Raw genomic sequence first — 285,480 nt, forward strand, 5'->3', positions numbered from 1 at the left:
AACAGCACAAGCCATCACCGTGGGAAGCTGAGGCAGGGACTGAAGCAGAGACCTCGGAGGAGTGTTGTTTACTGCTTTGCTTAGCTTGTTTTCTTATATAACCGGGGACCACCTGCCCAGGAGTGGCACTGGCTACAGTGGCCTGAGCCTTCCCACATCGAACATTAATGAAGACCATGTCCCAGAGACTTGCCCACAGGCCAAGCCGATGAAGGGAGTTCCTCAGTAGGGGTTCTTTCATCCAAGGTGACTCTAGTTTATGTCCAATTGACAAACACTAGCCAGCATATGGGGTATGTCTGTGAGCCTGTGCACACATATGTATAATGTGTGTGTAGGAACGTGTGTTGTGAATGTCCATGTATGGAAGTCAGAGAAGGCAGTCAGTTATTTTCTGCTTTATTCCTTAAGATAGCCTCTCACTGAACCTGGAGCAGGGGCAGCAGCCAATGAGCCCGGCTGCTCTTCCATTTCTACCCCACCCCCCATTCACTAGGACTATTAGCATAAGAGGCCACGCACACATGGCATTTTACATCAGTGCTGGGGATTTGAACTCAGGTCCTCATGTTTGCAAAGCAAGTGTTCTCAAGCAGTGAGCAATCTCTCCAGCCCTCCAAAATTTCAAAAGATGCTTCAAATTCATATTTCTCCCTAGGACACATATAGCCTGACTGTCTTATCATTTAACAACAACAACAACAACAACAACAACAACAACAACAACAACAACCGAGGCTATCCCTGAACTCACCACAGTCTTTCTGGTATTGCAGAAATACATCGCTGCACCAGCTTAGAAGCTCGATTTGATAAAATGTCTGAAGCAAATTCCTGACCAGCTCCGGCTATGCCTTGAGAGATACCGTGGTTCAAAAAGAAGCCAGGCCGGGCAGTGGTGGCGCACGCCTTGAATCCCAGCACTCGGGAGGCAGAGGCAGGCGGATTTCTGCGTTCGAGGCCAGCCTGGTCTACAGAGTGAGTTCCAGGACAGCCAGGACTACACAGAGAAACCCTGTCTCAGAAAAACAAAAAACAAAACAAAACAAAACAGAAAAAAAGAAGCCAGGCCATGCAGGGGCACACACTTGCCACTGTACGCCTGGCACAATGAGAATCAAAGAGTTCAAGGTCATCCTTGGCTATATAGTGAGCTCAAGGTCATCTCGGGCTACTTGAGACTCTGTCTCAAAACAAAACAATAGGCAAACAAAACCATTAGTAAAAGCACATGATCACTGAGTTTGAACCCACAAAACAACAGAATGAGAAATGATTTCACAATGTTGTCCTCTGACCTACACACACATACATACGTGCACACACACATGTACACACACACACATGTACACACATACATGCACACATACACACATGTGCATGTATATATGCACACATATGCAAACATATTTACACATGTGTGCACACACATACTTGGGTACACACCCATCTCCTCTGGGCTTCAACCTTTCAAAACCACCTCTGCTTCTTAGAAACAGTGACACAGGCAGATAACGTGGGGCCCACAAAAGCCCATGTCTTCTGCATGAGCCTCAGGCTGGTCCCCCTGGACCCAGAAATTATATGTTTCTGTCACTATAGTCTTAAGTACTGGGATGGTCTCCTCCAGCAGGAACAGGCCCAGGAACAAGTCAGATTCCCAAGTAGGCCCAGCCTCCCCTTCCAGGGCTCAAATGATCATTTACTGAACCAAGACTTACTCCTTGCCATAAACTGCTGGTAACAGAAAGCTGGCCTCTCCATCCCCACTTTCTAAGCCAGTACAGAAATGGATGCAGAAACCCCCAAAATCTCTTCTCTAAGCCACTTCCTACTGCACTGGAATTAATATTAATGAGCTGATAATTATAGCCAATATTCATTAATAATGCCAACGAAATCACATGTATCTGTAGGCTTCCCACACAAAGTACAAGAAGTATTGAGGAAATATAGCCAGGGTTAGCAGTGTTTCTTGATTCTCAAAAAAAGCTTCCAGTTTACATTCTAACATGGAGTTTTCTTTTCATCTTCTTTTTTTTTTTAATTTTTTTTCAGCACACAGAGAGAGTCTCAAAGTCACAGAGATCCACTACATCTAGCTAAGTCTGGTTTTTAAAATGAGGAACAAGGCTGGTGTGGTGGCGCACACCTTCAAGCTCAGCACTAGGGAGGCAGAGAGACAGGCTGACCTCTGTGAATGCAAGGCCAGCCTGCTCTGCAGAGTGAGTTCTAAGCCAGCCAGGACACTGTCTCAAAAACAGAAAACAACAAAACTCATTCCTATCAGGTACGGCATACATCTGTGCTCTCAGTGACCAGGAGACAAGAGGCAGGAGGATTACACATTTGCCAGTGCCTGGGCTACACAGTGAGATATCACACATACACACAGCCTGAAGATCTGGGTACAGAGGCGCACTTGTAACCCAAATCGGGCAAAATCCTCCGCTCAGCACAGAGTCACTTATCCGGTGTCTTGGCTAGGGTGTTACTGCTGTGCACAGACACCATGACCAAGGCAACTCTTATAAAGGACCACATTTAGTTGCAGCTGGCTTACAGGTTCAGAGGTTCAGTCCAGTATCATCAAGGCAGGAGCATGGCAGCATCCAGGCAGGCATGGTGCAGGAGGAGCTGAGAGTTCTACATCTTCATCTGAAGGCTGCTAGCAGAATACTGGCTTCCAGGCAACTAGGATGAGGGTCTTAAAGCCCACACTCAGTAGTGACACACCCACTCCAACAAGACCACACCCACTACAGCAAGGCCACACCCACTCCAGAAAGGCTGCAACAGGACCAGTCCTCCTAATAGTGCCCCTCCCTGGGGCAAGCATATCCAAACCTTCACATCTGGCAACATGTGTCTTCTGCATGCATGTGCAGATGTGTGTGACTGTGGACGAGGCAGGGGACAACCTGGAGTGTCTCTCCTTAGTTGCCATCTCTCTTGTTTGCATTTTGTTTTGACTTTTTGAGACTGTCTCCCATTATGTAACCCTGGCTGGCTTAGAACTTACAGAAATCCTCCTGCCTCTGTTTCCTGAGTGCTTGGATTTAAGGTGTGTCCCACCATACATACCTGGATTACGCTGTTTTTTTTGTTTGTTTGTTTTTTTTGTTGTTGTTGTTTAACGGGGGTGGGGGGGTGGGGGGGGCAAGGTCTCTCTATGTTGCCCTGGCCATCCTGGAACTTGCTTTGTAGACTAGGCTGGCTTGAACTCACAGAGATCCTCCTGCTTCTGCCTCCTAAGTGCTGGGGTTAAAAGATGTGCACCACCATACCTAGCCTTCATGTTGTTCTTGAGGGAACTCACAGACCAGGCTAGGCGGGCTGGCCTCTGGGCCCGGGGATCTTTGACTCTGCCTCCCCGGCACTGAGATTATAACTACACCACCATATACCGTTTTGTACTGCGGAATCTGGGGACTGAACCTGGTCCTTACAGCTAGAACTTTAGGAACTGAACCTCCATCGCCTCAGCCTGGAATCTAGACTTTCAGCTAAGGCTCTGAGGTAATCATGGAGTGTCCCGAGCTCCAGCCTTCTTTTGCTTCAGAGAACAGGGGCAGTCTCATGCTGATCCTCCTTCCTTTGAATGTCGTGAGGAATGGCACGGTTAGCCGGGTGTGACGTGTTAGGATGTAACTGCCGTCTCTCAACGATCCCTGCTCCCGTGGCCCATGTCCTTGTGTAAGCGTGCTCCCCAGAGGCCAGTAGGATCCAGTGACTTGGTATAAATGGAGAAGGCTGTCACCTGCATCTTGCTGGTACGCTGACTTGGCTTCTATGTGACCAGTGTTGATGATATAAAGGGTCATGCAGGCAATGAGGGCAGCCTCCGGCGAGATAACAACCACAGAATCAAGGGTGACAGACATGCCTTGCACATGGAAGCAGAGCCCACCTCAACTTGGCCTTGGGATGACTCTGAGCCACAGGGACAGTCCACCAACTTGGCCTAGAACACACCTATCTGCCCATCCCAAGCAAGCGGGGTTGTTTAGACCACTGTTATGTTCAGAGATCATCTTTGGCTTTGTAGTAAGTTCTTGTGCTGGTCACCATGGCTGCCTCTTACAGCACCCTTCCCCTCCTCCAGTGTTGTAAGATATTTAATAACGCTATTATTTCTCCCCTCCCCCCTTTCCTTCTCCCTCTTGCTCAGCCCCACTCCCTCCGGCCCATAGGTTTTTATTTGTTTCTTATTACACATGGTTGTGAGCCACCATGTGGTTGCTGGGATTTGAACTCATGACCTCTGGAAGAGCAGTCAGCGCTCTTAACCTCTGAGCCATCTTACCAGCCCGCTATTCTTTCTTTCTTTCTTTCTTTCTTTCTTTCTTTCTTTCTTTCTTTCTTTCTTTCTTTCTTTCTTTCTTTCTTTCTCTTTCTCTCTCTCCTTCCTTTCTTCCTTCCTTTCTTTTCTTTCTTTCTTTTTCTTTCTCTCTCTCTCCTTCCTTTCTCTCTTTCTTTCTTTTTTTTCTTTCTTTCTTTCTCTCTCTCCTTCCTTTCTTCCTTCCTTTCTTTCTTTCTTTCTTACTTTCTCTCTCTCCTTCCTTTCTTCCTTTCTTCCTTCCTTTCTTTCTTTCTTTCTTTCTTTCTTTCTTTCTTTCTTTCTTTCTTTCTCTCTCTCTCTCTCTCTCTCTCTTTCTTTCTTTCTTTCTTTCTTTCTTTCTTTTTTCTTTTTTGGTTTTTCGAGACAGGGTTTTCTGTATAGCCCTGGCTGTCCTGGAACTCACTCTGTAGACCAGGCTGGCCTCAAACTTAGAAATTCGCCTGTCTCTGCCTCCCAAGTGCTGGGATTAAAGGCGTGTGCCACCACGCCCGGCAGGCATTTTTATTTAACCAGTCAGAGAAGATTGGCAATCAAAGTTTATTCAACATCTTTTTTTTTTTTTTTTTTGGTTTTTGAGACAGGGTTTCTCTGTGTAGCCCTGGCTGTCCTGGAACTCACTCTGTAGACCAGGCTGGCCTCGAACTCAGAAATCCGCCTGCCTCTGCCTCCCGAGTGCTGGGATTAAAGGCGTGCGCCACCACGCCCGGCTTTATTCAACACCATTTGGTGTGCATGTGAGTGTGCTTATCCAGACTGCAGCCAGATCCTGGGGACCAGCATTTAACACTTGGATACAGAGGAGCACCAGACCAATCCTACATGTCAGTTAACATGTAGGACTAAGCACTCCGTCTCCTGTTGTCTGCTCTTTGACTGACTCAATCTTTGCAGTAGCCACTGTCCCACCCACACCCTCCACTCCTCCCCCCTCCTCCACCACTCGCTCGAGAGCAGCATTTTTCAGATGCGAGCATTCAATAGCAAAATGTCCTCTAGACTTTTCCGTCCATCTTGTCAATGGCAGAAGAGCAACTCCTGCTTGTTCCCAAGTTTGTTTCCTTGGAATCGCTCTCCATCTCCCTAAGGACTGTCTGCGGTGATACGTGCTTCTCAGAGACAACAGATGGCTCCTGATTCTGGTCCAGCCTGAGAATCTGTGTCTTTTGACTGGAGAATCCTGACTATGGGCTCAGCCGTCACTGAGCGCTGTCTTCAGACTGCTGCCGTTTGGCTGATCAGGCTGTGTGTGCTTTTTTTCTTCAAGCTGTCTTGCTGAACCATCGTTGTTCTGTGCCGTTCAGTCTTCCCTGTGGCCTCGTGAGTCTGCATGTTTTCTCTTCAGTCTGCAGGATTCCTGCATGTATCCAGTCTCCATAGAGATGCCTCAGTGGTCACAAATTCCCTGAGAGCGTGGTCTTCGTGGGGACGGGTGATGGTCTCTTCCTTCTGCTGTTTTCACAAAGGCTTGTTGCCATTGGGTTTTCGGTTTGGATTTGGTTTTGTTTTCTTCTTCTTTCAATTCTTGTAGGTATCTTCGCTGGGTATAGTACTCTGGGTTAGCAGTTCTTTTTCCAAAATTGAAATACAGGCTGGAGAGTTGGCTTAGTGGATAAGAGCACTTGTTCTTGCAAAGGACCCAGGTTTGGTTCCCAGTGCCCACAGGGAGACATACTCACATACCAGATGTACACTGGTGCAGAGAAATCGAAATATGCCCTTCTAAGCTTCGCTGGCCTTTCAAGTTTCCCTTAAATGACCTCATGTTGTTCTGATAGCCCTGCCTTTATGTGTGAGTTGGTGTTTCTCTCTTCACTTTTGGAGGAAGCAAGCAAGATACAGTAATGCCCCGTCACCCATCTGATTTGGGGTGCACGCTTTCTACTCCCTTGAGAATTCATTGGCAGTTCTGCTTCTTTCACATATACTGTGCGCGCACATGCGCGCGCGCGCATACACACACACACACACACATGCCTCTCTAAACAGTGCACCCAGAAACCTCAGGACCTCTTCTCCCCCCGCCCCCCGTCTCTATTAGGTTACCAGACTCCCATCTTTGAACAATGGACCAAGTCTCCCCACCTCTGGTAACAATAAAATTTGAACAGTTTCTATCCAAGTGTATTCCCCAGGTAACTAGCTACTAGGAACAGAAGGACCTATCCAGCCTGCACTCATTTTGAGAGCACCAAAGTAGAACTGTGCCTTCTATTCATCCTCTAAGTAGAGCCCCTCCCCCCACTTACCCTTGTATGCCTATATAATGTGCATATTATATTGGATGTGCATATGAATAAAATCAGAGGCATTATTGAGAGGGGCATATGTATTAATCAAAATAGAAAGCCATTCAAACTAAACCCTTACTAACCTGTCCTTCCTTTCTGCCTTCTCTTCTTTATTTGTACAAGTCAGGGTTTCACTCTATACCTTTGTCTGTCCTGGAACTTACTATGTAGAGCAGACTAGCCTTGAACTAACAGATCTACCTGCCTCTGCTTCCCAAGTACAGAAGTAGGCTCAGGGAAGAAGGGGTGTGCTACTATACCTGGCCCTGCCTTTAGACCCCCCCCACAAAAAAGATGTTCCAGGCCATAGCCAGGGGTCTTTGGGAACCCTTACTCAGGAGGCCTGCTGCCAATCACTTTTTTAACTTAATTGATCTTTAAATTTTTATGTGCATTTGGTATTTTGCCTGCATGTATGGTGTGTTGGATCTCCTAGAACTGGAGTTGCAGATAGTTGTAAGCTGCCACATGGGTGAGTGGTGAGAATTGAACCTGGGTCCTCCGGAAGAGTAACCAGTGTTAATAACCTCTGAGACATCTCCCCAGAGCCCTACATTGACCCTACCCCCATGCCCCGCCCCACCCCACTGTCAATCTTGACAGTGTTGTCCTCTGTAAAACCTGCAGCGCTACTTAGCTTGCTCCTTCTGTAAATCTGTGCACTCTTATTTTTTTAATTTTATTTCCTGTATCATATTTTACATGCATGACATGTGTGCCTGTGGAGCACTTCTGTGTCTATTGCCTATAGAGGGGAGATAAGGGCATCGGATCCTGGAGGCTCAGATTTTTCAAAACCTACTTTTAAGAAGGGTTTTCAAAGACTTCAACTCTCCCCCTCTCTAGCCCACCATCCAAAGGTAGGGGAGAAAAGATGGTAAGTAGGACAGAGGAGGTGTGGACCTGTTTAGAAGTAGTTCTTTGGGGTTAATTCTAATCTCCTGTTCATCAGGATACCAGCAGCCCAGTTCAGCCCAGTTTGCCAGGACACCAAACACAGATCAGCAGGGGTAGCACAATCCAGTAGAAACAGCCAGGCCTCCATGGAATCAACCTGAGTCAGCTGGAGCCACCAGAACTAGTCGGAACACCAGGAGAAGTTCTCTGCTGTGTCTCTCTCAATGACGTGCAGATCAGTGAAGATGTGAGACCAAAGAAACATTGCACAGCTAACAATACAAGCACCCCACCACTGTCCATTGAGTTCTATTTATACTCTCTCCAAACATCCCACGTCCTGCCTGCCATGGGTCTTACCTCAGCAAAACACCACACGAGTCTGCCATGGCAAGACAGCCTGTGTGTCTGCATCACAGGACACAACCAGAAATTTCCACTTCAGAACCCCCTGGAACAGGAGTTACAGATGGCTGTAAACCACCGTGTGGGTGCTGGGAATTGAACCAGGGGTCCTATGGAAGAGCAGCCAGTGTGCTTAACGACTGAGCCACCTCTCTAGCTCCTTTAGTTTCAATCCTTTGGATTTGGGTGTTGCTCCAATTTGGGTGTGGCTCATAACTGTAACTCAAGAGGATCTTGTAACTGTGAGTTCAAGAGGATCTGATTCCTTCCTCTGGCCTCCATGGGCACTGCACACTGTGCACACACACACACACACACACACACACACACACACTCACAGATGCATGTCTGTACACATAAACAGAAGCAAGGATTTTTAAAAACAAAGATGCCGAGCGTGGTGGCACACACCTTTAATCCCAGCACTTGGGAGGCAGAGGCAGGTGGAGTTCTGAGTTTGAGGCCAGCCTGGTCTACAAAGTGAGTTCCAGGATAGCCAGGGCTACACAGAGAAACCCTGTCTCGAAAAACCAAAAACAAAAAAACAAACAAACAAACACAAAGATAAAGCCAGGAGATGGTACAGGGCTTGAATCCCAACACTTAAGAGGCAGGAGCAGATCTCTGTGAGTTCCAGGCTAGCCAGGGATACACAGAGAAACCCTGTCTCAAACAAACAAACTTACATGAAGTTATAATTAAGATGCAGAGGAGGGATAAAGATGTGAAAGAGGAGAAGGAGAGCCAATGGTGCAGGGTTCGAGGTGTGACTGAGGCGAAAGGTGGCACATTTGCTACAGAAAACTGGCAGAGCTAGAGGAACTTTCCTTAAACCTGAGCAACAGCATGCAAGCAAAGTGGAGCACAGCAAGCACGGGATGCAGGAGCGAAGCTGAATATAAAAAATGAGAATGACAAAGAGCGGTTAAGGATGCTGGGCAGTGGTGGCGCACGCCTTTAGTCCCAGCACTGGGGGAGGCAGAGGCAGGTGGATTTCTGAGTTCGAGGCCAGCCTGGTCTACAGAGTGAGTTCCAGGTCAGCCAGGGCTGCACAGAGAAACCCTGTCTCGAAAAAAACAAAACAAACAAACAAACAAACAAATAAATAAATAAAATAAATACAGAGCGCTTAAGGAACAAATGTCTGGCACGGTGGTGATGGTCTAACAGCAAGGCTGTCGAGGCTCTTGGTCCCCCTGACCCGGCCGGGCTCCCTGTGGTCACATGGTGCTGGCTCTTGATTTATTGCTGCTTTTACTCAAGTGAGTGTGCATGTGTGTATGCTCACGTGAGTGTGCATGTCTCTCTCTCTCTCTTTCTTTCTCCCCCCCCTCTCTCTCTGCAGGCATGCAGAGGTCAAAGGTCACTGTTGGGTGTCTTCCTCTATCCCTGTAACCTCATCTTTTGAGAGAGGGTGTCTCCTGCAGACCTGGCTGGCCCAGAACCCACAGAGATCTTCTTGCCTCTGCCTCCCAAATCCAGGGATTAAAGTTATGCCTGTGCGCACTGCCACAATGCCTGGTCCTCTACCTTATATTTTGAGACAGGGTCTCTCACTGAACCAGTGGTTCAGCCAGACCTAGGACCCTCCTCTCTCCACCTCCTGTCTGCTGGAATTCTGGACATACTGTTCTGGGCCCAGGTTTTATGTGGGTGCTGGGAACCTCCTCTCAGGCTCTCGCACGTGCAGGGCAAGTACTTTACCCGCTGAGACATCTTCTTCCTGCCCCCACCTTCTATTTTTGGACAGGGTCTTGCTAGGTTGCTGTGGCTGCCTTGAATTTGTAGTCCTCCTGCCTCAGCCTCCTCAGTCTCTGCACCAGCACGGGTTACTCTTTCTTTCTCTTTCCATCTAAATACATGAGGCTCATTCTCGGGGAAATCGGTTCTCACTATCACCGTACAACACCCGCCCACCACAGCCTGCGTCTTTCTCTCTGTGGCTCTCCTGTGACACTCACCTCATTGATTTATGTCTAACCCACCTCCTCTGAGTGGCTCTCCATGTTTGCTGCCCCACCAATCCTGGTCAGAGCGCCACCATCTCCTGCACCTGGCTCCAAGCCCACCCCCCACAGAGCCACTTGTATCTTGGTCCCACAAGGCAATGTGTTGAACTGGAGGGTGACACCTGGTGTCTGTCCACCTGGTGACTTCTGGACCTGCTCCCATTTCACCAGGACACTAGGCCAGTCCCAGAGTACTAAGGAGTCAGTATCCTCATCTGTGAAATGGGGACAGACATCAGTGATTTGCCTACTGAGTCTAGAGAGGATGAACCAGGAGTCTGTGGGCCTGAAGGTCAGCAGTGTTCTTTACCAAGCCACATGGCTTCTGAAGTTTTTACTTTATTCCAACTTTGAAATTCAAGTGTGACTCTAGTTAGGAGAGGCAGTGTGTACCTTTAGTCCCAGCATGCAGGAGGCAGAGGCAGGCAGATCTCTGAGTTCTAGGCCAGCCTGGTCTACAAAGAGAATTCCAGGACAGCCAGGGCTATACAGAGAAAATCCCTGTTTAGAGAAAAAAGTGAGTCCACCAAGAAAAGGCTAGGTCTAGGATTGGGACAGGGACTGTCACGAGGACCTAGGGCATCCTGGAGCAGCAGAACATGAAAAAGGTCTGTCAAGGAGCGCCAGGCTGATAACACAGGTGAGGCCTTGTTAAGGAGCACTGGGCTGGTAAACACAGGTGAGGCCTTGGGTTCTGTGCCCCCAAAAATGCTAAATATGGGGTAACCTGAATGAGAAAATGTCTCAGCAAATTATAAACCGAGGCATAAAATATAAAGTGTGCCTTCCACACCCACTGTGCACCACCAAGGTGAAGCCCCTCCGGGCTGGGGAGATGTTATAGCAGGGGTGAGGCTTGCCATCAAGCCTGAGGACATAAGTTCAATCTTTGATAGAAGAAAACAGACTCCCTCATGACATCCTCTGACATCTAAGGTGGAGCTGTGGCATGTGAGTACGAGAGAGCATGTATCCACGCACACTGGTACTCACAAATAAAATACAATGAAATAAATAAAAAGGTAAGTTTAAGGAAAAGTCATTTGTGAGCCACAAATATTTGGAACGGCCTGGTATGGTGGGGCGCTCCTGCCGTCTCATTACTTAAGCCAAAAGGTGGGAGGACTGAGTATTACGTAGGTCAGTCTGGGCTGTGCACAGTACCTTCTAAGCCAACCAGGGTAATGGAAGCTAGAACCATTTTCTCAGAAAGCAGCCCCAATGGGAACCTTCCCAAGTGAGGAGCTCCCACCCGGGGAGAGAGCTCAGCATATGTGATTCCTTGCTGCAGAGGCTGCAGAGCCCAACACCTTGCACAAGGTGGGATGACAGAACTGACTACCGAGAGCTGTCCTCCGAGGGCCGCACTTGCTTGTAACTTCTGTCCCCCACCCCCACAAACTAATGAATAGAAAAAAATGTTTAAACTTTAAAAAGAGAAAGGGAGCTGGGCGTGGTGGCGCACGCCTTTATTCCCAGCACTCGGGAGGCAGAGGCAGAGGCAGGCGGATTTCTGAGTTCGAGGCCAGCCTGGTCTACAGAGTGAGTTCCAGGACAGCCAAGGCTACACAGAGAAACCCTGCCTCGAAAAACCAAAAAAAAAAAAAAAAAGAGAGAGAGAGAGAGAGAGAGAAAGGGAGGGAGCCAGGCAGAAGGACGAAAGGAAGAAAGGAAGAAAAGAAAGATTGATCCACATTCTTGTGATTTTTTTTTTTTTTTGAAACAGCATCTCATATAGCCCAGGTTACCCTTAAACTCCTTGTAGCCAAGGCTGGTCTTGAACTCCTGATCTTTTTTTGTTTTGTTTTTTGTTTTTTTCGAGTCAGTGTTTCTCTATGTTGCCTTGGCTGTCCTGGAACTCACTTTGTAAACCAGGCTGGCCTCGAACTCAGAAATCTGCCTGCCTCTGCCTCCCAAGTGCTGGCATTGCAGGCGTGAGCCACCACTGCCCGGCTGATTTTTTTCTTAAAGATTTATTTATTTGATTTATATGAGTATAGAATAGCTATCTTCAGACACACCAGAACAGGCCCTGTTACAGAATTAGGTCCCTGTTACAGATGGTTGTGAGCCACCATGTGGTTGCTGGGAATTGAACTCAGGACTTCTGGAAGAGCAGTCAGTGCTCTGAACCCCTGAGCCATCTCTCCAGCCCTCCTGATACTTTTGAACCTCCTAAGTGACGTCTGTCCACTTAGGCACGTCTGCACCTGGCTTTTTGTTTTATGAGGCAGAGTCTTGCTAGATAATTCCTGGCTGGCCTTTAACTAGACAATCGTCCTGACCTCCACACCCTGAATACTGGGATTATACCCCTGACCACTGAGGCGTCCATCTTGGTGGTTAAACAAAACAAAGGCAGATAAACAAACTTAGTGGGAAATAGAAAATTCCAGGTGGTGCGGCTGAGCCTGCTCCAGAGCCAGGTTGACAAAGGAGCCATCAGGTCTGAGCTGTGTGTGGCCCTCACAGACCAGAAGCACTGTGAGGTCAACATCTCAAATTCAGATGCCTCGTTTAGTTTCTGGTGAAAACCTAAAAGAACTCCCCCACAGCACACAGCTAGAGCTGAGGACATTTGCCCTCTGGCTTACCGCACTTTCTACTGCTCCCTCTGGCCTGCTTGACACGGAGTCCACAGAGTCCACGTTATCCAGAACACTCTCTTAGTAGAGGGGTTTTATCAAAAGAAAGCTACCTGTTTTTTGCTTGCACCCCGCCCACTCTCCTTGTCTCGTGGCAGGCACCTGAGCCTAACACCCAGCAGACCACTCCCCAGCCTCTCCTCCTACCTCCCTGGAGCCCAGAAGTCTGGGTGAGGGGTGCTAAGGTCATCAAAGAGAGCTGGCTGTCAGGCCTGACTGGGGCCCCAGCAAGGAGAGCCAAATGTAGCCGCTGGCTGGAGGCCAGCAAGGACATTTTCCCCCATTTATGTCCTGAAGGAGGTGGCTACTTGGGCACAAGGTGAGCCCAAAGTAGGCACAAGGCTACCAGGGCACTGAGTGCCCAGAGGAGCTGGCTAAGTCCCAGAGAGCTGGAGGCCTGCAAAGCCAGGCATTTCATAGCGTGGCAGTGTAGCCACCTGTGGCCACTGTGCCTGTTTTTAAGACATTTTTCATATAGCCCAGTCTGGCCTGGAATCTAAGGGAGAGGGTAAGTTCGAACTTCTGACCCGATGACATGACTGTGCCACGTCATTGGGGTCATATAGTTTGGGATTGGACTTAGGGCTTTCTGCATGCTAGACAAGCACTGGACCAACTGAGCCACACCCCACGCCTAGACAGTGGCCTTCTGTCATGGAAGGCACCCACAGCCACGCTAGGACTTCCCTGGTCCTGAGTCCATACCATCTTCCAATTCTGCCTTTGCTGGGGTCTGGCCCCATGCAGCCACCGTAGGGGACCCCAGTTCTGCCTTCTTCCTATTCTCTCACCCCAGAGGTTGATGTGAATTCATCTCTTTTAAGTGCCAGTTTTAGCACTGCCTGCCTGGCCCTGCCTAGCCTTCCTGTCTTTGGGCCAGGATGCTCTGCTCTGCGAGGTCTCCCTCCCCCAGCTCCTTTTCCTCTCATCAAACTTCAACTCCAAGATGGCACTTCACCCACCTTAGCCTTCCTTGTAGACCAACGCCACATCAGGCCACACCTCTCTGGTCTTCCCTTAGGCAGATCCATCCAAGGCCCGGGTCTGTCATCATTTGGCACAGACAGCACTGGGCCTAACTTGGTCCTTGATCCCATGGGAACAAGGATGGCCAGAAGCATTTTATCCCTCTAACACCTCGGGCCTGCTCAGCCCATGGGTAAGCCAAGCTATCAGAACCTTCTATGGTAAGCGGCTCTCACCTCAACGGACTTCTAAAGTGAAACATTGGCTCTACTAGTAACCCCCTCTCAGGTCCCCGGACTCTCCTGTATCGCTTCTGTGTCCGGGGAAGACAATGAACTGTCTATTCAAGGAAGCCATGCTGCTTGTCACAAAGTAGGTGCTCAGTTAACTTCTGAGCCTACATTGCGATTACTAGTTGGGCTCTCTCAGACCCCTCCAGTCACTGTCCACAAGGGCCAAACCTTCACTCTTTCCCCCTTCCTGTGTCTTCCTTAGCCTGTCCCTCTGGGGACAGCCACGGATTGGAAACATCACAATAGGGTTTCCTTCTTTCCTATCATAAACTTAGGACCTTCTAGAAAATTCTATGATTGCCCTTAGGGATCCTACACCTGGCTGGCCAGCCATGGGGGAACCTTATCTTATAGCTTCTTCCTGAGGCAGAGCAAGCCCAGGGGATTGGGATGGGAACTAGACGGAAAGAGGCCGAATGCTTCTGCCTGGGTGAGAGGCCTTTCTGGGGCGTCACAGGCCTGAAGCCATTTCTGGGCGGCCTCCATGTTTGCAGGGCAAGCTTCAAGGAGCTGAGGAGAGTTAAATATAGTCTCAGGCTCCCCGCTGCTCCACTACCAGCATCCGCGCCCGAGAGTGCCACCTTGTGGCTGGCTCCAGGCTCCTTGGTGGGATAGAAACCATCTCAGGGAAAGGAGTAGATCAAGATGGCTGCCCAGGAAGCAGTGGAGGGGCGGGGACAGGAGGGAAGAGGGAGGAGGGAGGAGGGGGAGGAAGGAGGAGGGAGGAGGGAGGAGGAGGACAGGCATGTGGCTCTCCCTTCTGGCCACTGGCCCATTCCTACGGGTTGCTAAGTCACCTCCAACATGGCTTCCCCAGAAAACTCCAGCAGAGGCCTGAAGAGGGGCTGTGAACCCAGACCTCTACACTATGTCAGTTGGGCTGCAAAACTCTTCCAAAGCCTGGAACCGCCTCCTGCAAAGACAGCGTCCTGCCTTCAGCAATGGTTTCCAGGGAGATAAACCCCTTCTCTCTCTCTCTCTCTCTCTCTCTCTCTCTCTCTCTCTCTCTCTCTCTCTCTCTCTCTCATTTTCTTGAAGCAAAGAATTAGGAAGGAGATGCCCAGATCTCTGCAGACCCCCGCCCTTTCCCAAAGCTCTTTAACCTTGCTTAAGACAGCAGTAGCTGGCAGCAAGTTTGACCCCCAGCTACTGCGGACAGGTTAGGCCACCTCAGGCCGTCCTCCTCACACATCTTTCAGAAGAGACAGAAGGAATAAATCCTATGGAGGAATGATAATGACGCCCTAACCCTCTGCAGTGCGATGCTGCTGAGCTGGCAGTGCAGGGAGAGGCTGCAACTTGCCCAAGGTCACACACCTAAAACAGAGGGCAAGATTCCAGGGTGGCCAAAGTCTGCGGCCTTCAAGCCTGGGCCTGTAAACAAAACTGGGAGACACTTCCCAGGAGACTGGAGAGGAAGCAGGTTGCAGATGTCCTTGGAGCTCGAGGAGGGGACTCCATGCAGAAGTACCTGCTGCGCAAGTGTGGGGACCTCGGTTCGGACCAACAGAACCCACAAAAGAAGCTGGCACTACGCTGTACACAAGTAACCCTGGTGCTGGGGTCTGGATAGGAGGATCTCCTAGGGCTCGCTGACTAGTTTGTCTAGTCAAAATGGGTGATCTCCGTGTTCAATGACAGAGCTTGCGTTAAAAAACAAACAAACAACAAAAAAGTGAATGAAGCCAGGCAGTGGTGGCGCTCACATGCCTTTAACTCCAGCACTTGAGAGGCAAAAGTAGGCGGATTTCTGAGTTCGAGGCCAGCCTGGTCTACAGAGTGAATTCCAGGAGAGCCAAGGCTGAACAGAGAAACCCTGTCTCAAAAAAGAAAACCAAAAAATAAAAAAATAAAAAGGGGGCTGGTGAGATGGCTCAGTGGGTAAGAGCACCTGACTGCTCTTCCGAAGGTCCGAAGTTCAAATCCCAGCAACCACATGGTGGCTCACAACCATCCGTAATGAGATCTGACTCCCTCTTCTGGAGTGTCTGAAGACAGCTACAGTGTACTTACATATAATAAAAATAAATAAATCTTTAATAAATAAATAAATAAATAAAAATGATTGAGGACGAGCCCCAGGCTGATCTCTGGCCTCCACACATGCCTGCATGGCTGGGAATACCTAAATGCACATCATGCAGAAATTGAATTAATTTGTAACAAATTTATTGCTGTGTGTAGTGGCTTTAATCCCAGCACCCAGGAGGCAGGGGCAGGTGCCTCTCTGTAAATTTTTTTTTTTTTTTTTTTTTTGGTTTCTCGAGACAGGGTTTCTCTGTATAGCCCTGGCTGTCCTGGAACTCACTTTGTAGACCAGGCTGGCCTCGAACTCAGAAATCCGCCTGCCTCTGCCTCCCGAGTGCTGGGATTAAAGGCGTGCGCCACCACGCCCGGCTTGCCTCTCTGTAAATTTGAGGCCAGCCTGGTCTACAGAGTTCCAGGACACTCAGAGTTTCACAGTGAAACTCTGCCTTGGGAAATAAAATAAAGATCTGTGCCGGGCGTGGTGGCGCACGCCTTTAATCCCAGCACTCGGGAGGCAGAGGCAGGCAGATTTCTGAGTTCGAGGCCAGCCTGGTCTACAAAGTGAGTTTCAGGACAGCCAGGGCTATACAGAGAAACCCTGTCTCGAAAAAAATAAAATAAAATAAAATAAAGATCTGTTACGTGCATGAGCGTCTTGCCTACATTTCTGTAAGTATGCTATATGTGTGCAGGTACGTTGGTGGCAGCAGGAGACTGGAAGACAGCGGGATGCCCTGCAACTGGAATTAACAGGTGGCCATGAGCCACCATGTGGGTGCTGGGAACTAAGCCTGTGTCCTTTGCAAGAGCAGCAAGTGCTCTTAACCATGGAGCCACCTCTCCAGCCTCTAAGGAATTACTCTCTTAAAAGGGATGGCGAAAGCCTGCTCTACAGAGTGAGTTCCAGGACAGCCAGGGCTACACAGAGAAATCCTGTCTCAAAAAAAAAAAAAAAAAAAAAAAAGGGGGGGGGATGGCGAAGTGGCTCAGAGAATACAGACACTTGCAGCCAAGCCTGAGGGCCTGAGTTCAATTCCCAGACTCCCGCCCCAACACATGAACAAAAGTAATTTTTCTTTTTTTTTTTTTTTTTTTTTTTTTGTTTTTCGAGACAGGATTTCTCTGTGTAGCCCTGGCTGTCCTGAAACTCACTCTGTAGACCAGGCTGGCCTTAAACTCAGAAATCCACCTTCCTCTGTCTCCCAAGTGCTGGGACTAAAGGCGTGCGCCTCTTTCTTTCCTTCCTCTTCCTCCTCTTCCTCCTCCTCTTCCTCCTCCTCTTCCTCTTCCTCCTCCTCCTCTTCCTCCTCTTCCTCCTCTCCTCCTCCTCTTCCTCCTCTTCCTCCTCCTCCTCCTCCTCTTCTTCTTCTTCTTCTTGGCTTCTCTCTTTAACAATCCTGGCTGTCCTGGAACTTGCTTTGTAGGCCAGACTGGCCTTGTACTCAGAAATCCACCTGCCTCTGCCTGCCAAATGCTGGGATTAAAGGCGTGTGCCAGCACTACCCAACCCCGTTTATTTAAAAAAACCTCTTTGAAACCAAGCACGGAGAAGGAGTCCTGATCTGAGGAGCAGCAACCAGGAGCCATGCTCATTCTAACATTGTTTGGTGGGTTGGACGCCAAGCCTAATTTACCAGCAATCCCTGCCTGCAGAAGCTCTACCCTGTGGAGGGCTGCACGCTGCCAGGGGCTGGGTGCTAGCTCTGTCTGGAGCTGCTGGAAGCCCCCACCTCTGGGCAGTGACAGAAAGGAGTGAAGAAGCCCCCGAGGGGGAGGGGCGTGGCTTTGTGGTACAACAGTCCTGGTCTGGCTTAGCAGACAAGTGGCCCCTGTATTCTATCCACAGTTCCACAAATAAACCAAAACAAAAATAAAGGAGCAAAGCCAGAAACTCTAATCTTGTGGGAAACACCCCGATGTTTCCCAAATACTGACAATGTTTGCTTGTTTGCCTTTTGAGGCTTGTGTGGCTCTGGGTGTCTGGGAGTTCCCTATGTAGACCAGGCTAGCTTCACACTTCTTGAGATTTACCTGCCTCTCTCTGCTGGCTTGGTTCTGGCACTAAAGGCGCGTGACATCACACCCAGCCCACACATATTTTTTAACTAGTCCCAAGCCAAACTGAACAGGACCCTACTTAAGGGGATCTGTGGGTACCCAGTCCTGACTGGTGTCCTGACCCCACCCACTTATGCAAACATGAGTCTGGGACCCTTTCCCCTCAGGCACTGGCTCCTTGAAACAGCACCCACAGCCTACTTACCAGGCAAAGAGGACCAAGCTCGCCCACTGCGTGAGCCTTTCTCCAGCTGACCCTGTCTCTGTTCGCTGACCCAGCACCTGAGGACTCCCAGGCACAAGCTTGTCCCCAGAGTACAAGTACTACTGTCCCCAGCATGAGCCACCCCCACAACACAGACCAGTGCGCTAACATCTCCTCTCCGGTGTGTGAGGTGCTATAAATAGGGCCCAGTTGTGGTTCTAAATCCTGAACCCATAGTACAGCGTGGACTATTTCTGGGTTGTAGAGTCCACAGGAAAGAGTCCTCAGTAAGGAGAGGCAGGGGCGTGTTAGAAAGCTCCAATCCCCAAAATATTATGCTGAGGGGTCACAGGAGATAGTGGCGCTGTGGGGGGAAAGCCTGGCGGCCAGACAAGAAGTTACAGTTCCTCTGTCCCAAGGAAAGCACGAGGTCAGGTGGAGGGGTGATGGTGACCCCTGGGAGTGGTGGGCTGTCAACTCTGGCCCCACCCCAGTCCAGGCCACCAAGGCCCAGCTGATCCAGAGAGGCCTGTCCTCTGAGAAACAGTTTTGCTTGTTTTGTTTTTAAACAAAGGTAGTTAGCTTCAAGGACTCCTGAAACTCCCCTTTCGCCTTCGAGCTGATTCACCAATCACACCAGATTATAAAGTGAAGGTCTCTGTCACCACCAGGGTCAGGAAGTAAGGCTGGGAGCCATCCAGCCTCAGTGAGCTCAATCATCAAGTCTGGACTCTGTGAACAGGGAGACAGAAGGCCTGCTCTCTGCTACCCTGCTGGTCTCAAAGCTCAGGAGAGACATGCCAGGTAGAGGTCCAGCAGGGAGGGAAGTGGAATCGTGGGAGTGACAGAGGGAAAGAAGAATGGAGACGTTACACATTCGGTCCGTCCTGGGTTCAAATCCACCTTTTCTTTTGCCAGCAGGGTAGCCTCAAGGGACTGGACCTGTTTGGTGGCTGCATTTCTGTGGCTGTGCTTGTGACAGGAGCCACCATTCTCTTGAATCAGGGTTGTCACTCTGACTCAGTCCTGAGGCAGATCTCCAGCACCCAACAGAGAGATAAGGCAAGGTAGTCCCTTGTAGGGGTCACCTTGCCTCATTTTCAGGAGAAATTGCCTCTTTGTGTGGGCTGAGGAACAGAGAAGTTGAGTGACTTGCCGGGGTCACACAGCCCATAAATACCAAAGCCAGAATTTGACCTTAAGTTTTCTGGCTCAGAGCTAACCTCTGTATCCATGGAAGGCTTCAGGGACTGTGTCCTTTTGGTTGGTGCCTGTCAGCTCCGGTCTCTCTCCTCTGTCCACCTCCTGGGACCTAGGGTGGTGCCCAGAGGTAGGCAGACACAAAGACAGGCTTATCAACTGGGCCACTAATAAAGGAGTTATCCCCAAATATTTCCAACCCACAGGAAGCACTCAAGGGCAGCCACCCCACCAGGCCCACAAATCACTCACAGGACAATTTTCTCAAGATAATCTCGTAAGTGGCCCCAGAAAGGATTCCTGCCAGCCACAGCCCACGCACCTTCCACTGGCTCCTCTCTGTTCTCTGTAACTCCCTGGGCATAAATTGCTCTGCTTGGAGGCGAAGGAGGGACAGCCTCACTTAAGGGACAGGCAGGGGACAACCAGCGAACACTTTTTCTTTTCTGTCCCCCTCCTGCTTAAATGCCATTCCAAACTTCCCAGCTGGGTGGGCCAAAAGCTCGGAGGGGCTGTCACTGCCTATGGGCAAGGGACGAAAGCCGCTCCACAAATGGTCCTTTCCCACTTAGGAGACAAGACCAGCGACCAGTTGTTCAGGTCAAGGACTCCGAGTTTCCAGTCATCCAGCCAGGCAGCTGGGGCTCAGCTCTTCCCTCAGACAGAAGTCTCAGGCCACCTCTCTGCTTACTGCCTTCTTCTGACCTCTGTGGGCACAAGGCATGTATGGAGCACACAGACATTCATGCATGTGAAACACCTAGACACGTACAATAAAACATAAAATGTAAACTAAAAAAAAAAAAAAAAAAGTAGAAATCTGCTAGGCAGGCAGTACATGCCTACCAGGATGGAACAACAAAGAAAAAAATTCAAGGTCAATCCAGGCTATGTAAATTAATTATTAATTAATTAATTAAATCGCAGGGAAGGAAGAAAGTAAAACCAGATAGATAAATTTTAAAAAAGGAAAGGAAAACAGAAAGAAAGGAAGACAGACAGACAGACAGACAGACCAGGGCTCTTGAGATGGTTCAATGGGTAAAGTCACTTGCAGAGCTAGTGGGACAACCTGAGTTCCATGATGGAAGGGAAGAACTGTTTCCACAGAGGCCCTCTCTGACCTCCAGACAGACACCATGGCGTCCATGCGTCTACACTCACACTGTAAGATTTCTTTTTATGTGTATGTGTGGTTTGCCTCCATGTATGCATGACACCAAGAAGGAACTGGAGTTGCAGGGTGTGGCAGTTTGAATAAAAATGGCTCCCACAGGCTCATATACTTGAATACTTGGTCACCGGGGAGTGGCACTTTTTGAGAAGGATCAGGTGGTGTGATCTTTATGGAGGAAGTGTGTCAGTTGGGTTTTAAGGTTTTAGAAGCCCATCAAAGATGTAGTCTTACCCTCTCTGCCTATAGATCAGGGTATAGAACTCATAGATAATTCTCCAACTCACAGATACTTCTGCGTATCCTGCCATGTTTGCTGCCCTGCCTCCTGCCATGATGGAAACAGACTAACCTCTGATACTGTAAGCAAGCCCCCAACTGAAGGCTTTCTTTTATAGCAGTAGAACAATTTCTAAGATACAGAGGTACTAGGAACGGAACCCCAGTCCTCTGCAAGAGCTGTAAGCACTATTAACTGCTGAGCCATCTCTCCAGCCCTTTTGAAACTATGTTAATTCTCTGAGAATATCATGCAATGCATTTTAATTATATTTAGCTCTCATTTCTCCTTCTGACATCTCCAGAGCCACCTCCCACTCAGCCCTTCACAGCTCCATGGCCCCCTTTCTCTTTTCAAAATAATCCACTGAGTCCATTTTGAATTGTATTGTACTGTGTTGTGTTGCACTGTGCTCTGTTCCATTGGATTGTATATTGTATTGTATACTCACCAGTATGTGTGGGGACAGCCACTGGATCCTGGGAGACCTACCAGATGCCAGCACCTGCCCCAGCAGAAATCAAGTACCAGCAATTTCTCAGCTAGGGGTGGAGGTTGTGAGCCTCTTCATGGCTTCATCTTGTGCAGGTTCTGTGCAGGTAATCCCGGGTCCAGGGTCTTGTTCAGAGGGCATTGCTTGGCTCTGATCCTTCTTGACCTCTGGCTTTTAGAGTCTCTCTACCCACTTGTCTCACTGGAAGCTTTCTAACCCAACACCTAAAACTGGAATGCCCCAGCCGGGTGTGGTGGCGCACGCCTTTAATCCCAGCACTCGGGAGGCAGAGGCAGGCGGATTTCTGAGTTCGAGGCCAGCCTGGTCTACAAAGTGAGTTCCAGGACAGCCAAGTCTACACAGAGAAACCCTGTCTCGAAAAACCAAAAAAGCCGGGCGGTGGTGGCGCACGCCTTTAATCCCAGCACTTGGGAGGCAGAGGCAGGCGGATCTCTGAGTTCGAGGCCAGCCTGGTCTACAAAGTGAGTTCCAGGACAGCCAGGGCTATACAGAGAAACCCTGTCTCAAAAAAAAAAAAACAAACAAACAAAAAAAAAAAAACAACAAAAAAAAAAACTGGAATGCCCCAAGGCCAGTGGGTCACAGAGCAAGACACACCCTAGTCCTTCCACGGGTTTGCAAGTTGGACAAGATTATTGGTTCCACAAAGACACACCCTGGCTCATATTTCTCTTGCCGTACAAAGCCGTCTTTGGCTAATTTATGTTTCCATGGTGTCTTAGGGTTTTGTTGCTGTGAAGAGATGCCATGACCACAGAAACTCTTATAAAGGAAAATATTTCATTGGGCCTGGCCTACAGGTTCAGGGGTTTAGTTGATTATGGTTTTGGTAGGAAGCATGGAGGTTTGCAGATAGGCAGACATGGCTGCTGAAGAGGTAATTGAGAATCCTGCATCCAGATCTGCATGCAGCAGGAAGAGAGAGAAACAGGGCCAGGCCTGCGCATTTGAAACCCCAAAGCCCACCCTCAGTGAGGCACTTCCTCCTGTAAGGCCACACCCACTCCAACAAAACCACACCCACTCCAACAAAACCACACCCCCTGATACTGCCACTGCTTGTGAGCCTATGGGGCCATTCCCATTCAAACAGCCTTGTATGGTTTAAACAAACACTTCCAAGTCTTCTTGAATCTTAGTAATTAAAAAGCAGAAGCAAGCAGCAAACAGCAAGCAGAAGCAGCCTCCACATAAGGGAAGTGGTATCGGCTGAGGATGGTGGCTAAGAGTTTTGCTGTGGAGCCCTGGCTAGCCTGGAACTCACTACTTAGACTTGTAGACTAGGCTCACCTCTAACTTGCAATCACACTTCCTAAGTGTTGGAATTCCAGGAGTGGGCCACCAACCTTAAAACGGACGGAGACCCAGGCGTGGGGGTGCACACCTGCAATCCCAGCACCAGAGAGGTGGAGGCAGGAGGATCAGGAGTTCAAGGGCCATCTTCAGCTACATGGTGAGTTCTAGGCTAACCAGGGACTATATCATGAGACCCTATTTCAAAAAAACAAAAACAAAACAAAAAACCAAGCCTAACTAAATAGGACCCCCTGTATACAGGAAGTGATCTAGCACAGCGCCGAATCCTGTCTCCAGGATCCATGTCACAAGTGAGCCTCTCAGAGGTCCCAGAGTTTTCAGCCCTCTCTGCCCCCTCAAGCAAAGACCATGGGTGTGAGAATGTCCCCGGTCCTTCATTTCTTCCCTTCCTGGTCACTTGGTTCTCTTGTGAGATGGAAACGGTGTGCCTACTCCTCTCCCGAAGTCCCAACGACAAACCAAAGCTCACCCTGGGAGCCAGTCGGCTGACTTACAGAGCAAGGATGAGGGGTAACCGGCTGGAGGGCAGGCGACCCCAAAGCGTCTACTTTGAAGGTCTCACCCCACCATGAATAAAGAGTTACTAGCTGTGTAGATGGGTCCCTTTTCAACTAACCTCCCAACCTATCTGCATTAGCGCCTCCCCAGACCCTCAGAGCAGAGCAGCCAGGTGCTGTGGGGCAAGCCTTGGATCCCAGAACTCAGGAGGCAGAGGCAGGAGGATCTCTGTGAGTTCAAGGCAAGCCTAGTCTATAGAAGGAGTTCCAGGATACACTGGTGATACTCAAAAATAACAAGAAAGAGCCGGGCATAGTGGCACATACCTTTAATCCCAGCACTCAGGAGGCAGAGGCAGGTGGATTTCTGGTTTTGAGGCCAGTCTGGTCTACAAAGTGAGTTCCAGGACAGCTATACAGAGAAACCCTGTCTCGAATAAACAAGAAAGAAAGAAGAAAGAAAGAAAGAAAGAAAGAAAGAAAGAAAGAAAGAAAGAAAGAAAGAAAGAAAGAAGGGAGGGAGGGAGGGAGGGAGGGAGGGAGGGAGGGAGGGGAGGGAAGGGAGGGAGGGAGGGAAAGGAGGGAGGGAGGGAGGGAGGGAAGGAAGGAAGGAAGGAAGGAAGGAAGGAAGGAAGGAAGGAAGGAAGAAAGGAAAAGAAAGGAAGGACAGTGATGGACTAGACAAAGTATGTGTAGTGGACGGGATGGAGATATTGGCTGTTGTGCTCTGGGGAACCTCAATCTACAACGCGACAAATGAATCCTTGTCCTAGCAAAAACAAGGCAGTCTGGCAGTATCTGGCCAAGTGGGCAGAAGCTGGGGATCCACTTCCCTCTTCAAACACCTGGCTGGCCCCCCTGCCGGCACGTGAGCTTCCAGAGACCTCCTCTGAACTCTTTGTCTCCCAAAGAGGAAGTAAGAGAAGGAGAAAATGTGGAACTAGTAAGCTGCCTGCCAACTAGGTGCCTCCGTCCTGGGGAAGAGGTGCCAGGTGCCTACCCAGTTCTGTCCCCGCCCACCTGGGCTTGCCCCGCCCCACCTCCACCGACCGTCTCAGCTCCCACCTCAATGGCGCCTCTTCTACTAGCAACTGTCTTCTCCACCTGCAAGAACGTAGGCTCTGCCCCAGCGCAGGACCTCTGCAAGGACAGATCTCCAGACTAGAAAGGTTTGTTTTATTAATTTTATTTATTTATTTATTTATGTTTTTTTTAAGACAGAGTTTCTCTGTATAGTCCTGGCTGTCCTTGAACTCACTCTGTAGACCAGGCTGGCCTCGAGCTCAGAAATCCGCCTGCCTCTGCCTCCCAAGTGCTGGGATTAAAGGCATGTGCCACCACACCCGGCCTATTAATTTATTTTTTAAAAATACTTTTGTGTGTGCTCACTTGTCTGTGTGTCATGGAGGCTAGAAGAAGGTACTGGACGCCCCTGTAGCTGAGGTTACAGGCAGCTGTAGCTCACCATTGTCAGTGCTGGGAACAGAACCCGGCCCTCTGCAGGAGCGGCAAAAGCTCTTTACTTTGGAGTCTTCTCTCTTCTCTCCTCGACTTACATTGCTGGATGGAGGGGCCTGCAGTTTGCTAGGCAAGTACATGTTCTGATAGTGAGCTGAGTCAGACCTTCAAATTAACAGCTATCCTGGTGTGTGTGTGTGTGTGTGTGTGTGTAAGAGAGAGAGAGAGAGAGAGAGAGAGAGAGAGAGAGAGAGAGAGAGAGAATTTGAGAATGCTGGGAATGGTACCTAGGGCCTTGTGCAGACGAGAATTCTACACCTTGTACATCTAAGTACAAGCTTAGCCCCCGATTTTCCGAGAAGGGGTCTTGCGAGCATCTACCAACTGCCTGCACCGCTGTGGGGGTCTTAAAAGAGGCTGGGTGGAGAACTTGGGTAGGTAACTTTTTTCCCCCCTACACCTAGACAGACTGCCCGCCACAGCTGGAGAGTCTAGTTTTAGATCTACTTTGTGTTTATGAGTTTAAAATAGAAAATACGACCAGGACGCACGCGGTATTTTTTTTTTCTTCTTCTTCTTCTTCTTCTTAGCAACCATAGCTGCCCGCCGCCTCGGGGCTTCCTGGAACCCACACACCGCTCCAGGCATCTGGCTCAGCCCGAGAGGAGCTGAGGGGGCTGAGACCCTGCAGGGGCTGTGAGCCAAGGCGGTGTCTCCGGGGCCCCTCTATGGCCCTACGTGGCACAAGGTGGTAGCTCTGGGCGTTCTCAGCCCTGTGCACTGGAAACCTGGGGACGCTGGGGTCCCTGCATGGAGAAGAGACTCTTGTAGGGTGGGTCCCAGATAAGATTGGGCCCCAAGTAGGGATGGCCAGAGTTCCCAGGTGGGGATGGGATCGCTGGGTGGAGATAAGACTGGGGAAGGGGACACGGGCCCCGGGTGGGGGTGGGACCAGGGTGAGTATGAGACTAAGGGAGATGGGTGGGAATGGGAACGGGTTGGTGGGGGGAATATGGGCCCCGGGTGGGGACGGGACTTGGGTGGAGGTGATCTGAGGTGTGGTGGACCCAGGAGGGGATGGGCCTTGGTTGGCTACCACTGGGGCAGGAGCATCTCTGGATAGCCCCAGGAGGGCAGGGATCCGGAAAGGCGACCTCCTGTCCCCGTCCCCGTTGATGGCGCGGTGAAGTCGAAGTCTCTTCGGGTTCAGGGCCACGATCCCCAAGCTGGAGACTGCGCTGCCTCTCCGCACCCACCGCCCTTACCTCTGCCTCAGACTCCGGAGTCAGGGAGAGCGCGAACTCGCGTGCCCAACTGCTCACCGGCTCAAGCTGATCGGCGTCCAGAAGGATGTCCTGCCCTGACCCGGTGCGGTAGCCCGGAGGTCGGCCTGGCGGAGGCGGAGCAGGTGCGGTCGCAGGGCCCGCCGCCGGCCGAGCGCGCAGCGCCGCCAAGTGGCAGCGCCGCGCTCTGCAGCGGCCACAACGCGGGAAGCTCAGGCGCTGCGCTCTCCCGTTGCTTTCCCAACAACCTAGGAGAGCAGCTGTAAACCAGCTCTGGCTGCAGGTTAAAAACCCACAGGGAGGTTTTAAATCAGACCGGGTGCTGTGCCTCACAGCACTTCCCAGATAGAAGCAGGAGGATCAAGAGTCGTTATCCTTGGTTACATGGTGGGTTAGGTTCGACACCACCCTGGGCTACAGGAGATCTTGGAAAGCCTCGAGGAGGGGTAGGTAGCTCATCTCTTCCTCTCCAAGTCAGATTTTTATTTATTTTACAGTTATTTGTTTAGTGTGTGTGTGTGTGTGTGTCTGTCTGTCTTCACAGCTTTTAAAATAAGCTCCAACCTCATCCTACAAAAATAAAATGGCTCAGAGAGGAAAGGTGTTGCAGGCGAGCCTGAGGACCTGAATTTAGACCCCCATGACCCTTGAGTGGACGCAGAGAACTGACTCCTTGAGGTTGTCCTCTGAGCTCTATACACCTGTGCTGGCACATGTGGCCTACACACATGTATGCACACACTAATTAGTAAATGTGACACACATAAAAAATAACATCTTTGGGAAAGCTGTGGGGACAGGCAGGGTGGGACAAGGATGGGATTCTGGGACTCTGGTGAAGTGAGTGGGCTAGACTTAGTGGCTCCCTAAAAGAAAGACGGGGGCAGGGGGCAAGGGAAGAGAGAGAGAGAGAGAGAGAATATGAATGAATAGGTGATAAATTTGACACACCCAGGCTGGGAGGCTCACCCAAATTCTGCAGTGCCTGGGCCAAGTTGGAGGCCCTCCTTCCAATACAAAGGGGGAAGCTCAAAGGGGAAAGGACCAGACCATAGTCTAGTTTTGAATTTCCAGCTGATGCCTTTTAAAATATTATGTTTATTTTTAAATGGGCTGGTCTTAGGGTTGGAAACAAATATCCACCACCCCTGATCCTTCCCCACTGTATGTGTGAGTTCGTCTTCTAACTAACAACCCTCCAGAGGAATCTAAACTCGCCCCATCTGGCTTTTGCGTGCCCTGGGGCTGCTGGCTCCCCACTTCTGGACATGTGACTGATTTTCCACATCCATCCGGACTCTCCAGCATCCGGACTCTCCAGCATCCGGACTCTCCAGCATCCGGACTCTCCAGCATCCGGACTCTCCAGCATCCGGACTCTCCAGCTCTCTGCCCAGCATCTTCTGGGAAATTCTTGGCAGAACCTTGGGTCTCAGGCACTTAGAAAGGGAATCCACTGAGGCCACACATGGCCATCCATCCATCCATCCATCATAGCTATGACATGTCTAGTTCTGAGTTCTTTCACGAGTCACCCTCTAGCAAGCCTGCCAGAGCTGGGGACTGCTGGAAGAGCCCAGGCTGACCTTGGTTGGCCAGCAGCACTGAGTGGCACAAGCCACTGGGTGGACAACCAGAAGAAAGGCTAGGGGAGGTGAGCGAGGGCTGAGGCTTGGCAGGATGTCCCATGGTCACCAGGCGCTGCCTATACTGCTTTGGTTCAGCTGCAGCCTGGCCATGAGGCCTAGGAAGGGCAGGAACTGGATTGAAGCTTCATTTAGCAAGGTGGTAATTTTGGGGTGATAGAGGAAGTTGGGGAGAGTGCATTAAAGGTTCGAATATCTGGAAGGCCAGTTTCTTTGAAGTCAGTTATAACCAACCTTTTAGAGTACTTTTGGGAGGTAGAGGCAGGAGGATCAAGGTTTGAAGTGACTCTCTGCTACCTGTATGTTTGAAGCTAGCCCAGGCTAGGTGAGCCCCGGGCTCAAAACACCAGCCTGGAAGTTTAAAATATGAGTGGCTTAGGGAAATTGTCAATTTCTGGAGAAGTTGTCACACCCTAAGCGGATCTGGGGAAGCCAGAAATCACTGTGTTTCTGGAATCCCCTGTCCCACCCCACTTTTTGAACTGGGGACCGGGGAGAAATGGGGAGCTGTCCTGCCCTTTTTCCACCAAGTCAGTCACTAATTGGTTTTGATACACCCCGACTCAGGGCTTCACCTGGTGAAGGTCCTACGCCAAGGACCCTGCCCAAGGCCGCAGGAAAGATTTTAAACAAAGAGCTGAATTCGCACAGGGTCTAGCCTCTTAGAGGACTCATGGCTATGGTCCCCAGGCTCTACCCTCAGTGGTCCTGGAAAGGCCTGGAATGCGCTGTTAGCCAGAGGCCTGGAATGCAGCCTGCAGAGGCCGCACCCTGCCCAAACCAGTTTGAACCAGCTGCGGGAAGAAGCCAGTCCAGTCCCTTGGAGCTCCCTCTGGCGCCCAAGCTGTCTTAGAACTGCAGCCGGTTTTAAACTAGGTCTCTGTGGGTGGGGGCGGGGCCCCAGCAAGGCCTGGGGATGGGAGTGGGGGTGGGGTGGTGATAAGTGGGGTGGGGGGGAGTTGGGGGTGCCTGACCAGCCTCTGTCCAGCGTGGAGACTCCCGGGAACCCTGAGCTGGGCCCTAGGTCACGCCCTTCCATTCCGGCATCTTTGGGCTTCACCTCATGGCACACAGTGGTCGATCTGCCTTTCAAGGTTCTGTCAGCTCAGACTTCAGCATCCAGGTCTAAGCCCTGCCTGCGGTGGTGCAGGACAGTCATGCCCCCGGTTTAGGCGGAGGCAGGAGAATCGGAGATTCAAGGACGTTCTAGAGTACATATCAAGTTTGAGGCCTTGATACAATCCTATTTCAAAGAGAGGAGAAACACACAAATTGTGAACACAGTGAAAACTTTTTTTATGTGTGTATTTAAACTTTCATTGGCAGCCGGGTGTGGTGGTGCATGCCTTTAATTCCAGCACTCGGGAGGCAGAGGCAGGCGGATTTCTGAGTTCAAGGCCAGCCTGGTCTACAAAGTGAGTTCCAAGACAGCCAGGGCTATACCTTTTGCTAGGTTCTGGGGTTGCTCAGCTGTAGCACTTCTAGGCTCTGCAAGTGTCATCACACCGGTGGCCCAAGTGTGTGTCACTGTGTGCCGGGCACTATTCCCAGATTGCTGGGTTCCCATCACAGCAGTGTGAACACCAGCCCTGCCATGTCCCCCTTGAACGGAGGTGGAAACGGAGGCCTGGAGAGATTGAGCGTTGTGGTCATCTTTATAACTAATCAGTGAGAGAGTGTAGAAGCCAGGAATGGTGGCGCACGCATTTAATCCCAGCACTCAGGGGGCAGAGGCAGGTGGATTTCTATGAGTTTGGGGCCAGCCTGGTCTACAAAGCAAGTCCAGGATAGTCAGGAGTATACGGAGAAACCTTGTTTGGGGAAAGAAAAGGAAACAAGAAAAGAAAAGATCATGTAGAGGATGGGCAGTTAACTGCAAGGGCTCCATGCCGCCACAGGGAGGAGGGACGACATCACCCATGGGTGAGGTAGTTGAACTGTCCCCTCCCTCACAGGCTCATGGACACTTTGTTCTTCAGTTGGTGGCACTGTGGTGGGAGCTACGGAACCTTTAGGGGGCACAGCCCTGCTGGAGGAAGTTTATCAGTTGGCGTGGATTTTGAGGGGTACAGTCTCACCCCGCTTCCAGTTTGCTCTTCCTGTTTCCTGTGTGCAGCTGAGACTCGATCTCTAAGCTCTGGCCTCCTGTGGCCACTGTGACCCACCCTCTGGAAGAAGGCAAACCCTTCCCTCTTCTTTAAGTGGCTTTGGTCATGGTGTTTTACCACAGCAACAGAAAAGTATCCCACATACCAGGCTGAGGCAGTTTAGTGACTCAGCAGCTGGTTTGGGGGTCACCTAGTTGCCTACTTGAAACCCTAGTAAACTCATTGCCTAAGTTGGACATAGGCAGAATGGCGGCTCTGGCTGGCTGACGGTGCCCTGTCTGGAGTGAACAGGAATTTATTCGTTTCTCTCCAGGCAAATTCACACAGCCGGGCCCTTGATGGCTATCACACATGCCCACTGGGTGCCAGTCACAGGGTGAGCCGGCACATGCCCATACCACATGGATAGTTTTTCTGAACAAAACATGAATAGCTCTCTCCTGTGTTGAGCTCCGTGAGGCCACAGGAAGACCCGAGATCAAGGCTGGTGAGACCTCATAGGGTAATCTGAGGACTTGAACTGCTTATCCACAGTTCAAGAGAAATGGTCCCTGAAAGCTGACCTCTGACCTCTACTCTAGTGCTGTGGCATGATGTGCACACCCAAAATACATCCTCCTCTTCCTCCTCCCCCTCCCCCTCCTCCCCCTCTTCTTCTTCTTCTTCTTCTTTTGGTTTTTCCAGACAGGGTTTCTCTGTATAGCCTTGGCTGTCCTGGAACTCACTTTGTAGACCAAACTGGCCTCGAACTCAGAAATCCGCCTGCCCCTGCCTCCCGAGTGCTGGGATTAAAGGCGTGTGCCACATCTCCCAGCTTCTTCCTTTCTTTTAAAAAAGGAGCTGAAATCAAATCAACTGTCTCCAGGCTCCGGGTCTCTCTCTCTCTCTCTCTCTCTCTCTCTCTCTCTCTCTCTCTCTCTCTCTTTTTACACTTGCTGTTGTTTTTGTTTTTAAGGCATAGTTTCTCTAAGTCACCCTGGCCGTCTGAGCATTGGGAATGACGGTATTGGGACTGACGGTATTGGGACTGATGGTACACACTACCCTGCCTAGTTAGCTCCTCTTGATCGTGGCAGGGACCTTTGGAGGGAACTATTTCTGGTGGTCACCACACAGCAGGTAGTCTCAACCTATGTAGGTTCACATACCGGGTGCGCAGCTACCCTGTGTGACCTTGGTAGAGTTGACTAACCTCTCTGTATCTCATTTCCCTCATTAGTTAGTGCTGCAGTGTGACTTACCAGTTTTTGAAGGGGTGCCGTGTGCTCACCACGTAAATGGCATCCAAGAGTGGCAGACAGAAAGCCTCGCCTGCTGGGAGTGGGATGAACAAGCTGGTGTTTTCAAGACAGGGCAGAGTTGGTCAGGTCACAATGTAACGGGTGAACCTGCCAGGCAGGGTCTTGGTTAGCAAGCATGCATGCGTTGGGACCATCGCAGGGCTAGGGGCTGTTGCTGAGGCTGCAGAAATGGATTCTCTGAAGATGATGGGAGAGGTTCATTGTGGGCTCTCTAGGGAAGGATTCCAAGTGAACCAGCACAGCACCCCGCCAGACTGTGCAAGATGGTCGGCCCCTGCCAGGCTTCAGAACAGACCCCTGGCGCTGTGCTCTGGGGACCGAAGATGGCAAATTCTAACTCGGTCCCGGGCATCACTGCCCCCTTGTGGACATACTTGGTATGGCACCCTCTCAGAGCCTGGGTGGTGGTTCAATTCGTTGCTTGGGGGTTCATCAAAGCTGCATGTCTAGGGCACACTGACGTCATCAAGCAGGCTCTTTACAAGAGAGATGAGAACTTGGAGATGGAGAAAGGCTTGGTTGGAAGATGGCAGTGATGTTCACTCCAGCTGGCCTGGAAGGAGGTAGGTGGCCTCACTGTGACCTGCCTGCTAGTGGCCGGGAGAAGCAGATGTTCAAGGAAACCTGGGCTGCAGCTAACGTCTGTCCGCAGCCACTCAAGTATCCCATACTCCCGATGCACCTGGAGGAGGCCTGAGCCTTGCCAGGCCACAGCCTGTACTCAGGACATTTGACCCACCCCGATCCCAGACTCCTTTCTTTGTGAATCTGTGACAGTTCTAGCAGAGAGGTGGCAACATCTCACATGGCCCTGTCACACACAGGCAGGTCTGTGCTTGGAGTAAAGGAGGACATAGAGTAGAGTACACAGGGGTCTGTCTCAGACATAAAAGTGACCAGGACTCCTGGTGTGCCAAGTAAGCGGCAAACCTCCCGGGAAGTTAGGAATTAAGTGTACACGTGTGTGTGTGGGGGGGGGGGAAACAAACATATGTGTGTCATAGTATGAGTGTGGAGGTCAGAGGACAGTTAGCCAGAGCTGACTCTCTTCTTCCACCTTATGGGGCACCAGGCTTGGCAGCCAGTGCCTTGGGCCATTTTACCATGTCCACTTGGGGAATCTGTCCAGCAGGAAGCCCGAGCAGGTCAGCTTGATGAACCAACCATGGGTTCTTCACAAAATGTGGAATAGAAGATGGTAGAATTTCTGATAGCCTCAGAAAGATTGTTCTTTTTGTATGTGTATGGTGGGTGTCTGTGTGCATGTATGTTTGCACATGTTGGTGTGTGTGTGTGTGTCTGTGTCTGTGTGCATACAGGTGAACCTGATGTGTGTGCGTGTGTGTGTGTGTGTGTGTGTGTGTGTGTGTGTGTGTGTGTGTGTCTGCCTTGTTCTCTGAGGCAGGGTCTTTACTGCAATCCCAGTCTTGCTATTTGCCTAGGCTAGTGAGCTAGCTTGCTCCAGGGATCCTGTTTCTGCTTCCCAAATGCTGGGATGGCAGGCAGCTGCTGTGTCCAGCTGACACATACAGGGTACAAGGGACTTGAACTTCCAATCTCACCCTTGCAGCAAGTACCTGACACTCTGAGTGCTGCTGCCCCACCCCCTTTATTTACCAGGACGTAATGGCAGAGCCTAGCCCACCAGGAAGCTGCTGCTCGCTTTTGCTGACAGCCTTTTGTCTTGATCAAGGGTGTGTCCCTATTGACACAGACAGTGGTGCATCTCCAGTGGCTGAAGTTTGAAGGTCCCCCCCTTCTTCACTGTGTCACCGAGGTACTACTACTCAGTCCCTAGGGACCTCTTTTGTTTAAAGTGTGTGGCTCAGGGCTAGGGGTGCTATCACTAGGGCCACCTGCCTGGTGTGCACAGAGCCTGGTTCTATTTCCAGCACACACAACCTAGTTCACTCCTGTAACCCCAGCTCTCAAAGGTGAAGGCAGGAGGATCAGGGCTTCAACACCAGCCTCGTTTTATAGAGACTGCAGGAAGACCAGCCTGGATTACATGCAACTGTCTAAACAAAGAAAAAGAAACTGAGTGTGGTGGTCCCTACAGCCCACACCCTTAATCCTTGCATTTGGGTGGCAGAAGCAGACAGATCAAGGGAAGCCAGGGTTACACAGTGATACTCTGCCTAAAAAAGAGAAGACGTAGCGTCTTAGTTACCTTTCGTTGCTGTGAAGAGACGCCCTGACCACGGAACTCTGTTCTTAACCGCCGAGCCATCTCTCCAGCTCCAAGGAAACTCTTATAAAAGAAAATATTTACTTGGGGCTGGCTTACAGTTTCAGGGACTTAATCCATTATTATCATGGTGGGATGCATGGCAGCGTGCAGGCAGACATGGTGCTGGAGAAGGAGCTGAGAGTTCTACATCCCCCACAGGCAGCAGGCAGAGAGAGACACACTGGGCCTGACTCGAACTTTGGAAACCTCAAAGCCTGCCCCCAGTGACACACTTCCTCCAACGAGGCCAGACCTCTTAATCCTTCTCAACTGGGGACCAAGTCCCCAACATCTGAGCCTATGAGGGCTGTTCTCAGAAGTGATAAGTGATTTCAGAAGAAATTTTGGGGGAAAAAATAACAAAAAGTTTTGGTGGCACATGGTTGATCCCCACTCTTGGGGCTAGAGGATTGAACGTTTGAGGCCTAGCTACACAGCAAGACACAATCTCAAACAAGGTCATCCCTAAAGCCACGATTCAGGCTGGAGAGACAGCTCAGCATGTGCAATGCTTGCCCCCCAAACCTGATCTCCTGCATTTGGTTCCCAGAACCCATGTGGTGGAAAGAATCTATTCCTGTGGGGCCGTCCTCAGCCCTGCCGCCTTCCTGGGCTTGGTTTGGATAAGAGATTTAGACCCGGGACACATAAGACCCTGTCTCAAACTACTCAAAACTAAATGCAAGTGTTTATTTTTTTTTTTTAGATTTATTTATTATTATATCTAAGTACACTGTAGCTGTCTTCAGATGCATCAGAAGAGGGCGTCAGATCTCATTACGAATGATTGTGAGCCACCATGTGGTTGCTGGGATTTGAACTCAGGACCTTCAGAAGAGCTGTCAGTGCTCTTAACCACTGAGCCATCTCACCAGCCCAAGTGTTTAATTTTTTTTAACGCTTTTTTTTTTGGTTTTTCAAGACAGGGTTTCTCTGTATAGCCCTGGCTGTCCTAGAACTCACTTTGTAGAGCAGGCTGGCCTCAGAAATCCACCTGCCTCTGCCTCCCGAGTGCTGGGATTAAAGACATGTGCCACCATGCCCGGCTTTAACGCTTCTTTTATGACTTATGTGTGTATGTGGGTGCACACATGCCATGGTGCCCTTGTGGAGGTCAGAGGTCAACTTGAGGGAGTCCATTTTCTTTCTGACACATTGCTCCTAGGGATTTAACGCAGGGCGTCAGACTTGGCTGCAAGTGCCTTTACCCACAGGCCCACCACACTAGCCCCCAATTCCTTCCTTCCCTTCCTTCCTTCCTTCCCTCCCTCCCTCCCTCCCTCCCTCCCTCCCTCCCTCCCTCCCTCCCTCCCTCCCTCCCTCCCTCCCTCCTTTCTTTCTTTCTTTCTTTCTTTCTTTCTTTCTTTCTTTCTTTCTTTCTTTCTTTCTTCTTTCTTTCTTTCTTTCTTCTTTCTTTCTCTCTTTCTTATATACACCCAAGAGCCACACAGGGTCTATAGTTTTTGCTTTGGCTGTGACATGGACACATACTATGCTATGGATAAAACACTGGTGGTCCCTGCTCTGTGACACAGGGCTCAGCGGCAGGAGGGGGATTTCTTTCCTAACTTGTGAAGCCCTTCGTCACGTGCCAAGCATGGAGAAAGAAACCAAGGGGACATGATCGTGTCTACCTGTCAACAAGAAAAACGTACAGTTAGCATTGAGCAGCAAAGTCAAGCCGGCGGATGTCAAGGACACAGGCGGTTGGCCGGGTGTCTGAGAAGCCCTAATGAGGGCTAGGCTGAGGGCCGGAAAGGCGCATCAGCCAGACCATGAATTATGCATGACCGCTGTTAAATATTTCATCTACTCTTAAGCATGGTTTGTCTTAGCACAGCTAAATGAGGAATGAAAAAATAAATAAATAAAACGTTGTGGTCGGAAGCCGAATCAGTCTAGTCATCTTCCTGGGCTCTGGAACAGGCGCCGAGATCCCAAAGACACCGGTGCAGGGGTACACTGGTGGCTCTGAGAGCCCACAGGGTGACCTCTGCCTTCAGTCGGGTGAGGGAAGGCTGGCACAGCAGCTTCACGTTCCTCCTCGGTTCGACCCACTGGCTTCAAGACGGTACACGGGGCTTCTAAGGGGTCTGAATTCCCCTGGGAGCCCCACAGCAAGTGGGCAGCCCAGATGGATGTCTGCACTTGAGGAGTGGAGGCGGAGGCGCCTGGCCGCCTGGCCTGCTGCCCAGCCCGGCTGCTGCTGGCGCGTCTCCCTTTACCACGGATTTTCTCTGGCTCCCTTGGCTCTGAGTGCCCGGCTGTTGGAGGCACACGCCAGCCCCACTGGGCACGGGCACTGGGAACACAAGCCAAGGCCTCCTGGGAAGGAGGGCACCGAGGCCAGCTCCCAGGGAACAGGCTTCGGGGATGCAGCAGAGTCGCACAGGCTTTCCTGTGGCCTTCCCACAGGAGCTGGGACCACAGTGGGGAGAGCGCTGCCTGTCATCGACAGTGTGTGCTGTGCAGGAGTGGACTGTGTGTGTGTCTGCGCACGTGCGCGCACCCAATTAAAAATATACTGATCAGAAATTGGGCTGGCTTAGTGGTTACATGCGTTTCTGCCCAGCCTTATCACCCAAGTTCTATCTCCCGGATCTACATAATGGAAGAGAGAACAGACCCCCCACAAATTGTCCTCTGATCTCCACACGTGTAGTACAGTGGCAAAAACACACACACACTCCCAAATAAATAAGAGACAATGAACTACAATCTGCTTGTGAGAGCAGGCATAGTGTAGAGATGGCTCTACGGACTGAGTTCAACCCAGAGCCCACTTAAAGATGGAAGGATGAGTCGGGCGTGGTGGCGCCCACCTTTAATCCCAGTACTCCGGAGGCAGAGGCAGGCGGATTTCTGAGTTTGAGGCCAGCCTGGTCTACAAAGTGAGTTCCAGGACAGCCAAGGCTATATACAAAGAAACCCTGTCTGGAATAAACAACAACAACAACAAAGATGGAAGGATGGCGGGTTGCTGGTGGGAGGGCTTTAAGTCTAGGAGGCAGAGGCAGGTGGATCTCTGTGAGTTCCGTACCAGCCTGGTTCCAGAGTGAGTTCCAGGATAGCCAGGGCTACACAGAGAAACCCTGTCTGAAAAAACAAAACACAGAAGATGGCAGAGGGGCTGACCTCACAAACTGTGGCTTCACACTCTTCCTTTCCCAATTTAAAAAAAAAGGGGGGGGGAGAGAGAGAGAGCATAAATAAATGAATAAAGAAAAGTATGGGGCTGGAGAGATGGCTCAGTGGTTAAGAGCACGGACTGCTCTTCCAGAGGTCCTGAGTTCAATTCCCGGCAACCACATGGTGGCTCACAACCATCTGTAATGGGATTGAATGCCCTGTTCTGGTGTGTCTGAAGAGAGTGACAGTGTACTCATATGCATAAAATAAATAAATCTTTATAAAAAAGGGGCTGGAGAGATGGCTCAGTGGGTAAGAGCACTGACTGCTCTTCCAAAGGTCGTGAGTTCAAATCCCAGCAACCCATGGTGGCTCACAATCATCCGTATTGATACCTGACGCTCTCTTCTGGTGTGTCTGAAGACAGCTACAGTGTACTTATGTAAAATAATAAATGAATCTTTTATTTTTTTAAGAAAAGTACGTAGGTGGTTTGGAGACATGTGCTCTTTATGTAGTGCTCTACATGTGACCTCCACCTCTCAATCCTCCTGCCTCAGTTTCCCAGGATTACCAGTGTGGACTCTCGTTCTTGACTAAGTGTATTTGCTTCTTTGTTTACTGATAAGGTCTCACATAGCTCAAGCTGGCCTCAAGTCTGCTATGTAGCCGAGGATGACCTTTGAACCCATGACTCTTTGGCCTTCACTTCCAGAGCGCTGTCCATAGAATGGAGTGGACACAAGGCAAGCTCTACCAACGGAGCCACGCCCCCAGGCCCCATGTGATTTTATTTATTTTTCTTCATTTTTTTCATCTGTTTACATATGTGTACGTTGGCATGTGTGTGCCATCTAGCCTGCATCTGCATTATCAGGAGTCCGTTCCTTCCATTCTGTGGATCCTGGGGGGATCCAACACAGGTCCCCAGGCAATGCCTTTACCTGCTGAGCCACCTCCCAGCCCCCCCTGTGTGTTTTGAAACCAGTTTCCCCTGACTCACCCAAAGGAATAACCACCCTTTGTCCGGTCCCTGTGTGGACTGTTGAGTTATTATGGCTGCTCTCTGATTCCAATCGCGGGCGGTGAAGGTTGCTTGCATCTCTCCGAGAAGCCCGCCTGGCACCGTTACCCTCATTCAGTATTGTCCCAGCATCCCTGGAAGGCGGGCGCTCTGCGGCTCTCCAGCTCTCTGTGGAGTTAATGATTTAGTTTCTGAGTCACTAAGCACACACTGGGGCAGTCCGTTAGGGCGCATACCTGTGACAAACAGCTGAGGGCTGGAAATAGCTTTACTTGAATCTCTGTCCCTCCTGGCCAGGTAGTCTGGGAACAAGTTATGTTCTAGAACTTGGTACAGGCTGCATGCCTGAGTTGAGAGCAGCCTCCTCGGGCCACGCGTCCCTGAGCATCTTAGGAATCTGGACAGAGAAGGCTGTGCTGATAGACATAGGTGGGTTGTCCTGGGTCAGATGGTGGCTTGTCTCCTAGCAGACGACACAGCACAGTCACGCAGCCTGGGGTTCTCCAGGGCTCACTGCATGCCTTCAGCAATTCCTGCCCTGCTGTGAGGACTTGGCGGAGCCATCAGAACTGTTTCTGAAGGGCCACATTCCTTCACTTTCCTGATATGCAGGCCAGGACTGCTCCAGACCGATCTGAGTTGCTATGGTGAGAACGTCGGTCATTCGAAGAGCTAGCCTTGTCTACAGAGCCAGACAATGACAAAAGTGGAAATGAATTCCAGACTCCTAGAATGTGTTTCCCCCTTGATGCAGCATAGAAGCTGATGGGTGTAGAAGACACAACTCCTGAAGGCTTATTATAGCTAGAAACCATATAGAGCTGAGACTACCAGTCAGAGCTTTAGTGTTGCCTTGCCTGCTCAAGTTCCTGAGTTCAATCCCCAGGAGGTTAGGAAGAAAAAAAGCCAGGTGGGTGGCTCACATTTTATAGTTCCCAGCACTAGAAAAGCAGAGGCAGGAGGGTTAGGAGTTCAAAGTCATCTTAGGGTATTTAGTGAGTCTGAGGCCAGTCTAGGTTACAGGGGACCCTGTCCTAAAACTAAACAAACCTACAGTTCCAGCACTCTGATAGAATCAGCCTGACCTACACTGTATGCTCCAGACCAGGCAGTGTTACCCAGAACCCTCTGCTTCAGGGGTTCAAGGCCCCCATTTGTCAGCCCTATCCGCCCTGTCCCACTCCAGACCCAGGACAATAGAACCAGCAAGAAAATTTAGCACTATATAGTCCCCCCCGCTGCAGAGGGTTATTTATCTGTCTCACACATGAGATTTGTGACCCTAAGTGAATGTCACGTGCATGGGTGCCCACAGAGGCTAGAAGGGGACGCTGGATCCCCTACAGCTGGAGGTAAGGCTGTTCTGAGCCGTCAGACATGGGTGCTGGGAACTGAACCTGGGTCTTCTAAATGAGCAGTGTTCTTAACCACTGAGCCGTCTCTCCAGTCCATGACTGGTACGTTGCTTATTTTTGTTGTATTGAGACAGGGTGTCTGTACTTGAAGCTTTTCCTGAGAGGCCAGGACACCTCCCCAAGGTTAGCCTGTGTCTCAGGCCAGGGCAGTGATGTCACTGGGTGTGCTTGGTTCGGGCACAGGGTGGGTCAGAGACGCTAAGTAACAGAATGGGATGGGTCTCTGTCGGCCACCTTCTCCGCAAGGAGGAAACCTGCCTGAGAGAAAAGCTAAGTGGATACAAAGGAGGAGGCAGGGAGGGGCCCTGCCTAGGTTGTCGTCAACAGTCACTAATGATTGTGTGCGTGTCTGTGGCATCTATGTTTGTGTGGGAGAGTGTGCATGTACATATGCAAACTTATATGTAGAGGTTTGAGGTTAACGTTGAATATCTTCTCAATTGCTCCGCACCTTATTTATTGTTAGGGATTCATGCTGGGTGTGGTGGTGCACACCTTTCATTCTAGCACAGAACAAGTTCCAGGTTAGCCAAGGTGCCACAGGAAAAACCCTGTCTTGAAAAACCAAAACCAACCAACCAAGAAAAGCACTTGTGTTTGTGGTTAGAGGACAACTCGAAGGAGTTGGTTCTCTCCATTATGTGGGTTCTGGGGACTGAACCCGTATTGTTAAGAATGGGTAGCAAGCCCCTTGACTCACCAAACCACCTCGCTGGCCCTCCATCTTATTTTTCTGAGACAAGGTCCCCTACTGAATCAGGAACTGGTCCCATGAAAGTTACGGGTCAGCCAGTCCCAGCCAGGGCTGTACAGCACCTGGCTCTAACTCAAGTCCTCGTGCTTGTGTGACAAGCTCCTTACTGAATGAGCCCTCAGGGCCCTCTTTACGTTTTGGTTCAGAGGGCTCGTGCATATTAGGCTAGCTTCCCACCACTGACACCCCAGCCGTGTTTACTTCCGTCATGGAACAGAAGTTGTCTAGACTGGCCTTGAATCCTCCTGCCTCAGCCTCCCCAGCAGCTGTGCTACCCGGTCTGGCAACCATTATTGTTTTAAGTCAGTAACACGGTGGCAGAAGTCCTCTCTTGGGTGAACTGTCTACATTTCTTTTTCCTTTTTTGAGACAGGGTCTCTCTGCCTGTTTCTCAGCAAGGCTCAGCTATTCCGTTCCACGGGCCAGGAAATCTTACTGGTCCAATCCACCTAGAGCCTCCTGGTGCAGGCCTGTGACCGTCACTCTGCTCACACAGGGTCTGATTCGGTCCCGGGCCAGGGGAAATTAATCACCAAGTGTACAAACACATCTACAGAGGCTGGCATATTCATACCAGCCTCTAGCAAGATGGCGTGGTGCTAAAAGTGCTTGCTGTCTAGACTGTGGATTCCCAGAACCCAGGTGGACGGAGGAAACTTATTCTTGAGAGCTGTCCTTTGACCTCTAGGCACTTGCTGCGGCCCACCCACCTGGACCCACAAAATAAAGGATACATGCACTCAGGACCTGACCCCAAATCAGAACAATGCCAAGTTCAAGGTTAACCTGGGCTACATAGTGAGCTCTCAAAAAACAAACAAACAAACAAAAACAAACCAAGAGGCGGTGTGTGGTGGCACGTGACTTTAATCCCAGCACTCAGGAAGCAGAGGCAGGTGAGTTCAAGGCCAGCCTGGTCACCTATCAAGTTCTAAAACCAGAACACAAACAGGAGGCAAGGCTGTTGGCACGTGCCTGTAATGCCAATACCCAGGAGGGGAGGCAGGAAAAGTCATGAGTTCAAGGTTAGCCTGAGGCTACAGACTTTTTAAAATAACTGCCCTCAGATAAAAAACAAAACAAAAACCCCCTCCCCCCCAACTGAAGTCAAATAACAAAAATCCCAAAGAGAAAAGCAATCACCCTTTGGCGTCTGGGCACAGGCCTGGGAGAGACCAGTCCACTGCAGGCAGGGGCAGCGTCGCAGGCTAACCTAGGCTACATGCAGAGACCCTCCCTGACCCAGTGGGAGAACCAGTTCCTACAAGTTGTCCCAACACCTACATGTACACAAATATACTTCTGTGTGCATACACAAAATACCTTATCTTAATAACACATGTCCTCACTGTGTAGCCTAGGCTGGCCTGGGACTCACAGAGATCTGACTGCCTCTGCCTCTCGAGTGCTGGACATCAAAGGCTGTGCCACTGCACTTGGCCTAAAACTAAAAACCAAACCAAAACAACTAGGGGACGGCCACATGGCCTGCGTCTGTCATCCCAGCTCCGAGAGACCGAGTGCCCCGAGCTGGGGTTCAGCCTGGACAGGTGGGGGATGTGGGGACCGAGGCCTTGGGCTCAGCATAGCCCTGGAAAAGGGTCAAGGGATCAGCGGTGACTCAGTTTCACTCCCTATGCAGTAACTAAGGATGCTTGGCAAATATCCTTACATCCTCTTTTCATGTAATTTCAAACAAGAAAGTAGCCTTTATACAAGTCCGTTTTTATTTGTAAAAAATAATATGTAACTAAAGCTAACTTGATTTTTAAAATCAAAGTTCATTTAGTGATAATGTACATTTTATAATAAAATTGTAGTAAAATACTGACATTTAATAGTTTAAACAAAGTATCATTCATGTAAAAATCATGTTATAGCATGTATGTTATAGCATGTAAAATTTAATTAGAAAATTCATGGTTCACAACAGCACAGCATCTGGTTGACATGGCGGACTTAGGACAGAACAGAATTCACAGTGAGGCTCGACGTTCGGGACAACAGAACTGCACGCTAAGCTGCCGACGCTTAGGCTCCTGTTCTCAGGTGTCTCAAGAACTGAGCCGACGGGACGGGACGGGACGGGACGGGACCTCCACAGCCAAGACTCACTGGCCTCACAGAAGGTCTACTGACATTGACTTCATTAGTACGACTTCATCACTAACGAACACTCTTGTCCTTGAAATTAAAATCAGCGTCAGCAGCTCTGATCTCCGTTTTCAGACAGAAGAGAAATCTGTTTTTCAGTTAAAATTTGTACAAAAGTCAAGCCCTGAAGTATTTCTTCCCCAAGAGAAAGGTTCTATGTTAAAACTCTGTTAAAAAAAGAGAGAGAAAGAGAGAAGAGAGGTAGTATGTGAAATATCTTTACTTACAATGTTGAGCCCATGCACCCCTAAGTTACATATGCCTTCTGTGCCTATGGCTGCCTTCCACTGCAGGGAGCGCAGTGTCTGTCAGAGGGGGAGCGAGGGGGAGCGCTGCTAGCATGCGGTGCCTTGTGAGAGGAGAAACTCAGTGAATTCAACCGTCACAGGCTCACTGCACCCAGCCTCCGCCAGGCGCCTGCAGATAACTCGCTCAGCCAGCGCCCTTCATTGGATCAAGACTTCATTTCTGCCGGCTCTTACTACGAGGAAAAAGTCCTTCAACTCGGAGTCAGTACACACCTATGAGGCACCCACACTCGGCCACCACAAGGTTAAGAAATAAATAACTGTCCCTTCAGAGCCTCGGGCCTCAGGGAAGTCTGAGCCACACACGTGGGTCTCGCTGACTGTCGATGCAACAGGAGGGAGCCAGGTAAGGGAAGACAACTGCGGTCCCCTCATCCCAGATGGAAGCCCAGAAGAGAATAAATAGACTCAAATAATCAGCAGCCCTGCGAGTGGTGTACTTGACACGGGTTTCCCCAAATGTGGGCAGCACCCTAGAATCCCCAGGAAGAAAACTCCGTCTTTTGAATAAAAAGTGCACATCTATATTGTGTGTAAGTCTCTTAACCTGGGGGCATTTTTATCCCATGATCCACACTGTCTGGTACACTGAAGAGTGTGGGAGTCAACTAACTATGCTATCACCCACCCACAAACACACACACACACACACAATGAAATAATCTCCAGTGGACTGGGATGAAGGACTATGGCACCCCGAAACTGTAAAGTTCCAGGGTGACGACAACAGGTGTCGCTCCAGGGCCAGGGGAAAGGCCCCTAGACATGGCCAGCTAAAGTTTTAGAAAATGGGAAGACAGAACAAAAACTGCACATGAAAAAATAATTTGTCACAGTTAACAGAGGAACACTTTAAAAGTCAGAAAACAGGGTCTGGGAATCGAAGAACCGAGGTCCCCAGTGGCTAACAGATGATCAGACTTCACAGAGAGCAAAGAGCAGGCTCTGCAGGCAGGTGGACACTGGCCACCGCAGCTCGGCTCAGGCAGGTCTCAGTTTCAGAGCAGCAGCACCTGCTCCATGTCACGGCAGCCTGCCTCGGCAGACTCCCAGCCCCACTTGTTGTGGAACATCACGGCCTGCAGGTCCACAGTGTCAGTCATGTGTGCACACCAACATTGTTCCTCACACCCTCAAACAGAAAACAACCTGGCGGTTCACAATGTTATGATTGTCCCATCTTCCTCTAAGAGTTTCTGGTCCGGAGCCCGGCTTTCCAGCTCTGTGTCCAGGCTGCCGGGCACAGGCACCAGGCTTGTGTCCTGAGGAGGGGAGAACCCGTTCTGTCCGGACTCAAAGCTGAGCTCGATATGCGTCAGGGACTCCAGGCTCTGGGTGGGGGTGGCCTTCGGGATCTGCTGCGGCTCGCCACTGTCTTCAATGATGATGTCGTCCTCGTCGCTGTCTTGGTCCTCGGGCTCGAAGCTGGCCTCCACCTGCTGTGGGAAGCCCAGGAGGCTGTTGTCAGTGGACTGGCTGGAGCTGCCAGAAGTCCGACTGTTGCGCACCACGTTGTTCCTCTGGTTGGCCGGGCGCACGGTGATGATGAGGTTGCGGCTGTTGGCTATCATCATGTCAGTCACCTGGTCCAGGCTCTTCCCGGACACTTCTATACCGTTGACTTCTAACACCTCATCGTTGACAGCTAGCAGGCCTGTGCTCTGGGCCAGACCCCCAGGGACGAGCCGAGATATGAAGATGCCGGGGACTTTCTCCAAGCCGTGCGGTGTCACCCGGACGCTGGAGCCATCCCGGATGTAGAAGCCCAGCGGCTTCTCTGTGCCGTACTTGTACAGACGGACCCTCCGGTGCGTCTCCGGGAGGATGTCCACGTCGATGATGGATGACACGGGCCGGAAGTCCTGCGGCATGCTGATGACGATGTGAGGCTTCTTCCGGTGGTTGTCGGGACGCAGTACATTGCTCAGCATGTTCTTCTTCCTGATTAGGGTGTCGGTGCCAAAGGCGCTGTAGTCAGCTTCTTCTGCGTGGAGAGAACAGACACGGGATGGTTACAGACCCGCTAAAACACAGCTGCCCACAGCTGCCCACATCTGTCCCAGCTGCCCCAGCAGACCAACACCAGGCAATGCACAGGCTACCTCGACTTGAGTGTCTGCTTACTCAGCCAGACCAGAACTGCACCGGTGACTGCCGTGCCATCAGAAGACACTAGAGGGCCCTCTCACACATCACAAATGTCACTAGCTACTGAACACCTTAACTGGCCAGTGAAATTCTGATAGTCAGTTGTGGCCCACACACCTGTTGTCATCCCCCTGCTCAGGAGCCTAGGGCAAAAGGTAGAAGGATCCCAAGTTCAAGGTCAACCTGAGCTATATCATATCACAAGTTTGGGGCCCCCCTGGACTACATCCTGAAACCCAGTCTCAAAATCTAAAACACACAAAACAACAACAAAATAACCTGGCAAATCTTACAGGCTCACATTCCCTTTCCCCTTTTCTCAGGTGGAGTCTCACTGCTAGGCCGGACTCAGTGTCCCAGGCAGCTGAGACACTGGGGCTATGTGTGTGTGTTATGTCACAACTCCTGGCTACAACTTCAGGTCTCTTCTCACCTTCCTGTACCTGGCACTCAAGGCAATCCTCCTGCCTCAGCCTCTGAAGAGCTGGGATTACAGGATGTACCTCCAATGTTTAGTTTACAAACTCATTTTAAGAAATCAAGCGTGGAGCTGGGCAGTGGTGGCGCATGCCTTTAATCCCAGCACTCGGGAGGCGGAGGCGGAGGCGGAGGCGGAGGCGGAGGCGGAGGCGGAGGCAGAGGCAGAGGCAGGAGGATTTCTGAGTTCGAGGCCAGCCTGGTCTACAGAGTGAGTTCCAGGACAGCCAGAGCTACACATGCAAACCCTGTCTCAGAAAAAAAAAAGTATATATATATATATATATATATATGTCTATATATACATATACATACACACACATATTCACATATACATACACACACACATACACACACACACACACACACACACACACACATCTTAGCAGCACTCGGAGGCAGGGAAAGGAGCTCTGAGTGTGATGTAGAGTGAGGTCCAGGACAGCCTGGGTTACACAGAGAAACCCTATCTTGAAGGAAAAAAACCAAACCTGAGATACAGTCTCACAGTACATGTAGCCATGCTAGAGCAATCCTCCTGCCTCTGCTTCTGCTGTGCTAGGATTAGAATTATCCCAACCTGCCTGCTTAAAACAGCTCCTTTAAATGCATGTTTTCCTGCATTTAATTAGAATACTTCCAATTTTGCATATTTATCACATCCAAAACAAGGACAGGGGAAGGAACACTCATTCCAGGGAATTCAGGAGAGAAAAATGGTTGGGGTGTGGCGGGGGTGGGGTGGGAGCCCTTGCCCTGAACTAGTGAGGCCCTGGGTTCATTTTCTGCTCCAGCAGCTGGAAGGGTGGGCGGGAAGAGGGACAGATCTCCTCCTCAGCACTCACAGCTTCATTACTAAGTGAATGCTTAGCTGGCTTGTCTCTCAGCAAATAAACTCCCTTCAGCCCCATGGGCTCTGACTCTCTCACTCCCTACTCTGGCAGAGGCAGAGAGGTGTGGGATCTTTCGTGTTTTCAACCATGACTGACATCAGCGCTGTGACAGACTGGGGTGCAGGGTGGCAAGGACTCTGCAAACCAGAGCTCCTGCCCCTGTCTCTTAGCTCCCAGCAGATTTCCCTCCATGGTGGAAAGCCTTGTTTTCAGTAAAACTTCCTTTGTTGCTGGTGAGATGGCTCAGTGGCTAGGGTGCTCGCTGCCAAGTCTGGTGACTGGAGTTTGAGCCTCACTACCCGTAAAGCAGAGCCAACGCCTTCAAGTTGTCCTCCGACCTCCAGGTGCCCACTGCTTAAAGTACATGTGTGTATACACACACACACACACACACACACGCACAACATAAAGAAGAGTGATGCCTAGTAGTCACAACAAACACGTGTACTAACTGCACCTGCACTGCAGCTGGACTAATTCCTTGAGCCAGCTGAGTCTGTCACATGCTAGAGACACAGCCCCAGACACCACTGTCACCAGGTGAAGGCAGAAGACACAGGTGGACTATCAGGGAGGAAGGACCAGGAACAGGGTGAATAGCAGGAGGAGAGCTGAAGCCATCTCAGGCTGGCTTGGTTTTCAGGCCTAGAGTCCCAAGGTTCCGGAGGCTCACACACAGGACATCTGAGTTACAGCCCTGGCTGGGCTACACCAGGGACCTTATCTCTGAGAACAAAACAAAAACCTAAACCAACCAGGCAAGCAAAGCCCCAAATCAAAACTCACCAGGAAACAATCAATTAAAGACAAACAATACTTGAGTAATGAGAGTATAGGGCTTGGGACATGGAAGCCGAATCAGGAACCCAAGGCCATACATCCTTAGTTACACAGTGAGGCCAGCCGGGGCGACACGAGACCTTGTCTCCAAAAAACTAAACATCCCATGTGCTCCTTCATCCCCACAGTAACTAGCTGGAGATTGGCTTACAGATAGCCTGGGGCCTACAGAATCCTGCTGCCCCCTCAGTGGACCTGCCCCACAGCCAGGGACCGACACCCATCATTATCTCAGACCCCAGCCCAGGGATGAGGGACATAGAAGAACCGGAGACAGGGAGAGCCCAGGTCTTTACTAGACCAGTAACTTCCAGGTTCCTCCCACAGCTTCCAGGTTCCTCCTGGCACCTCCGGGTATGATGAGTCTGTGGCTCCCCAGGCCACATGAGAAGCCCTAGGGACACCCTGTCTTGCCATCTCTCCACCCGTATCTTCTCACAGAGTCTGCGTCGTGTCCTTAGGCAGAAAGTTGCTTTATAGTCTGGTTTGAGGAATAAATCCATTGAAGCAGGAGGACTTGGCAAAAATCTCGATGAAAGCCGTTAGGCTTAGTTCTTACACTGAACTGTTTATTTCAGAACAACCAAGAGTGGAAGCCTGTGTAACATGTCCAGGGGAATTCCAGACACAAAACAGAGAAGGCCACCAAGCTGCCTCCATGCCTGCCCATGGGAAACCCTACTGAGAAAACCCAAATCTGCATAATTTGGCTTGGCCTAAGACTCCCTCTGAATGCTCGCTCTAAATTCTCAGAAGCACTGCGCGGCACAAAGGCACCTCTGTTCTCCCACCCAGCTAATCAGTTTCCAGCCACTGGGAAAGAAACACGCTGGCAGCAGGCCAGGGGTGTGAGCGTAAAGTGTAAAGGTGACCGTCCAGGAGGGCCCAGCTGGAGGCCAAGGTCACTCACAGAGGCCATGGGAGTCCCCGAGACCCACAGCAAAGCTGACCGAGGCCATCCAGGAACACCTCACGGAGAACTCTGTCCCTCAGCCAACGGTCTCTGCTCGCTGCCCTTGACAAGAATCCACCCAGAAGCTTCTAAACGTCCACCCAGGCAAATGTCTCTCTCACACACAAGCTCCCAGCTTTCCTACAGCACACTCAGATGAGGGCGAGGCAGGGCCCACTGTGATGGCCAGCATCAGAAGGAACGCTGCGGTGAGAACAGCAACCTTGCGAAACAGAAACTTCACAACAGCACAAGCATTCCCAGACAGGCGAACCTAGAGAACCCCAGGTACAGTCGTCAGCAGGCTCAGGAGCTCGTCCAATTGCAAGTTCAGAGGAAGAGAAGGCAGCTAGGCCTGGTGGCATGGGCTGGTAAGGGCAACTAGCTGCACGCAGGCTGAGGCAGGAGGATTGGCTCCAGGAACCAACGTGCTGCTCCTGTCTTTAAAAAAAATAAGGCAGTAGGACGCTGACCTAGCATGAAGCCCTAGGTCCAACCCTAGTGACAAGAGGGTGGCGGTATACACAACACTCATAGCTGAGGTGCTGGGGTGGATGCAGATGGCTTCGAGTTCAAGACCAGCCTGGGCTACACAGCAAGACACTGTATGGTTTTGCTGGGCATTCAGTGTCACCTCTATAACCAACCCTGGGCTACAGAGAGGAGTAAGAAACATTTTTAAAGAAAAACTTATAAAACGCCAGGCCTGTTCGCCAGTCCCTTTCTAATGCACCATGATGAATCAAAAGCTATCCAGAAACTTGGAAAGGATTAAATATTTAAACTTTAGCCAATGTTCAAATGATGCGGACCCCTTTGCTGCTTCCCCATGGAAGAAGCAAGCACACACTGCTTTTCAAACCATTCCTGGGACAACTCTGCAGTGAGCCAGTGGGCACCGGCCTTCACGGAGCTGCGTCCCTACAAGGATGTATAAGGAAAGCCAGACAGTCAGTGTCAGGAGCGTAGGGGACCCAGCGGGGCTGACGGGGGGGGGGGGGGGGGGGGGAGAGGGGGACTTCTCTGTGGAAATGAGGTGTCTCCAGAGATGAGAGGAGCAGGAGCAGGTGACCAGGTAGGAAGGGGAAGAAGGTTCCAGATGCAGAAAGAGTGTTGTGTTTGGGGGAAGAGAATGGGTGCAGAAGTCTGACACACAGGTAAGGAAGGGGCCATGACGGAGGTGCAGACAGGGCTCCAGGGAAGTGCTGTGGGCTAAGGACTTCAGCCTTGGGCTGTGAACCCAGACACGAATCTTATCTGGGTTTTCCAGAAAACTACCTGATGTAGCCTGGAGACAGGTCTCTGCAGGCACCCATGGGCAGGATGTTGACCAGCCTGGGGCAGAGCAGCGGGCGGGGCATACGTGGAAAACACCTTAGGTGTGCTACGGCTCGTGAGTGAGAGCAGGCTGGCTCAGGGGTGGGAGCAAGGCTTCTGTCAGCAGCAACTGGGATCATTCTGTGAATGGCTGTGCTACAGTTTCCGGAGTAAAGCCTTTTATGGCAGTTTCTATACTTCTGGTTTTAGAGGCTGGCCCTGAACTCACTTCCAATCAGGATTACAGGCTGATACCACTACTCCTGCCTTCTGTGAGAAGTAACTGCTGTGTATCCTTGGACTATATTAAAATTAAACCCTGGCTTAGTAAAATGTAACCTTAAATGTAGCTACAAAGTCATGTCCAGTGCCAGGTCAAGGTCTAAGAGCCGACTCTCTGCCAGTTACAGGTGTGTGAGTCACAGAGGCCATGTCCTGAACCGGACCCAGCAGAGGAGGAGGCCCTGCCAGCACCAGTCACACACCCTAGGACACAAACAATGTTGTCTGACACAGACCTCCACCACAGTGAGAAGCCTGAGCACAGGTATGGTTAGCCGCGTTCTAACATGTCCTGGGTCCCAGACTAAGCAGGTCGGTCTGGAAAGACTCCGTTCTACGGGAATGACCGAGTGGCTTTAAGCTGTTTTGAGACAGAGTCTCACAATGTAGACCAGGCTGGCCTGGAACTCGGAGATCCCCTGCCTCTGCCTCCTGGGTGCTGGGATTAGTGTGTGTGAGTAGTGCCTGCAGCCATAACCAACACATTCATTTACTGTGTGTGCACATGTGTGTACACGTGTGTGTACACGCGTGTGTGCCAGGGCATGGAAGTGGGGGTCAGGTCAGTTCTCTCCTGATTCCTTGGGTTCCCACTGAGCCATGTTGCTGGCTCACAGGGAAATACTGGTGCTAAGTCCCCAGGCTGCTGTCCCGGACCCAGGCAGGTTTTAAAGCAATCTTCAGCCTTTCTAACCTGTCTGGTGCACAGTCACAGGGTAGAGGACAGAGGACAGTGCCTGTCCCCCTGACCTGGCCACAGCAGGAGACACTCCACCCCAAGAAAGGAGCTGAAAACCCTCTGTGAAAATCATTTTTCAGGTATCAGGTTTTTGTTTTGTTTTGGCTCCCATGATAACAGCCCAAGAAACAGTATGGCATTTTTTCTCCTAACAGAAAATTGCTCTAAAACCACTTTTCAAAGCGTGCTGAGTGTGAGAGCTGGTTGCCCAGGCGTCGGCTGGGAGTGTCCACGCTCAAGCACCGCCTCTCAACAACCAGAATCTTCATTCGGAAGCACAGCAGATTCTAAACACCACCGTTTTTAAACTTTAATGGCTTTGGTTTAGTGTTTGAAAAAAGTCACAAGGGGATGAGGGTACAGCTCAGGGCATGGTGTCTGCCTGGCACCAAGAGGCCGTAGTTTCAAAACCAAGGTGCACCACAAAAGAGAAAAGGCAAAGCTAACAGCTAAAAATACAGGCTGAGGCCCTGATTTAATCCCAGCACACAGGAAGCCGAGGTACGAATGTCTCTGAGTTCAAGGCCAGCCTGGTTTATGAAGCAAGTTAGCAAGTTCCAGGCTGGCCAGGGCTGCCAGGGCTGCACGGTGAGACCCTGTCTCCAAACAAAACAAGACAACAAATCAGAAAACAGACTCAGACTGCTGTGGTTCCAAAGTGAGACGCATAGGCCGTAACCAGGCTCTCTGGGCTTCTCCGGGGCCTCAGACAAAAAACAGCCTTTTGCCTGAGCCTCTGTTGCTTTAAGAAAATGTTCAATCCAAATTAGAATGGTGTGTGCTATCTCTGACTTTGATGTAGGACCTGGTGGCCAACAGCACATAAACAAACCAGAAAGCCTAGGCCTATGACGAGATCTACAAAGAAAACTGGCCAGAGGCAGAGAGCAGGGAGTTCCTAGTTTGCAGGGCAGAATGAGGCGCTTCACAGGCGGGTGTAAAGGGATGGGTGCTTGGTGCTGGACCGTCTGGCCAATCGGTTCACACAGGACCCTATTAGCTGGAGTGGAAGCCATCACACACGTTTCAAGCAACAGCTGATAGGATGACCTCTTTCTAATTCTCACTAAAGCCATAATATATTGCAGATATGTATGCATGTTAGTCACGTTCACACTTTGTGTCTGCGTGCCATGGAGCACGTGGTGTGGAGGCCAGAAGACAGCCTATGTTTCCTTCTCCCACCTCGTTGGGCCCTGGGGAATCACACTGAGGTCACCAGTCTTGGTGGTAAGCTCTGTGACTCCCTGAGCCAGCTCACTAGTTCTCAGTATGCATTTGAGGGTAACCTGGAACTCTGTAGCCCAGGGTACCCACCATCTAACTCTCCATCCTCCTCCCTCCAGCTCCTGAGTGTTATGATTACAAGACACACACACATACACACATCCATAATACATACTTATCTTACATTTATTCGCCTGTGTGTGCACACACATGCCACGACACTAGGAGGGAAGAGAGGAAACTTTAGAAATCAGTTCTTTCCTTCTACCATGTGTATCCTGGGGACAGAAGAACTTAGGCTGTCAGGCTCGGTGGCAGGAGCTCTTATTTGTTGAGCCATCTCTCCAGCCCCAAAGTCTTTTAAACAGTAAAAATCTGCCAGGGTGGTGGTGCAAGTCCTTAATCTCAGCACCTGGGAGATGGTGCCATGCCATAAGCCCCTCTCCCCTAACAAAACAAATAAATATAAAAAAAGTATACACTGACACAGATATAAATGTCAGTAATAACAATGAATCTCTGTGAGTTTGAGGTTTACAGTGAGCTCCAGGATAGCCAGGGCTACATAATGAGATTCCTGTTTAAAAAAAAAAAATGCAATAAAATATTTTTAAGCCGGGCGTGGTGGCGCACGCCTTTAATCCTAGCACTCGGGAGGCAGAGGCAGGCGGATTTCTGAGTTCAAGGCCAGCTTGGTCTACAAAGTGAGTTCCAGGACAGCCAGGGCTACACAGAGAAACCCTGTCTCGGAAAAAAAAAAAAATTTTTAAATTCTGTGTGGGGCTTGTGGGTAATGGCACACAAGTGGAGGTCAGAAGGCTTGGTTCTCTTTCTACCCTGTGGGTTCCAGGCTGTCATGCTTACTGGCTCCCTACATCAAATTCTAAGCACTGATCATTTTCCTGGACATTCTACTGTTATCACACAGAGAACCTGTGTCCTTACATTAACGAGCTCCTAAGCCCCGATGCCTACAAAGCTGGCTGTGGTGGCACCAGCCTGTATCTCAGTACTCAGAAGGCTGGGAGGGCTACAGTATGAGCTACAAAAGGAGTTTCAAGGGCTGGAGAGATGGCTCGGCCGTTAAAGGCTAGGCTCACAACAAAATGAGTTTCAAAACAAAAAGCAAGTGAAAAAAAGGACAACACCCAGCGGAGCTGTAACATAATGAAGTGAAACTCGGGTGACACTGGCAGCAGGACTGTGAGCTACAAGGGAGGACCCCAACACCACGCTGTAGGGGTGCAGCTTACAAAGCTTTTCCCAGCCAACATCGAGGTTCACCTGTAATCCCTGAATGTGAGGAGGGCAGAGGGGCAGGAAAAATGTACGCTTCAGGCCAGTCTGGGCTACAGGTAAGACCCTGTCTCAAGGACCCACAACAAGGCCAGGAGACGTGGTACAACTGGTGGAGGTGTTTGCTGCCAAGCCTGCTTCTCTCTGTGTGTCCTTGTCCATTCCCAGAACCCACAGAGGATAAGGAATTACTTCATGTGTTGTCCTTTTACCTCCACAAGTGAGACCTGCTCTCTAGTTCTGCTGTTCTTACGGCTTTTATGTTGCTTTGCTGTCTTTTTGAAATAAGATCTTGTTATAGAGCCCAGGCTAGCCTCAAACTCACAGTACTCTGCCTGCCTTGGGCTCTTGGGCTGAGATGACAGATGTGAGCCACTGAGTACAGCAGTCATGTTTCTGGGGCCCAGATCTCTAAAGCTCCACCCTCAACCCAAGACTACACTTCTAATCCCCACGGGTGGTCAATTCCGAGGACTACTGAGTAATCTGTTAAGCCTAGGATCAAGTCTGTCACTCCCCAGCAACCCCAGCCCTCTGCTGGATTCGGATATATATGGTTATGGTGCTCAAAACCCCAGCTGTGCTCTGCTGTGCCCTCGCTGTCAGCCTGCTCCCGTCTCTCCTCTCTGCCACCTATACTGGCTCTCCACACTAATTTTGTGAGCAGACAACAGGGCCTCTTGCACTCAGTCTCTGCACAGTGTATGTGCCTGCTGAGGAGCCCACCACCCACTAATGGGAACTTGCGACCATTAGCACTAACTTGCTCAGAACAGACGGCAGCCCATCAGCAGATGAGACTGCCTGACTTCTGCTTCTCCAAACCCAGAAAAACGAAGAAAACAGGGTCCGGTATGTTAGGGCTCTGGGGGTGGCTAATGCCCACCCTCCTCTCCTTCAAGCTGCTACCTCGGTTGTTCGGAAAACCACAAGGTCTTTATCACACTCTGGGCTTTGCAAACCTTCCCTTTACTAAATAGAAAGGACCAACCGACAGGACAGGGCTGTCTGTCCTTCCAGCTACAGTCTCTCTGTGGCTCCCACTCTGTCTCCCACACAGGGCAGGGCAGTCTTAGGTTTTAGGACTCAAGACACTTTCTGAGAGACAATATTTACAGTCCCCAGAGTCATCCTTCCCTTCTCATTTCCTAGCTAGTTTTATATTTAGACTACTTCTGTGAATTAAAAAAATATTCTAGGGCTGGAAAGATGGCTCAGCAGTTAAGAGCACCGACTGTTCTTCTAAAGGTCCTGAGTTCAATTCCCAGAAACCACATGGTGGCTCACAACCATCTGTAATGGGATTTGATGCCCTGTTCTGGTGTGTCTGAAGAGAGTGACAGTGTACTCATATGCATAAAATAAATAAATCTTTATAAAAAAAAAAAAAAAAGGGCTGGAGAGATGGCTTGGCTCAGTGGTTAAGAGCACTGACTGCTCTTCCAAAGGTCGTGAGTTCAAATCCCAGCAACCACATGGTGGCTCACAACCATCCGTAATGAGATCTGATGCCCTCTTCTGGTGTGTCTGAAGACAGCTACAGTGTAGTTAGATATAATAATAAATCTTTTTTTAAAAAAAAAGAAAACTAAAATGGAAAAGAAACAAAGATTTTGCTACCACTCAGAGCTGGCCCTGCCCTCCTCAGCGTGTCCAGGAAGTGACGTGGCAGGCAGCACAGCTCCTCCAGACAGAGGAACAGACCAGGGAGTGGGCAGCCTCCTCCCGCTCCTGAGTGTGAGGCTGCTACACTCACTCTTTCCCGTCAGCCCAACAATGAAGGCTTTCTTTTCTTTTTTTTTCTTTTTTTTTTTTTTTAAGATTTATTGATTTATTTTATATATTCACCATTGCTGTCTTCAGACACACCAGAAGAGGGCATCGGATCCCATTACCGATGGTTGTGAGCCACCATGTGGTTGCTGGGAATTGAACTTAGGACCTCTGGAAGAACAGTCAGTGCTCTTAACTACTGAGCCATCTCTCCAGCCCCAATGAAGACTTTCTAATTCCCTAATTTTGACTTTTGAAAAAGCTTAAGAAGAGGGGGCTGGCAAGATGGCTCAGTGGTAAAGAGCACTGGCTTGTTCTTTCAGAGTGCACAGATTTGATTCCCAGCACCCACATGGCAGTTCACAAATTTCCGCAACTCCAGTTCCAGGGGATCTGACACCTCTGGCTTCTGAGAATACCTGTACACGTGTGCAGAACCAAACACACACGCACACACACACTCTCACCCTCTGTCTCTGTCTGTCTGTCTCTGTCTGTCTGTCTGTCTCTCTCTCTCTCTCTCACACACACACACACACACACACACACAATTTAAAAACAACACTCTAAGAAGGACAGCCAGTGGCAGGATGGTTCTGCAGCTCGAAGCACTGCTGCCTGCCTCCTGCAAGCTGTTCTCTAACCTCTACAGGACTGTCTTTGTCTCGACTGTGGTTAAAAACACAGATGTTTCTCCCATACTTTCAGAAAGCTTAGACATGAATGAAGCCTGCGACAGACATAGTGCTTTCGCGTCTTGTACTATCTGAGGTAAGACTTGCACAAGAGGCAGGTGCATTATGTCACACAAGCCTCCCCCAACCCCCTACTCCTACAAAGGCACTCACCCTTCTTCTGTATAAAAATCCTGAGCAGTGGATTGGCGGTGGACACCGCCTTGTGGTAGTTGTCATCGTTATTTATGGGCAGCAGGTCCCCATGGATATCTGCGTAGCCCACCAACACGTCGACATTGGGGATCTTGTGAACATGTTGCAGCAGTCCGTAAAACTCCTCAAATTTTCCAGGCTTAGATCTTTCCAGTGAAAACCGACGAAACTCAGCTCCAAACTAGGAATATAACAAACACATTAGAAGGCAGAGAGTTAGCCAGCTGTGATGGCACATGCTTTAATCCCACTTGGGAGGCAGAGGCAAGAGGATCTCTGTGAATCTGAGGCCACAGAAAGCCCTGTGGTGAACCTCACTGCCAGGAGCAGGAGGGGAAGAAGTACTGGAGGAGCCACTGCTACAACCCCATCCCCTCTGTGCCTGGGTCTCCCGTGCCAGCCCTGCATCAGTTCATCTCCAAGCCTGTCTGACACCAGAGGCATTCACAGGCCTAACTTCCTATCACTGTAGTAACAGCCCCCATAAAATGAATCATCTTTCATGGGCTGTAAGAGTCACATCTAAGTGTATCAGGAGGACTTTGAGCTTCTTGTCATGAAATGAGTGATGTCACCGTGTAAGGAATATGCTTAAAGACAGGAAAGAAGGGTCTGCCCCATGTTCATGTTCGGGAAAAAAAACTGCGTATTAATACATCAGCTCTGATCCTGCCTGATCTGGTTAAGGAACACGTCTGTGTTCTGGGACGAGGAGGCTGGCCTGCTTCAAAAGCTCAGCAATTAGAGGGTGAGGAGAATAATGGCCTCTGGGAGGCAGGAGATCACAGGACAGGCAGGAAGCACCCTCTGTCATTCCCATCTACCTCCCAGGTCCCTCAAGGCCACACATTAAACTCCCTGTGGGACTAGAGTGGCACACTCTCAAATGGGGACCCTAAGAGAGGTTCATCTACCTTCTTCAAAAAGTGTCTCGTCCCGAGTCACTGGGGAAACAGCATAGTAAATGCTCAGTTAAATGCCAGGCGCTGGGCTGATGGCTCAGCGGTCACGAGTGTGTGCCGCTTCTGCAGGGAACAACTGGGTTCAGTTCTCAGTACCCACAAGGTGGCTCACAAACACTGCAGGCCCAGGGATCTAATGCTCTCGTCTGACCTCCAAGAGCACCAAACAGAACACATGGTACACGTACATGCACGCAGGCAAAACACTGATACACAGTAAACAGAGGGGAAGAAAGACGGGAGGGGGGAGATTTGCTCATCCACGGGGTGGGGTGGTTAAGCTCCTATTGCTTGTTTTGTTTTGTTTTGAGGCTAGAGCTATAGCTTAGTGGTAGGATATGAACTTTGCATTTGCAAGGCTCTTGGTCCAGAACCAAAAAAAAAAAAAAAAGTGTAACTGTTCGCCAAACACGTTTGACTGCCAGACCCGTTTTCTGTATAAATTCCAAGGATAGCCAGGAGACACGAATGTTCCACAGAACAGCAGGTGCCAGGCAGAGAAAGGCCCTTCTCCCAATCGGCATTCACAACCAACAGCAACCCCGGGCACCCAGCCATCAAGCCTTCTCTCTACCTATGGCTGGCCCTCCTCTTGCAAGCACTCTTCTGCTATACCATTTGACATTAGAACAAAACTCACTGGCCACTTCTAACTCTTAACAAATTCGAAGTTTCCAAAACATACATATACCTGAGACATAAACACTAACATTTGTCAGGAAAATCAGGTGACTCATATTTAAAGTTCTCAAAAAGTTAGTCACACCTACATACTTCAGAGTAAATAAAACCCAGGAACACCCTTCATATCAGTCAGTTAGGTGATGTTATCAAAGGCAGTTTCTCCTCCATTTTCTGCAGGCTGGACGTTCTCCCCGCACAGCCACAGTCCACACAGTGCAGGCTGACTCACGCCAGGCTATCACCCCCTCCTCTGGAGTCTGAATGGGAAGACACCGAATGACTTATTTAACCCGTTAAGTTTCCCTAAAGCTTCTGCATGCATGCAATTCTTTAATATTTTCTTCTCTGGCTTAAATATTTAGATATTAACAGTAGATTGTGCCCAACCCCCAGTGCTGGCAAAAGGTGAGGCGGGACTGGGTCACTTTTTGCAGCACAGTATGATTATAAGGACTTTTTAAGACATGAGGAAAAATTAGATAGAGATCAAACGAACCCAATCAACGATTATCCACCATGTGATTTTTCTGGCTTGAAATCCAGATGTATAAGGACTTGTTTCTTAGCATCTGTTGGCATATTCTAGAACTTGGGTTTTGGAGGGAAGGGGAAAGGACCTTGGTCCTACGGAAGAGCGGTCTGTGCTCGGAACCACTGAGGCATCTTCCATCCCTACTTTTGGTTTGTTTGGTAGGCTCTCCCTGTGTCGCCTTAGCTGCCCTTGAGCTTGCACTGAGAGCTGGGATCACAGTGTGTGTGTGTGTGTGTGTGTGTGTGTATGTGTGTGTGCAGTACAGTTGATATTGCATTTGCCCATGAGTAGCAATTAGGAAGTGGTGTGTCCCCAGACTGTTGCGAGGCTGTGGGGCCAGTGTCTTGGCTATGGTGAAGATGCAACCAGGCCTGAGTATGGCGGTCAAGCTCCACTGTAGTAGCCCCTGCCCTTGAGACCAAGGTTACCTAAGGACATCAAAATGATTACAGAGAACTTTCTGGAGAAACAATCAGGAAGATAAATCAGTTACCAAAGAAATCACCCAGCTGCTGGCATCACACCTCTAACTAGAACCTTATTTACACTCTCCATTATTCCTCCTATCTGTACCACGGCTCCCTTCCCAGAGCAAAGACGATAAAGTGGACACTATTGTTTCTTTCTTTCTTTCTCTTTTCAAGATAGACAGGGTTTCTCTATGTAGTCCTGGCAGACCTGGAACTCAGAAATCCTCCTGCCTCTGCCTCTACATCCTGGGGTTGAAGGTGTGTGCCGGATGACGCTACTGTTGCTATGAAGGAGAGCCTACCCATGACCTGCACACTACCCAGTTCTGGTTAGGATCGCTTAACTGTGATACTGCAGAACTGATCCTGGACCAGCAGATGGTTCAGTAGGTAAGTGCTTGCTGCCAAGCCTCAGAACCTGAATCCAATCTCCAAGACCCACACGGTGGTGAGAAGCAATTTCCTAAGGCTGTCCTCTGACCTCTCCACTCCCACTTCGGAACCTGCGAATCCCCACACGCTCATCACGCCAAGTAAATGATCAGAACATATTGGAAATTTAAGGGAGTTTTTACCATTCACATAGCATAAACTGAAATTATTTTTTATAAACCTGAGCTAAGGTAAGACTAGCAACACATGACTTTACTCCCAAGAGGCAGCCGGATCTCTGAGTTCAAGACCAGCCTGGTCTACATGAGTTCTAGAACAGCCAGGGCTATGTAGAGACCCTGTCTTAAAAACAACAACAATAGGGGGCTGGAGAGATGGCTCAGTGGTTAAGACCACTGACTACTCTTCCAGAGGCCCTGAGTTCAATTCCCAGCAACCACATGGTGGCTCACAACCATTGGTAATGGAATCTGATGCCCTCTTCTGGTAGGTCTGAAGACAGCTACAATGTACTCATATAAATAATAAACAAAACTTTATAACAAAAGAACATGCACTGCTCTTCCAGAGGACCCAAGTTTAGTTTCCACCCATGTCTGGTAGCTCACAAGCACCTGTAATTTCAGTCAGTTGAGCTGACGTCCTCTTCTGGACTCTTGTTGGCACCTGCACTCATGCACACACATAAATGTACTCTAGGACAGTCAGGGCTACATGGAAGGAGGGGAAAGGGTGGGAGTGGGGGTGGGGAGTGGGGGGAAGCCATCTCAAAACCCCACAAAGCAGGGTGAACAAACTCTGGCCTATGCTGTCTGTCTGTCAGTCGTTAACAGACACACAGCATGGCAGCAACACACACACAGCATGGCAGCATTTCCCGAGTGTATCTTCTGACCGCCCTGCTTCTGTTTAGGGGAGGGCTTACACTAGAAGTATGGTATGGCAGCTGAGATAGAAACCACACACCTTGGACAGAACTATGTAAAATATTCAAAAATCAGTAGATGGAAAAGGAAAACAAAAAGCTTGAAGTTCCAGTCCACAAGAGCTCGGTTTCCTTCCACCAGAGACCCACTCCTATCTAACTTATTGGCACACCTAGAATCTCTACTCATTTTTTTTAAATGATTAAAAAAAAATGTAAAGACTCAATACCAAGGTCAGGACCATAAAACTGAGTGTTGGATTTATGCAGCATCACAAGTGGTTTTCTTTCCTCACCTCAAGTCCCACAAGCCAAACTACAAAGAGATGCCGGGAGAAAGTTCGTGTGCTGACAGCTACAAATGGCTAGAGAAAAAGACGGACATTTCTGGAGTCAGTCATCTCCCTATACTAACAAGTCACTTTATTTGCTGTTATGCAGAATCCAGCCAGGAAGGGTGTGTTCCTTAAACTATCATACAGTTTTATTCTAAAACAATTATGTGTATACCTGCAGCTCCGTCTATGTATGTCATGTGTAGGTGCCGTGGGAAGCCAGAACACCAGATGTTCTGGAGCTAGAGAGAAGGCTCAGTGGTTAAATGCAACACAGCTCACCCAGAGGCTTTGAGTTTGGGTCCCAGCACCCACAAGGTGGCTCACTATTTTAACTCCAGGTCCAGGGGATCCAACTTGACTCCCTCTGGGATTCGGACTTCCTAGAGGACCAGGCATTCAGGTGGTACACAGACATAGATGCAGGCACTTATACACATAAAATAGTAAATTTAAAGAAAGTTACAGGTGTGTGTTATTTGGCAGGGGTACGGAGAACTGAGCTTGGGTGTCCTGCAAGAGCAGTTTACATTCATAAATGCAGTGCCATCTCTCTAACACCAACAGTCCTGTTATTATTACACAGATCTGTGTTCCAATCTAGTTCCTATCTGATATATAAATTCCTCCCACTCCTCCATTAAGACTGTGTCTGGAACTCTCTAGTTTTAGTCTCAATAGTTAGAGGAGATTACAAACAAAACAACAAAGCAAAAAAAAGAAAAAAGAAAAAAGAAAACAAACAAACAACCCCCCCCCCCCAAATTAAAAGCAAATGTAGATCTGTGATTCTTAGTTACAGAACTTTGCTCTCAAGCCCAGGAAGCCCTGGAACCACAAAGGCTCCAGGTAGCTTTCCTCATTCACCCCACTCCCCAGACCGACATTCCCCCAGGGGTCCCTTAACCACCACGCTTCTTATTTTTGCAGTAGGTGCTCGATACACCGCTCCTTCTGTGTGTCTAGCCACAATTTTGTTCTAAATTCTCACGGTCAGCAATGCCCTCTACCACCGTTTTACAAGTTGCTCAGTAAAAAGCCATCGGCAAGACCTGGTCCTACAGCCGAGTTTGGGGGAAGTCACACCCTTTAAAAGCAGGTTTTCTTATCATTTCAGAACTCACAGAGAACCAGGCTACATAATCCTGCCCCTCCTGGCTGTTCAAAGTCAGGAGAAGCTTGGCGACATGTTCCGGTGGCTACGGATCACCTTCACATTCCATCTGAAAAGCCCCTTTTGGAAGAAGGCATTCTCCAGCTAATCCCCACGGGCTACTCTGCTCACCGGGCCTTGGGATTGAGGAATCCCACGGACACTGAAGTCACTAACAGAAGACTGGCAGACCCGCCAAGGGGGAAAGCATTCCGAATGAAGAGTCGGAATGAAAACAGCAGCGTCTCAAATTGTCAAGCGCAGCACCAGAGTAAGGCGATAGCGCTAATTTCATAGATTAGACGCATACCAAAGTTAGGGCTGGAAAAAGAACTCTCCTCCTCTCGATGTACCCCCGAGCCCCAAGAAAAGGTTATACGAGAAGACAACAAGGTGTTCCGAAAGCCTCTGGCTCGTGCCCGGGGTGAAGGGATCCCCCAAAGCTATCCCATCACCTTGCACTGGAGCGGTCCCCATCCCACCCTAAAAGCAAGGCGGGAATATGAAGGATAGAAAACAGGGGCTGTGCTGCGCAGCAGCCGCAAACGCCTCTCCATCGCCGCGCTCCACCAAGTTTCTCTCCTACGTGCTTCGGCCAGCAGCTCGCCCTCCGCCCGCGTTCCCACAGGGGTAGCCGAGGTCCACCATCCCGCCACCCTGCGTCCTCACGGGGCAGCCCCGCGTCGCCCCGCCCGGCCGCGCACCTTGCTCTTCACCTCCATGGTGCCCAGGCAGCCGCTGCTCGCCCCGTGCCGGTGGCCGCGGTTCATGCTGAGTGCCGGGCCGCCGGCGGCCTCGTCGGGGGCCGGCCCTCGGGAGCGCGGGCGGCGGGGCCGCGGAGCGCGGGCTCGGGACTCGAAGCGCCGCACGGCGCCTCGTCACGGCACCTGCTGAGGTCCTCCCCGCAGCGCAGTGCCGGCTGCTCCGCGGCGGCCTGAGGGTCGGACTGCCAGTGCAGCAGGCGGGGACACCGGTCCCTCCCAGCGAGGCTCGGGGGCGGCGGCGGCGGCGGCCGCGGCGGTGAGGAGAGGGCGGAGCACAGCCCTACAGCCGCCGCAGCCTCCCTTATCCGCTGCCTCCCCCGCGGCCGCGCGCGCGCGCGCTCGTGCACCGAGCTGGGCCGCGGCCGCGGCACGTGCGCGCGCTCACCTGCAGCCTCGGCGCGCGGCTCGCGCTCCGCCCACACCCTATGGGAAGCGCGCACCTGCGCCCGCGGCGTCAGCCAATCGGCACGCAGCCTGCGGGGCTCGCGCGGTCCGTGGGCGGGCCTCGTGGTTGGGGAGCCCCGCCTACAGCCCTCGCGATTGGTCCTGCCTTGCGAGGGAGGGGCGGGATCACCTGAAGCTCTGGGGCCTCTCTGGATTGAGCCGGGGGAGCAGCAGGACGCATGCGCCGGCTGTAAGAGTTTCCGCCCGGAGAAGGCTATGGGGAAGGCCGGCCGGAAGCGCGAGCGCACCTGGACTGCCGTGCAGGAGGGTGTGTATTTTGCGCATGCGCGCGAGCGTTTTCGCCTGCCGGGATGGGTCGAGAGCGCCGGTATCTTTAACGCGCCCTAGTCACCGGCTTGGAATGTGTGTACAGCCGTTCCCTTGCCGTGATGATATGGGGTGATTGGGCATCTGGGGCCCCTCTTCGGCCTGGGCCCCCCCCCCCATGCTGCGGCTTCTTGGCGGCCCCCTGAAACTCTTGTCGAAAGATTCAAGTTTTCCCGCCTCTGCAGCAGTCATTAGAGGGAGAAACTTGGGGGTCGGGGATGTCTCGGCCTGGCAACTGCACTTTCGTCTCAATCAACGCTTCTCAACCTGTGGGCTCTTGACCCCAGGACGACCCTTTCTCCAGGGTCACCTGAGACCTAAAACACAGATATTTACATTGCGATTCATAACAGTAGCAAAATTACAGTTAAGTAGCTAGGAAAATCATTTTATGGCTGGAGGTCATCAGAATGCGAGGTCACAGCATTAGGAAGGTTGAGAACCACTGTTCTCGACCTTCCCTGTCCCGAGGGTGCCCTGGGTATCAGGAGAGGACCAGGGAGCTGAGGCCTGCGATGGTCCCCACAGGCCCTGGCTCCCTGCGGGCCTCACCATCTGCCCTCTGAGGCTGAAGTCGTCTCTCCGTGGAGCAATTTCTGGGCCGTTTGTTGTTTGCACCAACGCCAGCCTCTGGGTTGTGTTCTGTTCCCCCAGTGACCGAGCTGTGTCCCGGGGTAACAACACCAATTCCTAATCTCTGAGCGCCCCACACTGAGGCTACTGCCTCTCTCTCTGTTTTGTTTACCCATTGGTCTTGCTGATGCTAGGAGAAAAGTGAAAGTCTCCCTCCTACCCCACAGAGAGCTGAAGAGCCAGCTGATCAGGGGCCTTCACTCCTGCCCACTCTCCCCTTGGACCACAGAATCTAACATCTTTCCGCTGTGATGGGGTTCAGTTTTTCTATTTTTCTTCGTGCACGTGCACTTTAAACAGCGTTCCTCTATGTACAGTGAAAGCTGCCTAGTGGTGGTGATACCCTGGCTTTGCTCAGTTGTTTGTTCACCCTGGGAGAGCCAGTCTCCTAGCATGCGCTCATGTATGTATTTGGGGACAAGAGGAGCCGAATCTGTGGCTTCTCCAGGCTACACCCTGTAGCTTCAAAGATAAGAAGGCCCTTTCCCCTTGAACGAATCAGTTCACCAGATGTTGGTAGGTGATTTTAAGGTTTCCCTGGCCATTCTGGGGTGGAAGCACTGGAGAGAAAGACTGTCCCCCAAGCTGAATCTCAAACTGCCTTCCCAACCCATACCTGTGTGGTGGAAAGAAGATGTGTGGTTTTGAGGGGCAGCCATAGGCCTGGTACCCTGGTCAACAGCATCAGCCCAGCAGTTACAGCTCTTTGGGTCCCAGGACCCCTTTAACTGAACATTACAGGGAACCTCCAAGTTTGTGAATGCCTATGAGTGTTTATTGTATTGGAACTAAACTAGAAACGCGTTTAAAACAATGCACAATACGTATTCCAAGTAGGTAAAGATGATGTCATCATTTGTCCTGTCTTTTGCGGAAAACTCCATCATCTGCTTCTGAGACAAGGAAGGTGAGATGTGACGCCTACATGAGAACAATATGACTTTGGAAATTCCCCTAGCGAGGTTTCCAGGTGCCAGTGGACCCGTGGGCCACTCTGAAAACCGATGTGTCAGAAAGCACAGGACCTCCAATCTCACCTTTCTCCTGCCTCTGCCCTGAGATGGTCACACCTTGAGAACTGTGGACCTGTGGCCCCAAGTCTGTGTGGATGATGGTTGGGTGGCTGCTATCACTGCTATCGAGACTCCTTTATCAGCTGCTTTGAGGAGGAAGCTCATGGGTGCCAATGCACCTGCGTGGGCCCTGCATTCCTGAAGCTGCCGTCACATCCGCCCTCCCCTCCCCCCGGGTGTGGCATCCCTCACTACCTGAACTTTCCTTTCTCGAAGGGAGGGAGGGCCAGGCCAGAGCTTCCTGGATCTGCTGCAAACCAGGGCTGTGTAAGAAGGGAATGTAGAAAATAGTTTGCCTTTGATAAAGGTGCTGTGGGGGAGGGGAGCCTTGTTGTCAGCTTGGTTTAAGAAGCCTGAAGACCAGAGAAACAGTGTGGATTAGCTCTTGACTCCCGCCTCTTTGGTTTAGAGACTGACTTGTAACGTTCTCCCCACCTCCTCTCCCTGCCCCCAAATCCTCAAACCAGAGCTGATCCGGACTGACAAGGGGCCCGAGAAGCTCTGAGAATTAGAGTTCAGTGGGTTGAGAGATAAGTAAGTTAACAGCCTGACCCGGCTCTGTAAATTACAGGCTCCTCAGATGGTGAGTCTGGCTCGGGTCACCAGAGCTCCGCACCCACACACCGCCATCCCACTCCCCAGCCCCCCAGACTCCTTGGCAAGGGTTACAGTTTCACTTTATCCTCTTCCAACGTGGTCTTCTGAGTTATAAACACTCAGCCTGGCTTGATGGCTTAACACTTGTAATCCCAGCACTCAGGAGGGTGAGGCAGGTGGATTGCTTACATTCAGGGCAATCTGGGCTACAGATCGAGACTCTGTCATTAAAAATAAGGGCTGGACCTCATTTGGTGGTGCACGCTGACGTACTTCCAGCCAGAGGTAGACAGATGTGTGAGTTCAAAGCCAGCCAAATGGCTGATCTGACACTACACAGTCTGACAACCCGAGTTTGGTCCCTGGAACCCAGAAACAGACTCCCACAAGTTATCCTCTGACCTCCACACAAATGCCTTAGCATGTGCATACCCACAAGATAAATATAAACACACATACACACACACACACAACCAAAAAAACAGTCCAGGCATGGCTTAGTTGGTCAAGTGCTTGTAGAAGCACAGGGCTCTGAGCTCCATCCCCAGAAGCTAGGGGGAAAGAAATCAAGTCCTGGTGGTAAACTTTGTGATTCCAGCCCCAGGGAGACAGGGACGGAGGATCCCGGCGCCTGCGCACTGACCAGTCCGCCTAGCCCCGTTCGTCTCAGAAAAAGGTGAACATCTCTTGAGGAATGGCCCCTGAGGCTGTCCTGTGGCCCGAATAGGTGCACACACCCTTAAGCACACCCGTGTGCACACGCACGCACCAACACTACAGACCCACCCTGTTAAATTCTTTAGAATGTACCCTGCATGGTGGGAACGGTTTGTAAATTTCCACGATTTTTTTTTTTTTAAATTAACATTTGACATAGTGATCTTCTTCCTCCCACTCTCAGAGAAGGGGAGTGTGGAAAACCTGGAGGTGGGCCGGTATACTCTCTTCACGGAATGTCTCCACCGAGCAAGCTCCTTCTCTTCCGTTGCTCAAGTCAAAGTCTTGAAGGAGCTAGTTAATGATTTTTTGAGAAAGAGCTGAAGTGTATATTTATGAATCTCTGGAGACTCACCCAAGCATTCTAAGCCCTTTAGCCTAGGTGGAATTCTGTCACATGCTCTTTTCTGGTTAATGGCTTATAACGCGTTGCTGGTTTGGTGAGGAGTAAGGGCCCATTATTTGCCTTTTAGAGGCTCACTACCCCTTTAGTTAAGAAAACTTTGTTTTCAGGAGGCATCTGGGCCAGGCTCCCACCTTTGCCTTGCCCTTGCTCTGGTCATACCCTGGGTTTGTGTTATGACCTTAATCTGCTCTGAGACCCAGTTTCTCTGTCTGTAAGCTTGGACCCAGGATAAGGTTGTCTTACTACCCCAGCTCAACGCTCTCTGGCTCCTAAGGGATCTCCAAGACCGATGGGTATCTCAACGTTACCAGGGTGGACTGGGATGGGAAGACTAGTGTTCCCATCATGCTCCATGACCAGACTGCATTCATTGGCCAAGACACTCTTCCCAGGAGGAGTCGGTAAAGGTGATGGTTGTTGTAGCGATTATATGAAACCTAGCAGGCACCCATGGATTAACTGATTTAATCTTAAAATCTTCCATGGCAGGGGAGAGTATGGTCTCAGGAGGCAGTTGTCGGAAGACCTGGCTTGATTTCTAGGCTGACAAGTTCACTGAAGTTCGTGCTCTGCTCCTCACTGGTTGGGTAGTGTTGACCCGTTCTCTCAAGCACTCAACACTCCTTTCTGTGAAATGGGACTATAGTTGTGGCCATGGCAATTGAGATATCATTTCTTTCAGGTGAGGAATGACACAAGACTGCTTTGCAAACTACCACGTTGGTGGCAGCCTTGCATGACTCTTACAGCTTATTCATTAATGGTGCCTACCAACAGCTCTGAGCAAGCTGCCTAGAGATGAAGAGGGGGTGTGGCAAAACTCCTTGTACTTGTTTTCAAGGGGGCTACAGTGTGTGTGTGTGTGTGTGTAAGTGAGTGTGTGTGTGTGTGATGTATGTGTCTGTGTGAGTGGTATGTTGTGTGTCTATGTGTGTGTGTGTGTGTGTGTGTGTGAGAGAGAGAGAGTGCCTGTGTATGTGTGTACATGTGAGTATGTGTGTGTGTGTGTGTATTACAGTCACACAGTCACACCTGTATCCATGTGCATGCACTTATGGTCACAGATGTGAGGCCAGAGAAAGATTTGGACATCTTCTTCCATCACTGTCCCTAGATAAACTTTTGAACGGAGGTCTCCCTCACAGTCTTAACAGTCAACCTGGAATGGTGGGTTTTGTTTTTTAGCTCGTGTGTGTGTATGTGTGTGTGTGTTTTAGCCTACCTGTATCTTTGTACTAAAGACCCTCTGGTTGCCTGTGTGCTACATGTAGGGGCTGGAAGAGCAGCCAGTGCATTTGACAGACAAGCTGTTCCTCCAGCTCTGAATGGTAGGGTTTTGTTTGTTTCTGAGATAGGATCTTTCATAGTTGTGTAGCTCAGGCTAGCCTGAAACTGATTCCAACTTACAGTGATCCTCAGGCTTCCAAAGTGTGGGAATTACAGGTGTGAGCTATTTGTGTGTATATAATATTATATGTGTTTGTTATTATATGTGTGTGTTATTATATGTATATGTTTTTATGTGTATGTGTTATTTATTATATGTGTGTTATTATGTCCACGAAAGCCACAGGTTGACATCTGTTTTCTATCACTTCTACCTTATTGTTTGAGACAGAGTTTCTCCCTGACCCTGGAGCTCAGTGATTGGCCTGGGCTGGACCGTGAGCCTTAGGACCCTGTCTCTGCTTCCCTCCACCCTTTGCAGATGTGCCTACCTTTTTATGAGAGGTCTCACTGTCTCAACACAGGCCCCCATGCTTTCTGCAAGCACTTTATTGACTGAGCCATCTCAGCCCTTAGAAAGGTCTGAGAACATGACTTAGGGACAGGAAGGGGCAGACCCTGGGAGGAATGGGTACCTGTTAGCATGTCCTGGGCCTGAGTCCCAGAACTACAAAAAGCAGTTTTTAAAATATTTAGAATAGAAAAGCTAACAGTGGGGTTTGATGGTTAATGCCTGCCCTCAGGAAGCTGAGGCAGGAGGACTCTAGGAATTGTTTTAGTTACTATTCTATTGCTGTGATAAAACACCATGACCTAAAGCAGCTTGGGGTGAATAGGGTTTGTTTGGCTTACGCTTCCACATCACAGGTCCTCATTAAAGGAACTCGAGCCGGGCAGGAACCTGGATGCAGGAGCTGATGCAGAGGCCATGAAAGGATGCTACTTGGCTTGCTCAGCCTGCTTTCTGATAGAACCCAGAACAACCAGGCCAGGGATGGCACCACCCACAATGGACTGGGCCCTCCCCCATCAATCAATCACTAATTAAGGAAATGTAAGCTTGCCTGCTTACAGCCCAGTCTTCTGGGGGCATTTGCTCAGCTGAGGTTCCTGTCTCTCAAATGGCTGTAGCATAACTTGTGTCAAGCCAGCCTAGACTACATTTAGTTTCAGGCTATCGTAAGCTAATGAGACTGTTAAAAATTAATCAGTGAAACAAACGAACAGTCCTCATGCTGTATACAGGTAAGGTCTGTGTCTGCTGCTGTCGCTGTGGGACCTAGTTAAGATATGTGAAGGGCTGGTGAGATGGCTCAGTGGGTAAGAGCACCCGACTGCTCTTCCAAAGGTCCAGAGTTCAAATCCCAGCAACCACATGGTGGCTAACAACCATCCGTAACGAGATCTGGCGCCCTCTTCTGGAGTGTCTGAAGACAGCTACAGCGTACTTACATATAATAAATAAATAAATCTTTAAAAAAAAAAAAAAAAAAAAAAAGATATGTGAAACTCCGTTAAGATATCTATAGAAATTAGGATAACAAGAGCTAATTGTCTGATGGTCTTAATTCGCACGCAGCACACTTAGGCCATATGACAGGAGTGAGGATTCCTTGCGGAGCACCTCCACTCTCATTACTGTTGTTTAATTATTTTTATTGCCCATTGTCTTAATAGGCTTCATTAGGGTAGTAAATGTCACCACACCCCACATGTGCAGGGAACACAGGCAGAGATAAAAGTGGACTAACAACAGAAACGAGATGCTGGGGCACCCCCGTAACCCCAGCATTGGGAAAGTAGAGGCAGGAAGATGGCAGAACCTTCCAGGCCTGCCAGGGCCACAGAGACCTTGTCTCAAAACCAAAATCAAAAAGCAACAGAGACAATACACACACACACACACACACACATACACACGGCCAGCCCTTCATGGTTCACAGACTGACAGTCAGCTAAGGGTCAGATGAGCAATCCCGAGAAGACTCAAATAGAGTCCTGTTCCATTAAACCCTTGAGAAATAGCCATCGACTGTCCCTTGGAGGCAGTGGCCCACGGTCATGAATGGAGGGCACCACTAGAGTTGACACCAATCAGAGAACCCCAGGCAGGGCTAGCTCTCCTTAGGGAAGAGGTGGAAAAAAGAAGCATACGTGTATTGATATTCCTTCATGTTATTCATACATGGATTAATAATTCCTTGTGTAATAATATTTCCCAGCGCCTGTTCTGTCCCCAGTCGTTAAGAAAAACATCACAAAATAATCTGTTCTCTAATGCTGGCATTGCAGGGAGACCAGACCTAGATGAACTAGTTACATGTTAGAGATGGCTCAGTGGGTAAAGGTACTTGTGGGCCAAGCCTGATGCTCTGAGTTCTGTTCCTGAGACCCGTGTGATGGCAAAGGAGAGCCAACTTGTGCAAGTTGTTTTCACATGCATGTATGTCACACTCACACACACACACACACACACACACACACACACACACACACACACACACACCCTGGAAATGGATCACTTATCTAGCATGTGAGTGTGATTCAACTTCATCTTCAGCTCCATGAGGGGGAAATAAGGAATAAAGAATGTGGGCCACACCTGTAATTTCAGCCGTGGGGAGACTGAGACAGGGAGCACCACTTGAGCCCAGGAGTTGGGGCAGCAGAGGAAGACCCTGAAGGTTAATTAATGAGTATGGCTCAGCTGCCTCTAGGGAGTCGAGTCAGGTTTGTGAGTGGGGTCGAAGTCTGTGGCTGGGGGCAAGGCAGCTTATCCAGGCCAAATGCAATAGCTAAAGGTGCTTGCCCGGTGCCTGGCACTTTCGAGGGCTGGCAGGGAAGACACCAGCTGCTATTTTGAGGCATTACTCAGCCAGGGCCAGGGCGAAGAGAGGTAGCACAGAGAATGACTAAGTCAGCTGGAGGGTGAAGTGGCCCGGGCAGGAATGAGTGGGAGTCTTCTGGGGAGGGGGTGGGAGCATTCCAGGGACAGAGAGCTGAGGAGGGGGGCAGGGAGCTGAGCGAGCCAGCCTGGGGCCTGGGCAGGGGCCTGGAGGAGATCTCTGCTGGAAAGTAGGTGGGAAGCAGATGGGGGGCGCCTCAGAGACTCCCAGGATGCTTAAATCTGGGGCTTGGAAGAATCGGATTTGTGTTTCCTCTCCCTAAGATCTACCGAGGGAGGCAGGCACTGGGGGGTGGGGGGGGGGCGGGGGGGGCGGGGGGGGCGGGCGGGGAGTTAATGAGTCTGGCAGGCTGAGTGTGATTAAATGGCCAGATGAGTGGGGCGGCCTGTGGGAGGGAGGGCATTTCTTCAGCTATTAGCTTGTGTGAGAGGTATGTGTATGAGTGGAAATGCATAGATATGAGAGTGTGTGTGTGTGTGTGTGTGTGTGTGTGTGTGTGTGTGTGAGAGAGAGAGAGAGAGAGAGAGAGAGAGAGAGAGAGAGAGAGAGAGAACTTAGATGGCCATGTAGAGGAATTTCTGCCAAGAAGACTGTTTTGTTTTCCCAGATGGTTTCTCTGTGCAGCCCTTACCATCCTGAAACTTGCTCTGTAGACCAGGCTGGCTTCAAACTCACAAAGATCCTCCTGCCTCTGCCTCTGGCATTAAGGGTGTCTGCCACCACTGAGAGGCTCAAAGGTGACTTCTTTATGGCCATAACCTTGCTGAGGTCAGGAGGGATCTATGACAAAAGCCAAGGATTAAGGCAAGAAAATGCATTGTACATGATGACGTGATGAATACAGAGGAAGCCACTGCATGGGGGTGGGGTGGGGTGTCATATCTCCCTGTGGACAGTCAGGGCCTTGGAGGGGGCTTGGAGGGGGATGGGAAGGTGTGTGTGTGTATGTGTGTGTGTGTGTGTGTGTGTGTGTGTAGGCCTGGAGCTCAGAGTAAAGGAGATGCCTTACTACCATGGGTGTGCCCATTACATAGGCCAAAATGGGTTTATTCTGAGGCCCATGGGAAGCCTTCTTGGTTTAATGGGAAATCGTTCTGAGGGGTGGGGACATGGCTCAGTTGTTGGAGCACTCATCTAGCATGCACCAGACCCTGGGCTCCGACCCCAGCATGGCAGAAACTGCATCTAGTAGCTCAACCTCTCATCTCAGCACTTGGAAGCAGATGCAGGAGAACTGGCATCTCAAGGTCATTCTCGTCAATGTCACAAGTTCAAGACCAGCTTATGACACATGAGATCCTATCTCAAAAAATATATATTTAATATTGTATCATATTGTATCTTATGTAATGTATCTATAATTTTCTATTTACATCTTTTTTTTCAACCCCCTGTATATTATATCTTATATAATACATATAAAAGATGTTATGTGTGTGTGTGTGTGTGTGTGTGTATATATATTCATGTATATGTCAGGTGTGGTGATATGAACCTTTAATCCCAGCATTTGGAAAGCAGAAGAAGATCTCTGTTAAGTTCAAGGTCAGCCTGGTCTACATAGTGAAACCCCATCTCAGAAATACAAAACAAAAAAGCTTTTTTAAAAAGACTCATTTTCTTTATATGTATGAATATTATGCCTGCATGGGCAGCACATGTGTGCCTGGAGCCTGTGGAAATCAGAAGAGGGTCCGGGTCACCAGCAGCTGTGAGCCACCCTGTGGATCTTCTGAAAGAGCAACAAGTGACTGCCTTCAGCCACTCAGCAGTCGCTCCAGCCTGCCGTCTTCAAACAAGTAAAAACACAGTCTCTAACATTGTGTCCGCATGTGTGCCCAAATGCTGGGGAGGCCAGAAGGGCACTGGATCCGCTAGAGCCAGGGTTCCAGGTGGTTCTGAGCTGAACCACATGGGGGCTTGGATCTGAACTCAGGTCCTCTGGAAAGGCAGTAGGAAGTTTAACCCCTAGCCATCTCTCCAGCCCCAGAGGGTATCTTACCAGTTCATAACCTGGGAAGACAGGCAAATTCAAAATTCAATGTGTAAAGAAGTGTGGCTTTCCCAGCTCCTAACTCAGGTAGGGACTAAGTGTTCCACAAGCCAGATGACAATCAGACAGCTCCTCTCTCCAAGGCTAGAAGCCACAAGTGTGAGATCAAGGTGTGACCAGGCTTGGTCTCTTCAAGAGGCTCTGGGGACAGGCTGTTCCAGGCCTGTCTCCCAACCTCCCATAGCTGCCAGTCACCCTGAGATTCCTGGGCTTCCAGATGAGTCACTGCAGTCTCTCCCCCGCCATCTTTGGCCTTTTCCAGGTCGGTTTGCTGTTAGTATGTCTGCAGTCTGTGTCGATAAGGGATACCAGTGATTGGATTTCGGACCTACCCAAAGAAGCTTATCTTAAAGTGATAAGTGTCTAAAAGACCCTGGGTTCCTTTAAGACCCCCTCTTTGTTCCCGTTCCCCTCCCCCTTCTCTTCCCTTCCTTCTTCCCTCACCTCCCTTGCCTGCCCGCCCTCCCTTCCGAGAACCAGGGAAGCAGCTCTACCCACGCTGAGCTGTATACCAAGTCCTTTTTGTAGTTTTTATTTTGGGGACAGGATCCCACTGTGCATGTGTTTTTTATTTTTTAAAGATTTGCTTATTATTATATGCAAATACACTGTAGCTGTATCCTATGGAGACACCACACCAGAAGAGGGCGTCAGATCTCTTTACGGATGGCTGTGAGCCACCATGTGGTTGCTGGGATTTGAACTCAGGACCTTCAGAAGAGCAGTCAGTGCTCTTAACTGTTGAGCCATCTCACCAGCCCCCTATGTGTCTTTTTTATTTTGAGACAACATGTCACTAATTTGCCTAAGTATGCCTTGAACACACTCTGTGGTCCAATGTGTTCCTAACAACCTGACACAAGTAAAATCATTTTGGAAGAGGGAAGCCTAACTGAGAAAATGCCTTCATAGGCCGGCCTGTGGGCAAGCCTGTTGGGCATTCTCTTCATTTATATGGGAGAGCCCAGCTAACTGTGCAGTGCCACCCCTGGGCAAGTGGTCCCGTGTTAAAGCAGACCGAGCAAGAAATGAGGAGTAGGAGAGTAAGCTGTGTTCCTCCATGGCCTCTGCTTTGATACCTGCTTCCAGATTCCTTCAGTGAGCTCCTGCCCTGACTTCCCTCACTGACTAAGTGTGAACTGAGAGTTGTAAAAAGAAACAAACTCCCCCCTGCCCCCCAGTGGCTTTTTATCATGGTGGAGTTTTTGGTTGGTTTGTTGGTTTGCTTGTTTGTTTGAGATGGGGTCTCATTATGTAGCCCTGGCTGTCCTGAAACTCACTGTGTAGACCAGGCCGATCTGCTCACAGAGATCTGCCTGCCTCTGCCTTCCAAGTGAGAGACGCCACACTCCGCTTGGCTGTGATGTTTTATCACAGCAATAGAAACCTTAAATAAGGGGCTGGCGAGATGGCAGTGATTGTTCTAAAGGACCCACATGGTGGCTCACGGCTGTCTGTAGCTTTCGTCCTAGCAGAGCCGACATCCTCTTCTGGCCTGCATGGCCAGTAGCATGCACATGTTACAGCCAGGCATCGTGGTGCAGGACTTTAATTCCAGCATTAGGGAGGCAGAGGCAGGTGGATCTCTGAAAGTTTAGGCCAGCCTCGTCTACAACAGTGAGCTCTAGGACCACACAGTAAGACCCTGTCTCAAAATAAATAAATAAATAAATAAGACATGAAAGAAAGAAACGCTAATTAAGATCCCTAGGCAGGCTTTGAACTTGGGACTCGCAGTTTCTGCCTCTCCTGTAGCTGGTGTAGCAGTCAGGTCTTAAGTAAGACTTCGATATATCCTTTATGAGGGCACAATTTCATCTAGAGGAGGGCCATTGTGATGGAATGGAGTTCTCCTCCTCTCAAGACAGCGGCTGTCTTTGTGGGAAGGACTTCCGAGGCATTCCAACAGAAGCCTGGTGTTCATACATGGGATTTCTGCTCCTCAAAGGGGGCTTGAAGAAGTCAGGGCCTCACTGTGTAGTCCAAGCCAGCCTCAGACTCACAGGGATCCTTCCTCAGGTCTTCCCGGCTGGGATTACAGACCCGGGGTGCTGTGAGAGCACCGTTTCCTTATTTATATGAAGGTTAGTGACATACCTGATGCAATGCTTCTAACACATTTGACACAGTGCCCAGAGAACAGGAAGCTCTAAAAACAAAACAACAACAACAAGCCTGCCTCTGACCTGGGGGCCAGGCTCAGCAGTAGACTCCTTGTCTAGCGCGTATGAGACCTTGTCTTTGGACCCTAGCACTGAAAAATGTTGTCACTATAGTTCATTCTATTCAACCTTTAAGAGACAGCTAGATGGTTCAGAGGGTAAAAAGGTTTTTGCCACCATACCTGATGACCCGAGTTTGATCCCAGACCTACATGATGAAATGAGATGTCTGTTTCCCAAAAGTTTCCCTCTGACACGGACATTTCCCTGGCATCCCCCTTTGGCTCCTCCCCCAGGGCGTGGCTGCTTGCAGGTTTCCCTTCTTGATTTCCTTTCTTTGTCCTGAGCCTCCTCAAAAACCTCTAAGTTCCCAGCAAACTGCACATCATCCTCACAGAATTCATATGCAGATATGATTACCCCTAGCTTGTAAATTGGGAGGTTTGTGTTTGTTTGTGGCATGTAGCTTAGGCTAGCCTCAAACTTGGTATTTAGCCAAGGCTGACCCTAGATTTCGGATCCCAAGCGTCGAGATGTCAACTATGTATACCACGTCCAGCTTCAAATGTAAATTTGCAAATGTAGTCACAGAAAAGGTAGTCCTTGGCCCTGCTCTGATGGACAGTCCCTGCTGTTCTCTGCTGTTCTTCATGGGGCATTCAAATGTCCATGGTTGGTTAAAACCATTTTATTGTATTTTTTAATTATTTATTTATTGTTTTAGAAAGGGTCTCTAGCTGGCCTGGAACTCTATGTAGACCAGGCTGGCCTTGAACTCACAGAGATCCCCTGTCCCTGCCCCCCTGAATGCTCTACCATCTTCTGGCCTGAATGGTTTGAGGGTAGAAATAATATCCGAGTCTTTTTCCCTGCTTTGAAACAACCCTGCAATAAAAGTAAGCTGAGACTCAGGTTGCCTCATTGCCTTCCAGAACCTTCTAGAAGCCTGACACCCTCGCCCCAACTTTTGCCTCACAGCCTCACACCTGAGGGGGACAGAGGGGGTCGACCATGGAGAAGAGACTGAAGGAAGGAGACAGGACACAGTTTAGAGAAGTTGTTTTGCCCTCTGTCATTTAAGAAGTGAACATATTTAAAAAAAAAAAATTTCAAGGAATGCCAAGCTTATGTAAAACTAAACCCGCAGAGAGAGAGGCCTGGGACAACAAAGACAGCCAAAGGCAGTTAGTTCGGGGGGGGGGGGGGGCACAGAGGAGCCTAGAAGCACACAGGTACACCCAAGTAGGCAGGGCAGGCCACTCTTAGGGCCTGGGTCGTCCCCACCCCTGCCCTAGGCCCCAGCTCTTTCTGCTGGCTTGTGAGGACAAAGGCTTGTGGGTTGGTGGCTTGCTTCCTTCCTTGCTTGCTTTTGTTCTGTCTGAGACAGGGTCTCACACTGTAGCCCAAGCTATCCCAGAGCCAACTATTAGCCCAAGGCAGCCTCAAAGTTACAAAATCCTTCTACCTCAGCCTCCTGGCTGCTGGAATTGCAGGCATGCACCATCACCGGCCTTTTGTTTTGTTTTGACTTTAAATCAGATGACCCCTTCGTAATTCCAGACCTGTTTGTGTCTGGAGAGCTCGGCAGGTATGCCGGGCAGTTCTTCTTGACTGAGGCATTTTCCCCCTCAAGTTCAGACAAATATTTCAGGTTGAAGGTGTGTCCCGCCCAACCCAAGGGCTTCAAGGCAGAACTGAAGGGCCCTAGGGCTGAATTCTGCTCTAGCTCAGTCTCACCCATAGCCAGCATTTGGAAATCTGATGAGTGTGTTCAAAGCATCCACTAACAGCCAGCGGGGCTTAAGCCAGGACACCTTGCACAAAGCCCAGGTTCCCTGCTAGGGCCTTAAGAGGCTAAGGGGAAAGTTTGCCCCACATGCAGCCCCTGCCTGATGCTTCAACCCTCACCGGCTGCTGATTTGTTGGTGTGCGGCCTGTCTCCATTTTTTTTCCTCAGCTGATCAGTTCTACAGTGTGCAGGAAAACTTTTCCTGTATCATCTTCAAAATCAAGAGTATGCTGGGCGTGGTGACATAAATAGGTTTGTGATCTCAGTACTCTGAGAGTTGAGGCAGGAGAATTGCCTCAAGCTTGAGGGCAACCTGGGCTACTCGAGACTGTCTTAAAGAAGCCCACAAACAAGCCAGATTACAGAGACTTCATTTGGGATAGCCTGGTGCCTGAGGACAGAGCCTCTTACAGTGAATGTAGCACCCCACCCCAGGGGACAGAGACACAGTGCCAGTGGACCCTGTGGGTGCTGTCATGGCGGGCGGAGAGAACGTTGGAAGCCATGGGGTCTTGACTTTCTTGTCATCACGGAGCAAAGCCATGGGGTTCCCGAGTGCAAGCTGTTCACAGGATCAGACCCATGGTGGTGAAGGACAGTCGGCTTGTCTCTCATCCTCAAGATGCCTGAAGGCTCAGGAACTCTCCCACTGGGCTGGGCTGTGGCTTGCCCAAGGTTTGCAAAGCTCTGGGCTCTCCTCCCAGCCTCACGTGAACTCCACCTCTAGCCCTGTACTCTGAAGGTAGAAGAGGAGAATCAGGAGTTCAAGGCCATCCCCAGCTACATGAGTTTGAGGTCTGTAGTACGTAAAATGGTGTCTCAATCCAATCTCAAACAACACTCCTCACTTGAAATTCCTTAGATGAGCCTGTATGGTTTTATCCTACAGATGGATATACTGTACCTCTACTATACAAGGAAGTTCTTCTCTAGGGGAGCCTGCCCTGCCCCTTCCTCCCAAGGCTTCTATTACTTACATACCACACATAACTTCCTGACTTGCTAGGCACACTCTCTGCAATGTGTCATCCTGAGACTTCCTCTTACCCGCCCTCCTACGTCTGCTTTCCAAGGCAGATCATAACTTACTTAGGTATCAAGGTCACCATGACTCAGTGCTGCAGTGGACGGCCCATGTGGTTGCTCTGTGCACTAGTCCCGTGCAGGTATCTCTAGGATAGACTCCAGGAGGTCAGAGGGCGTGCACAGTTTAGTTGCGCCTGTACTGTGAAAGATGGTCCGGATGGACAGAACCAGTTCTCACTGGCCTTTATCAAGGACTTGGAGTGAAATGGCCAAGCTCAGCTTTCTAGCAGCTGAGGCAGGAGGATTGCTGAGAGTTAGAGGCCAGCCTGGGCTACAGTGTTGAGATCCTGTCTAAACAAACCCACAAATATCTGTAGAGCTCTCTGAATAGGGTGAGGCTGGAATGTTGTGTGGCTAGCTTCTGTTTTGCTTTTCTGTACTGAGTATTCAACCCAGGGCCTCCTGTACACTAAAGGTCTACTCTATCAGTTGAACTACATTGAGCCATGCACAGCCTGTTTTCTTTCTTCTTCTAAGGGTTTATACACACACACACACACACACATACACACACACACACACACACACACACACAAGCATTTTGTTTGCAAGTATGCACACCAAAAGAAGAGAGCACCAGATTCCATGGGACTACAGTCGTAGATGGTTGTGAGCCACCGTGTGGGTGCTGGGAATTGAACTCAGGACCTCTGGGAGAGCAGTCAGTGCTCTTAACTGCTGAGCCATCTCTAACCCCACCCCCCTCTACCTTCCTTCCTTTCTTTTTATTCTGTTTTTGTTTTTTTGTTTGTTTGCTTGTTTTTGTTTTTGTTTTTGAGACAGGGTCTCTCTGTGTAATAGTTCTAGCTGTCCTGGTACTCACTTTGTAGACCAGGCTGGCCTCAAACTCACAGAGATCCGCCTGAGTCTGCCTCTCGAGTGAGGGGATTAAAGGCGTGACTAAAGGCACGCACCTAGCTCTTGGCTCTCTTTTCCTGCCCTCCCGCCTCCTTTCCCATCTTTGTATTTACTGTGTAGCCCAGGCTGACTTTGAACCTGAAATAATTCTACAGCCTCCTGAACGCTGGGTTTACAGGCAAGTGAATCGACTTTGTCTGCCACTTACAACTCCTTGCTGTGGCTGGTAGGGGAATGGCTCAGTGGTTAAGACCCGCTTGCTGCTCTTGTAGAGAACTGGCTTTTAGTTCCCGGCACCCTCATCCATAAGTCTAGTTATTCTTGGACATAAAAATAAATCTTACAGAAGAAACAGTCTGTGCCAGGCTGATGAGATGGCTCTGTAGGCAAAGGCCATGCTTCGCAGTCTGATGACAACCTCCACACCAGCATCCCTCCAGAACTCTGCTCTCGGTCTCCCAGGCTGTGAATTCTTTGAAGGTCATAGTGACTTTTCTGGTCTCAGGGACAGTGACTTTATTTTGTCCCTCGTCTCTTGCCTAGCTCCATGAGTGACGGTTGCAGGCTAGACCTTCCTTCTCCTACTAGAACTGAACACCACAGCCTGGTGTCCTCCGCTCCACCTGCAGCAGATGAACTTGTGCCCTCTCTGCCTCTGACTGTCCTCACCCACACCCCCACTCAGGGGTGACACCACTCGATGCTTAGCACTGCTTGGTGGCCTTCAGGCCTGATCGCAGTCATCTGATTTGGGTTCCCCTCCCGGCTGTTGGACACCTTTGCAGGCATGATGTCACCCTCCTCCCACACCGGGAGACAGGAGCAATTACGCTCTATTTTAGGAGGAGGAAATGCAGAGTTGCCGGAGTAAGTGACTGACTCAAGACCACTCGGCCAGGAAGGAGCGACACAGGGACCTGGAGCCTCGTGGGACTTAGCTGTGTCCCAGTGGTCGCCATGTCCCCGCCTAAGATCATCCCATGAGCTGAGCACTGTTGTGCATTCCTCTAATCCCAGCACTCAGGAGGTGAGTGCAAGAAGACCAGGGGGGTTCGAGGGTAGCCTTGGCTACACAGCATATTTGAACTATGCCAAGGTTACATGAGACCCTGTCTTTTTTTTTAAGATTTATTTACATTTATATAAATATATAAATTATTATTATATCTAAGTACACTGTAGCTGTCTTCAGATGCACCAGAAGAGGGTGTCAGATCTCATTACAGATGGTTGTGAGCCACCATGTGGTTGCTGGGATTTGATCTCAGGACCTTCGGAAGAACAGTCGGTCCTCTTAACTGCTGAGCCATCTCTCCAGCCCCAGACCCTGTCTTTTTTTTTTTTTTGGTTTTTCGAGACAGGGTTTCTCTGTATAGCCCTGGCTGTCCTGGCACTCACTTTGTAGACCAGGCTGGCCTCGAACTCAGAAATCCGCCTGCCTCTGCCTCCCGAGTGCTGGGATTAAAGGCATGCACCACCACGCCCTGCTCCCAGACCCTGTCTTAAAGAGTGCCCTGTAAAATGTCAAAAATGAAGCTGGGTGTAGTGGCGCACACCTTTAATTGCAGCACTCAGGAGACAGAGACAGAAATAATCTCTGTTAGTTTGAGGGCAGCCTGGTCTACATAGAGAGTTCCAGGCAGCCAGGGATACACAGAGAAATCCTGTCTCAATCAATCAATCAATCAGTTAATCAATCAATCAATCAATCAGTAAAACCAAAACCAAACCAAAACAAACCAAAAAAACTTGTTTAAAAAGACAGGCACAGGGCCAGAGAGATGACTCAGCAGTTAAGAGCACTGATGCTCTTCCAGAGGTCCTGAGTTCAATTCCCAGCAACCACATGGTGGCTCACAACCATCTGTAATGGGATCTGACGCCCTCTTCTGGTGTGTCTGAAGACAGTGACAGTGTACTCACATAAATAAATTAAAAAAATAAAAAATAGCCGTTAATCCCAGCACTTGGGAGGCAGAGGCAGGCGGATTTCTGAGTTCGAGGCCAGCCTGGTCTACAGAGTGAGTTCCAGGACAGCCAGGACTATACAGGGAAACCCTGTCTCAAAAAACAAAACAAAACAAAACAAAAAACCAAAAAAACCCCAAAAATAAATAAATAAATAAATAAAAAGACAGGAACAGGGGCTAAAGAGACAGAGACATATTATAGGCAATACACTAGCGTGTGCGCGTGCACACACACACACACACACACACAGGACTGCAGAAGCATGGCAGAGAGTTGGCTCTGGTTACTTTCTGCTCTTGCAGAAGACCCAAGTTCAGTTCTGCCCCTGCGACAGGTAGCTCACAACCACTCAAAGCTCCACTCTTGGGACACAAGGGTGTCTGCTGGTTTCCTCCAGTATTGACATGTGTAACAGACAAAAAACCCATAGATAAAAATAAGTCTTGAAAATAAGATAAATCTTTTAAATATTCCAAAGAAAGAGATTAATCTGCAAATTACAAAGTTTTAGGACACAAAGTGCCAAGAGTCACCCGTTTCTGTTTTCCTTCCCTCTTTCTAATTTGAAACAGGATCTTACGTTGGAGCCCAGGCTGGCCTTGAACTCACAGCAATGCTGCCTCAGTTTCCTACATGCTGGTTTTGGAGGTGCATTGCAGCAAGCAGCCATGCCGCCTTCCCACAGATCTGAGCAGATCAGCCAGCGCGCCCTTGCTGGTGTTAATTGTTCTTCCTTTGGTGTTACTGAGCATGTGCTTTGAACCTGCTGTCCCGGCACTTGCAGGCTGGGGCAGGAGGATCACTTCAAGTTAGCAGCCAGCCTACTCTACAGAGGGGTTTCCAGCCTTCTCAGAAGCATCTGGGAAAGGTCTGCCTCAAAAACCAGACAAACAGGCTAGCGACGAGGCTCAGGGGTTAAGACTGTGGTGTGCACCTGAAATGCCAGCATGGGGCCTCAAGAATTCAAGGCCAGCTTGAGCTGCACAGACCCCTGCCTCAATAGTGCTGTGGCATGCCCCTTCAATCCCAGCACTCAGAAGGCAGAGACAGTCAGAGCTCTGGGAGTTCAAAGCTGAACTACATAGTGAGTTGCAGGCCAGCCAGGGATATATAGTGGACTCTGTCTGTAATAAATCCATAGATAAAATATTTTCTTTTTTAAAAGCAAAAATCTTAGCCAGGGAGTCAGGCCTGGTGTGCGATGACAACTCCGTCCCTCCAGAGCTACTTTGAACAAAACAACGGGAGATTAAATCAGGCCCAAGGAGAAATGGCCCACGCAGGTGGACGAGCTGCCGCCAGCCGGCGCCTTGACAGCGCACTTGATTTTATAAGTAGGGGAACGCTCTAAGATAATGACAGGTACAGCAGAGAAGCCACACAAAGAGTAGCCTCACAGTTCGCCACAGCCAGGTGTTGCAACTGTGCCTAATTACACGGGCTGCGTGTTTACCCCACAGGGACACGGGCGTGAGCACCAACAGTGAGTGACTAACCCCTTGTGTTATGGTGCCACAGCGGCCTCATCACCAGGGGATAGGGAATGTTCCACTCCATCCCTCAGATGCACTCCGACTGATGCTAACACACAGACTTTGACTGACAGCCCTCAGCCCCTCCCTCGTTAGCAGGGACTATGTGGTAGAATAGATACGGATGCTGAAATGATTTTTTTCCCCCTTCGTGTTTTGAGACAGGATCTCATGTAGCCCAGGCTGGCTTTGAATTCTAGCCTCCGCCTCCCATGTGTGGAAATGAAGCAGAAACGTCTGAAGAGCATATGCTCCTGGTAGTGGGGTGGGGTGAAGTTCAATAAGCAGACAGAGCCGGTTGTCATGACGGGGAGGACCCTGTCCAGAGCCTGATAATTCTCAACAGCAGCAGCAGCAGCAGCAGCAGCAGCAGCAGCAGCAGCAGCAGCAAGCTGGAGCGGCAGAGGATGAGAGGATGAGTTGAGTTAAGGAGGGGAGATCAAGGCTCGGCAGGGCAGGCAGAGGCTGTCGGAACAGTTTAATACTGGCTCAGGGAGAAGCAGCCACTATAGAGGATGGGTGACATCTGACTGGATTTTCCCAGAATGCCGCCTTCTCGTCCTGGACCACAGAGGAGTGGAGGGTAGAAGGAGGGAGAGCTGAAAAAGGCGGCTGTCCTGACGGGAGACAATGGCGGCCGAGTCCAGGGTGGGAGACAGAGGAGGGGAGAACAGACAGATCCCGAGTCACAGTGTGGCCGCAGTGATGGGGCTGGAAAACAGTGAGCGGGCACATCCAGCTCCTGGCTGGAGGGATGGCTCAGCAGTTAAGAGCACTGACTGCTCTTCCAGAGATTCTGAGTTCAATTCCCAGCAACCACATGGTGGCTCACAACCATCTGTAATGGGATCTGATGCCCTCTTCTGGTGTGTCTGAAGACAGCTACAGTGTACTCACATCCATAAAATAAATAAATCTTTAAAAAAGTAGACTTTATAAAAAAATAAAGAATCCAGCCATCAGCTTACAGGTAGACCTTTCCAGCAGTGGTGGGGACTGGGGAGAGGTGGGCCGAGTGTGCAGGGAGCACGGGCAGGGTGAGGGCAGTGTTTATAAAGGGCACCTGGGGGTGTTCTAGTTTTTAAGTACATATGGAGTAAGTATGAACTTTCCTAAGTCTCAGGAAATGCAAATTTCAGCATTTCCAAGAAATGCAGAGTTAAGTGGTAAGCACCCCAAGGCTTCTCTGTGCTGCTACATGTGCTTGGCGTGTGCCTGGTGTGTGCTTGGCGTGTGCCTGGTGTGTGCTTGGCGTGTGCCTGGTGTGTGCTTGGCGTGTGCCTGGTGTGTGCTTGGCGTGTGCCTGGCAGTGTGGAGCAGAGGTGCAAGCATGAGTGTGTGGAGGGCAGAGGCTGATGTTCATGTCTTCTTGAATCTCCCCACATCTTAGTTTTGTGTTTTATTTTATTTGAGGCAGAGTCTCACTGTGTAGCCTCGGCTGTCATGGGACTCTCCATGCAGACCAGGCTGGCCTCAAACTCTCAGGGATCCACCAGCCTTGCCTGCCTCCTGTGTGTTGTGGTTAAAGGCGTGTGCCATCACACCTGGCTAAATTTATTTTAAATTTTTCCTTTCTTCATTTCTTTGTTTCTTCCTTCCTTCCTTTCTTTCTTTCCTTCATTCTTTCCTTCTTTTGTTCTTTCCTTCTTTCTCTTGTTCTTTCTTTAATGTGTGTGTGCGGGTTTGTTTGTTTATTTGTTTGTTTAACGTGTACAGGCATTTTGCCCAAACAGGTATGTCTGTCTACCCCGTGCATGCCTGGCACCCTCAGACGTGAGGAGTGAGCATTAGATCCCTTGGCACTGGAGGGTTGTAGCCTGCCATATGGGTGCTGGGAATTGAACTCTGGTCCTCTGCAAAAACAAAAGTGTGTTCTTAAACTACTGTGCCATCATTGCTCCTGCCCTGCTTTCTATTCTTATGTGTATTTCTCTGTGTGAATTCATCCCATGTGGGTGTAATGCCCTTGGGGGGCCAGAAGAGGGCATCAGATCTCTTGAAGCGGGCGTTACAGGAACTGAATTTGGGTTTTGGAAAAACAAGAAGCACTCTTAATTTGTCAGATTTGTCTGTCTGTCTGTCTGTCTCTCAATATGTATATGTTCTGCTTGTATATATGTCTGTGCCCCCCCAGATCCCCACCCCGGCCGCCGTGTGGCAGTGTTCCCTGAGGCCAGCAGGGGGAGTCAGATCTCCTGGCACTGGAGTTACACTTGGGAGCTGCCATGTCGGTAAGCGAATGGAACCTAGTTCCTCTAGAAGAACAGCCAGTGCTCTCTCAACCACCAAGCCCTCGCTTCAACTCCCATCATCCTCTCTTTCTTTTAAAGATTTTTTTTTTAATGTATGTGTTTACCTGAATGTAAATATGTACATATGTTCACCATGTGGTGCCTTCGGAGGTCAGAAAGGGACATTGGATCTCCTGGAATTGGAATTACTGGCAGCTATGAGCCTCCCTGTGGGTGCTGGGAACTGAACCCAGATCTTCTGGAAGGACAGTAAATGACTACTGCTGAGTCATCTCTTTACCCCATGCCTGGCTTTTCTATGGGGGTTTCTGGGAACCTAAGGCCTTTGTGAGAGCATGCTAAGCATCTATCCACTGAGCCACCTCCAAAGCCCTCCTCTCTTTGGGGAACTTGCTCCAGTTTAATCCATTTCCTGCTGAGATCCCAGGGTGGGTGGGTGGGGCAGGCCCTTTTCCCTCCTCATGTTTGAGTCATGTGGCTTTACCCGCCCCTTTAAAGGCCAGGGTAAGCCTTCCCGACTCCCTGGCCAGGTGCATTCCACACAGCAGCAGGGGCAGTGCGGCCACCTTTAGCCCCTTTAGCAATCTCTCAGTCCTGGGAGTCTTTGACCCCTCACAGACCGTGCACAGTCTGGATCGGTGACATTCCCGCCGTTCTCTTTCCAACCCTTAACACAGTGCCAGTGACTCAAATATTTCTTGAGTGATCATATCAGAAATTCTGTTGTTATTATGGCAGTGCTGGGAACAGTGCTCTGCTGCCAAGCTCTGCCCTTCTTAATAAAAGAGATGCTTCCCAAACTCCCACTGTAGTTTCAGGAACTGCTTGCAAAGATACTGTGTCACCAAGTCCCCAATAGTGTGGAGAGCTCACTCCTGTCCTGAGAACAGTGGTTGATATTGAATAAATGAATGGTTGCATTACAGTGGATATTCAGTGTCCTAGCTAGAGATCCCTGGGCCGTCCCTCCTCCCCTTCTCTCCCTCCCTCCTCCCCACTTTTCTTTTTCTTTTTCCTTTTTTTCTTTTTCTTTTTCTCCTCTTCCTCCTCCTCCTTCCTCTCTCTCTGTCTCTGTCTCTGTCTCTGTCTCTGTCTCTGTCTCTGTCTCTCTCTCTCTCTCTCTTTCCCTCTCTCTCTTTTGAAACAGGGTCTCACTGTGTAGCCAATCTCAAACCACAAACTTGCAGGAATCCTCCTGCCTCTGACACCTAGTTGAGCTATCATGACTTGGTTGTTTTTCTTTTTTTTTCCTTTTTCTGTTGTGGTTTTGTTTTGCTTTGCTTTGCTTTGAGACAGGGTTTCTCTGTGTAGCCCCAGTTATCCTGGAACTTGATCTGTAGAACAGGCTGGCCTCAAACTCTGCCTCTGCTTCCCAAGTGCTGGGATTAAAAACATGTATCACCACTGCCTGGCTGTTTATTTTTCTGCTGGTTTATTTTTCTTAATTAGTATCTTTTTTTCTTTACTCATTGTTTTTTTTTTTTTTTTTTTTTTTTTTTTTTTTTTTTTTTTTTTGGTTTTTCGAGACAGGGTTTCTCTGTGTAGCCCTGGCTGTCCTGGCACTCACTTTGTAGACCAGGCTGGCCTCGAACTCAGAAATCCGCCTGCCTCTGCCTCCCGAGTGCTGGGATTAAAGGCGTGCGCCACCACGCCCGGCTTACTCATTGTTTTTTAATAATTAATTTATTTTCATTTTATGTGCATTTATGTATTTTGCCTACATGTAGAGGTATTGGATCCTGTGGAATTGGAGTTACAGACGGTTGTCAGCTGCCATATGGTTGCTGGGAATTGAACTCAGGTCCTCTGGAAGGGCAGCCAGTGCTCTTATCTGCTGAGCCATCTCTGCAGCCCTGTTTGTTTGTTTGAGACAGGGTTTAGCTATGCAACCCTGACTGGCCTGGAGCTCACTACTTCAACCAGGCTGGCCTCAAACTAGCAGTGATCCTCCTGCCTCTGCCTCCCAAGCACTGGAATCACTGGCGTGCACGGCACTTGGTCACACCTAGATTTGATGAAAATCTCTTATTTGAAGTTGGGTGTGGCAGCACATACCTACAAAGCAGCCATGAGAACAAGGTAGAAGGCTATGTAGTCAGACCCTGACTCAAGGACACAATCCCAGGGCTGGTGGTGTAGTTCAGGGGGAGAAAAATAGCCTAGCATTTGCAAAGCTCAGGGTTCGGTCTGCAGCACCACAAAACAGACACCGCCTGAAGCCTATGGAGGCTGGAATGGGCTTTCAAGCTCCCGGGTCTCGGCTTCCTCCTCACTTTGAAGCGTGCTCATGTGTTGCTCATGCTTATGGGAGCTGGGAGGGGTTGGGACAGGGAGCACAGGGGACTGAGCACAGAGTAGCCATCTCCAGTTGGGAAGAGCTGGCTCGGGACATGGGTTCAGAGGCCAGGCCGGCAGTGTGCCCGCTGTATGGGCACGTGTCAGTCAGAGGGTGGTTTAACAGAAAGCGGCTTGGGGTACCTTAATGTAACCACACTCTCGCAATGCCAGCACGTAATGGCCTGCTCATAGTTGGTTCTCATTTCCAGCTCCATTATGAGGTATTTGTGCTTGGAATATAAATTATAAATCTAAACACGGGCAGGGTTTGTCCCACCCCCTCCCCCCCAACCCCCAAAGCAGATTCCGAGCAGCACGAAACCAGCCAACCCAAATAAACTGCGCACTGGCCCCGTTGTTTCCAGAGCCGTGTAAACCATCAGGCTTTGAAGAGGGGCCTGGGAGCAAGCGCCCCACCATCAGGGTTCAATTTAGGCTGTGCATACTTGAGCAGTTTACTAGAAATCTGTGGCAAAGACAGGCATGCACGGTGGCGGGGTGGGGAGTGTGGGGACAGGACATGACAGAAGTGTCGTATCAGATCATGAAAGATGCAACTGAGGGTCTCATTGCAAACTCAGACATCTCACAGAAGTCCTACACACCAGGGGCCAACAGAATTCCTCAGCTGGTGGAGCCATCTCTGGAATGCTGGGCTCACTCTCAGTGGTATGTTACAGAGATGACAGTCACCACGTGGAGAAACACAGGCCCTCCAGATGCCGCCAGAGAAGCCTGTGTGTGGAAACAGTTTACTTAACTGGACTGGGTTTCTGCAAAGATTTAACTCTGACAAGAGCTGGGGGAGTTGTGGGGCTTCTGAGGTGGGAGGAAGGGCTATCTTTAGGGTCAGGCCTCGACCTCTCTAATCGCTAATCATTCCCTGACTGATAAGGCTCCCAGATTTCAGGGCTGCTTCGCTCAAGGTTTCTGGTCCACGCCAGAGGTAGACCTCATCAATCCTAAGGCTCTGCAGAGCCTACAGGCTACAGGACCACAGTTTGTCGTGGGGGAGGGGCTTGTCAGAAGGGCCAGGAGTGAGGCTCCAGAGGGGTCAGGCTGGGAGCACGGAGTTGCCAGGGGCTGCTACATGATAACCTTTATCTCCAGGCAGGAGCAGGTAAGGGACCTGGTCAGAGCTGAAAGCTCCTGAGGTTGATAAGGACTTCCATGCTGCTTATTGTCTCCCCGCAGGGCTCCCTTTCACAGGCTTGTCTCTGTCATTTTCAGGAAAGGGATAAACTGCAGAGCTCCTGGCTTCTATCAGTTCTCCATGTGAATTAGGCACGGGACCCCACAAAGCCATGGGGTCCTTGGAAATAAAGGTTTCTCGTCTCGGGTGCAGGGAGTTGAGAAAAAAAGCTGTATTAGGGGATGTGAATGGTGACGTTTATTTACTAATTAATTACATTCTCCAGTCTTAAAAATGATTTATTAGTTTACTCTCTCTCTCTCTCTCTCTCTCTCTCTCTCTCTCTCTCTCTGTGTGTGTGTGTGTGTGTGTGTGTGTGTGTGTGTGTGTGTCTGAGTGCAGGTGCCCCCAGGAGCCAGAAGACAGTTGTCAGGTTCCCTAGAACAGGAGTTAGAGGCAGTTGTGAGCCTCTAACTCTGTGAGTTGTGTGGGTTCTGGGAACCAAACCTGGTTCCTCCGAAAGAGCAGCAAGTGCTCTGAACCACCAAGTCCTCTCTCCAGCCATATTTTTGGTATTTTAAGACAGGATCGGGGCTGGTGAGATGGCTCAGTGGGTAAGAGCACCCGACTGCTCTTCCGAAGGTCCAGAGTTCAAATCCCAGCAACCACATGGTGGCTTACAACCATCCGTAACGAGATCTGGTGCCCTCTTCTGGAGTGTCTGAAGACAGCTACAGTGTACTTACATATAATAAATAAATAAATCTTTAAAAAAAAGAAAAAAAAAGACAGGATCTCATGTGGTCAAGGCTGGCCTCAAACTTAGTATGTCGCCAAGACTGATCTACAACTTCTGCTCTGCCAGTCACCGTGCCGGTCTCCATTGCGCACGCGCTGGGGTCACAGGCATGCGCCACTATGCCCTACTTCAACTCCTCCTCCTTCTTTGTCTTCTTATTCTTCCTCCTCCTCCTCCTCCACTGCCCTGCTCGCTCCATCCCAAAGATTATTATATGTAAGTACACTGTAGCTGTCTTCAAACACACCAGAAGAGGGTGTCACACCTCATTACGGGATGGTTGTGAGACACCATGTGGTTGCTGGGATTAGAACTCAGGACCTTAGGAAGAGCAGTCAGTGCTCTTAACTGCTGAGCCATCTCTACAGCCCCCCCGCCCCCCCCCCCCCCGTTTCAACTTCTATTGCAACGAATTAAAAACCTGCAGGAAATAGAAACGGCAGTACCTAAAATAAACCTCAGGCCATGGATGCAGCATTGTTGACACAGTTGTGCCTTCTTCTTTTTCCTTTTTATCCTATAAATGAAACTTTAAAGAATGGCTGTTTCAGCCTTGTGTGGGGCATCTTTAATCCCTACACTGGAGGCAGAGGCAGGTGGATCTCTGTGAATTCAAGGAGGCTAGCCTGCTCAACATTGTGAGTCTCAGGACTATGTAGAGAGACCCTGTCTATAAGCAAGCAAGCAAACAAACAGGATGCTTCCCTCTACTGTGAGCCGGTTAAAGACATTTTGTAATGCTGGGGGAGCTCAGCCCTTTTCCAGTATGTGTGCATGTGTGTGTGTACATGTGTGTGTACATGTGTGTGTACGTGTGTGTGTGCACCTAAGCACCTAAACCCTAGGTTCATCCCCAGCACTGAAAAATAAACAAATATTTGAAACATTCTAGGGCAGATATGTTAATGTATGTCCCCAATCCCAGCACTTGAAGCCCAAGGCAGAGGGATCTCCCCTAGTGTGAGGCCAGCCTGGGTAACAATGAATTCAATATCAACGTGGGTTATGTATCAAATCAAAAACCAAGGCCGGGAAAAGCCCCAAAATTTAAATGATCATTTGTTTTGCTTTATTTGGGCCTCGTAGCCTGGGCTGGCTGTAAGCTCACTGTGTAGCCCGGGCTGGCCATAAGCTCACTGTGTAGCCCGGGCTGGTGCTGACCTCACTGTGCGCCAGAGGATGGTCTTGAACTCTTCTTCCCGGTGCAATGGCCACCATGCCCCATGAGCTTCCCCTTTCTATTCGTAGGATGGTTGGTGTGTGTGGAGGGTTCTGCATAGGTTTCTCATTGTTCCCTCTCGGTCCACTTCCATCACTGTGCGAGGCTCATCACAGCTAAGGGACAATTACTAACCCACTGTCACTGCCTAAATCCCTTGTGTCCTTAGGGTTCTGTTCATGTTCCTTTGCCGGGTGGATCCAAAATAAGCTTTAAAATATTAAAAGTAGGGGAGCCATAGATGACTCTGTGGATAAAAGTACTGACCACTAAGCCCCATGACCTGAGTTCAATCCCCAGGACCTATGTGGCAGAGGGGGAGAACTGACTCTCACTTCTGAATCTACACAGTGGCATTCAGTGTGCTCAGGTGCACACACACACACGTACACACATACACATGCACACACACACACACACACACACACACACACACACACACACACAAACAATCCTGGGCACGCTTACACACACACACAAACAATCCTGGGCACGCTTAATTTCTCCTAGATTCTGTGCACTCAAGAACCTGAGTCTAGGGCTCCTGTTTCTACATCCACTATTAGGGAGAGAGGTTAGCCAATCCCACAGACGTGGAAGACAGGCCCTGATAGGAAGGGAGAATCTCCCAGGTCCGTTGGGACAGAGCGAGATTTATTAGCCTGAGGATAAAATGCCTCTGTCATCAGGAGACCCAGAGCTGCTGAGTGCCCAGTTTATAAGATACCTCCCTGTCAGATGATATCATGCCAGCATGGTCCTCCCACAAGAAACACCCTGGACACCAGTTATGCTGGGAACCTGGAGTCTTCTCTTTGCAAGGCTGGCACCCGGGAGCTCATTATTTTGTCTCCTATGGTGACTGCTCTGCGGGGGTCGGGGGGGGGGGTGCTCCTACCATCAGCAGACATTTGCCCAGTGCAGAATGGGACAGCGCCCCCTGGAGGAGTCCCGTGATATCGCAGGACAAGCCTTGCCCAGGGTCAGGGATTCCGGGCATTACGGGAGGCAGAAAAGGGATATCACATTGAAACTGCCTGTTGCCAGAGCCTTCCTGTGCAAGTTGCATTCATCCCTTCAAATGCGCCCTGTGGTTTATGAGTTTGAGAAGGTGGCTTTGCTGAAACTGAGCTACTGCCCAGCATAGAACCTTGTGATGGGGGAAGTCTCCCAGGAGCCTCAGCCGCTTGGGGTGAGCAGCCTGGAGGGCTGTAGGTTGTAAGTTACTTACTCTTGCTCAGGCTCCTGAGCATCCTCTCAGTGGCCAGAGTTCACAGAATTTCAAGATGAAGTTGGAGCCTAAAGCTTGTCTGTATGTCTACTAAGAGGAAGCCTTTCAGCTTGGCTTACAGCCTTTCGGGTCTTCTTTCTGACTTTATATATATTTATTTCAACCATATTCAGTTTCACTAGTGTGCTAGGGAACATGCTACACAGTCAAGATTCTATTGGCTGAGCGCCATGCTACACAGCGCAGTCCAGATTCTTGGGAAATCCACTTGAATCTAGGAGTTCAAGGCCAGCTTGGGCAACATCTAAAAGCACTGGTCTTTTCTTTGTTTTTTTGTTTTGTTTTGTTTTGTTTTGTTTTGTTTTGTTTTTTTGGTTTTTCGAGACAAGGTTTCTCTGTATAGTCCTGGCTGTCCTGGAACTCACTTTGTAGACCAGGCTGGCCTCGAACTCAGAAATCCACCTGCCTCTGCCTCCCGAGTGCTGGGATTAAAGGCATGCGCCACCACAACCGGCCCCTTTGTTTTCTTTTTGAGACAGGGTCTCATATAGCTTAGGCTAGCCTCAGAGTTGCTATGTAGCTAAAGATGTCCTTGAACTTCTAATCCTCCTGTTTCCCCCTCTTAAGTTCTGGAATTTCAGAAGCCCACCGCCATCCTCAGCTTTTCTGATTTAGAAGCAGGGTCTTATGTAGCCCACGCTGGTCTTGAACTCTGGTCTTCCTGGCTAGCTTCATGTGTGCTGGGATTAGATGTGCTAATTGCCTTGCCTGGCTTAAGACCCCTGTGTAAAGAACATAAAGTGGGGTCGGGGCTTGGCACTATAGTCCTGGAATTCCTGACATTTGCTAGTCCAGAGGCTGAGGCAGAAGCACAAGTTCAAGCTCTACCAGAGCTGAGTAAACTTGAGGTTAAAGGGTTTGAGGCTAGCCTGAGCAGCCAGGTGAGATCCTGGCCTCAGAAGGGAAAAGAAGGGGCTGGAGTGGGGGCAGGGGCTGTCTGTGAAGGAGGCTCTGGGTTCAAGCCTCCATATCGCAAAGAAGAGACGGATCAGCTAAACCAAGTGACTTGAAAACCTCCATTTGGTCAGCACAAGGCCAGCTCTTTCCTCACTGAGCTGCGTCTGCAACCCTTCCTCGGGCTGTTGCAACTCAGGAGTGTGTCTTACAGGCATGTGGCTGTGCTTATTCTGAGGGTACAGGCTTTTGATGTTGCTGTTGTTGCTTGAGAATGTCTTGCTATGTAGTTCAGGCTAGTCTCCAATTTACTACCCCCTTGCTTCAGCCTCCTGAGTGCCGGGATTACAGCAGCAGGTCACAGCTCACTTTCATGTTATTCAACTGGCTGTATGTAGGGGACAATTAAGCGACTCTCCATTTCCTGTACAAACCCATTCTTACAACGTGTGCATGTATGTATATGTGTGTGTGTGTGTGTGTGTGTGTATGTATGTATACATGCATGTATTCCTACTGTTCAAAGTTCCTGCAAAGCTAGGCATGATGGTTGGCTTGAGTCTATCAACCCCAGCTATATAGTGAATTCGAGGCCAGCCTGGGCTATTTGAGACCTAGCCTCAGGAAAACAAAAACAAAAACACAAAAACAAAAACAACCCAAACTTTCAGAAAACAGGATTGCTTGTTGTCAAGTCTGACAGCTGGATTCTTGAACCCATAAATTAGAAGGAAGGCAAGAGCTGGCTCTCCCAAGTGTGTCCTGGTGTGGGCGCTCTCCCCACAGATGAGAGAAGAATGAGTGAGTGAATGAATGAATGAATGCCAAGTGGCAACTGACAAGACAAAAAAAAAAACAAAATCCAAAATCCAAATGGGTCTGCTGAAGCTTGGACCCTCCCTCTGGATCCCCACCCTGCAGAGCGGGAGGTGCAGAGGGGGAACTCCTACTGGGAATCCAGGTCAGTTCCGACCAGACCATGGCAAGAGCTGGAAAGGGGCTAGGGCCGGGAAGAGGGGAAAGGCAGAAGTTGGAGGGAGGGAGCCCGACCCTGCCTGCGAGTGATTAGCTGCAGCCCCGCGCAGCGCTAAGCAAACAGAAAACTTGCAGAGGTCCCCTCCGCTCCATCCCAGGCAGGCATTGAACCCCGAGTGATTAATCCGAGTCTTTGGGCGCCAAGAACCTTGCGTGGACTTGGAATCAGCCGGAATGGGAGCAGGAGGTGACCTCCTACAGCTACGGCAGAGGAGTGTCCGTGCAGCGCGGTGATACGACAGGCCAGCGCGGCATCCGGGGGCGCAGGGCCGGGGCTGGAGGCTTCCGGGAACCCCGGTCCCTCGGCCGCTGAACCCTGACACCCGCCAGATAAGCTCTATCGCAGCGGCCAGAGCCGGGAACAGCCGGATACAGGGGCCACCGAGTGCATTCCCAGAACCAGCATCCGCGGTGGGCAGAGGGCTGCAGGGAGCTCCGCCCGCCCGTGGTCAGTGACATCCAGCCGGCGCCGGGCAGCAGCGGAGCTCGGTCCCGGAGGTCCAGACCGGCTCTACGGTGAGTGTCGTCGCGGTCCCCAGCAGGCTGGCACGTGCAGGTGGAGAGAGGAGGGGCCTCTTCCTCACACTCACCTAGACCCCTAGGGCCACGAGAGGGAGTCTGTGTTGGAGCCGAGAGAACACTGCTGTGTAGCCCTGGGCAAATTCTTTTCCCTCTCTGGGTCTCCGCGTGTCCCTGTCAGTCTTTAAATGGGGTGGGTTTTTTGGAAGATGTTTAAGGGGCTCTTGCGTGACACTGTCTCAGGTAGAGTGCTGGGCACTTTTGAAGTGTTTTGGTACAGGCAATACTTAGGGAATCCCCAGGGTTCCCCCTTCCTGGTAGAGGGTAAGACTCTCTTCTCCGCTCCCTGTAATACACAGGCTCAGAAAGATGGAGCGACTTGTCTGAGGTCACACAACCCATCAGTGCCACTGACAAGCGAGGAGGGGGGGAGGGGGGTCTTTCTGACGAAGGGTTTATTCTAGACATGGGGTGAGAAGAGGAAGCGTGGGAGGAACAGACTAGATGGACTTTCTGTCGCTTTAGGAAGGAGCAGAGGAGTTGGTCAGCTTCAGCGGTCAGGAAGGCGAGAGTTGTACGGGCTGGGCCAGGCGCGCTCTGCTAGGAGGACAGGCGCCCACTACCATTGCCTGGGCAAGGGATCTCCAGGGACTGGAGAGAGAGAGAGAGAGAGAGAGAGAGAGAGAGAGAGAGAGAGAGAGAGAGAGAGAGAGAGAGAGAGAGAGAGAGAGAGAGGGTTGCGTTGGGGGCGGGAAGGGGGTGAGAGCTGGGGGTGGGGAGCATGGCGCATGCCTTGACTAGGTTTTGTTCCAATTTTATTTTGCCTTTTCAAAAATCTGTTTTAAATCATTCCGGGCCCCCGCGCGGCTCCTCTGGACAAAACAGAATTGTGAAACACACCAGCACTTTCCACACGCCTCCCCTGGGGGGAATCTCTCGTATTAATACCAGAGCTGTCTATTTGCATATCCATCCCTGCTGTGCCACTGGCAGTGGGCAGGGAGTGGGTTGCAGACAGAGTTAGCTCGGGCACTCCGTGGAAGGAGACCGGGTTACATTCCAGGGCTAGGAAGTCCCCAGCATCTCATCCGCAGGTGGGAAGCCCCCCAGGGCCAGGCGCCCAGCCAGAGGTGAAGGTCTCAACACCCAGATGTGGCCTGTCTTACTTCCTCTGGAATGTTCCACTGGGCTGCAGCCCTTTGGTGGACCCACGCCTCCTTTCCTTTCCGGGGCGGGCTCAGAACCCCTTGCATTGAGGGTAAGTGGGGACTTCAGCTGTCATCCCAGAAACCCCGATCCATCCTAGGGAATGTAGTTTTTTCTTTGTGGCTTGAGAACAAGTCTTTCAGCCTCAGTTTCTTCATCTGCAGGACAATGGACTTATTTAGGGAAATCTCTCAAGGTTCTGTAGGCTGGATTTTGGGACTCTGGGCAGGGCCATACCCAAGGTGGAAGTACTGTAGGTCAGGACAAGATGCTTGCCTGGGCTCTGGGGGTGGTGGCCCATGCTCGCCTTTAATCCCAGCACTCAGGAGGCAGAGGCAGGCGGATTTCTGAGTTCGAGGCCAGCCTGGTCTACAAAGTGAGTTCCAGGACAGCCAGGGCTACACAGAGAAACCCTGTCTCAAAAAAAAAAAAAAACCAAAAACAAACAAACAAACAAACAAACAAATAAATAAATAAATAAATAAAAAAGATGCTTGCCTGGATGATGTACAAGGCTCTGGGCTGGCTCTCCACCTCTCTCTCTCTCTCTCTCTCTCTCTCTCTCTCTCTCTCTCTCTGTAGGTAGGGGTGGGGCTTAGAAAGCACTGTCTATTATCCTGCTCCAGAGGTATCTGCGACTGAGGGAATGAGGATGTTCAAGGAGGAGGAAGAACTCCAGGGCATTGGGAGGATGGGACACCAGGAGTGCAGGTGGGGATTTGGCTGGGAACCCATCAGCAGGGCAGGCCTGACAGCCCAGGGGTTGACCCGGTGAACCTTGCTGCTTGGGCTCCTGCCTTGCGATTTCACCCATAGGTGGGTGCTGGTCTTGGAGCCTCTGCTACTTGTGGGTCCCAGAGATAGAGCTAAGGCCTCCTGGCTTGTGAGGGCAGCTGCCTGCACGCTCTGACTGTTCTTACTTTCCTACTGGAGGCTTTGTTGCCTTGTGGAGGAATCTCACTCCTGAGACAGCCCACATCAGATTCTTAGGAATTAGGTGAATCGTTTGCTACATCCCGAATTATGTAAACTCAGGCTAACTTCTGTTTAGACTAGGCAGAGAGTACAAGGAACTTATCACTCTACTTGTGAGGGTGGGGATAGATCCAGGGCCTCACACAAAGCAGGCGAGTGCTTTGATGATGAGCTATGGTGTCAGCTCTTGCTGGTTTGAGATAGAATAGCCTCAGATTCACAATGCCAGCTGCCAACAACAGGCACCTGCCACTACCCCCCAATTTGTACAGTTCTGGGGGGTGGTGAACCTAGGGCTTTGCATGTTAGGCAACTGCTCTGACAACAGAGCTACACCCCCAGCCCCCTTGCTTTTCATTTTCATTTTATTTTATGTATCTAAGTGCTTTGCCTGTAGTTATATGTCCTGCACACATGCTTGGCGTCCTTAGAGGTCAGCCATCTCTGGCTCCCTGCCCTCCATTTTTGAAACCATTTTCTTTGCGCTAGGAACAAACCCAGGGCTTTCGACGGTGCTAAGCGTGTAGCCTGCCACAGAGCCATGTCCTGGCCTCTCACAACTCACCATGCCATTTCCTCTAAGCTATGTCCTGTCCCATCTAAATGGCAGGAACGCCAAAGGGTGGCAGGTCACTGCACAGTCCTTCCCGATTCTGCGTTCAGCAATGTCGTCTCGGAAGCTCGAAGCTGACTTTGGTGGGGAAATGCCAAAAGGCTTGCTTGGCTTGTTTTGTTGCTCTGTGTGCTGTTGGGTTTGAGAAAATGGCCGTTTCCTGACTCTGCCCTCTGCTGCCATTGGCACAGGAGGGAGCTGCCCACTTCTAAGTGACCCAGTAAGTTCCCACACACTGTTGTTTGGCTGCTAGCTCACTCACCGAGGTGAGGCAGTTACCAACCAGGATTCCCGAAAAGCTACACTACTTCATCCACTGCCAGGTGCGGGAGTCAAGATAAAACTCTCCAAAAAGATCCCACGCAAAAGAGCGGATCCTTGAAATCTCCAGAAAAATAGCATCTAGTGCCCCTGCTTCAGCCTCCTGGGAGACAGACAGAAAATATGCCACCACACTTAGCCATGTAAATGTTGTTGTATCATTTTGTTTTATTCTTTATTTTTATTTTTGGAGATAGGGTTTCTCTATGTAACAGTCTTGGCTGTCCTGGATCTTGCTTTGTAGACCAGGCTGACCTCAAACACACAGAGATCCCCTTCCCAAGTGCTGGGGTTAAAGTCATGCACTATCATGCCTAGCTATCAAATAAGTATTTATTTGTATTTTTGTGTGTCTGCATTCTTTGCCTGTATGATGTGTGTGCCACATGTATGCAGTGCTCAAGGATGCCAGAAGAGGGCGCTGGAGGGCTTGAGCATCTGGAATTGGTTGTAAGCCACCGGGTGGGTGCCAGGAACCAAAGCTGGGTCCTCTGCAAGAGCAGCCAGTGGTCTTCACCACTGAACATCTCTCTGGCCCCTGTAAATTTTATTTTCATTAGTAAAGTGTATGGTATACATTCTTCCTAGCCATGCATTGCCGTGTGTTTGTGTACTCACGAGCGTACATCCATGTATATTTATTTGTATGAGCACAGAGCCCTGGGAGCTGGTTGATAAACTTGTAGCTTCCTGATGTACACCGACCAGGGGCTCAGAGATCTTGTCATGGAAAAGCTTCCACCTTCCCTAAGTTTCAGGCCAAAGTCCTCTGCTTCCTCCTTTCACTGAAGAAGGGTCAGCAACCAAACCTGACCTGTCTGGCTTCACTCTGGGGGACAGGTCGCCAGGAGGGACATCCAGGCTCCTGCTCAGCCAGGTCATCAGCACCATGGGACAGGGATGCTTTGTTCACTGCACCTTTGGTTTTTGTATCCAGGCTTCTGCACCTGTGGTCCCTGCATGGTTGGTCCCGAAGTCTGTATCCAAGCAGCGTCCGTTCTGTTCCGTATGTAGTAGGTCCTATCAGTGGCAGCTTCTGGTTAATTCCATGCCTTTGCAGACCTTGATCCTGCCAGCTCGATTTTCCCCGTGTAGGGAATGATGGCGCTAATAGAAACAATGTCTTGGAACAATTCAAAGGAGCAGCTAAGCCAGCCCTATAGAGGAGTTAAGACTAAGCTCTATTTTTAGAAACCCTAGGGGCCAGGTGGGCCCTTTCCAGGCGCCCTGGAGAAGGCCAGCACAAGGAAAATCTTTCTCACACCCAAGTCCCGCCTCTCCTCCTTCCCTGCCAAGGAGGAGGCCCAGGTGGGGGTGTTAGCTAAGCTGTGTGGCTGTGGTAGAGGAAGGGGGCCAGGCTCTCACTGATTTAAAAAGGGCTGAGAGTGTATTTGGTATGTAGGATGTGTACAGAGAGGATGTGTGTGACTGTTTGAGCAAGGGGGCATCCCAGGTGTCCATACAGCTCCCCACCAAGACCTCAGTCCTGATTGCAATCTTAGGACTCCTGTGAGCAGCTTGGCAGGCCCTGTCAAGTCTCTGTCTCTGTTTCTGAGCTGGGTCTCTGCACACCCTCCCTCCGTCCCTCCTCCCTACTCCTTCCTCCCTCCTTTCTTTGGGAACTTGGCAACAGGTTGGGCAGGATGGAGCTCAGAGGCAGAACACTCTCCTAGCTTGTGTGGGTTCTGGATTCCATTCCCAGCACCACATGCTCGATCGATCGCACGCCTGAGTGAGCCCTGAGGTGGGTCCACCCGTTGTGTTCCGTGTTCCGCACGCTGATCTTGTATGCTGGATGTTTTCACGCCAAGATTTGGACATTCCGGCCTGGTGAGATGGCTCAGTGGGTAAAGGCGCTTGCCACCACATCTCACGAGGTTGAAGCGAACCAGAGAACCGACACCCATGAGTTGTCCTGTGATCTCCACACATCCACTTTTGTGTACATGTGAACACCCTCCACATACCACATACCACACACACACGCACACACACACACACACACACACACACACACACACACTCTAGGGAGTGCGCTCACATATGCACACAGCATATCTGCCTTCCAAGCTGGGTTTAAAGGGGTCAAATAGTTTGTCATTAACTAGGTCTCAAACTTGTGCAGAGTCCAGTAGCTTCTACTTTTTATTAAAAAAAAAAAAAGAAAGGAACTGTAATGGCTCTGCCCTTAACAGGGACCCAGAGGCCCACTGCTACAGCCACCTCCACTGTCCCACCCAGCCTAGGCAGCCAGCCTTCTCGGTCACAGACTACCTTGTTTCTGCTTGCTTGCTTGCTTGTTTTGTTATGTTTTTTCAGCTGGCCATCGGATGGACAGGCTCTTTTCCTTTGTGCAGCCAGCAGGTTCCTAGTGGCGAGGCCATGCCCCCATGCTTGCCTCCTTCTGCCTGTTCTGCTGGGCCTGGCTCCCATCACTCAGAATACAAGGCCCGTAGGATCCAATCCCCTCAAATCCCAAGTCAACATACCTGCTTCTCTCAGGTCAGCGACATCTCTGCCCCGGGACCTTTGCATTATGACCCCTCTCATGTGGCCCCTCTCTCGGACCCTCCAGGGCCTTGCACGGATGCCACCTTCTCAAACGGGGCTCAGTCTTAGGCATTTGCTTCCTATGCAAGAGGCTTCGGGTTTCATCCCCAGCAAAACCAACTAACACTACCTCATTATTCCAGGAACACCCAAGGCAGAGAGAGTATGGGCTCAGATTCCACAGAGGCTGTGACTGCCAGTGTGTTGTCCCTTGAGGACCCCCTGGTACCGCTGACCACATGTCCTGGGTCTATGTGCTGTGGCTGCTCCCAGAGGAACGGGAGCCTGATGGTTAATGCACAGGGGAACCTGTCAGAGTAGGGACTTAGGACCCGATGGCACCAGCCTAGCCTGCTTCTCTCTAGGGAGGCTAGTTCTACTCTTGAGGGACACAGTGGGGACAGGACATTTTTTTTTCTCAGGTGGGCACAGGGCCACACACTTCTCAGTCCCTCCTTTGAAAGCAGAGGTGCCCTAATCAGTTTGTGCCAACATGGAGACTGAGGCACAGAGAGTGACAGTCACGTGGCTTGTAAGTGACAGACTGGGTGTGGATCCAGCCCCTCCGACTCTGCCCATGCTCACAGAGTTCAAGTCATTCACATTAGCGTCCAGCACCCTAGCATTGCTAAGCCCTTAGCCATACACATGGGGACTCAAATCCTGAATCCTGGGACTGCCATGGTGTTGTGTGTCTCAGAGCAGATCACTTTCCATCTCTGTTCTCTTTATAAAAATAAATTATTGGGCTGGTGAGATGGCTCAGTGGGTAAGAGCACCCGACTGCTCTTCCGAAGGTCCGAAGTTCAAATCCCAGCAACCACATGGTGACTCACAACCATCCATAATGAGATCTGACTCCCTCTTCTGGAGTGTCTGAAGACAGCTACAGTGTACTTACATATAATAATAAAAAAAAATAAATCTTTTTAAAAAACTATTGCTGTTGGGCCTGGCAGTGGTGGGGCACACCTTTGATCCCAGCCCTCAGGAGGCAGAGGCAGGCAGATCTCTGTGAGTTCAAGGCCACCCTGGTATAAGGAGCGAGTTCCAAGACAGCCAAGATTGTTATACAAAGAAACTGTAAGAAAAAAACAAAAAACGAAAAAGGGCCAAAGCCGTAATCTTCACTTTGAGAGATCCTGTCAGACCCCGAGTCACACACCATGTCCTTTTCTCCTGCAGCACAGCCATGAAGCTGACCTCGGGCAATGCGGGGTCCCACGGATTGTTTGGTTTTCTGGACGCTAGGATGAAACCCACGGCCTTGCTGGGCCATCAGGGCCTGCAGAGAGCATGTGTGGTCCTATCACCCTAGCCGGAGGTGCTGGCTGCCTGTGCCAGCTTCACCTGCTCCAGGGACTGTCTAAAGGCAAGAGAGTGACATTGAGGGTGTCTACTCAGAGTTCGGAGAGTTCTGGGGTGGTGGTGGGGGGATGTTGGCAACACAGAGCGGCTGAGAGATGGCTTCAAGCAGGCATTGGACTTTAACATCCAAACTGTTCGCCAGGATTTGGCCCCTTGTTGATGCGTGTTAAGGGAGTGGTAAGAGTCCCTCGGCCAACAGTGAGGAAGGAGCTAAGCACACAGGAGTGGAAGGCAGAGTCTGGGGGGCTGACCTGTGGTTCTTCCCATTCTCATGGGTCCAGGTTGGCTGTGCTGTCCTCTGCGGGGGTAGAGGTGTGTGGAGTGACGGTGTGTGGGGGCCGGCTCAGATCTTTCCTGGTTGCAAGCAGTGCCCATGGCTTTGTGTGCTTTGCTCAGCTGCTCTGCTCAGCTGCGTGAATCCCGCAGTAACCTTAGCCCTGGATGTGCAAGACAAGGAGCCAGGAGGACCATGGGCAGCCCTGCTTGGCGTACAGAGAGAGGACCATGGGGTGGGACAAGAGGCTGGCAGGAAAGAGTCTAACTGAGTACATTGGTGAGCGAGGTGCCACTGGGCATTTCAGAAGAGTGAGCCAGGCAGGGCACAAGAGCCCCCAGTTTCCTGCCAGGTGCCTTCGTGTGATCTGGACGGAGGGAGCCAGTGCTGTGAGTCTATGTTGGTCCTTACAGGGCATTTCCCCGACAGCCCAGTGTCCTCTGCCTTACCTGCCACCAACTTAGATGCCAGTCTCTGCAGAGTAGGATCCTGAAATTCGAGGTCAGAGTTTGATTTCAGCCCTGACATTCTGGTGCCTGCATCCCCAAAGGCCCAGCCTGTGTGTCCTCATCCAAAAAAGCTGGAAACTGTCTATTATAGCAGGGACACGAGTCACAGGAAGGTCTGGGCGCCTCAGTGGCATAACAGTCATGGACCATGAGAAATCCAAACTCGTGCTAGGAAATGAAAGGTCCCACTTGTGGGAATGACTGGGCCACTGGGACCCGCAGGCTGCAGGAGGCAGAGTGGGAAGAGATTGGCGGCTCTGCGGGCTTGGCAGAATCCTCTCCGTTGAACATCCTTGGACACCAGCCTGTTCATAGGACAGCACTCAGGGCAAACATGAGATTAAATGAGGCGAAAACGTATTCTAGCAAACACCATCGAGTCATGGCTTGTTGGCACACAGATGAGGAGTGTTTATGCTGCTAGCATCCTCCTAGCATGCATGCAGTTGGTGCCAACTGAATACAAAGGGAGGGTTGGCAGAGCTGAATGCACCCAGAATACGCTCCAGGCTGGATGGAGTACTTCCTGTGTTGTTCACCCTGATTTTTAATTTATTTGTTGTTACTACTATTCTTTTTTTTTTTTTTTTTTTTTTTTTTTTTTGAGACAGGGTTTCTCTGTGTAGCCCTGGCTGTCCTGGCACTCACTTTGTAGACCAGGCTGGCCTCGAACTCAGAAATCCGCCTGCCTCTGCCTCCCGAGTGCTGGGACTAAAGGCGTGCGCCACCACGCCCGGCTTGTTGTTACTACTATTATTGTTATTATTATTATTATTTGGTTTTATTGTTGTTGTTGTTGTTGTTTTGAGACAGGGTTTCTCTGTGTAGCCCTGGCTGTCCTAGAGCTTGCTCTGTAGACCAGGCTGGACTCAAACCCAGACATTCACCTGCCTCTGCCTCCTGAGTACTGGGATTAAAGATGTGCGCCACCACTGCCTGGCCTTGTTATTATATCTTATTTACTTATTCTTATTATATGCATGTACGTGTGTGCTCGTGGCACAGCAGATGTGTGGAGGCCAGAGGACAACCATTTGGAGTTGATCTCTTTCACCTCTATGTGGGCTCTGGAGGACTCTGGATCCCCAGCTTGTACAGCCCTCTCCTTTTCCAGCTGAGTATCTCACTGGCACACTGGCACAGCAGAGCTCAGCTAACCTGACACTCATTCTGGAGCCCAGCTGCCCTGGAGCTCTTGGCAATCCTCCTGTCTCACCTTCAGCCTCACCACTGTTCCAGGTGAGCCTTAAGAGAATAAAGGAAGTCAGGCAAGGTGGCAATCACCTTTAACCCCAGCACTCGGGAGGCAGAGGCAAGCGGATCTCTGTGAGTTCGAGGCCAGCCTGGTCTACAGAATGAGTTCTAGGACAGACAGGGATACACAGAGAAATCATGTCTCAAAACAAAACAAAACACACACACACACACGCACACACACATACACACACAGAGAGAGAGAGAGAGAGAGAGAGAGAGAGAGAGAAGGCTGGGAGATGGACAGGTGGCCTCTGAGGTGCATGGCCACTCCATTTCAAATGTGGTAAGCCATGGTCTAGGATTGGGCTTCATCTCATCTCCACTGCAGGGTAAGAATGTGAGGAGCTGAAGCCAGACCCAGTCCCCAGAGGCAGTTTCTGAGCCCCTGCTCCTTGCAGGAAGTGGACATGGGGTGAGCTTGTGTCCCTCCGTGGCAGAGCCCTTGTGCATTTCTCTCATTTTTGCATCTTGGGACAAAGGGTGAAAAGCTCAGATGACCCGCACTGCTTCCTGGTGGAAAAACACTCTGGACCCCGGTGGGGATCTTCCAGCAGCAGCAGCAGGGCTGGCCTCCCCTCTGTCTCCCTCTGTCCCTGCTGCTGCCCGGCTGGAGGGAAGACAGAGAACGCAGTGCTTGGGATTCCAGACGGTGGAGCTTAGGGACTCCCGTGGGCCATCCATGCTAGCCATGCTTCCCACTGTTAGTCCTGCAGTGTACCAGCACATGGGGGGTCCTGCCAGTGCCCCCACCCAGATCTCATGGCTGCTCCCTCCACACCCACCAATGATGCTCAGAGTGACCCGGCCTAGGCCTTGGAGTCAGACAGAGCTGGCTTTGCCTGTCCCAGAGTCCCATGATATCTGTGACACCTGTCTTGTTCTGCTTCCTCTTCTTCAGGACGTAAGCAGGGAACCTGTCACCAGGAGACTTGGATGAGAGAAACACTCCTGGCTCAGCACACAGAGCCGGCTCTTGGGGTTTTTTTAATGGCTAGATAGTCTGAAAACACAATTAGTTAGCTTCAACTCTGAGTTTCATTGTGCCCTCTGCAATTGGGCACTGGTATAACCACACCTCTTTGTATACATGCCTATTAGCATATTAATCAAATCACATAATAATAAATAATAATAATAAATAATAATAATAATAAATAGTAGTAATGGGTTTTATGGTGACACTTCGTTCCTGTATATGATGTATTTTGATCACATTCGCCCTGTCACCCATCCCACTCTCACTGATCCGTCCTCCTCCCAGCATGCCTCCCTTTATACTTTCATGGGTGTTTTGTTTTGACCCAGCGTGTACATTATTGTGGACATGGGCTCCTGGCTCATCAGTGAAGAAAACCTTTTCCCTTTCCAGAGCAGCCGTCAGCTGCCAATAGACCATCAGGGAGGGCTGGGGCCTTGTCACCCAGTCTCGCTGGGTTTGGTTTTGTTTTGGGGACATTGTCTCCTTGTGTGGTCCTGACTGGTGTGAGACTTGCTCTGTAGACCAGGCTATCCTCTAACTCACAGAGATCTGCCTGCCTCTGCCTCCAGAGTGCTGGGATTAAAGGCATGGGCCACCAAGTCTGGTAAATCTTCCCCTAGTTTTGAGACCCTTTTTCATGTAGCTCAGGCTAGCCTGAAACTCACTGTATCGGAGGATGACCTTGGGCTTCTGATCCTCCTGTCTCCGCCTCCGAGTGCTGGGATCGAAGGCATGCGCCACTAAAGTGGCTGCTCTTGCATTAATTGCCTGGTGCAGTGGTGCACAGGGTTCAGAGAGGTCCCAGATCTAGCAAGCACCTGTGCCAATTTCCTGATGATGCTGAATGAGTTCCACAGACTGTCGCTAAAAGCCACTGTCATTGATTCTCTTAAAGGCCTGGATGCCAGGGGCAGCTCTACCTGATCTGTCTCCGAGGTGGTAGGAGGAGCCCTATTACTCACGCTAAACTCCACCCTGGCCTTAAGCGTTCGTTTGTTCATTTGTTTGTTTTGGTTTTTTGTGACACTGCTAGGGACAGAATCCAGAACATGCTAGGTGCACATTCTACCACTGACCTGTATCCCTAGCCTCAAACTCCACCTCGGAACTCACATAGCCTTCCTCAGTGTGTCTTGTCCCTATGTGAGGACGCTGGTCACTGGCCCAAATCCAGGACCACCTCTCTCCACCACACATCTATAAAGACCGATTTCCAAAGCCAGTCACAGGTCTGTAGTATGTTTTTACAACATATCTCACCACCTCACAGTTTTCACTGTTGCTGGGGTCCCCTTTCCACTGTGACCTCTCATGCACTGCCAGCCCAACGTGGACCAGGTCCCTTCTGTTCCTGCTACCATTCTGTGCTGTTCACGAGCCTATGTTGATCTCTGAGGAACAGAGAGGTGAACTTGGTTTCCTGAGGTCACACAGCCACTAAAAGCTGTAGTTGGGAGACCCTTTGTTTCTGACTTTGCTTTCTGGCTGGGTTTTGAGACCCTCCCACCGCATCCCAGGAGCCTGGAGACATGTGAGACACTCTCTTTTCTGGCTTGTACCACCCTCCCACTGCTGAAGCATCTTCCAGCCATAGGCGTAGGCAGGTCCTGCTGCTCTCCCACAGGGAGGAAGCTGAGGCGGGTTAGTGGAGGGATAGGGATACTGCTCCACAGTTAAGAGCTTCTGCAGAGGCAGAATTCACTTCCCAGAATCCACACAGGCAGATCATAACTGCCCACAGCTCCAGCTGCAGGGGATCCGATGCCCTCTCCAAGGGTACCCACATTTCTGTGTGCAGCACATACACACACACACCCGACTGAGTCTGTTGGATGCTGTCTGTATGGGAGGTTGGATATCAAAGGCACTCATGCCTGTCAAGGAGAACTGACTGTGAAAGCCATTGGCTGTCTGTAGCTTTTCATCTAGAGATGAGACCTCAAGAAATGTCTCCCCGGGGCCTAGCAAACACAGAAGTGGATGCTCACAGTCAGCTATTGGATGGATCACAGGGCCCCCAATGGAGGAGCTAGAGAAAATACCCAAGGAGCTAAAGGGATCTGCAACCCTATAGGTGGAACAACATTATGAACTAACCAGTACCCTGGAGCTCTTGTCTCTAGCTGCATATGTATCAAAAGATGGCCTAGTCGGCCATCGCTGGAAAGAGAGGCCCATTGGACTTGCAAAGTTTATATGCCCCAGTACAGGGGAACGCCAGGGCCAAAAAGTGGGAGTGGGTGGGAGGGTATGGGGGACTTTTGGGATAGCATTGGAAATGTAAATGAGGAAAATACCTAATAAAAATATTAAAAAAAAAAAAGAATGCACTAAATAAAAGGCAAAGTTGAAGGGAAAAAAAAAAAAAGAAACGTCTCCCATCACCCACTGGCATAGTCACAGGTGTTGCTGTGCAGGCAACTGTCTTGGTGAGATTTCATGGCTACAACAGCTCTCCATCTTGTCTAGAAGACACTGTCTCACGGCTGGTTAAAATAAACTTTAAAAAAAGAGAAAGAAAGGAAGAGAGAAAGGAGGAGAGAAAGAGAGAGAGAGAGGGAGGGAGGGAGGGAGGGAGGGAGGAAGGAAGGAAGGAAGGAAGGAAGGAAGGAAGGAAGGAAGGAAGGAAGGAAGGAAGAAGGCATGTGCACATGAGTGTCTTGGCCTGTAGGGTGTGCAGAGCACTCATAAAACCTGGCAACATCTGGGGAGTCTCAGTGTTGGGGCTATACATTGCAAAGTGACTTGTTGGAGTGAGCTGTGGAGAGATGGCTCAGCGGTTAAGAGCACCAACTACTCTTCCAGAGGTCCTGAGTTCAATTCCCAGGAACCCCATGGTGGCTTACAACCATCTGTAATGGGATCTGATGCCCTCTTCTGGTGTATCTGAAGACAGTGACAGTGTGTTCATATACATAAAGTAAATAAATAAATCTTTTAAAAATATTGTGACTTGTGGCTTGGTGTGGTGGTGCACACCTTTAATCCCAGCACTCAGGAGGCTGGGGCAAGAGGATCTGTGTATATCTGAGGCCAGCATGGCCTATTTAGTGAGTTTGTTCCAGGAACAATATGTATATGTAGCTATATGTAGTCACTGTTCAGAAACACCCAAACAAAGCAAAACAAAAAGGTGACCTGTTTGTTCTGGGGACAATACTCTTAGATGCTCTGAAGCAGAATTCTCCCCCACCAGCAGCAGGAACCTCTTGGGCCATGCCTGGAGAAGGCCCTGGAAGGATGTGGCCATTGCTTTGCTATGGAGTAGAGAGCAGAGGGCAGACAGGGAGGGTCTGACCGAGATAAATGACTGAGTCCCCAGATGAGGTAGGAATTTACATTCCTGCATGGATGGAACCCTGTCTTGGAAAATGGAAGCCAGGGCTGCTGCTCTGAGATGTTGGAGCTGGGATGGGGGTGGGGTGGGCAGGGCTCTAACTGCTGGGGCTCTGGGGACAGGAAATAGCTGCTGTGTCAGCAAGAGCAGCGACAGGCTGGAGGCCCCTAAGGAGATGAGTTTTTCCCAGAGGTTTTGCTGGGGACAGCTGGCAAGTGGATCGGGAGCCAGCCACATGCCTGGTGTGAGTCCAGACAACTAGGCCTTTGGGAACTGTGAGCTAATGGGATCCCATGAGCTGACGGCTCACAGTGAGGTCTCCCTAAACATTAACTGCTGTTATGGTGTCAAGGACTCTGGTGACAGTGTCCAAGGCTGTGCCTATGAGAGGTCTCACAGGGCATCCCAGAGACCCTCAGCAGCCAAGTACTAAGGCGGCAGTCCAGGAGTCTCACTGTGAGGACAGTGGAGCTGAGAGGAAGCCCCTGGTGACCCCTAAGCAGCAGCCTATCTCTCACATCTGGAACTCATGGCTGGCCCGTGTCCATTTCTGCACAGGCCACCGGGTACCTGCATCAGGAAGAGGGATGACATCTGGGCTCTGTCCTGTAGGTGTGGGCAGGAGAGGTGCTGAGCTGAGGCCTCTGATGCACAGACAGTTTGATGGTTGCAGCCTAGATTTGGGGATCACACAGTCTTTGTTCTTGGCACCCCTACATAAACACTCACGGAGCCTCGACTGTGCCCTGGAACCTAGGTCAGTTATTGCTGTCACCCTGGGGTGGATTGAATAAGAATGGTCCCCAAAGGCTCGTACGTTTGAATCTTTGGTTCCCAGTTGCCTAACTGTTTAGGAGGTATTAGGAGGTGTGGCCTTGCTGGAGGTCGTGTGTCATTTGGGGGGATGGAGGTCTTAAAAGCCCACATCAGGCCCAGTCTGTCTTCTCTATCTGAAACTTGTGGGTCAGATGTGGGCTCTAAATTACTGCTTAGCATCTTCCCTGACTGCTTGTAGCCAAGTTCCCAGCCACAATGATCATGGACACACATTCTGAAACTGTAAGCCAGCCTCCAACTAAATGATGTCTTTTATAAGTTGCCTTGGTCGGGGAGACAGACCCCCAGGAGGGTGAGGTTTTGGCTGGACCGTGTTGTTGGCTTGTCTGGCTCCATTAAGCCAAGAACAGGCTTGTGGGCCCCAGTGGGCCCCAGGTCACATTGTGCTGGGAGAGAACCCAGGAAGCCATGGCCAAGAGCACTTGGACGCATGCCGGCCATGGCTTTTACAGGCCTTTGAGGCCTCTCCTGGACACAGGCTGATCCATCAGTGGTTCCCTGGAGCGGAGAGCTAGGGGCTGGTCCAGGAATGCAAGGATGGAGGACTTCTTGGAGAGAGACCTTCCTTTCTCGCATTGCCCTGGGGCTCACTGATGAAGCCTGGCAGGTTGGCCAGCGAGCCCTGGGAGGCTTCCCACATCTGCCTCCCTGGCTCTGGGATTACAGTGTGTCTGCCTGGGTGCTGGGAATCCCACAAACTCAGGCTCACGCTTATTCCTTATGGAGCCATCTCCCCGGCAGCTCTCATTGTTTATTGCTGTTTTTAATTAATTAGTTAAATAAACTAATTCATTAATTAGTTAATTTTTGAGAAAAGGTCTCTTCAAAGTCACCATCCCCTCCCTTCAGCCTCTTGAGTGCTGGCATGATGGGTGTATCACGATGCCATTAAGTATTCTTTAATATTCGTGAAAATAACATTGGACCAAGAACAGTTTTTAAAAGATTTATTTATTTATTTATTTATTTAATGTATGTGAGTACACTGTAGCTGTACAGATGGTTATGAGCCTTCATGTGGTTGTTGGGAATTGAATTTAGGACCTCTGCTCGCTCCAGTCAACCCCACTCATTCAGGTTGGCCCTGTTCTCTCCAGCCCAAAGATTTATTTATTATATATAAGTATACTGTAGCTGTCTTCAGACACACCAGAAGAGGGCATCAGATCCCATTACAGATGGTTGTGAGCCACCCTGTGGTTGCTGAGACTTGAACTCAGGACCTTCAGAAGAGCAGTCAATGTTCTCACCTGCTGAGCCATCTCACCAGCCCGACCAAGAACATTTTTGGTCCTCACAGTGAGTGTATGATGTGGAAGGGGCTTACATCATGCCTGGTTCCATTTTTTATTTTGCGGGGCTCTGAGCACCTTGGGTACACATGGTCCTGCTTAGCTACAGCCCCTGCCCAGTTTTAGATGAGGTGACTCAGTCAGAGATTGGGTAACTGGTCCAGGAGTCCAGGGCTGAGGGTATGCGTGTCTCCTGGTGAATACCAGATGACCCCACAACTTGATAGCTTTGAGCACATCTGTTATCTCATCCTTTGTGTGGGACAGGGACCCAGCATGGCTGTTCTGGGTGAGCCACTTCAGGGCTCTCAGGGGACTGTATCCAGGGGACGGTGGATACAGTGGAGGCTGCTCCCCAGCTCTCTTGAGGGATTATTGGGGTTACTTCTTTTTCGGTTGGTATGGTAAAAGCAATTTAAGGAGGGAAAGGTCAGGTCTAGGTCACAGTTCCTGGCACAGCTAGTTCATCATGGCTGCGACATCCTGATGGGAAGAAAGGGAGGAGGTTGGCTATAGTGTCATCTACAGTCAGGAAGCAGAGAGAGAGAGAGAGAGAGAGAGAGAGAGAGTGAGAGAGAGAGTCAGAGACAGACAGAGACACAGAGAGATACAGAGAACAGAGACAGAGACAGAGAGAGAGAGGGAGGGAGGGAGAAGAGGTGAGAGAGAAGAGAAGAGAAGAGAAGAGAAGAGAAGAGAAGAGAAGAGAAGAGAAGAGAAGAGGAGGGGAGGGGAGGGGAGGGGAGGGGAGGGGAGGGGAGGGGAGGGGAGGGGAGGGGAGGGGAGGGGAGGGGAGGGGAGGGGAGGGGAGGGGAGGGGAGGGGAGGGGAAGAGACAGAGAGAGACAGAACGGAGAGTGTCTCCTTTTCATTTAGTCTGGGCCTGGTCCCTGGAATGGTACTAATGGTCTAATATTTACGGTGGATCTTCCCACAGTCTCACCTAATTGAGATGATGGCTCACAGGCACGCCAGAGGCGTGTCTTATGGACAGGTTTAGATCCTGTCAAGTGACAATTTTAACTATCACATGGGGCTCAGCTTTCTGTAGGCTGCTGGCTGCAGGTGCTCTTATCTTAGTGTCTGGCCTTGAGGCTATCTCAGCCTGGCCTCTGGCTTTGTTCTGTTGAGCAAGCCTGGGAGTGGGGGTGGGGGAGGAGAAGGACAGCGAAAGGGAGCGCGCATGCGCGCTTAGGTCACGCCTGGTTTAATTTTTGGTTTGTGGGGCTGGGAATGGAAGCAGGGCTTTGAGCACACCAAGCACACGTGTCCTGCTCTCCCCCGAGCTATGGGTCAGCAGGGTACAGAGATTGGAATCTCACATTTTTCTCTTTCTCTCAGGACTGAGTAGGCTCAGGGCCTTGCCCTAGGCAAGAGCTCTTTCGCTAAGCCCATCTGAGGCCCTATTTCTTTATTTATAGACAGGTGTCTTACTTTGAAGTTCATGCTGACCTCTAGGTTGAAATCCTCCTGCCTCAGCCTACAAAGTAAATGGCTTATAGGACATGCTACTGCACCCTGTTTGAGAGTCATTGCCTCTTTTGACTTGACCTTGCCTAATGTCACCCTTGCCATGTTCTAGTCACGAGGTGTCGTCTATGCACACCAGGAGGAGGGCTGACCAGCAGCTATGCAGAAGCCACCCACTGAAGGGCAAAGCCCAGGCTGGAAATCAACATTTGACTTCAAAGTCTGCTCTCTGTGGAAGCTGAGACTGACTGGTCCTCTCTCTGCTGCCACACTGTCCAACTGGACACAGAGCTTCCCAGACCACTTGCACCCACCTGCACCCACCTGCACCCACCTGCATCCACCTGCATCCACCTGCATCCACCTGCACCCACCTGCACCCACCTGCATCCACCTGCATCCACCTGCACCCACCTGCACCCACCTGTATCCACCTGCATCCACCTGCACCCACCTGCACCCACCTGCATCCACCTGCATCCACCTGTATCCACCTGCACCCACCTGCATCCACCTGCATCCACCTGTATCCACCTGCACCCACCTGCACCCACCTGCACCCACCTGCACCCACCTGCATCCACCTGCATCCACCTGTATCCACCTGCACCCAGCTGCATCCACCTGTATCTACCTGCATCCACCTGCACAGGCTTTGACTTCACTTATCTTTCACTTCCCTCCTTCCTCCTGCCTTCCTCCTTTCTCCTGGGCTTCTTTCCTGTATCCATCTGTCACCTCTCAGATGCCACCCATGAGCCTGTACCCAGTGTGGTCAGTTTCGTCCTTTGGGCTTAGGTGGCTATGTGTCCAAGGTGGGAATTGGCACTTTGTGGCAGATGGCATCTGGGAGAGGGGACTCTCTGGGCCCAGGGTACAGCTGGCTGGCTTCTCACCTTGGTTGACACTCCCATCCTGTCTATTGCATCTGAGTCACTGCCTGGCCAGCTACTACCAACAAACTGCAGCCACTCTGCTCCTTGCACTAGCAAGGTGTCCCCTCTGTAAGTAAGAGTGCATTGCTCCCCAAACTAAGCATGAGGGACCAATGTAGCCAGGGAGAACAAGACCAGGCTTCCTTTGAATACACGGTGCTTCCGGGTCCCTCCTCTGGCTGCTGGGGAGGTGTCAGGGTCATGCCTGGTGGGTGACCACTCAGTTCACCGTCTGGTAGCAAAACTCAGCGCTGGCCGGGCGTGGTGGCGCACGCCTTTAGTCCCAGCACTCGGGAGGCAGAGGCAGGCGGATTTCTGAGTTCGAGGCCAGCCTGGTCTACAAAGTGAGAGTTCCAGGACAGCCAGGGCTACACAGAGAAACCCTGTCTCGAAAAACCAAAAAAAAAAAAAAAAAAAGAAAAAAACTCAGCGCTGGCGGGCCTGGGGTCCTCTCTGTAACGCCCCTCAGGCAGGTGGGTGTCTGTGTTCCCAGAAAAGCCAGAGGAAGGGCAACAGGTGTCCAAACTATTACTTGTTGTAGAAGCTGTCATGTATGTAGTCTGTTACATATGTGCTCAGAACCATCAGAATCACATGTGTGTGATGGTGACCCTCCACCATAGTCCAGGGGTCAAGAGAGGTGAACCTGAGGCGGAGGCCAAATGAGCAGTGGATGGCTGACGAGGCAAGCATGCTTTCCTGCCTGTGGATGTTCATGTGCATGCATGTGTATGTTCACACATGTGCATGAGTGTTCACAAGTGCACGCATGTGTATGTTCACACATGTGCATGAGTGTTCATACATGTGCGTGCATGTGTATGTTCACACATGTGCATGAGTGTTCATACATGTGTGTGCATGTGTATGTTCACACATGTGCATGAGTGTTCATACATGTGTGTGCATGTGTATGTTCACACATGTGCATGAGTGTTCATACATGTGCATGCATGTGTATGTCCACACATGTGCATGAGTGTTCATACAAGTGCATGTGTGCTCCTGAATGTTTATGGGATGAGTGTGTGAGTATCAGCACTCCTGTGAACATTCGCCTATCTGCATGTATTCCTGGGTACGCGTGTGAACAAATGCGTGTGTTTGTACTCTTGGGAGTGCTTGTGTGTGTGTGTGTGTGTGTGTGTGTGTGTAAAGCCTCCTTGGTGCCCAACTTCAAGGCACCCCGTCCTCAGCATGTCTGGAGAGCCCTTCCCTGAAGAGGGATCAGATCAGAAGAAGCAACAGCAGGGGAGCCTTTGAGAGAGGGGCCTGGAGACTCACAGAATGGGCAGAGCTGTATGGGGGCAGGGTTTACAGGGGAGGCTGGCAGGGTGTGGCTAGCTGGGGTAGGCTGGGAGGGGTAGGCTGGTAGGGAGGGGAGCTATGGGTGGGTAGGGGGAGGCAACTTTGAAAGGCTGAGCTGGGGGTAGGAGGGTTGTTACCCACCACTTAGAATGTCTTTGCCTCAATGCTAAGGCCCAGGATGGTGTAGCTAGAAGCCTCTGTCAGCTGACTATAGGAACTGGGCAAAGGCCCAGTCTCAGTTTCCCACCTGTGCCATGGGAAGAAAGAGATAGGTCACCTGTGGATGGATGCGCAGTTTTTCAGGGACTGACAGGGTGAGTCCCAAACTGAGGGTGACTGTGGCAGCTGGCAAGGACTTAATGGCAGAGCAAAGTCCAGGTCCCAAGCACTTCCTGTCCCTGTCACCCGAGTCTAAGCCCATCTAAAAGAGAAGGCCAGGACACTAATGTGTGCCTACCATCAGCTGGGGCTGGCACCTGTCCTGGCAGTCTCAGACAGTCAACATGGTGGGCAACATCAGCACCCCCCTTTCACAGATGAGAAAAATAAGCTCAGAGAGGTTAAGTGATTTGTTCATGGTCACAAAGCAAGAAAGAGATGGGCTGGACTGGTCTCCAGGCTGCCCTGGCTCCCATGGGAAGGCCACCTCTCAGAGCAGATGTCAGACTTGCTGTGGCTGTAGAAGGATGTGAGGAGCTGGTACAGAAAAATGGACCGTATCTCTGAGTGAGGGTAGAGTTCCTGGGGAAAGGTGTGGTGGATGTATAGAACATTCCAGATGTTCTAGTGGGATGAACAGGCATGAGATCCCAGCATTGGAGAGGGAACAGAGGCAGGAGGATGGAGAGTTTGAGGTCAATCTGGGCTACACAGTGAGCTATTTAAAATGTGGAAGAAAAACAAAAACAAAGTCCACAAGGCATCTAGAATGTTCTTTCCTGCACTCGAAGAAACCAGTGTCCTTTCAAGTCTGCATCCTAGGCCTCTGGGCTTGGCTGGATTAAGGAGAAACCCACAAAGTTGAGACATGTGTCTGTTAGCCAGACTCTTGCTTGGTTGCTGTCCTGGAGCTTAAGTTGCTATTACAAGCTAGGAAACCCAAATTCATACTGGCTTGAGAGGGAGAGAGAGGGAGGGTGAAAGGGAGGGAGAGAGGGAGGGATGGATGGAGGAATGGATGGATAGAGGGAGGGAGAGGGGGGAGAGAGAGAACAAAGTGGGCAAAGTGGGGTCTTTCATCCTAAACCTGTTTGAAGAAAGGTTAAGTCAGGCACAGTAGCACACTCTGAGGCAGGAGATTGGCCTGAGTTTGAAATCAAGCTGACACACACAGTGAACTCTTGGCCAGTCTGGGCTATAGACCGAGACTCTGTCTCAAAAAACCACAAAACAATTCCCTTCAACTTGTGACAGGCATTACAAATCGAACACAGAGCACAGACCTCCTTTAGAAAGCCACCCTCAAGAGCCCAGTTTAGCACTACAGACCTGAAGTGACAGTGTCTGTCAGCTGGCACAGCAACTTGAATCATAACCTATGTGTGATCCTGCTATGAACCTGTGAGGGTGAAAGACTGCGTACAAGGGCCAGGAACTCTCACAATCCCGAGACACAGGAAGTCGGGCTCCATGATTCCTGGTGCTTTAGGCAGATGCGCCTTAGGACAAGGGGTCAGACTTGCGCTGTCCATAGAGGCCTAGGGGCACATTGATGTCCCCTTTCACTGTGAGGTCAGGAACAATGGCAGTCGGCCCTGGGAGACCCCCACTCTAAAATAGGGCAGCATGGCAGCTGTACCATGGAAGAGAAGTCTGTTTTCTTGAAGAGAAGGTAAATTGCTAGTGACCATGGAACCTCTAGTCTCCTGCTCAGATCTCCTGAAACCAGAGGGAGACAGCGGAAGCCTGGAGGACGGTCCAGAAGGGGTCCAAACTCAGCAGCCCTGTGTGACTGGAGTGAAGGCAGTCACTGTGGATAACTGCTGCTGAGTTCTCTCAAGCTTAGGTGTTGATCTAGTCTGTGTCCTCACCAGGACCCTGTAAGAAGGAAGGGATCTCTGTGATCCACTGTGGACTCACAGGCCTGGGGAGTCCCAGGGTCTGTCCACACCCCTTGTCCAGTCCGTGTCCACTCCATGGGCATCACCATGAGAGAGGAAGAGGACAGCCACTGGCAATTAGTGACACCTGGGCTCACAGCAGCTCTGTTGGAGGTTCTGAGGTCCAGGGGCAGATGGGGCATGCCCAGAAAGGGAAGCCAGGGCTGCAGAGGCCAAGTCACACAGGAACATGTGCCATGGCTCTGTCTCTGCCCTCACATATCACCCGCCACACTAAACTGAAAGTCTCCTCATGACATGGGTGACAACTCCGGGACTCAGGTGGGAATTAACTATATTCAAACCACACAGCAGGGAGCTGTGGGGGTGCTGCTGACCTCCCTGTGAGCCAATGGGGGACATTGGAACATGGGAGAAGAGCAATGTACATCTAGGAGAGGAGCCTCAGTGAACAGAAATACCACCACCACCAGAAGCCGGAGGGAGACAGCATGCCCCAAGAACAGGACAGGATTATAGTCCTACCTGCGAAGTATAATGCCCAGACTCAAACCCAGGGGTGATCCAAGTGTGACTTAGCACCTCCCTGAGCCTTGCCACACCCCTCTGAGCCATGCTCAACCATGGTGGAATGAATTCTAGCATGGCCTGGTACCTGGTACTCGCACCCCAATTTTACTGGTGTGGCCAGTGGTGCTTATTATTGATTGTGCGTGGAAATTTACTTTTCTTCTTTTTGTGGGGCTGGGGATGGACGCTGAGGCCCTATCGTGCTAAATGTGTCTTCCAGGTCCAGGAAGTTTATTTGCAAATCTATTTGGTTTCTCTTTCTTTCCTGAGAGTTCCATCTTTGGGGCTTCTGATGACCAAAGCAGCTGCTCTTGAGTTGTCTGGGACCCACCCACGCTTCCTTAGGGTCTAGAAGAGGCAGGAGAAGGGTCAAGTTTGTGACTGATCCTTTCCTGCCTCCGCAGTCAGCTCCAGGGGCCTTCTAACTCCAAGCCTTGGGGGGGGGGCTCTGATGGGGGAAGCAGTTGGAAGATTAAGGCAAGGACAGATGTGGCTCCATGGAGACTAGGCAGGCAGGAGACTAGGGCAGTGTGTAGTGAAAGGGGCCACACCAGGGCCCAGCAGACCCAGGCCCTAGGCTCAGCACTGAGCGCTTGTCCAGTGAACCCATGCAAGCTCACTGCCTTTCCCCTTACCTTACCACACTTGCCTCACAATGGACCTCAGCTGTGCCCCATGATCCCAGGGAGGGTAGACAGGCCTCTGCCTGCACTCTGCCTCCTTCTTATTTCTCAGCTTCCCCCATCCCACATACCCATTGCCCTATGATCTGTTCAGTTTCACCCTCCGTCCTGGATTTTCAGAGACAATGATGACAGCAGTTCTGAGTCAAGTGCTGCTGTCCGGAGGGAGGGCCTCAGGTCACTTGGGACAAGAAGCAAGAACATCTTCTGGCTTCAGGGAGGTTTGTTTGAATCCCATGAGTCAGAAATGCACTCAGACCAAACTCTCTTTAATATTGGCCACAGTGGTGAGCGCACCTGGCATCCCAGAACCTGGGAAGTGAAGAAGAGAGTATCAGGGCTCAGCTGGGTTATATGAGACCTTGTCTCAAAATAGGAAAAGACAAACAAACAAAACAAAAACAGGGTCTAGAAAGATGGCTCAGCAGTTCATTGGCTGTTCTTGGCAGAGGTCCCAGGTTTGGTTTCCAGCTCCCACTTGGCAGCTCTGCAACTTTAGCTTAAGGGATCTGGTGCCCTCTTCAGGTCTCTACGGGCACTGCATGCACACAGTCTGCATACACAAACAAGCTCACAAAAATAAAAATCAATAAAACTTAGAAAAGAACAAAAAACAAAACAAAACTGAGCTGGAGAGATGGCTCAGCTGTTGAGAGCACTGGCTGCTCTTCCAGAGGTTCTGAGTTCAAATCCCAGCAACCACACAGTGGTTCACAACCATCTGTAATGGGATCCAATGACCTCTTCTGGTGTGTCTGAAGACAGAGACAGTGTACTCATATACATAAAATAAATAAATCTTTAAAAAAAAACCCCAAAAATCAGAACTAAATTCAGGCTAAAATGGGCTGCGTTCATTCCATGGAGTTGCAGATATTTCTCTGGGGTTGAGAAACCGTTTAAGGAATGCCTAGAAAACCCAGCAAAGTTCATCTGGAGAACTGGTTGGTTCTGTAACTGAGGGGTCCAGGGGTAGGGCTAAGGTGCTGGTTCGTTTTAACTGTCACCTGGATGCTATCTAGAAGGAAGAGAGTCGGGTGACTTATCTTGATTAGGTTGGCCTGTGGGCAGGTCTGTGCGGGATTATCTTGATTGTTAATTGATATAGGAAAGACCCAGCCCAGCCCTGTGGATGGCACCATGCCCCTTAGGCAGAGGGTCTTAAGCATTGTGACAGAGGAGAAAGCTAACAGCGCAAACAAAGCAAGGATCTGGGGTTTGTGCTCCCTCCTCCTCTTCCTCCTCCTCTTCCTCTCCCTCCCCCTCTCCTGCCTCTCTCTCCCTCTCCCTTTCCATCTCTCTCTCTCTCTCTGCCTGCTCTATGACTGTGATGCCACTGCTTGTATTTCCTACAATACCCTGGAATTTAAACCAACCAAACCCTTTCTTTCCTACACCACCTTTCCTCGGGGTGTTTGTCACGGCAACAGAAACAGAACAATGGATTTGGGGGGAGGCTAGACCAAGCCATTTGTAGCTCACTGGAACCCAGATTCCTACAGCACTTTCTCCTTTTCTGTCTAGATCCCCCTGTAGGTCCCACAGTGGCCACCCCAACCCCAAAATCCTGGCCTTCATCTCAGGAATGGACTCAGATGGGATGCCCCCCTTCCCTGACAACAGATTCACCTTTCTGAGGGAGGGGAGCTGATGTCTGGGCCTGTCCATTAGAACTAGACATCTCATGCTATGTCTGTGACGACCCGTAAAGTTCATGCCCTCTTCTGGGTCCAGTGACTGAGGAGTGCTCAGTGCCGGTGACCAGACTGGGACGACCACGATGCTGCTTCAGAATAGTAGAGGCTCTGTGTAGTGTGCAGGCAGGTCAGTGCCCCAGGACTCAGCCTGTGAGGACCCTGAGCTGCCTGCCGCCTGGGGCTCACAGGACAGAGTCACCTTCCTCCTTATTTGTAGGAAAAGTTTGAGCTTGACTTTGATTTATTCCTAGATAAATAACCCCAAGGCTTCTTGTCTTCCTTTCCTTTCCTTTTCTTTCTTCTCTGTATTTTGAGACACCATTTCACAGTATAGCCCCTTCTGGCCTAGAACTTGTGGCAATCTTCCTGCTTTAGCTCCACCAAGCGTTGTTCTTACAGGCATTAGCCACCATGCCCGGCTCTCTGAGATCTGTTTTCCGGCTCACTCAACAATGCCATTTCGACTCTGGTTCAGGAAATGTTTTAATCACTGTCCCTGAGAAGGCAGTCAATAACCACACATCCATCACCACGAGGGGCTGAGGGCCCATGTCAGATGGCGGTCAGCAGGCTGCCTTCTGCACACAACCACCTTCTTTTATTATTTCCACACCAGGAAGAAGGTTTGATCCTGTAACAATGTACCCGCGTCATCTACTGGGCTGGAAGAACTCGTTTGGCTAAATTTAGAACCCACAAGAAGGTCAGAGTAGATACATTAAGGCTGAACTCTGAGCTCTGAGGCTTCTCTTCCACAGGAACTTGGCAGTGAGGGCCCCTGTGTCCTTGAACACAGTGTAGAGAGGACCTTGCCTTCTCTACCTGGCTGCTTTGGGGAGTGGGGGTGGGGGAATAGAAGGGGATGGGAGGGGGAACTCTGCTGGGGACTTTGGGTCCAGCCCCTAGCTCTGTTATCTTTCAAAGACTGGGAAGGCCAATAAGATCTCTTTACAGGGTGCTGCCAGATCCAGCTGGACACTTTCTTATGTGTCTGTCTGTCTGTCTGTTTGTTTGTTTGTTTAGTGTGTGTGTGTATGCATCTGTCGTGGCTCCTGTGGAGGTCAGGGGACCACCTGCAGGAATCAGTTCTCTCTTTCCATCAGATCACCAGGCTCGCTAGTAAGCACTCTAACCCCTGAACCATCTTGCTAGCCCCAGACTTCTCTCTCTCTCTCTTTTTAAGACTTACTTATTTTAGGTATATGGGTGTTTCCTCTGCATGTATGTCTCTGCACGGGATGAACTGTGTGCATGCAGTGCCCGAAGAGGCCAGAAGAGGGCATCAGATTCTCTGGAACTGGAGTTAGGGATGATTGTGAACCACTGTGTGTGGGGGCCGAGAATCGAACCCAGGTTCCCTGCAAGAGCAAGTACCTTTAACCGACAGGCCATCCAGTCCCTGAGACCTTTCCCTCTGAGACAGTTTTAAGAGCAACGCAGGCCATGGCTTCCCCGTCCTCTTGTCTCAGGCCCCTGTGAGCTGGGTTCCAGATTTGAGAGACTGGCCCTGCTTTTCCCTTACGTCCCCACGCTTATCTGTGCTTCTGTTTTGCTGTTTTTGAGACGGGGTCATATGTATCTCTGACTGGTCCCTAGACCAGGCTGGCATCAAACTCACAGACTGGCCTAACTCTGCTTTATACGGTGGCGGGGATTAAAGGCATGTGCCACTAAGCCCAGCTGTGCTCTTCCCTCAAATGGGGGCAGGGGTGGGGAGAGAAGGGTGGGAAGCAGTGTATTAGGTCAAAAGAGAATGCAGAGGTGACAGTAACTGTTTGTCTGCAGGCATCTGAGGACAGCACAGCAGGGTCCTGCGTAAACCCCACTCAGTTCCCAGCTCGCGCTCCCTGGCTAACAGGGAGCAGTGAGCTCTCGGTTCTGCTCTACTGTCTTCTAGCTGATTGCTTACTACTGGGAATGCGTGCTGTGCATGAACACGGACACACACACACACACACACACACACACACAGAGCCCACGCAGACAGAGACCGGAGGCAGACAAAACCCAGCTGTAGCCAAAACTCTGTGAAATCGATGTGCGCTGTTACAGCCACAGTTTTCCAAAAGCAGGCTCAGCGAAGTAAATATTTTTCCTGTGAGAAGAGCCTCAAGTCTGCAAGTTTAACAACCCAGACTCAAGCCAGACTTGCTCCCAGGGGCTGCCGTCAGCGTGCCCATCTTGATGTACTTAAAGAGCCTGGGCCATCTCGTTCTTTCTCTCTCCACCGTGTTTTAGGGTGCTGGGTGGGACAAGAGGGGCTCCTGGGGAACAATTTCTAAGCCTTTTAAGCTCCTCACCATTTCTTGGGGCCCTGACTAACTTTTTCTTTTCAGGATAGAATCTCATGTGGTCCAGGCTAGCCTCCAAATCGCCGTGTTGCCCAGGTTGACCCTGAACTTCCAATCTCCCTGTCCCCACCTCCTGAATGCTAGGATTACAGGTGTGAGCCACCACACCCAGTATGCAATCAGAGATGGAATCCAGACCTCTGTGCATGCTAGTCAAGCCTTCTCCCAACTGAGCCAATGCCTCAGACCCTCCTCTACTATTTAAAATGGGGACGAGCTGATGAGGGGACTTGGTGGGTAAAGCTGCCAGCCCTGATGACCTGGGTCCCATGGAACTGAACACTAAGGGAAAATTAAATTAGGCATACACCTGATTCCTCCACCCCACCTCCTGCATTGCCTGAGTTCAAGGCTAGCCATGGCCACATAGTAAGACCCTGTCACATAAAACAAAACAAACACACCCAAAAATTAGGAAAGACAGCTGTGACAGGGTGGTGACACTTTTAGATAATGGACAGGGAAGGCAACATGAGAAAGTAGTATCTCAGGTGTGGCCTTCAAGAGAGATGGAGGGTATTAATTATCAGTGACTCACCATGCCGAGTCCCTTTCAGGCCTGATTGTGTGGGTTAGAAAGTCCCTTTGTGGTTACTGTGGCTTCAGATGCCCATCTCCTCTTTGACACTGCAGAGGCTCTGGTGACTGGGTGTGTGCTGGGCACATACTCGGTGTGAGCGCCTGCTGTGAACTGTAGGGTGTTCGTGAGAAGATGGTGACTCAGCAGAGACAGGTGTACAGCAGGGACAGGTGTCCACAGGGTCAGGTGTCAGCAGGGACAGGTGTCAGCAGGGACAGGTGTCAGTAGGGATAGTGACAGCAGGGACAGGTGTCAGCAATGACAGGTGTCAGCAGAGACAGGTGTCAACAGGGACAGGTGTCAGTAGGGACAGGTGACAGCAGTAACAGGTGTCAGCATGAACAGGTGTCAGCAGTGACAGGTGGTAGCAAAGACAGGTGTCAGCAGGGACAGATGTCAGCAGGGACAGATGTCAGCAGTGACAGGTGTCAGCAGAGACAGGTGTCAGCAGGGACAGATGTCAGCAGAGACAGGTGGCAGCATGGACAGGTGGCAGCATGGACAGGTGTCAGCAGTGACAGGTATCAGCAGGGACAGATGTCAGCAGTGACAGGTGTCAGCATGGACAGGTGTCAGCAGAGACAGGTGTCAGCAGGGACAGATGTCAGCAGAGACAGGTGGCAGCATGGACAGGTGTCAGGAGGGACAGATGTCAGCAGAGACAGGTGACAGCAGTGACAGGTATCAGCAGTGACAGGTGGCAGCAGTGACAGGTGGTAGCAGGGACAGGTGTCAATAGGGACAGGTGTCAACAGGGACAGATGTCAGCAGTGGCAGGTGTCAGCAGTGACAGGTGGTATCAGTGTCAACAGAGACAGGTGTAGCAGTGACAGGTGGTATCAATGTCAACAGAGACAGGTGTAGCAGGGACAGGTGTCAGCAGTGACAGATGGACTTCTAGGATGCATTTAGCTTGGAAAAGGGAGTTGACATAAAGAACAGTGTTACTCAACCAAACCGTGGTGGTGCACACCTTTTTTTTTTTTTTTTTTTTTGTGGTTTTTTCGAGACAGGGTTTCCTCTGTGTAGCTCTGGCTGTCCTGGAACTCACTTTGTAGACCAGGCTGGCCTCGAACTCAGAAATCCGCCTGCCTCTGCTTCCCGAGTGCTGGGATTAAAGGCGTGCGCCACCACACCCGGCTGGTGCACACCTTTAATTCCAGCACTTTAGAGGCAGAGGCAGGGGGATCTCTGTGAGTTCAAGTCCAGCCTGGTCTACAGAGTGAGTTCCAGGACAGCCAAGGCTACACAGAGAAACCCTGTCTCAAACAATAAAACAAACAAAATGATCTGTGTTGCCTGTGCTAGACACAGGACTTTTCTGAAGATGCCATGTGGGTGACAGTTGGGGCTCCCTCAGGTGGCCACAGTCTTAGCCTGGCTCAGGAGTGACAGGGAGGGATGTGGCCAGTGCCCCCCATTAGGATGGCTGGAAGGGGAGTTGTGCCCTGCTCTGACAAGACAAGGAGTGCTCCCCACAGAGGCCACCTGAGGGGCTCACTTCTGAGGAGTTTGAACTGTCATAGGTAGAAGCTCAGGGCTGGGCATAGTGGTGCACAGTAGGACTCTTGTTATTCATGACACTGAGGCAGGAGAATCACTGAGAGTTTGAGGCCAGGCTAGACATACCAAGTGAGAGACCACAAAAAGAATGGGATGAGAAGAGAGTCATGTAGTCTACTACAGATGTGACCGGTTGTCTTTTGTGTCTGCTTCAAATGCCCTGGGTTGACAAGATTCTCCACCATTTGGGTCACGTGTTTAAACCCTTGGTTCCCTGGTGGGTGCAGGGCCTTTGGGGTATAGGGCTGGGCTGGCATCCGTGGCTCACTTAGGGCAAGGCTTGAGGGTTACAACCCGTCCTTGCTTCCAGATCCAGCAGCAGGTGAACGACCCATGCTGCAAGCTGCTGCCACCGTGTTAGACTGACTCTGTGCCCCCTGCCATGATCAGTCTCTTATTGGTCCTGTGCTCATTGATTCAGTCAGGCTGATTGGCCAACAAGCTTCAGGGGCCCACCTGCCTCTTCCTCTCCAGCGCTGAATTCAGAATGTGCTGCTGGACCCAGAATTTTATGTGGGCACCGGGGATCCGAGCTAGGACACAGGTACTTCACTGACAGCTATGTCCCCAGTCCTGCTGTCTGGACAAAGCACCTGTTGGCATTTATGCCTTTACACGGCAGAACCTTGGCCAGGAGTGTGGACAGTCTACACTGGCATATCTATCTACAGCCGGGCAGCACTGGTATCCCTTTCTTGGCTGTTGTGTGGCAGTTTGTGCAGGCCTGGTGTGGACACTGTTTCTCTTTGGCGTATTGCTGGGCCAAACTCTTTGCTCTGAGTTATCAGGGTTCCAAAGCATTGGCCTTGGTTTTGTCTCTCCAGAGGTATCTTGGGAGTCTCACGGTGTCCTTGAAGCACTTGCTATAGCCTGTCTTACACATGGCTATCCTGAGGCACGAAAGGGCGGTTCAGCCCATTTTTGATCCCAGGCCTTGCAGCCAGGTGTGTGAGTTAGGGCTCTGCACAGGGGTGGGGCGGTCTAGTGGATCCTCCCACAGAGGGAGAAAGAGACGGGGACTCAGGAGGACCTTGGGATGTGACCACACCATGTGTCCCAGGGTCAGCTTCTCCCTCAAGGGGCCTCAGACTTAGGCCATAGCAGTCTAAGGAGCTTTGACTGCAGAATGCTGTAAGATTCCATTGTTCCAAGGGAAAGGCTGAGCTAAGAGGCCAGATGTGGACACTGGACACGAGACGAGAGGACGACACTGGCTGTGGACTCTGAGTGGTGCTCACCTCTGGCCTGCATGCTCACTCTGAGCCCCATGCCCACAGTGTCTGCTTCCTTCGCACAGGAGGGGGCCACCCAGCTTTCTCGTCAGGCTGTGGCTCCCTGTGTGGGCAGCCATGCCCTCTATGAATTCCACCTGAACTTTCCAGCCAGTTTAAAACAATTTTTTTGTTTGTTTGTTTTTTGAGACAGGGTTTCTCTGTATAGCCCTCTGGCTGTCCTGGAACTCACTTTGTAGACCAGGCTGGCCTTGAATTTAGAAATCCACCTGCCTCTGCCTCCCGAGTGCTGGGATTAAAGGCGTGTGGCACCACGCCCAGCTTTAAAACAATTTAAAAAAAAAAAAAAACCTTTATTCATTTTATGTGTATGGGTCTTTGTTTTGCCTGTATATGTACCAAGTACATGCCTGCTGCCCCGGAGGCCAGAGAGGGCGTCAGATCCCTCACAACTGGAATTACAGATGGTCATAAGCCACCATGTGAGTGCTGGAAACCAAACCCAGGTCCTCTGAAAGAGCAGAGAGCGCTCTTATCCGATGAGCTCTGTGTAATTTTTTTTTTTTTTTTCTGAGACAGGATTTCTCTGTGTAGCCCTGGCTGTCCTGGAACTCACTCTGTAGACCAGGCTGGCCTCAGACTCAGAGATCTGCCTGCCTCTGCCTCTCAAATGCTGGGATTAAAGGCCTGTGCCACCAATGCTTGGTGGTGTGAAGATCTTGAGGCATATGAAAAGCTTAGGCCCAGGCAAGGTAGTACACACCTTTAATCCCAGGAGACTGAGTCAGGGAGATCTCTGAGCTCAAGGTCAGCCTGGGACAAAGCAAGTCCCAGATCCAGGAATGGTGGCACATATCTTTAATCTGAGCCACATCTTCTGCTGGAGACTTACATAAGGACATTGGAAGAAGGAAGACTCACTCTTCTTCGCCTGCTTGCATTTTCTTGCCAGCACATCTGTTGGAACCTACCTCTACAGAAGACCAGCTGAAACAACTCGCCTCGTGGGACTGAGCAACTACTAGATCCTTGGACTTCCCATCCACAGCTGCCCATTGTTTTGGTCTACAGACTGTAAGTCATCACAACAAATTCCCTCACTATAGAGAGACATTCCATAAGTTCTGTGACCAGAGAACTCTGCCTAATAAACTCCGTGTAGAGAGCCGGCCGGGCCATGGTTTCCATGTTGTGTCTGGAAGAGAAGGTTTCAGGCAGAGAGCTGAGGACAGCGATGGGGTCTTCTTACTCTTGCTCAGAACTTTGTAGAGTCAGATGAACTTTGAACCTACTGCCACAGGGATCCGGAACCACCTGAGTGTCTGAGTCACCCTGAGATTCCAGTTCACGTAGCAATGTCCTCACCCTCCAGGGTCATGATGCTGGGACAGGGATCTTTGGGTGGTTGGGGCTGGAGTATCCCTGAATGGAACCAGTGTCATGAAAAGGGGGCCTCAGAGAGATGCCCCCAGCCTTGGTTGTTTATTTGTTTGTTTGTTTCTTGGTCAGGAGGACCAGCCTATCGCATGGCTAGTGCCAATGTGCAGGAAGTGAGTGGACACATTTGAAAACTCTTTTTTATTTTCCTTTCCTTTTGCCACATGTTGCAAATGGTTTTTTTTTTTCTTTTGTGTTTTTTTTTCTTAAATATTTATTTTGATCTTATGTGTGTTAGCTTTTTGGCTGCATATGTGGGTGCTCAGGCTTAGCCAGGAACTCATTATGTGACTGAAGATGAACTTGGATTTCTGATCCTCCTGTCTCCACTTCCAAAGTACTGGGATTGCAGGCCTTAGCCTGGATTTTGGGGGGTGGGTGTGTGTGTGTGTGTGTGTGTATACGTACATATTCATGTGGAGGCTAGAAGTTAACCTCAGTTGTTCCTGATTTTGAGATGATGTGTCATGTGTCACTTTGGTGGCCCCAGTGAGCCAGTCTCTATCTCTCTAGCTGCTGGATTATAAGCACACACTGCCAACCATGCCTTTAAAAAACAAACACAACAACAAAATGTGAGTCCTGGGTATCAAATGCAGATCTTCAGAAGGTGCTTAATTCCACTGAGCCATCTCTCCAAGCCCTCCCCTGGCTCCCACCATGTAGCCCCTGACTGGCATTGAATTTGCAGCATCTCCTGGCTGGGATTGCATGCGTGCACCACCATGCTGGTCCCTCTGGATAATCTCCCATTGTCTTTCTACTGTTTGACATGCACCCAGGCTCAAACACCACTCTTGCCCTCACAGAACCCACCGTGTTGGGGTCTGGTCCATGGCTCTCCTCCACAACTATAAAACAAAAGTGTCCTTAGCTCAAGAGCCGTTCATCCTGGGATGCCCCAGCCTTGGAAAGCTGTGGTTGAGCCCTGGCCTGTGGTGAGGAGCAGTTTCTGTCCCCACGTCACCTTCTAGCAGCATGGCTCTGACCGGCAGCTGGAGTGAACCACTGGGCCCAGTTCTGCAGGGCCCTGGCCAGGGCTCTTGGCACCCACAGCAGCCCTGCCTCCCATTAGAAGCTAGGCCCTCTTGGAAATCCCTGGAAGGGAAGGATCTGTTTCTAGCCAGCAGAGGCTCAAGGGCTTGCATCCCTGGAAACCCATGGAAGCCTATGAGGTGGCCAGACTCCAGCTCAGCTCAGCACTTACAGGAACTTTCACTGGGCCAAGCAGATGCCCCTCCTTAGGCAGGAAAAGCAATAAAGTCCAGGGTGAGATAGGAACCTTGTGTGGTGGGAAGGGCTAGAGCGCGTGTGAGTGCTTTGGGTTGGGTGCTGGCCCAAGCAAGGGTCCACACTTGTCAGAGGGGAACGTCAGAGCAGCTCAGCGATTCCACGTTGGCTACATGCCAATGCTGGCATAGAGCCGCCTAGCTCCAGACTGTCCCTGTCTTGTGTTTTCATACACACACTCCCTCTATTTCTTTTTTTTTTTTTTGGTTTTTCGAGACAGGGTTTCTCTGTGTAGCCCTGGCTGTCCTGGAACTCACTCTGTAGACCAGGCTGGCCTCGAACTCAGAAATCCGCCTGCCTCTGCCTCCCAGGTGCTGGGATTAAAGGCGTGCGCCACCACGCCCGGCCCTCTATTTTTTTATTAGTTCCTTTATCCTTTTTTTTTTTTAAAAGATTATTTGTTTTATGCATATGAGTACACTGAAGCTGTACAGATGGTTGTGAGCCTTCATGTGGTTGTTGGGAATTGAATTTTTGGACTTCTGCTCTCTAGTCAGCCCCGCTTGCTCCGGCCCAAATATGTATTTATTATTATACATAAGTACACTGTAGTTGTCTTCAAACGCACCAGAAGAGGGCGTCAGATCTCATTACAGATGATTGTGAGCCACCATGTAGTTGCTGGGATTTGAACTCGGCACCTTTGGAAGAGCAAAGGACCTTTGGAGTGCTCTTAACCACTGAGCCATCTCTCCAGCCCTCCTTTATCCTTTCTTTTTCTTTTTCTTTTCTTTCTTTTCTTTTCTTTTCTTTTTTGTTTTTTTTTTTGTTTTTTTGGTTTTTTTTTTTTGAGACAGGGTTTCTCTGTATAGTCCTGGCTGACCTGGAACTCACTTTGTAGACCAGGCTGGCCTCGAACTCAGAAATTCGCCTGCCTCTGCCTCCCAAGTGCTGGGATTAAAGGTGTGCGCTGCCGCCACTGCCGCTGTCGCCACCCAGCTCTTCTTTTTCTTTTAATTGGGGTTTTTGTTGTTTGTTTTGAGATGGGTCTCATGTAGCTCAGGCTGGCCTTGAACTCCTGATTCTTCTTTACAGGCCCGTACCACCAGGCCCCTACTAAGTAATGAGTCCAGGGTTTCGCTCAAGCATACTGCCACTAGCGTATGGATACAGCCACTCAGCTTTTAAACGTTATCCTGGGACAGGGTCTTCCTATGTTCATCACACTGTTAAACTTGGCATCGTCTTGCCTCGGCCTCTGGGTTAGCTTGAATGACAGGCTAGGCTCGTCAGACACAGTTCTCCCAGACCCACTCTGACTTGCTGATTTGCTGTTGTTCGAGATAAGGTCTCCCTCTGTAGCTCAGGCTGGCCCAGAATTCATGAAAATCCCCATGCCAACGCCTCCCAAGTGCTGGGACTCATAGGAGTGAACTGGGACGCCCTGGATTCCGTTTATTATAATTTTATTTTTATTATGTATGTAGAAGCATGCTTAGGGCCATGCTGCTTGCTTTACACAGTGAGTTCCAGAGCAGTCATGACTTCATAGTAAGATTAACCCCAAACAAAACAAAATCAAAACCCCTCAACTAATCCTCAAACTGCTGTCCCCACCCGCCACCCCTCCACCCCCGGAGGACGCTGCTCTAGCTCTTCATTCTCCTTCATTTTGGCTGATTCAGGGGTGCAAGGAGAGCGCCCCCCACCCCATGGGTCAGCTCGGAGTCCATGTCAAAGGTTTTGCTGTAACCTAGGGGTCTCCTGCCAGCCCTACACGCGCCTGGCTCACAAGTTATCAGCTGTCCTCAAAGAGCCCCAAATTCTAGTTCATTCCCAGGTGTCACTCTTCCTTTTCCCAGAAACTCAGTTCAGTACCGGGGCTGAGGAGCTGGCGCGGAAAGGTTGAGCTCTTGCCATAGGAGAATGTGAAGACCCTGGCCTGGAGCCTCAGACCCCAAGCTAAGCCAGCTGTGGTAGTAAGTGAACGAACGCCATCATCTGAGCACTCCTGCAGGGAGGTGGAAGCCGGTGATCGAGCCAGTACACAGCAGTGCTGAGACCCTGCGTCAGACACAGTGGGAGGGAGGACCAGAGCCTGAGGTTGCTCTTTGACCTACACACATGTCCATGCTCGCGCACGCACACACACACACACACACACACACACACACACACACACACACACACACACACACTTTAGCCACGCTCTCTCTCCTCACGGGACCCACCTCTCTGTGAGCCTCTCTGTGAGCAAACATTCTTCCTCTGTTGATTTCCACCCAGCTGCCACGCATTCCCAACCAGACCATCTCCTGGGAGACCCAGGCAAGAATGTTTGGCAAACAGGGAACTAATTAATAACCAGCTCACGAGCCACACTTTAGTGTCAGCCTAGAATGTTCTACAATGCTTTGGAGATTCCAGGGTTAGGGTTTCATCCCAAAATGTTCAGCCACACACCTCTGTTCTGTGCCTGGGACCTGCTGACCTCACTTGAGCGTGGGAACAGGGCCTCACCCTCCTTTGGGTGGAAATTTGTCCCTGTTGAGGGAGCAAGGGTGCAGTACTGGAGGTGACCAGTAGGTGTCTCCTTTGTTGGAAATAGAGGTTTGAATTCTCAGGGCTGGCTGGAGTCTTGGGGGTGGGGGGTGGGGGGTGGGGTGGGGTAAGGTTCTAGGTTCCATCTCCCGATCTCCAAAAACACCACCACACACACACACACACACACACACACACACACACAGAGAGAGAGAGAGAGAGAGAGAGAGAGAGAGAGAGAGAGAGAGAGAGAGAGCGCACTGGGTTCTAGAAAAATAGTTTGTCCTTTTGGGAGGAAATCAGGAAACCACCCTGCTGGGATTGTGAATTGACCACATGGCAGAGTCTCTGAGAAGGGAACAAGAAAGGAGAGATGGAGAGATGGAAGACCCATCTCTCCTCACTTCCCTGTGCAGATTGCTCCAGACTAGAGCAGCTCTTGGGCTGGGGCCCAGGTCCTGGACCAGCCTCTCTCTCCCAGGATGAGAGAGAGAGAGAGAGAGAGAGAGAGAGAGAGAGAGAGAGAGAGAGAGAGAGAGAGAGAGAGAGAGAGAGAGAGAGAGAAAGAGAAAGAGAGAGAGAAACATCTCACTGGACAGGAAAACCAGAGCAGACTGGCCTCAATTCTTCTGACTTGTTTACTGTGGAGGGACCAGATGGATCATCTCTGGTTGAACCCTCAGCCACTTCCTGGGCTGTGAACAGCTTTGGTCAGCAAACAAGCAGGCTGGCTGTGGAGCCCTGGACTCTAGAGCATGGGGAAGCAGGGGACTGGGGCTGGAGACCCAGTTGGTGGGTGAGGCAGGAGAGTGAGGATGGTAGGCAGGCTGGAACTGCCAGGCCCTGCGCCTCTGTACCGAGGTCCTGTCCACCTGAGCCCCTAGCAAACTCACTCAGATGGCACCTGGTCAGGCTGTTCACTCAGAATGCTCACAGGCTGAGTCCCGCTGGCCTCACAACTGCCCAGTGGCTGCAGATACAGTTGCCTGTGTCAATCTTTGCCTCACTGTGACAGGACCTGGTGGTAACTTCCTGTATGTGAAGGTGTGTATGTGTGTGTTCATATATGAGTGCAGGCTTGCATGTGCCACAGTCCATGTGTAGAGAGGTCAGAAGCCACTCTCAAATGTCCTCACCTTCTGCCTTGTTTGAGATCTGTTCTTTGCCCTTCCTTGCGGTGTGTGCCCCTGGCCTTTGAACTTCCGGACTCTCTCCCACCTCTGTAATTCACTTCACTGTAAGAGCACTGGGGTTTCAGGTGCTGCTATGACTAGCTTCTGAGGACCCGAGGCTCAGTTCTCATACTTGCACAGAGCCACATGCACTGAGCCATCTCCCCAGAGCTAGTCTACCTGACCTTTTCAGCAATAATTTTGCAAGGGGATCATCATCTTCTTCTTCTTCTTCTTTTTCTTCTTCTTCTTCTTCTTCTTCTTCTTCTTCTTCTTCTTCTTCTTCTTCTTCTCCTTCTCCTTCTCCTTCTCCTTCTCCTTCTCCTTCTCCTTCTCCTCCTCTTCCTCCTCCTCCTCTTCCTCCTTCTCCTCCTTCTCCCTCTCCCTCCTCCTCCTCCTCCTCTTCTTTTTCCTCCTCCTTCTCCTCTCCTTCTCCCTCTCACTCCTCCTCCTCCTCCTCCTCCTCTTTTTTTCCCTTCCTCTCCTTCTTCTATTTCTTCTTCCTGGAGAGGTTGTGCGTAACCCAGGCTGATCTCAAATTTTTCTGTGTAGCTGAGGATGGTCCAGAAGTTCCTGCCTGCCTCTACCTCACAAATACAGGCAGGTGTGCATCACCACATTGGGCTTGTGAAATTCTTATAATAAGAAATACCTAATCAAAGACTGAGCAGTGGTGGCGCACGCCTTTGATTCCAGCACTTGGAAGGCAGAGGCAAGCAGATCTCTGAGTTTGAATCCAGAAGGATCTACATGGTGAGTTCCAGGACAGCTAGGGCTTTATAGAGAGACCCTGTCTCAAAAAGAAAAAAAAGAAAAAGAAAAGGGAAAAGAAAAGAAATACCTAATTGATATACTTGGCAATAAAACCATTGTACAAGTGCACGCACGCGCATACACACACACACACACACACTCTCTAATTAATACCCCCTGCCATGAGGACCTTGTGTGTACCCATGCTGTCCCACCTTGTGCCTTGACCAAACCAAGGGCCGTGATTTGTTTATTCCTTACACAGGGAAAGACAAGGAGAACTGTACTTTTTTAAATATAAAAACAGATGTAAAATATCACATTCTCAGTGTCAAAAATGTTCCTTAGGAATTTTTGAAAAAAAATTTTTGAAAAAAAAAAAAAAGCAGCGTCTTATTTTGCTTAACCAAATGTAGCCACGTGTCATTTGCACTGAGATAACCCCCAAGTCAAGAATTCAATTTTTCCCAATTATTATTATTGCAGGGGTGGCGTGATGAATGGTGTGTGTGTGTGTATGTATGTGTGTGTGTGTAGGCCTTGAGGAGTCAGCTCCCTCCTTCCACCCTTATGAAGTTCGGGTCACCAAGCTTAGGCAGAAAACACCTCTCCTCCCTGACCCTTTTGCCTGGCCGCGTCCACTGGTTTGGTTTGGTTTTCATTATGAAACCAGGGATGGAACTCAGGACCTTGCAAATGCCAGGCAGTATCCTGTGCTACATCCCAGACCTGTTTGGGTTAATGTTTAAATCATTTTTATGCTCCTGTTTGTGGCCCAACACTCAAAGCACAAGGGATATAGTCAGATGTGGTGCACACACCTTCAATCCTAGTGCTCCTGAGGCAGAGGGAGGCAGATCTTTGTGAGTTAGAGGCCAGCCTGGTCTATATAGCAAGATCCAAGGCAGTCAGGGTGACATGGAGAGACCCTCTTCTCAAAAAATCCAAAACAAGGGTTGGTGAGATGGCTCAGCAGGTAAGAGCACTGACTGCTCTTCCAAAGGTCCTGAGTTCAAATCCCAGCAACTACATAGTGGCTCTCAACCATCCGTAATGAGAGCTGACTCCCTCTTCTGATGTGTCTGAAGACAGCTACAGTGTACTTACATATAATAAATAAATAAATCTTAAAAAAAAAGAGTTTAGAACTCATCTGAAAAAAAAAATCCAAACAAAACACAACAAAAATGAAATAGTGTGGGTGGGGAGTGGGCCGGAGAGCTCTTTGGGGGAGGATCTAGGTTCGATTTCCAGCACCCACAGGGTGACTTGCAGCCATCTGTAACGTCGGTTCGAAGGGATCTAATGTCCTCGTCTGACCTCTGTGCACACTAGGCATGAAGGAAACACAGGGAAAAAAACCCCTGCACTTTTATATATAATGTAAATATATTTACGTTCCCACATGTAAAATGATAGCAAGTGTAACGAGGGCTGGAAAGCCAGGCTCCATTGCGCCCCCTAGAGGCAGTCTCTGGGATTTCCTCCTTGGGCGGTGCCTTGGTTGCTCTTCTGGCACTGACAGGATTTACAAACACCAAGACTCTCAGGGAGCTGCGGTGAATTCCTGTTGAGACTGCGTGAAGTCTCTTGCCCAGCCTGGTGGATGGTTTTATCTATATTTTCTGTTTTTTTTTTTAAATTTTATATTACTTTATCCTGTATATTGTTATGGTACTGGGACTGGAATCCAAGATCTTTCTTTTCTTTCTTTCTTTTTTTTTTTTTAAAGATTTATTTATTTGTTTTTATGTATATGAGTACACTGTAGCTGTCTTCAGACACACCAGAAGAGGGCGTCAGATCCCATTACAGATGGTTGTGAGCCACCATGTGGTTCCTGGGAATTGAACTCAGGACCTCTGGAAGAGCAGTCAGTGCTCTTAACCACTGAGCCATCTCTCCGGTCCCCAAGATCTTTCTTATGCTTCTCAAACACTCTGCCTCTGAGCTACATCCGCAGCTACAGGAGTGCCTAAAGTGGCAGACCATCTGGCTAGGGCTGGAAGAGGTGTATCTGGTGTGTCTGAGAAGAGGGGGACTGTGGCAATCTCTGGATGTGGTCTCTTGCAGGGGGAAGGGGGTGGGTTCTGCTGGCTGCGAAGTTGCCGAAGAGATGCAGGCCTTGCCAGGGTGCCCTGTCTCTGAGGTCCACAACTCAGCAGCTTCACAGATGACAAGGCCCACTCTCAAACACCAGTGGGAACAAGGGGGAAGCTTGGTCGTGTGCGTCTTTTTTAGATGTGTGCGTGTTCACATGGATGTTATGCATTTGTGCACACACACACATGCACATGGTGTGTGTGTATGTGTGTGTGGTATGCATGTATGGTATGTGTGTCTATGTGTGGTGTGTGCATGTGTGTGTGTGGTGTGTGCATGTGTGTGGTACATGTATGTATGTGCGCTGCACGTATGTGTGTGCACACACGTGTGCTCAAGCAAAGGCCAGAGGTTGATCTTAGAAGTTTTCCCCAATAGCTCTTCACTGGTCGTGAGGACTGAACCCAGGGTCTCGTGTGTGCGAGACAAGCTCTCTGCCACCACAGAGATCTAGTCTACTCAACATCTTTAATCTGAACCCTTCCTTCTGGTGTCAGACATCCCTCTATGTCATATTCCAAAGACCGTATGATTTTCCTCTTAGGGCCAACCATGCTGCCCTTTCCCTCTTTCCCATGTTTAGCCATGGATGGCTGCACTCATACCCTGTGAAGCGGACAAGGTACTATAGTAGCCATTGAGGGGACCCACCTGTCCACCCACTGTATGGGCCCTGAGTGAGTCTGTGGGGTCTGAGAGTCAAGGGAGGGTTGATCACAGGCCAAACAGGGCAGGAAGGTGTCTGGGCTGTGGACTGTGCTGGGGAGAGGAATCTCTTGCCCTTCTCCTCACGGCTGAGGCCTGTATTTACCACCTGTGAGACATAAACACACAGACAGTCTGCTCTAAACAGAGGTCTCCTTAAAATAATTCAGCAGCAGGGCGGGGTGGCACACGCTCGCCACCTCAGCGCTTAGGATCCAGAGGCAGGAGGATGGCACTTTAGAGACCAGTCAGCGCTGCATAGCAAGACCTTAGATAAAAACCCCAATGATACCAAACCACTGCCACTCCAAAACTCAGCAAAGCCACCAAATGAAAACAGGCCTGCTTTCTGTGATCTTGACCTCCCAGAAGCTAGGCCTGCCAGCATGTGGCTGTAACCCCAACTCTGGGAAGGGAGAGACAGGAGGATTCCTGGGGTGCCCAGAGCCTCTGTGTACAGTAGACATTCAGCATACACTCACTGAGCAAGTATACAGAGGGAGAAATCTCAGGCATATCCGTCTGTCATTCATTCAATCATGAGTAGGCCACTCCCGGAGGTGTGCGCGGAACAGAAATGGCCCAGCTTGGGAATGGAAATTCTCACGAAGAACGTAATGACTCCCGACCTGCAGATATGCAGGATATCAAGTCCTAAGAAGGGTGTTAGTAAAACAAGGGATGAGGCTTCTCTAGCCAGGGCTTGATCAAGGACGGTCTCTGCAAAGAAGTGACCTCAGCCATGAGAGATGAAGGCTTAGAGGAAGCAAAAAAGCAGGGGCACGGGAGGAAGCTGTTGGAAGGGCAGCCAGTGAAAAAGCCCGGGGCAGTCCCACCCCCACCCCCACGCCCACCCGTGAAGGTTTCTGATGGAGCAGTGGCTGCTGCACTCAGCTGGGAAGGAGTTCAGTTCCTTTTGCTCTTCCAGGCAAGTCATGTGAGCATGCGGTAAAATGAGAGGTTGGCTCCCTCAGGCCCCTCTGGGTCAGACGGTCTGGTTTCAGGGCGTTCTGCTGGGCCGTCCACCTCTCCTGTTTAGGCTCATTCCCATCCGGGTTTGACCTACCAGTTCCTCTCAGGCTATACCAAGGGAGCTATTTCAGAAACTCCCAAAGGCAATTCAAGCCCTGGCCAGCATTTAGGAGAGAAAAAATACAGCCATAAGTGAGGGACTCAGTCATAAAAGCCGCCCAGACCCACAAACCCACCACGCTAAATTTAGCCACTTTACCTCGAAATGAGGTGAAATTGCAGGGTTCTGGTGGGCAGTGATGCAGGGGTGACTGTGGCCAGACTGAATTCTGTTTATTCTGGCTTCACCTGGGGCAGAGGCCCAGGACTGTCCCCAGGGTCCCTCAGAGTCGGGGAAGCAGGTTCACGAGAAGCCACCTTCAACTGGTTTGCAGGGTTCCAGCGGTACCAGGTGCCAACCAGAGCCAGTCTGCAGAGGGACAGAGAGAGAAGACGCTGGCTCGCTCCTCTGACTGCCACCAAAGGTTTGGAAACTGCAGCTGTTATGTCTGCTCCTCCATCCAAGGGCTCAGAGCATCCTGACTGCTTACATTGCTTCCTGAAGACAGCTGGCTGCCTCCCAAGGATTTCCCTGCATAATCAAGGCCTCCCCAGGGACCCCCCCCCCAGACCTGTTCCCATCCAGCAGCTTTGGGGTTAATGCCAGCCACAGCAGAGGTGATTAGATGAACCAAGGGGTCTCCAAGGGCCTCAGTTGCTCACCTTGCTTTGAGTTTTTGCTGCCCTCTTTGTGCAAGCCAGAGGCAAACATCAGGATGCTAGAATATTCCCGGGGCTTGTCAGAAGCTGCTGGTGAAATCCTGAGCTGCATAATCTTAGTCCTGGGAGCCCAGCCTTAGACCTGGGCCGGCCAGGAGGGGGCGCTGCTGGTCTCACAGCTCAGTTGTTATGTGGCCAGAGCCCTTTCCAGCCCTGGAGCTTCCCTCCCCTCCACTGCTGGTTCACAGGAGGAGGGCTCACCAGCTCATCTGGGAAGGTGATAGCCCCAGTGTCAGACACAGGACCCAGTGTGCCGGGTTCGAGTCCCAGCTCTGGGGTTTTCTGTCATTGACCTCAGAGGAGCCATCCTCTCTTCCAGCCTGTTTCCTTTGTTTTGTACTGTTGGCTTGAGACAGTGACTCTGTAGCTTTGGCTTACCTGGAAGTCATAGCAATCCTTCTGCCTCAGTGTCCTAGGTACTAAAATGACAGTCTGTTTTGTTTCATTTCTCTTCTCTCCTCTCCTCTCCTCTCCTCTTCTTTTCTTTCTTTCTTTTTTTTTTGTTTTGTTTTTTGTTTTTTGTTTTTCAAGACAGGGTTTCTCTGTATAGCCCTGGCTGTCCTGGAACTCATTCTGTAGACCAGACTGGCTTTGAACTCAGAAATCTGCCTGCCTCTGCCTCCCGAGTGCTGGGGTTAAAGGCGTGCACCACCATGCCCGGCTTGTTTCTTTTCTTTTTAAGGATTTGTTATTTTGTGTGTGTGTGTGTGTGTGTGTGTGTGTGTGAGTGAGTGAGAGAGAGAGAGAGAGAGAGAGAGAGACAGAGAGAGAGAGAAACAGAGAGACAGAGAGACAGAGACCAAGTAATGTATTTGGCACCATATACACGCGGGAGCCTTCAGAGGTCAATGAGAAGAGGGTGTCGTATTCCCTGGAACTGGAGTTACAGGTGGTTGTGAGCCGTCATATGGGTGCTGGGAATCGAACCCAGGTCCTCTGCTGTAAGAACAGCAAGCACTCCTAACTGTTGAGCTGTCTCCCCAACCCCAGCCTCAGTTTCTTTATTTGAGAGGGTATAACAGCACTTGTTTTGGGAGTATGGACAAAAGTGAGTGATGCAGCTCCAAGCAGGGAGAGGGCTGTGGGCTGGGAGGCCTGTGGGGTGTGGGACTCACAGGGGTGTGTCTGCAGCAGGGCCCAGGACTGCCACCATAGACACTGATGGTGGGACTGGGTGTGGCTCCGTGGGCTCAGTGCTTGCCTAGCATCCCTCAGGGCCTCCTGGACTCAGCACTGTGTCGAGCAGGTATGTATGTGGATGCTGGCAATTCCAGGAGGTAGAGGCAGGGGATCAGCCTTAACTACATAGGAAGTCCAAGGCCAGCATGGACTATGTGAAATCCAGTCTACAAGAGGAACAATTATCAGTAGGGTGTCCTTTAGTTCTGAAGTGGCTGAGCTGACAATGATGACAGATGCACATGGGCTGAAAACACAGATGTCCCACCTAGCCTTCTGTCTTCCCTTTGGCCACCTTGTTGGTTGGTCTTTGTTTTAGGGGGCTGCTTGGGTGATAAGGGGTAGCCCGAGCCTCTCTTGTGGATCTTAGTTCCCTGGTGATGAGATGGGGCTTACGAGGAGAGAAGTCACACTGTCCGTCTGTGGTGACCTCAGGGCCCAAGGATTCTGAGGACAGACAGGTCTGATCTCTGCCAGAGCTGGAGACTCCCAAACGGAGTTGCCCAAGAAGGCTGCCCTAGAGAGGCTGGGGCCAGAGGGCGAGACTGGACAGGAAGCCAATCCACGGAGCCAACTGCAGAGTGAGACGCAGGCCTCTGCACTGCTGTCCCCCCAGAGCCCCATTCCTTGTGAGGTCAGTGGGGTCACAGGGTCTCAAGTGCTGGCTTGTGGGGAGCCTCAGCCTCCTGTCCCTAACCCTGAAAGAGACAATGGCTGTCACTGTCAAAGACCAGGATGGCCTAGCATCTGTTATTCCAGAAAAAAGGCTTTGGAGACCCCAGGATGGCTCCTCTCCTGGCTTCCTCTTTACCTGGCTTAAAAGTGAGAGAAGGTGGCAGCCATCCTGGGCTGGGCTGAGGGCAGGAGCCTCAGTGGGTTGGGGACAGCTCAGGCTGGAGTGTTCATAATTGCCACTGTGGTTTACTGAGCCTGGAAGGGGATGCCAGCAGCTCAAGGGCCTCCCTGAGATGGCACAAGCCAATGGCAGGGGCAGGGGGTTCTCCTCTGGTGTGAGTGTGTGTGTGTGTGTGTGTGTGTGTGTGTGTGTGTGTGTGTGCACGCTGTGTCCCCTGTGGTGGGACTTGGATGCTAGTTGCGACACACACTTCTAGGCTCCAAGCTGGCTATTTTCGCTTCTCCCACTTAGGGTCCACAGAGGGTCCTAGCTGTGCCTAGGAGCCTCAGTTTCCCCATCTGTGGAGTTTAGTCATCAGTTGCTCCTGTTCCTTAGAAGGCAGCGTGGACTGAATAAGAAAATGGACCTGCTACATTTATCACAGGGCTTCATAGCTCACATTGCCTCAACTTTCCCATCTGTGTGCAGGAAGCGCTGTGCCCCTGGCACAGCAGCGAGGCCTCAGCAGATACTGACTGTCAACATCATTAGAGCAAGTTATTTTTAGATTTTATTACTTTTAGGGTTCTGGTCCCTGAGTCAGTTGCACAGTGAGTCTAACACGCCCCCCCCCCCCCCGCCGCCACATGTACACACACATGCGCAGTACACACCCTTGTACACGGGTGACTCCTAGCACATCCTGTTCTTGGTCCCTCTGACAACCACTGAGCCCATATTACAGATGAGACCACGGAGGCCCGGGGTGAGGCTCTAATTGGAGCTGAGGTTAGCTCTGTGCTTCCTATGCCTTCCGGAACACCCGAAGTGTTGTGGTGTGGTGCTATCAGGTAGGAGGCAGACAGGAAAGGTTTGTAGCACAGGAGTGCAGAGGTACAGTATGGGCCTGTGGACCCCAGAGAGGGACAGACTCTAAAGGAGATGCAAGACAAAACTGGGCAGCCATGGGAGCTTTGGGCAGAGGCCCCAGTGTGAACCAAGGTTTGGAAGTGAAAGAGATAAGGGGTGGGGGCAGGGTTCCAATAAATGAAGGAGCCTCCATGGGTGGAGATGTCTGTGGCTGGTGTGTGGGCAACAGGGTCCCTGGAATCCTTAGACTAGCACCGCCCTGGCTAAGGAGCAAATATGAAGCAGCAGCAGCAGGAGAGATTTAGGTTAGATATGAAGAAGTTTCCGACTGTCTGTGCTAGAAGATCCAGCACGAAGTGCTGTGATCCCCAGGGACGCAGGGACATCTTTCCATCCTGGAGATGGTTTGGAAAAAAGAGACAGCAGCCAGGGCTCTGTGGGCTGGCCTCATTACAGCCTGGATCGGCGACAGGCCCTGGGCCACAGCAGCCCTTGATGTTAGCTGTCTGTCAGTCCTGCTTCAAGTCTACCCGTGGCGCCCAGCTACCTCTGCCCAGTAGGAAGGCCAAAGTCCTCCTAGTGGGGCCTGACTCTCTGGGGACATGTGTTCTGTGGCCTCTCAAGTTCTGCTAGGAGCTGCAGCCCTGCTCCATTTCTGGGTTAGCGCTGGTCCTCCGGTGCCACACGGCCTTTCTTTGCCCGTGCTGTCTCATTTGGTGGCCTGTGTGCAGTTTGTGGAGCTGGGCTCCGCCTTAGGATAAACAGGCCTGGCTTTGAACCCCACAACTGACACTTGCCACGGGCTGCCCCTATGTCCCCCCCACCTCACGCTGCTGCAGGCTGCTCCTGTGTGAGTGGAAGCGGGACTGGTAGGCTTGGGGTGTTGTCGCAGACTGTCTAGTCATGCTAACTTTCCTGCCCTCTCCTCTCAGGTGACAGCCATGTCTGTGCGGTTGCGCTTCCTGTCTCAGGGGGATGCCGGGGCTGTGGGGACCGTGGGCCGCAGTGCCTCCTTCGCTGGCTTCAGCAGTGCACAAAGCCGAAGGCTCTCGTAAGTGTCATGGAGCGGCTGGAGGGTGGGGGACACAGAGCGCAACCAGCAGCCTGGGACATCAAACTATGTGGGGTATGTGTGTGGCTGCAGGAAGTTGTCATTGCTCACCGGTCTTAAAGACTTCCATAGTCAGGCTGCTTGCTGAGTCTATCACCACCTGGCCAATCAGAAAACAGGCTCAGAGAGGTGGCTCCATTCGTCCAGGGTCACAAGGCAAAATGTCTTCCCAGTTGGCCTTAGCCTTCTTGGGGTGAGGTAGAAAGGAATGCACTTCCTGTTTAGTAGCTTGGACACAGGGCCTCCTGTCCTGGCTCTATGTCCTGAGGCTAGTGACTTCACCTCTCTGAGCCCAGGCTTCCTCACTTGAACATGGGAGGGGTGTGGCTTCCTGTAATGGTTGTCATGTAGGGAGCTGACCCAGGGCACAGGAGGGTGTGGCTTTCTGATGAGGAGTAGCTGCCTGGGTCATATGGGCCAAGAGGACTAAGCTATGCCTGCCACTCCACCCCATGCTCCCTCCTGTCCTGATGAGGACCACCCAAGGGTCTGTCGTCCTAGCTGGGTACTGAACAAGGCCCAGAAAGCCACCTCCTGGCTGGTAGCCTGGAAATGCCAAAGCCAAAGGCCCCAAACAGCACCTGGGTAGATCGGTGCAGAGCCCGGCTGGTCAGTCAGCTGATCAACAACCAATTTCCACAATGCCACACACATATGCTTGTGTTTAAAGACCTCAGTGGTCCCCTCTGGCTGCCAGGCCATTAAGTGGCCTCGTGGCCACAAGGCCCTGGGTTAGCTGGATGTGTGCTAGAACCCCTCTGGTTTCTGTCTTCCAGTCTCTCGCACATGTGGTGTGTCCTGGCCAATTCCCCAGCCAGTGTCTGCTGTAACAGCATGTCCTGAGGGGGACCCCATGCCCTGCCCAACCAGGCACCTCACATCCAACCATCAGCTGCCCTATAAGGCTGTTTGCAGGTTACCCTCTGCCCCTGGCTTGCCCCATCTGAACTCTGCCCTGAGGAGTGTACAGCTGAAATGCTTGCCTCAGTGGGGAACTTAGGAACCCTCCTTCCTCAGTGGACATCTGTGCAGAGAGACCCAGGCCCTGCCCTGCTTGAGTCTCCACCAGGGGAATAAAAGCAAACAATATCAACTCAACTCAGCCATGGGCCGTGCCTACGTTGGACCCAGAACAGGGTACAGAGGCTGGTGGTGCCTCCCCGAGGGCCTGTGGGGCAGTGGCTTCATTAAGCAGGAGCTGATGGTGGTGATGGTGTGTGTGTGTGTGTGTGGCTACATGTAACCCTGAGGAAACCGATGCTGTTTCTGCATGCTGCCTCTGCCTGGGCCTCCTTGACCCCACCCTGGGGTCTGTGTGTAAGCTGGCCATGGAACACACAGCCTGAGACTCTCTGAGCTGATCCACTGAGGCCCAGAAGGCCCTGTATAGTTCGGTAGGAGAGGAGAGGCCCCGTGACAGACAAAGTGCTCTTCCCAGCCACCTGGTGAAGCTCACACATTACATTTCCACCCTTCTGCTTTTGGGCCTCAGAATAACCCATATCCATAGGACAGGGCCCCACACACCCCATTAGGACTTCTGTCTAAAAAGTTCCAAGGGATTCCCCAACTCAGCTGCCCCTAGACTCCTGGAACATGAAGGTGATTGGTCCTGTTATAGTACCTGGGCTCACAGCCATCAGCCAGGCCTGTCTGCGTGTGGTCTAGAGAAGTGAGCCCTGATACAGCAAGTGCCTGAGACTTTTGGACATGCTTGGATGTGCTAGAGGTTACTAGGCCTTAGCTACTCTTGAGGTCCCGAGTGGCCCTCATCAAGCCTCAGCCTGGCAGTCCCCTGTCTAAGACAGGGAAGGTTGCCTGTGGTAATAGGGAAGAGGCATAGTTGAGGGGTTTCATTGTTTGTTTTAGATTTATTTTTATTATATGTAAGTACACTGTAGCTGTCTTCAGACATTCCAGAAGAGGGCGCCAGATCTCGTTGCGGATGGTTGTGAGCCACCATGTGGTTGCTGGGATTTGAACTCTGGACCTTCGGAAGAGCAGTCGGGTGCTCTTACCCACTAAGCCATCTCACCAGCCCCTAGATTTATTTTTTAATTTATGTCTACCTGTGCTTTGCCTGCATGGTATGTGCACAATATGCATGCAGTACCCAAAGAGGCCAGAAGAGGGCGCTGGACCCCCTGGAACTGAAGTTACAGAGTTGAGCTGTCACTTGGGTGCTAGGAATCCAACCCAGGTTTTCTGCAAGAGCAGCCAGTGCTCTTACCTGCTGGGGGGGGGGTCTCTTTAGCCCCTGCATAACTGTTTTTAACTTCCTGCCTCTGTCCATCTCCCCCGTGTCTGGGCTTCAGACCTCAGCCCTACCCCTGATTCCAGATTGCTCACCAAACAGAGACACAGAGGTGAGGGGACCACCCCAGGGTGGATAATACCAAATGACCCAGCAGGGCTCCACTCAGGGTGGGGCACAGCATCCTGTCCCATCCTGACTCTTGGGCTGGCCACGGCTTTCTACCTCGCAGATAGAGTTTACTTGGGGAAGTTATCTGATCGAATTTAGTACTAAGATGTAATTGATTGCTGTAATAAAGCCCGTTTCCCTTTCCAGGCTTGGGGGAAGGGGGTTGGTCAGGTGCTGACAGTGAGTGAGCCAGTAGTGACCCACTGACAGGCATGGCATCCGGGGCTATCCTCCAGGACTGTCAGGGAGGCACCTCTGAAACCAGGAGTGGGGGTAGGTCAGAAAGCTTGGTTCTTAAACTGTTCCTGGGGACAGGCTCAAAGACCCATGGAATGATGGGGAATGAAGCTTCGAAGCACACAGAGTTGAGCCTTAGCATAGCAAGGCTGCCACTGCCCTGCACCATGGGGCAGGACCATGGTCAGCCTCATTTCTGTGCCAGGAGTCTATGCAGTCAGTCCAGGGACTACCCTGCCTGGAGGCTGGGGCAGGTTCAGCATGTGAGCAGGGCCCTGTCAGCCAGCTACATACCAAGCCACCGTGAGGCTAAGGACAGTTGTGACAGCAGAGCCTGCTTGATTGCTTGTGAGCACCGGCCACCAGGCCACACGTGCCTGGAAGCCTGTCTGGCAGGCCTGGGGCTGTTTAATATTTACTGAGCCCTCATGGGGCTGGTGACACATCCACCCCCAGAACTACTCCCAGCCCGTGACACCAGCCGGCCATGCAGCAGGCGCCTCATTTCACCATCCGGGCTGCGCCGTGCCAGCCCTCGGAGCCACTGACCTCAGAGGCTCAGCGACACAGCTGGGCTCAGAGCCTCCGGAGCCCAGGGAGAGGCAGAGGGAGAGGGAAGGGGTGAGCTAGGGGGGCACGGTGAGCCCCTGAAGTGAGCTGCAGCTCCACCCAGAGCTACCTCCCACCTCACTGTTCTGGCTGCCTGGAATCTCACCTGTCAGAACCTACCTGGCCCCTTGTGTGCAGTGTTGTCTGTCCGTGCCTGAGATGGCTACTTTGTGGAGGGCCCGGTCCAAGAGGTGGGTGATGTGGCTCCAGGGAAGGGGGAGGGGAGGGAGGGGGAGGGGGGGCTATGGCCTGTGTGAGCATCAGAATCAGGAACTGGGCAATGCTGGCACGCCCTTTCCCAGTCACTTCTCTCCCTGGGGGAGCCCCCTCTCTGCCCACTGGGGGAGCCCCCTTCCCTGCCCACTTTGTTCTCTTTCCTTCCCAGCATGAGGTGCTATTTGACAGGCTTGCTCTAAACCTCTCTCTAGCTTTGACAGGCATGTGGTCCCTGCTGTTTATCAGCCTTGGACCCCATTTCACAGAGAGACAATTGCAACACAGAGAAACTCCATCACTTGCCCAGGGCCACACAGCTTAGTGGTGGGAGAGCCAGACACTGACTGTGCCAGCTGGCCTGTATCTCTCCGGGCAGGTGTCTGTCTCTTGGTGACTGCTCTTTCCTGTCCTAGCCCCTGAAATGGTGGTTGCTATATATCGGGGACTCAGCAAATGTCTGCTGCATGATTGTCATGACTGTCAAGGGGCAGACTTCATTATCCCCCTCTACAGGGGAGGAGACTGAGGTGAAGTGGGTTAAAAGCTTGGAGCTATGAGTCTGGGGTTTGAATACAGGGGCTGAGTACAGGCACAGCACCCCCCTCCCCCCAGGGTCAGGGTGGGTTGGTGTGGTGCTGGGTTGTCAGTTTCAGGGACTTGGGGCGTGGGTTGGTCCCAAAACAGAGTGACAAGCAGACAGGGCTTGAGTAAGCTGCATCGTGTCTCCCACCTGTGGAATGATCAACATCTCACCCAGCAGGAACTAGCCTAGTGGCTTTTCTCTGGCGCCCAGGAAAGAGCAGAGCTGTGTCCCTGTGCCCCGCCCCTCTGCCTGGTTCACTAAGCCACAATTCTCTGCCTCTAGCTGTGGACCACAACCCCCAGGGGGACTGGACCACTAGGGCTGCTCAGTGACCTCCTATCTGGACGGACTGGTTTTTTATAAGTGCACTTGAGATGCAGAGGCAGGAGGATTGCTGTGAGTTTGAAGTTTGGGGTCAGCCTTGGTGACAGAAAGATATTATCTAAGAAAGAAAGACAGAAGGAAAGAAGGGAGAGAAAAGGAAACAAATCTAGAGACATTAGGAAGGCCAGGTCTTCAGGTGTAGGTGACCCCCAAAAGCCCAGAGCTGATGAGCCCCAGAGGCAGAGAGCCATCTGATGGCACTTATCTAACAAATGAGACTGTCTGTTTGGTTTGGTTTGGTTTGGTTTTTGAGACACGCTCGCTGTGTCTTTGTTAAGGTGGGAACTCACTAACCTGCTCACGTTGGCTTTGAGCCTCCTGGGTGCCTTCCTAGTCGTTAGGGCCACAGCGCGCTGCAGATCCTCGGCGTGTCCTGGGGACCAGCAGCATGGATGGGCTTGGGCAGGGAGCAGCAGTCTCAGGACCATGTTGAGGATTTGCAACCTAAACTGACCATTCTGTAGCGAATGACCATCCTGTGCCCTGTGCCCTGTGCCCCACACCCTGCTTGGCCCTCCTGTTCCTGGAGCAGGGCTTGGGACTTGGTCCTTCCCCCCAGGTGTCTCCATTCTCCTGCCCCATGGCCATAGCCTTCCCTGCTTAGGGATAGCACACTGCAAGCCTAGCATCCATTATCCAGACTGCCAGTGCAGGAGAGACATGGCTTGGATGCAGTTGTTCGTGTTAGCGCACATGGATAAAGCACCTACTAATGATTGGCTTTCTTGAGTTGTTCATGGTAGCTCACATGGATAAAGCACCTACTAATGATTGGCTTTCCTGTGCCAATCACGGAACTGGGGGACTCAGCTTCCCTGTTTTACAGATGACACATGGAGGCTTGGGGCACGTGCTAGCACCAGGGAAATTGCTTTGACTAAAGAGGGCAGAGGCTTAACTAAGCTTTTATTCCTTCTCTTCAGAGAACAGAAGCCCACAGCCATGAGTGATGGGTCTGAATGGGGTGGATGCCAGGCTGCCCCAACCACTCTTCTCGGTCCTCACCTTGCTCGGCCACTGGCCTCTCCTTGCCCCTAGCATCCAGTCTTCTGTCTCCTGGGGTGAATGAAGCTGCTGAGAAGGCCTAGTGGGTTTCTTTTAAGAAGCAACATGATGTTGGCTCCAGACATGGTTGCATCATAGCTCCGAGGCTGGAACAGTGAGGACCACCCAGTCTGATGAGGGCTGAAACTGACACTGAAGGCTGCCCGCCTAGTCCTGCTGGGGGCTGCCCACCTTGTCCTCTGGCCTCTGTCGGGTCAAGGGCACTCGTGTGCATACAGACACGTTAGCCCACTGTCCTGGTTGGGTTGTTGTTGCTGTGAGACAATACCTTCACAAAAAGCAACTCTAGGGAGAAGAGGCATATTTAGCTCGCACTTCTGGGTCACAGCCCACCCCAGGAGGGAAGTCAGGGTGGCAGGAACCTGAAGCAGCCACTCACATCACTTCTGTAACCAAGAGCAGAGAGAAATGAATGTGAGCAGACTGACTGCCCAGCTTTCTCTGCTCCAACACAGTCGGTCCCCAAGCCTAGGGAATGGTGCCACCTACTCTCAGGCTGGCTCTCCCTATATCAATTAAGGCCACTAAGATGCTACAAGTGAATGAGCAGAGCTGGGGGTCCATGCCTGAGGGGAAAGCCTCAGGAGAAGCTGGGGGTCTGTGCCTGAGGGAAGGCCTCAGGAGAAGCTGGGGGTCTGAGGTTGAGGGAAGGCCTCAGGAGAAGCTGGGGGTCTGTGCCTGAGGGGAAAGCCTCAGGAGAAGCTGGGGGTCCGTGCCTGAGAGAAGGCCACAGGAGAAGCTGGGAGGTCTGAGGCTGAGGAAAGGCCTCAGGAGAAGCTGGGGTCCATGCCTGAGGGGAGGCCTCAGGAGAAGCTGGGGGTCTATGCCTGAGAGGAAGGCCTCAGGAGAAGCTGGAGGTCTGAGGTTGAGGGGAGGCCTCAGGAGAAGCTGGGGGTCTGAGGTTGAGGGGAGGCCTCAGGAGAAGCTGGGGGTCTGTGCCTGAGGGAAGGCCACAGGAGAAGCTGGGGATCTGAGGCTGAGGGAAGGCCACAGGAGAAGCTGGGGGTCTGTACCTGAGGGGAGGCCTCAGGAGAAGCTGGGGGTCCATGCCTGAAGGGAGGCCTCAGGAGAAGCTGGGGATCTGTGCCTGAGGGAAGGCCACAGGAGAAGCTGGGGGGTCTGAGGCTAAGGGAAGGCCTCAGGAGAAGCTGGGGGTCTGTGCCTGAGGGGAGGCCTCAGGAGAAGCTGGGGATCTGTGCCTGAGGGAAGGCCACAGGAGAAGCTGGGGGGTCTGTGCCTGAGGGAAGGCCTCAGGAGAAGCTGGGGGTCCATGCCTGAAGGGAGGCCTCAGGAGAAGCTGGGGGTCCGTGCCTGAGGGAAGGCCTCAGGAGAAGCCGGAGCTGAGCAGGTGCCTGTGTCCTGCTTAACTGCAGCTTTTCCCATCTGCCCTTAAGTTCCCTGAAATAACAACTCTGAGATTTAATATTTCATATATAAATGTCTAGGCTAGTACCTTAGCTTTGTTCCCCAACTACTCATATCTCAGTAATCCAATTTATTCTATTCTGAGTGCCACATGGCTGGTTACCATCTCAGTTTCATGCATCTGGTCTGTCTCCAGGTGAATCTCCCATGCCTGACTCTTTCCCAGAATGAACACCCCCACACACACACTACCCCATCTCACTTGGAACCTCCTCCTCCTATTTCCTGCCTGATCTCATTGGCCAAAGGCGTTTTTTGTCGACAGGTAAAAGCATTTACACAGTGTGCAGAGATTCTCTCTCCATCCTGTAGGAACCTCGGGGCTAGGATTCAGCCCCATGGATGCTGCTTTGCCTGCACAGAGCATGCTTGCCACTCATGGGGTCTGGCTGCTTCTCTGCATCCTCACTGATTTCTGATGCTAAGCTTTTGTTATTGTCCTCTTCATTGTCAAACCCAGGCCTCCCATTTTCCAGATGAGGAAACTGAGGCCCCAAGAACCCCAGCTTTCTGAAGACCACTCATCGTGGAGGTGATGGAAGTGGAGCCCAGCCAGCTGTCCTGACTCTCTGTCCCCTCCCACAGAAAGTCCATCAACAGGAACTCTGTGCGGTCCCGGCTGCCAGCCAAGTCCCCCAAGGCCTACAGAACACTGCGCAAGGGTTCGCCGCTGTGCCTGGATCCCCGGCCGCAGCAAGTGAAGAAAATCTTTGATGCTTTGAAGAGAGGCCTCAGGTGAGTGGGGAGCAGCTCCCCCCCGCCCCGTGCCCTTCCCACCTCTCCCTGGGGATGGTGGGTCTGTCTGAGAGATACAGGGCATATGGCTGCTACCACTTCAGCCACAGCAGGGAGGCAGGTCGACAGTCTCTGGTCTCATGGTAGATGGATTGTCACACAAGGTCTGGGACTGCTGAGGATGTGAAAGACGGCTGTCAGCACCATGCTGGCCTCTGGAGCCTGACATCCTATGTACAGGGTGGCACGTGCAGAAACCCTGGCTGGGAGCCTGTGCTCTGATCTCAGCTCTCAGCTCACACAGCATTGAGGTGAGGTTGGGGTGAGGCAGTCAGGGGAACTTGGACCAGAGACTGACAATTGGCTGGGCAGAAGTGAGAACAAATGGCAAGTTATTGGAGCTTAAGGAGTACACAAGCCCTTCTGTGTGGCACTGTCTCCAGTGGGAGACAGACAGACAGACAGACAGACAGACAGACAGACAGACAGACAATGGTACTGAGAAGTATGTCAGGCGGTATAAGTGTTGTGGAGGAATCAGATGATGCAGGAAGGAGTCTAACATGTTTTAAAGGGACGTCCCTGGGCAGGTGTGCCATGGCACAGCCACAGGAGAAGAAGATAACAGAAAGGCCAGAAGCTCAGAGAGCAGGGACCCTAGCACAAGGGAAGCAGGCAAAGGGGACAAGGGGACAGGGCTATGGGAGCTGTGGGAGGCCTTTGCTGTTCATCACAGAGCCATGGAAGATTCTGAGGTGAGGAAGGAGGCAATCAGGCCTTCAGGCCTGGGCTTTGAGATCCTCTGACAGGCACAGAGTGGCGGTGGATGTGCTGCACATGGTGGGGGTGAGGAGGTGCCAGGAGTGGATTGGGGAGGAACAGGCATGGAGAGGAGAGAGGAGAGAGGTGGCCGTGGAAACAGCGGCTGAAGAGATTTGGTTCTATTCTGCATAGGGATAGATGTTGCTGGGCTCCAGCCTGGTGAACTCTGTGCAGCCTGGAGGGGGCACTGGTGTCCCAGCTGGGAGAGCAGGAGAGTCCCCACAGGACAAGTTTGAACCGAAATGAACAGGCTCATCAGGGTCCCTCCTTTGCTGGGGCAGCCAATGGCTTTCTTTCTTTCTTTCTTTCTTTCTTTCTTTCTTTCTTTCTTTCTTTCTTTCTTTCTTTCTTTCTTTCTTTCTTGATTTGTTTATTCCCAGAGTGGTGGGCACGCCTTTAATCCCAGCACTTGGGAGGCAGAGGCAGGAGGATTTCTGAGTTCAAGGACAGCTTGGTCTACAGAATGAGTTCCAAGACAGCCAGGGCTACACAGAGAAACCCTGTCTCAAAAAACCAAAAAATCAAAAATAAATAAAAAAAGATTTATTTATTATTATATCTAAGTACACTGTAGCTGTCTTCAGATGCACCAGAAGAGGGCATCAGATCTCATTACGGATGGTTGTGAGCCACCATGTGGTTGCTGGGATTTGAACTCAGGACCTTCGGAAGAACAGTTAGTGCTCTTAACCACTGAGCCATCTCTCCAGTTCTTAAGGGTTTCTTTCTTTCTTTTCTTTCTTTCTTTCTTTCTTTCTTTCTTTCTTTCTTTCTTTCTTTCTTTCTTTCTTCTTTTTTTTTTTCTTTTTTCTTTTCCTTTGAGACATGGTTTCTCTGTGTTACCCCAGCTGTCTGTAGACCAGGCTGGCCTTGAACTCTGAAATCTGCCTGCCTCTGCCTCCCAAGTGCTGGGATTAAAGGCATGCACCATCACTGCCCAGCAGCCGAAGGCATTCTTATCTTGATTAGATAAACCCAGAGAGGGGAGAGAGAGAGAGAATGACAGAGACAGAGACAGACAGAGAGAGACCGAGAGAGAACTGTGGATTGGGGCAGAAACCATCATAGCAGGAAGGACACACCTTAGCCCTACAAGAGAATGGCCTCTGGAGGCATCTCCCACATACAGTGGCACCTAAGTTCCATAATGTCAGTGCAGAGACCACCCTGACCCAAGGAAAGGGAGGATAGAAGGTGCTCTGAGAGGAGCAGGTTTTCAAGACTCTCAGTCTGAGACAATGCTCTCAGTGTCGGAGAGGCTAAGGTTCTGTCAGACAGTGCTGGGGCTGGGGATTCTCCTGAAACAGGTGTGAGTCCTTGGTCTTGAGGTCTCATGGAGGGAAGGAACCCTGGAAAGGGGAGCCCTGGCCAGGCAGATCTGGGTTCTTGCTTCCTTGTTGTCCACCCAGGACACTAGAAGCCCTCTGCAGCACCCTGGGATCTGGGTTGGAGGGTCCCCTCTTGTCAGGATCAGGGAGGAGGGGCAGAGCTGGCCAGTGTGGTCAGACAGCCTGGGTTGTCACTGGAAGGGACTTTCCCTTCCCAGGTGCCACTCTCACCTCAGCTGCAGTCTTCATTACTTCCACTACTCAACATTTCACTGGGTCCTCCCTCCTCCCTTCCCATGGGTACTCCCTCCCCCTGGGTCATCGCCCCTTCTCTATGAATCCTCTCTCTCTCTCTTTTTTTTTTTTTTTTTGGTTTTTCGAGACAGGGTTTCTCTTTATAGCTCTGGCTGTCCTGGAGCTCATTTTGTAGACCAGGCTGGCCTCGAACTCAGAAATCCGCCTGCCTCTGCCTCCCGAGTGCTGGGATTAAAGGCGTGCGCCACCACGCCCGGCTTATGAATCCTCTCTTGTCCTTCCATACTAGTCCTTCCTCCTCACTCCACCTGGGTCCTCTCTCCCACTGGGTGCTCCCTTCTTCCTCCAGGATCCTCCTTCCTCTCCCCCCCTGGCTCCATGTCTCATCTTCCTTCTTCCCTGATAGCCTTCTGCTGTTCTCACAGCCTCTGGCCCCGCCTCCCTCCCTCATGCCTTCCTCAGCCCCCCCCCCCACTTCCCCTGCCTTTCTATATATATAGCCATCTTCACAACGTGCTAGTAACAGCTAGACTGAATTGTGGGCTTCTGGGGTAACAGAGGAATCCCCTTAAGGGGAGCTGGCCAACCCGTATGCTGGGAAGACTAGCCCACTCCCCCACTCTGCTCCAACCCACCCCTCTCCCTCCCCTGCAGGGACCATCTGTGTGAGCAACAGGCTGAACTGGACTACCTGTGCGGACGCCACACGGACACCCAGAGGGGCTCCAGGCTGGTGAGTGGCTTTTAGCTCACAGCAGCCAAAAGATGGTCAGTGGTCTCCACCCAGAGGCCTGTGGTATTTGTGGTGAGCTTTCCTCACCATGGTTCTGGGAGGAGCTGTCAGACGGGTGACTGTAGGGGTAGGTGACTGTAGAGGTCTTGATGGTCCCCATCTCCAGATTTGCCCTTCAGACAAATCTGTTATTCAGGCAAGTGGCCATTTCTCTGCTACAGGCCCTGCACCTGCCCCAGACTGAGCCTGTATGTTGTGGTGTCCAAGGTGACAGTTTTCTGTAGACCTCGTGGTGCCGTCTGAGCCCAGACTCAGTCTTGGCAGATTCAGGGCTCAGCGTATCAACACCACCATCATGAGAGGATGCCCGGTTAAACTTGATCTTCAAACAAGCAACAACTTTTTTTTTTTTCTCTCTCTCTAAGCCTGTGACCCTGTAAGAAGCTGAGGTCATCAGTAGGTGCCCTGTGCTTCACCTGCTTAGGGGCAGCCACTCCCACAAGGGATCCCTTGTCTCAGTCTCTAGTCACCCTGATCCTTCTCATTCTTTAACTCTGTGTCCCCAGTCAGTCCAGCCCCCTGTCCCTACTAAGCCAATCAGAAGAGCCAAATTAAAAGTGGAAAGCAGAAGGGGGAGATTTAGCCAATGTGTTAACAGGACTAAGGGAACCCAGGGGACACCCCAAAAGTCCGGATGGTCCTGAAGTGAGATCAGAGTTTAAATCGAGGTCTAAGCAGTCCCGGCTGGAGGACTTCTACAAAAGAGATTACGCCACCAGCTGCTGCCTGGTGAAAGTGGCACCCAGCCTGCCTGGGTCACACACCAGGAGCAAAGCTGGTGTCTTGTCACTTCTTCTTCCAGCTCTGGACTTCTTCTTCCCAGCTGTGTGTCCCTGTGTCCCTCCTCAGGATGTCCAGCCTTCAGGATGGGCTGGATTCAATCTCAGAAAGGGGGAGAAACAGTAGATTGTATATCAAAGCAGCTTCCAGCCCTCTCTGGGTCCCTGCTCCCACTGACTCGGAAGACTAGGGTGTTGGGCGGGATGGAAGGCTCAGTCTCGAGTGGGTGTCAGCCACAAGGGAGGGCAGAACTTGTTGAACACGGAGCCTCCCTCAGTAGGCGACTGGGTGAGGGCAAGAACAGAGAGAGTGGAGAGGCACTACCGAGCCCTCAGTCACTCCTAGTACCACCTAACCCCAAGGGGGAGTGGTGGCTCCCACAGCATGCCCTACTCTCTTCCGTCTAGAAGTCTCTCTCAGTAGACAATGTATAAAGAGGTCCGTCTCAGAAGTCTCCACTGCCTGATGCTATACCACACCAGTGTCGGGGGAGGAAGGGAACCCCACATCTAGGACAGAGTGCCTGAACCCCACAGGGAGAGTTTTGTGGGTTTCCAACAAGCCTGAATTAGAACACCTCTTCAAAAATCTCAGATCCTTCCCAGTTCCTCATTTTTTGATGTTACATTTATTTGTTTGTTTATTTGTGTGAGGGAGAGGAGGCAAGCAGGCATGCACCTGCCACAGTACTCCTGTGGAGGTCAGCAGACAACTGTGGGTCCTAGACACTGAACTCAGATCATCAGGCTTGGCAGCAGTCACCTTTACCCATGGAGCCATCCCGCTGGCCCAAGGCTTCATTTATTAGCTGAACTTTGAAGTTTTTGATCTGGAGGTCCATTGTGTGCCTACTCCTTCCCACCTTGTTGTGACAAGATTAAACAGCTTAAGAGAGAAAAGGCTAGCTTCGGCTCAAGGCGAGACATCCGGAGGGTGAGGCAGCCCGTTGCGGCTGCAGCTAGGAAGCGGAGTGAGTTGGACATTGGTATTTAGCTGGCTTTCTCCTTGCTATGTAGCCCAGGACCCCAGTCTCTGGGGCACCACCACATTCATTTAGGGTCCATCTTCTCACCCCAACTGATGAAATCTAGAAACTCCCTCCCAGGCACGATCGTCTTCAAGGTGGTTATAGATACAGCCTGTCAAGGTGACAGTCGATATTGACCATCACAATGACTGATACTATTTTACAAAAGAACAAAGCGGGGTCCAGAGAGGTTGAGTAACTTGCCTGGGACACACAGGGACACAGTGCCAGACCTAGAACTGGCTTTTCCATAATGCATGCCTTTAGTTTGTTTTTCCCCCCGGGTGTCTGTGGCCATGAGTGGGGCAGGCATTGGCTTTGTCCTTGAAGGTCAGGTGCCCCTGTGGTGGCGCAGGTGTCCCTGTGGTGAGAGGTCTCTGAGGCTGACATTCTCCTTTTCTCTGCAGGCCTTCTACTATGACCTGGACAAGGTGAGCCCGTGTCCTTGTGTGGTCAGACTGTCTGGTGTGGCCTTGCATCCCAGGTGCACTTGGGCAGAACACCCGAGCTTCCTCTTACGTTACAAGCAGAGAAACTGAGTCCCACGGCCAGCCTCTCTGACGTCTGAGCTCAGTACCCCGATCCTGGGGAGGGGGTGAGGTGTGGGAACCTGGTCGCTTCTAAAGCAGTTTTTCTTATTCTGGGGGAAGCAACTGCGCCTGGTGGAGCGACACATCCGGAAGGTGGAGTTCCACATCAGCAAGGTGGGTGGCTCGAGCATCACGGGGTGTTATGGGGAGGGTGTTATGGGGAGGGTGTTATGGGGATAATGGGAGCAACGTGTCACAGGGAGTCATGTGAGTATCTCTTATGAGTTGGGGGAAGCCATGGGAGATGTCCTGGGCATCGTAGGGTGTCACTGGGTACCATGGGATGTCACTGGGCACCATGGGATGTCACTGGGTACCATGGGGTGTCACAGGCACCGTGGGGGTGTCACTGGGTACCGTGGGGTGTCACCAGGCATGATGGGTATCACTAGGAACCATGGGATGCCATCAGGTACCATGGGGTGTCACTGGGTACCGTGGGGTGTCACTGGGCACCATGGCGTGTTACATGGAGGCAGTAGGTGTCATGGGTATCAAACTTGGTGGCCATGGACAGCTGCGGAGATGTGGGGTGGACAGTGCTGCAGAGCCATAGTGATTGGCAGCAGGCCCAGCCCCGTGTGAGGAGCAGCCATGCTCCCTGGGCCTTTGGGGCTCTGTCACTGATTGGTACAGAGGACTTACAGCCTGGTCTTGGAAGGCTCTAACAGTCCCCCCAGTAAGTCATCTTCCCTCACCCTCCTCCTCCTTGAGACAGGGTCTCACTGTGTAACCCTGGCTGTTGTAGAACTTACTCTCTAGATGAGGCTGGATTTGAACTCACAGAGAGCTGCACCTCTGCCTCCCGAGTGCTGAGATTAAGGCCGTGTGCACACACTCTTACCTTCCTTTAGGCTTTTTAGAAAACATAGTCAGTTTGCAAACACTTTCACGAACTCACGTTCCTCCCCAGACCTACAGGGTGGGCAGCTGTCATAGCCAACCTTCCATTCCACAGTTGGGACTCGGGCAGGGAGAGTGTGTGACATAGTCACTAGTGTCTACCGTGCTCAAATGTGTGTGAGTGATCCTAGGTGCTGCTACGTGGGTGGGCTTAGAGTCATGAGGAACACAGGGCAAGGCTGGTCCGGGGGACAGTTCTTGGGGGAACAGATGGTTGACGTGGGCTGTCCCTCGGTGTGGCTCACAGCCTCGCATGTCTGCTGCAGGTGGATGAACTCTACGAAGGTTACTGCATCCAGTGGCGGCTGCGAGACGGAGCCTCCAACATGCAGCGCGCCTTCAGCAACAGCACGCAGAGCCGAGCCTCCCGGGAGAGCCTGCAGGAGCTGGGCCGAAGCTTACAGGAGTGCCTGGAGGTGGGGCCGGACTCTCTGCCCTTGCTCTGGGCTGTTGGGAGTGGGTGGAGCTGTCAAGTGATTGATCCCATTGTATACCTTGCAGGACATGTGCCTCATAGAGGGGACCTTGGAAGGTCACCTGGGCGAGTTCCATGTCAAGATGAAAGGTGAGTGTCGTGCCAGGCTGTGCTGGGTATCAGATCTTCCTAGGTGCCCCAAGAGCCTGCCAAGGATGGGCAGTGTGGCCAGAGTCCCAGGGTCTAGCGTCCGGCACTTGTGAGAGGAGGTGGGCTCACTGCTTTCTGAGATATGGTATCATCCCCTCTACCTTCTTGACCATTGAAACCTCCTGTCCTTCACATGTTACCTGGCAGACCCCTGTACCCCTGGGTCCCTGGGTCCTGGGCAGGGTGGAGAGGACTAATCCAGTTCTGTGTTTCAGGCCTGGTGGGCTATGCACGCCTCTGTCCCGGAGACCAGTATGAGGTACAGCCAGGGAGGTCCTGGGAGGTCTAGGACCTTAGGCCTGGGAGGGAGGTCTGGGGCAGGTCTGAGTGTATTCCTCTGGGGCTGCCCCTGTACCTCTTTCTGTGCCTCCTTGCAGGTGCTCATGCGCCTGGGCCGTCAGCGATGGCGACTGAAGGGCCGGATAGAGCCAGATGACAGCCAGACCTGGGATGAAGAGGAGAGGGTGTTTGTGCCCTCGGTGCATGAGAACCTGGAGATCAAGGTGGGGCAGGGCCCAGGGCGGGGCCTGGAGTCTGGGTGCTAGGCTCAGGCACCACCGTCCTGTCCATCGTGCCCAGGTGACCGAGCTTCGAGGCCTGAGCTCAATGGTGGTGGGTGCGGTGACATGTGACGTCGCAGACTTCTTCACGGCCCGGCCCCAGCTTGTGGTGGTGGACATCACCGAGTTGGGCACCATCAAACTGCAGCTGGAGCTGCTGTGGAAGTGAGTGCCCCCTGCCCTCAGTGTCTGTGCCCCCTGCCCTCAGTGTCTGTGCCCCCCTGCCCTCAGTGTCTGTGCCCCCTGCCCTCAGTGGCTGTACCCCAGCCCTCAGTGTCTGTGCCCCCTGCCCTCAGTGTCTGTGCCCCCTGCCTTCAGTGTCTGTGCCCCCGCCCTCAGTGACTGTGCCCCCTGCCTTAAGTGGCTTTGCCTCTGCCCTCAGTGGCTGTGCCCCCTGCCCTCAGTGTTTGTGCCCCCACCCTCAGCGGCTGTGCCACCGGCTCTCAGTGGCTGTGCACAGCCACCTGCCGTCACCAAGGCTGGCTACCCCAGCTTTGGGTGCAGTGAAACCAAGTGGTCCTGCCTGCTCCTCAGGAGCCTCACACTCTCCAGACCCACTCCTGCATAGCCATCTCTGTCCTCACCACCCCATCCTGTCCTCACAGCCAGGCTGGCCTGACCTTTACAGCGGCCCTGTCCCCTCCGCCCCCGTGCCTCCTGTGACCTTGAGTTCCACTCCCTTTTGGACACATGGCCGCTCCAGTTGTCTCATGCCACTCTCTAGGCAGTTCTTCTTGCCTAATTTCTCAGAGGGGCTCTCTTCTGCCCATGCAGGCCTTTTCCCAGGCTTCCTGTGGTTGGGCATCCCGACCTTTCCAGTCCAGGGCTGTGCTGTCACCTTGAGGCTTTCCACTAGGTCCCACACTATGGGGCCCAGGCTCAGAACAGTCTGTTGAGTTTGGGGCTCCACCTGCACCACCTTCAGGATCTCTAGGGTTGTCAGAAGCGGAGCCATCTTTCTTGCATTTCCAGCGTGCCCCTCGCTGTCCCCAGAGCAGATGTGGCAGGGTGGGAAAGAGCTAAGGACATAGTTCAGTTCAGTCACTCAGGATGCCCTCAAGTGCACACCACCCTAGGCCGGCCAGCCTTAAGTTCTGAGTCCTGCAGCCCTCAGGTGGAGGTCCCTCGGGTCTCTGGGGTTTTGGCTCTCCTGGTGGGTGTGGCACTATCCTCAGCTGAGGGCCACGCTGTTCCCTGGCCTCCCTGAGCCAAGTCCACTAAGTTCTGAAGGTATCATGAATATCAGTGCTAGCTGACTTGAAGGCTTTGGGATGGGAGGAAATTGGGTGAATTCAGTTCTGGCTCTGCTTATTGGAGGGGTACTTGTCCAAGCAAGTTCCTTGTCTCAGAACCACCATTTCCATCCCGTGTGAATAACCCAGCCACAGATCTCTCAGCAGCCCACGGGCTTGTGGCAAGGAGCCACAGAGTTCCTTTGAAAGACAAAGGAGCTGCCTGTGACTGCAGAGCCCTTGGTCCCACCTGAGACCCTGCTGGTCTCTGCTCTTTTCCTGCAGCCCCTTGGACTCTGAGTGCCGCCTGGTGTCGCCCAGTCCCACTGGCAGGTTCTCCATGGGCAGCAGGAAGGGCTCCCTATATACCTGGACGCCGCCCAGCACCCCCAGCTTCCGGGACAAATACTACTTGGTGAGAGAGCCTGTTCCCGGGAGGGTGAGGTGCTCTCGGGGGCTGGGCGGGGAGAATCAAGGGGTTCAGCTTTTGGGGCTGCAGGGCTTGTGTGGCTCTGTCTTCCACTGCTTGAGGCCATGGGAATTGAGCTGGGTCTGGGACCTCCATGGTGTGTGAGTGTGCTTGAGCATGTGTGTGTGTGTGTGTGCTGTGTGTGAGTTATATGAGTGTGTGTGCTGTATATATGTGTATGTGTGCTGTATATATGTGTATGTGTGTATGTGTGCTGTATGTATGTATATGTGTGTATGTGTGCTGTATATATGTGCTGTGTGTGTGTGCTATGTATATGTGTCTGTGTGTGCTGTGTGTGTATATGTGTGCTATGTGTGTGGTGTGTATGTGGTGTGTGCTGTGTGTGTCTGTGTGTGCTGTGTGTGCTGTGTGTCTGTGTGTGCTGTGTGTGCTGTGTGTGCGTCTGTGTGTGCTGTGTATATGTGTATGTGTGTGCTGTGTGTCTGTGTGTGCTGTGTATATGTGTATGTGTATGCTGTGTGTCTGTGTGTGATGTGTGTATATGTATGTAAATGTGTGCTGTGTGTTCATGGGTGTGTCCTCCATCCAGCCACAGACTTGGCCTCACTTTGCTGGGGAAATTTCCAGCTTCCAGAAGTGTGATCTGGAGCCCTGTACAGGAACTCAACTTTCTTTCCTATGACCTCCAGGGGGCAAGATCTTCTTGGAGCAGGGCCACCCTCCTCTCCTTTCCTTGGGGACTGAAAGCTGTACACAGGCACAGCTCATTATTCTTGGTGCTGTCCTTGGGATGGTTCCTCACAGGGACCTTTCTTGATGACCCCATCACTGCCCCGACACACGGCCCCACATGCGACTATGTGTTTACTCAACAGAGATGGAGGTCCCTTCAGTGCTGTGGTAGCTAGCCACAGTCCATAAACACTCTTCAGTGGGAACATCTGTCCCAAGCTTGCACCCATCCAGGGTACCAGGTCCTGGAACCTCCCTGCACACTCGTTCTCAACCCTGAGGGTCCCAGCTCAGATGCCACATCTCTTCCCAAGCCCTGAAGTGCCCTGGTGTCCCACCCCTCCATCTGCTTTGGTCTGTATGCTCAGGCTCTGTATTGACAGAGAAAACAGTAGGCACAAAGGTCCTGAGGCAGGAGCATGGCTGAAACTATGAATTTGAGGCCGGAAGCTCAAGCTAGAGGGTGACAGGACATCGGCACCCCTGGATGCCCGTTGCCTTGGCAGATCTCTATCATTCTGAGCATCACAGTCCCTGGGCCGGCTTCTGAGGTTGCTTCTGCATCTCCTCCCAGTCTCTTCTCCAGCAGCCAGTGCAGCAGGCCTTGCTGCTGGGTGGGCCAAGGGCCACCTCCATCCTTGGCTACCTGTCTGACAGTGAACTTCAGGGTCCCCGCCTGCGGAGCCGGAGCCAGGAGCTACTAGAGATGGATTCCTTCAGCTCTGAGGACCCCAGAGACACTGAGACCAGTACTTCAGCATCCACCTCAGATGTGGGCTTCCTGCCCGTGCCTGTGGGTTCCGCAGCCTGCACAGAAGAGGAGACCAGGGAGGGGCCTCCACCTCTGGGCCTGCTGCCAGGCCTGGCTCACCCAGCCGGGGGTGTGCTTGTAGAACGGCCCGGCTGGAGGGACTTGGGAGGAGAAAGGCTGGCCCAGCTGCAGGACGCCCCCATCCACAGCCCCATGGTGCCACGGAGCCGGAAGGGCCAGGAGGATGGAGATGTGGGGGACGGAGTGGAGGGGCCTGTGCAGGAGGTCCTGGACCTGCTGCGGTCTGCAGACCCTGCGCAGCCCCAGCTCAGGGAACTGGAGTACCAAGTCCTTGGCCTCAGGGAGCGGCTGAAGGTATGCCCACCGCACACGGGACAGCAGCGCCGCTTTGCTGCGGGCCTGAGGCTAGGGAGCAGGTGCCAGCAGCCAGCCCAGGTTAGCATCCCAACCTCGCCCCTATGTGACCTGGGCGGGCCGAGGCTCCCTCATCCTCAGGTTCCCCACATTTCAAGGCCTCGGAGGAGAATACCAAGGGGAGGCCGGAGCGCACAGTGAGTAATTTGCTCCGTGTCCAGCCAGAACCTGGCTCCATCGAAAATCTTCGGATGTGGGTGGGTGGGTGGGGCCTGCGATTTTTATGGAAGGCCTTGCAGCTGCCTGCCAGCCTCATCTCTACAGCCATCCAGAACCTTCCCCTGCCCAGCCAAAGGAGTTCTCTCAGTGGCTCTCAGAGCTGCCGTCCTGGACGGATGGCTCTCTCTGTTTACATTTTTAAATACATAAAATAAAATGTAGACCACGCATACCAACTTCTACAGGTTCCCATGAGCTCACTCTTAGCTAGGATACTTTATCTTTTTTCCCCTCAGAACTATATGACATGGGCATCTTCAAAACTCTCTCTCTCTCTCTCTCTCTCTCTCTCTCTCTCTAAATTCTCACTTGGACTTCACATTCTCATACCAGTACAGCTGAGAGAAGGCTTCTCTCCTTCTATTCTGTTTAGTGCCTTGAGAGAACGAATCTACTGCCTCCCACCTTAACAAGGCCCTGTCCTCGTGTGCCAGGAGCAAGACTTTGAGGAAGAACTGCCGCCTTTATTTGTTCTTTTCCAGTATTATGCGTGGGTCACAGGCACACAGCTGCTGTCACACTCCCGTATTCTGAGAGTCACAAGCACTTTGTATGACCCCGCAATAGCACAGTCATTCAGGACACCATCGAGACACTTCTCTTTTCTGGAAAAGAGCTAAGACAATAAAAATGAGAGGTCACCACCTTCAGCTTGGCTTCTAAGGGAAATCATCCGCTGAGCGTCCATAGACTTTGATTCTCGCTAAGAGGCCCAGGCTGGCCTTGGACTCATACCCACACACACTCATACACATACACTCACACATTCTCTCACACACATACACATACATACACTCATACTCTCGCACACACACATACACTCATACACACACTCACATACACATACACACACACACTCATACCCCCCCACATACATTCATACACACATACATTCACTCACACATATTCTCACACTCACATACATACACACACACACACACACACACACACACACACACAGATCAATGCACAGGCTTTGTCTGCTCCGTATTCAGCGTCCCTGTGACTGCCCCCCTTTTTCTGGTCACTGTCACATGTTTGGCCACCTGTGCTATTTGTCAGCAGGTTAGCTGTGTGGATGGCCTCATGTGTAGCGCTGGGCTCACAGTGCCAAGCACAAGCTCTGGCGTGTCTATGGTGAGAGCCTGAGAGCTAATGAGCCTCCCTGAGGCAGGAGGTGTGGAGAGCTGCCGGGCCTCCTCACTGACTGCTAGATAAGCTGGCCTCGGGGTTGCGGAGCTCAGTCAGTACTTCCTGTGCAAACAAGAGGACCTGAGTTCACCCCCGCCCCCAGGGCTGCATTGAGAGAAGGCAGGCTTGGTGGCAAGCGAGTTAGCACTGCAGAAGGAGAAACGGGATCCCTGGGGCTCAATGGGCACCTAATTGTCATACTTTGGGCCCCAGGAAGAGGTCTTGCTTCAAACACAAATAAAATAAAAAAACAAGGCAGGCAGACACCTCTTAAGGCATGACACCCAAGGCTGTTCTTATGTGGCTCCTCTGGACACACACACACACACACACACACACACACACACACACACACGAGAAAGGAAGAGGAAAACTTTATAAACAGAAGTGCACATGTGGGCCTTGTGCTTACTGGCTGGGAGTTTGAGCTGTGGCACTGGGATCCCTGGGTCAGCATTTGCTGGTTTGGTAACATAATTCCTCAAATCACAAGAATCTGATGTGCCCATCCATGTGTGCACATACACGCACATACACACACACACACATATACACGTACACACACACACGTGTTCACAGTGTTTACTCCCAGGCTTAGTATTTTGTTGTTGCTGACAGACACCCACCCTCCACGCCTGCCCCGTGGGCTCAGCTGAGAACCCCTGCTTTGCATTTGCAGTCTTGTCCGGCTATTCTTGGGTGTGGTTGATGCGGACTGAGGTCTGGTACACTGGCCCTGCGGGCAGCCCTGGTTTGGAGACAGAGGTCTCTGGACGGCTTGAATGGCAGTGGGCAGTGGCTCCCGCATGCCTTCCCGTCCACAGCTCACCCACAGCTTCTGAATCTCCTCAGGGTGTCTGTCAGCAAGAGTGAGTGCAGAGCAGGTTTGTGGGGTTGCTGAGAGATGAGGCATGGGGCTGCAGTGTGTGACCGAGTGGCGCCTCCTTGTGGGGGAGCCCTGCCCTGCGTCATCCCCATCTGGGGACTTTCAGATCTCTCTCTTTCCTCTCTCTCTCTCTCTCTCTCTCTCTCTCTCTCTCTCTCTCTCTCTCTCTCTCTCTCTCTCTCGATGTCCCCTTGTCTCAGGCTGTGTTGGTAGGGTTGCTGGAAGTGCCATATTCCAGGCTCATCCTGCTGAGACCCGAGCCATCGCTGGGCTGGCTGGGGCTGGGGCTGGGGCTGGGGCTGGGGCTGTCACATTATGGCTGGGTGTGGGAGGGCAGAGCCCTCATCCTGGTGTTTGTCCACAGCCCCGAGGGGTACAGTCGGAACCTGTGTCGGCGCAGAGCCTGATGGACTGTATCCTTGAGAGCTTTGCCTTTCTGAATGCCGACCTTGCCAGTGATGAACTGTCCCTGTTTGGGGGCTCCCAGGCTCCTGAGTGAGTGCACCCCAAATGGGCACACCTCTGGATTGCTATAGCTCCATGCTAGTCTGAGAGTCCTTGGCCCCATCTTGTGTAGTTTCACTGTGCATGGCACTTTCTCTCCACGGCACTATCTCTACACAGCAAATCTTTTTTTTTTTTTTGGCTTTTCGAGACAGGGTTTCTCTGTGTAGTCATGGCTGTCCTGGAACTCACTCTGTAGCCCAGGCTGGCCTCGAACTCAGAAATCCGCCTGCCTCTGCCTCCCGAGTGCTGGGATTAAAGGCGTGCGCCACCACGCCCGGCCTACACAGCAAATCTTTATGGTCACTGAGGGTTTCTCAGGCAATAACAGCAGCACACAGCCAAACTCTGACCTTGACTTCAGTGGCTGTCATGCTGACTAACCTCCATAGTACCTGCCTTGCCCACCACTCCCTCTGGACCACCATCCACCTCTGTCTTACCACCTACCTCGATCAGGGCCACTTCTAATCCCCAGACCTCGGCATTACAGAAGGGGACAGTCTCCACCTTATCCTCTAAGCCAGTGGTCCCACAGCGAGATTCCAAGTGCGCTACCTTCTCAAGTGTGGTGAGCCAGTTGGGCTTTGGTGGGGGCTCAGCTCTGCCTTGTGAACCATGATACTAACCCTAGGTCAAGGGTTCATGCCCACTTCACAGAAGAGCAAACTGAGGCTCTGGTAACCCTCCAGAGGGAGTCACAGCCTCAGGTCTCCCAGGAAGCCCAGCCCTGCACATCTGTTTGCTATCCAGGCAGTTCTCTCTCCCCTCCGTGCCTCTATTGAGAAGCCCTGTCTCTGATCTGGAGTTGGGGTGGGAGGAGGTGTCAGGGAAGGTGTCCCTTTGCTAATCTAATGGTCACTCAGCTCTTTTGTCTTCTCAGGAGGGACAGCCCCCCACCTCCACGGCCATCACTGAAGGTGTCACCCAGCGAGCTCACAGCTGGTGCCCCCGAGCTGGACACGCTGCTCACTGTCCACCTTCAAGTCTGCAAAGCCTTGCTTCAGGTGTCTGGGTGGGACCTGGCCAGGGTGGGGACTGGGGTCACAGGCAGTGACGAGCCTGGGCCAGGTAAGAGGAGCCCACCCTGAGGGCCATGGAGACTCTGGGGCAGGAGGTGAGGAACCGCATGGGTCTCAGAGAGCCAAGTCCTGGCCCAAGCAGGTAGTTCTGATGTACACATGGAGGTACTGCACCAGTCCAAACTGGCTCAACCTCACAAAGTATCCAAGGTGGACCTCCTGCTGCGCTGCTCCCAGGGATCCAGATGCCCTCAGATGTTGGCCGTCTTTCCCCTGCTTTGTGATGCCTAGCTGGACTTGGGTGGGCTGACCCTGGGGGCTCAGCTTGGGGAAAAGAAATAGCTTAGGCTATGGTCTAGAAGCTTCCTCTAGGACAGGGCAGCTGTGGGTAGTTGTGGGCAGACATGTGCATGCTTGGTAACCTGCATATCTCTCTGATTCTAGAAACTGGCTTCCCCTAATTTATCAAGGATGGTGGAGGACTGCCTCCTAGAGGAAGCAGTGCAGCAAAGGCAGGTTCTGGAAGTGCTTTCAGACCTTGACCTTGAGCAGGTCAGCAAGGCCAGGTCGGTTGAAGAGAGTAAGTAGCCACCAGCCCCACCCCCAAGGCCTTGCCTCCCTCCCTCCCTCCCTCCCTCCCTCCCTCCCTCCCTCCCTCCCTCCCTCCCTCCCTCCCTCCCTCTTCCATTGACAGGTAGGTTACACCTTGCACATTGGTTTGTCCCTGAATACTGCCAAGGCCACTGTTGGTTCACTGAAGCCAGTCCCACCCACAAGCTGGTGTCCCCTCCAAGGAATGGCTGTCACCTCTGGTCTTTTTTTTTTTTTTTTTACATTTATTTATTTATTACATGTAAGTACACTGTAGCTGTCCTCAGACACTCCAGAAGAGGGAGTCAGATCTCATCACGGATGGTTGTGAGCTACCATGTGGTTGCTGGGATTTGAACTTCGAACCTTTGGAAGAGCAGTCGGGTGCTCTTACCCACTGAGCCATCTCACCAGCCCCCGCCGTTCTTTGTCTCCCCCTGTGCACTTGTTGAAACTTGGGGAGTCCAGTTTCCTAGTCAGGTCAGCAGTGCTTGGCTGATCTTGTGAGCAGGGACTAGGAAGGTGCTTGGAGCCAAGACTGTTCCTTTGGGGTGACAGGGGCCTGAGAGGAGGTCCCTGTACTGGGTCTCCTGCCCTCACTTCCAACCTTGGGTCCTTGTGGAGAGGTTTCTGGTGCTCCTGCCCAGGCTGCTGAGCAGCTGTTGGCTCTTAGTCATCCCACAGGCTTCTCACAGGAAGGGTGGCCTGGCACTGTGGCAGGGGTGCACGCAGCCTGGTGGTGTCCTGGCCTGCCCTGCCTCCACACTCCTGAGCCAGCTCAAGAAGACATTCCTGCATCGCGTCCGAGGGAAGTACCCCGGCCAGCTGGAAATAGGTAGGGTCATCCTTGCTTGCCTTGTCCCAGGGGGAATGGCAGTGATGTAGCTGGGGTCCTAGCTCTGTGCATGTCTTCGCTGCCCCGCCCCTAGGAAAGCAGGCCCTGTATCCCCGTGCCTTCCACCAAGCCTTCAAGGGTTCTTACAGGGAGGTGTGCAGGCATGTGCCATCCAGGTGTCCTGATATCAGGCTGGATACTTCCTGAAGGCAGCTGTAGCATTTCCTGTGGAGCAAGTGAAGGTTGTCCGGGGGAGGTGGGGGGTGGCATCTGAAGTCTGGAAGTTCCTTCCACTCTCTGGGCAGCTTGTTGCAGGGCTCTGGAGCTGGGATCCAGCCCACTGTGGTGGTTTTAAATAACTAAAAGAGGAAAAGGGCTGGAGCCGAGTCAAACCTTACTGGCAAGTGCTACCAACTTCTGGGGTAGAGAAGGTCCTAGAACCAGGGAGTCTGCTGACTGCAAGGGGGCTCCCCTTTCCCAGAGTCCCTTTCAGCTGACATAGATTGAGAGGCCAGCTGAGGCCTCAGCTCTGCTCATGGCCCTTCCCTCTGCCAGTGTGTCGCAGGCTCCTGGAGCAAGTGGTGGGCTGTGGTGGACTATTGGTCCCAGCAGGGCTTCAGGAAGAGCAGGTGGTCACCTGGTTCCAGTTCCACAGCTACCTGCAGCGGCAGAGCATCTCTGACCTGGAGAAACACCTCGCTCAGCTCACCAAGGAAGGTAGGGCCTAGTGGTGGCTATGACCTGGAAGCGAGTTACAGCATACCCTGGTCCCTTCTGGCTCCCCACTGTTCAGAGCCCCTGTAACTCTCCCTCTAGCTGTCAAAACTGGGATGGAGTGAGATCACAGCCAGCTATGGTGGAACTTGATAGAGGGAGGTGAACAGTCCAGACCAGCTCCAGGGAGAGGAGGCAGCCTGGAAATTTAGGCTTATTCTGGTTTCTTTTTGAGTCAGGGTCTCACGGTGTAGCCTAGACTGACTTCGAATCACCACCCGTATGCCTCAGCCTCCCGAGTGCTGGGACTTCAGGTGTGTACCACTGGGCCGCGGCTGGCCTGTGGTTCTGCTCATTTTTAGGGAGCGATGCCTCTCCCTGCCTTGGAGTCCCCTCTGTGACTAATATGGCTAAGCCTTGCCCAATGGCACCTGCCTCTTCCTGTCTTCCAGTGACTCTCATTGAGGAGTTGAGCTGTGCAGGCCCAGCCAAGGCCCTGAGAAAGCTGCATGGGAAGTGTCTAAGCCAGCTGCAGCCACTGCCCCAGACACTTCAAGCCTGGGCACTTCTGCAGCTGGACGGACCCCCGAGGCTGTGCAGGGCGGCCAGAACACGCCTAGCCAGCGCGGCCAGGAACAAGCGCTTCCGGGAAAAGGTGATCAATTTTGGGGGTCATCCACCTGACAATATAGCTGGCCAGATTGACAGGTCTCACCCCCAAGTTTTGTTTGGAGACGGGCTGAGTCTGGGTCTGAGTCTACTAACTGGAATGTTTGCAGTGTGCATGACCCAGCTGGGGGCCCGGGCCTGCCCTGCGGACTCAGGCCAATCCTGGTTTCTTTTCCCAGGCTCTGCTGTACTACACTAATGCCTTAAATGACAGTGATGCCAAGGTCCAGCAGGCGGCGTGCGTGGCTCTGCAGCAGCTCGGGGTGAGTCCCTTGTCCTCACGGGTGACAGGAGGCCACCAGTGTTGAGGGCCAAAGCACCAACAGCAGCCACGGTGACAACAGCTTGAAATGCTTTCACTGGGACAAGGGATGGGATGGTGGGGCGGCAAAAGGGTTTCCCCAACAGCAAGAGGACTATGAGTAACAGCCAGCTCTCAGACTCCAACAGCAGAGGTCTCCACACCAAGGCACTTTCTGCCCAGTTGGACATGTTTGAACTATGACAAATTCTTGTGAGAAGAAGACAAAAATGGAGATGTAAAAGCTGCCTATCACCTTGGTCTTTGGCAGCAGTGGCCACTTTTGGCACATTTTCTTCTTGCTTGCAGGGATGTGTGCCTACTGAACATTGGTATTAAACATGACTTTAAAGTGAGTCAAGGACTACAAGCACAAGGGACCGAGTGGAATCCCCCGAACTCAATTAAAAAAAAAAAAAAAAAGCCAGGCGTGAAGGCACATACTGCAATTCCAGTAGAGGGGGCAGCAGGAGATCCTCGGGGCTCACTGGCTAGCTAGCGTGTCATATTTATGAGCTCCAGCCTAGGAGAGACCTTGTTTCAAAACACAGCGCAGATGGCACCTGTTCACTCTGGTTTTGTTCACTTGTGTGTGAAGGTGTGTGTGTGGTGCTCATGTGTAATCTCTTCGGAGTCACACACAAATATATGTAGCTTTCATGCATTTAAAAAAAAAATCCAGGTGTGGTGGCACCCGCATACCTGTGATCCAGGCCAGCCTGGGCCAAATGGTGAGACCCTATCTCAAAGAAGCCTAAAAGCCATTCTGAGAATTCACTATGTGAATAGGTTTGTAAAAAGCTATTCTGGGTTCCAGCTCATCTTTCTGGACTGGATGACACAGGGGCTTCAGGGCCTGTGGGCCCTGCCTTCCCCTGCACTCACACGCTGGGAATCTATCTGCCTCATATAACCTCGTTACCCACTTGTGCATGGGAGCTGACTCAATGTAGAAGAAACCCAACAACGTCACTTGCTCAGGGCTGTCTCAAAAGGTCCTCGGAGGTGCCTGCTGAGGCTCAGGTGCTGGGTGAAGGAGTTGGAGGTCTCATGGGAGCCCCAAGTGTGGCAATTAGGCCCTGGTTCTCCAGGCAGAGGAGAGTTGCAGGTAGCAAGTCCCAGAAGGCAGCTAGCTGGGTTTGTTAGATGATGTCCCCAGACAAGCTGTTGGTGGCCTTGCTTGCAGGCCTGCACTGGGGTGTAGAAGGGATTCCCAAAAGCACTGAAGGGCCTGAGTCCTCTCGAGGACAGAGGAAGGACCTGGGAACCACGCTGGGTTTGGCACCGCAGGGATGACAATGAGGTTGCTTAAGAAGCCTCCTTTCTCCTAACAGGGTATTGAAAGCTTTGAGCAGATTGTCACTCTCTGTCAGTCTGACCTGGAGGCCGTGCGAATTGCAGCGCGGGAAGCGACACTGTCATTTGGTAAAGTGCAGCCAAAGGGCCTGTGCGGCACAGTGGGTCCTAGAGTTCTAGTGGAGATGGGGGCGACTACCTCAGCTGTCAGTACTGGGCTGCCAGGGACCCTGCTACAGGCTACCCTATGCTTAGCAGCCTCTGGCCAGGGCTGGCTACCTTCACAGCAGGCTGGCAGCCAGGGTATAAGTTATGGCCCTTGGCAAATGGAGAGCAGGGGCAAAGCCAGACTAGTGTCCAGATCTCCAGCACAAGAGGCTGTTACTGCTCAGGCAGGGCAGGGGACCCTCTAGAGACACTAAGTTGGTGACAAGGCAGTGAGTGACACATACCTCTGTGTTCCAGGTGAGAAAGGCCGCCTGGCTTTCGAGAAGATGGACAAACTCCACTTAGAACAAGAGGCCTTCTGTCAGGAAGCGGACGTTGAAATCACAATTTTTTAAGACGCTGTGATCAACGAGCTCAAATCGGGCGTCTCTCTTCCTTGAGGCTTCTTAGCCTCCATAGTGCTCAGGATTTGGATGGAGCAGTCTAGCCGCTCCCTTGCAAGCCTGGGCTGAGTAGGGTAGTTACCTGAGCTTGGGGTTGGTACCCAGCCCAGGGAGGAGAGTGGGGTCTTCACAGAGCAGGTGGAAGTGGTGTGTGGGGGCCTCCGAGGCTGTGGCCTCCTACAGATGCCGCTTCTGCCTGAGGATCAAGGGCCTGGGGCAAGGTGAGGCTCCAGGACAGACACGCATGGAGTCCAAGCTCCCTGCACACCCGCAGCTGGGATAGAACTGGTCTAATAAACATGGCTGGCAACTGCAAGGCATGGCAGGCCCACCTCCAGTGCATGGCACCCTCAGTCCATTGGAGGGACACTCCAGCGTGAGTGGAGGGGAGGTTTTCCCTGCGGCGGCTATGGAGACACACGATGGGTTTCTTACCTAAGTGGATAGAGCACTCCAAGCTCGGGGGCTCTCAGGGCTGACTCGGTCACCCCACTCGGAGTCCTGTGGACCATGTGTGCTCACTGGGTATTTATTTGTTTCCTTCATGTCCATCTCCTGAAATCTCAATTAAAAACCCTGTAGCATATGGCCACCTTACTGCCTGAAGTAGATAATGTTGTGTCCATAGAGCTATAACATGGGAGGGGTGGCCAGGGCCACAGGGCTCTCTGCAGGACCCCAGGACATTCTCCCTATATTTGATTATCGGACTCATGGTAGGCTGCCTTCCTGGTGGCACTTTGGGGACACCCCAGGCTTTTGTCAAGCCTTCACCCTACTGGGCTTATCCCAAAGTTACCTAACAGTCACCTTTTCACACTAATGTTCTTGTGAGAATTCATTTTTTTACCTGAAGATTTCAGTTTTGAGTGGACACAGCACTTGCACAGGTCTGTGGCCAGGGCCACAAGCGGGGACCACTTGCTACACAAGCCAATTGTGAACCGGAGGGGTCTGGGGCTGTGCTTTGTGCAGTGACATCTATCACAGCACAAATCTCCTTGTCAGTCACCATGGGGCCTTACATATTCAGTCTGGTACACGAATGGGAGGTCACACTACTTTTGGGTCTCATTTTCATTTCGACGTCAAGTATATACCAGATGAGATTTATGGATGTCCTGAGACGTGAGGACCATGGTGGCCATCAGGCGGCCGGCCAAGGGTGGTTTGGTGGCTGGAACAGGGATTCCAATGACCTGTGAGTCTCAAGGTATCCAGGTTGCCAAAGGGGTTGTTCCTGAAAGGACACTATAGAGAACCCACATCTCTGCAGAAAGACAGGCTACACACAACATACAACGCACAGCGCACTAACCCTACAGGTAGGGCAAGTGTCTGCCTCATGCCGGCCCGGCTCCATCAATAAAGAAAAGGAAAGCACATCACGTCTGTGTTCTTTAAAAACATTTATTGTTGCAACTAACGCAGACCCATTAGTAAGACAGCAAGTTGGAAATGGTGCAGTCAGACAGTTCTGTGAGGTCACAGAAGACCCTGAGACACCCCACACTCCTGCAAAGGTACTCTTCCAGGACACAGTTTTTTGTTGGTTTTTATTTTTGTAAAAATGGTTTATTCTATGGCCATTTAGAGAGAGAGAGAGAGAGAGAGAAAGAGAGAGACAGACAGAGAGAGAGAGAGAGAGAGAGAGAGAGAGCCCTGCTAAGTAAATGTTGACTTAAGGCATACAGCAGCTTGCTACCTCCAACAGGGGCGACAGGGCAGAGAGCGCCTGTTCTCCGGGATAGCCACCTCTAAGGCTACTGTACACACCATACTACTCCAGACACAGCCCACTGCTAACTGCTCCCAGCCTAGACCCTGGCTGTGCCACCTCCTCAGGCAGGCAAGGCCATCACTGTTCCCCAGTGGCTCTGTGCTGGCTTCTCTGGGTGAAAGGCAAAATGTGAAATGCTGGCATGAGGCAGCGGAGTTCTTTTAAAAAGCCACCCGATGTGAAGGCTCGGTTCCTCCCCTCCAGAAGAGTCATGAGCACCGTCAGCCGTCTCTCCCAGGCCCGAGAGCTGCACACTTCTGGGTAAGGGGCCCTGGGCCAGCAATGACAGCAGGCCGACTCTAAGGCTGTCATCTATACTGTTCCCTGGAGGTTGCTTCTCACAAGCTGCCTTGCTTCCAGTCCTGGCCTGCTCCAGGACAGCATGAACTTGGAATGGAGGGGCTGATCCCAGAGGTGGAAGGGCCCTGCTTGCCTAAGTGTCCAGGGAATGAGGTGTGAGTGTGGAATGTCTGAGATCCAGCGGGGCGTGGCGTGGCGTGGCGTGGCATGGCAGGCCGGAAGCCTGAAGTGTCCTGCCAGGAGTCAGGTGGCACCTGACTGGACAGCACTGCTCTCACTGAGTGGCGGTGGTTACTCAGCGACGGCCACTTCCGGTCAGAGCACGGGAGGTGCCTGCCAGTGAGCAGGCTTCTAAGTTTCCCATGTCAAGCACAAGGCACCACCAGCACAGAACTGTGTATCTTCTAACTCACAGGGAAAGCAAAGGCCGGGAATGGCATCTAGAAGGTCGTGGGCAGAAAGCCCAGCCTCCAACCTGCACATCGCAGGAGCAGCCACAGGGGCTCTGCGCATCACCACTGTCCTATGCTCCTGAAGGCTGCTCCTCACACCCTCTTGCTCCTGCTCCTGGCCCCAGCACTGGCCACACTGTGGCTCCTGTCAGTCCTGCACTCATGCCTCAACCCCAGGACTGACCTGACGGTCGTGGGTGCAGGCAGACACGGTCAGTTTCAGGGCATGCTCACGCGGGGGCCACCTCCGGGCAAAGTGAATAAATAAGAGGAGGGCAGCCTCAAAGGTGGCCTCACCCCGCAAGCTGCACCCCGCTCTAATGCCTGCCCGTCCCTTGCACTCCTCATGATGGTGGGCTTGCTACTCGGGAAGGAAGCAGAGGGTAAAGCAGGAAGGGAGATGCATAGCCTGGAAAGCCGGCTCCATGTGATAAGCTTCCATCGCAGCTTGCTCTGCGGGCCACCATGGCCACTGTGGCCTGCAGCGCAGAGGCTGGAGTGCAGGCTCTGCTGCTGGGCAGCGATTGCACAAAGGCATCTGCATTGGATCGAGCCACAGCGCCGGCCTCCTCACAGCCTCAGCCATACCAGCATGGAAGGCAGCGCAGTAAGCGCTCCGTGGTGTTTTGTGAGTCCAGACTCTGAAAATCACCACTCAGGAAGTCTTGGCAGTCTGCAAAATCATCTAGCTGATGCCTTCGAGAGCGCTCACTGGAACAGTGTTTCAGAGGGTACAGGTCCTGCCGGGGGGCTTCCATGACACCAGGGCTCCTTCCTCCTTTACCAGTCTTGCTTGCACCTCGGTGGTGTGGCTTCTACATAGAGTAGTAATGGCTTTCCAAATGAAATGGAAACCCCAGCACTAAGGCTGGCAGCCACCTCTGACCCCGAGGCAAGGCCCTAAGGGATTTACAGGGATGGGGTGGCGAGGGCCGGGCCATTTGCAAGATGGCGGTCACAAAGAGGGAGGAGACCGAGGAGGATGGAACCTCGGGGGACACCTGAGCGAAGCAGAGCCGGGCTTGCTGTTCAGAGGCAGCCCATGTGGCTGCCCTCCTCACAACAGGATGGGACTCCAGGGCACCTGCACGCTCCTCCGGGTGCACAGTGGGGCTGCCCAAGCCAGCAGGAACCTTACAGTCCTGCCCAGCGGGATTCTTCCACTGGCAACCAATAGAAATCATGAATCTGATCACATGCCAAAGGGCACGAGAGGAGCTCACCAGTGCCTAGCATCTTTTTTTTTTTCTCCAGAAATAACAAAAACCTGCCTTTATAAATGTTAAAAACAACAATGTGTTGCAATTCTTTTTTTTTTTTTTCCAAAAACAAATGAACCAGAGAAAGGGGAGGAGTGAGGTGAGAGCAAGAAGAGTTTTTGGCATTTCCTCTACTTCTCCTGAACAGGTTAAGGCCCTGAGATTAGACTCTGTTCATGGGACCAGGGGCTCCTTCAAAGCCCAGTGCACTGATACCCTCCTGGGGCTGGCCCTTCCAGTTCCAGAGCAGGCTTGCGAGTTGTTGTTCCCTCTACACCAGGTCAGACGCCGCAGACCGCATCCTAAGCTGGGCAGTGGCAGTGCCTCCCAGTCTGTCAGTGAAAACATACCCGGTAGCAGAAGTACGCGCCGGTCGCCAGGACCGTGGCCATGCACACATTGACCAGGAAGGGCTTCCAGTGAGTTGGCCAATGTGCCTTTTGTTCCTCCTCAGTGGAGGACAGCTCTTCCTTGGGGGGGACAGATGCCTGAGCATTTTGAAGACCTCCACCCACCATCCGTCTCCTAACTTCAGTGTCTGGACTCATGCTGAGGAGAGAGGAAGAGACAGGTTGGTTACCTACCCTGAGTAGATGGAAAAGGAGACCATCTCTATGGAGGAAACCTGGAGAAATGAACCCTCCCCACCTAGCACAGAGCAGTCTGCTTGTCTTCCAGCCCTGGAGGACCTTGGGCAGTAGCCATGGCCAGGGCTGGGTTTAATTCAAGTCAGTCTGCAGCCCACCAGTGTACACATGCTTTACCAGGAACCGGAAGTCCCGGCTCTAGGCAAACATGCACTCAGATCCACATCCCAGCTGCAGGAGACACATGGCTTCCCCTGCACTGCCGGCTCTGTACCTTCTGTCCACACATGCTAGAATGAGGGCAGCCAGGCTACGGCTCTACATGCTGTGTGCAAAGCTCTGGGTGGGTACTGCTGAGAGTTAGACTGTGTGCCCACACCTCAAAACTGCCCTCCAGGAAGGAGGCGGCCGACACAGGAAATGGCTCACTCCTCCTGGGGTCACCACAGTGCCACTTCCTGCAGGCACATCCTTTCTTTATCATCCCGGTTCTACCACTCAGTGCTTGTCCTTTCCCCACATGGAGGGTCTGCGGCACAGATTCTGGGCAAATTCTAGTATTACCTAAGTATTCCACAGATATCAGTGGGGGCTCAACAATGCTTGTAGCAGGGTGAGGGAGCAAGCTGCCATCCCTGTCGGTGCTGAGCACATCACACACACAGCACAAGGAGCACTGGAACCCCACATGAACTGTCATTTCACAGGAACATCCAGGGCAGTGGGGGCTTGGCCGGGGAGCAGCAACACCATTGCTCATGCACTCAGAAGCACCTCAAAGTTTTCAATGCCTTCATGTGTTTCTGGACAGTAAGCCACTTCCTCTCACCCTACCCCCACCCCCAAGCCCAAGCCAGGCCCCCATCACCTGCTCACGCTGTGCACGGCACTTGACTGGGCTCTGCCTTCCTCTCTGGCCAGGCTGTCTTCATCCCCACAGGTCTCCTCGCTCACCCACTGGTGGCTGGAGAAGAGCTCCTTGCACTTCCCGTTGTGAGGCTCCAGTGTGCGTTTGGGTGGCCGGGGAGGTGGGGGCACGTACTCGGGTGGAAGGTCCAGGTCCTCCCGGGAGAGCTCCTTCCACTGATCCTTAGAGGAGAGCAACAGAGGCTCCATTGGTGCCTGCTCTGGGTCTGTCCTAGTGAGCAGCTGACTGCTCAGCAGCAGCTCTGGGCTCCTGGGTCCAGGCAAATATTTGGAAAGTAAATTTGGAGGTAGGGTCTCAGGTCACCAGGCAGGCCCTGGACTTCTGAGGTCAGGCTTATGCTTCCTCTCAGGGCTCTGCAGAGCATGCGGCAGGCAGAGGGAGCAGTTGTTTAATGACTCTAGCAATGTCATATACTAAGGGAGCCATTGCCTTTGACCTCAACAGTATTGGACCTTAAACAATTTTGAGTTTCTTTCAGAGAGTAGAGTCTTGGTGAGCACGCACAGGCTCTGTGGTCTATCCTCAGCTAGGAACAGAGCTGAACACCAACATGTATTCTTTTTTTTTTTTATTTTTTTTTTTGTGGTTTTTCGAGACAGGGTTTCTCTGTGTAGCCCTGGCTGTCCTGGCACTCACTTTGTAGACCAGGCTGGCCTTGAACTCAGGAATCCGCCTGCCTCTGCCTCCCGAGTGCTGGGATTAAAGGCGTGCGCCACCACGCCCGGCTCCAACATGTATTCTTGAAGCAGAGTGGTACTAACCTGCACTGACGAGTCACCCATGATGAACTTGGCGCCCTCGATGACAGCCAGGTAGGAGAAGCGCAGCTGGTCGGCCGTCTGGATGAGCCCCATGCGGAACCTGCGCATCTCCAGCAGTACTTTCTTGATGTCCACGGAAGATGGGTCTTTCCTCTTGTCCATCTGCAAGCCAGGGACACTGGGTCAACCAGAGGAAAGCCACAGAGGGGTGTGTAGTAGAGGGTCTCAAGGAAATGGGACAAAAATGCAGCAAACTTGGGACGGTTGGGCCTGAGTGGAAAGAGCTTAGAAAAAAAGACCCATGGGTGATCTAGGGTACCCCGTGGATGTCTTAGCGTACCCCATGGGTGTTCTAGGGTGTCTCATGGGTGTTCTAGCATACCCCATGGGTGTTCCAGGGTACCCCGTGGGTGTTCTAGGGTCACCCGCTCTTGTGACAACTAGAAGAACCCCATGAACAAAGCTAGAAGGGGCTCAATCATCATCAATCCTTGGGTGTCCTCCAAAGAAGGAGGCTGGTGGACAATGACAGGGATGCTAGCCAACAGGGTGGGTTCAAGCATGCTTCCTTTCTTCCTAGGCTTGCAAAGCCCTCCTCACCAGTAAGAGGCAGGTGTCAGCCAGACAGAAGGTCCCTGACCTCCCGATGCCGGCGCTGCAGTGGACCACAATGGGGCCATGCTCCAGGCTGAGTGAGCCTGACTCTCGGACTTTGAATAGGAAATTGAGGAAAGAAGCAGGTGACTCGGGGACTCCAAAGTCAGGCCATGTGGTGTAGTGGAAATGCAGGATCTCTCGAGTCTCCTTGGTCTGAAAGAGACACTTGCTGTTAGGCTGGGCGCATTATCCACACAGACCCCATGTGTGCACCAAGTCACTTCCTGCCCAGCCTTCCTCAGTGCATCCAGCTGGATCTGGCCACAGCCTTAAGCAGTGCACAATCCTCTGACCTTTCTGTCCCTTCTGTACTCACACATGTGGCCACAACCATTTCATCTGGAAAGTCACCATGATGTCACTGGCACCTTAGATATCAGAAAGGCTTCCTGTGTTTATGTGTGTGTGTGTGTGTGTGTTGGGAGACCAGGTCTGGGTGGATCAGGGAGAACACCAGGACGGATCAGACAAGTGGTACTTTTCAAGAAAAGTCTCCAAAGACAAGATTGTCAATAAGGTGGCTGCCACCCAGGTGCTACATCAGCTGAGACTCCAGAGACTGGGCTGATGGTGAGTTTTCCACACCACATTCACCTCACGGACCATGCCCATTTCCATAGCTGTCCCACAGTGCCCCTGACGGAGCACAAAGAATGGCCTCTGATGCTGTTTCTCTACTGCTCTTTCCTAGATGGTCTGCTATGTTAAAAACCCTTTATGTATGAGCTATCTCACCAGCTCCATGGTCCAGACCTCAGAGGTCAAGGCCCCCAGGGCTACAGAGAGGGCCAGCAGCCTGTGCCAGACAAAGACTGGGACACAGACACCTAAGGCTTGACTTGCTGATACCAAGTTGCTCTCTTTCTGTGAAGTATAGGAGGTCCCTGCTGTGAGACAAACACACATCAAAGACATGGCCACCCCCTTCAGTGTGGCCACTAGATCCAGGATGTTGTATGTGAGACCCTGCAGCTGCTCTGCCCACCTCGCTGCAAAACCAAACACTACTTGTACTGGGTGCAAGGCAGGAGGTACCTCAAATACACTTTAAAACTGGCTTAGAATAAAGTAGGCAAGAAGAGCCTTATTTTAACCCCCATAGAGCATGGGGTTCTCTTCCCACATTCCTCCTGCCTCCCATCCCTCCACAAGGACTCTGTTCTAGGGCCCAGAAAGGTGCTCAAGTTAAACCTTGAGCTGGCCTTGTGCCTGCAATCCCAGCATTCTGGAGGCAGAGGACTGTAAATATGAAGGCAGCCTGGGCTATCAGTGAGACCTTATCTTAATGCAAACAACTTCCTCCAAACTCCCAACCCCAAACAAGGCCTAAGCTCTCCTGTCCTCCTCTCTGGTGCTGCTCTGAATTGTCCCCCCCAAAAGCAGGCGTTTTCCAGAGATTATCTGACATCACTTTTAAAGCCAGGCTGGCAAACACTGGAAAGCATCGGAAGGGTCTACCACAGCCCTGCCACGCCAACTGCGGTGAACTCAGCTTCAGGGAGCTCATCCCAGGCTCCAGGCTCCTCTAGGAGGTCCTGCCAGGGCCTCACTCCTGCCATGCTTCCAGCAACCTGAGAAAATTCTAGAATTAGTTCATTACAAGGAGGGAGCCACAGGGAGGCCCAAGGATATGGGACTGTCCCCTGTGCAGACCCAACACTTTCCTATGGCCTAGAAGGCCTCAGTCCAGTAGTGCAGCCTTTCCCTATCGCTCTCTGCTCAGGATCCACACACCTCCTGCCTCTCACCCATGACCCCTAGTCTCAAAGTAGAACAAGCAAAGACATGGAGAGCTGTTCCTTGGCCCAATCCCAGCAGTGGGCAGAGTGGGTCAACAGTGGCTTCCTCCATGCCCGAGACTCATATGGCCTTGGTCCCAGCTCTGCGCCGTGGGCGGGCAGCTCTCACTGCTCCTCCTCCTCCTCTTAGTGCAGTGAGCAGCAGACAAGATGGCTGTCCCCACAGCAAGTCTACCCAAGGTCTGGTTTCCAGTCCTCAGCTGCAGGACCCCTGGGCAGGGAGGGGAGCCCCCTCCTTGCAGCAGTCCAGACAGTGAGGAAGCTGCAAGCTCTGTCAGTTCTCTTGCAGGTACCACTTCAGTCACCAAGTCCCACAGGCAGAGCAAAACACTCTCAGCTAAGAAAGGGACTTTTCCCTTGGAACTGTGTTATGTGGTGTCAAGGGTGAGAGCCATGGGAGGTACGTGTAACCTGTCCTTCACTGGTGCCTGGGCACTGCCTCCTACAACAGCTAGTTCTGTTCACCATGGAATGAAGCCATACTGTGCACAAGACTCATAATTCCCGGGAATGCCATAGCTGAAACTGGCACCCAAGGACTAAGATCAGGAGCAAGTCACAGTCTCCAGAGGAACTTCACCTCCGCCATACTTACAGTCAGGTTTTCCAACTCCAACTGTCGTACTGTGTAATATGACTTGACATCTTCAGAGATTAGTGTCAACTTCAAACCTGTGTCGTCAAAGACCATCTCCTTTTCTTCTTGCTGTGGCCAATACTGGGCACATTTTAACTGGAGGAAGAACGGCACTGGGTTACTCTGAGCACCCGCTACGTGAGGCAGGAGGCTTGCAAGGCAACGCTGTCTTCTAGCTTTCTGACAACTCCCAGGTGGGGGTCTCCCAGTCACTACAGCTTTCACCCTAGGAAAACTAGAGCTGGCTAGAACCCTGATCCCTGTAGCTTTGGGGCAGGGCTTACACTTCTCACCCAGCAATGTGTCACAGTGGGCTCTGGTCCTTGATGTGAGGTAAAAACCATACTACACAGAAGCAGTGTCCCTCACAGATGCCTTCAGTAGGATCTCAGGATGCCCAGAGCCCCCTGAGGAACCCACAGGCAACAGGGCGGGAGGCTACAGCCCTGTCAGGCTGAAGGCCATGGAAGACAGCACGCAGGTGCAGCTCACTCGCGCATTCTGATTTGGTTCAGTTCAGTTCAGTTCCTGGAGTTCTATTTTGCTAATATCAAACACCATTTGATGATCTGGATTCAAGTACTCATTACAGCTTTTGATGAACCAAAATATCTGGGCTGGATTTAGGAAAAAAGATCAGGCTGGGATTCAGTCACACAGATCCTGTGAGCTCAGGTACCCTTCCTGCTGCAGAGAGCTGTTCTGGGTCTCCAAGGCGGGACTGACAGGGTGCCCAGGCAGAGACTCAGAGACCTTCATCCTCCCAGGGAAGTGAAGTAAGCTACTCTCTGGTACACAACAAACAGAATTCACCTGCCTGACCTGTTCCAGGGCTGGCCCAGTCTACTGGGAGCTCCTGCCCTCTAGGGTGGGTGGATGGGGAGAACACAGAGGGGAGGCACTGAGAAGACAAACCACCTGGGGATTCAGAGGAGGGAGAAGCTCAAGCTAACCAAGCAAAGAGGTCAATGGAGCTCTCTGGAGAGAACATTATGACAGGACAGTGTCTCAAGGGAGAGCAGGAGACAGGGCAAGGATGGCCAGAGCATGGTGGGGCTGTGGCAACTGGGGACCTGAGATGTCACCTCATGAGGGGCTAGGAGGGACTGAGGCTGAAGACAGAACTGCAAAGGCTGTTGCTGTCACTCTTCTGGGCTCCAAAGCTGCTCTCCACAAAACCAACGCAAAAGACAGAGAAAGCAGCGAAGGAAGCAAGGGCTTTCCCTACCCATGGAGCAGGAACCTTCTAATCCCAGGACAGAAGCTACGTAGGCTTTCTCAAGAGCCATTTCAAGGTCTTGGTCTGCTCAACCCAAGCCTCCTCCCACCTTTAAGGACCAGCTGCCAGAGATGGGCTCCCCGAGTAGGGCCGATCTGTGAGCATGGGAGCAGATCTCCACATCAGAACGCAGAGGCAATATGCCAGTGAACGTTTCATGGAGAGACTTGAATGGGTCACTCATTCCCAGTAAGACCCCAGGCTACATGCCAGGGTGGGCATTCACCATGATCAGGGGGAATGCCACAGGGCTGTCCGTTCAGAAGAGGGAATGGGGGTTCTTGCCTCAGGGACAGGGTAGACAGGCTCTGACCTTCACTTCCACAGCAGAAGCCTAGAACAAGCCTGACAGATCTCTAATCTAGGCAAAATGTACAATTTCAGAGGCATTCTGGCACACAGCCAAATGTCCATCAAACAACATTTAATTAGATGTCTATAGGACCATGCTTGGCTCTGTCACTTCCCGTAAAAATTTCTGCTTTAAGCACAAAACAAACACGAGAGCACATAACGCCTGCTTCCAGTCAGTTGATGGCACCCACACATGGCCCTGAGCGGAAGGCTAACTCTTACTGGAATATGAGCAGGCCCTTGCCGGCTGGGACTGACACCAAGGCCCTTTGGCCAGTCTCAGACAGAAGATGGCAATGCCAGTGTGCTGGCCTCCTGAGTTTAATAGTCATTTCAACCATGATGTACACACAAGTCCTTCCAAAACAAAGAGACAGGCAGCCCGAGGAAGATCCTGGGACAGACCTGAGTGGAGAATAGTGCTAGAGGACCACTGCCATGAGAAAGTAACCAGCCCACCAGCTCTGCTTCCAATGGAACACAGGACTCTTCACCAAGGTGGCCATAGTGGATCTATTTATGATCAGCCTAGGGTACCAAAAGCCAGACCCGGTGGTAGTCGTGCAACAACAGAGCAGGCACCATTCCTTACAGTGTGACAATACCTACTAATCCAAACTGTGCTAACTACAAGGGGCCATCAGGACCACTTACATACTTAAGTATGTACACATGTACGTGGATCCTTATATACACACACACACACTAAACCATACCACACCTGGTGACTTTTTTTATGTGTATGGGTGTTCTGTCTGCACATGTATCTGTGTACCATGTGCGTGCCTGGTGTTCACTGAGGTAGCTTGATCCCTAGGTGGTTATGAGCCGCTGTGGGTAGCTCGATCCCTTGGTGGTTATGAGCCGCTGTGGGTAGCTTGATCCCTTGGTGGTTAGTTATGAGCCGCTGTGGGGTGGACTTTAGGTTCTTTGTGAGAGCAGTAGACACTCTCAGCCACTGAGCCATCTCTTTTCCCTCATATCTGATGATTTCTTGTTTGTTTGTTTATTTAATATACATGAGGGCTCTATCTTCAGACACACCAGAAGAGGGCGTCAGATCCCATTACAGATGGTTGTGAGCCACCATGTGGTTGCTGGGAATTGAACTCAGGACCTCTGGAAGAGCAGCCAGCACTCTTACCCGCTGAGCCATCTCTCCAACTCAAGATGATTTCTTAGCAGTAGGGTGATTTAAAATTCTACTCTCTGATTTTGTCAACTGACCATACCGGCAGGCTTTGTACCTGCTACTACCATGTTCTACAGAAGTGGGAAGTGGAAATCAAGCAACAATATGACATCAAGCAGCCTCAGGAAACTAGCAGGAGTGACCGGGTCCATGTGCTCTGCAGGTGGGTGCAGCTTGCGGGTGATACCTTTTCCTCACTCTGTTGTGTGTGACTAGCCACTGTCTCTGGAATTGATGGATGGCTTCTCTGGCAACCTCATGTTCTTGAGAGCACGAGGAAAGCAGGGCAGGCAGCTGTCCCAGCCTAGCAGCAGACAGCACAGCAGCAGACAGCACAGCATCTACACCTGGCCAGGCTGAACGGAACATCCTGTTCTCCGCTCCTGGCTATGGCTGCAGTTACTCCCAACGATCCTCAGCTGACCTTTTCCAGGGGCTTCAGCCTCTGCAGCTGGGGAGTCTGTAAGTGCCAACCAAGTGCAGAGGGAAGAGACTGCCGGCTCTGCCCATGCTGGTCGTGGGCAGCACTGAGAACCAATCTTCAGTGTCACAACAGGAATAAGAGGGAAGGGACAGGAAGGCTGGCTGTTTGATGAAGCCTAAATCTGAAAGAGTGTCACCATGACTCAGATCTCTGGCCCAAAAGACAGGAAAGAGACAAAAGGAGGCCTGTCCAGGATATTGTTTGGGGAGTGAGAGTCAGGTCTAGGTAACAGGTCCAGCCACTCAGAGTCTCAGGCCCTATCAATGACTACCCTTAGAGCTGAGGCTGTGGTAAGACTTGAGTGACACAGACCACCCTGGACAGAAACAGCAGGCTGAGAGGCAAGGGTGGCTGAAAGGACAGAGCCTGAACACAAGTCCCAAAGTCATCTCACCACCAATGTCTCCCCCAGCTCTGTAGGATTACCTCTGCCATCGAGAGGCACAGTCTGACCAGTCAAAGGTGGGCTTGGTTAAGATACACTAAAGGCTGCTTTTAGAAAAAAACAAACTGTTTACCCAGTTCCACAAACACAGGCAGTACCAAGAAAACAGAGGCAGCAAGAGCCTGGCCTGGGGCATCTCTCTCTCCCTAGTGTGGTCTGTAATACAAGTGTATTTATGTAATGCTTTTACACACATTGTGCCATGTAAAGGAGTTAGACAACGGAAACTCACAACGGAAACTCAGGGGCACTTTAAGAACTGGGTGTATGTAGATGGCAGCAGCAAGGGTCTCTGGCGAGAACTTACCGAGCCTTTCTCCATGATGCGGTTGAGCATGACCACACCCCTGCTCTTCTGCTCCCACACCATCTCCCAGAAGTGCCCACATGTGTTTGGTAAAGGGCCCTGTAAACACACAAGATACACGCTGTACAACACTGGACACACAAGCACACCACGCAGTCAGTCAGTGACAATGTTCATAGGTGTAGGCAGAGTAGCCACCAAGGCTGCATGCCCCACTGTCAGTCACCCAGTCCCACATCCCATCATGTGATGAAGGGTCATTTCTGCACGTCGGTGCAGGCTGTCCCTGGATCTAAGCTGATGGCCGAGGGGCTTTACTAGGCTTCTTGTCTATGAGCAGATGAGTCCAGGACACAGCTCCTATGTGGGTGAGAGGCAGCACAGGGCAGGACCAACACTGTGCTCTGGCCCTAGACCCTGCTTTTAAAATCTGTCACCATCTAACTTTAGGCAAGTCACTCCACCTCTCTGAGCCTTCTTTTCCACATAGCCCACTTGATTAAAAACATCACCCGTTCTCAGGCTGCATAAATAACAGTGGTGCTGTATGTGAAGGACTCAGCATAGCACCGAGAATGGAACAAGCACCCAGTACAGAGTGAGCCTCTCTTCTTACTAGTACTGGCGAGTCTAAAAGTGTGGACAGCCCTTAGAGCTGGACCAAGGAATGTGCAAGAGATGTGGCCCACAAATGGTCTCAGAGGTAGCGAAGGGGCTCATAAGACCTGGGCATGACCGGTGCCTGCAGAGCAGAAAACCTACCTAGTGATGGTGAGTGCTGATGGATGACTGTCAAGCTGGGAGTGCTTTAGTTGTGAGCCCCATGACATACTACAGGAGAACATCCATACCAGGGCTAGTTACATCTTTGGGTGGGAAGTCTCCATTCTCCCCCATTTCCATCCAAGCCATTGCCCTTAGATCTCGGGACACTCCCTTCCTTGTGCCAGCACTTGGCATCTTCTCATTCTTCCCTGAGTGCGGTCTGCAAGTGTCAGGCAAGGGCTCTGACAAAAGCATCACACAGGTGACTCTCCCTCAGGTAACAGAGCTAGCTTTGTGCAGTTGGGCGCCAGGGTACCTGATGACCACCCGGGTCCTTCATCCTCTGTGCTACACAAGGATCCAAGCTCTCAGCCCCCCCATGGATGCAGCTTTCCATGTTCTGTAACTTACTAGTCACATCCCTGCTCCCAAGTACCACCCAGCTCACAGTGACCTGGCTATGCTTTGTGACGGAGGTGAAGTACTGCCCTACATCCTCCACTCTTCCCAACCTCCAATTTGTACAAGATGAGGCTACGATGTGGTTTCTATAATGAACAATACTGAATGAAATGAAGAGTTCTTTATCTGTGGCTTGGAAATAGTCTGGGTCTCCCTGTCGGAAATGCTCCTTTGGGATCTGACTGTTTGCATTCTTGTCCGGAACACGGGTGTAGAAGCCACTTATGAATGCTCATGGTACAGCCTTACACAGCAGAGTATCACAGGTCTCACAAAATGGCCAGGGCCCAGGGTCAGGTAGTGGGTAGAGTAATGCTTGAGTTTCTCTATTCTCAGTTAGCACTGTTTTTGTTTGTTTGTTTGTTTGTTTGAAATACTGGGGACTGGACCCAGAACCTTGCGTGACAGGCCAGTGCTCTGTCACTAAGCTCCATCCACCCATCTCCTCAATGGCAATGCTAACTGCTCATCTGACTCATTTGGCATCACATACCCTACAATGGGACAACAGCCATATCAAGTCCCTCTGAGCACAACTACAGATGAACGGTTGAAGCCAAGAATGCTAACTTCTCTCCACAGGTTCTCAAGGTTACTGTACCTCAGATTCTCAGAAGGAGGCCCCACCTTCCTACGGAATCTGCAGCTGCCCAGGAAAACACAAAGGTGCAGGGAGGACCCTGGCTGAGACCTAGGGAGGCTGACCCTGCATCCACAGAACCACAAGCAGCCACTGATACTGTACACACTGACTGGGGGCTTCTGGGCTGCTTCTCATCACGCAAACTGGCTTAGGACAAAAGGGAGAAGGGCTGTCTGTGATGGAGGAGTGCCAGATCAGAGTCTCTGGCCTCATTAGGACTTGATTTCCAAAAGCAGGCAAAATCGTCACGTTCAAACTCCCTACAGCCCACGCCGTGTGATATGGCATCCCAAAGGGAGAACAGGCAAACAACACAGGGCCACAGAGACCGCCTTGCAGGCCATAGGCTAAGACTAGAACATTACTGAAAATAAGCTTTTATCATCTTCCCAGACATCCACAGCCTTCTGGTCACACACTGTGGACTGTGTTACAGGACGTCTATCACACTTTCTCAGAAGGAAGCCCAGAGCTGTGGGATTTTTAAGTCATCTTCTAACAAGGCCCAGAGGAACACTGAATAGCCCTTGGGACAGAGGTGCCTAGACAACCAAGGACTAGCTAGCCCTCTTAGTCGCTGCCAGAAGCATTCGATGCTGAGGCTCATGCCTCTGTGGACCCAATGTCTAGGGTCTTCTCCTGCCCATCAAGAGACCACTGGCAGCTCAGTGTGTCGTCTCACAGTGCTGTGCTCAGAGTCCGAGGCAGGGTGTTCCCTTTCTTGCTCCTGCGCTGACTGATGAGAAGGCTAAACTTCTCACAGACATGATGATCCTATCTGATGTGAACACAACAGCTCTCAAGTTCTTCAGGTAACATGAAAAAATCGTTTAGACAGCCTGTTACCTGGGTGAGAATATAGCTCCTCTGGGCTTCTTCCATTTTTATCAAGCTGGCATTGATATAGTCATTATCTTCCTGGTGCAATTTAATCCGACTGTGGTCAACTGAAAGAAAAGCAGAGCTAGGTTAACTGTGAGAGCCAAGACCTACATTCTACAGGAAAGCAGAGAGAGGGACCCATGGGCATGCACACTGCTGGGGCCTCACTGTTAGGATGACATTAGTCACCTGTGGGGTCAGCCCTGAACACAGAAATACCACATTCTATAGCACCAGCACCAGCCCCAGACCACGCCCTCCTGGGGTCAACTTTGGTGTCTTAGTAAGTTTGAGTCCAGCCTGGGGACACTGCAACTGTCTGCCCCCATCCAGGACCGCTGGTGGATTGTCTTGGGGAACCAGGCAGTGGGGAAGAGGCAGAGTCTTATGCGGTCGGTCACATTGCTGTCCTTAAGTTCCAGCCAGGGCTCCCAAGCAGAATCTACACGGGTTCGCTATGCTACTTTGCTATCACAATCAGGCCTGATGCCCCTCAGCCAAGGCCAGCTAAGCTGAAAACAGCAGGTGTTGGGGTGAGGTCAGCCACCCTTCACTTGAGGACCTCAAGTACACTTCAAATGGCCTCCTAACACGGTCTCAGACCTCAGCCTTCCTTTATCAAACTCATACCCGAGGGAGCACTTGGCTTCACCTCCACACACTCCTGTAAGTGGAGTGTGACTGCCATATCCTGACAGTCAGAGCCACCAGCATGGCAGACCAAGAGGTACAGGCTGTGTTCTAATCCTAGAGCCATTTTATGTCTCCCTAGGAACCTGATCAGCAGCCATGTAGATCTGAGTAGCACAACCCTGTTGAGGAATAACGTCCACAGATCTTGAGGGGGAGTCAATAAACCTGGGAACTAACGACAGACCCAGGTCCTGAGGCCCAGTTCTGGCTTTTCTTGCTTTCCACACTTTCTACACGTCCACTTACTTACTCTGAAGGTATTTCCAGACTATAAGCCAGCTAGAAGGCACAGGCTTATTAGACCAGTCCTAAGCACTGAAAGCCAAGGGCGGGCTGGCTCTACACTTCTGGCGGAATGGTGTGAGTACCTGTGAATACCTTTGTGGCTCATCACCAGGCTGACAGCCAATGGAATTGCTGCCGAGTCATGCAGAAGAGGCTGTCCACTACGCCCAGGTCAAGCCACTTCAAGGGAGGAAAGTGACTCACCACAACACAGAGCTAAAAGGAAGGACCCTGAGCCACCACCGTTTCCAGAAACTGGAGCTTTAGTGCCTTCTGAAACAGTGAAAGTGAGCTAGGACAGTGTCTCCTGTGCTTATGATGGAGACCATGAGGTCAGGACCTCTACCCAGCCCTGGACAACGACAGGCTGCCACTGGGAAGTGTAAGTGGGGCAGATGGAACAGTGGGTACTTACAAGGGCTGACATCTCGGTACCTGTTCCGGTTTTTGTTCTTAGGAAGTTTCGCTACTTTGCATGGGAAGTCACTGGCTTCATGTCGAATATCCTACAAAGAAGAATAAAGAGTTCTCTTTTGGAATCTATGGCAGGAACGTATTCAGATCTTCAGTGGAGCACCAGAGATGATGGCAAGTACCGAAGGCAGAGAAGTGTGGGGAGGACAAGGTGGTATGCACAGGTACATACAAGGACTACTTGGGAAGGCCTACTAGTGGAAGCAGGGGTTTATATCAGGCTTATGTGAATGAGTGAGTGGGCAGCAGGGAAGAACAGCAGATGGCTGTGGGAGCGGGTAGACAGGCCAGATCTTGAAGTGCTGGAATGTCAGACCTGAGAGTTGGAACAGCCATGGAAAGGAACATGTCAATAAACATTCCACCACCCAAGTGCCGTCCTGCAGGCAAACACCCATCCCTGCGTGAACAGAAGCACCACACAGGCTCACCCTGTTCTTGCTGGGATGCCACCGGTCTCAGGAAGCTGTCTGGGAGCAATCTGCTCTTTTTTTCTTACATTCTTTTTAAATTTTAAAAAATTAATCATTCCATTTGTTTAAATCTCAAATGATATCCCACTTCCTGGTTACCGCTCCTCAAGCCCCCATCCCACAACCTCCCTCAGCAATCTGCTCCTTCATTTGCAACGACAAGCACATGCACACTGTGAATAGACTACCACCAGGAAACTGTATGTCTACAAGTGGTTTAAACTCTTGACTCTGGGGTTGGAGTAAAAAAGGGGACAGAAAAGGGGGCCATGGCGACAACAGTCTGGAAATCAGACCCCAGAGACATGCAGAGTGTGGGCAGCTGTCGCCTCGGAAGAAAGCCTGAGACTGACAGTGGGGCGGGGGGTAGAGCCTCATCTGAGCAGAGCAGCCATCCCCTCCTAGAGCCGTCCCTCTGGGCTGCTGGGCCTGCTCTTACTTGTGCTGAAATCACAGGGTGAATTTGATTTTCTACAAGAGTCGGCCAGGCCTCTAGACTAGCTAGAGTATAGCACGTGCAAGGTGGATGGCCCATGTACGCCGGAGTAAGCCGTAGAGCCCAAGCTCAGGCCCTGCCTTCCTTCGTCTCAGAAGCTCACACAGAGTGTGCTGTAGCACCACTTCCATTCTAGGTGGAAGTCTTCAGATGATCTGACCAGACAGCAGGAAGCACCAAAGGCCAGGACCAGGGCGTGCCCATTTGTCAGTGCTCCATCTGCCTGAGGACCTCTACTCTCCAGACACAGATGCCGCTGATGGCAGATATACACAGAAAATGTCTAACAGGGAAAAGAGGCCCTCGGTGGACAAACTATGGAGTTCAGAAAAACTGAGAATAAATACTACTAATACACTCACAACAGCAAGATCTCATATTTATTAGCAAGTAAGAACAGGATGCTATGACAAACTAAACAAAAATGTCTTTTGTAATGTAAAACAAAATAGCAAAAATGACAAGCTCAGGTGAAAAGATAAAGAACTCCTTACACACACACACACACACACACACACACACCAGCCACCCTAAAGGAAAGCCAAAAAAAAAAAAAACCAAAAAAACAAGCTGGGCGGTGGTGGCGCACGCCTTTAATCCCAGCACTCGGGAAGCAGAGGCAGGCAGATTTCTGAGTTCGAGGCCAGCCTGGTCTACAGAGTGAGTTCCAGGACAGCCAGGCCTGTACAGAGAAACCCTGTCTCGAAAAACAAAAACAAAAACAAAAATCAGCTAGAGTAAAATACAGGTACTGAGAAGACAGAAAGTCCCAGCAAGTGCCCATGAGAACAAGAGAAACAACCTATTCTCTGGGCTGCAGCTCTGAGCCTGAGCGGCAGATCACCGCGGAAGGAAGGGCAGTGCAGCCTGGCTGTAAGCCAGCACGTAAGGTGCACACCTCCTCCACTCTGCCCACATGAGAAGGACAGCAGCCACCTTCCAGCACACTCCCCAAGACATGAGGATCCAACCTGAATCCAGCCAACAGGGGGTTCCATTGAGATGGGAGGAGAAGGAGAGAATCTGCATGAGAACGAGTGAGGTATGCGTGGCAGGCCTTCAGAGCCTCCAGCTGCATGACTCCACAAAAACCTGAACTGAGAAAGTGAACTGCTCACAAAGCTAGCATTAAAGCCATGGTGAGAGGACACAAAAGGTCCGAGTGCCAGTCATGGTGGCCATGGACATCTGTGAAGCCAGTACTCAGAGACTGAGGTCAGCCTGAGCTATACAGCTAGATCCCGCCTCAAAGAATCGAAATGATGCCAGGCACCAGGCTGCATAGCTTTCATCTCAGCACTCAGGAGCAGAGGCAGGTGAATTGCTGTGAGTTTGAGGACAGCAGTTGAGAGTCTGGTCTACATAATGAGACCTTGTTTCAAAACAGAACAAACGAACAAGAAATAAGCATAATGATATTTTTGCCTTTAGGGAAGCTCATTCAAGTGTCTCTCACATGCAATTAGTGAGAAATACCAACGTGGATGACCAGCTGACATGCCTTGCCTTGAGATCTCCATTTCTTTTGGAAGTAAACAGGTATAATAACATCCAGTCCAGCCACACAGAAATGCCTCCATATTTTCAGAGAATACTTTGCTAAGTCAAACAGCAGCACTGGCTTTAACACATCTGCTTTAGTTCCATGCAGTGAATGACTTCTTGCTCCATGGAAGAATGCACAGGGCAGAGCAGGATGGCTTCCTGAAAGCAGTCAGGTGTCCATTAAGAGAGAGGCCCTCATTTCTAATCTCAGACCCAGGCCAGGGCAGGCCCTCGACATAACCTGCGACTGACCGAAAGGCTGATGCTAATACCGTAAGTATACAGCTTTTGACTCTACCCCAGCATGCTTCCCGGCACAGGGTGGAATGCCCCAGAGGGAACATGCATCCGAGAACACCCATCAAGCCCATCCTAACTGCTGCAGAACACACACTCCTGGGGCTTGGTTTGGCTTCTGCAATTGTCGCACACAACCTCCTGACAAGATAATACCAAACTGGTTACTAAAACAGATACTGAAGCAGAGAATGGAGAACAGCTACCCCTGACTGTCATTTCCTATACCCAGCCCCCACCCAGGCTCATGCAAGCAACACTGGGAATTCAGGGACCACAAAAGACAAAAGCAAAACAATCCCCACAACATGGAAATAGGAGGGTGTCTTACTGGGAGGAGGAGGGGCTTCCAGGCAGCACGGAGAGGTCAAAGTGACCAACGTATGTAATACATCCGTGTGAAACTGTCGATAAATGAAAAACAAAAACCCCACATGTAAGTAGAATTCAGGGACTAGCAAGTTCCTCTCACTGGCCAGTCTCGACTCCTCTCTAAATGGCATCCGAGTTGAGGGGCTGGTGTGTTACTTGATAGTGTGGGAAAATACTGATTCTCAGATAGTCAGCTGAGAGACTGAGGAAGGAAGGGCAGATAGACCGGGCAGTGGGGGCTGACAGGCAAGCACTTCCTGGAACCCAAGTGCAGCCATGGCTGAGAGCACACAGATGGCGCTTGTCTCTGGCTCACCTAAGATGCTGTATGTAAGTACCTCAGAGTGGTGAGTGCAGAGCAGATTTTATTAACCAGGTCTAATTACAAAGGAGAACAAAACATTTTTGTGGAGCAAAGAACAATCAGAATACACAGATCACCAGAGGCTGTCTCTGAATGGAAAACAATACTTCATTCTTTGTATCTTGCTTTGTTTTGAGACAGGTACTTACATATTACATAGCCTAGGCTAGCCTCCAACTCCCTATGAAGCTGAGGATGACCTTGAACTAATAATCCCAGCAGACAAGTGCTGGGAGTCGGCACGAGCACATCTGGTTTACTGAATAACTACAGAATACCCAGGCTGCAACTACAGTCACAGAGAGGAACAGAGGTGTGGGTGTGGGTGGTGGTGATACGGCTTCAGAGAAGCAGCAGTTTCGGAGCGGCTCCCAGAGTGGACTCCAGGGCTTCAGCACAGTGCTGCTAACGGTCCTCCTGCTTGTACAGCTGCTCAAAACACCTAACCCTTAAAAATACCCAAGTGACCTCTGTCACTGCTGATGACCCCAAGTCATTTACAAGAACAAACCACTTACATGATCATGTTAACAATGACTTTTGGTCCCTAAGGACTGATGTGGTTTTAGCACTGAGAATAACAGCTTTGAGAGGCTGAACTGGCTGGGGGTGGGAGGAGCACAACCCAAGGTCCTGACTGACAGTGTGGATATGAATGAATGGCTTCACGCTGGTGAAGTGACCCTGGCCCACACTGCATTTAGAAGCAGCATTCTGAGTTCAGTGTGGCAGGCCAGAGTGTCGGGCTGCCGCTCACCTTACACAGATTACACGGGTAACTAGGATGACACACTCGCAGTTAGACTTGCAAGTGTCCCTGGCTTTGACCCTAATTTTTACAGCCCTTGATATAGACATCACTTACGTTTTCTGTTAAATGTCATGAATTCCACCTTGGGCAGAAATCAATAGGGAGAAAATGAATCAGACTTACAGTAATTGATGTCAATCAAACATATTGGAACCAGTGTCTACTGAAATGCTGAGAACCACAAAGCTGTCCGGTATGAACCGACTTTCACTTCTGTTTTGCTTGCCTTCTGCTTTCTATCAGGCAGTGAGGGCTTCACCCGCTCCTGCCTGCCTGCGGGGGGGGGGGGGGGGCGGGGGACAGTTGACTAACAAGGAATTGGCAGGCATCTGCAAGAGCAATATCTACAATTTTCCTGGCAGGAACCAGTCTGCCCACTGTGTTTCCTCCTTCCAAGGTCCCAAGGGAGAGGCCACATAAACCACCAGTGACATCCCTGCTCTGAAGTGACACTGCTCTTCTTACACAATGGAAGGATGCTCCCTGCATACTTAGCAGTGTGAACGTGCAGAAAACAGCTCACTAAAACACAACGATTTTGGTCAAGATTTTCCCAAGTACCTGGAAAGCTGTGTGAGGCTCTGCTAACCAGAACCAAGGCAAAGGCATATGCGATATTCACTGGCCACCTTCTTCTAGAGGCCACATGCTTTTCTACCTGATGTGAGCGAGACCAAGGATGAAGGAGGAACAGAGAGGAAGGCGTGATAGCACTGGAAGGAATGGATTTGTGAAACCACAAAAATGAAGTCACAGGCTAGAGAGATAGCTCAGTGGTTAAGAACACTGACTGCTACTCCAGAGGTCCTGAGTTCAATTCCCATCAACCACATGGTGGCTCATAGCCATCTGTAATGGGATCTGTTATCCTTTTCTCGTGTGTCTGAAGACAGCTACAGTGTACTTACATAAATAAAACAAGTAAATCTTTAAAATAAAGTTCCAAGCTGGGACTGAAGAGGCTATGCTATCCCAAGCAAGCAGGCAGGCATTGAGGCTCCACACAGGCAGGCGTTCCTTCAGGCCATCTAGACGCAGCCTGGCACTGTGCCCACACCAGGAAGAGACTCTTCAGATCTCAGCTGCTCAGCCTACATGGAGAAGTGCAAGTGACCTTTCACGTCTAGGCAGAACACAGGACTGTAAGTCAGGCATGTATACACTCTAGGAATCCCAACATTAGAAGGAGACAGAAGTATGTCAAGTTCATGAGCTACCCAGGAGGACCCTGTGTCAAAGCCAAACCAAACCACGAAGTATGTTATGGAATAAATTCATTCTTTTCAAAGTTTTAGCAAACCAAAGATTAAAAAAAATAGGGATATTAAAATGCAAGAAAATTTAAATGGGGTTGCCTTTAATCCCAGTAGTCAGGAACAGGGCCAGGTGAATCTCTGTAAGTTGACAGAAAGCTTGGTCTACACAGTGAGACCCTGTCTTGTGTGTCTGGGTGAGGCAGAGCTGAGGCTGGGGTGATAGCTAAGTGGTTAAAAATACCACTCTTGCAGTTTGGTCTCCAGCACCCACACAGAGGCTCACAGGTCCCAAGGGGGTCTGATGCCCTCTTCTGGCTACCGAGGGCATGTGCATATAACTGGCACATATGAAGAAAAAAATATTCATATACATAAAAAAATTTTAATGGAAAGAAAAAAATTGAAGGTTTTGAGACAGGGTCTCACTGTGTAATCCTGGCTGGCCTGAAACTCACTGGAACATCTATCTGCCTGCCTCTGCCTCCAAAACACTGTGTTTAAAGTCTACATAAGAAAAAAGAATTTCATGATCTACAGAGTAGCATGGTTGTCCTGGAAGTGAAAATGATTCCAGCCCAAATTCTGAAACTAGGCAGTGGCCCTGCCCCATATTCATCTCAACTGTGCTTCTTTGTATAGAAACTTATAGAAAAATATATGAAGATATTTTTAAAAAGATTTATTTATGCCGGGCGTGGTGGCGCACACCTTTAATCCCAGCACTAGGGAGGCAGAGGCAGGCGGATTTCTGAGTTCGAGGCCAGCCTGGTCTACAAAGTGAGTGCCAGGACAGCCAAGGCTACACAGAGAAACCCTGTCTCGAAAAACCAAAAAAAAAAAAAAAAAAAAAAAAGATTTATTTATTATTATATTAAATACACTGTAGCTGTCTTCAGATGTACTGGAAGAGGACATCAGATCCCATTACAGATGGTTGTGAGCCACCATGTGGTTGCTGGGATTTGAACTCAGGACCTTTGGAAAAGCAGTCGGTGCTCTTAACCACTGAGCCATCTCTCCAGCCCCCACGAAGATATTAAATGTTGAATTGGCTAGGAGTGGTGATGTTCCTCTTTAATCATAGCCCAGACAGGCAGATTTCTGTGAGTTCTAGGCCAGCTAGGGATGGATACACACACTCCCCACACAGGCCTAACGTACTGCTCCAGTCCCAGTTCAATACACGATTGAGGGAAGCCAGGCCAGGCAATGGCAAAGCCTGGTCAAGCCAAATGGTAACTGCATTGTTGGCTGAGCACAGGGCCTGAGCTTGCATCCCAGCACTGTACAAAAGGTCGGTATGGCCATGTGCTATGACATCAGGACCCTTTCTGGGAAGAGACAGGATGACTCCGGGGACCCCACCTCAAGAGAATAGGTGGGTAGTGATCAAGCGGGTCACCCAATGTCCTCAACTGGCCTCCATGTGTGCATGCATAGAGCACAGAACTGCACACACACTCCCTCCACCCTGCACCATGACAGTGACCTCTAACCTCAAGGGAAACAAATTTTATTAAGTGCCTTTAATTAAAAAGCTACACTCAGAAGCCTTGTGAGATGGCTTAGCCAGCAAAGATGCTGACAACCTTAGTTGGACTCTTGGAACCCAAATTGTGAAAATAGGAATGAACTCCCACAGTAATCTTCTGACCTCCCCAGCTGTGACACATGCACGCACACACACACACACAAATACAAAACAACAACAACAACCACCTACGTTCACATCCCAGTACCAAGCTCAGCCTGGGCTGTCTTGTAAGGCCCTGCCTCAAACTAACAAAAGGAGTTACATCTACATCCAGAGTACTATTGCAAACAACACCAGCACACACAGCCCAGCCTCAAGCCTGCTATCTGTGTTACCATATCCTAACTGTGCAGTAAAATGAATGATTCTTCCAAGGTCTGTCCCTCTGGTCCTTCTATAGTATGTACCCTAGGACTTTTTAAAGGCGAATGCATCAAAAAATATTTTTTCTCCAGCCTGGTCTACAGAGTGAGTTCCAGGACAGCCAGGCCTACACAGAGAAACCCTGTCTCGAAAAGCATACATACATATATAAGTACACATAATTATATAGTATATAATATGCAGATTCCTGTACAGCTGTGAGATGACGCAGACTTCTCATACCCTTTCTCCTCAGCCAGCGTGTCTGTGAAACTGCAGCAGGGCCAATGTGTGTGTAATATATACATACATACACACATACTCATATACTTTTTTTTTTTTTTACAGTGGCGACAGGCAGCAAGCCTCCACTAGTGACATATAACCACCTGCAGAAGCTTCTGAGAGCTAGACCCTTCTTTAAGGATTGGTCTACATTTTAATGCCACAACCCAAATTCCAGAGGAACGTACACCCACGTGCACACTGCTTGTCACTTTTCCAGCAGGTCACTTCCAACCCTCTCAGCTACTGTGGCTTGAACATCCTATGAAGACGTGCACACTACTTTTCCTCCAAAGCCCAAGAGGTCAGAGAGACAGGTTATCAAGAACCAAGGCCTCCTAAAACCCAGGGTGGACAAGGACTTCCAGAACACCAGTGCTGTAACATGGTCCCACGAGGGCTATGAGCCCTGCTGTGCTGCACTGCCCTCTTCACAGCTTCTTCTGAGATCAGGGAATTGCAGCCCCTGTGCTCACTACAGCAACCGTGTATGAGGACCACAAGCTTGACGCCAATTTCCTTCCCTGCCTTCAGGTTGGGCCAAGTGTTGAGGGACGGGGTGTGTGGGGGTGGGGCTGTGGGGCTGTGGAATATTCGCCAAGGTCCCTGTCCTCAGCGAGCGGGTAGACCACCTGTGGCCACAAGTTCACTATGTGGAAAGGGAAGGTATCAAGATTGGCTAGTGAAATCAAAAGTATTATCTCAGGCTGGAGAGATGGCTCAGCAGTTAAGAGCACTCACTGCTCTTCTGAAGGTCCCAAGTTCAAATCCCAGCAACCACATGGTGGCTCACAACCATCTGTAATGAGATCTGACGCCTTCTTCTGGAGTGTCTGAAGACAGCTACAGTGTACTTACATATAAAAATAGATAAATCTTAAAAAAAAAAAAAAGTACTATCTCTGAAAGTGGCTGCCGGGTAGCCTCTGTAGGACAGAGGGCCAGTGACAGACTCTGTCCTTACAGAATAAGGCTGGCATCAGTGGGAGGAAACTAACTAAATTGACTAACTGGCTGCACAAAATCACTCTGGGTTCTTGCCACATGATAGTGAGCTTCACCCCAGGCTGGACCAGTACACACGGCTATTAGGCGTTTTACCTCTGCTGCCTATACAGGATACACACCCAGAGGAGCTAGTATTTATGGGCACAGCTCAGTTAAGGAGTTTGTGGGGTCTAATGACATCAGAAAGAGCCCAAGGGATGGCAGGGGATTGGGATGCACAGGATGACAGACAGCACAGAGAGAGAGAATGGTGACGAGCTGAGAGTCTGTAATTGCTGCCTCTCTCCTGAATGCCTCTGGGATTATAGACATGTGCCACCAGGCCCGGCTGGGAAGGAACAGAAATGTCAGCCCTTGGAAGGCTAGGGAAGAATGTGAGTTCCGGGACAGCCTGAGCTACAGTAGGGACCATCTCAAATACAAATGCATTACACACCCTGGCCCTGCTGCAGTTTCACAGACACGCTGGCTGAGGAGAAAGGGTATGAGAAGTCTGCGTCATCTCACAGCTGTACAGGAATCTGCAGTGACCTCACTGAAACTTCAAGAAAAAAAAATCTTAGTGGCAGATTCCAACCCAAAATATCTCCAGTGAGTAGCTGGAGTGACGGGGGTCAGGGAGGGTTTATCCTCTTTCCACAGGATCGGTGAAGTCTACTGAAGAATGTAAGGTTGGTTTATTTGTTTCCAAGACAGGGCTTTCTCTGTGTGGCCCTGGCTGTTCTGCAACTCACTTTGTAGACCAGGTTGGCCTCAAACTCAAGAGAGAAATTTGCCTGCCTCTGCTCCCCAAGTACTGAGATTAAAGGCACGTGCCATCACCAACTGACTAGAAGAAAAGAAATATTTAACAGGGGTAAAGGCTTTTGACAGAACTCGAGGTATATAAACACTGTACCCCAAACTATTAGCTTAGTCTAAGAAAACCCTTAACATTTAAAACATCTGGATAAGGAGAGGACTAACGTCACTTCCTTGAGGGGTGTGTCAGGAGGCAGACGCTCAGAGACACAGTCTCGGGTCCCATGCTTGCCCTCCTTCCCTGGATTCCACCTGAAGCCACTTCTAAAGAAAAGCACCACTCTATACTCCAGGCCCCCCCCAGAACAGCACCGAGCCTAAGCTGTGATACACTTGTTACTCTTCTCTCCAGAAGTTGCTCCACCTCTGCAGCCTGTCCACCTCCGTCTCTCCTGTGACCTACTCCTGGGAGCTCAGGCACAGGGTCTGGTCAGCACACTGTCAGCCAATGCAGTCAGGAGCAGTGTGAGTGACTTGGGAGCCCACCATATGAACTTGAACTTGCAGATGACATGGAGAATGCTGAGGGAAAGGCCAACTCTGATCACAGGGTAACTGTCAGAAAGGTTCTTAGAAGTTTCGAGTCCTGATACGCTGACTGACTCCAGAAACAGAGGTATCCTGTCTCACATGCAGCACTCTTAAAGTGAGTCACAAGGTGGATGGAGACTGTATGAAACTAGCCTAAAAGACCCTCCTTAAACTAGCTGCCAGCCAGAGGCCTCAGACCACTTAGTGTCTTGGGGAAAACCTGCCTCACTCCTTTCTGTGGTAGAAATATTCTGTCTGTGGCATTGGCAATTATGTAATTAAAGAGTTTTTTTTCTTTTGACAGGGAGAGGGATAGTGTGCAGTTAACACCTGAAGGCTACCTGTGGTGACAAGTCCACAGGGGATTCCAGGCCAGGCAGCAGGGGCACCAGGTGCAAAGGGCATAAAGCCAAAGCCAAAGCCAACCCCAAAGTCCTGTACAGCTTGGTGATAGCTAGGCAGGAGGAGCAATGACGCTCCCATTCAGTGCAAGGGAGGCAGGGACTTGCCATAGAGGCATAGTATGTGGTGCTGGCCCAGAGGACCTGTGAAGCTAAGGCCTCTACCGAGGAGGCTCTGTGTGTGTGTGTGTGTGTGTGTGTGTGTGTGTGTGTGAGAGAGAGAGAGAGAGAGAGAGAGAGAGAGAGAGAGAGAGAGAGAGAGAGAGAGAGAGAGGAGACACTGGAATGTCTGAACAGCGACACAGCACATTAGCGATGAACAGGAGAGCAAAGGCTTGCACCAGCTGCGACGGACTAAAGCCCAGAGCTGAGAAGGGCTTCCCAGGAGTGAAGGCTGGAAGTTGTGGATATTCATTCTGTTTTGATATGGACGCAGAAACAGGGTCTGATACCCTGAGCTGGCATCATTCAAACCCGTGACAACCCTCCTGCCTCAGCCTCCCCAGTGTAAGACGACAAGCATGAGCCACCAGCACAGCTCTGGGACATCAGTGTCAGAAAGAAAGCTGGAAGAGAGGTACCAACCGGCACTGAGGATATATGAAGAGATGATGACTTTAAGTTAGTGTGGCCAAGGCTAGGCAGAAACACCACAGTGCCCACTGAGTTCTAAATCCCTGGGCTCTCCTCAATGCAGGACAAAGATCAAGGGGACAAAGCACTCTCCAAATAAAAGAGTTGAAGTCATACTTTAAAAAGAATACAATAGCTGGATGGTGGTAGCACACACCTTTAATCCCAGCACTTGGGAGGCAGAAGCAAGCAGATCCCTGAATTGAGGCCAGCCTGGTCTAAAAAGTAAGATCCAGGACAGCCAGGGCTACACAGAGAAACTTTATCTTGAAAATATCTTATGGACATGAGACTTCTAGTATATTTTTATGAAATGTGATGTTTTCACAGGTTAAAGGCTTGGTACTTGAGTGATTTTTAGGACCACAGACTTTTTCCAGAGAAACTTGTATGAACTGGAAAAGACCCAGGCTCACAGGGAAACATTAGCTAAAAGCTGTTTAATAGCACAGCTTCCACACTAAACCAACCCTTTCTGAGATCATAACTATTAAGTGAAGAAAAAGCCCCAGAATCTTCCATCGCACTGTGCCAGACATACTTAGCAACAACCTTTGTTTCCAGGAAACCAGTCCAGAGCCCTGTCTTGGTGCAGTACTCCCAGGCAGGCCTCTTCAGAAGCAGCCATCAAACTTTCCCTTCTGGGTAGACACAAGTGTCCTCACCTATTGACAGTGAAGCAGCAGATGTCAATCTACGGACCAAATGCCTGTACGAACTAGCATTTCATGACCTATTAGGGTGGCTCCCACAGACACCTTGGCCAATTGGGATACAGGCCATTTGTAAGTGCAGGAAGGGGGCAATGAACACTGAAGTGACAAATCAAATCGTCACAGGTTGCTTGCTAGTCCTTGTCCCAAAGCCAGTGAGGCTGACATGGAGCCATCCGACACTGGACATCTACTGCCCAGACACTTATGCAGTCAGTCCTCACTGCACTCTGACACAGGCTGCTCTCCAACACTGATGGGTAGAAGTGCCTGTGTAGGTTCATGGCCTCTCACAATGAGCTTTGTCTGAAAACTGAACTGAAGTTAGAAACTGCGGAGGGCAGTGAAGCTGCAGCTAAAAGCTGCTTCTTGTGCAACATGCTCCCCAGGAATGCGAATGACACCGAGTTCATGCATGTCTGCGATGAGTCACCTGGGTTCCACGGCCCTCACGGCAGGCAGCATTACTCATGAGAACCCTGCAAAGCAATTAACACTGTACCAGGCTGCTACAAAAGACCATGCAGTCCAGAAATAGGTGACTCTGTAGATCAGAGGCAAACACCCAATGAGCTCTTACCTGGGAATCCATAAAGCACAGAAGTCATGAAGACTCCCTAGCTGCCTGTCGCTGCTCGCCACATCTCATGACTCTAAACTAATGATAATTCTGGGGGCTCACACTTACTCTGAGCCCCAAAATCACTCTGTTCTACTGAATCCCTCAGCATCAGACTGACTTTAAAAGGAAGGAAGGAAGGAAGGAAGGAAGGAAGGGAGGGAGGGAGGGAGGGAGGGAGGGAGGGAGGGAGGGAGGGAGGGAGGGAAGGGAGGGAGGGAGGGAGGGAGGGAGGGAGGGAGGGAGGAAGGAAGGAAGGAAGGAAGGGAGGAAGGAAGGAAGGGAGGAAGGGAGGAAAGAAGGCAGGCAGGCGAAAAGATTGCCTCCAGTGGCGTAGGAGCCTGGAAAGGGGCAGACAGACATAAGCCTCCAGGCGAACCCCAATGCTACTCATTCATAAAAACCATTGCCCCGTGAAGTCATGTGATAGTTAACAGACCCTCAGGTAAACTAAGGGGGTTTATGTAACTTTATGCTGCATGCAGGGTGTGCATATAACTCCTGGCAGTGTCTACAGGAAAATACAACCCAAGTGCCAAGCAATCTCCGAGCTCCTGAGGTGTGGCACATCCACGGAGAACTGTCTGTACTGTCATGCATGGTTACCATCCTGAGCCTGTGCCAACTAAGGAAAGTCCATCTCAACACTGTTCTGTGAAGTGACCCAGGTACAATTGAAGGTGCTGTGCAGTGAGTAACAGCACGGAGCCTCACAAGCCAGGTGTCCTGGGACACTGAGACCTGGACAGTTTTTATGAAAGCCTCTCTCAGTTTAGAACTGATTACTCAGGGACATTTAAAAACAAGTGTTTCTGAAGATTGCTATCGTCCATTTTTCAGTGTTTATTTAGCTCTGTGGCTACAAGCTTGTGCTTGCTTTTACCATCTTCTTCAGTGGGCACTGGCAGGTACAGAAGGTCCCTAAACACAGAGGCAAGTAGTAGCCATGACAGACCAGAATGCCTGCAGCCTGTGCGGCACCACAAGGTATGCTCAGGGGGAAGCCACAGAACTGGGTTACCAAGCCCATAGCCATGTCACATGCTTATTTTCTTATAGGGAAACAGCCCTAAGATTCCCTCATATCTGCAACTGCTAGTGGCCACTGCAGTGGCTACAGCAGCATAGGCCCAGCCCAGACCTATACATTGGAAACCCCACCAGCCTCCATGTCAGTCCTGTGACCACTCCATTCTCATCTCTTCCACTTCTAACCTTCAGCCTGTACCCTAAGAAAGGTGGGCCCATGTTTCAAAGCTGTTTTTACACAGATCTGCGGAGTTACAGGCTTGGCCTTGCTGGCTGGGCACATCAGCAGCCTGGGCACAGTGTCTGTCCCCTTCAAACTGGGGAGAATGGAGACTTGAGGCTCCACAGTAGCAGAGCTGCACAGAAGAGGATGCTGGGCAGGGCAGACACCTCTTCCTAGGCCACAAGCCTGCTCTGTGCACTCTGATCACAGTAGATCTTCTGTCTCCTGCTGTCACTCACCAGAGGAGTTCTGCTCATCCCAGAGAAGACCACAAATGCCTCTGCTGTAAACTCAATCACCTTCACACAGGAGTGAGCCCCCTTGTGTGAAATGGACTGAGGCTTAAGAGCGCCCAGACAACTTTCTGCACAGGAGCAGCAGGCAGTCGGCAGGGCCAGGATAGACAGGCAGACTCCCTGGACAGACTAGGGCCTTCCTTCTTCTCCATTCAAATCACACCACTCATTTCACAAGCTCCAAGGGGGTAAGGAGTGTCCAAAAAACCAAGCCCTGAATGGTCTTCAGGGCTGGACCAGGATAACATTTCGAGAGGGGGAGGTACCAATGCAGAGAAACACCTCACTTGTCCAGAATTTTTGCTGGGCACTTTCTGGCAAGATCAGAATCTCAGGAAATACCACACAAATGAAAATGCAGGGGCAACGTGGTCAGAATGACCTAACCCTGAGAACACAAGACTCCCTTCTCCCCAGCCACAGAGGCATATGCTAAGGAAGCTGCTTCCTGCAGCCTGATGGCCTGACTCAGCCCCTCCACTTCCTTTCAGCTCAGCCTGGCTCCCACCGATGCCCTCTCTCTCTGGCAGTGTCCTATAACACAAAGCTAGATCGGCAAGTCATGCACATGTCAGGGGGAGCAGCGAGTAGGGACTCAGTCCTATCACGCATCAACATGGCCTGGACAGGCCCTCTGAGATGAAGTGTAGGCTCATGCAAGATTCTGCTAGAGTCACCAGCAGGTGTTACACAGTTCTTCCTCAGAAAGGGTTTCCAGGCTTGGTAGGGGCTTAGCTAATATGCATATGGGACACAGGAAGAGTGCACTCCCCAGCACCAAACAATGGTCAAGGACAGAACAGAACAGGGCATGGTGGTGCACTACTTTAATCCTAGCACTTGGAGGCAGAGGCAGGAAGAAATCTGAGTTTGAGAGCAGCCTTGTCTTTGTAGCCAGTTCCAGAACAGCCAGCGCTACATAAAAAGGCCTTGTCCCAAACAAGCAAACAAACCAAGAACGCAAGCAAGCAAAGGGGCAGGTGAAGCACACTAACGCTGCTCAGCTCAGGGGGTAAGGGAAGTGCCCACCGATGGATCGAAGAGGAAGCCAGCTAGCAATGGGGAGCCACGCGGCAGACACTATGTCAGCAGCGGCTTGGGAGCATGAAGCCCACAGTCCCAGTGCCAAGGAATAACTGGAACGTGAACAATGCGCACAGTGCTAATCGACTGCGAAAATATCCCTGCAGCTACAGGACCTGGGAAGCCGAGGCAGGAAGGCCTGGAGTACACGTGAGACTGAAGACAGTCTGAGCTACCTTACACAGAAAGACAGTTTCAAATACAATAAAATAATGGCTGGCCATGGTCTTGACGAGAAAGGAACAGCTGGAAACCTGGAGTCAGGAGAAAGCAAGCCAGAAGAGGGGAGCAGTCCATTAAGGACCATGGAAGAGGGAGCTGTGAGCCGTCTGGGCTTCGAGGATGTCAAAGGCTGGGGCAGGTGTAGCAGGACCCATGGGACACCACGTTACCAGGGGACTGGGTCAGTCTGAGATGGTCCAGGGTGGTGCAGCAGTCTGGGAAGGCAGGCTGGACTGGCCATGAGCCAGGTAAAGTGAAGGAGCAGAGAATGATATGCTTAAAGTAACACAAAGCCTGGAGCTAAAGTGCCCGGCACAGCAACTTAAGAGAGCCCAAAGCACATACAAGGGGCAAGTGCACACACCTGCACCTCCCCGACCTCAAGGGCTTCCCTCTCCTAGCAGAGCAGAACTAAGGAACTAGTTGTGAGGCAGCTTGTACTGCAAACTCATCTCCACTGCTCTCTGACAAGGGCTTGCCTGGTGCTAGTGTTTGACCACAGACAGCTGTGTCTCAACAACCAGGTCCACAGGCTTGAAACAAGGCAGGGCTTGACCACTGTGCTCCCATGTGCACCCTAAGGTACATACTTGGACATCCAAAGGACAGCACAGAAAACCAAATGGGACAGTACCATCCAAGTTACTCATCAGCCATGAAGACAAAGCAGGCACTGCCTGTCCTTCCGCTGTCGTCCACCGATAGGGAAGCCTTCTCTTGGAAGTCTTCAAGCCATTCCGAGAGTGCATCTTGGTGTGTAACCTAGACTGGCCTCAAACTCACAATCCTCCTGTCTCAGCCTCCCAAATGCTGTGACTACAGCTGTGTGTTATCATGTCCAGCTCAAGAATTATTTTTTAAAAAACTACTTGTGTTGGCCAAGGATGTGGCTCAGTGGTGGAGCACTGGCCTGACATGGAGACTCCAGGCTCCATTCTCAGTGCACACAGTGTGATGTGCTGGGCTCGTGCCTGGGCTCTGCTGCATGATGTTCCTAACCAGAATTGAAAGAAGGGAAGAAAGGCCGAGGACGCGAGTCAGTGGTAGAGCACTGCCTAACGCATACTATCACCACCCCAAAAGTAAACAGCCAGTGTTTTCACAAGGATGGTGTCTGAGATAATTAGTTTGGACTGTTCCTATGTGATTAGGAGTTTGATGAATATAACTGGAAAAAACAGGCAGTAAGCAGTGCTCTATCCACAGCTATGTGAGGTAATTTTTGTTTTTAAATTTACTTAACCACAGAAGTCTCACAAGTTGCAATCCTATATATGAAGGGTTAAATGCCTAAAAATAAAGTCTGTAACTCAGCCACTTAAAGTGAGAGAACTGGCATCCATGGCAGCAGCTTATACTTGAATCCTAGCACTGAAACATGAAAAGGCTGAGGCAGGAAGATCATGAGCTGTCCACCTTGGACAACACAATGAGACTCTGTGTCTAAAATACAGAACTTGGGCATTGGTGAGAATGCTTAGCGATCAGGACTCTGCCACCAAGCCTGACAACCTGCATCTGATCCCCAGGCTCTACATGGGAGAAAGAAAAACCCAACTCCTGCAAGCTGTTCTCTGACCTACAGACACAGACACAAGACGAACGAGGGCTAGGGGTCCAGCTCAGGGCTAGAGGGCTTGCCTAGCATGTAGAACATTATAAAAATAATAATGAATTAGTAAGATGATTATCACTGATCTTTTGTTTGTTTTATTTTTTTCGAGACAGGATTTCTCTGTGTAGCCTCAGTTGTCCTGAAACTCACTCTGTAGACCAGGCTGGTCTTGAACTCAAATATCTGCCTGTCTCTGCCTCCTAAGTGCTGGGATCAAAGTCATGTGCCACCTCCACTGCCTGGTTATCACTGATCTTAAATCCTCTTACAAAGTACTAGACTTGAACTTCACTCAAAGATCTGAATAACAAGAACTACTAATAAACAGACCATACGATGTAAGAAACTAGCCAACATCACTAAGAATATCCCTTACAAGCCACAAATAAACAATGCCTTTATTCTAGGTGCCTGCTGCAGATCAGGGCTGGCCACACATCTTCAACTTATTCTTAGTGCGACAGCTAGTGTGTGAAGAGTCTGCTTACTGACTTCTTTAGGATAGGAACTTACATATCCAGGGTGGCCTCCAATTCACTGTGGAGTCAAGGCTCCTCCTACCTCTACCTCCCAGAGCTGGCATCCTAGGCATGTGCTACCATGCTTGGTTTACACATGATGGGGATCAACCCCAGGGCTTCAAGCATACTGGGCCAGCTATATCCTTAAGCCTTATTTCTTTTTTAAAAGATTTATTTATTTTATTTATATGAGTACACTATAGCTATCTTTAGACACAGCAGAAGAGGGTATTGGATCCCATCACAGATGGTTGTGAGCCACCATGTTGTTGCTGGGAATTGAACTCAGAACCTCTGGAAAAGCAGTCAGTGCTCTTAACTGCTGAGCCCTCTCTCCAGCCCTAGGCCCTGTTTTTTAACGGCATCTTTACTTCATTCTCTGCAGGAGAGGCTACTTTATCACAATGAACACCAGAGCTCCTGTCTATAGTGTACCCTCTTTAAATACTACAACCTCCATGTCACCCTGACAGAGGGAACAGATAAAAAGAAGACAAGGGAAATGTGCATGGACACACGTGGAGACAGACAGACAGACAGACAGACAGACAGACAGGTGTTATCTTCCACCTGGGTTACTGGCTCCCTGTGGAGGAAAGCTCCTATCACTGTGACCTGGGATGTCAGGGAGTTCCAAGGCTGGGGCCCAGTGGCTGCTGGGCCCCTGACAGATGCTGCCCAGCAAGGGCTTAGGTCTAGGAGAGAACAGTGAGAGAGGTTTGGCCCTGGCCCTGAGCTGTGCCCATGTCATCTGCCCAGTGTAGGGAGTGTTCCAGTGCTAACTGGTTGTGGCCTTCAGGGACTCGGCTTTGTGGGGGAAAAACAAAGCACAGGACAAAGAGCCCAACTGTTCAGGGTAAAGAACAGCCAAAAACTATGGCTCCGTTTTTTTTTTTTTTTCTTGTAGTGCACACACATCTGTATGAGTTATAGGTGTTCTAGAGAAAGCTCGTGCTTTAACACTCTCTTTGTAAGTCTTCCCAGGCTCTCTGACTTCATCCCTTGACAGAGGGGACAGACTGGAGAATCACTGAGCACACCCTCAGACACCAGCCACGTAGCACCCTTCCTAACCAAGCCACAGAGTGAGGCAGGCATTAAAACAAGCGTTGACCGTTTCTCGGTATAAGCAAACTTGGGCAGATTTTTCTTTTCATCATTCCCATGGGGCCCATTGGATTCAACTGCCAGCCTGGTCATCAACTAAGGTTCCTGGAAGTCAAGCATGTACACAGGACTGCAGTCCCAGAACTGGGGAGACCGAGGGATAAGGAGACTCGAGGCCAGTCTGGGTTACACAAGGAGACTATAAAACATACCACATGCACACAAAAAGGGTTCTTGGAAATAGCTGAACATAGGACAAAAATATAATCACATTCAGTTGTCTGCGGTGGAAAAATGGTGATGGCGACTTCCAACTTCCTTTAAAGCACAAAAGACTAAGAATGAGGCAGCAGGAAAGCAGGCCTGCCTTGCCTAGGGTGGTCCTACTCTGTACTTTTCAGGCAGGAGATTCCCCCTTAGGCCACCGGCCTTCACCCCTATGCCCTGATTTTGTTTGTGACACCACAGCAGCCATGTTCCAAACCAAACACCATTTCAACCACACCACTAACACCAACCTTGAAAAAACACAGCCTGCCATGCATGGTTCAGGGTCCCGGGGATCAGCACCACACAGCACCCAGAACAGCATAAGGCCATGGGACTAAGGCAAGTAACGAATGCAAACATGATGTTCATCAAAAGAAGCAGTGACCCTCGCTCGGCTCCAGGACCAAGGCCAAGAGAGGTCTCACAGCAGGACCCAGGTTCTAAGCTGTGTGGTACTTCCTCCCAGTTCATCAACAGTCTTACCAAAACACAGTGCACACAGACAAAGCAAATGACGGTGGGGGGTCCATTTGTGACATCTAGGTAGGAGGTTACAAAGCCAGGCAAAGGTCAAGTCTACAATCCAATCACCCTGATGACCAGGGAAGCTGGGCACATGTAAGCTCTGGACAGCAGCAGAGGCTGGGAAGGCAGACTGGAGTCACTGGGGAGCTGGTGAAAAACACTGAGGCTCTATGACCCAACTGTCTTCTGCAAACACTCCCTATCACAGACCTACCATTGGGCTACCACCCAGAGCACCCCAAGGGTGTGAAGGTACTGCACAGAACTTGAGCGCAAACCTAACTCAAGACGGGGCACTATGTTGAACAAGCAGAGTGTGGCAGACCAAAGCTGGGGCTGATGGCAAAACCCAACCAACAGTACCCACTTTAGATAAGACTCTCAAAAGCAACTTCATTCAGCATGTGACACTTGGTAAATTATACATCTCATTTACAACCTCAAAGGACATTTTCTATTTCTAAAGATGAACAGAGGTTCGTAAAGTTTTAACTGGGGTATTACAAAAATTTAAAGTTTGTGTCCCCTTGTAGCTGAGCAGGATCACAATGAAGCCACAGTGAAGCCCAACATAGACACAAAGCTTCCTTCCATTCTCCCAGGAATGCCAGCCCCCTTCTAGCTCTTCCAGGGATTAAGGAGTTGAGGGCATCAGATGCAGGTTGTGCTGTCAAGCCAGTTCTTCTCACTCCACATGCCACAGACTGGACCCTATACAACTCCTTAAAGACCCACGAGCAGCCAGGTAATGAAGACTCTCACCCCGGTATCTTCCATTTTTGGGAAGTAGCTGCTCAGAGTGGACAATGAAGGGCAGCCATGCAGACTGAGACTAAAGCTTTGACATGCAGAGTCCTGCTAAGAGTAACCAGAAGCCAAGATGAACAGTGCCCACATGCTAAGGCAGGCGTGTCAGGCAGCCAGCAGAGCCTGTGTGTGGTACACTACACAATGACCTTGACAGCCTTGCCGAGAGCTCACACTTCAGACAAAGCAGAGTGACTTGCAGGGACAGCAGAGTGTCACTAAGCAAAGGAGTGGGTGTGAAAACAGTCTCCCAGGCTCCTACCTGGGAGGCTCTGGCCACTACCTCAGAGCACTGAGAAGCCACCCCTGAAATGGAGCCAAGGGTAGAACACAGGCAGGGCCCTACATTCAAAACGCGTCTTTCTAGAAACGGAGCCTTAATGGTGAAGGACACAAAATGAGCTGTGAACAGAAGACTAAAATTAGCACAGACCACGAACACACTCATCATTTCCTTTATGATCAGTCTACACTAACACCAGTGTGAAGAGCATCTGCAAACGTTGGAAGGGAAGCTTAGCTCTGCCCTGCTCTGCCCAGAGGGCCCCGGACACTGAATGGACACTGCCAAAGGGTAGCGATTAGCCAAAGGCAGCCATTAGGGCCCCATTTGCCCAGTAAATAAACAGCCTGTTCCACACAGTTCTTCAGTGGTTAGAGAACCGCCACCCCCTCACACTGAAGACAGGAAGTTGTGGAGGATGGCCCACACCCATCTCCAGCTGCATGGCAACAGAGGCTGGGAAATGCCCCGCTCCCTTACCTCCTGAGGCCTCTCTACCAAAGCCAGGCACCTCTACCTTTCAAAGGCAACAACTTCCAACAATGTCACTGGCAAGACCACGGTAATGCCGACAAGGGGTGGAGCAAGGCTGAAGAACAGCCCTTCACAAAAAACCCTTGCTTGTTAACCTTTGGCGTCCCACAGCGATTCCCTCTGCAGTGTAACTGCTTTTGATTAATTTTGTGATGGGTTTATTTGGGGTGAGGAGAGATGGTTCAAGCTTACAAAGGAGGAAACAAGAAAACAGAATCTGCCATCTGCTCCTGGCCAGCTTCAATGCTGTCACTCAAACCGTCTGAGCAGTTGTCTCACTAGCAGGGAGAAGAAGAAGAGAGAGGAGCAGAGGTGGACAGCTCCCTATGCTGGGGACAGTAAGTAGCAAACCATCAGTCCATGGCACAGACACAGCTAGGATTTACCCAAGAGAAAGAAACACAGGAGACAGAGCAGGCATGAGCTGGCAGCCAGCCTGCCTCCCACACTGCATTTCTCATGAGGTCAGAACACTCAATTCTGAAGTAGCATGAACAGCGGCAGCTGGCTGTGGTCCAGCCTGCACTCTCCAGAGCTGCTCTAACATGCACAGAGAGAGACCCTGGTGGTATGAACACTCACTATCTAATCTGAGGTAACTTACTCAAATCACAGTCAATCAGGCTTCCAGTATGTAAGTAGTTGCTCACATGCAATAAAGTCGATGCTGTTCCCTGAAACTGTCTCCAGACTGGCTTATCTCTGCGCCCTTTACAGACTCATGGGCACTGTTGTCTTGTCAGGGACACCCTGGCACAGATGGCAATCTAGGAAGGCACATGATTGGGACATAGAACCCTCTGAAACCCAGCTTCAAGAGACAGTAGATTCTCGAGTTCAGGAGAACCGTGAGCCTGCTGGTACTCAGATCAGGCTAAACCACCTGCTGAAACTAGGGCTGCCACAGGGATAGCTTCCTCTTCAGTGGCATATGGCCCCACCCCACCAGCAAGGTGGTAGGAGTCAGAGTCAGGCACAGGAGAGCAATCCCAGCAGGGGTCTCACTCAATCACAGTGGAAACACAAAAGGCAGAACAACAACCAAAGTAACCACTACAAGAAAATGCCCTCCTCGCAGAGATCCCAGGAGCACTTGAGCACCTGCTGCTCACCTGCAAGACTGCAGTAGTGCCCAGACCCAAAGCCAGCTCACTCCTATCTGTAAGGCAGGCAGCAGGGAATCCTAAGCCCTCTTCTGGCCTATACGTGAGCCAGCACACACATATGTATACCTGTATCCAGACACCCAGACAGAACAGACACAGACTCAGACACGTACACTCACACCTTTTTTAAAAAGCAGCCACCACCATTGGCCGTTCTCTCCCAGGTCCTCCTTAAGTGCAAAGTCAGCCACACACATTTAGCTCAGGGAGGGTCTATTTTGCTTTCATCCTATTAGGAGTAAAAGACACCCTACTGGACAGCAGAGCAGACACAACCCACACTGGAGGAAAAGACCCCAATAGCTCCTTCGGGGTGGGTCAGTGCCATGCACTCAGTGCAGTCTGTTTACTTTTCAACTGGATGAAGCTGTGCTCAGAAGTGACTCTATGTGAGACGCCCTTAGGCAGCCCACCTCTGAAGAGAGCTGTCACTTGGGGTAGTCACTGGCATGTGCCTTCCTGTAGGTATCTCTGCAGCAGCACATGTCTTTCAAGAGGCCACTCTGCTCAAAATGAACAAAAACAAGCTACTGGCTGAAACGCTGTCATTTTTAAGTAAGCCTCCTCCTTGGGAAGAGGTGTGCTAGTGGTGAGATGGCTTGGTAAGCAAAAGCACCCCTGCCAAAGCTGGAGACCCAAGCTCCATCCCCAAGACCTACAAGGTAGAAGGTGAGAACCGACGATTCAGTGTCCTCTGCCTTCACAGTGGGTGAACACACAACACAACACAACAAATGTAATGCTTTCTTCAAAGGAAATGGTGTGACCATACGATCCAATGACAAAGACGAAAGAGCACAGTACAACTTACTACTTGGAGACAGAGATGTGGCAAGGAGCTTCTCTCTGACCGACCAACACATCTTCAGAATGTGACTCTGGGAACCCAGTTCATCCTTTCTGTAAGCAGTGCCACTCAGCCACAAAAGCTACAGCCTTAGCCCAAGCTTCTCCATATATAGAAAAGCAGCTCTGGGCAGAGAGAGGAGTTGTTGAGGACATGAGACCATTTGGTCCCCAAAGCCCCTTCTCTGGTGGTTCCTGGCATGGACTTGCAGGTAGATGAAAAGAACACGAACATGCGTATTTTTCCCAGAGAAAACCTAGAGCCATCCCTTAGCCAGCAAGCTAGTGCTGGCTCCCGGTGCACACTGCAGGGCTCATGAGGGTCTTAAAGCAGTTGCTAGCTAGTCGAGTGTTGGGGTCCAGAAAGCTCCAGTCACAGACGAAACAGCATCCTGAGCACTTGCAAGTGAACCATCACACACAAAGCTGAGCAGCCCTCACTCACAAGAGTGGCCTGTCTACAGTGTCTGCAGTGTGACCTGTGCCAAAGCCATAGGAGCGTTAGACTCAGGCTTAGAATGGGAAAGGCATCCTGTGACTATGGCCCTGTTGCCCGTCATTCAGAATCTATAGATGGTCAGAAGAGGCTTGAGATGTGTCAAATATGGTGGAAAATGACTGAAGTCTCAGGAATTCGGAGACTGAAGCAGGAGGATTGTGAGCTTAGGGCAGCCTGAGCACAACAGTGCAAACCTGGGTCAAAAAGTTAAAGGGACTGGGGGTGTGGAGCAGCTCAGCTGGCAGAGTGCTAGCCTAGAGGGCCAGCCATTCATACCCCACACACACACACATACACACACACACACACACACTACATAAACCCAGCATATCGGCTCACACCTGTAATAAGTGCTGTGGACTCGAGGATGAAGGTTCAAGGTCATCCTTGAGACTTACTTAGCCAGCCTGGGATGCCTAGGACCCTGTAGAGAAGAAAAGCTACTGAGGCTTCTGTTAAATGCTGCCAAGAGAGGAAGGCTGCAGAGTGGGAGTGTCCCCACAGTGAACGGCTCTGTCCAGTGGTGGGGACTTAGGGACTTTTCTCTGAGGCTGGCAGATGTATAAGCTCTCTTCTCATTCAAACAAAGCTGAGAGCAGATGTGGGTTCCTTCTAAAATTACAACATAAGGGCAGCTCCCCCACCCCACCCCATCAATCCCGCTTTTGTGAACTCTCAAGAGTCAGTTCCTCTGTTTTTACAGGAAAACCACCCAAGCACTACTGTCTCAAGGAGGGGTGCCTAACTGTGGTAAGCTTTCCCACATCACTCACTCCAGGAAGCCCTCTTAGTAAGAACCTTGAATGTCCCTTGAGGGGGAAAACCAACAAACCAACAAACAAACCAACCCAACTCTTCAAGCTGCTAGCCACACTGGCAGACCCACCAAATTTTGAGCCTAACCATATAACCTGTGCAGACCCCTGAGTTTACAAGGGCTACTTCAAGAACATTAAGAACTTTTATTACTGGAGGTGAACTTAAGTCAGCTCAGGATCATATTACAAGAGGAACGGAGAGACAGGGGAGTGAAGAAATGAGGCAGGAAGATGAGCGCAGTGGAGCTCTAGCTGAGCCTGTGATCCACTGCCAGACACTAAGAGCAGTGAGTGAGAGCAGAAGGGTACGCTCCTCTGTGGCGCTCAGTCTAGCTAACGGTGAACAAAGCTTGCCTTTACTAACTGGAGTTCAAGAAATACAAGGATTGATAAGGGTGTTGGCTGACACAGAAACATATCTTATTTCCAACAATTAAACATGTCAAGAGTGGCTTGAGTAGAGGAGCTCACTAGGCCGGGAGAGAAAGCTGTGGTGCCACTCCGCTGTCTACTGAGCCTGTCACACAGAGGGAACACTGTCACACCTCAGACTTCTGTGAGGTGGGCAGATGCAACAAGTCTCACAGCATACTCAGCAGTTTCTCTGGGAAGCCACATGAAGGCAAGTTACTTCTTTAGCCCAGGGCTCAAATACAGGGCTTTTCATGGCAGGAACCCTACTGTTGGGCCCTCTGTACAAATCTTCCTGACCCCATCACTAGCTTGGTACAGGGGACCACAGCCACTAAATCTCTGGGCAGCCATGTCCACACCACACTTGTGAGGATACTTACTTTATGCCAGGTGGGTGCCACAGTCAGTGACCACAGGGCACGTGGGCTCTGGGATGGACCAAGATACAGAGGGGCAGTTCTAACCAGCACAGGGCAACATCAGGCAGTGCACAAGACCCAGGACGGAGTTCCACAAAAGGAGGCACACATTTGAGCTGCAAGGTGCAAGCTGGACGGCATGCTAGGTAAACGTGATCACAGTGCAGGACTAAACCTACTGGGCACTGCAGGGGACCAAGGCCACCTGGACGCCACCGCACCCGGGCTAGATCTTGGGGTTTGTTTGTCTATTTTTTGAGACAGGATTTCTTTGTGTAGCCTGGCTTGTCCTGAAACTCCCTCTGCAGACCAGGATGGCCTTGAACTAGGATGGCTAGAGCTGCCTCTGCCTACCTAGTGCTGAGACTAAAGGTGTGGACGACCACCATGTATGAGTATTTTAATGTTTTCCTAACACCCCATAAGACCCAGACTCAGCAGCGATGGGTGGTGTCAGAGAACACCCTTAATCCTAGTACTCAAGAGGCAGAGGTAGGTGGATCTCTGTATTTTAGTGGCTAGCCTGGTCTACAGAGCTAGTTCCAAGATAGCCAGTGCTACACAAAGAAACCCTGTCCGGTGTTAGGGGTTGGGAGAGTAGTCAGACAAAACGAACTGAAATGAAACGGAAAGCCTCAGAGCTACTGTTAAAACAAGCTGGGTAGTGGTGGTACAGGGGACCACAGCCACTTTTAATCCCAACATTTGGGAAGTAGAAGCATCCAGGGATACACAGAGAAACTTTGTCTTAAAGAAAAAAAAAACATATTAGCAATAAACTAAAAAGTCTAAGAGTGGTTAGGGGGTGGGGGAGAAAGCCTGACCAACCAGATTAGGAAGTAACCAGCAAGAGCTGGGAAGACAGCTCAGTGGGTAAAGTGCTTGTTATGTGTGAGGACCCCCAGAACCAACGTAAAGCTGGACCCAGAGGCCCAGCTATAACCCCAGTGCGGCTGCACGGGATGAGAGGCAGGCAATCCCTGGACACTCATGAGCCAGGCATTCTGGCCTAAGCAGCAGTGACACAGACATCCTGTTATGAACAGGATGAGAAAGATGGGTACACATGCACACACACAGACTGGACACATATACAGGTACACACACACAGGTGCACATGTACACACACAGACTGGACATACAATAAAATAAAGGCAAGCAGCTTGGCATCTCTGCAGCATCAACAAGAAGTAGGTGCAGGCTCAGTGGGCACTTGGACCACTGAGGTGGGTGATAGGGTAACCAAGCAATGAAAGGAGGGGTGGGACTCTCAGAACTAGGCAAAGCCAAGCACTCCTATCTACTCAAATCCCACTCAGGGCACTACAGGTGCAGATGTCATCCTAGAATCAATGACTCAGGTAGAATTCTAGGTTTCTAGAGCATGCCCAGCCTTCATGACAGTATTAGCTGCTGCTGGGAATGAGTTAGCACCAACCCTGAAGGGAAGAAGGGAAGAGATACAAATACATAGACGCCCAGCCCAGGTAGGGCTCAAGGCACTTATGAATACAAGCCCAAAGTGGAAGACACTGCCAAAAGAATTTTGAAGGAAGAGACTGGAAAAGGGACAATGGGGCGCGGGGCGGGGCTCAGGTTAATGGGGAGCGGGGCGGGGCTCAGGTTAATGGGGCGCGGGGCGGGGCTCAGGTTAGTAAGGGATGAAGAAACAGCTGGGAAAAAAAAAAAAACAAAAAAAAAAAAAAACAGAGTCCAGACTGGGCCACACAGCAAGATGCATCACAAAACAAAACAATCAGAACAAAAAACAGCAAGCAGGCAAACAAAAAACACAACCCCCCCCCCCCAAGGATCAGGGAGGTGGTCCAGTGGTACATTGCGTGCCCAGGCCCTGGGTACCATCCCAGTATCATCAAATGAGAAAGACAAAGAGAAAAAGCAATCACCTCAGTAGATTATCATCCAAAAGGCCTCTACAGGGAACTTTTCATTCACTTCAATTTCAATATACCAGCAATTAATTCCATTACTCAGTAAGTACCAGGTCCTGGGGTTCCTATTAAAATGCAAAGGTAGCAGACAGGACAGAAGCCCCCCAGCAGAGGGATCTGGGAGCTGAAATCCAGAAAATCATTTGCTTCCCCCCCCCCCCCCCCCCCCCCCCCCCCCCGTTTCCCTACTACTCCAAGCTGCTGTGGAGGTTTGAATGGGTCCTGCTTACTCCCAGAAAGCCCAGCTACTGCAAATATGCTGGGGACAGCAGACAAGCGGTGCAGCTCTCTTGGCTCTGCTGGAACTCCCTGTTCATTTCCCACCAGCCCAGACAATTTCAAAGGCCTTCACACCTCCTCAAAGTGCCCATCAGAAGCCTAAATTTAGTTCATGCAAACTAGGGCAAGCAAGAACATTTAAATCTCAAGGGTCACTCCAGATGAGAACTTCCTATCTCTATGTTCTATACCCCAACCCCCACCCATCACAATGAGTCATGGTGTCTTGATCTCTTCTGCACAAAGTATAGTTTCCCCAGCTTTGATGCAGTGGTGTCTAACACTGTAAGAGCATCTCTTGGAGCGTGACAGTATCAACTCTATACCAGTAAGGGATTTTAGGGCATTACTGACACTACAGGACTTTAAACCAATCAAGCACTGGGTTCTATTTCAGAATGAAGGCAGCTATAACACATGTCAGCTAGAAAAACCATCTACAGCAGAGCTGTCTTGCCTTCAAGTCAGGAGCTACTGGGGTGGGAGATGCTCATTATCCAAAACAAATCACTCACTGGAAGTGGCAGAATCAAAGGACTGAACAGTAAGAAAAAGAGCCAAGCCTGACCAGCAAGCAGCCCTGCCACACTGAGGGAGGCCAGAGTCCCTAGGTAGCCCTTCCGTCTGGTCCAGCATCTTCTCTCTCCCTGGGCTGGCTAAGGCAGTCTCTTCTCTGACCAGTCCTCTAAACACTGCTCCTTTAGTCTTACCATTCCTTTGCAAATGCTCAAAGAGAGAAAGCTATTCTTACAGCCATTTCCATATGCAAACAAATGCGACTCTACAGACCTATATCATCAGTCACCTGTTAACAGTAAAGATTAAAAAGCACCCAGGCTTCCTCCAGAAGGTGTGCTGCTCAGGGGTGTTGTTCTTCCGAGGCCATCTTCCCCAGATCTCAAACGTCTGCTTCCCCTTTTGGTCTTTGCCCATTTGCTTTAGAGCTTGAGGGCCTTCTTGGTCTGGGTAGAAAATGAGTCAGAATAAGGAAAGGCTCCTGCTGCCTTGCTTGTTGCCATAGCAACGTGGCACGCTCAACTCTGACAAGCTCAAACAGGACTTCTGATAAGGCTGCCCAATATGACAGGTTGTCACACACTTACTACAAGACAAAACAAGACAAAAATAAAAAACAAAAAACTGCCAGGCAGTGGTGGCGCACGCCTTTAATCCCAGCGCTCAGGAGGCAGAGGCAGGAGGATTTCTGAGTTTGAGACCAGCCTGGTCTACAGAGTGAGTTCCAGGACAGCCAGGGCTACACAGAGAAACCCTGTCTAGGAAACCAAAAACCAAACCAAACCAAACCAAACCAAAACAAAAAAACCAAAAAAACCAACCCCTTTATTTTCCACTAATTGTAACATATTTTCTTTGAGCTGAAAAAAAAAAAGGTTTAAAGAAATTATCCTTTATATTAGAAAGACAGCTTTAGGTCATTCACTCAAGGTCATTCAAATACTGGTTTTAAAAAGTGGCACAATTGAAGCACACATCTTTGATCCCAGCACTCTGGAAGCAGAGGCAGGAAGATTTCTGAGTTCAAGGCTAACCTGGTCTGCAAATCGAGCCCCAAGACAGCCAAGGACTGTTATATATAGAAACCTTGTCTTGAGCAAAAAGCAAAAAGACAAAATAAAACAACAACAAAATGCTCACAACTGTAAGACAAAAGGCTACTTTAAAATGTAAAACAGAAGCACTTCCATAACCATCTTCAAAACTACAAACATGCAGGGTGGCACACGCCTTTAACCCCTGCACTCCAGAAGCAAAAGCAGTCTGATCTCCAGTTCAAAGTCAGCCAGATGGGTCTACAGAGCGAGTTCCAGGACTGCCAGGGCTACACAGAGAAACCTTATCTCTAAAAAACAAAAAGGAGAGAGAGAGAGAACATAAAACCTTCACACTGGGGAACCAGGGTACAAGCCCTTGTGAACAGGCTGACATCTTACTTAACTTGTGGGGCTTACTATTACTAGCAACTTACTAACGTGTGGGGCTTAAGTGTGGAGGAGAAATTGGAGAAGAATGAAGAAAACAGATTTCAAAGCCAGCCCACTCTGCGCCAACTTTAACAAGGCTTAGCTGTCGGGGCAGGCCACTCTAACCTAAAAGCGTAAAAAACCACATTCTACCATAACTTATTAATGATGCCAATTTGTTACCAAATAAGTCTGTCTCAGTACTAAAGATTCAACGGTCTCCACTTGGGATGGTCTGTTTAGCCAACAACCTCCACACATCAGAGTGGCTTACACGACAATCTTCATGTGCTGCTGTTACACTGGGATCCCCTTGCATTTAATCTGATACAGAAAATCTGCCCACAGACCTGACTCCTTAGTGGAATCGGTCCAGCCAATTCATAGACTAGACATGCAATACAAATGTTACAATTGATCGCTCGACTGACACAGATTACACTAGCTATAAATATCTGCCCCCAAAAAGCTGACGAGCACACCGAGGCCCAAGTAAAAAGAACCCTGTCAAAGAATCTGGAAATCAAGGCAACCCCCCAAAAAAGGTTTTGTCAGTCAAGAACACCAAACAACAGCCTGAGGGTTCTTACTTTCCTAAGTGAAGCTCAAAATAGATTTCAATCTCCAGCTGATGGGTCTCACCCGCTGTCTTTTGAACCTAGAAGCTGAAAGCAGAATAAACCGCCTGCTCTCTTTACACAAGGAACAGGATCTATTTTGCACATGCTTATTTAAGATGCCTGGCGAGTATGGTTAATCCTCACAACCCCCGCACTGACATTTAATCAGAAGACTTATTTTCTTTAGAGGACTTAGCTGCTTGCAAAGACATCTTTGCATTTTCAATTCACTGTTTCATACATGCGGCGGGGGGGGGGGGGACCCCTACTTTCATAATACTTTTTTTATGAACCACCAGAACCCCTCAAAGTGGACCAGATCACAGAAAACAGAAACCATCTCAGCTCACGGTCAAAGGATAAAAGACAAAGAAAGAGGCCATTTGGAGAGGGTCAGGCAGCTATAGGAATGGGTTCTGTGTCCCCCTAGTTAGTCGCCTAACCTCATGGTTTGTCACTCCTTGGTCTATTCAAAGAGCAAGTCTCCTTCCCTGTCAGGCCGGCCGCTAGCAGCCCTGCCGGTGATGCCCTAGACAAGGCAGCCCCTTTGCATACAGTCACCCTCCACCAGAACAGGTCTTTCTCTTCTCAACACTTGTCACCAGCTGCAATGATCAGTATTTGAATGTCTGTGTGACTATAGCCTCTCTGGGGGGTAGGTTAGGTCTACGGTAGCGTTCAATACACACCAGCTCCAACGCCTAGCACCGAAGAGACCCTCCAGCTCACGTCTAACAAATGAATGGACAGGAAGGAGTAAGGGGGCTGTCATCCCGGGGCCTCCACGACCGCACACCGAGGCCTGAGGAAGTGAAATGTGAGGGGGCGGGGGTGTCGGCGAGCCCACCCTCCTCCCCAGGAGACAAAGGAAGAGGGCCTGAGGTGGTCCGGTCCAGACAAGGAAGCGGCAGGGGTGTGGACCAGTGGGGACAAAGGGTGGCTGGGCCATGTTGGGGTCGGGTTGGGGGGGGGGGATCGAAGATGACAGGGACCGCGGAGAGATAGAGGCGAGTGAGGGTGTCGCAGGGGCCGCGAACCCCAAGAGGGGTCTAGGGCGACGGGGACGCTCGACAGGAGTCCCCCGAGCCGGGAGGGTCGGGGAGACGGCGCGGCCTAGGGGCCCCCGGCTCCGTACCTGGTAAATAGCCGCCCAGTTCCCAGCCTTGTCGATCTCCTCGAACTCCTTCTCCATCTCCATGGCGGGACGGGTCGGCTGCCCGAGTTCCCACGGCCGTCCGCCGCGCTAGGCCGCGTCGCTCCGCGTCCCGAAGCCCGTCACCCGCCACCACCGCAGCCCCAAGCTCCCCAGCAGCGGCTTCTGCATGTCAAGCCGGCAGCCGGAAGTACGCACCCCCGCCTCACCGCGAGCTCCGCCCTCTGGACGGGAGGACCAGTCAGCTAGCGAAGAGGCGGCCGGCACTTCCGCGGGGGCGGGGCAGGGGCGGGGCATCGAGGACGAGGCCCGAGCCCGAGGAGCGGACCTGCTGCGCGCGCCGCGTGCGGTTTCCCGGGTTCCGCGCTCTGGAGGGCGCGCGCCCGTTGCCCAAGCGACCCCCGGCGGCGCGTCCACGGCGCGTGGGCCGAGGCGGGACTCGGGGAGTATCCTGAGTTCGAACCTCAAGCCCGCTGGTTGAGTCAGGCGGCGAGGGCGTGGCCTCGAGCTGGGTGGTTGAGTGGGAGCGGCGTTTCCTGTCCCGTTCTGTTTTTCTTTTTTCTTTTTTTTTTCCTTTTTGTCTTGGTTTTTCCAGACAGGGTTTTTCTGCGTAGCCCTGGATGTCCTCAAATTCGCTCTGTAGACCAAGACTGGCCTCGAACTCATAAATCCGGCTGCCTTTTTCCCCAGTTCTGGGATTAAAGGTGTGTGCCATCACTTCGGGCTCCGTTCTTTATTTTTAACTCAGGGTCACCATATTCCAGTCTGGGCTCCCTCTTGAAGTCAGGCCAAGGATAACCTCTTATTTGCTGTCAGGTGAAGGATGATCCTCTCGCCTCCATCTCCCACGTCTTGAAATCACAGCCATGCATTGCGGGGGGGGGGGGGGGGAATAAACCAGAGCTCCAGGCATGCTAGGACCTACTCCGGCCACATCCCAGCAGCGTGTTTGTTTTAGACAACGAATCACTCTATAGCCCGAGCTGGCCTGGAATTCACTACGTAGCCCAGGCCAGCCTCCAGCTCCGGATCTGCCTGCCTCAGTCTCCCAAGTTTTGGACAGGTGCTAACACCCAGCTGGCCACCCTGCTCTCCTGAAACTTGGGAAAGTCCATGAGATTTTTACCCTGGCAGAATGAGCGGATGGGACATGTGGTGCTAGTTTTCTGTCTTTCTCCAGTATCAAGAAAATCCTGACCAGATGTGGTGGCACTTGCCTTTAAACTCTCCAGGAAGAAGCAAGGGGTCTCTGAGTCCCAGGCCAGCCTGGTCTACATCGTTCCGGGACAACCAGTTACACAGTGAGACCCCGTCTCAAAACAAAAGGGAATAATCTTCCTTGGGGTTTGTTGGTGACTCATAATCATCCTAACTCTAGTTCCAGGGCGTCTTCTGACCTTCAAGGGCACAGGGTATACATGTGATACCATACTACTACATACATGCATATAAAACCTACAAATAAATCTAAAAACATGTTTAAAAGAAAAAAAAAATCTTCCTCTCTGAAGTCATCTGGGTGCAGATTCGGTGGTCTGTTCAGACTGCCCAGGTTGAGCACTGAATGTTGGTTCTGATGCTTGGGTTCCTTGAAGTATGTGTGAAGGATGGGATTGCCTTCCCTGGGGAAACGTAACTGGAACGTGGAATTGTAAACTTCCATTCTGGGCTCAAGGTGGGATAGAAAGGGGGACATAGGTGGGAGCCGTGTGGTGCCCAGCACCAGCTCCTGGTGTGACCGAGTGACTTCCAGTTTGCTCCAAGGGTACTGGGGTAGGCAAAAGGGCCCATGTTCATTTACTCTCCACAACCCCCCCCCCCCCACAGAGGCATTTTGATTCCCATCTTAGAGCTGCCGAGAGCAAAGCACACAGACAAAGCCCTTGTCCAAGGCAGCATTGCCAAGCAGGGCTAGCAGCTAAACATGTCTGTAATCCTAGCCCTTGAGAAGCTGAGGCAGGAGGATTCTGGAGAATTCGAGGTCAGCCTTGTCTACACGGTAAATTCCCGGTACACAGTGAAACCCTGTCTCAAAAAGCCACAAACAAAGCAGTCTTGCAAATGGGAAGGGAAGCTGGGTTCCAGGTCGGAGGATATCTTGCATAGGAGCCAGGCTTCTGAGGGCTCTAGACTTGGGTTCTAAGACCCATGATGCAGGGCTGGAGAGATGGCTCAAGCAGTTAAGAGCACTGCTTTCCCGAAGGTCCTGAGTTCAAATCCCAGCAACCACATGGTGGCTCACAACCATTTATAATGGGATCTGATGCCCTCTTCTAGTGTGTCTGAAGATAGCTACAGTGTACTTATTTATAAATAATAAGTAAAGCTCTGGGCCTGAGCAAGTGGAGTTGACTGGATGCAGCCTGGAGTAGATTCACCTGCAATGGATCCTTTGGGTTTCTCCACTGTGAAAGAAAGATAAGACTGCCTACCTCATGGGAGGGGCTTACTGTATCGAGGGGCTCAGTCACTTTTCAAGTAGTAGCAAACAGGTAGATTTCATTTCCCCCCCATTGACCGTTCCTGGGAAAACTTGGGGACTCCACACTTGGAAGTTGCCTAATTGAAGTAGTTGCCTATGTGAGCGACTCTGGGAGGTGGGGTCCCGGTACACCAAGCTAAGTGCCCATCCTGAGCTCAAATGTTACTCAGGCTTGCCTGGTGTACCCCTCTTCCCCCGGCACTGGATTCCCCTTATGTCTTTTCCTTTCTTGTCACACTCAGGGCAGAGCCCAGGGTCCCCCACAATGCTTGGCAGCCACTTTAACCCTGAGCTTCATACCCTGGTCCCTCTTTTTATTTTTTCTTTGACAGTTTCACTAAAGTGCCTCTGCAGGCCTTGAACTTTTGATCCTCCTGCCTCAGCCTCTTGAATAGCTGTGAGGACAGGCCTGTGTCACCAGGCCCGGTTGGTCACTGTTCACAAGTCCCGGAGTTGACTGCATGGTGGTACTCCTGATGCACGAGGCCCTTCTCTGCCTCTTCTAGCTCCGACAGGCTGTCTTTCCTTGGTTGTAGTTCATCATTCCTGCCTTATTTTCGCAGGGCCTCTCTAGCTCCTCCTGTCTGACAAACCCACCTATTCTGTAAGAACACTTGTCATTGTGTCCCAGACATAAGTGGCCAGTCCAGTAGATCCAGATCTCCTCCTGAGGCCCCTAAGTCAATGACATTTACAAAGACTCTTTTCCCAAATGAGGTCACATTGGTGACGTGGCTTCTTAGGGGCCCCCGTGTAACCCACTGAAGTGGCAGACAATGAAACCCCGTGAGAAGTGCTAACCCTGAAGGAGGGGCTGAGTATCAGTGTCTCATATCCACTCTCTGTATATCAGCACCAGACATGGGGATGCCTTCCAGAGAAAAACGCCGGCTTTTCATTCTGCTTAGAAAACAACCCTGGTCCAGGGCTGGAGATGGTTTTGTGGGTAGGGGCACTTACAGCTCTTACAGGGGGCTACCGTTTGGTTCCCAGCACTCACAAAATGGTTCACTATCGTCTAAATCCAATTCTGGGGGAATCAGTGCCTCTTCAGGCACATGTGCTAACACCCACACACAGGTGCTCATGTGCACACACTCGCAGGCCTACACATGCATGTGCGTGTGCACCCAAAATAGATTCGAGCACACAAAACAGGCACACTCACACACATGCACACACATGCCACACCTGCACATAAAACACACAAAATAAATAAACAAATGTGTATCTTTTTAAAAAGAATAAAGATCCATTCCTAGTCCTGGGTCCCATACCCAGATGACCCTGGTGACAGGCCTGCCTGCCTCTCCTCCCTCTCTCCATGGTCTGCTTCCCTCCATTTTTTTTTTATCTCTCCCCAGTATGCGTGGCTGGCTTCTACCATAGAATCTTTGTGCCATCCAGTCCTGACCAGGGCCCTCTGCTTGTGCGTCTTCTCTCCCTTCAAGTCACATGTTGAGTGTCACCTGCCTGGGAAGGGAAAGCCCCTTGCCCTCTGCTGTGCCTGCTTGCTGGCTCCTGGGGAGGGAAAGCCCTCTGTCCTCTGCTGTGCCCACTTGCTGCCTTGTCTCCTGGCAGTCCTGTTCCACTAGGGCACAACCAAACCATCCCCATGTTCCAAGCACCTGACATTTGCTGAGAACAGGGACTTCTATGACCTAAGTGTCAGTCCCCACCCCACCCCAAGCCCTATGGACAAAGCCAGCCCTGCCCAGAAGCCCCCCACCCCCAAACCTGTCTATGGCCATAGTTGATTAAAAAGTAAACAAGGCAGCCATGTGTGGCCAGGCAAGACTGTGAAATGCACCAATGTCCTCACTCTCAGGTTCTGGATTTTCTCCTTATAGATTCTACTCAGGCAGCAGTTCTCAACCTGTGGGTCAAAACCCCTTTGCAGGGGTCACCGAAGATCAACCACAGGAAAACACAGGTATTTACATTACGATTCATAACAGTAGCAAACTTAGAATTAAAAAGTAGCAAGAGGGCTGGAGAGATGGCTCAGCAGTTAAGAGCAGGGAGTGCTCTTCCAGAGGTCCTGAATTCAATTCCCAGCAACCACATGGTGGCTCACAAACATCTGTAATGGGATCCAATGTCCTCTTCTGGTGTGTCTTTATATATATATATACGAGCAACAGTGTGCTTATATATATATATATATATATATATATATATATATATATTACATCTTTTTAAAAAAGTAACAATGAAAATAATTTTATGGTTGGGGGGGTGGGGTCACCACAGCATGAGGAAATAAATTAAAGGGTTGTAGCATTAGGAAGGTTGAGAGCTACGACACTAAAGGACGAAGTCAATACTGTACATCAGTGATCAGCCAACTTATTGATCATCCCAGGACTTGCAGGTAGAGCAGAACAGCTGGCTTCCTTTCTCTTCTTCCTTTTTTTAAAGATTTATTTATTATTTTATGTATATGAGTACACTGTAGCTGTACAGATGGTTGTAAGCCATCATGTGGTTGCTGAGAATTGAACTCAGGACCTCTTCTTGCTCTGGCTCTGCTCACTCAGGCCCAAAGATTTATTTATTATTATATGTAAGTACACTGCAGCTGTCTTCAGACGCACCAGAAGAGGTTGTCAGATGTCATTACGGATGGTTGTGAGCCACCATATGGTTGCTGGGATTTGAACTCAGGACTTTCAGAAGAGAAGTAGTGCTCTTAACCACTGAGCCACCTCTCTGGTCCCGGACAGCTGTTTTCAAAGCGTGGGGCTGTTGCTGATTCCTGACTGAATGAGGTCAGCAAGTGGCCCAGACAGGGGCATCAGCCTATAGGTAGCACAGCTCAGAGCTTAGGATCCAAAGTATCTGACAAGCTAGGATTCTCATGTCACTTCATCTAGGACAACCCTGTTCCTCTCCCGATAACTCCCGCCCCCAACCCCATCCCTTTCCTACGTGCCATGACACTACATGTCTGGTTGATGTGTTTAGCCTCTCTTGGCCACTAACTGTAAACGTTGTGAATAAGTGGGGCTGGGCTGTGTTGCCCAACACCATCTCCCTGGAGCTGGAAGTCTGCTAGTCACTTTCCCCACACCCCCACCAGTCCTTGGAAAGGTTTTAGAAGTCAGGATGACAAGGGCTTCTTTGCTTCTCCTAGACTGAGTCCCTCAGAATGTCCAGCTCAGCCACCCAGTGCTGGGAGCCCAGAGGTGGGAAGAACATGGTCCCACCTCCCTGAGCTTCAAGATTCCCTAGCACATTTGGGCATCTGGACTACCTGGTTGGCCAGTCCCTGACATGGCATTACCCGTGCAGGGAAGCCAGTGCTGGCAGCAGGGGACATGGGCTTCAACCTACAGTTGCCTGGGCCTCAATTAAACTCCAAAGTCCTTTTATGTTTTCCCAACTGTTTTGCTTTTTCAGGGAGAGTAGAGAGGTACAATCTGTATATCCCAGGGCACCATCCAGCCCAGGTCGGGTCAGAGAGCACATGGCTGTCACTTCAGAATCTCAAGCCCAGAGTCTGTTTCTAACAGCACATGTGCCTGGACCAAGCTGCTTAACCTCTCAGCGTTGCCCTAGATAATTTCCTTCGAGAAAACCCAACTGAAAGTGGCTTTTGCAAAATGGGAAGTGAATTGGCTCTTGAGAATAGGAAGTCTAAAAGCTGCCTGCTTCAGGCACAGCGTGATCTAGGGGCTTGAGCAATGTCACCGTGACTCTGGGTCTCCTCAGCCCCTTCTCTCTGGCCCTGTGCTGGCTTTGGTCCTGGGTGGGCTCTCTCCTGCAGATAAAAAGGATGGCCCAGCAGCCCTCTCTTCCAGCATATATCTTGATGTGTAGTCTCCTAAGTCCCATGGAGGGAGGAAGGACAAGTGACATCTCTAAGCCGATCTCTGGAAGAGTAAAATAGGGTTTGATTGTGGACAGATGTCTGACCGAAGTACCTGTGCCCTTCTGCAGGCAGGACATTGTACAGTCTCTCCAGGAATTCCCATGAGCTCTAAAAATAGCACAAGTGGCCCTGAAAATGCCAATCATGGTGACATCTATTACTTTAAAAACTAGGTGTGATGGCACACGTCTGTAATAGCCAGCCCAGAGGTTCAGCGTCATCCTTGGCTATATAGAGGGATCAAATTCAATCTGAGCTACGTGAGACCCTGCCTCAAAATTTTATTTTATTTTTTAACTTAACAGTGTTAAAATCTATACTGTTAGGAATCCCATTTGAACTGCAGCACAGGGAAGTTAAGCAATTTGCCCACAATTGCACAGGACTTGAACTTCTGTTTCTGAAGTTCTGTGACTATGAGCTCTGCACCCTTTCCGGAAGGAAGGGAGGCGGGGCTACCCGAAGCTCCGCCCCACTCAAGTCCTCACTGGGCTCTTGAAACCCTTAAAGAGACTCTCCCATCTCTCTGCTGCCGGAAAACATTTCAGACTTGATTCCAGGCCATTATAAATAAACACAAATATAATCCCAAGCTGGCCGTCTCGTAAGAAGAGACGAGAGGAGGCGGCATTTAGGGGAACTGGGGGAGTCACGTGTGTGCTGAGAAAGGCTGCAGAGAGGCATGGGGGCGGGGGGGTGGGGAGGAGCGGTTCGAGGAGGGAAGTGGAACTCAGAGATGGAAATGAGGTTTGGCCTCCCGCTTTCAGCAAAAGTGGAGTCTGGGAGGGTTGCTAGAGGCCAGGGCACTTCCTCACCCTCCCCGCCAGGGTCAGGGCACTTCCCCACCCAGAGACGGTGGTTCTGGGTCCGGATCCTGGAACCTTGCTGCCTTGGGCAAGCGCGCTCTTGGGCAAGCCGGTTTCTCACCCTTTTCTGTCTTACGTAAGCGATGAGGATTTAGTTAAGTGAACAGGCGTGTCCAGTGCCCAGCTCTCTCGAGTTAGCAGCAAGGGCTGCGTTAATTGGGTTCTTAGCCCATCAAGTGTGCAGGTTGTTGGCTAGCTCTCGAAACGTCCTAATGTATACTGTACCTTACATCCTGCCGCTGCCGGCTCGGTGGGTGTACACACAACCCGTGCAATTGCGCAGCCCTGCCCGTAGCCTTGGTGGGCTGTACTTTCGTTGTCTTGAAATTGTAAATCATTTTTTATTTCTAGTTTTTTTTTTTCCAGTGTTGGGCAATTGAATCCAGGGTCTTGTGCACCTTAGACAAGTGCTATACCACTGAGCTAGGTCACCAGCCCTCTTCAAATAGCTGGTCTCTGAGGAGTAGTCTAATAATGGTCACGGTTTTGAAAGGTATTGGCTTGGCGACTCTTCCTTTGTTTCTGAGACAAAACACCTGGCAGAAGCAATTTAAGGGGCAAGAGGGTTTTGTTTGTTTGTTTGTTTTGTTTTTCGAGACAGGGTTTCTCTGTATAGCTCTGGCTGTCCTGGAACTCACTTTGTAGACCAGGCTGGCCTCGAACTCAGAAATCCACCTGCCTCTGCCTCCTGAGTGCTGGGATTAAAGGCGTGCGCCACCATGCCCAGCTTGCAAGAGAGGTTTTGTTGATGGTAGTGGTTATTTTATTTTTTTGCGGCACATGGTTCCAAGAAAGAAAACAGTACAGTCCATCACAGTGGGAGAGGCATCCTGGCATGGCTTTGTTCTGGGCAGAGGGAGTACAGCTTCTCACTTCTCAGCCAATCGGGAAACAGAGACAGGACCTGAAACAAGGCCAGGTATGTATATGTGTATATGTATATGTATATATATATATATACATATATATATACACATATATACACACACACACACACACACACACACACACATATATATATATCCCACAATGCCCACCACACACCTGATATTCACCAGTCTGACCATATCACCCCATTCCACAACACCCAAATAACACCACCAGCTGGGAGCCAAGTATCCAGTCACATGTGTCCAGTCACATGGAGGCTCTGGGATCATTTTATTAAAACCCCAAACCGGAACACTGTCTGAGCAGTTTCTGTCTTTGAAAATGGAGTAGTCTTGTCCTGCCATTCCAGGAGAGATCAGGGCAGCTTGCAGGAGTCAGCGCTCTCCTCCTGCCACGTGGGTCTTGGGGATTGAACTCAGGTCATCAGGCTTGGCAGCAAGTGCCTTTACCCACTGTCTTAGTCAGGGTTTCTATTCCTGCACAAACATCATAACCAAGAAGCAAGTTGGGGAGGAAAGGGTTTATTCAGCTTACACTTCCACACTGCTGTTCATCACCAGAGGAAGTCAGGACTGGAACTCAAGCAGGTCAGGAAGCAGGAACTGATACAGAGGCTGTGGAGGGATGCTACTTACTGGCTTGTTTACTTCTGTTGTATAGCAGCGATGGGGTGCTTATACATAAACTGGACAGATCTGTGGTCTGGCTGGGCCCTGGTTCTCCTGTTTGTGTGCGTGTCCAGGTGTGTGCACATGCGTGTAGAAGCTGGAGAAAACTTTGGGGTCATTTCTTAGATGCTGAGTACCTGGTTTGGGGGGACGTCTCACTGGTCTGGAACGCACCAAGGTGTCAGGGTTGGCAGGTCAGCAAGCCCCAGGGATTGGCCTGACTCTGTCTCCCCTGCGTTGGGATTACAAAAGCATGCCACCTAGTCTGGACTTCTCTCCCTGCCACCCCACCCCCAACTGCCTGAGTTCAGGTCTTCATGCTTGCATGACCAGCACTTCAGAGTCATCTTCTCAGCCTTTCATTCTGAAACGGCGTCTTCCCCCTAGCTCAGGCTGACCTTGAACTCTTTATTTTGTTATTGTTTGTTTGTTTGTTTGGTTGGTTGGTTGGTTTTGGTTTGTTTTTTTGAGACAGGGTTTTCCAGGCTGGCCCAGAACTCACTCTGTAGTCCAGCCTGGCCCCAAACTCAGAGATCTCCCTGCCTCTGCCTCCAGAGTGCTGGGATTAAAGGGGGTGTATCACCACTGCCTGGCAGACTTCAAGCTCTTGATGATCCTTCCTGCTTCAGCCTCTTTGGTGCTGGGATCACAGGTGGGTGTCACCAAGCCCAGCTTCACTTTGTGCATTGGGAGATGGAAATGGCCCCTGTCTGAGATCCCCAGTGAGTAGAATCTGGATTCCTTTGTGCTGGAAGCCACAGAGAGGACTCCCATTTGGGATCTGTGAAGATAGAGGGACCAGGACTTGGGAAATGTATCGTCAGCTCTCCAGATACTCTTACCCAGAGGCTGCAGAGGGCCACGTGAGACAGGAGCCTTGTGCCAAGGGCTTTAGCTGCCCTGCTGCCCATGATCTATGCAAGGCCAGAAAGCCAGACTCTTAGTGGGCAGGGTAGGACCTTTTGGTTTACTGAGGGTGGGGAGGCAGAGAGGAAGAAGGGGGCTTAGAGCAGCCTCCCTAAGACACAGACTGGCTGCCATTTGTGGCAGCTAACATTGAGAATGTGAGGCCATCAGGAAACACTTAACATGGCCCTAGACTGGGCTTGTGGCCTTGTGGATGAAACGGTGGACAATTTTACTGTGTGGTTTTTCTTTTCTACCTTGTGTCACCCTGGCAGCTCCAGACAACTGCATTTGCAGTTGTGAGTTCCTAGTTGGACCCGATATCAACTGTCTTTCACACAAATGGGTTTGAAGCTGGACACTGGCCCATTCAGTTAAGGACTACATTCCCAAGATCCTTTGCAACTAAACGTGGCACTGTGTTACAAAGGCTATGAGAGAATGTCATGTGACCCACTTCTAAATCCTGACCTTAGTAATGGTGCGGGGGTGGGGGTGGGGATGATATGGGGACGCAGTAATCTCTTCTTTACTTTTCCTCCATTCTTCTGCTTGGAATATAATGTATTAGGCAGGAGTTGAACTGTGTGGACAACAGTCTAGTGGGAGGAAGGACAGGATGACCTTTCTAGGTCTCTTACTGACCACACCCAGCCGGTTATGTAAGAGAGATGTCCAAAGAACCCAAACGCAGCCACTACGCCTAGTTCCTCTCCCCGAAGGGCTTCTAGGTATCTCTTCATTGTTACAGTGAACTCTGCTGCAGCGGGAGAGCTGGCTCAGTGGTTAAGAGTACTTGATGTTCTTACCAAGGACCTTGGTTTCATTCACCACACATCCCATGGCAGTTCACAGCAGTCTGTAAATCCAGTTCCAGGGGATCTGATGCCCTTGTCTGGCCTCCATGGGCACCAGGCACACACATAGGGTTCAGACATACACGTAAACAAAACATCCATACACATAAGCAAACAAAAGAAATAGACAATGATCGGTGGGGACCTGCATCACAATAATAAGACCTGTGTTATTCTTCCACCCTTGATGATATCTGGTCAAGGAAAAGGGCTAGGTACAGCTTCCAGCAGAGCCAGGTGACCTGATCCACGTGGAACTGCGGATTCGAGGAGCTCCCTGGGAAAAGGGTGAGGAGATGGGAGACAAAAGCCCTTAGGAGCAATGGTGTATGGTACTCATCAAGCAGCCAACAAGAATGGTCTGCCTCCTTGAGATTCTGAGCAGCTAGGGAAAGACTGCGCTGGGTCTTAGAGCCCTGGGATTTAGTGGGCAGCTGGGCTTTGAACAGGCTAACCCCCCCCCACACACACACACACTTGGCTGCCCACATCCTCTCTGCTCTCTTTCCACCTTTCTTGCCCATGGCAACCTCCTAGGAGAGGCTGAAGAAGGGAAATGGCCCCTTTCCAGGGCTTCTTGGCATCGGAGCCTGGACATGTTGGGCAATGCCAGGTGGGGGCGGGAGGCACAGTCTGCTGAGGACTTTCTTGAGAACGTTGCCCCTTTTGTAAAAGAGTCATACAAGAGAGATGCTGGTGTGACAGGGATGTGTGACAGGGCGAGGGGAGGGAGCATCTGCAGCAGCCCAGAAAACACCAGAGAGCAAAACCACTGGGTCTGTCCTGTTAGCGGAGACCATGACCCCTTCACATCGTACGCAGCACAGGGTTGGCTCTTTGCTTACTTGTAGCTGGCAACATGCTAGTGACCTGTGACTTTTTTTTTTTTTTTTCTTTTTTGAGACAGAGTCCCAGGTTGCCAAGAATGGCCTTGAACTTCTGAGTCTCCTGCCTCTGGCACCCGAGTACTTGAGATTCCAAGCATGTGCCACCACACCTGGTTTATGTGGTTCTGGGGCTGGCGTCCAGGGCCTTGTCCATACTAGGCAAGCTCTCAAACAACTAAGATCCAGCCCAATTCCCCTGCGACTTTTGTCTTTGGTCTCTCTCCTACCTTCCTCCCTGTGTCCCATCTTCCCCTCAGCACCCGTGGCTCTGCAGGTTAAGAACAGTCATTTGGAAAGAACCCGAGTCACTCTGTCACCCTGTCACCACGCCTTTCTAAGTCAGAATCTCCCTCATCACTCCTGACATCTTCATTTCAGAAGATCTGGGTCGAGAGGCCTCAAAACAGAACTCCAGCTTTCATGGGAACCTTGGAGGTAAGACAGCCTTGTTGGAAAGCATCAGCCCTGTGGGCGCACATCTCAGGGCCCCAGGGAGGGTCTGGTGAGAGAAGGCATCTCCTGAGTTCTTGCTGAACAAACATGCAAAATGAGTCACCCAGACCCAGTTTAATGAGTCCCTGAACACAGCCAGTCTCCCGCCCCACCGCCTTCCTGTGCCATCCGGGACAAGATGGCTCTTGCCGAGGGTGAGCAGGGGGAAGTGACGTCATTTGCACCTCCAGGCCCAATCCCTTTTGAACTCCCCCTCCCCTGCCCCCAGAAGTTGACCCAGCCCTGACCCAGGACATCCTGGGCAAAGGAAGCAGGCATGCAGGAAGGAGGCTCGGGAACCACGGCCGAGTGTCCAGCCTTTGAGGGCAGGCGGTTCTCGTTTTCTTATTTTGTTTTTCTTTATATTTGCCATATGACATATGATGACAGTTGGAAACTTGGTCAGGGGAGACACCGGGTATGCTCTCGTTCTCTGGCGGTCCATGCTAATGGTTTGGTGAACATATCTTGACACTGGGTCTCTCTGTGAAACCCAGAGTAGACTTAAACTTGAGGCAGTCTCCTGCCTCAAGTCCTCGAGTGCTGAGATGACAGCCTATTCACCATTGTCCTGGATCCCTGATTCCTCATCTATCCCAAGACACATCCCTAACCCTGGAATCTGTCTGTCTGTGTCTCTGTGTCTGTCTGTCTGTCTGTCTGTCTGTCTGTCTGTCTGTCTCTCTCTGTGTGTGTGTGTGTGTGTGTGTGTGTGTATGTCTCCATCAGACATCAGAGGTTGATCGGCCCTCTCCTCACCAACCACGCTGTGTGGTCCAATCCCCATCTTTGGACACAACTGAAAAACAAGCCTTCTCCCTACAGGCATTTCTGAGAAGTCTGTTGTCCCCGATCTCTGCTTGTCACCAGTCTGTTCTTGCCCTGAGTTGTGGCTGATTCACTCCCAACTTCCCTCTGCCCTTCTCAGGAATGCTTCTTGGGCCTGAGGATGCAGCTTGGTTGGCAGCACTCTTGTCTACTGAGTGGGAAAGCCCTGAGTCCTGCCCCCAGTACCACGTGAGCCAGGCCTGGAAAGGCTTGCCTGTAATTCAAGCCCTTGGGAGATAGACTCAGGAGGATCAGAAATTCAAGGTCATGCTTGAATAGGTTGAGTTGGAGGCTAGCCTGGACTACCTGAGACCCTGGCCTTGAGAAAGATAATGGCAGAGGGTTCCTTTTGGCTGTACTGGACCGACAGCAGCTCTCACAGTCTGGGGCTTAGCTTCCCTGAAGAATGAGCTGTGCAGGACCTGGTGGAAACCAACCCTGCAGCTAACCTACCACAGCCCTCAGCCCTCAGCAGTCTCCCCATAGCTCTGTGGCTAGGCATTTGCTCAGGCCCCCGAGTGGACCCTGCTCCATCCCTAGGGCCCTGACAGGAGAGTGGGGGCTCAGCCTTCAGGAACACCCCATAGCATCCAATGCTGGTGACACAAGATGGGGTGGTCACCTGCTGCATAGGCAAAGTAACCAGACAGGTGACCAGGGTGGTCTCCCAGAGTCCCTAGAGGGACTGAGCTACATTTGACCAATGAGAAGCTACTCATGGTGTCCCCTCCTTGCTTCAATATCTCCCATCACCACTGGGGCCTCAGGCAGGGTCCTCCCATCCAGTCCTGCCTTAGAGGATGCAGTTCCAAGGACCTGGGCAGAAGACAGAGGGCTACAGGTTCACCTTTGCCCTAACCAAGTCGTCCAATGGAAGTGACCTCAGAACCCAAACACCCCTAGCACCCCTAAAATAGCAGCATGTAGTCCTGGAGCTAAATGAGGTTTGAGAGTCCCATCCTGGAAGCCCCGTTATGCCTGCTTTTGGAGAGGCCCCAGGAGTTCTATGGGGTAAGATGAAGTTAAGGGTCCCTGGAGTTCCCCAGACTAAGTGTAAATGTCTCCGGGGCCAGCCCCTCCCTGCAGGGCCCATGGAGGAGTTATTAAGTAGACAGTCAGCCTCCTCCCTCCCTGTGACTGCAGAGAGGTGAGGAGAGAGCTGTCTGCTGCCCCTCCACTCCCTGAAGTCCACAGTGGAGAGGGGGGCCCAGGCAGCACACAGACAGACTCTGAACAGAGCTGAGACTCAAGCATTTCTCGTGTTTAAATGATTTTGTTTTCTCCCTTGACACAGGGACCACTCCTGTAGCTAAGGCAGGCTTGTACATCCAGTGTAGCTGAGGATGGCTTCAAACTTGATATTCTGCCTGTGTACAGTGTGTGACGTATAGGTGTGTGGCGTATAGGCATGTGCACGTCCACTGGTGGGAACGAGGATGGTGTATTCGTGGAGGTCAGGGAACAACCGTCAGGTGCCACTCATTGCCTTCCCACTTTCTCTGAGACGGGGGTCTCAGTGTCTCTGCGGAAGCCAGGCTAGCTGGCCCACAAGCGCCAGGAGATTGTCCTGTTTCTGCCTTCTGCTTCCTTGTAAGAACACTGGGGTGCTAGGGGCTTGTACTACTGAGTTTAGCTTTTATGTGAGTTCTAGGAACCTGAACCTGAAGACCATTAAGCTTGTTTGAGGCAGGCACTGAGCCATCTTCCCAGTCCTGGAAATACTTTCTTGAATGAAAGAACACACATAGAAAAGTGTATGTACATGTGTATGTGTGTGTATATATGTATATATATTACATATACACACATGTGTATTTATACATGTATATATCACATATTAATATGTGTATGTGTACATATTAATATATATGTATGTACATATCACAAGTTAATAAATACATATTTTGAAATTTTCTGCAAACTGAGTCTGCTAATGTAACCAGCATGTGTGGGTCTGTAGGCTACATGTGTGTGTGTGTGTGTGCCCGCAAAGCCAGAAGACAGCATTGGATGGATCCCCTGGAGCGGGAGTGACAGGCGGCTGTGAGTTGCCCAGTGGGTGCTGGGAACTGAACTCAGGTCCTCTAGAAGAGCAGGCGTCAAACCGCAGGCCACTGAGCCATCTTACTAGCTCCTCCATGGCTTTAAAACTTCAGATTTGAGTTTGGAGAACCTGGCAGGCTGTAGAATCTGAGGGAGATGATGGAAGTTCATTCCTTCCAGGTCACCATGTTCAGGAACTCCAGACTCTGGGGTTGTAAGATTAGACAAATATTGAGTCTTCCCTCCCGAGTGCATGCAGGACTCGGTGAGGGTGGAGGGCTGTGCAGGAGCTGGCTGTCCGCTCCGTGTCTGCCTCTGCCACCCGACTCCTACGGTTTTTATTTCTGCCCAGAGGGAAAGCAGAGGTTTCAACAGAGAATATTGGGTACCAATTGCTATAAAAATAAAATTGCCTCATGGGTATACCTCAACGTGTTGAAACACGTCACTAATCCGGTCAGACGTGTGTCTTTACAGCTCAAGTTCACGTTCACCCGAGAAGGTAAAATGATTCTCCTTTGAAGGATGAGGCAGCTGAGTCTCAGAGGGAGACACAGCTTCCACAGGGCCACCAAGGATGCTTCCAGCCAGGAACACCCCCAACAGCACCAGGCTGTTTGGCCTATTTGCCTAATTCTCATCTCCTCGTGAGTCTCATGATTGTTGGGGGTGATGGGGGTGACCCCTATGTAGCTGTGTCTAACACAGTCCCTTTGTGGTGGTACTTAGGAACTTAGCAGAATATGGGGCTGGGGTTGTGGTGCCAACAGTAGAGTGCCTAACAGACCTGAAGCCCAGGGCTCCATCTCCAAATCTGCATAAAACAAAAGTGATGTGGCAGTACACATCTGTATTCCCAGCACCGGGGAGGCAGAGGCAGGAAGATTAGAAGTCCCTGGTCATCTTTGCTATAGAGTGAGTTCAACACCAGCCTGAGATAAAAGAAACCCAGTTTGTGTCATAACCCAGTATGTGTCAAACACACACACACACACACACACACACACACACACACACGCTGATTTACTCCCTGGCCTGTTCCCGGGAGGTTTGGTCTTCCCTGTGGCATTGACAGCAGCACCAGGTGAGTTATAGACGCTGGGCACTGCAAACAGGGTTCACTGCAGCTTGTGGTAGAGACACCACTAGGAAGGCTGGCATCTTCTGACAAAATTAACCGACAGAGTGACAAGAATTCTCTGGTGCTTTTCACAGTACTTTGTCTCTGGTTCCAGATAACGGGAATAAAAAAGAATTGTTTTAGAACGATAAAATGTTTTTAGAATGAATTTTGTGCACGTGAGAATGTCCTAGAACCAAGCTTGGAAAGAAGTAGAAATAGTCAATGTGACATGCCCTGGGGAGTCTTTTGGTATGTGTTTGGGTTTTGTTTGTTTGTTTTTTTGGTTTTGTTTTTTGAGACAAGGTTTCTCCATGTGGTCTTAGCTGCCCTGGAACTGGCTCTGTAGACCAAGCTGGCTTTGAACTCACAGAGATCAGCCTGTCACTGTCTGAAGGGATGTACTACCACGGCCTGGCACCCCCAGGAATCTTGATTTTGTTCATTAAATAGAGTTCTCTGAGGTTGGCTGCCCGGGATAGACTGGGATGTGCAGGGAAAAACTCACCCAGGCTGGATGGAAGGACAGGACCCAGGCTGGTGGGTTGGGAAGAGAGAGAAAGCAGTCGGGAAGCCAAGGCCTCCTCCTGCTTTGAACCTCTACCTTCCCCCTGTGTGCTTTACCCAGAAACTGCTTTCCGAGGCTCCAGCTGTGATTCTGACGTTTAAATATAACAAACTGTCATTTGTTAAAACGTCCGGTGAAGAGGACTGTAAGTCCCCAAAATTTATGGAGGTCTTACGAGTCTGAAACTGCCTGAAGCTAGTGCACCTCAAGCCCTTTATCCAAAAGACAGCAAGGTGAGTCTTAGCTTTAAGGAGCACGTGACAATCATGGGAAGACATTTTTTAAAATAATTTTTATTTTATGTGCATTGGTGTTTTGTCTGAATGTGTGTCTGTGTGAAGGTGTTGGATCCTGGAGTTACAAACAGGTGTGAGCTGCCATTGTGTGTGCTGGGAACTGAACCTGGGTCCTCCAGAAGAGAAGTTAGCGCTTTACCGCTGAGCCTTCTCTTCAGCCAGAAGACATTTTTTAAAATTGAAAATTTATTTTAAAATGATACTTGAAAATAATAAAATTGTAAGTATTAGTTGGGCTATGTGATGTTTCCATAGACATCTACACTGTGAGATTTTAAATCTACTGGAGTGAGCCTCTCTCCTCAGTAACTGCTTCTTCACTCTCATTTATTTCTATTGTGTGTGCATATGTATATGTGTGTGTGTGTGTGTACACATGTGTGCACAGTGTGTATAGGTGTGGTGTATGTGTGTATGTGGTATGTGTGTATGTGGGGGTGTGTGTTTGTGTGTGTGTGGTGTATATGTGTATGTGTGTATGTATATGTGGATGTGGATGTACACGTGGTGTGTGTGTGGTGTGGTATATTGTGTGGTATGTGTGTATATGGGCATGTGTGTAGTGTGTGTGCATTTGTGTGGTATATGGGTATGGTGTGCATGTACAGTGTATGAGTGTTTGTAGTGTGTGTGTTGTGTGTAATGTGTGTGTATAATGTATGTGTGTGGGTAGTGTGTGTGTGATGTGTGTCTGTGTGCTATATGTGTGTGTGTGCTATATGTGTATATGATGTATATGTGTAGTGTATGTATGATGTGTATGTAGTGTATGTGCATGGTGTGTATGGGCTGTGTGTATATATGTCGTGTATGCGTGTGTAGTGTATGGGTATGGTATATATGTGCTATGTGGTGTGGATATGTGTAGTGTGTGTGTGGATATGTATATGTGGTGCATCTGTGTGCTGTGTGTGTGTATGTGTCTTAGTCAGGGTTTCTATTCCTGCACAAACATCATGACCAAGAAGCCTTTGGGAGCCGGGCGTGGTGGTACACGCCTTTAATCCCAGCACTCGGGAGGCAGAGGCAGGCGGATTTCTGAGTTCGAGGCCAGCCTGGTCTACAAAGTGAGTTCCAGGACAGCCAGGGCTATACAGAGAAACCCTGACTCAAAAAACCAAAAAAAAAAAAAAAAAAAAAAAAGCCGTTGGGGAGGAAAGGGTTTATTCAGCTTACAATTCTACATTGCTGTTCATCACCAAAGGAAGTCAGGACTGGAACTCAAGCAGGTCAGGAAGCAGGAGCTGATGCAGAGGCCATGGAGGGATGTTCTTTACTGGCTTGCCTCCTCTGGCTTGCTCAGCCTGCTCTCTTATAGAACCAAGACTACCAGCCCAGAGATGGTCCCACTCACAAGGGGCCTTTCCCCCTTGATCACTAATTGAGAAAATGCCTTACAGCTGGATCTCATGGAGGCATTTCCTCAACTGAAGCTCCTTTCTCTGTGATAACCCCAGCCTGGTGTCAAGTTGACACAAAACTAGCCAGTACAGTATGATATATGATTGTGTGTGGTATGTATGTGTATGGTCTGTGGGTGTGATGTGTGTATATGGTGTATGAGTGTGTGAGTGTAGTGTGTGTCGTGTGTTTGTGGTGTGTATGTGTGTGTGTGTGAGGTCTGTGTGTATGTCCTCCCCAATTCCTGTCATCAATATGCCATTACAAAGATCTTTGGCTTCCTCTGAGTCCTGGTAAGTTTCTTTTGTCAATTTGAAACAACCAAGAGTCACCTGGCAAATTCAAGAATTGCCTCTGTCAGATCGGCCATGACTGTGAGGAGCTGTGCTGACCGACTGATGTAGGAGGCCCAGGTCACTGTGGCGGCACCATCCTTAGAAAGCGGGCCTGGGATCTAATAGAGCTAACAGAGAGCAGGAGTGAGAGCCAGCCAGTAAACAGGGTTCCTGTATGGTCTGGGCCTCAGTTCCTGTCTCCTGGTTCCTGCCTTGGCTTCCTTTGATAATGGACTGTTCTCTAGATATAAAATAATTCGTTTCCTCCTCTGAGTTGCTTTTGGTCAGTGTTGTATCACACTAACAGAAAGCAAAACAAAACAACACACCTTATTATTTTGGCATGGCTGTTTTGTGTGTGTGTGTGTGTGTGTGTTTGTTTGTTTGTTTTTGTAATTGTGAGTGGGATTACTTCCTTGATTTTGATTTTAGATACTTAATATTCATATATGAAGACTTTTTTTTTTTAAAGTTACTTATTTGCTTTGTGTGTGTGTACCTGAGTGTATAAATGTGCACCATGTGCATGCAGGTGCTGGTGGAGGCCAGAAGAGGGCGCCAAATCTCTAGTTATCTGTAAAAGTGACATTTATTTATCTGATGCAATTATTGTCTGCTAATCTGACAACCTAGGCCTAGTCCTGGAAGCTTCTAGCCTCCATACAATCTAATCTAGGCCTAGAATGTTCTCAGCCCCTGAGACTTGCTGCTGAATAGGTACACCATTTCTAGCTCTGGCTAGCTGGTTCAACTCAGCTGTCTGGCTCAAACGCCTCTCCAAACTGACTGATTCTCCCTGGCTTCTCTCAGCTTCTCCTGAATTGCTTTGCTTGGCCTCAAACTAACTTTGGCAATCTGTTCTAATCTTCTGGCTGCTTCTCATTCTCTGGCTCATTCTGTCTTCACCTGTGTCTAGCTTGTTCTCTCTGCAACCTGTCTCTGTAGAACTCTCCTGGCAAAACTGCCTCCTTCTCCCTCTCTGTACTGTCTGTCGCTTCCTTAAGTAGCCTCCCTTTCCTCTCTCTTCTCTAGACATCTAGCATAGCCTATTCTGTCAAATCTTTCTATGGTTCATCACTTTGTTTGCCACTCAATTAGACATCACTTTGAAATATGGGTGCTTTCTCTGCAAACTAACTTTACCTTCCTTGTTGGGGATTAAAGGTGTGGACTAAGGGCATGTCTGTATTTCAGCCAGAGAGATTAAAAGTGTGTGCTAAGGGCGAACCATACCACAACTAGAAACAGTTTTGTTTTTTTTTTCTTTCAGTAAATAACACAATCTTGAGGTTCGCAATGTGATTAAATACCTTGCAGTTGTTGGCTACACAGTATGGATTTTGGGAAACAAACCCAAGTCTTCTGCAAGGGCTTTGAACATTAAGTCATCCATCCAGTCAAAAATTTAAAAAATATATATTTTAAAATTATTATTTGTGGGTGTACCTACCCACAGACCAGAGAAGTGCCAGATCTCCTGAAGATCCAGTTATAGGCAGTAGTAAGTGTCCTGATGTAGATGCTGGGAACTGAAGCCAGGTCCTCTGTAAGAACAGTATACAGTCCTAACCACTGAGCAATCTCTCCAACCTTTAACAGAAACCATGTTTTTTGTGTATTCCAGGTTGGTCTTAGATTCCCAACATAGATGAGGCTGGCCTTGAACTCTGGATCCTCTTTCTTCTCAATTCCTTATGCTGGGATTATAGGCAGGGACCCCCACACCCAACATATGTGGTGCTGGGGCTGGAACTCAGAGCTTTGAGCATGCTAGGCAGGCATTGTACCTGCTGAGTCACTCCCTGGCCATGAGGATTTTGTCATGCATCTCTACCGCAGGCACACCCCATTCATTCCTCAGGACATTCAAACCCTATTTCAACAACTTCAAACTGAGGGCCAGCCTTGACCTTGACTTCATTAGGACAAATGGAACATAATGGGAATGGTGTCGGGCCAGTTCTGAACTCCTTCTTCCAACATAGGGCTCTCAGTCACCCCACCGTGGACTTCCAACATAGGTTGCGATGATGTCATCTCTAATGACCATCTGCCTAAGACCAACCTCACAATCCCCAAATCTGAGAGTCCCTGAGCTGAGCACAGGTGCCGATGAATTGTTTTTCTTTGTAGAGATGGGCTCTTGTGTTACACAGGCCAGTCTAGCACCGGACTGACTGGACCCTCCTCTCAGCCTTCTGAGTGCTGGGACTGTAGACCCTCTGCTAAGCTGTGGTTTGGGTTTTTTGTTGTTGTTGTTGTTTGTTTGTTTGTTTTTGTTTTTGTTTTTGTTTGAGACAGGGTTTCTCTGTGTAGCCCTGGCTGTCCTGGAACTCACTCTGTACACCAGGCTGGTCTCGAACTCAGAAATCCGCCTGCCTCTGCCTCCCGAGTGCTGGGATTAAAGGTGTGCGCCACCATGCCCGGCTAAGCTGTGGGTTTTAAGTCTCTCTATTAGTTTGATTTCTGTTGTTGTGATAAATGCCATAAGCAAAGACATTTTGGGGATGAAATTTTTGTCTTACACTTCCGGGTCACAGCCCATCATTGAGGGGCATCAGGGTAGAAACTCAAGCAGGAACCTGGAGCAGGAACCGTGCTTACTGGCTGGCTCACTGGCACATGCTCAGACCCTTTTTTTTTTTTTTTTTTTTTAAATCATGTGTATGAACGTTTTGCCTACACATATGTTTGCGCCCTGTATGTGTGTCTAGTACCTGCAGAAGTTAAAAGATGGCATTAGATCCTCTGGAATTGGAGTTGTGGATGGCTATGTAAGTTGCCATGTATGTCCTGGGAGCCAAACATGTGTCCCATGGAAGAGCAGCAAGTGTCCTTAACAGCTGCACCCTCTCTCCAGCCCCTCAGCTTTTATATAGCCAGACCTACCTGCCTAGGGATGGTGCCGCCCACAGTGGGCTGGGACTTCCCGAACCAATCATCCATCAAGACAAACTCTTACAGACACGTCCAGGAACCAAAATGATGGAGGTCATTCTTCAATTTGAGGCAGTGAGGTCTAGGTCAGAGGAGATGATAGGAGGAAGGAAGCAGGTTAGAGACTGGAGGATGTTGGGCTTAGCTTTTGAAGAGAAGGGTCCTGACTACAGCTCTGTCCACCTTGCTGGTACCTCTAACACTCACTTTGGTATTTACAGCTCCCAAGTATGTAAGGTCATGCATCATGGCTTTAAGCCACGTGTCTGAGACCGTCTGCCTGAGCAGCAGCTGTTTGTCATCTCTGGCAGGCAGGGAGTCGCCCCCATGACAGAGGTGAGGAAGTGACAATCTGGGGCTCAGAGGCACCTGGGGGCTTCTGGAGGCTTCTGAGGACACAAGCAGCTAAGGGCTGAGGCCTGCCATCCCCAGCTTTACTGAGAAATACCATGGGGACTCCTGGAAACAAAGAGACACTGGTTTCTGCCCGTTCCCTTGGCCCGTTTTCTTTCATCGAGTTTCTTGGTAGTAACATTGGAACTTCTATGGAAGTCCCCACGGTTGTAAGACAAAAACCACAGTGTTGAAATCACAGGGTGCTGGCTACTCCAACACTCCCTGCTGTTAATGCCACGAACGATTTCCCTCTACAGACATGACACCCAGCTTGCTCCAGGGACCACTTGGACCATGGCCTGTGGGTGAGGTGACCTGCCTGGACCTCAGCTGTTAGCTTGACTCCAGCTTCAGAAAAATCTCTAAAAGTTTGAAGGCAGAGTCAGGATTAAATATGACCACCTGAGAGGGAACCAAGAACTGGAGCAAGCACGATTCTTCCCCCTGGCCTGGCTGCCTGTCAATCTGAGCTCAGAAAGGTCTCCCTGGAGGGCTTTGGCCTTGCTGTGCTTGGAAAAATCTATGCATCTTGACCATGCAGCGCTACACACCCCCACGCCCCAGCAGCTCCTTGGTGGGTGCTGCCCCAAAGGCTCTGTTTGACCATAGCCTGGCTCTCCAGCTCCCTCACCAAGGTTGGTGTTTGCGTCATAGGTCCGTCTTCTCCAGGACACAACTGATGAAGCTCTATAAAAAAGCTTGCTTGCTTTATTTATTTATTTATCTGTTTATTTTTGAGGTGGGATCTCCCTATGTAGCCAAGGCTGGTCTTGAACTCTTGATCTTCCTGCCCCAGCCTCCCCAGTGCTGGTGTTTTATGCCTGCATTACCAGGCCTGACTCCTCAGCTGCAAACCTTTACTCTGAGGTCACTTCTTCATGTTCTCTGTGTGTAAGTCAATGTGGGATGCCTTCCTGTATTGATTTCCACTTTTTCTTCTGAGACATGGTTTCACTAGCTCTGGCTGGCATGGGACTCACTATGTAGATCAGGCTGGCCTCAAGTCACAGCATCCCGCCTGCCTCTGTCTCCAAGTGCTAGGATTAAAGGTGTGCACCATCATGCCTGGCCACTTTTTAAAAAAGTATATGTCTGTTGAGGGGAAAAGAGTTTGCATGTTTTAATTTCTTTTCTTCTTTAAAGATTTATTTATTGATTATATGTAAGTACACTGTAGCTGTCTTCAGACACCTTTTCTTCTCGATCTGGTTCTGCTCGCTTTAGGCATTAAAACATGAAATTAAAACATTTCATTAAAAGAAAAAAAGGGGGGGGGGCTGGAGAGATGGCTCAGTGGTTAAGAGCACTGACTGCTCTTCCAGAGGTCTTGAGTTCAATTTTCAGCAACCATGTGGTGGCTCACAACCATCTGCAATGGGATCTGATGCCCTCTTCTGGTGTGTCTGATTCAGACAGTGTTCTTGTATGCATAAAATAAATGAATAAATCTTTAAGAGAGAGAGAGAGAGAGAGAGAGAGAGAGAGAGAGAGAGAGAGAGAGAGTTGGGTGTGGTAGTGTACATGGATAACACTAGCACTTGAGAGGCAGAGACAGCAAAGCAAATATGAGCCAGCCTGGGCTACATAGCAAGACTGTCTCACAAAACCAACATCAACACCAGTCTGCCAAGGCATCTTCCAAAGAAACCAGCTGCCTTCATTTCCATGTAAGGGAGAGGTTTCTCTAGCTCACAGCCCCGGGTCCCATGGATCACTGAGGGAGGTTGAGGCAGCAAGAACTTGAGGCTGCTGATCACATCAAATGCACAGTCAAAGAGCAGAGACCAGTGACTTGGTAGACACAGGCTAGTGTGCTGCTGGCGGTCTCCTTTTCATCCAGTCCAGGACACCCAGGCCAGGGGGACAGTCCCTCCCACAGCAGGTAGGTCTGCCCACATCACATACCTAATGAAGCCAGTCTCACATAGACAAGTCTGCAGTCCCACCAAATCTAGATGACCCCTCGATGAGATTCCCTTTGTGTGACTCTGGATTGATGACAGCTATCACTAGCCATTTACAGGTGACCTTGGCCACTCCTCCAGCACCATCTGGGAGTCCTCGTGGGTCTGCCTGAGTTTAGTGTATCATTTCAACCACCTAGAAAGTAATTCACAGGTAAAAGTCACCATAGATACACCTGCCACCCAGACTCCATTCCCTGAGTGACTGAGCCCATTCTCTGGCTGCAGTTGTCCATTGGGACTTACCACAGGACCTTTGCATGTGCTGTCTACACTCACACATCTCTTTTGGCCTTCTGTGTGCTGATGTCACATGGGCTTCATCCTAAAGACAGTTCCTCGGGGATCCGGCTGGGGTCTGAGCCCTTGTCACCTGTTTTTATGCTCTCCTCTGCCTTTCTCCGCTCTCCAGAATCTAGCTGCCTGATGCTGCTCTCCGTGCTTGGCGTGAGGCCTCGGGGCCAGAGTGTCTGAGAAGTTCTCCATCTGTGGCTATCACAGGTGCTTAATAAATATGCTTAAATAAGGTTGCTCCTTAGAGAGGATCGATCACCTGAGGACACCGGAAGCTGCTCTCAGTTTCCATCTCCATGACTTGTCAAACGTCATTTGTGGGGGAAATGTGCTAGAAGAGAGACAGGAGGAGGATCGGGGAAGAGGGGGTGCAAGAAACAAAGGAGGAAGGAGGAGGGAAAGTAGGAGGGGAGGACAGGGAGAAAAGAGGAGAAAGAGAAGAGTTGGGGGGGGGGGAGAAAGTGGGGAGGAGAGGAGGAGGAGAGGAGGAGGGATCCTGGGTGGAAATTCTCAGCCTTGCCCCTTCACTCTCCTGTGCCTCAGCTTTCTCATCAGCAAAATGGGAATCACACCATGAAACCCACTGTGTCTGCCATGCCAAGAGCCCCTGTGATCTGCAAATGGTGGTTTCTTGCCTCTCTGCCTGTACTGGCTAGTTTTGTGTCAACTTGACACAGCTGGAGTTATCACAGAGAAAGGAGCTTCAGTTCGGGAAATGCCTCCATGAGATCCAGCTGTAAGGCATTTTCTCAACTAGTGATCAAGGAGGGAGGGCCCCTTGTGGGTGGTGCCATCCCTGGGCTGGTAGTCTTGGGTTCTATAAGAGAGCAGGCTGAGCAAGCCAGGGGAAGCAAGCCAGTAAAGAACATCCCTCCATGGCCTCTGCAGCTCCTGCTTCCTGACCTGCTTGAGTTCCAGTCCTGACTTCCTTTGGTGATGAACAGCAGTATGGAAGTGTAAGCCCAATAAACCCTTTCCTCACCAACTGCTTCATGGTCATGATGTTTTGTGCAGGAATAGAAACCCTGACTAAGACACTGCCTCTTCTCTTTTTTCCACTCTGCAGACCAGGCTGGCTCCAACCTCACAGAGAGATCTGAGTTCCTCTTCCTCCCAAGTGCTAGGATCAAAGGTGTGCATCACCATGCCTGGCTCCTGCCACTTTCTGGCTAACAGGTGGCACCAGCCCCATAATGTCTTTTGGTTATTGTTGTTTAAATTGTATTTAGATGGTGTTTTGCTTTTTCTTTCTGGCTGTTGGACTACAGTGGCCTAGAACACAGAAGAAAAACCTTTTCTTCTTCCTCCAGCTGCACAGTCTCCTCCAGATGTGGAGGTGATGTGGGGTCTATCCAGTGTGGAAGTTCCCTCAGCTCTGACCACCAACGCAGGAGGCTGAGGTTGGGTTACTACCATAATTTGCCCAATATCCAGGCACCTACTTGCCTTCCACACCTTGCTGCTCTCCCCACTGGAGGAAGGGTTTTCTTCCTATCCCTTGAGTGAACAGTGGGCTCAGGGAAACCCTACCAAGGTTCATGGTATGATGTCCTGGGGGAGAGGGGGGTCTAAACCAAGCCAGATGTCAGCTAGATGGAACTACAAAGACTCTCTCTCTGTAGGTGTTTGAGGCAGGGTCTCAACAGGGTCTCACTGGCAGCCAGGCTGGCTTTGAATTCTCAGCCCTCCTGCTTCAGAGCCCCAGTGTTCAAGATTGTATGTGTCCTCTCGCCCTGCTGTAGTTCTGTCTGAAAGAATAGCGTGAAGCCGGGATCACTCAGTGAGCAGAGGGCTTGTTCCACAGTATGAGGACCTGAACTGGGATCATCAGTGCCCACAGGAGAAAGCCAAGCATGGGGGTGCATACCTGTAATCCCACTGCTAGAGTGACAGAGACAGGAGGATCCCCTAGGCAGCCGGCGTAGTTCAATGGGTGAGCTCCAGGGTTAGCAAGAGATCCTGCCTAAAAAGTAATGTTGGGAGCAATTGATCTCTGTCATCCACGAACATGCACCCACACCCCTACACCCCTCCCCCCCAACACACACAAGCATGTATGTGCTCAGGCATGTACACACACACACACAATCAGCCTAGGCCAGGGTGTTTTCCATTAACATTCTCCTGCTCTCCGTTTGGGACCCAGGCTGTGTTCCCACATCCTTAGCCAGACTGCGCCCACCCCGAAGGCATCAGTCAGTCACACCCTCGCAGGGGCTCCTTTGTTGCATTTCCTAGAAAGTGACTCTCACTGGAACAGAGTCCCCGAGGTGGCTGACTTTTGAGTCTCTAGCCTGAGGTGCCTCTGCTCCTGCTGGGAGGCTTTCTGGGAAAAGTCACTTGAGGTAAAAGTTGGCCCGAGGAAATCGGTTTGGTTCTACACTTGCCTTTGTTAGAAGATGTTATAGAGGAAGGGGGCGGCTGGAGGTGGGGTTCAGTGGGGTGGTGGTGATTTGTGGGTAAAGAGTTGCTGGGTGAGCAAGAAGACCTGAGCTTAGATTCCCAGAACGCACACAAAGCCTGCCTGGGATGGTGAGCCCATCGCCGCAGCCGTCCTATACAGAAATGGGAGTGGAGACAGGAAGGGCTGCAGGGCTCTATTCTAGTGCACAGAGCAGCAAACGACAAGACAGACACTGGAGGTTGTCCTAGACTCCCACACGTGCACTGTGGACACATACTCAAACTTGAACACAGGTCTGTGCATTTATAGACACAGAAATGTACACAAGACTCAGAATTGGGGCTGGAGAGCCGGCTGGAGAGCACTTTTTCTTTCGGAGAACTGGCTTCAGCTCCCAGCACCCACACGATGGCTCACAACCCTCCGTAATTCAGTTCCAGGGGATCCGACGCCCTCTTGTGTCCTCTGTGAATACTGCACCCATGCAGTGCACAGACATGCAGGCACCTAAAATTAAATACATCCCAAATAAAAGTCGCAAAAGACCAAAATTGTCATCTTTTGTGATTCTCTCCACTTCCCAGTGTGTAAGTTCAAGTTGTCTGCTGAATCCTGACCCTGCGTCTACAGCTTTGCCTCCTGCTAGAACCTGCCATTTTCTGGTAGAGAGACATTTATTCCAGGAGTTTTTCCGTCTCTCAAAAAATTCCCGTAAGCCTCCGCTCCAACAAGGGGCGTGTAACTTAGCACCAGCCAATCAGAGGGTTCAAAGCACAATCACTACGGTGATTGGCTTAGGGTGGCCATATGGGATTAAACTGGTCCAATCAGAGATCATCTTAGGGTTGATCGCCAATATGGCATGTTGGGGCTAGGTTCCTAAGATTGTTTCAAAGGACACACACACATACACACACACACACACACACACACACACAGATATATACACACACAGATATATATACATACATACATATATGTATGTATGTATATATATCTCTGTGTGTATGCATATTTATTTCTCACCAAACACTGCTTGCTTTGAGCAAAGTCTACCTTTACAGTCATTTTTGTTTGTTTAAAAAAAAAAATCTCAGCCTGGCAGGTGGATCCCAGAGTTTGAAGCCAGCCAGCCTGGTCTCCAGAACAGGTTCCAGGACAGTCAGGACCACACTCGGAAACCTTGCCTAGTGAAATTGAAACCTAAAATCAAATTAAATCCTAGTCTGGGGGCTGGGGAGAAAGCTTAGTAAGTAAGGTGCTTGCTGCACAGGGATGGGAATCTGAATTTGAGTCCCCGAATGAATGTAAAGACGGTTGCAACTGAGCCCATCTGTTCGGCTGTGGGCAGAGGGGAGGCAAAAGGACCAGTCCTACGGAGGCTCTTGGCCCAGATAGCCTGGCCCATGCAGCAGTGAACAGGAGACTCTTAAACAAGATTGAAGGGAGAACCGACCCCCAAGGCTGTCCTCTGACCTCCACACAGGGGCTGAGGTGCTCACAAGTCAGTGGGACATGGGAGGGTCCCCTGTCCTGGATTGCAACTCCTTCAGAGCCCTGCAGTCTTGTTGCCAGCGCTCTGAACTCTGCCTCCCAATCTAAGGTCTGTGAGGGGCTTTCAGCTAGGGGTGAAGGCCTGGCTGCTTGCTCTCCTGGGGTTGCAGCAACACAGGCCCTATAATGGCCCCTCTGCGGGGAGCCATCCTGCACTGAGGTCCCCCTTTATCTCTGGACCACGGGTGCTGCTGGCATCCAAGCTGGTTGGTTGGTACTGGGGCCGAGGCCCGCTGTGCTCGATCTTAAGTGAGATGCCCGAACCTGCCCTGGTTCTGCAGGACACTCCCAGGACACTCCCCAACTCCCAGGGCACAGTTGCTATTTTCAGTGTCAAGGGTGCTCTGTGGGTCCCTCCCAGTTGGCTTCTGGAGAGATTTCTCCAGCCTTTTATACTTCCAGGAAGCCTAGTTTCTCCCCAGAAACTAAGGAAACAGAAATTTGCCCAACATCTGGATAGCCTTTGGGTGAATTAAAAAAAAAAACTTTAATATTTCTTTTCCACTATTCAGCAGACAGGACAATAACTGAAGGCTGAGATTTCAAGAGTGGGGCGTGTTTGGGGTGGAGTGTGGCCAAGCAGTAGAGTGTGTGTGTGGGGTGGGGGGCGGAAGTGTGGCTTAGCAGGAGAGCGCCTGGCCAGCATGGAAGGCTTTGGGGTTCCCTTCCAACACCTCTGTCACCAGTACAACACAGAAATCCAGGGCTAGGGAGATGGCTGCACTCACAAGCATTTGCCATACAACCACAAGGACCGATGGATCTCTGGTACCCGTGAGCTGTGAGAGCTGTGGTGTGAGCTTGTGGTCCCGTAGCTAGGAAGGTAGAGGCAGAAGGATGGATCTGTGGGACTGGCTGGCCAACCAGTCCAGCAGCCAGGGAGCTCCAGGTCACTGAAAGACTGTCTCAAAGGTAAGGTGGAGGGCTGGAGGGGAGGCTGAGAGCAGGTAAGGCAGAGGACTGTGTCCATGGTTCCCAACCACCTGCAACTCCAGCCCCAGGGGATCTGACACCTCTGGCCTCCAGGACACCTGCCTGCCTGTAGACACACCCACCCATTCTACTCTCTTCCAGAGAGGCTTCCGACAGCCACCCAGTCAGCTCCTTCCTGGAGCTGGGGAAGAAGAAAGCTCTGTTTCCTATAGTTTCCTCCACGGAGGTTGGTGGCCAGCAGCCCTAGGAGAAGGCCTAGGACGATTCCATTCTCACTTATGCAGGGAAACCATACCAAGCAGAGCATTATGAGCCAAGGCAGCCAGAGAGGTGGGGATTCACCAGGCTCAGTCCTGATGTTCCTCCCCACGGAGGCAGGTTTGGGTCCATCTCTTGCACATTTGGCTCAGTGAGGCCACTGCAGGATGCTTGACCTGATGCTAATCCCTCACACCAGACTGAGGCCACTCTGTCTCTTGGGCCTCAGGTCACAGTGTGCATTTTCTTAGTCTGGCCACTCTTGTTCTGATACAGGGTCACTTGCAGCCCAGGCTGACCCTAACCTTGAACAACGTCTGCTCTTCCTGTCTCCACCTCCCAGGTGCTGGCACGGCAGGCATTTCAAGTACTATGTCGGGCCAGGCACACTCTGGAACGGTTTCACTTGCTGATCTTGAGAACAGAGCCCAAGTAGACTCAGTTGCCAAAATAACATTTCATTATTGTTATTATTATTGTGTGTGCATGGGTGGTTTGCTTGCACGCATGTTGTTTACAATGTGTTCAGTGCCTGCAGGGGCCAGAAGAGGGCGTCGGATCCCCTGGAACTGGAGTCACAGATGGTTGTTGACTGCTATGTGGGTCCTGGGCGGGTCCTCTACAAGAGTAGCAAGTGCTTAAACCTCTGAGGCAGCTCTCCAGTTTCAAGACAGCATTTTAAAAATAACTTGAATGAGGCTTAGAGAAAATGACCCCATCTCTCCGGACTTCACCTTTCCCTCTCTGAAATGGGCACAATGATGGAAGTTATTTTATTTCGTTATTTTATCTTCTGTTTTTTTTTTTTTTTTAAACAGGGTGTCTTTATGTAGTCCTGGCAGTCCTGGAACTTGCTCTTTAGATTAGACTGGCCTCAAACCCAAAGAGATCCTCCTGCTTCTGCCTTCACGTGCTGGGATTAAAGGTGTGTGCTCAGAGCTAGTTTGTGTGCACGCGTATGCATTGCTGGAGATGGAACACAGAGCCTTATGCAGTCTAGGTAGGAGATCTGCCACCGTACACCTCATGTTTTGTTTTAAAGTAGCATCATTGTAAAGTATATAAAGTACTTTACAGGCAGGCAGAGGATTTGAACACTTCAATGGTCAAGACTATGTATTTCTCTTCCAGAAGGATCCATGCATGGTCAGTTCCCAGAATCTGTGTCAGGCAGCTCACAACTACCTCTAACTCCAGCTTCAGGGGACCTACTACCTCTGGCCTCTGAGGACACACACATGCATGTGCACATACAAACACACCTTTAAAAAAAAAAAGCATCCCACAGATCTGTGGAAAGAACAGTACTGACCCTAGGAAATTTCTCCTCTCTCCACCTGAGGATGCCTCCCTGACTGCTGTCTACCCCCCAATGTGACGTTTTCACTTTTTCCAGAATCTCTTGGAATAGCAGTGTGCACTTCACAGACGCTTGAGAGATGTGTTGGGTGGGAGGCTTGGCACCAGGCTATCACGTTTTCATTTGTGTGTGTGTGAGTGTGAGTACACACTTGTGAAGTAATGGGTGCTGTGCAACATGTGATGCACACGATGTTTTAGGGATTATAGGATGTATGCACATGCTTGTGCACTTGTGTGCGTGTGCTTGTGTGCATGTGCATATTCGTGTAAAGAATGTGTGCACTAAGATGAACTCGCAGGCCATGCTAGAGGTGGCTCACAGGGACACGCAGACTGGGACGACTTGAGGATGCTGCTGTGAGCATTCCTAGCTGACCCTTGGTGTTCATAGGTCTGCGTTTTAGGACAGGTGGGGACTATAGCTGGGATTCCCCACCATATATCTTGTTTATGCAGTGCAATCTGTTCTTATCAGTTCCCCTGCTTGCTCTGGCCTTACTGCCCTCATGTGCACTTACTGAAATCATTCTCCAGTAGATGGTCCGGGCATGGGTTAATCATGGGTTCCTCTCTCAGATCTTTGAGCCCACAGCTAGGTGAGTGTGTCCCTAGCCACACTGTACTAGGGCTGGTGGCACTTTGGCTATAACACTCCCTTTAGAGACTTGTCCTGCTGTCATGGCCTCCCTGGCTGGATCTCACTGGACCATCCCTCCTCCTGTCCCCTGAAGTCATCCCAGCTTCCTCCTGCCTCCTCCGTGATTCTCTCCACGTGGCAGCAAGATACTTCTGGAATGAGAACCAGTCATCTTCTTTTGAATGCTTTCCCACGCTTGGCCTGGACACCAGGTTCCTCAACGGTGGTCCGCAGGGCTCTGAGGCATCTGGCAGCCACCTGCTGCCTGTCATCGCTCCGCGGCTCCCTCTGGGGTCCTGAAATACAACACCCTTCACTTATCTCGGGGTGGGGAGTGGGGGCGCGGCCCTCTGTGCACATTGCTCCCACTGGCCCTGCCTGGTTGTCCTCCGCGGGGATGCTTGCTGCACCCCTCCCCCGTTCCCCAGTCTTCCCACCACTCAGGAGGCTGTGGATGGTCTGTGCTCAGCGCGGCTCTGCACCTGACTCCTGAGCCTTGGTACTGCGCATGTCTGCTGACCGGCTCACACCCCGCTCTCTCCTCTACATTCTCCCCGCACTGCACTGCTCTCCGTCAGGGACTGCTGTTGCTCCGCACTAGCTCTCCACTAGCGGCCACCTGTTCCTGCGACCTTGCTGTTCAGAACTCCGAGGGCAGTGAGGCAGCTTAGTGCGTTAAGGAACGTGACCGTGTCCGTAAGCCTGATGACCTGAGTTTGATTCCCGAGACTCACATGGGAAGGAGAGAGCTGACTCCTGCAAGTTGTCCCCTAACCTCACCACAAACGTCCCTGAATGCACACCCCCAGATAAATAAATGTAAATTTAAAAAACCACGGCAGTGACGAGTCTCAGATTTGCCACGATGTGTATCTGAATTCAAGGTAAGTTCTAGAAGCAGGCCTGCCAGGTCTCAGCCAAGGGCATGCTCAGTTTAATGCCACCTCCCAAATGCTCCTTGAGGAAGGGAGGCATTTTGTCATGAAGGTCTGAGCTGGCTCATGGTCTCACACCCATAAGTGGCACATGGTCTCGCAGTGGGATTTCGTGTATCAGAGTGATAAGGTGTGGCTTTCTCTCGCCTTTATTATTTGTAAAATGGTTCTCATTTTGGAAGTTTTTTTTTCCTTTTTTCTTTTCTTTTTCTTTTTTTCTTTTTTCTTTTTTTGTTTTTTTTGGTTTTTTGAGACAGGGTTTCCCTGTGTAGCCCTGGCTGTCCTGGAACTCACTTATAGACCAGGCTCAGAAATCCTCTGCCTCTGCTGGAACTAAAGGCATGCGTCACCACCGCCTGGCCTTTTTTATTTTTTTATTTTTTTTAATTTGATTATTCTGTTTTCAGATTGGGTCTCCCTGCAAAGCTATTTCCGGGGAGAAGACAATTGGGGCTACCCTGATAGGATGAGGGCAGTAGACCAAGAACCAATCTATCCAAGTCTGTCTTGGCGAACTTTTGGATGCATGGGTGAGGGACTCTTACAGGATCGTGGGTGACTCCCCCCCACACCCCTGCGTCTGCAAGGCTGCAACCCCTCCTCGTTGATTTTTCTTTGCTTGCCCATTTTCAGGCCACTTGGACACTTCAGAGGATTTTTTTTAATTAGGTATTTTCCTCAATTACATTTCCAATGCTATCCAAAAAGTCCCCAATACACCCCCTCCCAGTCCCCCACCCACCCACCCCCACCCCTTGGCCCTGGCATTCCCCTGTACTGGGGCATATAAAGTTGGCAAGTCCAATGGGCCTCTCTTTCCAGTGATGGCCGACTAGGCCATCTTTTGATACAAATGCAGCTAGAGTCAAGAGCTCTGGGGTACTGGTTAGTCACTTCAGAGGATTTAACCACCACGTGAAGCAGGGTAGGTACGGTGTCAGCTTGCTACAAGCTAGGATCATCTGGGAAGAGAACTGCAGTGAAGAATTGTCTGTACGGTGCTAGCTTGTGGACATGTCTGTGGGGGATTGTCTTTTTTTTTTTTTTTTTGGTTTTTTGAGACAGGGTTTCTCTGTGTAGTCGTGGCTGTCCTGGAACTCACTCTGTAGCCCAGGCTGGCCTCGAACTCAGAAATCCGCCTGCCTCTGCCTCCCGAGTGCTGGGATTAAAGGCGTGCGCCACCACGCCCGGCTCAGGGATTGTCTTAACTATGGTAATTACATTAGCTGACATGGGAAGACGCAGCCCGCAGCAGGCACAAGCAAGCAAGCAAGCGTGCAGGGAGCATGTGGTCATCCTCTCTGCTCTCGACTGTGGATCTGACTAGCTGCTTCAAGCTCTGGCCTCGGGAACTGACCTGGCATTGTGGATTGTAATTTGGAACCTTAGTTTGCTTTCGCCAGGATACTTTATCTCAGTAACAGAAACTAGGAAAGGCACACACCATCCTACGAGGGACCAGTAGGCCGGAGCCTCATGCAGGCTCTGCCACTGGGCCTTACTGCCAGTTACTGTACCCTGCCTGCTGTCAGCGTTGCTTGATAATCCTCGTTAAGGAACTACATTTCGGCTGCTGTGCGCATGGTGCGTGCAGCTGCTGTGCGCATGCTCGACTGCGCCAGGAGGAACCTTGGCGGTCCTCTTCCACTCATCCTGTCCCGACATGGGCTCATGCAACACTTGGGATCAGTGTTCCCCCAGGAAGTCCTTTTCAACTTTTTCAATTGGTCACTCAAATTCGCACATCTTCTCTGTCCTGAGCACGTGGGAAATAAGCCAGTCACCCAGCGGACGTAGGCGCTGTAGTTGTCCTCATTTTACCGACTACGGAGAGGTTAAGTAACCCACTCAAAGCCGCACAGCTGGCCTGGTGGGAGGGCTTTTAAAACGACAGTTCACCAGAACCCATCTGGTTCTGCAAAACTGGCCAAACTCCCGGGAGCTGTTTTCAAAAGGCGCCCATTCAGCCAGCCTGGGCATCAGGGCCTGGGAACTTGTAATGCCAGACAGTGATTCTAAAAAGCAGCTGAGCCTTGGGGGACCCTGGCTGGTGGCTTTCTTTAGATGGCCATAAGGATTTTCTCCACAGGACTCAAGTGACAAAGGAAAACAAACCTACCTACCACTTCCTGTTTAGAGGAGAGAAGAGAGCTCTTCATGGACGCATGTTATGGAAATTTCCAAGCACACGAACCTTCTCAGAGCTGAGTGATAAAGAATAGAACTTCATTCGTAGACTCCGGAGCACAGCAGAGAGATGTGTGATAGATGTGATGGATGCCTGGGGAATGGGGTGTGTATGGGGCTGGGGTGAGGGTGAGGCCTGCATCTCAAAGGTTTCAGAGGTTGGTTATCACGCTTTGGGGTCCCGTGTTCTACACACATCCTATCACCATACCTTAGTCATGGGGCAAATCCTCGAGGCAAGAGCTGCTGGGAAATGCTAACCAGTGGTGGGCCTCCCGATGATCCTGTCATGAGGTGCAGAGAAAGGTGTTGTCATGGGTGTCTCTGTGCATGCCACAGGGCCTGTGTGGAGTTTGTTCTTCTTTTCCACCTTTGTGTGGGTTCCAGGGTACTTAGATTAGGTACCAGGCTTGCATGGTAAGTGCCTTTATCCATGGGGCCATCTTGCCAGCCCTTCCCCACCTTGTTTTTGGAGGCAAGGTCTCTCGAAGGAGACCGTCCCCTCTGCTAGGCTGCCTGTCCCTAAGGGTCCAATTGTCACCACCTACCCAGGCCTGAGACTACAAGACTGTGCCACCACACCTAGCCTTTACTGGGCTGTAGAAGCTTAACCCACGCTCTTGGGCGTTCATGACAGGCAGCTGACTGCCCAAGCCATCTCCCCTGCTCCTGCCCCCCAGGCACCAGAGAAGAGCATAAAGTTTGGACTCTGGGACACAACACATTCCTCACCCCCTGGAGGAGCCTGTGCCATATGGTTTCAGGATCGCATCTAACCATGACTGCCAACTTCAGGAGGCCCCACTTGGCCGGTCTCTGGCTTGGGCTATGCCGTATGGCTGGATAATGCAATAGACACACGTGGGGCCTTTGCATTATCAACAGTAACAGATTAGAGCCAACAACGCTTATTTTAAAATTTCTTCTCTGGGGTATTGTCATCAGAGTTAGGGTAGACATTAATTAATATTTTGCTGATTATGTAAAAAGCCACATGTGGGGACTCAGATTGCTTTTGGCTGGAGACTGACTCTCAGCAGCGCTTGTACCAGATGAGGGTAAGGTTTGTGGATGAAGATGAGGAGGGTGGACTTGATCTTAAGGCCACAAGGGGCCATGCAAGAGGTTATATCAGGAGAGAGCCCTGAACAGTATTTAATGCAAATTAAATACAAGGTGGCAGTCAGGCAGAGAGTCTATGCTGTGAGTCTAGGTTTGGGAGATTCCAACATGAACCACAGCAACCGGGAGTAATGATCGTCACACTTAAAACTCTGGTCCCGTTTCTCCATCCATTGCGGTCTTTCCTACGTATGCTGCCCTGTCTAGGGCACGTTCTTCTTTTAAAAGCACATATTTTTCCCTTAAGTAAATATTTATTTTTGAGACAGGCTCTCACGTCGCCACTGAATGCTCCAAAAAAAGTGTAATATGGGGCTGGTGAGATGGCTCAGTGGGTAAGAGCACCCGACTGCTCTTCCAAAGGTCCAGAGTTCAAATCCCAGCAACCACATGGTGGCTCACAACCATCCGTAACGAGATCTGGCGCCCTCTTCTGGAGTGTCTGAAGACAGCTACAGTGAACTTACATATAATAAATAAATAAATCTTTAAAAAAAAAAAAGTGTAATATGGTGTTGAACTCCTAGTCTCCTGACTACATTGCTAGTGTGTGTGTGTGTGTGTGTGTGTGTGTGTCCACCCCAGCTAACCTAGGGGTTTGTGCTTGCTAGCCTGAGCAAACCCTCTACCAACCAAGTTATCTCCCTAGCCCCAAGTGAGTTTGGTTTCTTGATTGTGTGTGTGTGTGTGTGTGTGTGTGTGTGGTGTTGCTCTTGGAGATCAGAGGAGGAAATCTGATGCCCTGGAACTGGAGTTACACATGGCTACATGCTGCCAAGTGGATGCTGGGAACTGGACTCCAGCCCTTTGGCAGAACCAAAAGTAGTCTTAGATACGGAGTGGTCTCTTCAGCCCGAGAATTTAGCTTTTAAAGGAAACTGTCTCACTCCATTGTGCACAACATCCCAGCTGGGGTTTTGCTGCCACTAAGAGACCCCAGATTCTCTCAGCAGCTTGCTAGGGGTGCTGGTAGCTGTCCTGGAACTCCTTCCTGGTCCTTCAGCCTCAGCCTCTGAAGTGTTGGGGTCACAGAAGAGCACCCACACCCACTCTATGACTGGCTGGTCCTGGGATGGGCCATATCTGTTTGTGTGTCATCCACCTCTGTTCAGCCGTAGACTCAGGAGCACAACTCCATCAAGCCATTGCTGCTGCAGAGAGAAAAGAGTCAGACCCAAGGATGGCTTCCGAAGATCCTGTTCAGAAGTTCAGCTCACCTAGTTAAAATCTCCTGTGCCACGCCATCTACTACATGGTCTGCGATGGGAGCCCGGCTCTTGGCCTGTTGTAGTGTTATGTCTTCATTGGATCAACCTTGTTCACTTGCAGGGATCTATCCCTATCAGGCCTGGGGACCCTGGACATTCCCTAGTAGAAGTGGGTGGGGGAGCTTCTCAGCCCCTCTTCCCATGCGAGTGTGTGTGAGAGTGAGTGAGTGAGTGAGTGAGTGAGTGAGTGAGTGAGTGAGTGAGTGAGTGAGTGAGTGAGTGTGCTGTGGTGTGCGCCTTGAGCTGGGCCCACCCGATGTTCCCGTGTGAACGAACATCGATCCGGTGGGCATTTGCGGAGCGATACTGAGGACCATGAGCAGTTCCAGGCGTGCCCGCCAGGTGTCGCCCCTTCCCAGCGGTCGGAAGGCGCTGCGGAGCGGGCGGGTACCAGGGAGCCGGGGCTGCCGCACTGTTGGAACCTAGCTCATTCCGTCGGTCTCCCAGGTTAAGTTGCTTCCGAAGCCTTGATGCCCACGAGCCGCCCAGCATTTCTACGTGCCTCGTGTCGTATAGATGAGAAGTGAGGCTGAGAGAGTTGGAGAGCCTCAGGGGTCCCAGCTAGTAAATGGGAGACAGAATTCCACCTCGGACTGAGTCAGACACACGAAGAGTTCTGACATCCAGCAGGAGGCAGTAGTATCCATGTTATTTTAATAGGTACTCCGTCTCAGACAGACACTAGGCAAAAAAACAAACAAACAAACAAACAAAAACCTGGGAGACTTCAAAAGTTTGTTTTTTTTTTTTTTTTTTAGTCACTTAACTCTACTTTGAAAATCATTATTATTTTGATTTAAAAATCTCTAGGCGGTTGAGGCATGAGAATCAAGAGTTGAAGGTCAGCTTGGTCTTCATAGAAGACATCCTTGGCTCCAAGGAGGAGGAAGAGGAGAAGGAGGAGGAGGGGAAGGGAAGAGGGGGAGGAGAGGAGAAGGAGGAAGAGGAGGAAAACTACCCACTCTCAGGTCTTGAGGCAGGGCCTTCCTGACAATGATGTTCTTATTTCTCTTTGAAATCTTCATGGGCTGGCAAGATAGCTCAGTAGGTAAAGGTGCTTGCTGCCAACCTGGACAAACTTGATCCCAGGGATACACACGGTGGAAAGAGACTGCTTCTGCAAGCTGACTTTAACAAACATGCTGTGGTGTGAATGTATGTATACACACACACACACACACACACACACACACACACACACACACACACAAATAAATAAAAGAATGTCATTTCTTTAAAATTGTTTTTTCTTCTTCTGGTTTTTCAAGACAAGGTTTCTCTGTGCAACAGCCCTGGCTGTGCTGGAACCTGCCGATTTGTAGACCAGACTGGCCTCAAACTCACAGAGATCCTCCTGCCTCTGCCTCCTGAGTGCTGGGATTAAAGGCATGCACCACCATGCCTGGCATAATCTTTTAATCTTAAAATAAATCAGCTAAGAAATGAACACATATGGGAAAATGTTGTAATAGGAAACTGAGACGGGGGGGGGGGGTGTTGACTTTGTAGTGCATGGCTCCTAAGTGTAGAGTCACAACTCTACCCTAGACTGAGTTAGAGGGCTAGGACTCAGCTGCCTAAAGAGAGTGGGTTGTTCTCCACTTCTGCTGACTGCCAGACCTGGTACCTCTCCTCCACCTCCCCTCCTGCAAACCCTCATGGTCACTGTGTCTCAGGAATTGTTGCTGAGAGAGCCAGGAGGTAGGTGCTAGGCACGTGAACAGATTCCTGTCCTCCCTCAGACTCCACACCCTGTTCTGAGCAAGTTTGTTTTCTTTTTTTTTTCCCTCTTAACAATGCACCTTGGTGATCCCTCCAGACCAACACCAGGAAAACGTGCTTCACACATTCCACAGTGCGAACATAAACTCGAACCTCACTGGGTGCCTGGCCATAGCTGTTTCTAAGCTTTGTAGCTAATAAACACCACACAATTAACGCCTGTGCGCTCAAGCCACTGCTCTGTTTCCTCTGATACACTCCTAGCGTCTCTGCTGTCTGTCACAGGACACAGGCGTTTGAAAATTCCACAAAGATTGTCTAAATGTTCAAGGTTGAACCTACTCAGGGACATTCAGCCCAGCTGCCAGGGAGACCCTGGTTTTTCCTGCCTGGAGCCCAGCCCCACTACAGTCAGGCTCTATCTCCACCTGGCCAGTAAAGGACATAACTCTCCACAAGGTCTAGCCTGGAGCACTCATCATTTTACGTTAGGGCTTGAGTTTTAAAATGCATGTCCAGGATCAGTGAGGTGGCTCAATGGGTGAAGGGGCTTGCCACCAAGCCTGATGACTTGAGTTCGATTCCCTGGACCTGTATGATGGAAGGAGAGAACAGACTCTTATATGACTCATTTGACACCACACACACACACACACACACACACACACACACACACACACACACACCATGGCATGCACATGCCCCTTCCCGGCCAAATAAATTTGAAAACATACTAAGAGATGCATGTGTGGGCCATTTGCCTTGCTTTTCTGTAGAAAGGCGAGTGTTTTGTTTGTTTGTTTTCTCTGTTTCTAGCGAACAGTTGTATTTCTGACAGCTTCTTAAATGTTTATTTTGAGACAGGAGCTTGCTCTGCAGCCCAAAGGCTAACATGACAGGTGTGTGTGTACTCGGGACTGGGGGTCTTTATAGGGCTGAGGGAATGCAGAGTTTGGTGTCACATATGTTAGCAATGTACATGTTTTAAGCATGATGTATGAAACAAAGACAGAACCCGCATGGGCCATGGTGGTTCACCCTCTCTTCTCTACGGGTGCCTTTGCACTAAAATTATTTATTGTCTGTTTAAGGACTTTTAGTGGTGTAACAGGAAAGTCAGAAGTCCAAGGTCATCCTTGAGAACATAGCAAGATGGACCATGAACAGTGGCTCTGACGAACACAGCATCTGATCCACACCACCCTCCACTCGATCTTTTTGTTTGTTTGGTTGGCTTTTGTTTTTGTTTTTGTTTTTTGTTTTCGAGACAGGGTTTCTCTGTATAGCCCTGGCTGTCCTGGAACTCACTTTGTAGACCAGGCTGGCCTCGAACTCAGAAATCCGCCTGCCTCTGCCTCCCGAGTACTGGAATTAAAGGGGTGCACCACCACACCCGGCCCTCCATGCGATCTTAAGAAGATCCTGCCAACAAGACCAACCACCCTCTCCAGCCCCATTTTACAGATGGGCAAACCGAAGCCCAGAGGAGAAAGGTTTCGCCTAAAGTCTCATGACTGCTGAGTGACAGGGGGCTCGACTCCATATCCATATTTCTTTGCTACTTCTGCCATTACCCACTGTGACCCTTCTGCCTGAGGAACAGCCTTGGTGAACCGAGAGGGGTCCCACTATGTACCCTCCACCGGAAATACCTGTAGTTCAAGGTCCTGGCCACTGAGAGGCGCTGGAGACACGCTCCTTGCCTGGTGAGTAGGCCCAGGAACAGACTCCCTCCAGGCACCCCGAGAGCAGTCTCTGCTAGCTGGGGTGGCTCGGGGCAGAGCGACTATCTCCTGTCACACATGGGCAGCTCCTTCGGCCTTCACATCCCTACAGGGACTTCAGGGTTGCAGAGCTGTGTGGCCCAGCTCAGCTGGGGACATGCTTTCCTGAGGCCGTCATCTTTCTCTGGGGACGGGGCCGTCCTGTACCCAGTAGGGAGTTTAACAGTGGTAGCTCTTCCCACTGAAATAGAGTCCAAGCCGTCTCTAGACTTTCCCGTGTGCCCCGTGGGAGGGCAGCGCGTGCCCCCGCAGATGAGAATTTCTTTTGCACAGGTCACGTAGGGGACAGAATTCAACTCTGTCTCTGCTTCACACACAAGAACAGATCAGTGGCCTGCGAGGCAAGGATGGGCACCAGACACCACGGTGATAACAGAGGGTGGAAGCTCAGAGAGGTTCGGAACCTGTGCACCCAGCTTCAGTGTCTGCGCCCCTGACCGCTATGCCCCGTGGCCAGCAGAGAAACACGCAGCATTCATTCATGCCTCTGACTTTACTCACCTCCTCCACTCATACAAAACACACCCTTATTATTAGTCTTCTTTTCTTTTTACATCTGTTTAGTGTGTATGTGAGCACACTGTGCGCATGTAGAGGTCAGAGGACAGTTGTATGGAGCCGGTTCTCTCTTTCCTCACATGGGTTCTGGGGATAGAACTCAGGCAGTCAGATTTGGCAGCAAGCCCCTTAACCACTGAGCTCTCTTGCAGGCCCCTGCTGTCATTTCCTCGCGTTGTCGCTTTGGTGTTTTGAGTCAGGATCTCACTGTAGCGTAGGCTGTCCTCAAAGTCTTCCAGCTTCCTGCGTGTTGGGATTCCAGGTGTGAGCCCCACGCCTGGCTTAGTTTCCCCACTTTTGATGAAAGTCGGGGTTGGAAGCAGACTTTCATTTCCCCTATGGTTTTGTGATGAGGAGAACACTGGTGCCTGGGAGATGGGGAGTGGGGGTCCCCTGGGGCCAAGATCATTGTTTCTGAATCAGTTTTGCAAGAAAATCTATAAACACTTTCATGTGAGTTTCCTAATGTTTAATGGGAGTTCATTAAGAAATTAAAACTCCGGGAAGACAGCTCACGACTGGAGCCTGCTGCCGCTGAGAGCTGCCGGACCACAGACTTCCCCAGGACACAGGGACAGTCGCCAGGGACAGACGTGTTCTCCTCTGCCACTCAGCAATGGTTTCTTCTACTTGTCATGCGTGTCCCACCCTTCTATTGTTTACTAATCTGTCATTCACCTGTCCTTCCACCTTCTCATCCACCTACCCACCATCTACCTCCCCACCACCCACCCACCCAACACCCATCATCCACCCCCACCCACCATCCACCCACCCACTCACCACTCACCCCACCCCCACCCACTCATCCATCACCCACCATCCACTCACCCTTCCACCACCCACACACCATCTACCCACTCACCACACACACACACACACACACACACACACACACACGCCCATCAACCAGTCCTTCCCCCATCTGTCCATCCACTCACTCACCCGTCATCTACCCGTCAGTTCAGTCCCCACACCGTCCTCATGGGTTCTTTTTGTCTACCAAACCCTAGGACACATCCTCGGGTCACGGTGAAGGCCAGTATCCAATTCCTGTCCCCCAGAAGGCCATCGTGCAGTCCCTCGGACATGAGAAGAAAACCAGAGACAAAGATAGAACCAAACGGTGTTCCACTCCGATTCTACCCATCAGCTGTCACGGGCGAACTCTTAAATGTTGGAGCCTGTTTTCCTTCTGTGAAAACAGGCTGCTTTTTCCATTTTCCATTGCTGTGACAAAATACTGGAGGCCTGGTAGATGTTAAGTAACCGTGGGTTATCTTGGCCCACAGTTCTACAGGAAGGAAAGTCCAAAGTCACGAGGTCCCGTCTGGATGCTTCAAAACACGGCAGAAATCACAGGGCAAAGGCGTAAGTGGAGAAGCCTGTGGTAGAGACAGAGGTTGGCTCTATCACCAGAGGGCTCCTCCATTCAGATCCCCTGGGACCACTGGGCACTTCATAATGTCGCCTTTGACAGGGTTGCACAGAAAGCCGACAAAGCATATCCAGACACCTTGGGAGGGGGTGGGGGTTTGGGAGGGTAGGGGATGGTGTCCAGGGAGGCCCAGCTGAGGACTTTGCTCTCAAATGGTCTCAGCAGGCTTTTTGTGGGGTGGTATCAGAACACCCCAAAGCTCTGGGGTCAGCTTGTGACTGTCTAGCACCAAGTCCCATGCCCCAGCACTGCCTCCCCATCTCCTTCGTCACTCTGAAGGGACCCACCACTTGTGGCCCCCGTGTGGGAACAGCCACAGGACGGAAGGCCGTGGCCCGTTCGTTGCTGGATCTGCTGTGACTTAAGTTCCCATTTCAATAGAAACTGCTTCTGGAGGACTTTAGGAAAACACATCAAACGTGAAAGAGGGGAAAAAATTTCTTGTTTCATCCCTTCCTCTGCAACCACAGGAAAACAAGATAGTGTTGTTTTCTTCCTCCAAGCCGGGCTCCTGAGGCTTGTGTGTGTGTGTGTGTGTGTGTGTGTTAGTCCTGTGGGGTTTTTCTGTCCCAGGCCCTCCTTCCCCTAATCATCTTCATGAACATATCTGGAGGCTGCTTTAGTTTGTCTGCCAGATGTGAAGTGAACTGTGTTGAGGCTTTGGGGGGTGGGGTGGGGAGCCGGGTGTAATAATGGTGCTGACTGATGCCCGGCACCTCTAAACATATGTGTTAACTGTCGTCTTTCTCCCATCCCGATGTGACATGTGTACTATCACTGCCTGCTCTCCAGATGGGGGAACTGAGGTAGCATGGGATACTACTGGGTCGGCCTCAGAGCCTGGGCTCTGGCTATCCTGGGTCACATGCAAACCGGAGCGTGGTCAGGGAGGCTGTGGCGACAGATGATCCTCTGGGAGAGGGACCTGGATCGTTTGGAGCATCTGGGAGGAGGAGCTGGCGTGAGTGGGAAGTGGGAGGTGAGGGCAGCAGGCAGAGAACAGAGCTCTGGACTCTGGCTAGGGAGGGGCAGGACTGGGTGGTGGCCTTCAGGGTTTTAGATTTCCTGGGGAGCCAGAGAGTTCAAGCAGGACCTGACATGCCTGGGGAGGCCTTGCAGTGTCCCCTGCTCTGACCTGGTACCTACCTGTCCACCTACACACCAGATCACAAGCACATTTTTGGAGACAGAGCCTCATGAAACCCAGGCCGGCAAGGATGACTTTAAAGTTCTGACTCTCCGGTTCCAGCTTGTGGAGTGCTGAGATCCACACAGCACCACTGTGCTTGGTTTACGCCACGCCAGGGATGGAATCAGCCTTGCATGTTGAGCAAGCTGACCATTCGCTCTACCAACGGAGCCCTTCCTCAGTCCAGCATCCTTCTCTCTCAGCCCTCTGGATGGGTTTAGCCCCCTGTTCTAGCCCAGATCACTGTCTAGCAGGCAAACACCACAAAGAGTTGACCATGGATGTATATCCGCACCGTTGAAATAGTGACATTCGGCCTACCATGCCATGTGGGTACTCGTGGAAACAGCCTCTTTGCCAGAAGTATGCAAATCTCTTTGGGCTATGCCTTCAGGCCTGTGGGACGTTGCTCTAACTTGCCCAGAGGGTCTGGTTTAGCTTGGGAAGTTGCAGAGATGGCCACATGTCTGATCTAGCTGCCCTAGGAGGTAGTGAGAAACTGGAGGCCCACGGCTGGGGTGTGGCCACCGCCAACTTCTTTTCCTCCTAAGGCAGACCGGGACCCACCACCACGGACACACAGCCCACTGCCCGCAGTTACTAGGTGCTTCGTCTCCAAGCCCCGCCTCTCCTGCCCCCTGTGCTCCCTGCCTTCCCTCTCTCTCAGCCCCTCAGCCTCAGCCAGGCTCATATCTTATCAGCAAGCACTTCAGAGTTCAGGCCAAGAAGCCAAAGTCAATTTGAAAAAAAAAAAAAAAAAAAAAAAAAAAAAAGTCTGTAAAAGCCCAAACACAACCAGCAGAAGGCGGGGCTCGGAAAGGGGAGGAGCTTAGGGAAGGGCGGGCTTATCTCGGGTAGACTGAATCTACAGCTGACCTAAGTGGCTCTGAGCCATCGTAGGGGACAGATACATAAACAGCACAGGTCCCACTCCCCAAACAAAGGACGGTTAATGATAGGAAGAGTCTCCAGGACAGACTCGGGTGGCAAGGCAGCAATCTTGTCATCGGACCCTTGGTAAACGGGAAAGAGCGGGACACATCCCCTGCAGCCTGAATAGAGATGTGTGGAAGCACCTAGAACTATCTGGGGGGCCGAAGTCAGAAGGACACAAACTCATGAACCATCCCTTGAGCCTTTTGAGCAACTGCACCAATGAGATCGTATAGGAAGAGGTGATAGGAACCTGGGGGAGTCCGTTGCAGGTAACTGACCAATAGAGCAAAAGATGGGCGGGGCTTCGGTCGCAAAGGTCCAGAGCTCTGGGTCTTCAAGGCTTCAAGGTCTGCCTACCTCAAGGGGAATCCTAGACCTGTGCGCCCCCCCCCCCCCCACCGCCCCGCTTCTGGGGAAATGAGCTGTATGCAAGCAAGTTTTTCTGAGTTCCCTCGTGCTTTATAATCTCCCTGTTTTAAAACGTGGTTTCTGTATTCTCACTTGTGTGTCTAGTGTGGGCCAGAGGACAGCCTCAGCTGCCAGTCCTTAGATACCTTCCACCCTTTTCGTTTAGTTATTTATTTTTAGATTTTTTTTTTTTCAGACAAGGTCTCACAATGTAGCCCTGGCTGGCCTGGAGCTTGCTTTACAGATCAGGCTGGCCTCAGATTCACAGAGATCCACCTGGCTAAAGGCATTTATCACCACGTCAGCTGATTTTTTTCTTCCATTTTGTATCTTTGTGAATGCATGGCACACATATGCAGAGTCTAAGGAGGCTGGAAGAGGACGCTGGATCTCCTGGAGCTGGAGTCACAGCTGGTTATGAGCCATGTACTTGCTAGGAGCTGAACCTGGCTGCTCTTAGACAGGAAGCCACCTCTCCAGTCCTGACCTTGTTGTTTGTGTGTGCGGTGGGGGTCTCTCCCTGCCTGGAGCTACTGAGTAGGCTAGGTGAGTCTCAGGGGTTCACCGGTCTGTCTCCGCCTCCCCAGCCTTGGGGTCACACACTTCTGGAACCCACACTTAGCTTTTATGTTGTATGTGGCCTCTGGGGATTGAACTCCCGTCTTCTTACCCAGTGAGCCATCCCCCCAGACCCTGTCTCTTGGAAACTTCTGAGGGTTCTGTGAAGTGAGGAACCAAACAGAGACAGGGCAGGAAACTGAGGCTCAAGAGGAGAAGTGACCAACTGGCCCAAGGTCCCATACTCAGCAGTGACTGAGCCAGGCTCTGAAACAAGGTTCTTGGTGCCGCTTCCTGTTCTTGAGATACATACAAGTGCCCCTCGAGGCAGAAACATGAGCCGTGTACCCGATCAGCACAGCTACTACACCCTGAGAGCAGCTCATTAAAAATGTCTTCAGACACACATCCTACAGACGGGGATGAATCCTCACTAAGTGTACACACTTGTGCAATCCGCCCCCAGATGAACACAGAACATTCCAGAGCCCCTGTCTTGCTCCCTAGAAAGTCCTCTAAGGTTACCACCCACAGGTCTGAACTCAAGCCCTAGTTAGAACTGAGCAGAAATGGGAGCCACAGCGGGTGTTCCCCCGGTGTGGACTCTTAGTGCCCCGCCAGGTTTGTGGGGTTCAGCAGAGACGACTGTGGTAGCAACCGGGGCAGAGGGAGCTTGCAGCAGTGTGCAGGGTGCAGCAGCAGGGTCTCTAAGGGAGAACAGCTGCACAGAGCCTCAAAGGGCTAAATGGGAGCCCCTTCTACTGTCACAGGCCTGTCATCCCGGCTGCTGGGGAGGCTGAGACAGGAGGATCACAAGGTCAAGCCCTGCCTCATTTTTTAGAGTGAGTGCAAGTCTGCTTATCCTGTTTCAAAATAAAAAGGAGGAGGGCTAGGGATGTGGCTCAGCAGTAGATCACCTAGCACGCACAGAACACTGTGTTCAGCCCCCAGCTCCCCCGTGTACACACCACACACACACACACACACACACACACACACACAAATACAGTTGAATTTTTCTATGATTGAATTCCTGGATATCTATGTTCGAGAAAACTATATATTAATGTAAAAACAAATGTCCATCAAACAACGAAAGGAAAACCAAAACGTGAGGAGTGCTATACAGCCACAAAAAGGAACAAAGGGCTGGTTGCTGCGTGAACCACTTTCCACTTTCCACGATAAAGGCAGAAGAGGCCCTGTGCGGTGGGATCCCTTTTCGGGAAGAGGAAGGAGGCGGGAGGGGGTGGGGTGGTAGCTTCATAGCTTCGTGAAGGCCAGAAAACCCTGAATTGCACAATTTAGAAAGTGGATTTTGCTCTTTGGATTCTTTGTCAACAATGCTATTATGTTTTCATTTTTTTAAGTCATTATTGGGGATGAGGGGGGGCGAGTTCCTGCTGAGCCATTTGGCTGGCCCCCGGCTGATGGGGGGTGGGGAGAGGGAGATACTGCAGTTAGCTCCAGCAACATCAGGTGAGCTGAGTGTGGTGCGCACTTGACGTGCAAGCACTCAGAAAGCTGAGGCAGCAAAGTCCTGCGCTTGAGGCTAGCCTGGGCTCCCTAGTGAGAGATACTATCTCAGAACCCTAAATCTGAACCCAAACAGAAACAAAGACCCAAGATCAAATCGTGTGTGTGTGTGTGTGTGTGTGTGTGTGTGACAGTCACATGGAGTGCTCAGGACATGCTATCTTAAATGACAAGATGAGCTGGGGTACAATGAGCCTCAGATAGGAGGCTCCAGGTTCCACCGCTGCTAAGTGTATGGATGCAGCATCCAGGACTGAGCCTCGGCTGAGGCTTCATCTGCTGGCTCTCAGTGTCACTGTCTGCTAAGTGGGCATGAGCCTCCTCCTCTCCATGACGAGGGCTGGGAACGGTGTCTGGATGCAGCGGGTGTGGGGGCTGCTCTATCATCTCTGGCACTCGGTGCCCTTTGGGGATGCTAGGGTCACAAGACAGCAAAGACAATGGCTGCAGAACCCACTTATCCGCTGTGGGGAGGAAGGAAGGGAGTTGAGGGGAGTGGAAGGCTGGGAGGGTGAGAGGCAGATGGAAGGAAGGACAGACAGCCTGGATGGAGGGTACAGCATCCAAAAAGTGCAGAGGTTCAAGCCAGGAGGCTTCCAGGTTGCACAGCAAGGAGAACCCCGAACTCCAGCCTTGTATTGACATTGAACTTGCAGTATTTCTCCTTGGCTCTGTGGGGACCATGCTCTTACAGCCACGTGGCCATCTTTTTTAAGACAAGGTTTCTCTCTCTCTCTCACCTAGGATACCTTCAAACTCATAGCAATTCTTCTGCCTCTGCTTCCTGTATATGTGGATCACGCGTGTGTATGTGTAGATCACAGGTGTGTATGTGTGGATCACAGGTGTGTGTATGTGTGGATCATGCGTGTGTACGTGTGTGTGGATCACAGGTGTGTATGTGTGGATCACGGGTGTGTATGTGTGGCTCACAAGTGTGTGTGTGTGTGGATCACGGGTATGTGTTTGTGTGGATCACGCATGTACATGTGTGGATCACAAGTGTGTGTATGTGTGGATCACAAGTGTGTGTGTGCACGGATCACAGGTATGTATGTGTGGATCACAGGTGTGTGTGTGTGTATCACGGGTGTGTATGTGTGGATCACAGGTGTGTATGTGTGGATCCCAGGCCTGCCCAGCTCCCTCTTGTTCTTCAGGCCACGTCAGCAGCACGCAGGCCTCACCACAGGCTGAGTCAGATGCTCATGGTCCTTTGCTGTGACAACCTGCACCTGGGGGACAAATCTGGATGTAAGAGTCAGTACTGCTTACAGAGGGGACACACTAGCCATAAGCCACATAAACAAGGTGTCCCTGGTGTGCCTGGGAAGGCTAAGAATGCCCCTCACCCTCCTGCTTTTTTTTTTTTTTTTTTTTTTTTTTGCGGCGTGTGTGCCTGCCTGTATCTGTACATATGTTGATGTCGATAGACTTTAATTGCTCTCCACTTTAAAACAAACAAGCAAATAATTTAGATAGAATCTCCCAGTGGCTGTCTTGGAACTAGCTATGCAGACCAAGTTGGCTTTAAGCTCATAGAGACCCACCTTCCGCTGCCTCCTGGTCTAGCCACATACACACACACACACACACACACTCACAAACACTGTTTAAATGGGTGGCATATATGGGGTAATGTAGGGGGAGAAAGATTGAGCAACTGTAGGGGTTTCTGAGCACAAAAACCAAAACTTAATTCAAAATCAGGGACTTAATTAGTCAGGTGTCTCCGGTGGCACTCACTGTAGCACCTCGTGACTTGTCTGCAGCCTCAGTTCTACATGCTGACTGGGCTTCACTTGGCACCATGCCACACAAGTGCCATTAACACTGCCCAAAGCACTCAGCCCCAACCTGACCCAGAGACAAGTGCTGCCGACAGGCACATTTTCAGTCCACAGACAACACTTCTGCTCCCATAGAAACAACAATTTAATTAGAGAAAGCAAAGGCTTCTAATATTTTCCTACCATTAACCCCCAGCAGGTGTGAATCATTGTGTCTTCGATTGTACATGTTAGAATGTTTTAATTTTTAAAATTATTGTCCGAGTTGCTGACATGGTTTCTTATTTTAAAAAAAATCATTTGAAAAGCCAGGCATGGTGGTACATGCCTTTAATTGCACGCACGTGAAGCCAGTCTGGTATATGTAGCAAGTTCCAGGCCAGCCAGAACAGCATAGTGAAACCCTGTCTTGATAAACAGAAATTTGTTAACTTTCTGTTAGAAAAAAAAAATCGTTTTTGGAATGGTCTTAAAAGGCTCCTGCAATTTGTATCACATGTGTGTGAAGTGGCATGCTGGATAGTCTTATGTCAACCTGACACAAGGTAGCATCATTTTGCATTAGGGAATCTCAACTGAGAAAATTCCTCTATAAGATGAGCCTGAAGGTAAGTCTGGAGAAAAGTCTCTTAATTAGTGACTAATAGGGAGGGACCAGATCACTGTGGGCAGAGCTGTCCCTGATCTGGTGACATTGGTGCTGTAAGAAAGATGGCCGAGCAAACCATGAGAACAAGCCAGAAAACAGCACCCCTTCATGGTCTCTTCTGCGGCCTCTGCCTTGAGGTCCTGCCTAACTTCCTTCCTTCCTTTCTTCACTCTATGGGGAATTCAGCCCTTTTCCTCACCCGCAACTTGATTTAGTTATAGTGTTTCACGGTAGCAATAAAACCCTTAAGACAACTGGTACCAGGAGTGGGGTTTCACTATGCCAGAGCTGACCATGTGTTTTGGGGAGGATTGTGTTGGGATCTGAACTTTGAGCTGGAAAAGCTGTCAAGTGCTCAGATGGGATGTTCTGTGGGAGCCCAGAAGAGGAGAGTCATGGGAGAAATATAAATGGTGGAGGGCCTGGCCTGTGAAGTTTCAGATGGAAGCCACAACTCCTTCAGGGCCATTTATGTGATCTTTTGAATTATTAATCTGAGTTTCTGTGATGAATAGGGGACAAGATCATTGGCTGGGGCAAATTATGCTGGTCAGCTGGAGCTGAGAGATCAACCATGCTTAAGAGATTGCCATCATCAAGGCAAAAGTCTTCTGGGAAGTGTTTGCTCAAGGTCAGCACACAAAAGCTGTGGTCCAGAGGAGCAAAGGTTGTACCTTGGGCGGCACTTGGTCATGTGTACAAAGTTCCCAATTTGCACTAGTTTTAAAGTCATGAAGGGGTCATGGAGAGAAGCTCAGGCTTGACACTGGGAGGCAGGGCTTGGAGAGACCATTGGTAAAGGGGTATCCTTAGCTATAGCAGAAGCCCCATGATTGAAAGGCTCACAGAGAGGCGCAGAGGCCAGGTACCATGTGATAGGGTGACAGTCCCTGAAGAGAGGCTGATGATGAAGGTGCAGCCCAGTTGTGACACTTGCTGTGTCACAAAACTTTTTCTGGGAAGACACAACACACACATCTGCTCACCCCGGACAGGGAACCTACGTCAGGCCAAAGTACAGTGCCACCAGAGTCCAACCTGATGAACCAATGAGCTTTACTGGGGTCACTTACATGGGTGAAAGGTTACTCACAGGAGCAGGAATGACTCAAAGACAACCATGTCACCAAAGCCCACTCAGCATGGGTGACAGCTCACAAAGCTGTTAACCTGGAACCCACTGCACAGCCTGCAGGCAGCTCAACAGGTTGGAGAGTGCCCTCTCCAGGTGTCTCAGCTGATCTCTTCCAGCAGCCTGGCTGGCAGTCAGCTCAGCCAGTTTCTGTGTCTTCCACGCAACTAGTCTGGTCTGAGTCTTCTTTGCAGTTGGGCTCTGCTTACTCTGGCAGGGCAGGGCCTAGTGAGTCTGCTCAGCTTCAGGGAGTTCTTGAACTACTTTTTTGTTGTTGACCTCCCTGCTTGAGGAACTCTCCCAAGGATAGAATGTTTTAATCTGGGAGGAGACTGTTACAGGAGACCCCAGCATTTTGGAGGTGTCAGCTCCATGGGATGACACTAAGGACAGCAGCACAGATGGAGTGGACCTGGCCTGAGTCTGGGATAGCAGCGGTGTGTTTTGGATAGCGAGGCCAGAGAGGTGTTGTTGCCCAGATTCCTCGGAAGACTGCTAGAGGGTCCCAGGCAGCAAACGCTGAACTCTCTGCTGATTTTTGGTTTGGCTTCAATGACTATGGCTGTGTCCTGGTTCTTTCCACTCAGAAGACAAAGGCATGTGTTTTATCATCTTTTTCTTTTTAAAAAATTTCCAGGGCCCACAGTTAAGGGATTTTGGAATTTTCAAGAAACTTTGAATATTTTAGAGGAAAATTTAAACTTTCAGAGAGCTTTTGGATACCTTAAAGAGACCAAACTTTTGTTTGAATTTTTAGAGACTACGAGATCTTGAAAAATAGCCGAATGCTCAGTCGTGATGATTATAGAATCAGAATATTAGTCAACCCTGAAGATGTCTTCTGCCCCATGGTGTCAAATATTTATTCACTATTCACCTGTTTGTGTGAAGATAAATAACTGGGTTCAGGCACATGAGGGAGAGATGTGTGGGAAGAGAGAAATGTTAATGAAGTGTGGTGGGTAGGTATGCAAATGTACAGAGATCAAAACCCTGTGGGCTGAAGGACCAATACAAATGTAAATAAGGCAGAGGACATGGCTCAGCAGCTAAGAGCACAGGTTCTTGCAGAGGAGTGGAGCTCAGTTCCCAGCAGCCAAGGGCATGTGTCCATACACAATGTACATGCACGCACGCACACACACTCACACACACACACATCTCACACACACACACTCACACTCTCACACTCACACAGGCACTCACACACACACTCACAAGGCACTCACACACACACTCACACATTCACACACACACTCACACAGGCACTCACACACACACTCACACACTCACACACACTCACTCACTCACACACACAAAATAAATAATTATTTAAAAAAATTACATCTCACTTGTATACAGATTTGCTTTCATCTTTTTTTTTTAATCACACTTTAATTTGTTTTGTGACCATGCATCCGTATGGGCAGGTGTGTGCATGTTCCGTGCACACACATAGAGATCAGAGGACAAGTTGGGAGAATTGTTCTCTTCTTTCATTACATGGGTCCCAGGCATTGAACTCAGATTGTTGGGCTTGGTGGCAAGCTCCTTTACCTACAGAGTCCTATCGCCTGCCCATGCTTCCACCTTTAATAAAGGATAAAATTGTATGTTTACAACAAACTGCTTTAAAGTGAATCTCCTTACTTGTTATCAGTATTGTTTGACTGGTTTGATGTTTTATGATCTCGTTAGGAGAAGGGGGTTGGTGAGGAAAATCTTTAAGAGCTTCAGGGTAGAGTGGGTATGGGTGTGCACTTGGTCATGAAGGCACTTGCAGAAGGTCTTCAGAGCTACTCCCCAGGGGGCTGGCTGCTTCCCTGCTCTGCAGCTCAGGCCGGAAGTCAAGAGGACCTTGCTTCTCCTGGGACTGGGACAAGGAACTGCATAAAACAGAAATGGCGAGATTGTTCCGCCCCCCCATGGCCCCCGGAACCCCTCTGACTCTTCAGTGATCAGTTTCCTTCGTTTCCTAGGTGATAGCGGGAGACCGAACCCAGGACCTTACAAATGCCAGGCACATGCTCTACCAATTGAGTGACATCTCAGCTGTTTATAATTTTAAAAATGGCTTTTGGTATTAATTGTGTTTATGTACATGTGTGCATGTATGAGTGCATGTGTGCATGCGTTTGTGCATGTGAGTGTGCATGTGCGTGTGAGTATCAGAAATGTTAGATCCCCTAGAGCAGTTGTAAGCTGCAAGACATGTAGGCTGAAAAATCACACTTATGTCCTCTGGACACATAACAGCAGAGCCTGTCTCCAGCCCCACCCCCCTTCGAGACAGGGTTTCTCTCTGTATCTCTGGTTGGCCTGAAACTTGATATGTAGATCAGGCTGGCCCTCAAGTTCCCAGAGGTCAGCCTGCCTCTGCTTCCTGAGTGCTGGGATCCAAGGCTACGCACACACACACACACACACACTTTTTTTTTTTTTTTGAGACAGATATTCAATGTAGCTCAAGCTGACCTGGAACTTGCAGCAATCCTCCTGCCTCAGTTTCTCAAGTGCTGAGATTAACAGGCATGTTCCACCACAACCAGCTAACAAAACTGTTAGGATGAGATATATAACTTTTTTTTTTTAATGAAAAGATTTCACATTTTGGGGAACCTTGAAAATTCCTACAGGGACTCAATGTCCAGTAGCCTAGATGGGTGCCCCGCCTCTAGCACCCTACAGTGGTGGTACCTCATGAGAAGTGGGGGAGGAGACCATGAAACCCTAAAACCCTCTAAGCCACCGGTGACATGGCAGAAGGGGATGAGCCCTGCTGCCAGGCCAGCAAGGAACCTTCCGCATCCCAGTACCAAAGCTTGTCCCTTATCTTGTCCCTATTCTCCCCCCCACCCCGCCCCGCTCCTCCACATACCATCCCTCCTACCCACATACACCAACACTCCCATCTCCTCTCTCCATCCCACCTCCTCCTCTACCCTCTGCCCTCACACTTCCACCCTCCACTCCTCCCCCACATTCCAGCCCCATCCCCCGACACCCAGCCCACCACCAGGTACCTTTGGTAAACTTTGGAAAGTGCTGATCTGGCACTGGGGACCGGCCTGTCAGCTGCCCTCACTTCCTGCCAGCTGCCTGATGCTGACCTCCTCCAGCTGGTCATGGGCTCAGGCCCCACGGAAGAAACTGTGATTGATTTAAGTCCACTCTAGCAAGCCCATCTTCCTCGGCCTGGGATTGGTCCCAGGGGGGTGGGTGGGGGCATGGGTGGGGGCACGAGTGGGGGTTCTGTGACCCATTTCTGGCCAAAGACAAACTCTGCCGGAGACTTCTGGGAAAGTGTTTCCTTTCTGATAAGAAAAAGGCAAATGGGGAGAGGCCGGGTTGCCCCTTCTCTTCTCTTCCTGATTTGGACATGGTGGATGAAGAGGTGATGTGTGAGCTGTGGCAGCCATCTGTGACATGAGGACCAGTCGCTGACGAGCTCGGGTCCCGTACAGCAACCTTCAGGCGCCAAACACACTCTCCAGCTCCGAGCTCCAGATGGCTCTTAAACAGTAGCTGCCTAGTCTAGTCTCCAGCACGGCAGCTGTGGCTCAGGTAGCATCCTGGTGTGGGCTTTCTGCTTCAGAGACAGGCTCTTGGGCTCCTCTAGGGCTAGTTGGGGGTCATTCTTCAATGCACCAGGTCTTCAGTTTGACCATGCTGGGCAGGCGAGTTCCCCTTTCCCAGCCTTAGGTTGTGGTTGGTTACTTCTGAGACAGGGTCCCATGGAACCCAAGCTGGCCTTGACCTGTTTTACAGCTGAAGATGGTACTCAACTGATGCCCCTGCCTCAACCTCCCCTGGCTGAGTTTTACGTGCGTCTGTGTAAGTGAAGCTTCGTGCACAGCAGCAAGGACTGGCAGAATACAAGCTGCATTCCCCAGCCCGAGACCTTAGTTTTCTGTCTGAAGAATGGACATCTTGGGCTGGTGAGATGGCTCAATGGGTAAGAGCACCCGACTGCTCTTCCGAGGGTCCGGAGTTCAAATCCCAGCAACCACATGGTGGCTCACAACCATCCGTAACGAGATCTGACTCCCTCTTCTGGAGTGTCTGAAGACAGCTACAGTGTACTTACATATAATCAATAAATAAATCTTTAAAAAAAAAAAAAAAGAATGGACATCTTTTCCAAGGGGAAAAAAAAGTACTCAGCACATAGCAGCCCTTTCTGCCAGGACCACGGCATCCTCAGTATTTAGCATAATGTGCTAAAAATAGGGGAGACAGCATGGACAGAGACAGGAAATTAACTACACCTAATTAAAGGCCACCGGCTGGGTACAAGATGAACAGAGAAGGAGCTGAGTGTTGGAGCTGACCACAAGCTGCTCATGAGTCAGGGCCTTCAGAAGCCAGGGGGAGGGGGCGGGGAGGGGGGAGCTGGGTACCAAGCAAGGGAGGGAGCGAGCGAGCGAGATAGCAGCCTCCTGAGAGTGACCCCAGCTCTGTGACCGTGACTCACTCCTCTCCAGGAGCAGCAGATACACTGCTCATCCTCTCCATCAAAGGATGTGGGGAACTGTTCTGGGTTCCAAAGCTTCAGCAGTGGCCTTGGGCTATTGACACACAGACAGGGAGAGCAGGGGAAAGGTCAGCTCTGCCTCCTCTGGGAAGGGCTGAGTTCTGGAGCAGCTGATGGCTGAGCCACCAAAGCCTGAAGGAAGAGACAAAGTCAAGAGGTAGGAGCCTCCGGTGAGCTGGGGAACATAAGGTTCTACAGTGTGGCCCCAGGAGCAGGTCTCTGTGCTCCAGATCTCAAGCTGTCCCTGTGTGTGGTGTGATCCAGGCAGGCAATGGTTCCAGGGAGGGAGGACAGACCATAGTGCATTTGGCTGCAAGTAACCAGAGAGCCAGTAGGCTGTGGCTCAGCCCAGAGTTTGACTATGGGCCAGTAGGCAGCAGAGGTGGTTCTCAGGACCCTAATGCTCTTGAAGATCACTGGAGACCCAGAGGTGGATTGCTCCTTGTATACAGCCAGAAGTTTTCAATGTAACCTAGCTTCACTTCCAACTCTCGCCACAGCCTCTAAAGAGTGGGCCTGTGGACTCATGGGCTCGTATGCTCAAGTGTTAATGGGCTCGTGGCTCATGGGCTCATAGGTTCACGGGTTTGTAGGCTTTGGGCTCATGAGCTCATGGGTTCATGGTTTTGTAGGCTTGTGGATTAGTGGGTCTGTGGGCTTGTGGGCTCATAGACTCATGTGAATGTAGGCTCTTGGACTCGTAGGCTTGTGAGTTTGTGGCTGCATGGGCTCATGAGTTCATTGGCTTATGGGTTTATTGGCTCATCGTCCTGTAGGCTGGTGGGCTCATGGGCTTTGGGGTGGGAAACCTGGGGTAAATTCAAAGCATTTCAGCCTCAGGATGACTCGGCTCTTACCTCACAGGCTGCCACGTGGCTGGGGATCTCAGTAGGTTTACAGACAGCCCAGGGTGGAGTTTTACTGACATCCATGGCTGGAATGCATCCTAACCCTTCCTGCCTGTCCAGCTCTCTTTCAGTCTGCTTGTGGGAACCTTCTAGAAAGCTTCTTCAACTTGAACCTCTGGGCTGTACTCTCTGGAGAAGCTGGTGCAGAAGGAAGTGGTTGGAAGGTTGAGCCAATGCCTACCTTGTGGGCATCATAATCAGATGCTAACATATGCATGCATGCATACATACATACATACATACATACACACATACATATATACATGTACATGCACACACTCATATATATACATAACATAGTCATTCACACACATATACATGCACAGATGTATACACACATAGACATAGACATACACAGACATTCATCCAGAGACATACACACATAAAAACACAAGCATACACATTAACATACACATGTACAGACACATAACTACATGCATATACACATACACATGTGCACATACATAGACACACACATACACACATGTACCCTGCACATACATGTACACAGACATATACACACACGTGTACACGCATATATACACACATATATACATATACATAGGCATACATAATACACATGCAAAACACATACATAGCACACATATACATATATACATACCACACTTGAACTCATACATTCACATGATCTGTGTATATACCCACATACACACACACACACACACACACACACACTGGTTTAAAGATCACAGTAAAGTGGTGGGCAGGAAGGCTCAGCACCCCTAGCCACAGCAGCCCCCACAGCATGACTTTCTCCTGAGTGGTCAGAACTCCACTTGCCCACACCTTCCTGGCCCCCATAGCTTGTGGTCAGAAGCGGGCCCACACTAGGTGCTGTCCTATGGCCGAGGGCAAACATCTGGTGACACACACTTACCCTTCTCGTTTTGCCAGAGTTAACCCAGCTGGGCCTGCCCACCACCTGGCCAAGGGGCCACCCCAGGAAGGGCCTCTTCAAGCTCGCTGCCAAGATGGAGAATGCCCTTTAATGTGATGAATATTCTTTCTTCCCAGAATCCCCACCCCCAGCACAGCCCTGCCAGCTGTGAGGTTCTGTTGGGCCTGAGTCAGAACTGGGTACAACTTTTCCTTCTTCTGCCTTTCTGGCCAGAGCCCAGCTTGCCCTCAGTGCCCTGGGCTTCCCTGTTCTTCTGAAGTTCCCTCCCTGCCATGTGGGCGCTTGTCCTCCATGCTCCCCTCCGTGCTGAATGCAAAGAATACGGCTCTCACCTACGAATCTATAATACATCTCTTCCCAAAACTAGTGCTCTGTGCTCTGTGAACTTCATTCTTTAAATTTTTGAGACAAGACCCTAAAAGCCACAGATTCAGGGCCACCTTGATGGCCGTCGCATTTTCCAGGATTCTATGCCCTGCACCCCAGGCTGATAAAACTCTCAAAGACACCCCATATTTCTGTGTACACATCACCCTTGCACAGCCCAGAACTCTCTAGCTCTGGTGGCTCTCTCTCTCTCTTGCGCTCTCTCTCTCTCTCTCTAACTAACTAACTTCTGGCAAACCCTTTCACCATCCATATTTTCTCTTTTCCCATTGGTCTTCTGATATTTAAAAATTGCCTTTTCTTGCCATTCATGACCTCATGTGAGCCTGCAGTGTCCACTCAGAAGGAAGGACTCTCAAGTCCAGGCCTCACCTGGGTTTTGCTTGCTTTATCTGCAGCGCTGGGAGTGGAACCAGGTCCTGCTCACACTGGGCGAGCGCTCTCCCACTGAGCCACATCCCAGCCCTAGGATGGTTGAGATAGGGCTTCATTCTATAGCACAGGCTAGCCTTGTGCTACAGAAGTCTTTCTGCCTCTGACCCCCAAATGCAGGAGTTGGGGGTGTGTGCCATCTCACTCCTGGTCAGTACTGTGGTGTTCTCAGATGCGACCTGGGGTGGTGGTAGGCAGGAACAAAACAGCACACAAGCATGGCTTTAGAACTAGAAGCTGGGCAGGGAGATGGCTCAGTGAGTAGAGCGACTGTCACACAGGTATGAAGACCAAACTCTATCCCCCAGCACCCCATAGAAGCTGGACACTTGTAGACTTGAAAAAAAACCAACATTGGATCAGTAAGATAACTGAGCAGGCAGAGGCAGTGGTCATCAAACATGATGACATGTTCAATTCTTTGGACTCATACGGTAGAGTGTAAGAACTGCCTCTTGCGAATTGTCTTCTGACCTCCACAAACAAGCCGTACTTCACACACACACACACACACACACACACACACACACACACACACAACCATACATACACACACATGTACATATCACACACATACCATGAATATACACACACTACACACACAATGCACACACCACACATACACCACACACCATACACACCACACACTACACACACACACACCACACACATATGCACCACACATACATACTGCACACTATATACATATATCTCACACTACACACACCACATATATCCCACACTACACATACACACACACATACACACCACACACTACACATACACACACCACACACATATGCACCACACATACATACTGCACACTATATACATATATCTCACACTACACACACCACATATATCCCACACTACACATACACACACACATACACACCACACACTACACATACACACACCACACACATATAATATACACCACACACACACACACCCCACACAACCATACATACACACTACCATATACATCACACACTCACCCCCCCATGTACATATCACACACATACCATGAATATACACACTACACACACAATGCACACACCATACATACACCACACACCATACACACCACATACTACACACACACACCACACACACATATGCACCACACATACATACTGCACACTATATACATATATCCCACACTACACACACCACATATATCCCACATTACACATACACACACACATACACACCACACACTACACATACACACACCACACACATGTAATATACACCACACACACACACCAATTTAAAAAACCCAAGTAGGTGGCCCTTAAGAAACAACACTAGTGACAGTGTTGGTGCACACCTTTAGTTCCAGCACTCAGGAGGCAGAAGCAGGTGGATCTCTGTGAGTTCGATGCCAGCCTGGTCTACAGAGTGAGTTCCAGGACAGCCAGGGCTACACAGAAAAAATCCTGTTTTAAAAAAACAAAACAAAACAAACAACAACAACAACAACAAGAAACAAGAAAAAAGAAAAAGACAAAGAAAGAACCCTGAGCCTGACCTCTGACCTCCATAAGCATCACAAACTAAAAGATCAGTAATGCTTCAAAAATCTCCAGAAATGAGTCTGAGACGTGGCTCAGTGATTAAGACTGGCTGCTCTTCCACAGGACCCAGCTTCACTTTCCCAGATCCACATGGCCACTTACAGCTGGTTGTGACTCCAGTTCTAGTGGGTCCAACACCCTCTTCTGGTCTCTGTGGGCACCAGGCATGCACACGATATACAGATATACACGCAGACAGAACACCCATACACATACAATAAACAATTTAAATCCCCAGACATCCGCAGACCGGTAGGCTAGAGCTGAGCAGAGTGAGACCTGTACCATGGGAAGCCAAGTCCTCAGCCTAGCTAGTCCCCACTCGGGTAAGACCCACCCATGGAAGGCTGAAGCTGACCGGGGAACCAGGCTGCCTGGTCCAGCCATGTGACCTTGGGTGAGTAACTTAACCTCTCTGTGTAACTTAGCTTCAGGGCTTGCCTTTCGGCCACAGTCTGTGTGATGGGAGCCCTCTTGGCGCTGTGCAGTGCTAGGCTGTCCCTGACTGCTCAAAGCCCCTGTCTGGAAAACTGACCAGGTAATGGGGAAGTGCCCCAAAGAAAAGTGGGGGCCATCATTTCTTCCCCGAGTCATGTGCTTACAGACATTTAGCATAGGAGTCACCCACTTCAAACAAGACAGCGAGAGCCTCAGAGGGACTTAGTCACTCACCTGGCTCCCAGTTAGCAATGGCTGGGAGCACCAGCGATGGCTGGGAGCACCAGCAACGCTGAGAGTGAAGCCCTGGTAGCGTATGCAAGCACACTTCTGTGACCCAGCAATGGGAGGCCCAGGTGGAAGAATCTGAGGTTCTAGACCAGCCTGGGCTAACTTGAGGGAGTGAGGGAGTCGGAACAGACCAAAAAGGAAGGAAGGGAGGGAGGGAGGAAGGGAGGGAGGGAGGGAGAAGGTGAGAATCACACACATTTTGGACCCCGATTCTCACACCCGTCTCCTTTGCTGTGGGCGCCCGAAACTCCACTCGGTAGCAGAGCCGGATTGGTTCCCACAGGCCTGCAGGTGTGAGCAGGAGTCAAGTTCTTGGGGTTCACGGCCCAGTTCCCGACTGATTGCCCTGTGACCAGAGACTCACCCCAGCTTCCCTTTCATCCTCTATTTCAAAGCTCTCAAAACTCAGGCTAATTAGAGAAGACACCTTGGGCTGCAGTGAGGTGGGTATCTTCTTAATTAAGTGCGTCCAGCCGCAGGGCCAGGAAGGCTGCAGACACAGCTCATTCCAGGCTGCCCACTCCCAGGATGTGGCCCAGGTTGCCTTGGCCTGGCTGACATTTCCGTAGGGTCCAAGACTCCTTCCTTGCTTGCCGCTGCTCTGTTGTTTCTGGGTGGTGTTTGACTTGTGCGCTTTAAAAACTGGGTTTGTTTGCACATTGACCTAAAATAACAGCCACTCTTGTCTACAGTCACCAGGCTATACACGATGTGTTCCTGCCTCCTACAGCCCGGAGAGCATCCCACTTGTTTGTTCATATCTGTGTGGTTAGAGTCTGTCTCCCCCACAACGACATTCATCTTGGTTACTTCCTGGTGCTCAGGGTACGAGCAGTGCCACACACACAGTAAGTGCCTTGAAATACAGATTGAATGAATTTGGATCCTGTGCTTGTATGAGAGGCGTCTGTACAGACACAGGCAGTTCCTTCTGCCCAACTCTTTCTGTAGTTAGCTCAGGGACCAACAGAGCTGTGGCTTGTGGGTCCAGCTGTGGCCCTTCATCTGGGTTTGTGAATAAAGTTTTATTGAGATGCAGTCACGTCTGTTTTGTTTCAGGGTGGCAGAACTGCAAAGCTGCAAGAGACCCGGGAAACCAAACCAGCTAGGACCTGCCTGGTCCAGAGAAGGTGTTCTCATCCCACTGGCTGGCTTTCCCTTGCTGAGGTGCATCCTCCTCCAGAGGGTGCACTGACTTCCCAGGTGAAGCTAAGAGCCCCACTGTGCATTCCTACATGCCTCATCCCATAGTGCTTCCAAGCCTTCTCCTACCCCTAAGTCTTTAGAATTTTCCCAAGATCAGATTAATTTGCAACATAAACCTCAGGCTCGCCTGTGTTGTGAAGATACCTGGACGCCAATGTCACAGACGGCCACTCAGTCTGTAGACCAAGCAGGACTCACAAGCCACTGTGTGGTCATGAGTGTCAGCACTTTTGAGAAGGCCAATTCAGGCAACACGTACTGTGTTTAGCACCTGTTGAGAACCTACTGTGTGCAGACCGTGTTCTAGGTTTGGATGGGACATAGTGAGGATGGCAATCATTCCCCTGCATCTGTATATAGTTCCTGGGGATGGTCCCTCAAACTTTTAGCAGGAGATCGGGCCCAGACTAGTTTACCTTCAGTGACAACTGTTTCCCAGAGGTCAGCACATAGTAGGCGCTTGATGAATAACAATTTGTTTCCCTGAGAGGCTGGGGAAGCTTGCATGACTAGGGTGAGGCCAAGAGGGTAAATTAAGAGCCGGATATTGTTGGGCGGATAGTGGGCTTGGTATATTTCAGTGTGCCGACTGGAGGTTACTCAGTAAGTCACCGTTTCCGGTTTTTTGTTGGCGGTATAACCTGGACTGGTGGGTGAGCAGCATCATTCCCAAACCTCTGTGATGTGACTGTCACACTTGTAGCCTCTGTTCAGATGCATGCATCGATTTCCAGAGGTTCAACAAACAAAACAAAACAAAACAAAAACCAACAACAAAACCACACGCCTGTGCTCACACGTGTGTATACACACACACATAATTTAAAAGACTAAGAGCAAAGTTTAAAAGTGACACATGTGCAGAAAGTAGATGTCTTGTGCCTGTTGGGAACTGGGACACCCTTGTCGAACTGCTGTGGGTCCTGGAGAGAAAGGTCGGGACACCCCAGGCTCTCACTCCTCCTGTTCCCACCTGTCCCCACTGTCAGCCCCATCCACTCAGCTGCCCTTCCTGTCCAGTTTCTAAAGCCACCTACAGCTCTGACCCCAGGTGTCATGGAAGGCCACAGACAGTGCCTCTGAGGTGGGAGCTCTTCAGTTCCCCGTCTCCTCCTAGCCAGAGCAGCCATTTTCCCTGCTCCTGTGTGGTTCCTGCTCAGACCTGACTGTTCCCCAGACCCTCCATTCTCCAGCCCTCATTATCAGCTGACTTCTAGGATGTGGTGCCTTCCCCATCCCTCACGGCCCTGGGGGCAACACCAGCAGCCACCGCCTCTCAGCCCCTGTGCCACTGTGGCAAGATCTCGGTTGCACTTAAGAAGGGGCTAGGAACCAGAGTTGGAAGCAGAGCTGGGCTTCTCTGGGAAGTTAGGAGGACCTCAGGCTCCTTGGTGCTGCACTGCCCCTGACTCCAGCTTCTGGGAGTAATAGAGCAGGAGGAAGCGGTCCCCAAGGAGGTGTTGGTCACACACACTTGCATGGGACAGGGCCAGACAACTGGAAAGGCTGCATGGGGGAGGGGACAGTGTCCACAGGGATCTTTTTCTGAGAGTTGGGATGGAGAGGCGTGTGCTGAGGTCTAGAGGCTGGAGAAGGGGTTGGGTGGACAGAGGGGTTGACACGTGTTGACCTTTTACACAGAGCCCACTAGAGCCTTGTGCCTGCCAGGCTCTGGGCAAAGGAGACAGAGGTTACAGGGGTAGGGAATATTCATGTGAGTGACATGGCCTAGCCCAGCTCCTTGCTTCCGGGACACTACCACTCTGCCTGTGTGGAAGGTGACCCCAGCATGGAGGGGCGACCAACAGGATCATAGGACAGAGAAATTTTATTTTGGAGAGCCAGGCCCAGGCTGGCCCCAAGCTCACAACTCTTCTACCCCAGCCTCCAAGGTGTTGAGTTGATACATCTGGCCCCTTCATACCTGTCTTATATGCAGTTCAAGGAATTATTCATTTTTGTGTGTGTTTGTGTGCATGTGCACACATGTGCGTGCATGTATATATGCACACATGCATGCATGCGTATGCTGTGTGTGTACACACAGGCATGTGTATATGTACATGTATGTGGATTTGTGTGTTGAATGTGTATCTCTACACAGCACTTACCTCGGTTCTTGGGGAGCCAGCTGTCTGCAGTTCCAGTCGGCAGAGACTATGCTGGTGATTGTCAGTCTTTGGGCATCAACGTCTGTTCCCTCTCTGCTTGGCAACTGTCATACCCTCTGGCTGGGGCTCCATGGGACAGCAAGCTGCCTGTGAGCCCAGCACACAGTAGGTCCAAATGAGTGAGGAGAGCCTGGGGTCAGACTGGCTTGCCCCCCTTCACCTCCTGCTGCATCCTCTCGAAACCCCTCTGGTACTGGCACGCGAGGTCCCTCATCTCCCATCACTTCTTCCCATCTCTCTCCATCTCTTCTCATACTTCAGCTGCAGCTTCACCTCCTCAGGGAAGCCTTCCCTGAGTGCCCAGGCACAGCTGGGTCCCAGCAAGGCATCCTAATCAGTCCCTAGTCTTTCCTACTGCTTAGACATGTCATGGACTTTCCAACATGTCCATAGAAGCTGGGATAGCTCTAGGTTTTGTTCAGGGTTCGAAAGATATAGCTCATCCCTCTACCCTAGCTCTTAGCCCAAGATCGTTTAGCAGCATGTTGGCTTCCTACTGATTTGTGCTATGCAATGCACACAGGGGAAGGACAGTGAGGGAATGCCCAGCCGGGGATGGGCAACAGGCACCCAGGGAGCAGATGTCTGAACACACAGGCCCTGGATAGCAGATTGGAGGAGGAAACACAAAGTCCCTGGGGAAGCTGTGAGTGGGGTCTGGAGCTCAGGAGACAGCTCATATAAAAGGGGGGGTGGTTCTTGTCCTGTGGTCCCGGGACCCTTTTGAAAGCTGAATGATTCCTTCACAAGGGTCATCTAAGACCATCAAAAAACACAGGTATTTGCTTTATGATTCAAACCAGTAGCAAAATTACAGTTATGAAGTAGCAACAAGAATAATGTTATGGCTGGGGGTCACCACAACATGAGGAACTGTGTTAAAGGGTCGCGGCATTAGGAAGGCTGAGAACCGCTGATGTAGATTCTTGAGAACAGAGGGCGGAGTAGAGGCTTCAACACAGGGCCCAGTGTCTCTCCGAAGTCTGGTGTTGTCCAACTTCTGAGTCCTGGGCATTTGGGGATAGGGTGGGGACAGCCATGTCTATCTAACCTACAAAATCCTGGGTCTCAAGCTGGGGCCGAGGCTGTCACCAGAAAGTCAAGGATGGGGACACAAGGCTAATGGGGGAAGGCAGCCCTTGCAGGGCCATTCTAGAGCTGGCCACTGCCCAGTGACCACTGAACCCCACAGAGAGTTCCTGGGCCTTGTACACAACACAGAACAACCTCCAAGACATTCTCACCAGGCAGCAGGGACTGGATGGGACAGACCCAGGCTCCATCAAACCCCTAGGTATTACCGAACTTGGGGCTCTCAACCTTTGCCTCAACTTAGGTCCAGCCACCGGTCTCAACCAGTTTTAAAGTAGAAAATAGAAAAAGAGCCTTATTCAGTGTGGCCATATCGGGAAGAGGGACAGAGAGATGTAGTGAGCTCCTGCCCAGCTCATTAATGTGAGGAAGATAGCTGTTGAGGACACAGATGCTCAGTCACTTCCTGTGTGTCTTGTGTGGCCCTCAGAGCAAAGAGACACATGTGCTGGTGACTGACGGCCATGAGGGGCTGGCACAGGGCTGGTGGGTGGAGGGATAGAGCAGCCACGGCTGCGGGTATAACCATCCCTGGGTAAACAAACAATTTTCCCTCAAGGAGAGGACCCAGAGAGAAAGAGCACTTTAGTGTGGCCAGCATACCCTCTTGCATTTTTAATCGACTCCCAGAACTCCCCAGCCAGGAAGCTTTTGTTACACTTTCTTGGGAATATGTGAGGCTGGGATGGAAGATTCTGGATATTTGCCCCACTGACCCAGGAATCTTGGGGCTTGCCACATCCTGGGAACTTGGGCAGAAGAGGTGAAGGCATTTCTCTAGGAAGCAGAGTCTGCAGTGGTCAGCACTCCGTTATCAGCCGGCCCTCTCCACAGCTTGGCGTGGGTCCCGCATTCCAGGAGCAAAAGGCCTGTCTGGCTTCCAGCTGGAACCGCCTGGGGGCGGATGGTACTGTGCAATGCGCCCACCACATGGAAACGGGCCTGGCTGGGGGACAGACGGAGTATGACATCCTGGGAGTGTGTCCTATACCACCTTGGGATGGGCGGATGTGGCCGTTTGCTTCAGAGATGGGCAAGGTAGGCAGTCCCCGGATGGAAACGTGGCTGAGGGGACAGAGGGCAAGTAAAAGACTTCCTAGCAGGGGGTCACACTTCCCCTAGAGCCCTGCCTCCCTGGGGTCACAGACACTGCCAGACACAACCCTGTTGGCAGGCTGGGCCAGATCTTTCTCTGCTGTCCTGAGCATAGGAAGAGGCATGTTCATCCTGGTGTCCTTTCCTAAATAGGACTGTCAGTGAACACCTCCATCACTACTAAGTGTCCCCCAGGGAGGCAGTGTCATCCTGGCTGGCCCATGACATTGGGCCCAAGGTGGATTTGCTTTAATCTTTTGTAATGGTCAGATGTGGGTGTGCCATTCCCCACCATGGTTGCTGGGAGACAGTCAAATTTCTGTATCCGGCACAAGCCCACAGCCAGATTCTCTGATTCCTAGACAGGAGGCAAGGGATGGGGTGTAATTTCATGCATGGACACCAATACCCCTGATGTAAACTCACTTCCCAGGTGGAAGTCCTGGCCCTGGGATTTCTGCTGGCTAGGGACTCCCAGACAGGCCTCAGCAGGTGTCTGTGAAATGGGAGGAGCCACTGCAGGTGTGTCCTGGCTGGACTCTCACACTAGATTTTAACACTACATTCTTATGATGCCTAAGGCAAAAATGAAGATTGGGGACAGTACTGCCTGGCCCTTAAGAGACATGGTCTTCTCAGAGTATGAATCCGAGAAGGGCTTCTTGTGATCTCACTGGCTAAAGCCAGGTCGCAGGAGATGACAAGCTCTTCCCTTCATCAGACACACAGCTCCAGGCTCTGACCAGAGTTCCCCAAGTCTGCCACTTGTCACTATCCAAGATGGACATCTAAGTGTGAAGCCCAGAGAAGATTGTTCACTAGCCCTGGTGATGCAGCTGGTGTGGAAGACCTGGACTCTAGGGCTGGTTCCTGGGGGGTTTGCACGCAGCACCCCTAGATGGGTTGCTGAGCATAGACTTGCATGCTCTAGTGTGTCTCTGTCTATGCAGGACCAGATCCCCAGAGAAAACAGGCTGAGTCAGTCACAAGCATTGTTTGGGCACATAGACAAAGAAGTCATTTCTTGTTCATCTGTAAGTCAAATCCAGCTGTATTCTGTCTCCTCCTTCTTCTCCTCCCCTGCTTGGCTCTCCCCTTCCCTCCCCTCCTCCTCCTCCTCCTCCTCCTCCTCCTCCTCCTCCTCCTCCTCCTCCTCCTCCTCCTCCTCCTCCTCCTCCTCCTCCTCCTCCTCCTCCTCCTTCTTCTTCTTCTTCTTCTTCTTCTTCTTCTTCTTCTTCTTCTTCTTCTTCTTTCTCTCTCTCTCTCTCTCCCCCCCTTACCTTTACTAGTGGCTGTACCTTGGGCCTTGGGCCTGCTAGACAAGCCCTCTACAACCAAAGTCTCCCCCCGAGGACCTAGCCCCCCAGCTTCATCTTGGCCAGGGTGTCCTCCCAGACCTCCTACCCCTGATGCTCCCACCCCATTATCTGCCACATGAGGGTTCTTTTGTCCCCCCCTTTTAAGATTGGGTCTCGTTAGTTGACCAGGCTAGCCTTTAACTTCTGATCCTCTCTCAGTGTCTGTAGCAGCTGGCTCTGAATCCTATAATGTCCTATAATGTTGACAGCTCCACAGGAGTTCAGAGGCAGGACCCCTAGTGTGGCATGAGGTTCAGCCCACTGGGTGACAATCAGCAAGGACTAGGAGGAAAGAGGAGAAGGGAATTGTCTTGTTTTTCATGGATTATTCTGTGCATGCATGTGTGTGTGTGTGTGTGTGCAGGGGCATGTGTGTGCACGTGTATGTGCATGTGGAGGTCAAAGGTCCACATGTGGGTGTGTTCCTCTATCTTTTTCCACTTAGTTTTTGAGATAGTGACTCTCACTAAACCCACTTGGCTATGGGTTGGCCTGCCAGGGAGCTCTGGGGAAATTGTCTGTGTCCAGTCAGGTTTCTATGGCGGCGATAAACACCATAAACAAGAGCAACTCGAGGAGGAAAGGGTTTGTTTCAGCGCTCGGATCATAGTCCGTCCCTGTGGGAACGCAGGCCAGGAACCTGGAGGCAGGAACTGAGCAGAGGCCATGGAGGAGCACCTCTTACTGGCCTGCTCCCCTAGCTTGCTCAGTTTGCCTTTTTATCCAACCCAGACCCATCTGCCCACCGGTGGCGCTACCCACAGTGGGCTGGACCCTCCCACATCAATCACTAATTAAAAAGAAAAAAAAAAGCCCCCACAGACTTGCCTGCAGGCCAATCATATGGAGGCATTTTCTCAGTTAAGCCAGCTGGGAAATAAGAACTCAGAACACCCGTGGGGTGCTCAAGTATTCAAAACAAAGCTCTCCGGACACTTCCGATCCAACCCTTAATGGCCTGGCACTGGGCCCCGTGTTTAAACGGAAGTAGAAATGGAGTTTCTATGGGAAATACTTAAATCTGTGACGGTGACTGAGATGGACCGGAGATGTCCTGTGGGTGAGAGGAAGTGTCTGTGCAGCCTGACTCCTGTGTATTCTTCTCTCCCACTCCCCCACTTCCATCTCCTCCTCCCTTCCCCTCCTCTTTCCCTCTCCCCTTCCTAACCCTCCCCTCTCCTTCCCTCCCATTGTCTCCTCCCCTCTTCTAATCTCCTCTTCTCCTCCCCTCCTCTCCTCCTCCCTCTCCTCCCCTACCGATTCCTCCCTTACTTTTTCCTCCCCTCCCCTCTCCTCCCCTCTCCTCTCCTCCTTTTCTTTCTTTCCCTGTTTCTCATCTTCAATTCAATGAGGTAAAGACCTGGGCCTCAGGTCCATTTCCACTGCATTCTAGAGGTGAGACCCTGGAGAGAGGTGTTCTCTTCTTGGGCCCCAGTTGCCCATCTGAGAGAGCAGCAGTTTGGTTGGAGGTCTGGATACAGTGCCAGGGATCTCCAAGCCACAGAAAGGTGCATGTCCCCTGTGAGCTATAAACAGGACAATGAACACTGCCCCTGCTTGTCCTGGATCCACTGCAGACCCTGACCAAGAATCGGGGTGAAACTTTGACTACATCTCCCTTCAATCCATCTCCCTCAGGACCCAGCCTCAGTCTCGGCTTGGCCAGGGCTCTTCCTCCCAGAATTCCTGTCCCTGACCTTGTTCTCTGCCCCCTCAAGGTCTCTGCAAGGACTAGTCCCTCTGCCTGGAGTGTTTGTTTCTTAGAGGCCCTAGATCAGCTTCCATGTCCTTCCTTGTCATTCCTGTGGGAGGTAATGTCACCTCAACCAGAAACTCTGTGTCCCTGGCTGACACCTTCTGCCAACCCCTAGGAACACCCTGACCAACTGTGAACTATGCCCACCTCCCGTCCCCTCCTGGTGGCTCCCTTTTCCTGTGTGGGATCAGAGGGGGTGACACAGCTGTCCCAGCTGGGCACCTTGCACCCAGCCAAGTACAGAGCAGGCTCAGTCCGTGCTTACTTCAGAGCAAGGGCGCTGAGGGCTGCATGGAGCTTGCAGAGCACCCTGGGAATCAGCATCCTCTCACTCCGGGTCACCATGCGGGCCGGCCTCCACCTCGGACACCTGTGGCTTCAGGGCTCCCCAGCGTCGGAAGCTGGGTTCATTTCTTACCAGCTGGGCCGCCCACTTCTTACCCCCACAGGCCTGAGCAGCATCCCCGTTCCTTCTGCCTGAGGGTGCTGTTTCAGGTGGTGTTTGGTGGTGTTGAGTAGTGGGTGGCATGCAGGGTACATACGCTGCCTTTGGTCCAGGACAAGGCTGTGCTGAAGTCACGAATTCCGATATAGGAGAATGCTGCAGAAACTGCTCAGGTTTGTTACATGTCTGACTTTGAACTAAGTTTTGGTGGTTACGTGTTCAGAAACATTTCACAGTTGCTGAATTTTTTTCACAACCCCACACTCATTTAGGTGGCACCGTGTGGGTTCAGGACCCACGGTGTAGGAAGATAACCCCTCCGGTTCTACAGAACCTCAGCTGGAAATATCAGAAAGAGGAAGGGCCATTTACCTGAGGCTGTACAGCAGAGACGTGGCCTGGCTGGCTTCAAACACCAGGGACCCAGATCCTGACCCCAGTTCACTTCCCAGAATTCCTTGCTGGAGACTACCTGAGACTGACAAGTGTCATAATTTTGGGTAGGTAGCCCTTATGACTCCTCAGGGCCTGGAACATGTTGGAAGTGACAAGGGCCAGTGGCACTGCCTGGCAAGATTGAATCCCACCCAGCTCTGCAGGCTGGCTACTGTGCAGCCTGAGGAAGAGCCTTACCCTATCTGAACTTCAGTTTCCCAGATGTCCAGTGTGTCCTGGAAATGTCAGTGGGGATGCAGGCTCTGTAAGGAAGGGTGAATGTCTGGCTCTCCGTGGAGCATGGAGTTCTGCTACACTGGGGTGGGGCTGTCCAGCGTCACTCACGTTAGGTGCCAATTAATTATAGGGCCAGCTCCCGGTTCAAATATTGATGTTGCCGTTAGCATCTGTGCAATCACAGACATATCAGTTCTGCAGCACCATTTCTGATTATTTTTTTTCATCAAATAGCAAACATATACCAGGCTCTATATCATATCAGGGACATTTCTAGGTGTGGGAGACTCACTGATGGACAAGGTCATTCCTCTTCTGAGAACAGGTCAGGCCATTCTCCACGTCCCCAGCATCCAGAAACGCCTGATGACAGATGACAAAGAAACAGCTGAGGAGATGGGTCAGAGGTGAGGTGCTTGCTGAGTGTCTCCATGTAAAGCTAAGCACTAGAGAGGCGGAGTCAGGAGGATCATGGGACTTACCGGTAGCCGCTTAGCCTGCTTGGCACAGTCCAGACAGGTGAGGGACCCTGTCTCAGTGAACAGTGCAGACAATACCTTAGGAAGGACACCCAGGCTGACCTTCACGTGGTCATGCACACACGTGTCTCTTACCTCCCTGCTCAGTCCTCAATCTTGCCACTCCAGTGTTGGGGGCTGGAGGGTTCTCCATGCTGGGTTATCCTGTGCATAGTAGGGTATTATGTGTAACTTGGTCTGTGCCCTTGAGTTGCCAGAACATCTCCATGGTGGAGATATTTTCAGACAACCAAAGGTCTTTGGAGGGGGCAGGGGGATCAGCTCTGTCAAAACGATGGCCATGTATGTGGTGACATCGTCATGGCATACAGTGGGACACAGGTAATACTCAAGCTGTTCAGAAAGCAGAACTGTTACCTGTTCAGGGGACACTGGCTCTGCTTCCCCCCTTGGGCAGTTGTCTGCAAAACTGCATACTAGTAGATCGCTTAGTATACGGTAGGCGCTCGATTCTGAGGATGAAGAGGAGGAGGAGGAGGAGGAAGCGAGGGCAAAGGCTTCTGGGGCAGTGTGAAAGCATCAGAGAGTTAAGTGCCCCTGGGACCCCTGGGGGTCCCTGCACCCACAGAGAACACAGGGCTGGTCCCTCGGGGAGCTAGCTTAGCCCTCAGCCCTCCTGGATTTGATAATTAAGCTGTATAAGTGTGCTGTGGCTGGAAGGCCAGAAGTGACCAGGCCTAGCCTTGCTTGGCTTTGGTGATGTGGTGGCCCTGAGACTATGGCCTTCTTAGGCCCATAAACAAGGAGTTGTGTGTCCCAAACCAGGTCAGCCAGGCGAAGGTCTGTACCACGGCCTCATGTTAAAGCCTCATGGTCAGAAGAGGGCTCTCCAATGCTGGGCAGCAAGGCTGCAGAAGGCATCTCATTCCCAAGGGGCCACTGTCAT

At 50.9% G+C, this 285,480-nt stretch overlaps 3 protein-coding genes and 1 long non-coding RNA gene across 4 annotated transcripts; 2 read left to right on the forward strand and 2 right to left on the reverse strand.

Moving 5' to 3' along the window:
• Positions 1 to 41,352: 41,352 nt before the first annotated feature.
• Positions 41,353 to 61,319, reverse strand: Pard6b (par-6 family cell polarity regulator beta). Its single transcript, XM_021153951.3, has 3 exons — positions 60,921 to 61,319; positions 54,721 to 54,943; positions 41,353 to 43,912 (listed from the first exon to the last, which is right to left on the reverse strand). The coding sequence occupies exons 1-3, from the start codon at positions 60,984 to 60,986 to the stop codon at positions 43,086 to 43,088; spliced, it is 1,116 nt and encodes a 371-aa protein (XP_021009610.1). The 5' UTR covers positions 60,987 to 61,319; the 3' UTR covers positions 41,353 to 43,085.
• A 30,411-nt stretch (positions 61,320 to 91,730) lies between these two features.
• On the forward strand, positions 91,731 to 166,936 carry Ripor3 (RIPOR family member 3). Its single transcript, XM_021156450.3, has 24 exons — positions 91,731 to 92,236; positions 123,158 to 123,279; positions 133,553 to 133,642; positions 137,754 to 137,872; positions 145,462 to 145,611; positions 148,671 to 148,749; positions 151,024 to 151,047; positions 151,267 to 151,320; positions 152,376 to 152,525; positions 152,611 to 152,674; positions 152,950 to 152,993; positions 153,112 to 153,237; positions 153,314 to 153,459; positions 154,812 to 154,941; positions 156,266 to 156,817; positions 159,538 to 159,668; positions 160,561 to 160,684; positions 161,144 to 161,279; positions 161,964 to 162,125; positions 162,681 to 162,842; positions 163,292 to 163,494; positions 163,688 to 163,771; positions 165,144 to 165,234; positions 165,571 to 166,936. Exons 4-24 carry the CDS (start codon positions 137,763 to 137,765, stop codon positions 165,666 to 165,668), a joined length of 2,820 nt encoding a protein of 939 aa, XP_021012109.1. The 5' UTR covers positions 91,731 to 92,236; positions 123,158 to 123,279; positions 133,553 to 133,642; positions 137,754 to 137,762; the 3' UTR covers positions 165,669 to 166,936.
• A 174-nt stretch (positions 166,937 to 167,110) lies between these two features.
• Ptpn1 (protein tyrosine phosphatase non-receptor type 1) lies at positions 167,111 to 214,501 on the reverse strand. The gene is made up of 9 exons (XM_021151979.3): positions 214,289 to 214,501; positions 183,083 to 183,173; positions 181,654 to 181,754; positions 178,938 to 179,036; positions 174,835 to 174,972; positions 172,384 to 172,593; positions 171,784 to 171,945; positions 170,963 to 171,183; positions 167,111 to 170,056 (listed from the first exon to the last, which is right to left on the reverse strand). The coding sequence occupies exons 1-9, from the start codon at positions 214,349 to 214,351 to the stop codon at positions 169,843 to 169,845; spliced, it is 1,299 nt and encodes a 432-aa protein (XP_021007638.1). The 5' UTR covers positions 214,352 to 214,501; the 3' UTR covers positions 167,111 to 169,842.
• Positions 214,502 to 269,372: 54,871 nt separating this feature from the next.
• Positions 269,373 to 275,593, forward strand: LOC110290495 (uncharacterized). Its single transcript, XR_002377443.3, has 3 exons — positions 269,373 to 269,462; positions 274,953 to 275,108; positions 275,320 to 275,593. It is a non-coding gene; the product is annotated as an uncharacterized LOC110290495 (long non-coding RNA).
• Positions 275,594 to 285,480: the final 9,887 nt, after the last annotated feature.

This window comes from Mus caroli, unplaced genomic scaffold (assembly GCF_978045245.1).
Source record: "Mus caroli unplaced genomic scaffold, Mus_caroli_1 scaffold_2, whole genome shotgun sequence".
Lineage (NCBI taxonomy): Eukaryota > Metazoa > Chordata > Mammalia > Rodentia > Muridae > Mus > Mus caroli.

Bases quoted from the DNA above. Each gene is read 5' to 3' on its own strand.
- Pard6b (XM_021153951.3), bottom strand. From the start codon at position 60,986: ATGAACCGCGGCCACCGGCACGGGGCGAGCAGCGGCTGCCTGGGCACC. The intron at 54,944-60,920 runs GTGCGCGGCCGG...TTATATTCCTAG, and splicing joins CCATGGAGGTGAAGAGCAAG to TTTGGAGCTGAGTTTCGTCG. The intron at 43,913-54,720 runs GTGAGTGCCTTT...CTCTCCACGCAG, and splicing joins GATTTTTATACAGAAGAAGG to AAGAAGCTGACTACAGCGCC.
- Ripor3 (XM_021156450.3), top strand. From the start codon at position 137,763: ATGTCTGTGCGGTTGCGCTTCCTGTCTCAGGGGGATGCCGGGGCTGTG. The intron at 137,873-145,461 runs GTAAGTGTCATG...CCCCTCCCACAG, and splicing joins GCACAAAGCCGAAGGCTCTC to AAAGTCCATCAACAGGAACT. The intron at 163,495-163,687 runs GTGATCAATTTT...TTCTTTTCCCAG, and splicing joins ACAAGCGCTTCCGGGAAAAG to GCTCTGCTGTACTACACTAA.
- Ptpn1 (XM_021151979.3), bottom strand. From the start codon at position 214,351: ATGGAGATGGAGAAGGAGTTCGAGGAGATCGACAAGGCTGGGAACTGG. The intron at 181,755-183,082 runs GTAAGTACCCAC...CTTTTCTTTCAG, and splicing joins GTACCGAGATGTCAGCCCTT to TTGACCACAGTCGGATTAAA. The intron at 179,037-181,653 runs GTAACAGGCTGT...GTGTGTTTACAG, and splicing joins GGAGCTATATTCTCACCCAG to GGCCCTTTACCAAACACATG.